The following is a 211,170-nucleotide window of genomic DNA, read 5'->3' on the forward strand; positions in this document are numbered from 1 at the left end:
ATTGTCTTGTTGGAAGACAAATCTCCGTCCCAGTCTCAGGTCTTTTGCAGACTCCATCAGGTTTTCTTCCAGAATGGTCCTGTATTTGGCTCCATCCATCTTCCCATCAATTTTAACCATCTTCCCTGTCCCTGCTGAAGAAAAGCAGGCCCAAACCATGATGCTGCCACCACCATGTTTGACAGTGGGGATGGTGTTTTCAGCTGTGTTGCTTTTACGCCAAGCATAACGTTTTGCATTGTTGCCAAAAAGTTCAATTTTGGTTTCATCTGACCAGAGCACCTTCTTCCACATGTTTGGTGTGTCTCCCAGGTGGCTTGTGGCAAACTTTAAACAACACTTTAAGAAATGGCTTTCTTTAAGAAATGGCTTTCTTCTTGCCACTCTTCCATAAAGGCCAGATTTGTGCAATATACGACTGATTGTTGTCCTATGGACAGAGTCTCCCACCTCAGCTGTAGATCTCTGCAGTTCATCCAGAGTGATCATGGGCCTCTTGGCTGCATCTCTGATCAGTCTTCTCCTTGTATGAGCTGAAAGTTTAGAGGGACGGCCAGGACGGCCAGGTCTTGGTAGATTTGCAGTGGTCTGATACTCCTTCCATTTCAATATTATCACTTGCACAGTGCTCCTTGGGATGTTTAAAGCTTGGGAAATCTTTTTGTATCCAAATCCGGCTTTAAACTTCTTCACAACAGTATCTCGGACCTGCCTGGTGTGTTCCTTGTTCTTCATGATGCTCTCTGCGCTTTTAACGGACCTCTGAGACTATCACAGTGCAGGTGCATTTATACGGAGACTTGATTACACACAGGTGGATTGTATTTATCATCATTAGTCATTTAGGTCAACATTGGATCATTCAGAGATCCTCACTGAACTTCTGGAGAGAGTTTGCTGCACTGAAAGTAAAGGGGCTGAATAATTTTGCACGCCCAATTTTTCAGTTTTTGATTTGTTAAAAAAGTTTGAAATATCCAATAAATGTCGTTCCACTTCATGATTGTGTCCCACTTGTTGTTGATTCTTCACAAAAAAATACAGTTTTATATCTTTATGTTTGAAGCCTGAAATGTGGCAAAAGGTCGCAAAGTTCAAGGGGGCCGAATACTTTCGCAAGGCACTGTATATATATATTCATTTTTTTTTTTATCTTGCTTGATGATCCTGCTGACAGGCCAAGTGCACTTTGGATGGATGAGAGACTGTTCCTCTTCACCCTGGGTAAATATTGCTGTGATGGTGGATCATGTTTAGGCATGCCACACCAAACAGAAAGGATGACTGTTCACGCTCTAAGGTGAAGTTTCCCCTAGGCAGTGATCTAGGATCAGCTTCCCTCCCCCAATCCTAACCATTAGTGGGGAAATGCAAAGATGACCCAATATCAGCATCTAGGGGCAACTTCACCCTACACTGAGGCTGGGAGGCTGTCAGAGGCCTGGACGCAGCCTGGGGCCTGGCTACTTCTCAAGTAGTGTAGGATCCAGTCTCACAGGTTTGTGGGACACCTCCGCCTGCGCACTCTCCTGGAGACGCCATTTATCTGGAGCATCTGGCTAAACAGATCAAGACCGAGACTGTATTGTTAACTGATTTCCACTTGTAGCTTATGGATACAATGGAATCTACATGAACTATTAGGGTGGTTCTAAAATAAATGTAAACAGTACCATGGCATATCACTAATTCCTTTACTGATGGATGAATGTAGCTGCTATAAGTGCTATTAGACAAGGGTTCCTTCCCTTTTTGCTCACACTTACACAGCCTTGTTTAAGTGGGGGCTCAGAGGAGCTCAGAGAGAGGGAGTCCGAGGTGCAGTTGCCGAGCAGTTGGCCCAGCTTGTCCACTCGTCTGCTCAGCCCCAATAGACTCCCCTCGGTCTGCTGCCTGCGCTGGCTCAGAAACTCTTCCTGAGACCACATGCGTCTGCCCAGCTGAGCCTGGCGAGGACAACAGAACAGTCAGAAACAAATGAAGAATGGCATAGATAGGCCTTCCCTGCCCATCTGTCGACCCAGAAACCTAGGCGTATGTCACACGTCACTACATCACAGGAGAGGCATTTGCACGAAGACATTTACATTTTTTATCAAAATGCGTATTTTGTCTGAAACGCCTTCTGGAACATGTGAACTTTTATGTGCCTTAATTACAAACTTGTATGACATCTGTAAAATAAATAGTTAAATTATGAGCTTTGTTGGTTTAGCCATGAAAAAAAAAAAAAAAACAGGAACCCCGCTAGCCATGATTGGCCTAACCCTAGATAATGGATGGGCTGGACATGGCGAGAGATGAGTTCGGATTGGTCTGCCATGTAGCACGCTCAAATCAAGTTTTGTCACATACACATCGTTAGCAGATGTTAATGTGAATGTAGCGAAATGCTTGTGCTTCTAGTTCCGACCATGCAGTAATATCTAATAAGAAATCTAACCTAACAATTTCACAACAACTACCTTATACACACAAGTGTAAAGAAATTTATGAGAATATGTACATAAAAATATATGAATGAGCGATGGCCGAATGGCATAGGCAAGATGCAGTAGATGGTATAGAGTACAGTATATACATATGAGATGAGTAATGTAGGGTATGTAAACATTATATAAAGTGGCATTGTTTAAAGTGACTAGTGATACATTTATTACATACATTTTTTCAATATTAAAGTGGCTAGAGATGAGTCAGTATGTTGGCAGCAGCCACTCAATGTTAGTGATGGTTGTTTAACAGTCTGATGGCCTTGAGATAGACTGAAAAACAGCTTATCTCGGTCCCTGCTTTGATGCATCTGTACTGGCCTCGCATTCTGGATGATAGTGGGGTGAACAGGCAGTGGCTCGGGTGGTTGTTGTCCTTGATGATCTTTTTGGCCTTCCTGTGACATCGGGTGGTGTAGGTGTCCTGAAGGGCAGGTAGTTTGCCCCCGATGATGCGTTGTGCAGACCTCACTACCCTCTGGAGAGCCTTACGGTTGTGGGTGGAGCAGTTGCCGTACCAGGCGGTGATACAGCCCGACAGGATGCTCTCGATTGTGCATCTGTAAAAGTTTGTGTTTTTGGTGACAAGCCAAATTTCTTCAGCCTCCTGAGGTTGAAGAGGCGCTGCTGTGCCTTCTTCACCACGCTGTCTGTGTGGGTGGACCATTTCAGTTTGTCCATGATGTGTACACCGAGGAACATAACTTTCCACCTTCTCCACTACTGTCCCGTTGATGTGAATAGGGGGCCGCGCCCTCTGCTGCTTCTCTCCATAACATGAGCTGCTCAGTATGTGTAGATAATCCTTTCTACTGTGGATATTTTTAAAGATATCATGAATAACTGCAAAGGTGTGGCTACTGCTCTCAACAATGCTGCCCTGAATTTAACAGGCACTATCAACAAAGATCAGTGGGAAAAAGTTGTGATGAACTACTTTCTCGAGAGGGATCGTGCGCCACACTGACTCGCTCTGACTCTGAAAATGAATCAGACGATGAGGAAATCCCTGATTTAGATTTTTTTGTATATTGAACGAGACATTGTAGAGTCTTCTGATGACAGTGATGGGGAAGAAACGGCGCTCAATAGTATTGTTGTTGCGGAAGAAGTTGACCGAGTTTTGAAATCCATGAAATTGCCCAGTGGAAGCAGAGTATGATTGCAAATGCGATGGGAGTCGAAAAGAGAACACAGAAGGCTGTTGTATAAAACCCCTGTCTCCAGATTACATGTTCAAACTAATGGCATCCATGACAGAGAGGGAGACACGTTCATCCACGAATACGGGTAAGAGTCTAGCTACATTTTCAGATATTATACATTTCAAATTTAGTCTGAAAGTAATTTTCATTGCAAGTTTAAGCATACTGTTAGCTAGCAGGCAACATTAACTGGCTGGCTCGCTAGCTAACGTTACGTGTATGAGCTGTGTATTAATATTAATCGCATCTCAGAAATACATTTTCATTGCTAGTTATAGCCTAATGTTAGCTAGCTAGCTAACATTTAACCAAGTTGGTTAGCTTTAGCTTCCAGCAGATTAATGCATGGTGCATGGTAGTATGGGCTGGGATTATGGGTCTAAACAAAATACTCCACTATGCAAGTAACCATTTCACTGTAGGGTTTACACCTTCTGTATCCTGTGCATGTGACAAAATACATTTTATTTTATTTGATGTAGTGTGTGTTTACCAGAGACGGTAATGTGAAAAACAACATGACCTGCACCAAAATCAGATTAGGATCTAGGCCAAGGACTAGAGAAAGTGTATTTTTACTACTACTTTCCCCACTTTTAGTCTTAATCGTTGGTTGTTTACTACACTACCTTAATCACTTTATTTAGCACATGGCATCATATGTAAATTCTTAAAGAGATGGGTGAGGCTATGGCTTAAGAGGGTGTGAACGGTGCTGAATGGGGGACGGGACATTTTATCAAAAGTGGGGTTACAAGTTTATCAACTTTCAAAGCAGAATTACTTTCCCATTGTTGCTCAACTGCAGTGTATGACATACCATTTTCTAGCTCAGAGTCTCTACTTTAATCTAATGTAAAAAACACCACTTCAAATTTTGCTACATAGGACCAAATTAAAGTGGTGGGTCCCGAGTGGCGTAGTGGTCTTAGGCACTGCATCTCAGAGCAAGAGGCATCACTACAGTCCTTGGTGTATCACATCCGGCCGTGATTGGGAGTCCCATAGGGCGGCGCACAATTGGCCCAGCGTCGTCCGTGTTTGGCCGGGGTAGGCCATCATTGTAAATAAGAATTTGTTCTTAACCGACTTGCCTAGTTAAATAAATTCACGACTTTCTTGGTGATGTGGACACCAAGGAACTTTGGTCTTGGCCATAGTGGAGTTTGGAGTGTGACTGTTTGAGGTTGTGGACAGGTGTCTTTTATACTGATAACAAGTTCAAACAGAGAGCCAGAAATCTTGCTTGTTTGTAGGTGACCAAATACTTATTTATCACCATAATTTGCAAATAAATTCATTAAAAATCCTACAATGTGATTTTCTTTCTCATTTTGTCTGTCATAGTTGAAGTGTACCTATGATGAAAATTACAGGCCTCTCTCATCTTTTTAAGTGGGAGAACTTGCACAATTGGTGGCTGACTAAATACTTTTTTGCCCCACTGTAGCTATCAAGCATCTCAGATTAGGAGTACTGATCTCGGGTAAGCTCCCCTACCCCTTGTACAGTATGTCAACGTGTTCATTGTGATCTAAAAGGTTGAACTAATCCTAAATCAGCATGGCTACTCTTGAGACGTTTGATATGGCCCTGATTGAACTTTGGTCCAACATGAGATGAAGCATACTGGAATGTAAAGACAAGTTGGGGTAGTAGTACCTTCAGGAGGTCCTCCTGCTGTCGAAGTCTCTCTCTTAGCACCTCTCCCCTCCACTGCTCATCCTGAAGACAGACATGCAGAGAAACACAGACCTGTCATCGCTTCAGAGGAATTCCTAGACTGTACTGTACACCCCATAAATCTAAGGAACACAGGCAAGACCTCTGCCTGCTAGTGATGGTAGAACAGCGGTTCTGTAGTAATCTTTGTTACAAGGTATTTCGCATGAGGTATGATGAAAAGGGAAGTATGTTAAACTCAAATACCAAAAGTTAACCACAGACACAAATCTTGGGCATTGCTCAAAAAAGCTTTGTATACAGACTTGAAGCCTGGTCTCAGATCTGTTTGTGCTCTTGCCTTTGTCATTGTCAAGCTAAACAATACCATTGGGTGTTGGCAAGAGCTTGAAATAGACTGGCACCCAGGCTAACAGACTCGTGTGTGCAGCACAAACTAGATATGACAGGGAGAGGTGTAAGGTAGCAAAGCTGAGGCATTACAGTAGGATTACAGGCTGGCCTAGGCACGGCTGGGGTTGAGTAGAGGGGGTAGTTCTCTTTGTGGTCGTCAGTGTCTGAGGAGGAGGGATCTTGGTCAGGCGCGAGGGGCAGCTCTACCATCCCACTGTTCAGTTCTGCCTTAACGTCAGTCTTCAGCCAACGCATGGCTTCCTTGATCTCCCTCAGGCGGCTCTCGCCCCCCTCTTGACTGCGCAGCTGAGGGACACAACAGATTACATAACAGAATGCAACTTCATACTCTGTACTGAAAGTGCTCCGGGCGCATGAGCGAGACAAAATATTTAAGTGTCTTTGAATGGGGTATGGTTTGAGTGTGTCAAGAACTGCAATGTTGTTGGGTTTTCATGCTCAACAGTTTCCAGTGTGTATCAAGAATGTGTTCCTAATGTTTTGTACACTGTCTACATTTGAAGGTCTAACTCTGTAACTAACTCCAACTCTGTAGTGGAGATGGACAGAACATTGTCTCTGAGGCCCATCATCTCCTTGGACACCGTGTTGAGCTCCTTCTGCAGGCCTCTGGACTTCTGGTTGTTGTCCTATGCAGCCTGCTCTACCATGGCCAGCTCCCAGCCATTCAGGACATGCATATCAAGCGGTGTCTGAGGAAGGCCCGAAAAATTTCCCAAAACTCCAGCCACCCCTTCTATAGACTGTTCTCTCTGCTTCCTTCCGGCAGGCGGTACCAGGCTCCGAGACTGTTTCTACCCCCAAGCAATGAGACTTTTAAACAGCTAGATAATAGCTGCCCACCCTCACCTAGGTCTCTACCCACACACACACAATACCACTTATGCTGCTGCTATATTGTTTAATATTATTATTATTTATCCTGTTACCAGTCACTTTCTCCTAATCCCTGCAAATTTGCAACTCAGATTGCCTAAATATGTCAACAGAGACTATGGGCGACACATTTCATTCTTCTTAATCTCGGAAACGAAGAATTGAAATTGCTTCAGATGCTCGATTAGGTTCTGGGGGAAGATGTAGGAGAAAAGATACTAATGAGACTAGCGAAGTCTCCAACCCCCTGAACAGAAACTCGCAGCCAACGCATGGGCCAACTGTCCCCTCCCCTTCTGAAAATTAGAAAGATGCGAAATCGTTATTTTTCCAAATGATCATTGATGAAAAAAATGTGCACCGGAACAGAGTTCCAAATGAGTTCCTCCTTAGTCGTCGCAACCTACAGTCTGATGACAGACGCTACGATACCACCCGGTTAAAATGGTACAGCAATGAAAAATACGTAGATATCCACTAAGTTTAGGTGAAAAGCCAGTAGCCATCCATAGATATCCCTCCCTACCATCTATCCATCCATTCCTATGACCCACCTGCTCTGTCTCCTTTGGTTTCTCTTGGTGGGCGTGCTCGCAGCTCTTCTGGGCCTGCAGCCTTCTGTCGGCACTCCTCCTCTCCTCCTGCATACACTGCACCTCCGCCCGACACGCCCCCAGCTCCTCCTGCAGCTCCTCAGCCCGCTCCTGCAGCGGGGCCTCCCTCTCATACAGCTCCTGCCCTGGGATCACATTCACACATAAACACAGTCATGTAACAAACCTACTTCAGGTGTGGATGGACAAACCAGGCAGGCAAAAACCAGCAAACACTGAGGTGAATATTGGTGACATGATAGGAGCGAATGATGAAAGATAGTGTATTGAGATCAGACCGGAGTTCAAATAGTATTTGCTTTCTTTCAAATACAGTCAAAAGTTTGGACGCACCTACTCATTCAAGGGTTTTTCTGTATTTTTACTATTTTCTACATTATAGAATAATAGTGAAGACATCCAAAGTATGAAATAACACATATGGAATTATGTAATAAACAAAAAAAAGTGTTAAACAAATTCTTCAAAGTAGCCACCCTTTGCACACTCTTGACATTCTCTCAACCAGCTTCATGAGGAATGCTTTTCCAGCAGTCTTGAAGGAGTTCCAACATATGCTGAGCACTTGTTGGCTGCTTTTCCTTCACTCCGCGGTCCAACTTATCCCAATTGGGTTGAGGTCGGGTAATTGTTGAAGCCAGATCATCTGATGCAGCACGCCATCACTCTCCTTGATCAAATAGCCATTACACAGCCTGGAGGTGTGTTTGGGTCATTGTCCTGTTGAAAAATAAAGAAGAGCAAACCAGATAGGATGGCGTATCGCTGCAGAATCCCGTGGTAGCCATGCTGGTTAAGTGTGCCATGAATTCTAAATAAATCACTGAGAGTCGCCTACAAAGCACCCCCACACCATCACACCTCCTCCATGCTTCACTATGGGAACTACACATGCGGAGATGATCCATTCACCTGCTCTGCGTCTCACGACGGTTGCAACCAAAAATCTCAAATTTGGACTCATTTCCAAAGGACAGATTTCCACCGGTCTAATGTCCATTGCTCGTGTTTCTTGGCCCAAGCAAGTCTCTTCTTCGTATTAGTGTCCTATAGTAGTGGTTTCTTTGCAGCAATTCGACCATGAAGGCCTGATTCACACAGTCTCCTCTGAACAGTTGATGGTGAGATGTGCCTGTTACCTGAACTCTGGGAAGCATTTATTTGAGCTGCAATCTGAGGTGCAGTTAACTCTAATGAGCTTATCCTCTTCCTTTCCTGTGGCAGTCCTCATTAGAGCCAGTTTCATCATAGCCCTTGATGGTTTTTGCAACTGCATTTTTACTCATTGACCTTCATGTCTTAAAGTAATAATGGACTGTCGTTTCTCTGCTTATTTGAGCTGTTTTTGCCATAATATGGAATTTTACCAAATAGGGCTATCTTCTGTATACCACCCCTACCTTGTCACAACACAATTGATTGGCTCAAACGCACTAAGAAGAATATAAATTCCACAAATGAACTTTTAAAAAGGCACACCTGTTCATTTAAATGCATGGTTGAGAGAATGCCAAGAGCGTGCAAAGCTGTCATCAAAGCAAAGGGTAGCTACTTAAAATAATCTAAAATATATATATATATTTTGATTTGTTTAACAATTTTTTGTTAACTACATGATTCCATATGTGTTATTTAATACTTTTGATGTCTTCACTATTTTTCTACAATGTAGAAATAAAAAAATAGAAAAACCCTGGAATGAGTAATTGTTCTAAAACTTTTGACTGGTACTGTATGTATTTCAAACACTTTGGAGCATTTGATTGAGCCTGCGTGTAGCGTCAGATGGGCAGGCTTTGTACTTTGGGGACTATAACATTGGTTCCATGGTGCCAGGTAAGCTCAATCAAGCGCCTTTAAAGTATTTGAAAGAAAACAAATATTATTTTAACCCTGGTTGAGAGCGAGAGTACAGCGATAGTGAGCAAATAAGGAGTCTAAGTCTAATAGGAAGTTTACATACACCTTAGACAAATACATTTAAACTCAGTTTTTCACTATTCCTGACATTTGATCAGAGTAAAAATGCCCAGTCTTAGGATCACCACTTTATTTTAAGAATGTGAAATGTCAGAATAATAGTAGAGAAAAGTATTTATTTCAGCTTTTATTTATTTCATCACATTCCCAGTGTGTCAGAAGTTTACTATTAGTATTTGGTAGCATTGCCTTTAAATTGTTTAACTTGGGTCAAACGTTTCGAGTAGCCTGCCACAAAATTCCCACAATAAGTTGGGTGAACTTTAGCCCATTCCTCTTGACAGAGCTGGTGTAACAGACAGGTTTGTAATCCTCCTTGCTCGCACACGCCTTTTCAGTTCTGCCCACACATTTTCTTTAGGATTGAGGTCAGGGCTTTGTGATGGCCACTCCAATACCTTGACTTTGGTGTTCTTAAGCCATTTTGCCAAAACTTTGGAAGTATGCTTGGGGTCTTGGGGTCATTGGAAGACCCAATTGCGCACAAGCTTTAACTTCCTGACTGATGTCTTGAGATGTTGCTTCAATATGTCCACATAATTTTCTTTCCTCATGATGCTATCTATTTTGTGAAGTGCACCAGTCCCTCCTGCAGCAAAGCACACCCCCCACAACATGATGCTGCCATCCCCGTGCTTCACGGTTGGGATGGTGTTCTTCGGCTTGCAAGCCTCGCTCTATTTCCTCCAAACATGGCCAAACAGTTGTATTTTTGTTTCATCAGACCAGAGGACATTTCTCCAAAAAGTACGATCTTTGTCCCCATGTGCAGTTGCAAACCGTAGTCTGGCTTTTTTATGGAGGTTTTGGAGCAGTGGCTTCTTCCTAGCGGTGTGACCTTTCAGGTTATGTCGATATAGGACTTGTTTTACTGTGGTTATAGATACTTTTGTACCGGTTTCCTCCAGCATCTTCACATGGTCCTTTGCTGTTGTTGTCAGCTCTAGGAGACAGAACGCGTCTCCTTCCTGAGCGGTATGACGGCTGCGTGGTCCCATGGTGTTTATACTTGGGTACTATTGTTTGTACAGATGAACGTGGTACCTTCAGGCGTTTGGAAATTGCTCCCAAGGATGAACCAGACTTGGCTGATTTCTTTTTTTCCCATGATGTCAAGCAAAGAGGCACTGAGTGTGAAGGTAGGCCTTGAAATAAATCCACAGGTACACCTCCAATTGACTCAAATGATGTCAATTAGCCTATCAGAAGCTTCTACAGCCATGCCATAATTATCTGGAATTTTCCAAGCTGTTTAAAGGCCCAGTCAACTTAGTGTATGTAAACTTCTGACCCACTGGAATTGTGATACAGTGAATTATAAGTGAAATAATCTGTCTGTAAACAATTGTTGGAAAAATGACTTGTGTTATGCACAAAGTAAACTGACTTTCCAAAGCTATAATTTGTTAATAAGAAACTTGTAGAGTGGTTGAAAAATGAGTTTTAATGACTCCAACCTAAGTGTATGTAAATGTCTGACTTCAACTGTAAGTAGTATAAGTTATTTTCTGCTTACCAAGCAGAGGCACATGCTCTTGCAGGACGGCACACTGCTTGTGGTCCCTGGTCACTACTCGCCGGCTCCTGTCCTCCATGTCGGCCACTGCAGTGTTGACCTGCTCCAGTCTGAGTGTGTGCTGGGCCAGAGAGCTCTCCTCAACCTGGCTCTGGGCCTGCAGTTCCTGGAGCCTCTGCCGCTGCCTCTCCTCACGCTCTTTGGCCTCACATTGCAGCCCCCGCGCACACTACACACACACAGAAATAACTGCTTCCTCCATTGCACTTAAGAGTTTTAGGTTTGAAATGTTGTGAACCAATACAGCTATGGAGCCATCGTGTATACAGTTGTGGCCAAAAGTTTTGAGAATGACACAAATATTAATTTCCACAGTTTGCTGCTTCAGTGTCTTTAGATTTTTTTGTCAGATGTTACTATGGAATACTGAAGTATAATTACAAGCAAGTGTGTCAAAGGCTTTTATTGACAATTACATGAAGTTGGTGCTTTCAATTAACTTTCGGCCCATTCTTGCATAATCAATGCTTAGAGTTTGTCAGTATTTGTGGGTTTTTGTTTGTCCACCTGCCTCTTGAGGATTGACCACAAGTTCTGAATGGGATTAAGGTCTGGGGAGTTTCCTGGCCATGGACCCAAAATATCAATGTTTTGTTCCTCGAGCCACTTAGTTATCACTTTTGCCTTATGGCAAGGTGCTCCATCATGCTGGAAAAGGCATTGTTTTTCACCAAACTGCTTTTTTCCAGAAGCCCCAAACAATCGGAAAGGGGATTCATAAGAGAAAATGACTTTCCCCCAGTCCTCAGCAGTCCAATCCCTGTACCGTTTGCAGAATATCAGTCTGTCCCTGATGTTTTTCCTGGAGAGAAGTGGCTTCTTTGCTGTCCTTCTTGACACCTGGCTATCTTCAAAGTCTTCGCCTCACTGTGCGTGCAGATGCACTCACACCTGCCTGCTGCCATTCCTGAGCAAGCTCTGTACTGGTGGTGCCCGGATCCCGCAGCTGAATCAACTTTAGGAGACGGTCCTGGCGCTTGCTGGAGTTTCTTGGGTGCCCTGAAGCCTTCTTCACAACAATTGAACCGCTCTCCTTGAAGTTCTTGATGATCCGATAAATGGTTGATTTAGGTGCAATCTTACTGGCAGTAATATCCTTGCCTGTTGAGCCCTTTTTGTGCAAAGCAATGATGACGGCACGTGTTTCCTTGCAGGTAACCATGGTTGACAGAGGAATAATAATGATTCCAAGCACCACCCTCCTTTTGAAGCTTCCAGTCTGTTATTCAAACTCAATCAGCATGACAGAGTGAACTCCAGCCTTGTCCTCGTCAACACTCACACCTGTGTTAACGAGAGAATCGCTGACATGATGTCAGCTGGTCCTTTTGTGGCAGGGCTGAAATGCAGTGGAAATATTTTTTGGGGATTCAGTTTATTTGCATGGCAAAGAGGGACTTTGCAATTAATTGCAATTCATCGGATCACTCTTCATAACATTCTGGAGTATATACAAATTGCCATCATACAAACTGAGCCAGCAGACTTTGAAAATTAATATTTGTGTCATTCTCAAAACTTTTGGCCACAACTGTACAGGCCTATTTCACTATGGCTGCGCCTAAAAAGTGCACTGTTTTTGACCAAAGTAATGCACTATACAGGGAAAAGGGTGCTATTTCAGACTACGACTTATTGGCAACAGTGTATGGTGTCTAAATCTTGCCCTGTCATGTTACTTGTAGTTGAGTCTGCCTCTCAGCCAGGTCCGTGTGCAGCTCCATCAGCCGGTGCTCCAGCTGCTCAGCTCTTCGTTCATCCTCCTCCAGCTGCTTCCTCGCCTCCTGCTCCTCCCGCGCCACACTGTCCCGGACCATGACCAACACTCGCACCTCCTCCTCCAGCATCTCTAATTGCCGTTTTTTCTCTTCCACCTGCTCCTTTTGACCACTGAAGATCTCAGACTCCCGGTATAGCTGTTGCTGAGTGACTGCCGTGTCTCGTTCCATCTTCTGCCTGAAGGATAAGATGAGACAAGATTTTTTTTTAAATACTTTATCCCTGTAGAGATATTTTGCTTCCGGCTCGTGTGCACACATTAAAACATATCATCAAGCATAGACAAAGGACATATCTTCTAGAAAATGAAAGACAATAAATACAATAATAGAAAAAGTGTAGTTTGAGTGATTCAGACCTGTGTGTGTGAGCCTGTCTCTGCTCCTGTCTCAGCAGGCCCAGCTCTGCATGCAGCCTGTTCAGCTCAGCCTCAGCCACCCGCGCCCCGTCCTCCGCTGCCTCCAAACACCGGTCGGCGTGTGTCCGTCTGGCCTCCAGGTTCCGGCATTGCTCCTCCAGCCTGTCCCTCTCCCTGGCGGCCTCCTCCACCTGCTCCCGGACTCCCTGCGCCTCCTCTCTCAGCTCTGTCCGGTCCTGCTCCGCCAGCCTCATCTGGCGCTCGCCCTCAGACTTCTGGCGCAATGCCTCCTGCTGCTGTGCCTGCAGCTCCACACGCACCTGGGGGAACATACAGAGAGACATAAAATACACACACAAAAAACAAAGAGTAAACACCCACTTGTCTCTGAACACATTAAATGACACTATTTCGGAAAAGAGGCCTATGAGCCCTGGTCAAACGTAGCACACTAAATACGGATAATAATATAAAATGTTGGTAATCTCAGTCCATTTGAATCAACAAATCACAGCATGGAATTAAGAGGTCCTAGATGGCAGGAAGCTTGGCTCTAGTGATGTACTGGGCCGTACGCACTACCCTCTCTAGCCCCTTGCGGTCGGAGACCGAGCTATTGCCATACCGGGGGGTGATGCAACCAGTCACAAAGCTCTCGATGGTGCAGTTGTAGAATGTTTTTAGGATCTGAAGACCCACGCCAAATCTTTTCAGTCTCCTGAGGGGGAAAAGGCGTTGTCGTGTCCTCTTCACGACCTTCTTGGTGTGTTTGGACAATGATAAATTGTTGGTGATGTATACACCAAGGAACTTGAAGCTCTCAACCTGCTCCACTACAGCTCCGTCGATGACAATGAGGGCGGGCTCGGCCCTCCATTTCCTGTTGTCCACGATCATCTCGTTTATCTTGATTATGTTGACGGAGAGGTTGTTGTCCTGGCACCCCACTGCCAGTTCTCGAACCTCCTCCTTATAGTCTCATCGTGGTCGGTGATCAGGCCTACCACAGTGGAGTCGTGCTTGGCCACGCAGTCATGGGTGAACAGGGAGTACAGGTGGGGACTGAGCAGTTTCATCTGTGGATATGTTGGGTTGGTATGCAAATTGGAGTGAGTCTAGGGTTTCTGGGATGATGATGTTTACAGTTACAGTCCCGCTCCTTGAAAGCAGCAGCTCTACCCTTTAGCTCACTCTGGATGTTTTCTGTGAACCATGGCGTGTACGTACGGTCACTGTGGGGACAACATCATTGATGCACTTATTGATGAAGCCGGTGACTGATGTGGTATTGTCCTCAATGTCATTGGAGGAATCCCAGAACATATTCCAGCCTGTGCAAGCAAACAGTCCTGTAGCTTAGCATCTGCGTCATCTGACAACTTCCGTATTCAATGAGTCACTGGTACCTCCTGCTTTAGTTTTAGCTTTGAAGCAGGAATCAGGAGGAAAGAATTATGGTCAGATTTGCCAAATGGAGGACGAGAGAGAGCTATGTATGCCTCTCTGTGTGTGGAGTAAAGGTGGTCTAGAGTTTTTTTCCTCTACTGGTTGCACATGTAACATGCTGGTAGAAATGCATTAAAGTCCCTCGTCACTAGGAACACCGCCCATGGTTTCCTTGTTTGTTTCTTGCATTTTCTTGTTTGCTTATGGCTTTATACAGCTCATTGAGCTCGTCCCCTGCGTCCCCTATATTGGCGTCTTCTCTTCATGCGAATGACAGGGATTTGGGCCTGGTCTGGTATCTCGAATAAATCCTTTGCGTCCGACTCGTTAAAGAAAAAAATCTTTGTCCAGTTCGAGGTGAGTAATCGCTGTTCTGATAGCCAGAAGCTCTTTTCAGTCGTAAGAGACGGTGGCCGAAACATTCTGTACAAAATAAGTTAAACAATGCGAAAAAACACAAAATAGCACAATTGGTTAGGAGCCCATAAAACGGCAAACATCTCTTCCTACGCCATTATGTATCTCCCATCTCCACAGAGGAATACTGGAGCTCTGTCAGAGTGACCAACGGGTTCTTGGTCACCTCCCTGACCAAGGCCCTTCTCCCCCGATTGCTCAGTTTGGCCGGGCGGCCAGCTCTAGAAAGGGTCTTGGTGGTTCCAAACTTCTTCCATTTAAGAATGATGGGGACCTTCAATGCTGCAGACATTTTTTGGTACCCTTCCCCAGATCTGTGCCTCGACACAATCCTGTCTTGGCTTGGTTTTTACTCTGAAGTGCACTCTCAACTGTGGGACAGGTATGTGCCTTTCCAAATCATGTCCGATCAATTAAATTTACCGCAGGTGGACTCCAAACAAGTTGTAGAGACATCATGGATGATCAATGGAAACAGGAAATGTTGAATCTCATAGCAAAGGGTTCAAGTCTCATCGTAAAATACTTAAGTACATACGGTAATTACGTTTTTTTGTCATTATGGGGTATCATGTGTAGATCGATGAGTGAAAAAAGTATTTATCCATTTTAGAATAAAGCTGTAACGTACCAAAATGTGGAAAAAGGGAAGGGGTTTGAATACTTTCCGATTACACTGTATTGATGGGTACACTTTCTGCTTTTACTTCCTGCTTTGCTCCTTTGGGTACACTCACAATGGCCGCCATTCCACCCATTATAGCATAATTGACTTGAATGAGGATGCCCATTCTATGGCAGCACATGCAGTCAAGAGCGGAGGAAAATGTGCACCAAATCATTTTTACTATTCAAACGGTCACAGCCCTCAATAAGGTGACATTTGAGATCCAGTCAGTGTTATGAGTGACCTCTGACCTGCTGCAGGCTCTCCTGACTCCTCTCCAGCTGGTCCAGGCGCTGGTCGTGCTGCAGCTTCACCGCCTGCAGCTCCTGGCCCATCACCTGCAACATCTCCAGAACGTGCTTCAGCTCTGCACATACACACACACACACACACACACACACACACAGCCAGGCACATACACGTGTGCAAGCACAAACACACACAATGACACACACAGTCATCAAACTGCACAACTCTATAAGGTTACTACTATGTAGTAATACATAAGCATTGAAGTGCAGAGTAACCTCACGGTTCATGGTCTTATGCCATGTCCACACTTTCTGATTCTTGGGCTGCACTTGCTTTCCCGCTGTAACCACACTCAGCGGCAGATCTTGCACTAATAATAATTTGGACATAGTTTTACTCTTCTGTACTGTTCATATAGTTATTGGGATGTCTGTACCTTGCTATCATTAGGCTTTTGGGCGTAGACAGACGCCAACTCCTTGTCACTTATTGCCATGCCAAACATGTTTCGCTTTACAATTATCAATGGTGTTAGCAAGAGCACAAACAGATCTGGGACCAGGCTATTTAGGGTCTGGGCCTTGAGCAAAACCCTCTGACCGTGTCAATCTAACAGCATTGTAGAACTAGTTAGCTGTGTGTAACTCGTGCTAGGGTTGGTTACCTGCTTTGTGCTTGTTGATCTGTAAGCGGACATTTTGTAGGATCTCCTCCTCCTGACCTCCCTGCTGTTTGAGTGCAGCCACACTAGCCCTCCTCTCAGTCAGCTGTGCCTCCAGCTCACCCTTCTGGACATGGAGCGCCTCTAAATCCCCACGCAGCACCTACATACACACACACACACAGTTACATAAAATGACTTTTTGATCATTGGCACATTATTGATACAAACAGGTCTATGTGAAGCTGCAGCACGACCAGCGCCCGGACCAACTGGAGAGGAGTCAGGAGAGCCTGCAGCAGGTCAGAGGTCACTCATAACGCTGACTGGATCTGTTTGTATCACTAAAAGTGGCAGTAATAAAGCCTCTCTTGAAAAAGCCAAACAGTGACCCAGAAAATATAAAAAACTATCGGTCTATATCAAATCTTCCATTCCTCTCAAAAATGTTAGAAAAAGCTGTTGCGCAGCAACTCACTGCCTTCCTGAAGACAAACAATGTATACGAAATGCTTCAGTCTGGTTTTAGACCCCATCATAGCACTGAGACTGGACTTGTGAAGGTGGTAAATTACCTTTTAATGGCGTCAGACCGAGGCTCTGCATATGTCCTTGTGCTCCTAGACCTTAGTGCTGCTTTTGATACCATCGATCAACACATTATTTTGGAGAGCTTGGAAACCCAAATTGGTCTACACGGACAAGTTCTGGCCTGGTTTAGATTTTATCTGTCGGAAAGATATCAGTTTGTCTCTGTGTATGGTTTGTCCTCTGACAAATCAACTGTAAATTTCGGTGTTCCTCAAGGTTCCGTTTTAGGACCACTATTGTTTTCATTATATATTTTACCTCTTGGGGATGTAATTCGAAAACATAATGTTAACTTATGCGGATGACACACAGCTGTACATTTCAATGAAACATGGTGAAGCCCCAAAATTGCTCTCGCTAGAAGCCTGTGTTTCAGACATAAGGAAGTGGATGGCTGCAAACTTTCTACTTTTAAACTCAGACTTTCTACTTTTTAAAACAGAGATGCTTGTTATAGGTCCCAAGAAACAAAGAGATCTTCTGTTGAATCTGACAATTAATCTTGATGGTTGTACAGTCGTCTCAAATAAAACTGTGAAGGACCTTGGCGTTACTCTGGACCCTGATCTCTCTTTTGACGAACATATCAAGACTGTTTCAAGGACAGCTTTTTTCCATCTACGTAACATTGCAAAAATCAGAAACTTTCTGTCCAAAAATGATGCAGAAAAATGTATCCATGCTTTTGTTACTTCTAGGTTAGACTACTGCAATGCTCTACTTTCCGGCTACCCGGATAAAGCAATAAATAAACTTCAGTTAGTGCTAAATACGGCTGCTAGAATCCTGACTAGAACCAAACAAATTTGATCATATTACTCCAGTGCTAGCCTCCCTACACTGGCTTCCTGTTAAGGCAAGGGCTGATTTCAAGGTTTTACTGCTTACCTACAAAGCATTACATGGGCTTGTTCCTACCTATCTTTACGATTTGGTCCTGCCGTACATACCTACACGTACGCTACGGTCACAAGACGCAGGCCTCCTAATTGTCCCTAGAATTTCTAGCAAACAGCTGGAGGCAGGGCTTTCTCCTATAGAGCTCCATTTTTATGGAATGGTCTGCCTACCCATGTGAGAGACGCAGACTCTGTCTCAACCTTTAAGTCTTTGCTGAAGACTCATCTCTTCAGTGGGTCATATGATTGAGTGTAGTCTGGCCCAGGAGTGTGAAGGTGAACAGAAAGGCTCTGGAGCAAGGAACTGCCCTTGCAGTCTCTGCCTGACCGGTTCCCCTCTCTCCACTGGGATTCTCTGCCTTTAACCCTATTACAGTGGGTGAGTCACTGGATTACTGGTGATCTTCCATGCCGCCCCTAGGAGGGTTGCGTCACTTGAGTGGGTTGAGTCACTGACGTGATCTTCCTGTCTGGGTTGGCACCCCCCCCCCCCCCCCCTTGGGTTGTGCCGTGGCGGAGATCTTTGTGGGCTATACTCGGCCTTGTCTCAGGATGGTAAGTTGGTGGTTGAAGATATTCCTCTAGTGGTGTCGGGGCTGTGCTTTGGCAAAGTTGGTGGGGTTATATCCTGCCTGTTTGACCCTGTCCGGGGGTATCATCGGATGGGGCCACAGTGTCTCCTGACCCCTCCTGTCTCAGCCTCCAGTATTTATGCTGCAGTAGTTTGTGTCGGGGGGCTAGGGTCAGTCTGTTATATCTGGAGTACTTCTCCTGCCTTATCCGGTGTCCTGTGTCAATTTAAATATTCTCTCTCTAATTCTCTCTTTCTTTCTCTCTCTTGGAGGACCTGGCATGATGACTCCTTGCTGTCCCCAGTCCACCTGGCCGTGCTGCTGCTCCAGTTTCAACTGTTCTGCCTGCGGCTATGGAACACTGACCTGTTCATCGGACGTGCTACCTGTCCCAGACCTGCTGTTTTCAACTCTCTAGAGACAGCAGGAGCAGGACCCTCGACAACTACTGTGATTATTATTACTGTGATTATTATTATTTGACCATGTTATGAACATTTGAACATCTTTGCCATGTTCTGTTATAATCTCCACCCGGCACAGCCAGAAGAGGACTGGCCACCCCTCATAGCCTGGTTCCTCTCTAGGTTTCTTCCTAGGTGTTGGCCTTTCTAGGGAGTTCTTCCTAGCCACCGTGCTTCTACACCTGCATTGCTTGCTGTTTGGGCTTTTAGGCTGGGTTTCTATACAGCACTGAGATATCAGCTGATGTAAGAAGGGCTATATAAATAAATGTGATTTGTCTGTGACTATCGAACCGGCTATGAATATCAGTGTGCATTTAAATGAGGCTAACGTGGTTACCGAAATGTGCCCCTAGTATTACGATCCATTTTTTATTGGATGTTACATTTCAATAACCCTCCCTGACATGACAGTTGAAGGAGTGCATCATGTTAAGCTGAACCCAAGAAAGGCATTTGATTAGTTTGACGTGTTGCGCTTATTTACACCGGTTATCCACCCCATTTTAGCTCATTTTGGCCATAGACTTCACCAGGCTTCCCAATTCTCGTTGAGGCTAAGTGTGTTGTGACCCCTTTAATAAACTTTGACTTGACATTGTGACAGAGAAACTAAGAATGTCATTGCAATACCTGAATGTTAAGTTGCTCTAGCTCGCTCCTGCGTTGGGCGAGGGTGCTCTCAGACTGTTTGCAGGTTTCCAGCAGTGTGGCCTCCTTGCTCTGGGTCTCCAGAATCTGGCTCCGGAGGGCCTCCAGTCGCTCACTGGCTCGTTTCACCTTCTTGTTGACCTCTTGGAACACCAGGTCGCGGGCAGCCACCACCTCCTCCACCCTCTGCAGAGTGTCTCCCTGCTCTTCCTTGCGTCTCCTCAGCTCCTGGAGATCCTCCTGCAGATCCCTGAGATGCTGTTTGGCCTCCACCAGCAAAGAGGCGCTGTCCCGAGTGCGGAGTTCCAGCTCCTCCAGATCCCGCTCTGTGTCGGCGAGCCGCTTCCGGGCCTCAGTGTGTTGCTGGAGAGTCGCTTTAGTCTACACAGGGTCACATGAAACAGTCTGTTACAACACTGCTGGCTAATGATACAAGAGATGGTACTACAGACAAATATCACCATTCACCAGCAACAAAGTTTTCAAATGTAAGACGGTCAGTAATTCAACTATAATATTTTAAACCAAAAGGACAGACTATCAAGCTGCTGATAACCGACTACTGCACCCCCCCCCCCCCCCCTTAAATGAAGGGGGATATTTATGTCCACCCATAAATGTGCCCCTCGCTCCATTCTGCCACCCAAGAGGTAATAAGAATATGGCAGTGTATATTCGACTGGCAGAAAATGAATGGTGGTGGACGGCGGTATGCTAACATTAAGTTATTTATTTCGACCCCTATGCCTAAGTGTACGTTTTCTTCTTCTGGTCGAATATACACTTCCTAATAACATTATATATAAAATATGTCAATATATGTGACCTTGGTCCTTGTGTCCTTCAAGCTGCTCTGTGCCTCCAGCAGCAGTCGGTCTGCCTCCCTGAGTTCAGCCCTGCGGCGGAGCAAGGTCTTCTCCAAACATTCTACCTCCTCCAGCAGAGCCCCGTGGTGCCGCAGGGACTCCTCCACAACCTCTGACCCCCCTCGGCCCTCCAACATCTCCCTGAGGAGACACACACATAGCTGATCAAGATGTCCCCAAGTTGGTCTTTTAGTCTCCCAAAAAATATGATGTACTGGACTGCAGGGTTGGGGTCAATTCAAATTTAAGTCAGTCAATGCAGGAAGTAAACTAAAATTATAATCCAATAATTGAAAAAAGTGTATTTCTTTTCAATTACTTCTCAAGAAGTTTAAAAGGAGAAGTTATTTATGTCAAAAGTTTTTCAATTTTTTTTTATTTTTAATTCAAATCACTTCCTGAATTGACTGACATCAATTCGAATTTACCTTAACCCTGCTGGACTGTGAGAGCTGAGGGTTACCGTACCTTCGGCGGCGAAGTTGGCTTAAGGCTCTCCGGAGCTCTCTGAGCTCCAGTCTGAGCTGTGTGCGCTGATCCTGGTGCCTGAGCACATCCCTCTCCACATGGGCCTGCCTCTCCTCCTCCCCTGGGCCCTGGCTGCCACGTTGCTGTTCCTCCACCAGCTGCTCCAGCCTGACCAGCTCCCTCTCCTGACGGACGGACAGACGAACGGATACACACACTTTTATGGCTTACATGCTGACCACACCGCCCCCGTCTCGTGAGCATGGCGTTGCAAAATAAATGTACACATACATGTTATTCAATCATTGCACCAACACTTGCACCAACACTTGCACCAACACAATGAGGATCTTCACTTGGTTCTATTTTGACGTTTGACACGCTGCAAGTCCCACCTCTCCCATCTCCTGATTGTTTTTTAGGAGCATATACCCACATGAGTGATTGAAAGATGAACAGAGGTCCACACTTCAGTCCAGTTGGTGGTGGGAATGCACCTTAAAGTTGGTTGCCAACCACCTTATAAAGTCCAAAGAAGAAGAAGCCTGAAGGTGGAGAGATTACTAGAAACAAACTCATTTTACCCTTTTATCTGTGGATTAATTGTCGGAGGTGAGGACCTTGTGCATTTCAGGTAAAATAACAACCCAATGTTTATATCCCAGGACAAAATAGCTAGCAACAGCAAGCTACCTAGCTAAATCGGTTCCATTTCCTTCCATGTCAAATTATCCTGGTATGGTTACTGGCCCAATGTCCAATGACATAGGTAATAGCTGTTTCGCCTTAGATTGTGCCCGCTAAATGTGATACTTTTCCTGTCGCAAATTTAGCCAATTTCTCATCGTAAGGAATCAGTGATATTTAAACGCCGGTATCTATTACAAAGTTGTGTAAGACGTCGTCTCCTACGTCTCCCTTCACATAAAAAAAAGTAATCTCTATGAACCACTATTGATATAACCGAGGCCATACACCGCTATGTGAAAGTTTCCTGTCCCACTGCTTTCTGGAGTGTTTGCTGCTGCTGTTTTGACAAAGATGCAAATGCTTGCATCGCAGCATCCCCTCGAATGCAGCGGGTGCAGTCGTCTCCATTACCACTCTACACTCATTCTTCCAACGGCCCCACATCTAAAACAGGGATATACCCCCCTACAATTTTTTCCTTCTTGTTTATTTGTCTTACCCTGGCCATTAAAACCACTGTTAGTGACTTTCACTGTGGCAGTATTAACCCCTTTGCATGACTGCGAAGTGAGCGGAGTTCCACTCTCAAAGCATCCTGCTCTATATCATCCACTACCAACGCAATTGCCGTTTTGATCACAGGTTTCAAACCTGCCATCAAAGCTGATGTACAAATTCTATCAATGTTCTCACGTACCCAGTCGTTTTGCAGCGGAGTACATCTACTCATTTTGGTTTTATCGGTTATACTCTTCTGTTGATAAAACGGCATCAAAACATTTGTATATTGAACTTGGTATTTCTCATTGATGTCATTGTGCCAGACCACAACAGCATCTCTGAGTTCTTTATTTGATTGGAATTTTCAGTCAGCAGGGAAATGCTGACCAATTTTATCCAGTTTGCAAATTTTTCCCATATTTGAGGCGAATAGATGGAATGCTTGTTCGCCTCTTTCAGCGCCTCTATAGCTTTACTAAACTTCTCTCCCTCTAGCCATGCTTACAGGGAGAATCGGGGCCGTCTGTCGCCATTTCAATAGTTATTATTATTCCGAAAACTCTCCCGACGATGTCCAGTGTGTTTAGAGCTTCTTCACTCCCGGCTCTAATACACACCTTCTATTAACCATTTTCCAAGGTAGCGCTACTCACTTCACAGGATAATAGTTATGGTATTTGTTCCTATTAATTGGTCACGTCACCTAATACCTTGTATTAGAACCAATACTATAGCGTCTGCAAATGTATTACTGGAGAATACTGGTGACCCGTCTTATTCCAGTGTTATGCCACATCACCAAAGTTATTCAAAGTTGTCTTCCTATTTCCACATAATCTGTTACGGTTCCCCGCACCAATAGGGCATAAACCAACCTCTCTCCTTATTGCTACTGCTAATATACTCAAATCATGTTCAAACAACATTTCAATATATTTTTCCTTTTCTAACCATGGATGGGGCTCTCCTCCAGACACTTTATCCATCCACTGGCACTATACAGCTTCATAAAATGGCATAGCAGTCAGACGTCTTTTGTCCTCGTCTTGTCGTGTCCCGTGTATATATATATTTACATCTTTCTTCGCATATCTTTTATATATTTTATTTTCCAAAAACTCAACTTCAAAACACTCTCTTGCAACCCGCCTCACCAATTAAATCAAAAAATCTGAAATCCACAATAGAAGCTAGCCTGAAGCTAACCAGAAGCTAACCAGAAGCTAGCTAAAAGCTAGCCAGAAGCTAACCAGGAACTAGCCAGAAGCTAGCCAGTTTACTGGCTAACGTTAGTATTTAGCTAACCACGGTTGATGGTCATCAGCTATCCTTTAGCTCGAAAAGCTATCACCAGTTTTGGACAACGCGACTCGGACCAGTATATACACCGGACCGATTTTTCTCTCTATTTCCCCCGGATTTCAACCGAAAGCTCTGAACATTTACACCTGGATCTCGCAGCTAGCTAGCTGCTATCCGTGTGACTATTGGCTTACGTCGGTCCCGGAGCAAACTTCAATTATTCCGGAGCTAACCAGCTGAAGAGTTCCATCAACCACTCCTGGGCTACAATCATCTATCGGGACCTGTTTTACTGCCGGTGCGGAGCCCCACCGGACCTTCACGACTGTACTACCGACGTTATCTGCACGAGGGAGTTATCCAACTGGCTCCTCCGTCGCAACATTACCTTAACGGCCAACTGCGGCCCGCTAATCGTTAGCTGTCTTATCGGCTGCTATCTGAATAGGTCTCTCGGACAATTTTTCTTGGGTCACTATAACTATATCTATTTTGTCAATTGGATTGATCACCTCTACCACACGGTACCCCACTAATCTACTAACGGAAATGCATGAAGTGGCTAAAAACAGAACACCGTCCTACGCTAGCTTGCTACCGATGGCCCGGCTAGCTGTCTGAATCGCCGTTACCCCAACCAACCTCACTACTAACTGGACCCTTATAATCACTCGACTAAGCATGCCTCTCCTTAATGTCAATATGCCTTGTCCATTGCTGTTCTGGTTAGTGTTTATTGGCTTATTTCACTGTAGAGCCTCTAGCCCTGCTCATTATACCTTATCCAACCTTTCAGTTCCACCACCCACACATACGATGACATCACCAGGTTTCAATGATGTTTCTAGAGACAATATCTCTCTCATCATCACTCAATACCTAGGCTTACCTCCACTGTATTCACATCCTACCATACCTTTGTCTGTACATTATGCCTTGAAGCTATTTTATCGCCCCCAGAAACCTCCTTTTACTCTCTGTTCCGGACGTTCTAAACGACCAATTCTCATAGCTTTTAACCGTACCCTTATCCTACTCCTCCTCTGGTAATATAGAGGTGAATCTAGGCACTGCAGTGCCTAGCTTCACTCCTATTCCCGAGGCGCTCTCTTTTGATGACTTCTGTAAGCGTAATAGCCTTGGTTTCATGCATGTTAACATTAGAAGCTTCCTCCCAAAGCTTGTTTTATTCACTACTTTAGCACACTCTGCCAACCCGGATGTTCTAGCCGTGTCTGAATCCTGGCTTAGGAAGACCACCAAAAATTCTGAAATCTCCATTCCGACCTACAACATTTTCAGACAAGATAGAACGGCCAAAGGGGGTGGTGTTGCAAATCTACTGCAGAGATAACCTACAGAGTTCTGTGTTAAAACCCAAACAATTTGAACTTTTTAAAAATCCACCTCCCTAAAAACAAGTCTCTCACTGCTGCCACCTGCTATAGACCACCCTCTGCCACCCTCTGATGTGCTCTGGACACCATATGTGAACTGATTGCCCCCCATCTATCTTCAGAGCTCGTGCTCCTAGGCGACCTAAACTGGAACATGCTTAACACCCCAGCCATCCTACAATCTAAGCTTGATGCCCTCAATCTCACACAAATTATCAATGAACCTACCAGGTACCACCCCAAAACCGTAAACACGGGCACCCTCATAGATATCATCCTAACCAACTTCCCTCTAAATACACCTCTGCTGTTTTCAACCAAGATCTCAGCAATCACTGCCTCATTGCCTGCATCCGTAATGGGTCAGCGGTCAAACGACCTCCACTCATCACTGTCAAACGCTCCCTGAAACACTTCAGCGAGCAGGACTTTCTAATCGACCTGGCCGGGGTATCCTAGAAGGACATTGACCTCATCCCGTCAGTAGATGCCTGGTTATTTTTTTTAAATGCCTTCCTCACCATCTTAAAAAAGCATGCCCCATTCAAGAAATTTAGAACCAGGAACAGGTATAGCCCCTGGTTCTCTCCAGACCTGACTACCTGACTGCCCTTAACATCCTATGGCGTTCTGCATTAGCATCAAACAGCACCCGTGATATGCAACTTTTCAGGGAAGCTAGAAACCAATACACACAGGCAGTTAGAAAAGCCAAGGCTAGCTTTTTCAAGCAGAAATGTGCTTCCTGCAACACAAACTCAAAAAAGTTCTGGGACACTGTAAAGTCCTTGGAGAATATGAACACCTCCTCCCAGCTGCCCACTGCACTGAGGAGAGGAAAAACTGTCACTACCGATAAATCCACTATAATTGAGAATTTCAATAAGCATTTTTCTACGACTGGCCATGCTTTCCACCTGGCTACCCCTACCCAGGTCAACAGCACTGCACCCCCCACAGCAACTCGCCCAAGCCTTCCCCATTTCTCCTTCTCCCAAATCCAGTCAGCTGATGTTCTGAAAGAGCTGCAAAATCTGGACCCCTACAAATCAGCCGGGATAAACAATCTGGACCCTTTCTTTCCAAAATTATCTGCCGAAATTGTTGCAACCCCTATTACTAGCCTGTTCAACCTCTCTTTTGTGTCATCTGAGATTCCCAAAGATTGAAAAGCAGCTGCGGTCATCCTCCTCTTCAAGGGGGGGGGGGGGGGGGCACTCTTGACCCAAACTGCTACAGACCTATATCTATCCTACCCTGCCTTTCTAAGGTCTTCGAAAGCCAAGTCAACAAACAGATTACCAACCATTTCGAATCCCACCATACCTTCTCCACTATGCAATCTGGTTTCAGAGCTGGTCATGGGTGCACCTCAGCCACGCTCAAGGTCCTAAACGATATCTTAACCGCCATCGATAAGAAACATTACTGTGCAGCCGTATTCATTGACCTGGCCAAGGCTTTCGACTCTGTCAATCACCACATCCTCATCGGCAGACTCGATAGCCTTGGTTTCTCAAATGATTGCCTCGCCTGGTTCACCAACTATTTCTCTGATAAAGTTCAGTGTGTCAAATCGGAGGGCCTGTTGTCCGGGCCTCTGGCAGTCTCTATGGGGGTGCCACAGGGTTCTATTTTTGGACCGACTCTCGTCTCTGCATAAATCAATGATGTCGCTCTTGCTGCTGGTGAGTCTCTGATCCACCTCTACGCAGACGACACCATTCTGTATACTTCTGGCCCTTCTTTGGACTCTGTGTTGACAACCCTCCAGACGAGCTTCAATGCAAGTAAGACTAAATGCATGCTCTTCAACCGATCACTGCCTGCACCTGCCCTCCCGCCCGTCCAACATCACTACTCTGGACGGTTCCGTCTTAGAATATGTGGACAAATACAAATACCTAGGTGTCTGGTTAGACTGTAAACTCTCCTTACAGACTCACATCAAACATCTCCAATCCAAAGTTAAATCTAGAATTGGCTTCCTATTTCACAACAAAGCCTCCTTCACTCATGCTGCCAAACATACCCTTGTAAAACTGACAATCCTCGACTTCGGCGACGTCATTAGCCTCCAATACCCTACTCAATAAATTGGATGCAGTCTATCACAGTGCCATCCGTTTTGTCACCAAAGCCCCATATACTACCCACCACTGCGACCTGTACGCTCTCGCTGGCTGGCCCTCGCTTCATACTCGTCGCCAAACCCACTGGCTCAAGACCCTGCTAGGTAAAGTCCCCCCTTATCTCACCTCGCTGGTCACCATAGCAGCACCCACCTGTAGCACGCGCTCCAGCAGGTATATCTCTCTGGTCACCCCCAAAACCAATTCTTACTTTGGCCGCCTCGCCTTCCAGTTCTCTGCTGCCAATGACTGGAACGAACTGCAAAAATCTCTGAAACTGGAAACACTTATCCCCCTCACTAGCTTTAAGCACCAGCTGTCAGAGCAGCTCACAGATTACTGTACCTGTACATAGCCCATCTATAATTTAGCCCAAACAACTACCTCTACCCCTACTGTATTTATTTATTTAGCTCCTTTGCACCCCCATTATTTCTCTCTCTACTTTGCACATTCTTCCACTGCAAATCTACCATTCCAGTGTTTATTATTATTTATTTTTTTACTTGCTATATTGTATTTACTTCGCCACCATGGCCTTTTTTTGCCTTTTACCTCCCTTCTCACCTCATTTGCTCACATTGTATATAGACTCATTTTTCTACTGTATTATTGACTGTATGTTTGTTTTACTCCATCTGTAACTCTGTGTTGTTGTTCGTGTCGAACTGCTTTGCATTATCTTGGCCAGGTCGCAATTGTACATGAGAACTTGTTCTCAACTTGCCTACCTGGTTAAATAAAGGTTAAATAAAATAAATAAATAAAATACTGCCTCACGGCCACTGCAGCTGAGACATTCACCCTCCTTACAGGTCTGGCTGATCAACCACTACACTAGGGATTTACCATCCATAGGACCACCCTGTTCAGGACTTACCCTCTCTACAAGATTTACCCTCCACAGGAACACTCCTGCTCGGGACTTACCCTTTACCATCAAGCTACAACTGGTCGTAATACAATGGGACTACTGAATAAGCTCAGGCTTTCTAGGTCTGTATCCTATAATTGGTTCAGCCTACGACTCTCATCTCCCCAAGATGTCAGAATGAGTGATAACAGGTGTAGGAACTGTGCCTACCTTGTTTCTGGTGCCGGCTCCTGTTCACTGATTCAGACTCTCTACTTCGACTGTAAATCGTGGTGAACCCTGCTCGCAGCGCCAACTGTTAGGTTCTAAATGAACTTAAAACCCACAGACGATTAGTAAAGCTCAACCAAGTTTATTCACCCATTGGGTCATACAGCTACATAAGACAAAGACATGGTTTGTTAATGTTGACTACTGTAGCTGGAAACTGTACATTTTTTATGGAATATCTACATAGCCCAATATCAGCAATCATCACTCCTGTGTTCCAATGGCAGGTTGTGTTAATTAATCCAAGTTTATCATTTTAAAAGGCTAATTGATAATAGATACCCTTTTGCAACTATGCTAGCACAGCCAAAAACTGTTGTCCTGGTTAAAGAAGCAATAAAACTGGCCTTCTTTAGACTAGTTGAGTATCTTGAGCGTCAGCATTTGTGGGTTCGATTACAGGCTCAAAATGGCCAGAAACAAAGTACTTTCTTCTGAAACTCGTCAGTCTATTCTTGTTCTGAGAAATGAAGGCTATTCCATGTGAGAAATTGCCAAGAAACTTAAGATCTCGTACAACGCTGTGTACTACTCCCTTCACAGAACAGTGCAAACGGTCTCTAACCAGAATAGAAAGAGGAGTGGGAGGCCCCTGTGCACAACTGAGCAAGAGGACAAGTACATTAGAGTGTCTAGTTTGAGAAACAGACAAGTTCAACTAACAGCTTCATTAAATAGTACCCGCAAAACACCAGTCTCAACGTCAACAGTGAAGAGGCGACTCCGGGATGCTGACCTTCTAGGCAGAGTTCCTCTGTCTAGTGTCTGTGATTTTCCAACCAGAGAGGAGTCACAAAAAGCACAAATAGAGATCAAATGAATCACTAACCTTTGATATTCTTCATCAGATGACACTCCCGGGACAACATGTTACACAATAAATGTATGTTTTGTTTGATCAAATTCATATTTATATCCAAAAACCTCTATTTACATTTGGCTTTGCCTCCAAAACATCCCGTGAATTTGCTCAGAGCCACATCCATTTACAGAAATACTCATAATAAACATTGATAAAAGTTACAAGTGTTATTCACAGAAATAAAGATATACTTCTCCTTAATGCAACCGCTGTGTCAGATTTAAAAAAAACTTTACGGAAAAAGCAAACCATGCAATAATCTTCAGAGCCCAGCACAACCCAAAAGTATATACGCCATGTTGGAGTCAATAGAAGTCAGAAATAGCATTATAAATATTCACTTACCTTTGATGGTCTTCATCAGAATACACTCCCAGGAATCCCAGTTCCACAAATGTTTGATTTGTTCGATAAAGTCCATCCTTTATGTCCAAATAACTCCTTTTGGTTTGCGCGTTCAATACACAATCTAAACGACGCGCGGGCAGGTCCAGGCAAAAGTTCAGACGAAAAGTCATATTACAGTTCGTAGAAACATGTTAACCTCTTGGATCTCCCCATCCCGGATCCGGTATTAGGAATACAGACTCAAGCTCATTACCATAACGCAACGTTAACTATTCATGAAAATCGCAAATGAAATGAAATAAATATGCCATCTCTCAAGCTTAGCCTTTTGTAAACAACACTGTCATCTCAGATTTTCAAAATATGCTTCTCAACCATAGGAAAACAATAATTTGTGTAAAAGTAGCTAGCTAGCGTAGCATTTAGCGTTAGCATTAGCGTTAGCATCCAGCACGCAACATTTCAACAAAAACATAAAAGCCTTCAAATAAAATCATTTACCTTTGAAGAACTTCTGATGTTTTCAATGAGGATACTCTCAGTTAGATAGCAGATGCTCAGTTTTTCCAAAAAGATTCTTTGTGTATTAGAAATAGCTCAGTTTTATACATCACATTTGGCTACCAAAAAAAAAACGAAAATTCAGTCCTCAAAACGCGAACTTCTTTCCAAATTAACTCCATAATATCGACTGAAAACATGGCAAACGTTGTTTAGAATCAATCCTCAAGGTGTTTTTCACATATCTCTTCATTGATATATCGTTCTTGGACGCATGGTTTCTCCCCTGAATCAAATGGAAAAGTACAAGCAGCTGGCAATTGCGCACCGAATTCCACGCAGGACACCAGGCGGACACTTGGAAAATGTAGTCTCTTATGGTCAATCTTCCAATGATATGCCCACAAATACGTCACAATGCTGCTAAGACCTTGGGGGAACGACAGAAAGTGTAGGCTCATTCCTTGCGCAATCACAGCCATATAAGGAGACAATGGAAAACAGAGCTTCAGAAATCTGCTAATTTCCTGGTTGACGCATCATCTTGGTTTCGCCTGTAGAATGAGTTCTGGGGTACTTACAGACAATATCTTTGCAGATTCTGAAACTTCAGAGTGTTTTCTTTCAAAAACTGTCAAGAATATGCATAGTCGAGCATCTTTTCGTGACAAAATATCGCGCTTAAAACGGGAACGTTTTTTATCCAAAAATGAAATAGCGCCCCTAGAGATCCAAGAGGTTAAACGATGTATAGAATCAATCATTGATGTTTTTATCAAAAATCTTCAATAATGTTCCAACCGGAGAATATCTTTGTCTGTAGAAATGCAATGGAATGCGAGGTAACTTTCACATGAACGCGCCTCACGAGCTCGTGGCTCTCTGCCAGACCTCTGACTCATTCCCCTCTCATTCCCCCCTCCTTTACAGTAGAAGCATCAAACAAGGTTCTAAAGACTGTTGACATCCAGTGGAAGCCTTAGGAAGTGCAACATGACCAATATCCCACTGTATCTTCAATAGGGAATAAGTTGAAAAACGACCAACCTCAGATTTCCCACTTCCTGGTGGATTTTCTCTCAGGTTTTCACCTGCCATATGAGTTCTGTTATACTCACAGACATCATTCAAACAGTTTTAGAAACTTCAGAGTGTTTTCTATCCAAATATACTAATAATATGCATATATTAGCAACTGGGACTGAGTAGCAGGCAGTTTACTCTGGGCATGCTTTTCATCCAGACGTGAAAATGCTGCCCCCTAGCCCAAACAGGTTAACAATATTTAAAGTTTCGGAGTCAGAACCCATCAATGCTTTTCAACCTGTCCCCAAATTAATATAGTTGGTTCAGAGTTTGTTTTGATATTTCAACCTGCGTGTCCTGATCACGTCTGGTGTGGGTGGACAAAATCAACATGCAAACGAGCGGTGTGGTCAGCATGTTAGAGAGCTCCGGGGTCAGTAGAGCACAGTGTTGTGGAGCACTCAGATACAGATACAATTCATTCTGACATGTGGCTAGAGTAAGGAATGGCGTCTCTGGGACGTTCAGCATGTTGTAACCTTATGAAAGCCACCCATGTTGGAGCCAGAGAAAAAAGGCATCTGTAAGTCTAGGACATCATTTTAGTTAATGCATTTTCAATATCATCTTAATTCACCCTCTAGTGGTCATATCGTAGATTAGCCCGGTGTTTTCCAATCCTGGTCCTGGGGACCCAAAAAGGGTGCAACTGTTAGATTTTGAGTAATTCAAATCATCAAAGGCTTGATGATGAGCTGGTTAGATGAATCAAGTGTGTTAGTGCTAGGTCTAAAGGCGGAAATCTTTGGGTCCCCACGACCAGGATTGGGAAACACTGGATTAGTCCATTCAAGCCATTAGGAATCATCATCTCATCCATGTCACCCACCATCTCCTTGTGCCCCGGCATGTTGCAGTGGAGCACCCCGGTGGGGAAGCTGACTCCGAGCAAGGGCCCAGAAAGGCTGCTGGGGCCATAGACCAGGTGGGCCCCCTGTGGTGGAGACCCGTAGATGACCGTCCCGGGACTGACTGCCAGGCTGGCCGCAGGGGGGGCATAGATCACAGAGCCAGGGGGCAGGGGCGAACCGTCGGGCAGCATGGTGTAGATGGCCGAGCCAGGGGGATGGCTGAATTGATCCCCAGTCCCCATCCCAGAGGAGCTGCAGTCTACCACATCGCTCTCACCACCACTGTCCCTCGCCTCACCTAAGGGGTCAAGCACGCACAGACCCACAGACACACACACACACATACACCAATGCGTGCACACACACACACACGTTGCTGTGTTGATTCTCACGGTTTGCTGTATCGTAGTGTAACGACAGAGGTCTCAGAGGAAACTTGCAATGTGCCTATACATACCTCTTCCTTTGTAAGTGTGTGAGGATGTGTGCACCGGAGGGGAGTAGACCCAGTATCCCCCTCCAGGCTGGGGACCTCTATCCCTGCTGACCCCCCTGCGCCTGCTGCTGCGGTGCCCCCTGTCAGGCGAGGTAGGATACTGCGACCCTAGACCTGAATCCTGAGTGCCCTGAGAACCTAAACTGTGAGCCTGACGGAACAAGGAGAAACAGACAATAAAACTATAGTATATTAGTCCTGAACAATATCAGCCTTAAGCCTAATTCATACCAAATGCAATATAAGAACTACAAATAGCCATGCAAAAACGGCGATCCTGCGTAATTGTGTAGGAAAAATACGCAAAGCTGTACAGCCCCGCAATTATAAACTCGACACAAGTAAGCAGGATCGCCATTTTGTGGTCTTGCGTTGCATATGTACAGTATAACTTAGGCTTTACACATACTACATAGAAAACACTTAAAACACAACTCCTCTGGCACCAAATGACCGATCTGCACGAAACTTGATACATGGCATCTATGGACCAATATCTCCCAATGCAACAATTTCTAGGCTAGTATGTCAAACATACTGACCGATAAACATCCATGTGGGCATGGTCTGGCACATAAATTCATACAGATCAGACACCGATATTTGAATTGTACCAAAACTTGGTGTACATATTTCAAACACTGTCAACACTCAACATATGCAAGCACATTCAGATCGACCACACGGTGGCGCTGCAACAGGCACATGTTTTTATATATCTTGAGTTTGGCTGCATGGTGGCACTATTAGACAGGAAAAAGCGTTAATGCAAGCACATTGGCCCATGTTCTTTTATCGAGACTCTTGGAAAATGTTGGATTTAATTCTTTAGAGTCTAAGATGTTGGGGGGAGGGAGGTGCTAAACTGACATGGAATTTTTAAAGAATGTCATATGTCGTATGGATAATTTTACTATTTGATTGTGAATATTAGGACCCCTTTAGGTATAAAATATATACTTTTGGGGGGGATAAAATATAGATTTTGGCCTTTACTACTATAGCCAAGCCAATAGCCCACATTCAATAACACATTCATAAATGTGAAAGGACAGTCAAAAACATGTATAATAAGAAACAAGGTTTTGAAGTGTCTGTCCTAAATCTAGGAGATAAGAAGAAAAACACTCAGGAAGAAAAGCGGCTATTCGGCTATTTCAGCCACACCCGTTGCTGACATGTGTATAAAATCGATCACACAGCCATGCAATCTCCATAGACAAACATTGTCAGTAAAATGGCCTTACTGAAGAACTCGGTGACAACATGAGTTCTCAACATGGCACCGTCATAGGATGCCACCTTTCCAAGAAGTCAGTTGGTCAAATTTCTGCCCTGCTAGAGCTGCCCTGGTCAACTGTAAGTGCTGTTATTGTGAAGGGGAAACGTCTAGGAGCAGCAACGGCTCAGACGCGAAGTGGTAGGCCACAAGCTCACAGAACAGGGCCGTCGAGAGCTGAAGTGCGTAAAAATGGTCTGTCCTCGGTTGCAAAGCTCACTACCGAATTCCAAACTACATCTGGAAGCAACGCCAGAACAAGAACTGTTTGTCGGGAGCTTCATGAAATGGGTTCATGAAATGGGTTTCCATGGCCGAGCAGCCGCACACAAGCCTAAAATCACCACGTGCAATGCCAAGCGTCGGCTGGAGTGTTGTAAAGCTCGCCGCCATTGGACTTTGGAGCAGTGGAAAAGCGTTCTCTGGAGTGATGAATCACGCTTCAGATCTGGCAGGCCGACGGACAAATGTGGGTTTGGCGGATGAAAGGAGAACGCTACCTGCCTAACTGCATAGTGCAACTGTAAAGTTTGGTGGAGGAGGAATAATGGTCTGTAGCTGTTTTTCATGGGTCAGGCTAGGCCTTCTGTGCTTCCAACTTAGTGGAAACAGTTTGGGGAAGGTCTGGCCTGTTTCAGCATGACAATGCCCCGGTCATGACTCTCCTGTGAAGATCTGAAAAATCAGGTTACAATGGGTCCGCTCTAAGTTGGCTGTTTTATGACGCTCGTAAATACCAGAAGGAACTCTAACTCCCATACAATGAAAGGTAAGTTAAAAATCCCTTCGTTACAACAGAGAGAGATTTTGAAGGTTGTGACATCCAAGAATGGATAACGAAACAGTATTTCTGTAATCCAAACAGTTGGAAGGATCCGTGGGTACTTAAAGAACAATTATGTCAGATCAGTTGTTGTTTTGGGATCTCAATAAGGACGATATAACATAACTATCTCTGAATGTGTATATTTCCCAGTGGTCAGATTTACATCCAACTGTTGTGGAATTTATATAATTAAATATGAAACTATTTGTGAGATGCTGAAATGTGATCTTGGCCTTCAAAATTATAAAATGGTTTTTCATGTGAAGTTTATCCAGTCAGTAGCCACGCCCAAATGAGCACAGACATTATGCCAAATGTAATGGAACGCCCTTTATCCCCAAGTGTTTAAAAAGGACTCGCTGAATAATTAACATATTAGACCAAAACACGCAGGATTGCTGCCATTCAGTCTGCAGCTGTTTAAGTACTCTTAGTCTAGTAAACTCGACCGAGAACCACCAGGTGGTACTCTGAAATAACCATTCTAAAGCACATTTCCCTATCAAACGACCATTGGTACGTCTTACATATCCACTATAACAGAGCCCGCTGAGCAATCTACAACTACGAAAGACTTTGATCTCTGGTGGACAAGTCAGAGACTTTGTCCAATTACTCCCCAGACGGACCGGCGATTTCAACAGAGACACAACAAGACATACACACGTAAATATGTACATTGCAATTATTTTCGAATGAGCGGCCGTTCATGTGCAACATAATCACATTTCCATGAGCATAGTTATCAGCTGTATGTAAGATAGTGAAGTCCTTTGTCTCTTCTCCCGCTCTTTCTTGCATGCTCCTCCCTTCTCATTTTTGTAACAAGCCATCATATCGGGTTAGTCCACTAGGGACTTTTCAATGCCTTGTGTAGTAATCAACCTGTAAACTATCCTGTTTGTGTGTTTATGTAATTCTGTGTGATTATTTAGTTAGAAAAATACAATTTGTATATCGCTGATTCATAATTTATGGTAGGGTTTATGCTAGTGTTCATGCAGATTTGAAGTTGATGTTCAGAATGAGACTGAAGGTAAATAAGAATTAATGAATTGACTGGTGTAAGAGATCTTTATCTTTAAGAGATAATCGGAAAACAGTAACTCATTATATAAACTTTTTCCGTGGTGCCCCAGATTACTACTTAATGAATTGTTATATGGTTAATTTAACAGCATAATAATTAAACGTAGTTAATTGATTTTATAAAATAACATTCAAACACATTAATGACAGCAAAGACATGACACCGCCGTGTACAATGCTAAGTCCATACAAAAATGGTTTGTCGAGATAGGTGTGGAAGAACTTGACTGGCCTGCACAGAGCCCTGACGTCAACTCCATTTAACACCTTTGGGATGAATTGGAACCCTGAATGCGAGCCAGGCTTAATCGCCCAACATCAGTGCCCGACCTCACTAATGCTCTTGTGGCTGAATGTAAGCAAGTCCACATACTTTTGGTCATGTTGTGTACTTAACCCCTTTTTTTGGGTAGTCACAAAACTACCTTCAAACTTCCAATAGTTTTTTTAAAACCGCTACTGGTTACCTTCAGACGTGTCCCGTGACACTTGTTGGGGTCGAATGGGCAAAACAGAGAACACCATCAGTTTGTAGTCCAAACGTTTCAGACACTACAAACAGAAGTTGGCAAATAGACCGTACCGACTTCAGACAAGTCCCCTGACACTTTGTAGAGGAAGGAGGTGATCACCGTGTTCGTCTCCCCTCTCATAACAGTTTGTAGGCCAAACAATTTGGATGCTACAGACGTTTACACGAGAAGACAGATTTTTGGGATGTCTCATGGTCTGACAAACACCGCTCTAGCTCTGCAACCTTTCACCACAGATGCGGAAGTGCGACATTGGCCGATTCGGTGGACTGAGACCCATCCACTGCATCCATCTCTCTTAAACTGACAGATTTGGATGGGGATTATTTTATTATGTTACTTAGATTGACACACTGGTGCGTCAATTGACTCTAGGGGGTTAAAGATGTGTATCCAGTTCAGTTCAGATGAAGATGTTTAAAGTAGTCAATATCATGTCCAAAATATATCAAAGGCATATTGCATGATCTGGTTGATTTTGAGTTATTTTACTTGCCTAGTGTGGTAAGGAGTACAGAAGTAGCTCATCCTAAGGCAATGTGTCCAAATAATCCTGATGGTGGCACAGTGGGCCCACAGCTTGAACCCCAGCATTGCAGCTTTCATCTTAATGGTAACATTCTACTTGAGACCCTGTGTCACCCTGCATCCCACTGCTGGCATGCCTCTGAAGCTAAGCAGGGTTAGTCCTGGTCGGTCCCTGTATGGGAGACCAGATGCTGCTGGAAGTAGGAGGCACTCTCCCCCCCCCCCCCCCAAAAAAAATATCCCAATGTCCCAGGGCAGTGATTCGGAACATGTGTAGGATGCAGCCTTCGGATGGGACGTTAAACGTGTGTCCTGACTCTCTCGTCACTAAAGATCCCATGGCACTTATCGTAAGAGTACGGGTGTTAACCATGGTATCCTTGCTAAATTCCAAATCTAGCCCTCATAATCTGTCAACTCATACGGTCATAACCATGCCATAACACCTGTTATGACATATATTGCATTATTTTATGGTTGGTTATGACACCTACACGAGTGTCTAAACCCACGAAACCTACCACACAAGGCAGAGCATTTCATTACACTATAAACATACTGTTGACACGTAGGCTATGTTATATATATTTTTGAAATAGACCATATTAAATTGTCATTGTAATTGCACTCACATTGATGTCAGACACACATCTACCCCAGTGCTCTGTTGCTGATGACTGGGATGAATGCAGGAGCATATTTCAGGAGCAGGACAAGACACACTCTTTTTTACTGAATGACTGATATAAGGGCATGTCGGTGATGGATCATATAAGCCATATTTAGGCCTAATTGGTCATAACGTGTATTTTCTTAGTCCAAGTGACACAGGATGGTCTTAATGCTTGTGTATTTTCTACAAGTTACTTAAAATATGAGGAAAACAAACATGGCTGTAAATAATGAATTACAGCAACAACAAAGGATTTATAAGAAACAAACTTTCAAACGAAACTAAACTTCTTGGCACTCTTATGTAGGTATCATAACCTGTCATAAAATAGCGCAATATCTGTCACAACAGGTGTAAATATATGGGTCATGACAGTGTTATGACATTATGATATGGTTATGATCGTGTCATAACATTGTTTTTTTGTTATTTTGATGTTTCGGTGGTATAGCATATCTTTTGTCGAATCAGGATTTCGTTGAGGTGGTTTCCTTCCCCAGAAGGAAACCGAATAAGTTCGCTTGATTTGGTTCTGGGTTCTTCTGAGTTTGCAGCCAGGTAGAAGTCATATCCACACTCTGACAATCCCATAAAGCATAACCATCAACTACTGAAACAGTCACAGGGAGGTTGGTAGGTGGTGGTGGTTCCTTACATTTGTGGATGATGGGACATAGTACCAGTGGTCCCTGGTCCTGTGAGGGTCTCTGAGGCTGGATAAGACCTGTTTCTGCTGGACCAGGTTTTCCCTGAGAGCACACACCTCCCCCATAAGCTCCTCCAGGTTCCCGCTGTTCTCTGTGGAGTCAAAGTCACATTGGGGATATCAACAAAACAACAACAAAGTTGATTATAGTGCAATAAAGTATATTTTAAAAAAGATTGATGTAGGCATCGAATCTTTAGAAAGACATACAGGGTTAGGCCTAATAGGTGAATTGGGGTGTTTTTACAGTGTTAAGACTAGGGCTAAAACAAACTATTCAGCCGACTAACTCTCTCTAGCCAGGGCGAGCTGCTCCCGCAGTTGCTTAGTCTGGGCCTCTTGTCTGGTCAAGGCCCATTTCAGTCGATCCAGCTCCTGCTGTTGGATGCTGTTGTCTGAAATACCCCCCAGGCTATTTTGGTCCATCAAATGCATCTAATGGAAAGAAAACTTCAAATCTTACTCAGGTGAGCACAGATATTGTTAAATAAGAGTACATCTCTACTCATGTACAACACAGTGTGAGTTCCAAATAGCACCCTATTCCCTACATAGTGCACTACTTTTGACTAGAGCGCTATGTGCCCTGGTCAAAGGTAGTGTACTATATAGGGAATATGGTGCCATTTGGGATGCAGATTGTTTCTGTAGGAGTTGTAGTCTTAGCTTTTTTTAATACCCTGTACTTCAGTAGCTTTTTCAGTAGCTTTTGCAGCAGCTGGATCTCAGCCTCAGCTTTGGTCAGGTTCTGAGTGATCTCGGCTGCTAGAACCCTAGACCCCTCCAGCTCCTCCGCATCCTGCATTAACACAACACATCACAAATAGATTGACTCGATCTTAATGAGTCTTTCCTCGATTCCTCTCATCTTAACTCCTGGCCTCCTTCTCAATCGTATTGAATAAGGTCCGAGAGGAGGATTTTGAGATGGAGGAAAGAAGAGAGGGAGAAATTGAGAAATTGAGGACAGATTCATTGAAAAAGAGCTATTCTCTTTAGTCTAACACAGTCTCTCTACACACAGACAGCACCGCAAAAGTATAGGACGACAAAAAGGAGAGAGAGAGTTATTTAATCTATGGTGATTTATTTAGTCCCATAGGGCTCTGGTCAAAAGTAGTGCACTATGTAGGGAACAGAGTACCATTTGGGACACAGTCTACTATAGGTGTTTATGTTTATGAAGAGACACCCACCTCATCCCTCTCCTGGTTGATTTGCTCCACGATGGTGTGTAAGGAGCGGAGCTGCTCTTTGGCGGCTCTCAACTGCTGGGCGGACATCTTGTCTGCCGTTGTGAAGGCGCTTCTTAGCTCCAGCAGCTCCAAGTCCAGAGACTGCAGCTGCTGCTGGGTGTGGCACTCGCCCAATTCCATCTGGGGGAGACAAGAACCTACAGTCAGTCAGTGAGTGAGTCAGTCAATTTATCCGTCCATCTATCTGTCCATCTATATTCATTCATTCAGCAATCCTGTCAACTTAACTAATTTACAATTATGATGTGATACATTCCCACAATGGTTTCTAAACAGTAGCTCTAGTGGTACATGTTGTTTTCTCTGTGTGTGTTATACTTATGCACTAGTGGGCAGAAGACTCGTAGATCCTTTAGGCATTGGAAGTAATGACCTGTTTGTCTTGTTCCTCCAGCTCAGCGAGCAAAAGCTCTTGCTCGTCCTCAGCCTCCTGGAGCCGCTGGCCCGTCAGTTTCTGGAGCTCTCGTGCCTCCTGCAGTTCCTCCTGGAGCTGGAGTATCTCCTCCTCACCGAGTTTATTTGCTGCCTGCTTGTGGGTGGGACAAGCCATGAACAACAGGGAACAAGTAAAACAGCTTCCCTCCTCCCAGGGGGCGAAGTTTTCCCTTGGTAAAGATCTTATATCAGCTTCCTATTCCCAATCCTAAACTTAAGCAATAAGGTAAAATGCGAAACTGACCCAACCTCACCATACACCCTACCAGTGGCCTATGGAGGTGGTGGGAAAAGAAGAGACTCACCGTGGCCTGTGCTGCAGCCTGGCAGGCTGCCTTGTGTTGCTCTCGGAGGGAGGCCAGCTCCTGACTGAGTCGAGCCTGGCCCTGCTGGGCTTGGTCCCGGTCTGTTTGGGCAGCAGACACCACTCCCAGCACCTCACGCTGCAGCCGCTCCAAGTTGCGGCCCACCATGCCCCCTTCACTGCGCACCCTGCTAACATGAGAGAGAGTAGTACTGCAGGTGATGAGTTCAACACTTGGCCACTCTCTGAACCATGTGTTTTTTTCCTAATTATTTGTCTTTTTAAATAACCCCTCCACCACCCCCCTCTTCGGAGGACAAATATCTTAGTTTTTTTATAGTTTTTTTGCCACATATACATTTTACATACTAGAGGTCGACCGATTAATCGGAATGGACGATAAATTAGGGCCGATTTCAAGTGTTCATAACAATCGGTATTTTTGGACACCGATTTGACAATATTTTTGACACACCTTTATTTAACTAGGCAAGTCAGTTAAGAACACATTCTTATTTTCAATGACGGCCTAGGAATGGTGGGTTAACTGCCTTGTTCAGGGGCAGAACGAGAGATTTTTACCTTGTCAGCTCGGGGATTCGTTTTAGCAACCTTCCGGTTACTAGTCCAACTCTCTAACCACCTGCCTTACATCGCACTCCACGAGGAGCCTGCATGGCAGGCTGACTACCTGTTACACGAGGGCAGCAAGAAGTCAAGGTAAGTTGCTAGCTAGCATTAAACTTATCTTATAAAAATCAATCTTAACATAATCACTAGTTAACTACACATGGTTGATGATGTTACTAGTTTATCTCGCGTGTGCTGCGTTGCATATAATTTCTCATTGAATCACAGCCTACCTCAACAAATGGGTGATTATTTAACAAGAGCATTTGCAAAAAAAGCACTGTCATCGCACCAATGTACCTAACCATAAACATCAATGCCTTTCTTTAAAATCAATACACAAGTATATATTTTTAAACCTGCATATGTAGTTAATATTGCCTGTTAACATTAATTTCTTATAACTAGGGAAATTGTCACTTCTCTTGCATTCCGTGCAAGCAGTCAGGGTATATGCAACAGTTTGGGCTGCCAGGCTCATTGCGAACTGTGTGAAGTCCATTTATTCCTAACAAAGGCCGTAATTAATTTTCCAGAATTGTACATAATTATGACATAACATTGAAGGTTGTACAATGTAACAGCAATATTTAGACTTAGGGATGCCATCCGTTAGATAAAATACGGAACGGTTCCGTATTTCACTGGTAGAATAAACATTTTATTTTTGAAATTATAGTTTCCGGATTTGACCATATTAATGACCTAAGGCTTGTATTTCTGTGTTATTATGTTATAATTATTTCTATGATTTGATATTTGAGCAGCAGCAGAATCGTAAGCATTCATTTAAACAGCACTTTCGTGCATCGGCAAGCAGATCTTCGCAAGCTCTGCTTCAAGCATTGCGCTGTTTATGACTTCAAGCCAATCAACTCCCGAGATTAGGATGGTGTAACCGATGTGAAATGGCTAGCTAGTTAGTGGGGTGCGCGCTAATAGCATTTCAAACATCACTCACTCTGCCTCCCGGGTGGCGCAGTGGTTAAGGGCGCTGTACTGCAGCGCCAGCTGTGCCATCAGAGTCCCTGGGTTTGCGCCCAGGCTCTGTCGTAACCGGCCGCGACCGGGGGGTCGTCCGGGTTAGGGAGGGATTGGTCGGTAGGGATCTCCTTGTCTCATCGCGCACCAGCGACTCCTGTGGCGGGCCGGGCGCAGTGCACGCCAGCCAAGGTTGCCAGGTGCACGGTGTAGCCTCCGACACATTGGTGCGGCTGGCTTCCGGGTTGGATACGCGCTGTGTTAAGAAGCAGTACGGCTGGTTGGGTTGTGTATCGGAGGACGCATGACATTCAGCCTTCGTCTCTCCCGAGCCCGTACGGGAGTTGTAGCAATGAGACAAGATAGTAGCTACTACAACAATTGGATACCATGAAATTGGGGAGAAAAAGGGGTAAAATTAAAAAAAATTAAATAAAAAACAACATCACTCGCTCTGAGACTTGGAGTAGTTGTTCCCCTTGCACTGCAAGGGCAGCGGCTTTTGTGGAGCGATGGGTAACGATGCTTCGAGGGTAGCTGTTGTCGATGTGTTCCTGGTTCGAGCCCAGGTAGGGGCGAGGAGAGGGACGGAAGCTATACTGTTACACTGGCAATACTAAAGTGCCTATAATAACATCCAATAGTCAAAGGTATATGAAATACAAATGGTATAGAGAGAAATAGTCCTATAATTCCTATAATAACCTCAACCTAAAACTTCTTACCTGGGAATATTGAAGACTCATGTTAAAAGGAACCACCAGCTTTCATATGTTCTCATGTTCTGAGCAAGGAACTTAAACGTTAGCTTTCTTACATGGCACATATTGCACTTTTACTTACTTCTCCAACACTTTGTTTTTGCATTATTTAAACCAAATTGAACATGTTTCATTATTTATTTGAGGCTAAATTGATTTGATTGATGTATTATATTAAAAGAATTGTTCATTCAGTATTGTTGTAATTGTCATTATGACAAATAAATACATAAAAAACAATAAAAATCGGCCGATTAATCGGTAGCGGCCTTTTCTGGTCCTCCAATAATCGGCATCGCCGTTGAAAAATCATGATCGGTCGACCTCTATTACATACATCTTACTTTTATATAAAGCAGTCACATAATGATAATACATTACCAAACATAAGCTCTTTAATCCCAACCCTCAGCCACTCTCAGTCCATCCCACCTATTATCAAAAAGCACCCTCGTTTGGTTCCCATGTGCATTATATTTTTCAAATGTGCTGTGATGTTTTACAAAATATTTTAACCTTTCTAATCGTATATTATCCTCAGATTGTGAGCTAAACCTTTCCTATGAGTTATTATATTATTTATTGACTGACTATGGCTTTCCAAATCGCCCAACACAGCTATTTGTAAAGTTGATTTTAATTACATGTTGTGATTTTTTTAACCATTCCTGAACCTGTGACCAGAAACAAGCTACATAGGGGCAATAATAGAATCAATTCTATTGATTCTGTCTCTTTGCAGCAAAATCGACAGAGCTGAGATTGATGTATGCCCCATATATATACATATATATACACAGTGCCTTGCGAAAGTATTCGGCCCCCTTGAACTTTGCGACCTTTTGCCACATTTCAGGCTTCAAACATAAAGATATAAAACTGTATTTTTTTGTGAAGAATCAACAACAAGTGCTGTTGTATCCACAATCATGAAGTGGAACGACATTTATTGGATATTTCAAACTTTTTTAACAAATCAAAAACTGAAAAATTGGGCGTGCAAAATTATTCAGCCCCCTTAAGTTAATACTTTGTAGCGCCACCTTTTGCCACCTTAAGTCGCTTGGGGTATGTCTCTATCAGTTTTGCACATCGAGAGACTGAATTTTTTCCCCATTCCTCCTTGCAAAACAGCTCGAGCTCAGTGAGGTTGGATGGAGAGCATTTGTGAACAGCAGTTTTCAGTTCTTTCCACAGATTCTCGATTGGATTCAGGTCTGGACTTTGACTTGGCCATTCTAACACATGGATATGTTTATTTTTGAACCATTCCATTGTAGATTTTGCTTTATGTTTTGGATCATTGTCTTGTTGGAAGACAAATCTCCGTCCCAGTCTCAGGTCTTTTGCAGACTCCATCAGGTTTTCTTCCAGAATGGTCCTGTATTCGGCTCCATCCATCTTCCCATCAATTTTAACCATCTTCCCTGTCCCTGCTGAAGAAAAGCAGGCCCAAACCATGATGCTGCCACCACCATGTTTGACAGTGGGGATGGTGTGTTCAGCTGTGTTGCTTTTACGCCAAACATAACGTTTTGCATTGTTGCCAAAAAGTTCAATTTTGGTTTCATCTGACCAGAGCACCTTCTTCCACATGTTTGGTGTGTCTCCCAGGTGGCTTGTGGCAAACTTTAAACAACACTTTTTATGGATATCTTAAAGAAATGGCTTTCTTCTTGCCACTCTTCCATAAAGGCCAGATTTGTGCAATATACGACTGATTGTTGTCCTATGGACAGAGTCTCCCACATCAGCTGTAGATCTCTGCAATTCATCCAGAGTGATCACGGGCCTCTTGGCTGCATCTCTGATCAGTCTTCTCCTTGTATGAGCTGAAAGTTTAGAGGGACGGCCAGGTCTTGTTAGATTTGCAGTGGTCTGATACTCCTTCCATTTCAATATGATCGCTTGCACAGTGCTCCTTGGGATGTTTAAAGCTTGGGAAATCTTTTTGTATCCAAATCCGGCTTTAAACTTCTTCACACCAGTATCTCGGACCTGCCTGGTGTGTTCCTTGTTCTTCATGATGCTCTTTTTTACGGACCTCTGAAACTATCACAGTGCAGGTGCATTTATACAGAGACTTGATTACACACAGGTGGATTGTATTTATCATCATTAGTCATTTAGGTCAACATTGGATCATTCAGAGATCCTCACTGAACTTCTGGAGAGAGTTTGCTGCACTGAAAGTAAAGGGGCTGAATAATTTTGCACGCCCAATTTTTCAGTTTTTGATTTGTTAAAAAAGTTTGAAATATCCAATAAATGTCGTTCCACTTCATGATTGTGTCCCACTTGTTGTTGATTCTTCACAAAAAAATACAGTTTTATATCTTTATGTTTGAAGCCTGAAATGTGGCAAAAGGTCGCAAAGTTCAAGGGGGCCGAATACTTTCGCAAGGCACTGTATGTATATATATACACACACACTGCTCAAAAAAATTAAGTGAACACTAAAATAACACCTAGAACATCCTAGATCTGAATGAATGAAATATTCTTATTAAATACTTTTTTCTTTACATAGTTGAATGTGCTGACAACAAAATCACACAAAAATTATTAATGGAAATCAAATTTATCAACCCATAGAGGTCTGGATTTGGAGTCACACTCAAAATTAAAGTGGAAAACCACACTACAGGCTGATCCAACTTTGATGTAATGTCCTTAAAACAAGTCAAAATGAGGCTCAGTAGTGTGTGTGGCCTCCACGTGCTTGTATGACCTCCCTACAATGCCTGGGCATGCTCCTGATGAGGTGGCGGATGGTCTCCTGAGGGATCTCCTCCCAGACCTGGACTAAAGCATCCGCCAACTCCTGGACAGTCTGTGGTGCAACGTGGTGTTGGTTGATGGAGCGAGACATGATGTCCCAGATGTGCTCAAGTGGATTCAGGTCTAGGGAACGGGCGGGCCAGTCCATAGCATCAATGCCTTCCTCTTGCAGGAACTGCTGACACACTCCAGCCACATGAGGTCTAGCATTGTCTTGCATTAGGAGGAACCCAGGGCCAACCGCACCAGCATATGGTCTCACAAGGGGTCTGAGGATCTCATCTCGGTACCTAATGGCAGTCAGGCTACCTCTGGCGAGCACATGGAGGCTGTGCGGCCCCCCAAAGAAATGCCACCCCACACCATGACTGACCCACCGCCAAACCGGTCATGCTGGAGGATGTTGCAGGCAGCAGAACGTTCTCCATGGCGTCTCCAGACTGTCACATGTACTCAGTGTGAACCTGCTTTCATCTGTGAAGAGCACAGGGCGCCAGTGGCAAATTTGCCAATCTTGGTATTCTCTGGCAAATGCCAAACGTCCTGCTGTAAGCAAAACCCCCACCTGTGGACGTCGGGCCCTCATACCACCCTCATGGAGTCTGTTTCTGACCGTTTGAGCAGACACATGCAATTTTTGGCATATTGCAGGGCTCTGACAGTGCTCCTCCTGCTCCTCCTTGCACAAAGGCGGAGGTAGCGGTCCTGCTGCTGGGTTGTTGCCCTCCTACGGCCTCCTCCAAGTCTCCTGATGTACTGGCCTGTCTCCTGGTAGCGCCTCCATGCTCTGGACACTACGCTGACAGACACAGCAAACCTTCTTGCCACAGCTCGCATTGATGTGCCATCCTGGATGAGCTGCACTACCTGAGCCACTTGTGTGGGTTGTAGACTCCGTCTCATGCTACCACTAGAGTGAAAGCACCACCAGCATTCAAAAGTTACCAAAACATCAGCCAGGAAGCATAGGAACTGAGAAGTGGTCTGTGGTTATCACCTGCAGAACCATTAACTTTATTGGGGGTGTCTTGCTAATTGCCTATAATTTCCACCTGTTGTCTATTCCATTTGCACAACAGCATGTACAATTTATTGTCAATCAGTGTTGCTTCCTAAGTGGACAGTTTGATTTCACAGAAGTGTGATTGACTTGGAGTTACATTGTGTTGTTTAAGTGTTCCCTTTATTTTTTTGAGCAGTGTATGTATGTATGTATGTATGTATGTATGTATGTATGTATGTATGTATGTATGTATATATATATCTCATTCTGTTAGTGGCAAGAACGGTATATCATAATTTTTTTTAAAGAAGTCTTGAATCAAGTGTAGTTTTTTGTACCAGTTCATAAACCATGTGCCATGGAATTGGTACATCGAAAATCTCTTCCCATTTATTTTGCAACCTGTATGACGCAGCTGTCAACATTTTTCTCCTCAGATGAAACTGCTATATTTTGCTATTTATGCAAGTTCCCTACCTTCTCCATTTTCCACTTGCCTCCTCCATTTTTGTGTAAGTACTGCAATCAGTTGGTTGTAAAGTTTGGATTTAGCAGATATTCCCATATATTTTCGATAACTGCATATGTGACATAACTCCATTTCTATTCATAATATCATTAACAAATATAATACCATTTTTGAAAAACTTTTTTTTTCATAAAGATTTTTTATTTTGATTAAATCAGTATATTTGAATTTAACCATAACATTTGTTCTATCTTTTCTGGAGGATAAAACTGAAATTGTAACCAGCTTTGTATGGCTTGTTTAAGAAAGGGCGATACTTCAAACAAAATTTCATTTTCCACGAGTCGGAAATTAGAAATCTGTATAAAGGCAATTTCTGAACAAAGGATGAGCATTTCTTAATAATCTACTGGAGAACAATTTTGGGTTTAAGTATAATTTATCTATGAGTGAAGCTTTTAGTGAGAGGTTTAAAACTTTCATATTTAATCATTTTAGCCTCCCAAACTCATTCATTATATAAATAGGCACGTTTCATTTTGGTCTGGCTTAGCATTCCAAATAAAATGAAATATTTTTTAGATTTACATTTTTATGATTTAAAAAACGAGTTATCTGGAGTAGGCAGTGCCATTAGTAAGTGATAGGACCAAAATGTTAATCAATGTGATTTTTCACCTCTCCATGGTTGCAGAATCCTATCTATTTTTGCTAAATTTCTATTGAAATTAGTTGTGGTAAATTCATTTTTTTTAAATTGCGATGTGAATACCAAGTATGCATAAACCATGTGTTTGTCCCAATCATAGAGGTGGAATGAGGGCCCATAACCTATCTTTACCATTATAACTTATTTGACAACATGACGCCACTGAGGGCTATCTCCCTTACTTAGGCTTTGTGGCAAGTCCTCTACCCAACTATATGGTCCCAATCTCACTGGGGGTGAACAGTGGGAGACTCCCTCACCTGATGTGGCCAGGCTGCCCTGAGGTGATGGTCCTTATCATCTGCTCAAGATGCCTCTGCACCTCCTGTGGGCATAGCAATGTTTCCCTGGCCTGCTCTAGAGAACTCTGCAGAGCACCCACACACTCCTCCAGACTGGCCTTGTCCTCCTGTAGAGCAGTGAGCTGTTCCAGGAGCTCCTCAATCTGCTGCTCCCTCTCTGCAACTAGCTGCAGTCGGGCCTGGGCATTGTCCTTGGACTGCCTTTCCTTGTCCAGCGCCACCTGCGGTGCAGCGTGCTCCAACTTGCTAAGCCTGCACATTTGCACCAGCTCCTCCTTTAGCTGGCCCGCCTCAGTGTGGCGCTCCTGCAGCTGGCTCTCTAGCTCCGCTTCGTAGGCGCTGATCTGACCCTGCGTCCGCCGCAGCTCAGCGTTCTCCCTCCTCAGCGCGTCCAGCTCCTGCTGCTGCTGTGCTTTCTCTGTATCAGTGGTGGTGGCTATTGTCTCCAGCAGGCGGCGCTGCTCCTGGCTCTCATCCAGGTAGCGCTGCAGGGCTTCCATCTCCCTCTGCAGGTGGTGGCAGTCTGCCTGGGCTCGCCGGGCCTGCTCCTTCACCCCGCTCAGGTACTCCTGCAGGCCAGAGATTATATCCTCCAGGTCCCTCTTCAGAGCCTCGTTGGCTGCTATCTGACCTGTGGTGGGGGGCAGTGCCATTGGTTGGTTACACATTGTGGTTAATTAAGGACAATGGTGGGGAGACTCGTGACCGTGTCAGTGAGTCTAAATAGCAATTATGCTCTCCAGGTATTTAGAAGGATCACAGCAAGGCCTGGTAGGTTTAATGTGAGTTTGGAAGAGCTCTGCATAATAATGGGGGGTTAGCGTTCTGAAACAAGGAAGCTATTGTGTCTAACTCAAGGTATCTCTATTAGCGGGACTTTTGGAGGGGAACTGTCTGGGATATATGCAGATATGTTAAAGCTGTAGCTTCGCACATGATGCCACATTTTCCTGGGAAGAAACAAATAGGGTCAATGGCGTAATGATAAAATGTATGTACAACTGCTATGAACATACCCTACTAAGGACCAATTTAGTAGATGTTCTGAGTTTTTGACACCAAGATCAACTGTTCTAGTTGTTCAGGCTCTGATCTTGTCCCATCTTAATAGGGTCAGGTGCAGCAAAGAAAGACCTAGCAAAGCTGCAGCTGGCTCAAAACAAAGTAGCTCACCCTGCCCTTAACCGCACACAGAACTAACATCAACAACATGCATGATAGTGTTTCATGGTTAAGGAGAAATTGACTACTTCTCTTCTAGTCTTTTTAAGAAACATTTGTGTGTTGAAAATGTCTAACCACTTTATAATCTATTTGCGTACACTTCAAACATACATAGTGAGCTCCAAAAGTATTGGGAGAATTAAACATTTATGTTGTTTTGGCTCTGTACCGCTGCATTTTGGGTTTGAAACGATACAATGACTGAGGGGACCAATTAAAGTAGTCAAAAATGTTGTATTTGGTCCACAATTCCTACCACGCAATGATTACATCAAGCTTGTGACTCTACACATTTGTTGGATCCATTTGCTGTTCGTTTTGGTTGTGTTTCAGATGATTTTTGCCCAATAGAAATGAAAAGGTAAATAATGTAATGTTTCATTTTGGAGTCACTTTTATTGTAAATAAGAATAGAATATGTTTCTAAGCACTTATACATTAATGTGGATGCTACCATGATTATAGATAGTCCTGAATGAATCGTGAATAATGATGAGTGAGAAAGTTACAGACGAACAAGACATGCTAACCTCTTACCATTACAATAACAGGGGAGGTTAGCATTTTTGGGGGGGATGATATTTCTCACTCATCATTATCCACGATTCATTCAGGACTATCAATAATCATAGTAGCATCCACATAAATGTAGAAGTGTTTAGAAACATTCTATTCTCCTTTACAATAAATCAAAGGGGGAAAAAAAGAGTTTGTCAAGTCACAAGCTTGATGTACAGTAATCATTTCGTACTAAGAAAATGTCACCAAATAATACACTTTTGACTCCTTTAATACACATAAAGGAATTTGTCCCAATACTTTCGGTCCTCTAAAATGGGGGGGACTATGTACAAAAACTGCTGTAATACCCTCAAATTAAAGCTGACAGTCTGCACTTTAACCTTGTAGTCACTGTATCATTTCAAAATCTAAGTAAGAGTACAGAGCCAAAACAAGAAAACATTGGTCACTGTCCCAATACTTTGAGCTCACTGCACACACCAACAGACACGTCACTATGGGTTAAATTCACTGTGCCCAAACCAAAAACAGATTTATTGCGTCGCTCAGCTATATAAAGAGCCATGTCATCATGAAATGCTCTGCCACCAGAGGTTACTCAGGCAAAAGCTAAATTAGCTTTAAAAACATTATGTATCACAGTGCCTCTGAATATGTACAGTTGAAGTCGGAAGTTTTACATACACCTTAGCCAAGTACATTTAAACTCAGTTTTTCATAATTCCTGACATTTAGTAAAAATTCCCTGTCTTAGGTCAGTTAGGATCACCACTTTATTTTAAGAATGTGAAATGTCAGAGAGAATGTAGAGAGAATGATTTATTTCAGCTTTCATCACATTCCCTGTGGATCAGAAGTTTACATACACTCAATTAGTATTTGGTAGCATTGCCTTTAAATTGTTTAACATGGGTCAAATGTTTCAGGTAGCCTTCCACAAGCTTCCCACAATAAGTTGGGTGAATTTTGGCCCATTCCTCCTGACAGAGCTGGTGTCACTGAGTGAGGTTTTTAGGCCTCCTTGCTCGCACACGCCTTTTCAGTTCTGCCCACAAATTTTCTATGGGATTGAGGTCAGGCCTTTGTGATGGCCACTCCAACACCTCGACTTTGTTGTCCTTAAGCCATTTTGCCACAACTTTGGAAGTATGCTTGGGGTCATTGTCCATTTGGAAGACCCATTTGCAACCAAGCTTTAACTTCCTGACTGATATCTTGAGATGTTGCTTCAATATATATGCACACAATTTTCTTTCCTCTTGATGTCATTTATTTTGTGAAGTGCACCAGTCCCTCCTGGAGCAAAGCACCCCCACCACATGATGCTGCCACCCCCGTGCTTCATGGTTGGGATGGTGTTCTTCAGCTTGCAAGCCTCCCTTGTTTTCCTCCAAACATAACGATGGTCATTATGGCCAAACAGTTGTATTTTTGTTTCATCAGACCAGAGGACATTTCTCCAAAAAGTACGATCATTGTCCCTATGTGCAGTTGCAAACCGTAGTCTGGCTTTTTTATGGCGGTTTTGGAGCTGTGGCTTCTTCCTTGCTGAGCGGCCTATCAGGTTATGTCAATATAGGACAATATCAATATCAATGTCAATATAGGACTTGTTTTACCGTGGATATACAGTGCCTTGCGAAAGTATAAGGCCCCCTTGAACGGCCCCCTGCGACCTTTTGCCACATTTCAGGCTTCAAACATAAAGATATAAAACTGTATTATTTTGTGAAGAATCAACAACAAGTGGGACACAATCATGAAGTGGAACGACATTTATTGGATATTTCAAACTTTTTTAAAAAAATCAAAAACTGAAAAATTGGGCGTGCAAAATTATTCAGCCCCCTTAAGTTAATACTTTGTAGCGCCACCTTTTGCTGCGATTACAGCTGTAAGTCGCTTGGGGTATGTCTCTATCAGTTTTGCACATCGAGAGACTGACATTTTTTCCCATTCCTCCTTGCAAAACAGCTCGAGCTCAGTGAGGTTGGATGGAGAGCATTTGTGAACAGCAGTTTTCAGTTCTTTCCACAGATTCTCGATTGGATTCAGGTCTGGACTTTGACTTGGCCATTCTAACACCTGGATATGTTTATTTTTGAACCATTCCATTGTAGATTTTGCTTTATGTTTTGGATCATTGTCTTGTTGGAAGACAAATCTCCGTCCCAGTCTCAGTTCTTTTGCAGACTCCATCAGGTTTTCTTCCAGAATGGTCCTGTATTTGGCTCCATCCATCTTCCCATCAATTTTAACCATCTTCCCTGTCCCTGCTGAAGAAAGGCAGGCCCAAACCATGATGCTGCCACCACCATGTTTGACAGTGGGCATGGTGTGTTCAGGGTGATGAGCTGTGTTGCTTTTACGCCAAACATAACGTTTTGCATTGTTGCCAAAAAGTTCCATTTTGGTTTCATCTGACCAGAGCACCTTCTTCCACATGTTTGGTGTGTCTCCCAGGTGGCTTGTGGCAAACTTTAAACAAAACTTTTTATGGATATCTTTAAGAAATGGCTTTCTTCTTGCCACTCTTCCATAAAGGCCAGATTTGTGCAATATACGACTGATTGTTGTCCTATGGCAGAGTCTCCCACCTCAGCTGTAGATCTCTGCAGTTCATCCAGAGTGATCATGGGCCTCTTGGCTGCATCTCTGATCAGTCTTCTCCTTGTTTGAGCTGAAAGTTTAGAGGGACGGCCAGGTCTTGGTAGATTTGCAGTGGTCTGATACTCCTTCCATTTCAATATTATCGCTTGCACAGTGCAATTTGTATCCAAATCCGGCTTTAAACTTCTTCACACCAGTATCTCGGACCTGCCTGGTGTGTTCCTTGTTCTTCATGATGCTCTCTGCGCTTTTGACGGACCTCTGAGACTATCACAGTGCAGGTGCATTTATACGGAGACTTGATTACACACAGGTGGATTGTATTTATCATCATTAGACATTTAGGTCAACATTGGATCATTCAGAGATCCTCACTGAACTTCTGGAGAGAGTTTGCTGCACTGAAAGTAAAGGGGCTGAATAATTTTGCACGCCCAATTTTTCAGTTTTTGATTTGTTAAAAAAGTTTGAAATATCCAATAAATGTCGTTCCACTTCATGATTGTGTCCCACTTGTTGTTGATTCTTCACAAAAAATATGTTTGAAGCCTGAAATGTGGCAAAAGGTCGCAAAGTTCAAGGGGGCCGAATACTTTCGCAAGGCACTGTAGATACTTTTGTACCTGTTTCCTTCAGAATCTTCACAAGGTCCTTTGCTGTTGTTCTGGGATTGATTTGCACTTTTCGTACCAAAGTACATACATCTCTAGGAGACAGAACGCGTTTGTGCAGATGAACGTGGTACCTTCAGGCGTTTGGAAATTTCTCCCAAGGATGAACCAGACTTGTGGAGGTCTACAATTCTTTTTCTGAGTTCTTGGCTGATTTATTTTGATTTTCCCATGATGTCAAGCAAAGAGGCACTGAGTTTGAAGGTAGGCCTTGAAATACATCCACAGGTACACTTCCAATTTACTCAAATGATGTAAATTAGCTTATCAGAAGCTTCTAAAGCCATGACATCATTTTCTGGATTTTTCCAAGCTGTTTAAAGGCAGTCAACTTAGTGTATGTAAACTTCTGACACACTGGAATTGTGATAAGGTGAATTATAAGTGAAATAATCTGTCTGTAAACAATTGTTGGAAAAATGACTTGTGTCATGCACAAACTAGATGTCCTAACTGACTTGCCAAAACTATAGTTTGTTAACAAGAAATTTGTGGAGTGGTTGAAAAACAAGTTTTAATGACTCCAACCTAAGTGTATGTAAACTTCCGACTTCAACTGTATTTATGAATAGTGTGTAAATAGTATTTTTGTTGTCTCTTGAGGTCTTTCCAATATATAACTTTTGTTCTTGACTTTAACTGTTCTGTACTTTGTCATGTATTTGTACGTTTTATGAGGACCCCAGGAAGACTATGTGCAATAGATAATGGGGATCCTAATAAACTAAACTAAACTTTAAACCCAACCAGAAGCAGCTCTTTCTCATTATCTGTTTGGAGACAGACAGCAGAGTCGTGTTCATTAGGGCACATTGTAGGAAAATGTTTTACAAAGGAAAACGTTTCTAATTGAACACGTTCAGGTAGAGTGGCGCAGTGGGTCTAAGGCAAGAGGTGTCCCTACAGTCCCTGGTTTGATTCCAGGCTGTATCACATCCGGCCGTGATTGGGAGTCCCATAGGGCGGAGCACAATTGGCCCAGCTTCGCCCGGGGTAGGCCATCACTGTAAATAAGAATTTGTTCTTAACTTACTTGCCTAGTTATTTTTATTTTATTTTTAAAGCCCCTCCCTGTGTCAGTCGGTTTTCTTCCTTTTTGTGCCTAATGAACAGGACTCATCATCAAGTTCTAGTCCCTCTCACCGTCGGTCAGCTGCTGCTCCAGGTCCTTGATCTCCTCTGTCTCCTTGGCGATACGGGAGAGCATGTCGTCCAGCCGGCCTTCCAGCTCCCGGTGCTTCCTGCTCATTATGTCCAGCAGCTGGCTCTTACTGGACACCTGAGCCTTCACATGGGCCTGGAGAGGGAAGGATGGACAGGAGCCAGCGACAGTAGGTCAATATACATTCCTATTACTGTCAATGATGTCAATAGAATATTAAAATTCTACTTTAATAGGAAATTAGGATTTGCCCCTAGGCTCCTATTACTGTAGGTATAGCCATACTTCGGCATGACAACTCCACATTTAATCAATACATTTTGTAACGAAAATATGAATGCATGTGTGTTTCTAATAATGTGTTGCTCAATGCTTAATTTGTAAACTGGGTGTCAATTGCATGCATTATCCTCGTTTTTGCGTACTGGCACAGAACAGTAGAGTAGAGTGCTTGCAGAAGTTGCACACAGTTTGTAGCTTTTTCTTTGTTGCCTTTTATAAAACAAATTTCATGCAATTCCACATCATTTTAGATGACTTGAAACTTTAGCAGAATTTGTTTTAATACCTAACAAATGGTTGAAATAACAACCTATTTTGACAATGACAAACTGAGAATATGCGATCAATAAAAACAACCTTGTCGTCAATCCATCAATAGCCTAAGGCCTAGGTGTGTGGAGATGCATATTGTATAATATTCTAGTCCTAAAAAAAGCCTTCCAGTCTCACTGACTCGCCCAATGAAGCGCAGCTCAATCACCGGCGATGGCTGATGCCCTTGTGTCAAAAGCCTTGCCTCTCTCGTTTTACTTTATAAAACAGTGCCGTTCGCTTAATAGGCCTATTTGGAAGTTGATAACATATTTGGTAACCTACAGGCAGAATAGTCTTCTATTTTCAGCAGGAGTCATTTGCTTTTACAATTTCTTTTGCCGCGATTGTATTAGAAATGTTGCTAAAGCCCTGTTTTGGCTGCATGCCGTTCACTGACATATTTGCTGCGGGTTCCTGACTGGAGACCAGTAGCGGTGCATGGGTAAAATCAACAGGGATGCCAAGCAAGGGAAAAAAATCCATATTACAACCCGTGTTGTGATAATTGCGTTGTTTGCTCTATAACCTGTTAGTTCATACAGTACCTTCGGAAAGTACTCAGACCCCTTGACTTTTTCTACATTTTATTAGGTAACAGTCTTATTCTTAAATTGATTAAATTGTTTCCCCCCCCCTCAATCTACACACAATACTCCATAATGACAGATCAAAAACAGTTTTTTAGTTAAATGTTCACATGTATAAAAATAACAAAAACTGAAATATCACATTTACATAAGTATTCATACCCATTACTCAGTACTCTGTTGAAGCACCTTTGACAGCAATTACTGCCTTGAGTATTCCTGAGTATGACGCTACAAGCAAGGCACACTGGTATTTGTGGAGTTTCTCCCATTCTTCTCCTCAGATCCTCTCAAGGTCTGTCAGGTTGGATGGGGAGGGTTCCTCCAGACGTGACGCTTGGTATTCAAGCCAAAGAGTTCAATATTGGTTTCATCAGACCAGAGAATCTTGTTTCTCATGGTCCGAGAGTCTTTAGGTGCCTTTTGGCAAACTTCAAGTGGGCTGTCATGTGCCTTTTACTGAAAAGTGGCTTCCTTCTGGCCACTCTACCATAAAGCCCTGATTAGTAGAGTGCTGCAGAGATGGTTGTCCATCTGGAAGGTTCTCCCATCTCCACAGAGGAACTCTAGAGCTCTGTCAGAGTGACCATCAGGTTCTTGGTCACCTCCTTGACCAAAGCCCTTCTCCCACAATCGCTCAATTTGGCCAGGCAGCCAGCTCTAGTAAGAGTCTTGGTGGATTCAAACTTAATCCATTTAAGAATGATGGAGGACACTGTGTTCTTCAGGAGCTTCAATGCTGCAGAAATTTTTTGGTACCCTTCCACAGATCTGTGCCTTGACACACTCCTGTCTCGGAGCTCTATGGACAATTTCTTCGACCTCATGGCTTGGTTTATGCTCTGACATGCACTGTCAACTGTAGGACCTTATATAGACAGTTGTGTGCCTTTCCAAATCATGTCCAATCAATTGAACTTATCACAGGTGGACTCCAATCAAGTTGTAGAAACATAAAAGGATGATCAATGGAAACAGGAGCTCAATTTCAAGTCTCATAGCATCGTTATGTTTGGAGGAAAAAGGGGGAGGCTTGCAAGCCGAAGAACACCATCCCAACCGTGAAGCGGAAAATTTGTGGGCAGAACTGAAAAAGCATGTGCGAGCAAGGAGGCCTACAAACCTGACTCACTTACACCAGCTCTGTCAGGAGGAATGGGCCAAAATTCACCCAACTTATTGTGGGAAGCTTGTGGAAGGCTACCCGAAATGTTTGACCCAAGTTATTAAACAATTTAAAGGCAATGCTATCAAATACTAATTGAGTGTATGTATGTAAACTGACCCACTGGGAATGTGATGAAAGAAATAAAAGTTCAAATAAATCATTCCCCTTACTATTATTCTGACATTTCACATTCTTAAAATAAAGTGGTGATCCTAATTGATCAGAAATTGTTAGACAGGGAATTGTTACTCGGATTAAATGTCAGGAATTGTGAAAAACTGAGTTTAAATGTATTTGGCTAAGGTGTATGTAAACTTCCGACTTCAACTGTATGTGGCTGTCCATGGTACTGGTGTGTGTGTGTGTGTGTGTGTGTGTGTGTGTGTTCGTGCACAAGTACGCTGAACAAAAATATAAAACGCAACATGTAAAGTGTTGGTCATGTTTCATGAGCTGAAATCCCTTCAGCAGTGATAAATTCATGAACTTATTTGAAGAAAATATCATGATCATTAGAAAGCAAAAGACTCTTTAAATCTGCGTATTTCTCCAAAGCTCAGTTGTACTGAGTCTGCACAACACTGCCAGGATGTAGGATCAAGGGAGACACTCAAGTGATTTAATCCTAGATCTCGACACATTCATGAAAATAGTAATGGCCTCTAAACCTTCAAGCTGCATACTGGACCCTATTCCAACTAAACTACTGACAGGCCTGCTTCCTGTTCTTGGCATACCTATGTTGAACATAATAAATGGCTCCCAGTCCACCGGATGTGTACCAAACTCACTAAAAGTAGTAGTAATAAAGCCTCTCTTGAAAAAGCCAAACCTTGACCCAGAAAATATATATTTTTTAACTATTGGCCTACATCGGTGGATGGTTTGTCCTCTGACAAATCAACAAAGTTTCGGTGTTCCTCAAGGTTCCGTTTTAGGACCACTATTGTTTTCACTATATATTTTACCTCTTGGTGATGTCATTCGGAAACACAATGTTAACTTTCACTGCTATGCGGACGATAAACAGCTGTACATTTCGATGAAACATGGTGAAGCCCCAAAATTGCCATCTTAATCTTGATGGTTGTACAGTCATCTCAAATAAAACTGAAGGAGCTCGGCGTTACACTGGACCCTGATCTTCTCTTTTGACAAACATATCAAGACTATTTCAAGGACAACTTTTTTCCATCTTCGTAGCGTTGCAAATATCAGAAACTTTAAAATGCAGAAAAGTTAATCCATGCTTTGTCACTTCTAGATTAGACTACTGCAATGCTCTACTTTCCAGCTACCTGGATTAAGCACTAAATTAACTTAAATTAGTGCTACACACGGCAGCTGGAATCTTGACTAGAACCCCAAAATTTGATCATATTGCTCCAGTGCTAGCCTCTCTGTGCTGGCTTCCTGTAAAGGCTAGTGCTGATTTCAAGGTTTCACTGCTAACCTACAAAGCATTACAATGGCTTGCTCCTACCTATCTCTCCGATATGGTCATGTCATACATACCTACACGTACGCTGCTGAAGGCAGGGCTTTCTCCTATAGAGATACATTTTTATGGAATGATCTGACTATCCATGTGAGAGACGCAGACTCAGTCTCAACCTTTAAGTCTTTATTGAAGACTCATCTCTTCAGTAGGTCCTATGATTGAGTGTAGTTTGGCCCAGGGGTGTGAAGGTGAACGGAAAGGCACTGCAGCAACGAACCGCCCTTGCTTTCTCTGCCTGGCCGGTTCCCCTCTCTCCGCCGGGATTCTCTGCCTATTACGTGGGCTGAGTCACTGGCGGTCTTCCATCCTGTCCCTAGGAGGAATGTGTCACTTGAGTGGGTTGATTCACTACAGTGACCTTCCTGTCCGGGTTTGGCTCCCCCCTAGAGTTCGTGCCGAGGGGGATATCTTCATCAGCGTAGTAAGTTGGTGGTTTGAAGATATCCCTCTAGTGGTGTGGAGGCTGTGCTTTGGAAAAGCGGGTGGGGTTATATCCTGCCTGATTGGCCCTGTCCGGGGGTATCATCGGACGGTGCCACAGTGTACCCAACCCCTCCTGTCTCAGCCTCCAGTATTCATGCTGCAATAGTTTGTGTTGGGGGCTAGGGTCAGTCTGTTATGTCTGGAGTATTTATCCTGTCTTATCTGGTGTCCTGTGTGAATTTAAGTATGCTCCCTCTAATTCTCTCTCCATCCCCTTTTGGAGGACCTGAGCGCATGCCTGATGACTCCTTGCTGTCCCCAGTCCACCTGGGCCGTCCGTCCATCTGTACTTCTGTGTGTGAAAAGCCAACTGACATTTACTCCTAAGGTGTTTACCTGTTGCACTCTCTACAACAACTGTTATTATTATTATTTGACCTGGTCATCTATGAACATCTTGGACATGTACTGTTATAATGTCAACCCGGCACAGTCAGAAGAGGACTGGCCACCCCTCAGAGCCTGGTTCCTCTCTAGGTTTCTGACTTTCTAGGGAGTTTTTCCTAGTCACGTGCTTCTTTATTGCTTGCTGTTTGGGGTTTTAAGCTGGGTTTCTGTACAGCACTTTGTGACATTGGCTGATGTAAAAAGGGCTTTATAAATACATTTGATTGAAATAAAAGATCCCAGAAATGTTCCATACGCACAAAAAGCTTATTTCTCAGAAATGTTATTTTTTTATTTACTTACATCACTGTTAGTGAGCATTTCTCCTTTGCCAAGATAATCCATCCACCTGACAGGTGTGGCATATCAAGAAGCTGATTAAACAGCATGATCATGACACAGGTACACCTTTTGCTGGAGACAATAAAAGGCCACTCTAAATTGTGTAGTTTTGTCACACAACGCCACAGACATCTCAAGTTTTGAGGAAACTTGCAATTGGCATGCTGACTGAAAGAATGTCAACTGCAGGAATGTCTCTGTTGCCAGAGAATTGAATGTTAATTTCTCTACCACAATGTCGTTTTAGAGAATTTGGCAGTACATCCAACTAGCCTCAACCGCAGACCACGTGTAACCACGTGATGAAACAGAAGTATTTATGTCTGTAATAAAGCTCTTTTGTGGGGGAAAACGTATTCTGATTGACTGGGCCTGGCTCTCCAGTGGGTGGGCCTGGCTACCTTGTGGTTGGACCAATGGCTGCGCCCCTGCCGAGTTGTGAAATCCATAGATTAGGGCCTAATTACTTTATTTCAAAATTACCTAAATTAATAAACTCATTAAAATTGTTGAAATTGTTACATGTTGCGTTTATATTTCGGTTCATGTTGACTAAACAGTCTATGACTGTCATGATATAGTACACGCTTTTAGTTTTTTTGTCCTAGCCTACCTGGCTAAAATGCCAGGCCAGCTATTTAACATTAACCTACTACATCTAGCTACATGTTGAACTTACATCCTTTCAAGCCAGGAGCACAACGTGTGAATTTATGGTTGGATCAGAATCACTGTTATAATCATTGGCCAGTACGGAGAATTAAGTAAAACCACAATCCCGATCTCCCTCCATGGCTAATTTAGGAAAGTGACCATTTTAGCTAGCTAGCTATTCTCTGGAAGACAACACAAAGAGATGCAACCATTCAAGTTTTTTCTGTATATGACGATTGGCTTTTGGGGTGATGTGATTGGTGTGAAGCCAAATCCAAACTGGCTTCCCTTGACACTTTTTTTGGTGCTCTAGGACCATTCAAAGTTGAGCACACTCAGTTTAGCTCAAAGCTGATTGGCTATTATTATAATTGTTTTATTATCAAGGTAGGCCAAATGCTCGCTGGCTTCCCTTGCATTCAACACTTCAATGCTGGTCAAAAATAATGATATTTTTGAAAACATCCGAGCGAGCGTATCAGCTCCCCTCTCTCTGTATGTGAAGCCCATCTATCTGAGGCTGTCTGGTAAAAAATATATTTTGCTCACTTGGATGCTTTCAACAATATCATATTAATTTTGACCATACAGCATCAGCTAGATGGGCTTTACATACAGAGATAGGGCCGTTGTTTCGCTCACTCGGATGCTCTCGCTGTTGAGGTACATTCAGACTCTTGCGAATTAAAAAAAAATTATGAAGCACAGAGAGACAAACTACATTTTTTAATAGCATTAACAGAGAATTTAAAACATTTTTGTAATAACACAGTATATGGGATTGATTTTAAGAAATTTGGCTTAATTAATTTGATTAAAATTATGGTGTTTATGTTCAGAGAAAAACGAAAAACAAAACCCTCAGGGTTTCCGTTAGAATGGAATGGAAAATATGACGCTGTAGAACAAGAGGAAGGAGTAGGCTGTCCTTGTAAATAAATATTTGCTGACTTGCCTAGTTAAATAAAGGTTATACTAAAAGCATAACATGTCTGCACCATAATTTTCGAATTCTTGTCTAACCAATACCCAAATGGAGATAAAGGGAAAATAAAAACCTCATTGATTTATCAAGACCAGTCCCCATGCTTGCCTCAGAGCAGAGAGAAACGGTGCTAAAATAGCTGTAGGCTTTTTCTTCTAACTTCAATATGCTCCTTAAAAAAATAAGACCTACACCATTTTTAAAAACACATTACTCAACACTAGTGAGACTCATTTCACCTATGGTAGGCCTACAGTATATTGAATTTTTTTTTTTTTTCAATGACGTGACTCTCCGCTAATAGTTAGATTTAGAGGATTGGAGGACTCCAAATTAATATCTAAAGGGCATTTTCCGTTAGATATTCTCACAGATCCTAAGGGGCTTTTATATAATTCTAAATGAATTAACAATATTTTGGAGAGGATTTCATTTTCATAAAAATAAAAAAAGGCAATTCTTGAACATGGGGTGAGACATTCTCACCAATTTGTAAATAAAGCCAGTTTGTTATTTAGAATGATTTATTTCTGGAGAAATCAAACTTGATTATTTAGCAGACATCACTTGCGTATATTCAGTCAACACACACCTTATGAATATCATGGAATATTTTATATACAGTGGGGAGAACAAGTATTTGATAACCTGCAAAATTGGCAGTGTTTCCTACTTACAAAGCATGTAGAGGTCTGTCATTTTTATTATAGGTACCCTTCAACTGTGAGAGACGGAATCTAAAACCAAAATCCAGAAAATCACATCGTATGATTTTTAAGTAATTAATTTGCATTTTACATAAGTATTTGATACATCAGAAAAGCATAACTTAATATTTGGTACAGAAACCTTTGTTACAATTACAGAGATCATACGTTTCCTGTAGTTCTTGATGTTACGTTCCCCAGTTTATGTGTTGTAGTTTGTGTATTTGCATGTGTTTTATTTCAAGAAATGGCTTCCTGAAATCCCTCAAGCAGCTGATTGGTCGACTCCAGGGCTAATTGGAGAGCTGACCCCGCCCCCTCGTCAAGACAGCTGTCTCCAATTACCCATTCCTTCAGAAGCTATATAAAAGCCAGTGTTCTGTTCAGGAGAGAGATTTTTTGGAGGTAGGGATTGTTGAGAGAGATTTTGCTGAGCGATTGTTTGTGATAGAGAGTTTTTGCTAGAGAGATTTTGCTGAGGTCATTGCTGAGCGATTGTTTGTGATAGAGAGTTTTTGCTAGAGGTTGATTTTGCTGGGAGTTCATTGCTGAGAGTGGGTATGTTCTGAGTTTGTTGCTCAGGTAGAGCTTAGTTGATGTACTTTGTTTCTTAGTTTGTTTGTAAAATTGTGTAATATTCTGTTTCATTTGTTCCCAGGGGGAAAGGGGAAGGCACCTTGGGAGTGTTTAGGCAAGAGGCCCGCGGGCATACATGTACCCGTAGTATATTCACTGTCTAAGCACACTAGGTAAGACCTGGTCGGACCACCCCCTGTATTTTGGTTAGGGCACCAGGTGGTGCTAAATTAGGTAAGTAGTGGGTAGGCAGGTAGGAGAGGGGGGGGGCTTTGAGATTTACTTTCTTTGCTTTGGTTCCGTCCAGCCCCTTTTCCCCATATTACCGTGTACAGGAATAAAGTCCTTGTAAAACGGTACCACATTCTGTCGTCATCCTTACTCGCACCTACAGTCCATACCTCTTTCACTTCACAGAGAGTTTAGTTGTAGCAGGGTGTTGCGTTCCCTCTTCATAGAGGCGTGCGTAACATAATGGGGGCTCATCCGGGATCTTTCCATTAAACCCACCGGACCCTGCTGCTCTGAGCTCTCTGTGGTTAGTGATTGAGGTGTGATGGTAGGTTGTGAGTTTGGATGACTTGTTTAGTTAGGGTGTTCAGGAGACTGCATTGTATAAGATGGCTGCATCAGCCATCTCTAAGTTTTTTGAAGCGCCCTCTATTGATTGTTTGGGTAGGTTTCGTAAAGTAGACCTTATAGCTATAGCTGACCATTATGGATTTGTTTTCCCTGAGAAAGCCCTAAAGGCTGAGCTTTTGTTGCTAGTCAGGGAGGGTTTAATGAGAGAACGGATTCTCTCATTGCAAGGAGAGGAGACGGGTAGACCTTCCGATGCCAAGTCGGAGGACAAGGCGGAGGAAGGGGTTCCTCGTACCCCTTTTACATTGCCCCGATTCGATCCTTTATCTTCTGCTTCGGGTCGTTCAGATGGAACTGCTAGGCTGAAGGTCAGGCTGGCTCGGTTAGAAATGGAGCAAAAAGATAAAGAGAGACAGATGAATTTTGAACTTGAAATTAGGAAAATAGAAGCTGACAAGGAGGTGAGGATCCGACAACTGGAGCTAGAGGCTGGCTCCAGTGCGACTCCACAAGCTGCGCATCATCAAAACCACTTCGATGTGAGTAAAAACATAGCTTTAGTCCCTCCATTCCGAGAGTCGGAAGTTGACTCTTATTTCTCTGCGTCTGAGCGTGTGGCCGCTGCGCTGCATTGGCCACTCGAGGTTTGGCCGCTCCTGTTACAATGTAAATTGTCTGGGAAAGCCCAGGAAGTAGTAGCTGCTCTCTCCCTGGAAGACAGTTTACACTACGATACAGTTAAAACTACTGTGTTGCGGGCTTATGAGTTGGTGCCTGAAGCTTATAGACAGCGCTTCAGGAACCACAAAAAAAACATCTCACCGTACATTTGTTGAATTTGCAAGGGACAAAGAGTCTCTGTTTAGTCGCTGGTATTCAGCCAGCAAAGCTAACACCTTTGCTGATATTAAGGAGTTGATGCTGTTGGAGGACTTCAAAGGCAACCTCCCAGATAGAATAGTAGTTCATTTAAATGAACAGAAGGTGGTGACATTGGCCCAAGCAGCAGTGTTGGCAGATGAGTATGCTTTGACACACAAGACTGTCTTTGGTGCACCACGTTTTGAAGGCCGGACGATTACGTCATCAGTTCCTCGTTCAGGTCGCTTTTCCTCTGACAACCCCAAGCCTTTTCATGAAGTCCGTGAATGTTTTTACTGTCACCAAAAGGGTCACGTGATTGCGGACTGCCCAGTTTTGAAAAATAAACCGAAACAGTCCCAGTCACCGTCCCCAAAAATGAAAAGTTTGGGTTTAGTCAAGTCTTTGGCTCGTCCATTGGATCGAGTTGTTGATTCAGCATTTGAGAAACCGGATCCTGTCTATGCTCCGTTTATCTCTGCCGGTTATGTTTCCTTAACAGGAGAACAAGCTGATCAAAAGCCTATCCAAATCCTACGAGACACTGGGGCGGCGCAGTCAGTAATCATTACTGATGCTTTACCCTGGTCTCCTGAAACGTATTGTGGCTCACATGTCATATTACAGGGGATAGAGACAAAAACCGTACCTGTACCATTACACTGGGTCCACTTAGTGTCAGACTTGGTATCAGGACGTTTCCGTGTTGGTGTAGTATCTACACTGCCAGTAAAAGGAGTCAAATTGCTACTAGGGAATGATATTGCTGGTGGTAATGTCATTCCTGTGTTAGAGGTAGTAGACAATCCAGAAATCAGAACTACAGATGAGAAATTGGTTCAAGCATTTCCACATGTTTTTCCTGCTTGTGTGCTAACGAGGGCACAATCTCGCAAGCTAGGAGATGTGGTGGATTTGGCAAGTTCCATTTTTGAGAATGTTAAAGTAGAAGACAATGCACCGAGTATGCCTTCTGCAATGCCGACAGTTTTTACCCCCGTAAAAACTAAGGCAGGGGAAAACGAAATTGTGCCCCAATTACATGACATTCTTTTGTCTGTCACCCCTGAAAAGGTGATTGAATGTCAAAAAGAAGACACCAGTCTTCGCAAGTGTTTTGCTTCGGTAATTTCCATTGAGGAAGCTAAAACTAGAGAGACCGCCTACTTTATGGAAGCAGGAGTTTTGATGCGTAAATGGGCATCTCATGACACCATTAATGACTGGAGTGAAGTGTGTCAAGTGGTTGTTCCTACACCGTTCCGACAGCAGGTGCTGTCACTCGCCCATGACCAGGCGTGGTCTGGACACTTGGGGATCACAAAGACTTATAACCGGGTCCTTCGTCATTTCTTCTGGCCAGGTTTGAAGTCTGACGTGGTCCAATTTTGTAAAACATGTCACATATGTCAACTCACTGGGAAAGTGAATCAAACAGTTCCACGAGCGCCACTCTGCCCGATTCCTGTGGTGGGGGAACCGTTTGAAAAAGTGATAATTGATTGTGTAGGTCCATTGCCGAAAACCAGGTCAGGTAACCAGTTCCTACTAACAATAATGTGCAGTGCTACTCGATACCCAGAGGCTATTCCTCTCCGTACTATAACGGCTAAGACTGTGGTGAAGGCACTAGTGAAGTTCTTCTCTACGTTTGGACTCCCTAAAGTAATCCAAACTGATCAGGGATCCAACTTCATGTCTAAACTGTTTTCAAATGTGTTAAAGACATTGTGTATTTCCCATCAGGTCTCTAGTCCGTATCATCCAGAGAGTCAAGGGGCTCTAGAACGCTGGCATCAGACGCTGAAGACAATGCTACGCAAGTATTGTATGGATACCAGTACTGATTGGGATGAGGGGGTGCCCTTTGTCCTATTTGCTATAAGGGAAACGATACAAGAGTCCTTAGGGTTCAGCCCTGCTGACCTTGTGTTTGGACACACCCCACGGGGTCCGCTTAAAGTTTTGAAGGAGCATATCTTATCTCCTACACCCAGTAGCGCCCCTAAAAATGTGTTGGAATATGTCAGTAAGATGCGGGAGAGACTGCACACTGCATGTGCGTTAGCCCAAAAAGTCTCTCTCCTCGTCTCAAAAACGCATGAAGTTGCATTATGACAAAAAGGCTGTTGGCCGTTCATTTGCACCAGGGGATCAAGTTTTAGTTTTGTTGCAAATCCCTGGCTCATCTCTGTCAGCACGTTTTTCTGGACCATATCTGGTGGAAAAGAAAATCAATGACACCAATTATGTGATAAAGACACCAGATCGAAGGCGTTCTTCCCGTGTGTGTCATGTTAACATGCTGAAAACATATTATGTGCGCGATTCTCCCGACAGCTCCTCAAGTAAGCCGATCCAGCCCGCCGTCTCCAGTGTGGCTGCGGTGGTGCTGAAGCCTGGCTGGGACCTAGATGAGGATAAGGAGGACGGGTTGGAGTTACGCCATACGTTACAGCAAGGTGAACGCCTATGTAATTCAGAGATGCTGAAGAAGTTACCCTCTCAAATGGAAAATTTGGATAATGATCAAACTAAGGATCTTATCCTATTGATAAACAGTTTTCTCAGTGTGTTTCAGGACGTTCCAAGTGTGAAGGGCTCGGCGAATGTGGTTGCTGACGCTCTATCACGGGTTTACTAAATGGGGATGCGTTGGTTTTTGTTATTGCAAAACTAGGTTTGCAATTTTTGTGGTGGGCGTGTTACGTTCCCCAGTTTATGTGTTGTAGTTTGTGTATTTGCATGTGTTTTATTTCAGGAAATGGCTTCCTGAAATCCCTCAAGCAGCTGATTGGTCGACTCCAGGGCTAATTGGAGAGCTGACCCCGCCCCCTCGTCAAGACAGCTGTCTCCAATTACCCATTCCTTCAGAAGCTATATAAAAGCCAGTGTTCTGTTCAGGAGAGATTTTTTGGAGGTAGGGATTGTTGAGAGAGATTTTGCTGAGCTCATTGCTGAGCGATTGTTTGTGATAGAGAGTTTTTGCTAGAGGTTGATTTTGCTGGGAGTGGGTATGTTCTGAGTTTGTTGCTCAGGTAGAGCTTAGTTGATGTACTTTGTTTCTTAGTTTGTTTGTAAAATTGTGTAATATTCTGTTTCATTTGTTCCCAGGGGGAAAGGGGAAGGCACCTTGGGAGTGTTTAGGCAAGAGGCCCGCGGGCATACATATACCCGTAGTATATTCACTGTCTAAGCACACTAGGTAAGACCTGGTCGGACCACCCCCTGTATTTTGGTTAGGGCACCAGGTGGTGCTAAATTAGGTAAGTAGTGGGTAGGCAGGTAAGATAGGAGAGGGGGGGGGCTTTGAGATTTACTTTCTTTGCTTTGGTTCCGTCCAGCCCTTTTTCCCCATATTACCGTGTACAGGAATAAAGTCCTTGTAAAACGGTACCACATTCTGTCTGTTGTCATCCTTACTCACACCTACAGTCCATACCTCTTTCACTTCACAGAGAGTTTAGTTGTAGCAGGGTGTTGCGTTCCCTCTTCATAGAGGCGTGCGTAACACTTGACCAGATTCCGTCTCTCACAGTTGAAGTGTACCTATGATAAAAATGACAGACCTCTACATGCTTTGTAAGTAGGAAACACTGCCGATTTTGCAGGTTATCAAATACTTGTTCTCCCCACTGTATATAAAAGTTTCTCCATGCTTGTCTCAGAGCATCACGAAAAAGGTGCTGAAATAGACTTCCACAGCGGGAAGGTTATGTATTCTGTGCCCACTCGTGGTATCTCTTCGGTTACACATCACACATGGTTAATGTTCTCAGAACATTAACCATGTGTGTTCGCTTATTTTGTACTGTTCTGTAGTTTGAACCAATAATTTGTCTGACAAACAAAGAACTGTGTGTCCTGCAGGCCCAGGCATGGATCAAAGCTAGACATTCAATAACGTCATCTTCACAGACTAATCAACCGTGGCCCTTGAGTAATTTACTCAATTGCTACAGAAAAAAAGGAGGAAGATCAAGAAGATTAACGAAAGCATAAAGATGTTGATGAAGAAATGCAACACTTTAGAGTACTTAAGCATCGAATACATTGCAAGTTGAGGGATTTTCACAACAGTAGCCGGGCTATGAAAAGTATTGTCTTGTCCTACTAATAGGATACATTCGCATGATGGGTTACATTCTTTATTGTAACCACAATGTCACACATAATTTGTATCTACCTTTGCAATTACTTTTAGAGTTTGGGATTTACAAATGTGTGCTTTCATTATTAGTTACATTGTTTTATTTCGAACGTGCAGACTTATTTTCTTTAAAAAAATCCTACTTCTATTAGGCTGTTAAGCTTCATAACTGGCTAAGTTATATAGGTCTAGTCTCTGAAGAAATAGACTCCAATTAAGCCCTCTTGTTGTTTGTAAAGTCCAATTAAAATTAAGATTATTGTTGAAATGAATTGCTTGACTGGTGTAGGTTCTCTCCATCTGTTGGTGTGCAACACTTGCATAACAAGTTAGCAATATTTTCAGCACCAGCCACTGTTCACCTCCTATTGATTGCGCTGCGGTTGCCGCTGGTTGTTTTTTTTAAATTGAACCTTTAACTAGGCAAGTCATGTAAGAACAAATTCTTATTTACAATGATGGCCTACCCCCAGCCAAACCTGGGTGACGCTGGGCTAATTGTGCGCCGCCCTATGGCACTCTCAATCACGGTCAGATGTGATTCAACCTGAATTTGAACCAGAGACTGTAGTAAAGCCTCTTGCACCGAGATGCAGTGGCTTTTTCAGAACATTGTGCAGATGTGTGTGCAGTCATGGCCAAAAGTTTTGAGAATGACACAAATATTAATTTTCAAAGTCTGCTGCCTCAGTTTGTATGATGCCAATTTGCATATACTCCAGAATGTTATGAAGAGTGATCAGATGAATTGTAAAGTCCCTCTTTGCATTGAAAATGAACTGAATCCCCCAAAAACATCTCCACTGCATTTCAGCCCTGCCACAAAAAGACCAGCTGACATGTCAGTGATTCTCTCGTTAACACAGGTGTGAGTGTTGACGAGGACAAGGCTGGAGATCACTCTGTCATGCTGATTGAGTTTGAATAACAGACTGGAAGCTTCAAAAGGAGGGTGGTGCTTGGAATCATTGTTTTTCCTCTGTTAACCATGGTTACCTGCAAGGAAACACGTGCCGTTATCATTGCTTTGCACAAAAAGGGCTCAACAGGCAAGGATATTGCTGTCAGTAAAATTGCACCTACATCAACCATTTATCGGATCATCAAGAACTTCAAGGAGAGAGGTTCAATTGTTGTGAAGGCAGCTTCAGGGCACCCAGGAAAGTCCAGCAAGTGCCAGGACCGTCTCCTAAAGTTGATTCAGCTGTGGGATCGGGGCACCACCAGAGCTTGCTCAGGAATGGCAGCAGGCAGGTGTGAGTGAATCTTCACGCACAGTGAAGCAAAGACTTTTGGAGGATGGCCAGGTGTCAAGAAGGGCAGCAAAGAAGCCACTTCTCTCCAGGAAAAACATCAGGGACAGACTGATATTCTGCAAAAGGAACAGGGATTGGACTGCTGAGGACTGGGGTAAAGTCATTTTCTCTGATGAATCCCCTTTCCGATTGTTTGGGGCATCCGGAAAAAAGCTTGTCCGGAGAAGACAAGGTGATCGCTACCATCAGTCCTGTGTCATGCCAACAGTAAAGCATCCTGAGACCATTCATGTGTGGGGTTGCTTCTCAGCCAAGGGAGTGGGCTCACTCACAATTGTGCCTAAGAACACAGCCATGAATAAAGAATGGTACCAACACATCCTTCGAGAGCAACTTCTCCCAACCATCCAGGAACAGTTTGGTGACAAACAATGCCTTTTCCAGCATGATGGAGCACCTTTCCCTAAGGCAAAAGTGATAACTAAGTGGCTCTGGGAACAAAACATCGATATTTTGGGTCCATGGCCAGGAAACTCCCCAGACCATAATCCCATTGAACTTGGTCAATCCTCAAGAGGCGGGTGGACAAACAAAAACCCACAAATTCTGACAAACTCCAAGCAAGAATGGGCTGCCATCAGTCAGGATGTGGCCCAGAAGTTAATTGACAGCATGCCAGGGCGGATTGCAGAAGTCTTGAAGTCACTGATGCAGCAAACTTTGTGAAAATTAATATTGTGTCATTCTCAAAACTTTTGGCCACAACTGTAGGTAGATGTGGAAAGATGGATACAAATGATTTGTTGCAAGTTGGGGGGGTTCACAGCTAGCTCGACTATTAGACAATTCTTTAGTAAAAGGTTGAAGTATATTGTTCAGCTAATAGCCCATCCTGCTAGTGAAAAACTAATAATAATACTTTTTCCCCTTTCCACGTTAAAGATCACAATTAATAGTATTTTTAGCCACAATCGGCCCCAACCCCAATTAAAACATTTGGGCACAGTCGATAGCGTGCTGGACTTCGGGCTAGAATGTTGAGGGTTTGAAACCTGCTCCCTGCTTGTTTCATTACATTATTATGCCGGTCTCAGAGCAAATAGCTTGGATTGTTATTCCCATCTCGTCCCTCGCTCTCTTCCACGCATCATTATCCGCCTGAGTTGCTCGCTTATGGACATGCTGGCAGGATGTACTGTTTTTATTCTGTATATATGAATTACAAATCAGCCTTTACTTAAATCATGTTTCTAGTCTATCGCATAGTTACAAAGTGTAATCATTGATGTCCTAGGGGCAGGAGTGTAAAACAATGTTGAAGTGTATAATTGTAATACATCATTCAAAGAATGGAGTTTGATACCCCTGGTATTGGATATGATAAAACATGCGAAATAGCAATTTTCGTAAATTTATTTTATGACCAAAAAATATGCACAATCGTTTGTCTCTACATTAACTAACATATTCGTCTCAATTGTACATTTTTAGCTTGACTCGTTATGACGTTATAATTACTTTCAATTTGCTGCCACCATAATGTTTTGTCAGCCATCTTTGCTGAAGAAAGTCACCAGGGACGCGTAGCTTGCATAAAAATCATCATTGGAATCACACAATATGATTGGTCATATAAAAACCTTGGGACCAAAATGCATAATGAGTGCAGTGGTCTGGAGCAATGAAGCAGTGATGCTGGGTACCTCTAAGTCCCGCGGTGAAAGCTCGCAACTTTTAAAAGGAGGAACCAGTGTATGTTTTTTATTTTTGTAAATTAGTAAATTAGGAGTAGCATAGTAGCATTCGCGTGAAAGTGAAATCGCGAACCACCGCATTTCACCATTGCAAGGCGACTGGTAATATGGCAGAATATAAACAGTGTAGTTATTCACTCCACAAGGCAATCAAACAAGCTAAACGTCTGTATAGAGATAAAGTGGAGTCGCAATTCAACAGTTCAGACGTATGTGGCAGGGACTACAGACAATCACAGACTACAAAAAGTGCCAATGCCATCTGGACAAGAGTAAGAATGCTGTTTATTGACTATACCTCAGCATTCAACACCATAGTACCCTCCAAGCCCATCATTAAGCTCTGGGTCTGAACCCCGCCGTGCGCAACTGGGTCCTGGATTTCCTGACGGGTGAAGGTAGGAAACATCACCTCCACTCCATGATCCTCAACACTGGGGCCCCACAAGCGTGCGTGCTCAGCCCCCTCCTGTACTCCCTGTTCACCCATGACCGCGTGGCCAAGCACACCTCTAAATCATCAAGTTTGCAGACAACAGCAGTAGGCTTGATTACCAACGATGACGAGACAGCCTACTGGGAGGAGGTGAGGGCTCTGGGAGTGTGGTGTCAGGAAAACAACCTTTCACTCAACGTCAACAAAACAAAGGAGATGATCGTGGACTTCAGGAAATAGCAGAGGGTGCACCCCCCTATCTACATCGACAGGACCGCAGTGGAGAAGGTGGAAAGCATCAAGTTCCTTGGCGTACACATCACAAACAAACTGAAATGGACCACCCACACAGACAGTGTGGTGAAGAAAGGGCAACAGAGCCTCCTCAACCTCAGGAGGCTGAAGAAATTTGGCTTGACACAGAAAACGCAAACTTTTTACAGATGCACAATTGAAAGCATCCTGTCGGGCTGTATCACCGCCTGGTACGGCAACTGCACCGCAAGGCTCTCCAGAGGGTGGTGCGATCTGCCCAACGCATTAACAGGGGCAAACTACCCACCCTCCAGGACACGTACAGCACCCGATTTCAGAGGAAGGCCAAAAAGATTATCAAGGACATCAACCACCCAAACCACTGCCTGTTTACCCCGCTATCATCCAGAAGGCGAGGTCAGTACAGGTGCATCAAAGCTGGGACCAAGAGACTGAAAAACAGCTTCTATCTCAAGGCTATCAGACTGTTACACAACCATCACTAGCACATTAGAGGCTGCTGCCTATTGACATATACTAGAAATCACTGGCCACTTTAAGGAATGGAACACTAGTCATTTTAATAATGTTTACATACAGTGCCTTGCGAAAGTATTCGGCCCCCTTGAACTTTGCGACCTTTTGCCACATTTCAGGCTTCAAACAAAGATATAAAACTGTATTTTTTTGTGAAGAATCAACAACAAGTGGGACACAATCATGAAGTGGAACGACATTTATTGGATATTTCAAACTTTTTTAACAAATCAAAAACTGAAAAATTGGGCGTGCAAAATTATTCAGCCCCCTTAAGTTAATACTTTAATACTTAATACATCGCCACCTTTTGCTGCGATTACAGCTGTAAGTCGCTTGGGGTATGTCTCTATCAGTTTTGCACATCGAGAGACTGTAATTTCTTCCCATTCCTCCTTGCAAAACAGCTCGAGCTCTGAGGTTGGATGGAGAGCATTTGTGAACAGCAGTTTTCAGTTCTTTCCACAGATTCTCGATTGGATTCAGGTCTGGACTTTGACTTGGCCATTCTAACACCTGGATATGTTTATTTTTGAACCATTCCATTGTAGATTTTGCTTTATGTTTTGGATCATTGTCTTGTTGGAAGACAAATCTCCGTCCCAGTCTCAGGTCTTTTGCAGACTCAGGTTTTCTTCCAGAATGGTCCTGTATTTGGCTCCATCCATCTTCCCATCAATTTTAACCATCTTCCCTGTCCCTGCTGAAGAAAAGCAGGCCCAAACCATGATGCTGCCACCACCATGTTTGACAGTGGGGATGGTGTGTTCAGGGTGATGAGCTGTGTTGCTTTTACGCCAAACATAACGTTTTGCATTGTTGCCAAAAAGTTCAATTTTGGTTTAATTTGACCAGAGCACCTTCTTCCACATGTTTGGTGTGTCTCCCAGGTGGCTTGTGGCAAACTTTAAACGACACTTTGATGGATATCTTTAAGAAATGGCTTTCTTCTTGCCACTCTTCCATAAAGGCCAGATTTGTGCAATATACGACTGATTGTTGTCCTATGGACAGAGTCTCCCACCTCAGCTGTAGATCTCTGCAGTTCATCCAGAGTGATCATGGGCCTCTTGGCTGCATCTCTGATCAGTCTTCTCCTTGTATGAGCTGAAAGTTTAGAGGGACGGCCAGGTCTTGGTAAATTTGCAGTGGTCTGATACTCCTTCCATTTCAATATTATCGCTTGCACAGTGCTCCTTGGGATGTTTAAAGCTTGGGAAATCTTTTTGTATCAAAATCCGGCTTTAAACTTCTTCACAACAGTATCTCGGACCTGCCTGGTGTGTTCCTTGTTCTTCATGATGCTTTCTGTGCTTTTAACGGACCTCTGAGACTATCACAGTGCAGGTGCATTTATACGGAGACTTGATTACACACAGGTGGATTGTATTTATCATCATTAGTCATTTAGGTCAACATTCAGAGATCCTCACTGAACTTCTGGAGAGAGTTTGCTGCACTGAAAGTAAAGGTGCTGAATAATTTTGCACGCCCAATTTTTCAGTTTTTGATTTGTTACATTTTTTTGAAATATCCAATAAATGTCGTTCCACTTCATGATTGTGTCCCACTTGTTGTTGATTCTTCACAAAAAAATACAGTTTTATATCTTTATGTTTGAAGCCTGAAATGTGGCAAAAGGTCGCAAAGTTCAAGGGGGCCGAATACTTTCGCAAGGCACTGTATCTGGCATTACTCATCTCATATGTATATACTGTATTCTATACTATTCTACGGTATCTTAGTCCATTCCGCTCTGACATCGCTTGTCCATATGTATATAGTCTTAATTCATTCCTACTTGGATTTGTGTGTATTGGGTATATGTTATGTAATTTGTTAGATATTACTGCACTGTTGGAGCTAGAAACACAAGCATTTCCCTACAACCGCAATAACATCTGCTAATCACGTGTATGTGACGAATAAAATTTGATTTGAGATTGGGCTACACACAATCCACAGCTAGGCTATTTAAAAAAAAATATATATATATATATATATATATATATATATATAAAAGCTATTGATCCTATGAGGCTAAATTATAGGCATATTCCTGGTGTAGTCTTCCAAATGTTTTAATTTATTTCTTAACAGACAGCAGGAATAACTTCAACCAATATATTTAAATGTATCATCCGGGGTGCTGTGGCACCTCCAGCACCCTTCCCGTGCCTATGATTTTATGTGGAAATAAATGACGAAGTGCAATGCTGGCGTAATGAGAGTTAAAAGCTCATGTCTATCAGAGCAGAGTGAGATCATAGAAAGTGAATATCATTCTAGTTCTGAGAGATACAGGCATGCTTCTCTCTCACACCACAGCAATGGCCAGGCGTTGGTCTATGGTTAAAATATTGCTCAAACCATAAATCCAGGCAGGCCCAACTCTATTAAATTCTTAGAATATCAGCCACGTTCACGTTACGTTTTTTAGGGGGCAGGATAATTACAGAGGTAACTTTAATTAACTCTGCTTTTATTAGAATTTACCATATTGTTAACACTTCACAATGACATTCCATTTGTAATAGGTTTATAAAGGCGTTAAAATTACATTAATGATTATTTCATCATTTGCAGTTATCGCATTGGTCAAAATAGTGCAATAACTTGTCAGTATTTGCCAAATAGTGAGCCAATATTTACCTCCAGTTATTAACCACTTATTAATGCACTTACACACTTGTAAGATTAAGGATACCTCCTCCAACTGTGCTCAATTGTGCAACTATTGAAAATAAGGTTGCATGATGATACATAAGGGTTCAATATTACACGCATTTGTAGGTGCATTTATAAATGGTCAATAGTTGGAGGTAAATAGTGGCTTACTATTTGGTAAGCACTAACTGGAAATCAAACTATTTTGACCAATTTGTTATAACATTTATTAAAGGTTTTTGTAATCCTTTACAAATGGAACCTTATCGTAAAGTGTTACCCGAATAGGTACATTGCAAACGGTGAAAAAATGTCTCATGCCAAGAGAGGTACTGGATCCTGGCAAATGGTTTGCGGAATGAAACAGTCCAAAACTCAGAGGTGCCGAATCGAATTAAGCACTGGTTATACTATATTATCATTAGTTCACATTCAATAGAGGCAGTCTATGGTAAGTTAACTGATGCAAAACATGAGCATATGCCACTAAAAGCAAGAAAAATACTAATACCCATCACATTTACATAACTGTGTAGGTTATTTTTATGGGTATCATGTAAACCCCTATTTCCGAGTGAAAACACTAGCTTTGGCATATCAGAGGTGACCAAAGTAAGAGGAATGTGAGTGACCTAACCCCACACTAACGCAGAAGAGGACTTTTATGCTCCCTACAAAAACCCTTCCTGACCTGGCCAACTTACTTATTCACTACTTCAGCTCTGTTACACTCACAGAACAAGAACAATTGCACCACAAACCGAATTATAATTCACTTCACATTGTTCACTAAATATAATAACTAGTCGGTCATATTTGACCTGTGTACTGGCCCCCAAAAAAAGTGTTGTAAAAATGCTTAGTAGGTCAAACGATAACAGTACAGTGCAGTCATTTTAGGTAATAGCAAGAAAAACAGTGTTTTCCTGTTTACAGAAGAGTGATGCAAATATGAAATCAAGACAGGGGAAGAACAACATTTATGCAAAACCTTCAGAATAACCTTTCACTCAGAGTCCTGTTACATATTAGTAACGGTTGCAATAACAAATATGTTTCTGTTTAAACATTCTCTTCAATTTAGAACACAGTAGAGAAAGAAGATATGAGAGGGGGAGAAAAATAAGAAAAATATCGGGAGTCCCTCCCAAGGCCAAGTTGCGGTACTCACTAGAAATCAGTGCAGTCAGATTACTCTTTTCTTTGGTTTGCATCCCCGCAAATGCATCCAGTTAGCCAGCTCTCATCTGCTTCTGCTCCCCCTGAATCTACAGGAGGCCCCCGGGGGAAGACGTTGCATTTCCTGACTCCCTCCCTCACGGTTAGGTCCAACCCCCCAGCTCTACAGGCTCAGGGGCTGAAGTTTCCCCTTCTTTAGGACTTCAAGCTTTAGTCCCCACACCCTGAGCACGCCTCCTAACCCCCTTCCCTCATCTACTCCACTCTCTCTCTTCGAATCAACACAGGAAGCCACCCTGTTGACCAATCAACATGCATGGATAGGCTATGACAATGCCCCTGGCATGTGGTGGAAGTGAGGCAAGTTCTCTTTCCCTGCCCTCTATGGTGATTCCCCAGAGAACTCTCCGACTTCTTTTAAAGGCACAGCTACCCTTTTTTTCACTTGTTGCTTCCATGGAATAATTCCCACAGAATTCCCATAGGTTAAAAATAATGAATAATTCTGAGAGGTCCATCAAGTTAAGCTTTGACAAATGCAGGTGCAATGGAAATATAGCAATGTGCACTTCTTTGATTGTGGCCGAGGTTGCACAAATGAAATAGGTTACTTTTTATGGATTTAGATTACATGTGCATCTTCATGCATGTTGAAAACGGTTCAAAACGTTTTGACAAGAGAAATAAGAACACATATGGAGAATATCTTCTGGAAATGTATGATTAAAGTCCACGACCAGGAGGGGCAGATAAAACAAACAAAAAAAGAGTGGCTGCGCAACCTGTGTTCATCCTGCCCCCCCCCCCCCCAAATGCCTTTTCCTGCCTGTTTTCTAAACCTCCTTTTAACATTCTGCACATGTTGTTTTTCTGCAATGTAATATCCCTATAGTATTATGCTGTCTATGGTTAAAAGTTTTTTTTAAAACATGCATTTCCAATGTAATGTGTAAACAAGGCTAATTGTTTCATGTAGGTTATGCAAGCAAGAAATAAGTGTGTATGCTAAGAGCATCTGCTAAAATAGCATAACACTATAGGGATATTTATAAAAAATGTGATGTAAATCTAATAAATATTAGAGTAATGAAAAATGGAGCTAGAGGGAATGGCGGCCGTTTACAGGCTCCTTACCAATTGTGCTATTTTGTGTATTATTTGGCTGTAATAAAATAAAATAAAAGTGTACATAATGTATCCGCCATCGTTTTCTATGTCCGAAAACAGCTTTTGGATATCAGAACAGCTATCACTAACCTCCATTTGAACGAGGACTTCAACTTCAATGAGTCGGGGATAAAAGACATATTGATTATCACGGACCAGGCCCAAATCCCAGAAACTCGAAGGAGGAAACGGCGCTATAGATACCTGAGAAGACCATGTCAGAGAGTGGATAAATCGCCTCTAACCTCCATTCTATTTGCGAAAGTGCAATCACTGGAGAATAAACTGGATAAACTCTGTTTGAGACTATCCTATCAGCGTGATCTGAAGAACAGTAATATCCTATGTTTCTCAGAGTCGTGGCTGAACAACGACATGGTAAATATAAATCAAGATGTTTTTTATATAAATCAAGATGTTTTTTATATACATCGGCAGGACAGAACGGCTGCGTCGAGGAAGCTCAGAGGAGAGGGTGGGTGTCTCTTAACAACTGGCGCGCCATTTCTAATATTAAGAAAGTCTCCAGGTTGTACTATGTGAGTGACAAAAATATTACAAAAATATCTATGGGCTAAAAAATCTAAATAGAAAATTGTTAGCAGACATTAGTTGTTCTGGACATTTCTGACAAGTTCAAAATAGCTATCTAAAGGTATGCAATGAAAAACATGAGGAACCAATGTGGAAGTACCCAATTTCGAAATTGCACCTTGTACTATTACAACTTTCAAAAGTAAGTTTAAAGCAGGACCACTGTTGTGCCCACCCTGCCGACCCCTGGGTGCGCACCCCACAGTTTGGGAACCACTGGTCTATAGTACCACCACAAACCAATGCTGGCACTAGGTCTGCACTCAATTAGCTGTATAGGGCCATAAGCTCAATAGTGTTTCTAGTGGCTGGTGACTTATATGCAGGAAAACTGAAGTACGTTTTACCTCATTTCTACCAGCATGTCACCTGTGCAACTAGAGGCAAAAAACTCTAGATCACCTTTACTCCACACACCGAGACGCATACAAAGCTCTCCCTCGCCCTCCAAATCTGACCATAAATCTATCCTCCCGATTCCTGCTTACAAGCAAAAACATAAACAGAAAGTACCTTAATACGGAAGTGGTCCGATGAAGCAGATGCTAAGCTACAGGACTGTTTTGCTAGCACAGACTGGAATATGTTCCGGGATTCATCTGCTGGCATTGAGGAGTTACCCACATCAATTGCCAGCTTCATTAATAAGTGCATCGACAACGTTGCCCCTACAGTGACCGTACATACATATCCCAACCAGAAGCCACGGATTACAGGCAACATCCGCACCGAGGTAAAGGCTAGAGCTGCAGGTTTCAATGAGCGGGACTCTAATCCAGACACTTAAAAGAAATTCTGCTACGCCCTCTGACAAACCATCAAACAGGCAAAGTGTCAATGCAGGACCAAGATCGAATCCTACTACACCGGCTCTGAAGCTTGTTGGATGTGGCAGAAGCTGAATAAACCACATGATCATTACACAGGTGCACATTATGCTGGGGAAATTAAAGGGAGTAATTCTGTTTAAAATAAAGCCCTTTTGTAGGGAAAAAAACTCATTCTGATTGGCCTGGCCCCTGCCCAGTCATGTGAAATCCATAGATTAGTGCCTAATGAATATATTTGAATTGACTGATTTCCTTACATGAACTATAACGCAGCAAAATCTTTAAAAAAATTGCGTTTGGTGGGAAAGGGCAGTACAGTTGAAGGCGGAAGTTTACATACACCTTAGCCAAACACGTTTAAAATATCACAATCCCTGACATTTAATCCGCTTAAAAATCCCCTGTTTTAGATCAGTTAGGATCACCACTTTATTTTAAGAATGTGAACTGTCAGAATAATAATAGAGAGAAAGATTTATTTCAGTTTGTATTTCTCACATCACACTCCCATTTGGTCAGAAGTTTACATACAGTGCCTTGCGAAAGTATTCGGCCCCCTTGAACTTTGCGACCTTTTGCCACATTTCAGGCTTCAAACATAAAGATATAAAACTGTATTTTTTTGTGAAGAATCAACAACAAGTGGGACACAATCATGAAGTGGAACGACATTTATTGGATATTTCAAACTTTTTTAACAAATCAAAACCTGAAAAATTGGGTGTGCAAAATTATTCAGCCCCCTTAAGTTAATACTTTGTAGCGCCACCTTTTGCTGCGATTACAGCTGTAAGTCACTTGGGGTATGTCTCTATCAGTTTTGCACATCGAGAGACTGACATTTTTTCCCATTCCTCCTTGCAAAACAGCTCGAGCTCAGTGAGGTTGGATGGAGAGCATTTGTGAACAGCAGTTTTCAGTTCTTTCCACAGATTCTCGATTGGATTCAGGTCTGGACTTTGACTTGGCCATTCTAACACCTGGATATGTTTATTTTTGAACCATTCCATTGTAGATTTTGCTTTATGTTTTGGATCATTGTCTTGTTGGAAGACAAATCTCCGTCCCAGTCTCAGGTCTTTTGCAGACTCCATCAGGTTTTCTTCCAGAATGGTCCTGTATTTGGCTCCATCCATCTTCCCATCAATTTTAACCATCTTCCCTGTCCCTGCTGAAGAAAAGCAGGCCCAAACCATGATGCTGCCACCACCATGTTAGACAGTGGGGATGGTGTGTTCAGGGTGATGAGCTGTGTTGCTTTTACGCCAAACATAACGTTTTGCATTGTTGCCAAAAAGTTCAATTTTGGTTTCATCTGACCAGAGCACCTTCTTCCACATGTTTGGTGTGTCTCCCAGGTGGCTTGTGGCAAACTTTAAACAAAACTTTTTATGGATATCTTTAAGAAATGGCTTTCTTCTTGCCACTCTTCCATAAAGGCCAGATTTGTGCCCTATGGACAGAGTCTCCCACCTCAGCTGTAGATCTCTGCAGTTCATCCAGAGTGATCATGGGCCTCTTGGCTGCATCTCTGATCAGTCTTCTCCTTGTATGAGCTGAAAGTTTAGAGGGACGGCCAGGTCTTGGTAGATTTGCAGTGGTCTGATACTCCTTCCATTTCAATATTATCGCTTGCACAGTGCTCCTTGGGATGTTTAAAGCTTGGGAAATCTTTTTGTATCCAAATCCGGCTTTAAACTTCTTCACAACAGTATCTCGGACCGCCTGGTGTGTTCCTTGTTCTTCATGATGCTCTCTGCGCTTTTAACGGACCTCTGAGACTATCACAGTGCAGGTGCATTTATACGGAGACTTGATTACACACAGGTGGATTGTATTTATCATCATTAGTCATTTAGGTCAACATTGGATCATTCAGAGATCTTCACTGAACTTCTGGAGAGAGTTTGCTGCACTGAAAGTAAAGGGGCTGAATAATTTTGCACGCCCAATTTTTCAGTTTTTGATTTGTTAAAAAAGTTTGAAATATCCAATAAATGTCGTTCCACTTCATGATTGTGTCCCACTTGTTGTTGATACAGTTTTATATCTTTATGTTTGAAGCCTGAAATGTGGCAAAAGGTCGCAAAGTTCAAGGGGGCCGAATACTTTCGCAAGGCACTGTACACTCAAATAGTATTTGGTAGCATTGCCATCAAATAGTTTAACTTGGGTCAAACATTTTGGGTAGCCTTCCACAATAAGTTGGGTGAATTTTGGCCCATTCCTCCTGACAGAGCTGGTGTAACCGAGTCAGGTTTGTAGGCCTCCTTGCTCGCACACGCTTTTTCAGTTCTGCCCACAATTTTTTTTATAGGATTGAGGTCAGGGCTTTGTGATGGCCACTCCAATACCTTGCCTTTGTTGTCCTCAAGCTATTTTGCCACAACTTTGGAAGTATGCTCCATTTGGAAGACCCATTTGCGACCAAGCTTTAACTTCTTGACTAATGTCTTGAGATGTTGCTTCAATATATCCATATCCAAATCCACATAATTTTAATTCCTCATATAGCCATCTATTTTTGAAGTGCACCAGTCCCTCCTGCAGCAAAGCACCCCCACAACATGATGCTGCCACCCCTGTGCTTCACGGCTGGGATGGTGTTCAAAGGCTTGCAAGCCTCCCCTTTTTCCTCCAAACATAACGATGGTCATTATGGCCAAATAGTTTATTATGGTTTCATCAGACCTGAGGACATTTCTCCAAAAAGTACGATCTTTGTCCCCATGTGCAGTTGCAACCGTAGTCTGGCATTTTTCTGGCAGTTTTGGAGCAGTGGCTTCTTCCTTGCTGAGTGGTCTTTCAGGTTATGTCGATATAGGACTTGTTTAACTGTGGAAAAATATACTTTTGTACCTGTTTCTTCCAGCATCTTCACAAGGTCCTTTGCTGTTGTTCTGGGATTGATTTGCACTTTTCGCACCAAAGTACATTCATCTCTAGGAGACAGAACGCGTCTCCTTCCTGAGCGGTATGATGGCTGCGTGGTCCCATAGTGTTTACACTTGCGTACTATTGTTTGTACAGATGAACGTGGTACCTTCAGGCGTTTGGAAATTAATCCAATCAGACTTGTGGAGGTCTACAAAAAAAAATTCTGAGGTGATTTCTTTTGATTTTCCCATGATGTCAAGCAAAGAGGCACTGAGTTTAAAGGTGGGCCTTGAAATACATCCATAGGTACATCTCCAATTGACTCAAATTATGTCAATTAGTCTATCAGAAGCTTCTAAAGCCATGACATAATTTTCTGGAATTTTCCAAGCTGTAAAGGCACAGTCAACTTAGTGTATGTAAACTTCAAACCCACTGAAATTGTGATACAGTGAATAATTAAGTGAAATAATCTGTCTGTAAACAATTGTTGGAAAAATTACTTGTGTCACGCGCAAAGTCCTAACCGACTTGCCAAAAGTATAGTTTGTTAACAAGAATTTGTGGTTGAAAAACGAGTTAATGACTCCAACCTAAGTGTATGTAAACTTCAGACTTCAACTGTACAGTCCCAGTCAAAAGTTTGGACACACCTACTCATTCAAGGGTTTCTCTTTATTTTTTACATTGTAAAATAATAGTGAAGACATCAAAACAATGAAATAACACATATGGAATCATGTAGTAAACAAAAAAAGTGTTAAATAGAAATATATTTTAGATTCTTCAAAGTATCCACCCTTTGCCTTGATGACAGCTTTGCATACTCTTGGCATTTTCTCAACCAGCTTCACGAGGTAGTCACTTGCAATGCACTTCAATTATCAGGTGTGTCTTGTTGAATGTTAATTTGTGGAATTTCTTTCCTTCTTAATGCATTTGAGCCAATCAGTTGTGTTGTGACAATGTAGGGGTGGTATACAGAAGATAGCCCTATTTGGTAAAAGACCAAGAACAGCTCAAATAAGCAAAGAAAAACAACAGTCCCTCATTACTAAGACGTGAAGGTCAGTCAATGTGGAAAATTTGAAGAACTTTGAAAGTTTCTTCAAGTGCAGTCTCATAAACCATCAAGCGCTATGATGAAACTGGCTCTCATGAGGACCACTACAGGAAAGGAAGTCCCAGAGTTACCTCTGCTGCAGAGGGTAAGTTCATTAGAGTTAACTGCACCTCAGATTGCAGCCCAAATAAATGCTTCAGAGTTCAAGTCACAGACATCTCAACATCAACTGTTCAGAGGAGACTGCATGAATCAGGCCTTCATGGTCAAATTGCTGCAAATAAATCACTATTAAAGGACACCAATAATAAGAAGAGACTTGCTTGGGAAAAGAAACATGAGCAATGGACATTAGCCCGGTGGAAATCTGTCCTTTGTTTTTTGTTTTAATCCAAATTCCAGATTTTTGGTTCCAACCGCTGTGTTTTTGTGAGACGCAGAGTAGGTGAATGGATAATCTCCGCATGTGTGGTTCCCACCGTAAAGCATGGAGGAGGTGGTGTGATGTAAGGGGGTGCTTTGCTGCTGTCACTGATTTATTTAGAATTCTAGGCACACTTAAACAGCATGGCTACCACAGCATTATGCAGCGATACGCCATCCCATCTGTTTTGCGCTTAGTGGGACTATTATTTGTTTTTCAACAGGACAATGACTCAACACACCTCCAGGTTGTGTAAGGGCTATTTGACCAAGAAGGAGAGTGAAGGAGTGCTGCATCAGATGACCTGGCCTCCACAATCACCCGACTTCAAACCAATTGAGATGGTTTGGGATGAGTTGGACTGCAGAGTAAAGGAAAAGCAGCCAAAAAGTGACCAGCATATGTCAGAACTCCTTCAAGATGGCTGGAAAAGCATTCCAGGTGAGGCTGGTTGAGAGAATGCCAAGAGTGTGCAAAGCTGTCATCAAGGCAAAGGGTGGCTACTTTGAAGAATCTCAAATATATTTAGATTTGTTTAACACTTTTTTGGTTAGTTCATGTGTTATTTCATTTTATTCTACAATGTAAAAAAATAGTAAAAATAAAGAAAAATCCTGGAATGAGTAGGTGTCCAAACTTTTGACTGGTACTGTATATATGTACACACACAAGCACACGCACGCACACACACTGCCCTTTCCAAAAGGAACACCTATGTGATAATGCTGTTCATTGACAACAGCTCAGCGTTCAACACCATTGTACCCTCCAAGCTCATCACTAAGCTAAGGACCCTGAGATTAAACACCTTCCTCTGCAACTGGATCCTGGACTTCCTGACAGGCCACGCCCAGCTGGTGAGAGTAGGCAACAACACATCCGCCACGTTGACCCTCAACACGGTGGCCCACCAGGGGTGCGTGCTTAGTCCCCTACTGTACTCCCTGTTAACACACTACTGCGTGGCCGGGCGACAAATGAATGGTAGGCCTGATCACCAAGCTCAGCCTACAGGGAGGAGGTAAGAGACCTGGTAGTGTGGTGCCAGAACAACAAACTTTAAATCAATGTCAGCAAGACAAAGGAGCTGATCATGGACTACAGGAAACAGAGGGCCGAACACGCCCCCATTCACACCGACAGGGATGTTGTGGAACAGGTTGACACCAGTGAGAGCATCTTGACTGGCTGCATCCCCATCTGACCACAAAGCGCTACAGAGGGTAGTGCATACGGCCCAGGCGGTGTCAGAGGAAGGCCCATCCAAGTCATAGACCGTTCTCTCTGCTACCGCAAGCAGTACCGATGCACAAAGTTTGGTTAGCGATAAGACTGCTAATTAGTTAACCAATAGCTACCCGGAATATCTGCATTGACCCTTTTTGCAGTAATCTCTTTTGACTCATCACATACGCTGCTGTTACTTTTTATTATCTATCCCGTTGCCCAGTCACTTCATCCATACCTATATGTACAGTGGGGAGAACAAGTATTTGATACACTGCAGATTTTGCATGTTTTCCTACTTACAAAGCATGTAGAGGTCTGTAATTTTTATCATAGGTACACTTCAACTGTGAGAGACGGAATCTAAAACAAAAATCCAGAAAATCACATTGAATGATTTTTAAGTAATTCATTTGCATTTTATTGCATGACATAAGTATTTCATACATCAGAAAAGCAGAACTTAATATTTGGTACAGAAACCTGTTTGCAATTACAGAGATCATACGTTTCCTGTACTTCTTGACCAGGTTTGCACACATTGCAGCAGGGATTTTGGCCCACTCCTCCATACAGACCTTCTCCAGATCCTTCAGGTTTCGAGGCTGTCGATGGGCAATACGGACTTTCAGCTCCCTCCAAAGATGTTCTATTGGGTTCAGGTCTGGAGACTGGCTAGGCCACTCCAGGACCTTGAGATGCTTCTTACGGAGCCACTCCTTAGTTGCCCTGGCTGTGTGTTTCGGGTCGTTGTCATGCTGGAAGACCCAGCCACGACCCATCTTCAATGCTCTTACTGAGGGAAGGAGGTTGTTGGCCAAGGTCTCGCGATACATGGCCCCATCCATCCTCCCCTCAAGACGGTGCAGTCGTCCTGTCCCCTTTGCAGAAAAGCATCCCCAAATAATGATGTTTCCACCTCCATGCTTCACGGTTGGGATGGTGTTCTTGGGGTTGTACTCATCCTTCTTCTCCCTCCAAACACGGCGAGTGGAGTTCAGACCAAAAAGCTCTATTTTTGTCTCATCAGACCACATGACCTTCTCCCATTCCTCCTCTGGATCATCTAGATCACATATGTCAGAGTCAAGGCCCGCGGGCCACATCCGGCCCGCAAGAAGGTTTTTTACGGCCCCTGGGATGATCTTGATTTATTATTAGAACCGGCCCGCAGCAAGCCGGCAGCCCGCAGATCTTTTACACGCACCAATACTACATTTCCCACAATGCAAAGGTGACGCACCGAGCAGTAGGCTGCTTCATTTCAATATTTATTGGCACAGCAGTCGTCAGCATCACAGTAAAATTAACTTTCAGATACCCATCAAAAATGGCAAAACGGAAGGTGGATACTGAGAACCGGGGGTTTCAAACAAGGTGGGAGTCGGAGTATATGTTCACGAAGGTAGCTGGAAAACCTGTGTGTCTTCTGTGTGGAGAAAGTGTGGCGGTACTGAAAGAGTATAATCTGAGACGACATTATGAAACGAAACACGCGGACAAAAACAAGAATATGGACATGGAACAAAGGCTACAAAAGGCAGAGGAATTAAAACGAGGCCTCAAATCTCGACAGGCTCTGTTCAAAAAAGCCAAATCACAAGGCCAGGCTGCTGTCAAGGCCAGTTTTATTTTGGCAGAAGAGATCGCTAAATCAGCCCGGCCATTTACGGAGGGGGATTTCATCAAAAACTGCATGATTAAAGTTTGTGACGAAGTTTGCCCAGAAAAAAGGCAACTCTTTTTAAATGTGAGTCTGAGCAGAAACACCATTGCCGAGAGAGTAGACCAGTTGTCCATCAATCTAAAAGAGCAGCTTGTGAAAAAGGGAAAAGATTTTATTGCATATTCCTTGGCTGTGGATGAGAGCACCGACATTTCTGACATTGCCCAGTTGTCAATTTTCATCCGCGGAGTGGACTCCAGCCTAAGCGTGACAGAGGAGTTTTTGGCTTTACGTCCTATGCATGGCACAACTACGGGGCATGATTTGTATGAAGAGGTGTCAAGATGTGTAAATGAGATGGAGCTGCCTTGGGAAAAACTCGTGGGTTTGACAACCGACGGAGCACCTGCGATGTGTGGACACAGGAGCGGACTGGTGGCGAAGATACGGGAAAAGATGCAAGAGGAAAACGCGACAGGTGAGCTGACAGCTTATCATTGTATCATACACCAGGAAGCGTTGTGCGGTAAAGCCTTGAAAATGGAGCATGTAATGAGCATCATCACGCGCACAGTTAACTTTATCAGAGCCAAAGGTTTGAATCACCGCCAGTTCAAGGCATTTCTGACGGAGTTAGAAACGGAGCATGGTGATTTGCCTTATCACACAGAGGTGCGATGGCTAAGCCAGGGAAAGGTGCTTCAAAGATGTTTCGAGCTTCGTGAGGAGATTTGTCTATTCTTGGACAGCAAAGGGAAAGACACAACACAACTCCGAGACGAAATGTTTCTGTGTGAAATGGCTTTTCTGTGTGACATTACGAGTCATCTGAATGCAATAAACTTGCAGCTGCAGGGTCGGGATCGTGTCATCTCTGATATGTACAGTACAGTGAAGGCATTTAAAACCAAACTGACTCTGTGGGAGACGCAGATGCGGAAAGAAAATTTGAGCCACTTTCCCAGCTGCCAGACCATGAAAGAGAAGCTCTCTACCAGTGCGTTCCCGAGCACACAGTTGGCTGATAAAATAGGTATGCTTACCACTGACTTTCGACGCCGATTTGCTGACTTTGAAGCACAAAAAAGCAGGTTGGAACTGCTCGGTAACCCATTTGCTGTTGACGTGGAAAGCTCACCACCAAACCTCCAAATGGAGTTGATTGACCTCCAATGCAATGATGCACTGAGGGAAAAATATGCGGCAGTGGGTGCTGCGGAGTTTGCCCGTTTCCTCCCCGGCACAATGCCCCAGCTGCGCATCCAGGCTGCTCAAACGTTGTCTATGTTTGGCAGCACATACCTGTGTGAACAACTGTTTTCTTTGATGAACCTGAACAAAACATCACACAGAAGTCGACTTACTGCTGAACACCTCCACTCAATTCTGAGGATTTCTTCAGCTCAGAGCCTTACCCCGAACATTGATGAACTTGTGGAAAAGATGGGACACCACCAAGTATCACCCTCAACCTCAAACAAGTGAACATTACTGTGCAATCACATATTTAGAGTTTTTACTCAGTTCAAGTTTAAAAGTTAAAATTTAATATTTGTTTTCACTGCATGTTACTTCTCCTTAAACAAAGTGTTGTTTTTGATTAATAGATTTTTGCACTTTATTTTTTTGTATTTCAATCCAATTATATTTTAAAAATATTTCAGTTGAGTGGATGATAGAAAATTGCTATTATTGTTTTTTCTTTGAAGTAAATTTAGCCCACTTTTGCTAAAATAGAAAATATAGTCTACTGATGGTGCCTTGAATACCGGTTTCTTTCATTTAATGTTCATGTTATGGGGATATTTATATAAAGGAAATTTGTCTTTTGTGTCTGTTGAAAATTAAAGATTACTGACAGAGCCATAAGAAAATATTGCTTTATTTATCTGATCATATTGTAATATATTTGTTAGGTTTTCAGTAGGTTCAATTAGGTTCACTAGACTATATGCGTCATTTAAAAATTTTTCAATGAACATTCGAACAGTCCGGCCCTCGTCTTGTAGCTGATTTTTTTATTTGGCCCTCCGTCCATTTGACTTTGACACCCCTGATCTAGATGGTCATTGGCAAACTTCAGACTGGCCTGGACATGCGCTGGCTTGAGCAGGGGGACCTTGCGTGCACTGCAGGATTTTAATCCATGACGGCGTAGTGTGTTACTAATGGTTTTCTTTGAGACTGTGGTCCCAGCTCTCTTCAGGTCATTGACCAGGTCCTGCCGTGTAGTTCTGGGCTGATCCCTCACCTTCCTCATGATCATTGATGCCCCACAAGGTGAGATCTTGCATGGAACCCCAGACCGAGGGTGATTGAACGTCATCTTGAACTTCTTCCATTTTCGAATAATTGCGCCAACAGTTGTTGCCTTCTCACCATGCTTGCCTATTGTCCTGTAGCCCATCCCAGCCTTGTGCAGGTCTACAATTTTATCCCTGTCCTTACACAGCTCTCTGGTCTTGGTCATTGTGGAGAGGTTGGAGTCTGTTTGATTGAGTGTGTGGACAGGTGTCTTTTATACACGTAATGAGTTCAAACAGGTGCAGTTAATACAGGTAATGAGTGGAGAACAGGAGGGATTCTTAAAGAAAAAAGAACAGGTTTGTGAGAGACGGAATTCTTACTGGTTGGTAGGTGATCAAATACTTATGTCATTACTGACATGCTGACATATGCTTTGTAAGTAGGAAAACCTGAAAAATCAGCAATGTATCAAATACTTGTTCTCCCCACTGTACATATCTACCTCAACTACCTCGTACCCCTGCACATCGACCCTGTATATTGAAGTGCTGCATCAATTCCAACTGAAGGGAATAGCTTAGGAAAGTGCTAAGACAATGTATGCAACTGAAGAGACTAGATTAGGAAAGTTCTAAAATGGTGTATCCTGCAAGTTTGGTGTATTCAATATGTAATAAGTTGCTCTGCAGTGTGTCAGTGGTGCGGGATGTGTAAAGTGATGCTGATAGCTAGCTCTGGTCCAGGCCGTTAGTGGAGGAAGGCACACTAACGACCTGGACCAGAGCTAGTAGCTAGCTATCTAAAGTACTAACATGCTGGGGATCCCTGGGGTCCAGTGTGTGGAGTAGGTCCTGGAGGTGGCCCAGCTCTCCCTGGGTTCGGTTAATTTCCCCGCTCTGTATCTCCAGCTGGCCCTCCAGAGCCTCCGCCTCATCTCTCAGCTGCCTCACTTGCTGGATCCTCCAGTGGAGCTTCTGCCTTAGTTGCTCTTTCTCTGCCTCGGACACCTAGATGAAGGATGGAGAGAAGAGGCTTTTAGAAGTGTCCGGGGTGGATTAGGCTAGTTGATGTGGAACAGTGCTGTTATTGTAGCATGGTCGCAGATCTGTTTGTGCAATCATGTCAACTCTTTGGCATGACCATAAGTGACAAGGAGTGATGAGGAGTTGACATAATAGGACAAACAGATCTGGGACTACTGTATACTGTTATTACACTATTAGAAAACATTTTTGGGATAGTGCCAAGCCAATCTACACGGTCACCGACATAACCGGTAGGGGGGGGATATCAGCGCATATCAGACTCAAAAGAAACACGTGGCATTTCCCTGAAACTACACTGATACCATTACACTTCCTTGTTATCAGTAGCATTTTATTATTAAAGTTATTACTATGAATATTAGACTAGTATACAAATTAAGAAATGTCAAATTGGAGAGGAATTCCTAAAAATAAATACAGATTTTGACGGACTAACCCATTCACACCTAGTCTGATGCGTTTTTCCCTCCACTTTTCCGAATAATTCTCATAACGTCACCAATGCTGCGGAGTCATTCTCTGTGGCAATATGTTGTCCAAAGTGTCTTGAGAGGACTCTGTAATGAGTTCCATCCCATTTAATAAAAGAGGTAACACAAAACTGGCACCTGTCATCATTCCGCACATGCTGACCCTGGATGTGATTAAATAGATGAAGTCCAGACAAGCTAGGCCTATTTGAGGAAACTTTCTGAACGGACATAGATCATTTGTCAATTCATACATGCACCCACCTAAAAGGACACATCAATCAAAGGCACCTGCAGCGCATCTCACTTTGACACATAAGCAAATCACATTTGTCCTTTCCCAAAAACGTATGAACAAAAACTTGCCTTAGGTTCAAATTATTTCTGTAGGATATCAAAAAAATAGACTACATCATAGAATAATGCTAAATCAATGTAGCCTATCATATAAATTGACAAGGAACGTTTTAAGGGGGATATAGAGACCACAGCCTGAGCGATATGTAGCCTAGTTCTGGTGTGATATGATCACAATGGCTAAATTCCTACTTTGCTGCACTGCAAATGTAAAAAAAAAAACAGGCAGAGAGAAATGTATTAATTAATTCACACAGCAAACCCACAGACCTGTCAGTGGCAGTGCAGATAAGAATTTCTATTGGTAAACATATTATTTTCTCATAAGAAAAGACGCAAATATTAAACCCGTTTGGCATAAATAATTGATGGATTGTGGCAGGCTGATATTTCGCAATTGGCGTGACTGGTGTCATAAACAAAACATGTGTTCGTATTCATTTTTTTCTTCCTAATTATTCGGATGAAAATAACGGACTTGAAGAGAAAGGGCCTTTACTGAAAATAGTCATTTTACAAGATTAAATCATGACAGGAGCGTTTGATTCCTATTAATGGCTACTTCAGGAAACTTTCTGAATAGACATATAGGCCTATAGAGAAGAGAATCAGCGAACTCGCACACGCACACACCAATAAAAGGACCTGTCAATCAAAGCCAATAGCATACTATATTGTCAGACACAAGAGCAAATGTTATTGCTTTCCTTAAAATGTATTTAAAAAACCTAGGCCTAACCTTAGGCTTTCCAAATGTAAGCTATAAGATAATGAATTGACAAGGAAAGCATGAAGGGGAGAGAGACAGCTATGCTATAGTATGAAAATGAAATTGACAAACAAATATACGCAACATTTCCATAGCCTATTTATCAGCGTTGATTAATCTATTAATTAAGAAAAGATTCTGTATCTAATTATAGCATGACAGGTTGGATAGGATTGGCGCATTGTCCATTTGACACAACATTAGCTTATTATAGACCTCAGAGCCAGAACAAACTTGTCGACTGCTATTGAATAATTAATGAATAGTCAGCCACATCCAATCGGTTTTAAAAGAAGAGCGATTTATTTATTTACTAGCAAGTAATGACAACTTACATTGTACAGTCGTGGCCAAAAGTTTTGAGAATGACAAATATTAATTTTCACAAAGTCTGCTGCCTCAGTTTGTATGATGGCAATTTGCATATACTCCAGAATGTTATGAGGAGTGATCAGATGAATTGCAAATAATTGCAGTCCCTCTTTGCCATGCAAATGAAGTGAATCCCCAAAAAACATGTCCACTGCATTTCAGCCCTGCCACAAAAGGACCAGCTGACATCATGTCAGTGATTCTCTCGTTAACACAGGTGTGAGTGTTGACAAGGACAAGGCTGGAGATTACGCTGTCATGCTGATTGAGCTCGAATAACAGACTGGAAGCTTCAAAAGGAGGGTGGTGCTTGGAATCATTGTTCTTCCTCTCAACCATGGTTACCTAAAAGGAAACATGTGCCTGTCATCATTGCTTTGCACAATAAGGGCTTCACAGGCAATGATATTGCTGCCATTAAGATTGCACCTACATCAACCATTTATCGGATCATCAAGAACTTCAAGGAGAGCGGTTCAATTGTTGTGAAGAAGGCTTCAGGGCACCAAAGAAAGTCCAGCAAGTGCCAGGACCACCTCCTAAAGTTGATTCAGCTGCGGGATTGTGGCAACACCAGTACAGAGCTTGATCAGGAATGGCAGCAGGCAGGTGTGAGTGCATCTGCACGCACAGTGAAGCAAAGACTTTTGGAGGATGGCCAGGTGTCAAGAAGGGCAGCAAAGAAGCCACTTCTCTCCAGGAAAAACATCAGGGACAGACTGATATTCTGCAAAAGGTACAGGGATTGGACTGCTGAGGACTGGGGTAAAGTCATTTTCTCTGATGAATCCCCTTTCCGATTATTTGGGGCATCAGGAAAAAAGCTTGTCCGGAGAAGACAAGGTGGGAGCTACCATCAGTCCTGTGTTATGCCAACAGTAAAGCATCCTGAGACCATTCATGTGTGGGGTTGCTTCTCAGCTAAGAGAGTGGGCTCACTCACAATTGTGCCTAAGAACACAGCCATGAATAAAGAATGGTACCAACACATCCTCCGAGAGCAACTTCTCCCAACCATCCAGGAACAGTTTGGTGACGAACAATGCCTTTTCCAGCATGATGGAGCACCTTGCCATAAGGCAAAAGTGATAACTAAGTGGCTCTGGGAACAAAACATCAATATTTTGGGTCCATGGCCAGGAAACTCCCCAGACCTTAATCCCATTGAGAACTTGTGGTCAATCCTCAAGAGGCAGGTGGACAAACAAAAACCCACAAATTCTGACAAACTCCAAGCATTGATTATGCAAGAATGGGCTGCCATCAGTCAGGATGTGGCCCAGAAGTTAATTGACAGCATGCCAGGGCGGATTGCAGAGGTCTTGAAAAAGAAGGGTCAACACTGCAAACACTTATGAAATGCTTGCAATTATACTTCAGTATTCCATAGTAACATCTGACAAAAATATCTAAAGACACTGAAGCAGCAAACTTTGTGGAAATTAATATTGTGTCATTCTCAAAACGTTTTGCCACAACTGTATAAGAAAGTCCACACAAAGATTTTTTTTACTGAAGTCCATAGCCTATAGGCTAGCGCTTCTACACCCCCACGCGTCTAGCGGATTAGCTGCTTGAGCATCAAACGACAGTTGGAAAGAGGAGGACATGTAGACAAGTAATTGTTTTGCTAACTTAGTCTATAATTATTAGTAAACACTCCTGCTATTAGGTAAAGTTTATCTACATGAAATCAATGTTGCTCATGAAGAAAAATTTGATTTCAGTCTTGGTGGTATGGTTCGGGTAGGTAGTGATGTTTGTCCCCCATGAGACACCATAGGAACAATGCTAGTATCACTTCCTTAAACTATTTTGAATGAATCTAAGATAAAAGTCCTTACAGATTTCTTGACTTGACATTTTTGCAGAGGAGGTTTCAGTCGCAAATTTTAAAATCAAGCCAAGGAGTTCGGTGCAGGATTTCTCAAATTAAAAACATTTGTGACCAGTTGTCTTAAGTAAACAAAGTCCGATCCGCTGCAGGGAAGGTCTCACTGTCTCTGTGTTCTGCGGTAGCATTGGATAGAGTGCAAACCACCACAGCTGAGTATCCTGTGTTACTAGGCAAGTGAGCATTGTCGAAATCAAAACCCAACCTTCAAGTAAGTCATGACGAACTCACAAAACTCAGTTTTGGACCAGAATGATTTTATGACCAAAATGATTTACATATAATTTATTTACATATAATTTGTAGTCAATTTTGACACTACAATAAATGTTTCTGACTAATATCGATGCCACATTGGCTGTTTCCTATCAGATAAATTGTTTATTTCCTTCAGTTGTGCTTAAAGATAAAAGTATATATATACTTTTTTTTTCTCTCCTCAATTTTGTGGTATCCAATTGGTAGTTAGGTTTGTCCCATCGCTGCAAAACTTGGGAGAGGCGAAGGTCGAGAGCAGTGTGTCCACCGAAACACAACTCAACCAAGCTGCACTGCTTCTTGACACAATGCCCACTTAACCCGGAAGCCAGCTGCACCAATGTGTCGGAGGAAACCCCATACACCTGGCGACCGTGTCAGCGTGCATTGTGCCCTGCCCGCCACAGGAGTCGCTAGTGCGCGATGGGACAAGAATATCCCTGCCGGCCAAACCCTACCCTAACCCGGACGACACTGGCCGGCTGCGACAGAGCCTGGACTCGAACCAGGATCTCTAGTGGTAAGTAGCACTGCAATGCACTCGGGAGGCACTTGTCCCTAATTTTAAGGACAAGCCTGTTACGTAAACTGAACGTAATCTAAGTAATCCCCAAAAGTAATTATTTATCACAAGAGGACTATAAACAATAACTAGTAATGCTGCATACTCCAAGAATGGTTCAAACTCATCTTTCTGGTAAATAGTTACAAATTGCTGAGGTGTAGTCACTTTTGGCTATTGCTGAGGTGTAGTCACACAAGCTCAAGCAAACAGTACAAATATGATAAAAATATGAAATATTTTGTGACATATTTCCTATTCAACAAAACTATGAAGAAGGCTTGAAATGACTTATATGCTTTCTCAATATAGTACAATCAAATTATAATCACTAACTAAGATTTCACCTTCCTTATAACTGTAAAATACATATTTGTATGTTTAGTGTTAAGAGAAAATGTGCATATTTTCGAATGGTCTCTTGATCAAAACATCAGCCCCCACCACTGTGAACGTCACACGTTCGGCTTCCTGAACTCGTTAGGAACTCGCTTTTCATACCCTATTAATCTATAACAACCAAGGTGTTTTTTGTTTAAAATCTATGAATTATTTTAGAGATCATCTCCTGTTGCGCTGCAATGTAAGGATTACAGGCACGTGCTTTGTCAGTGGCTGTGACATAAGGTTCAGTTTATGGACAGTCAGAAGAGCGAATTAATTTCAGATTTCCCATCATACTGTAATTCACATAGGCGCAAAAACTATACTACTGTGTGCAATGCAAGCCATTTCGATCTACAGTGACCACAGATCAATTTATAAGCAAAGATTAAGGTCAGAAGAGTACCAGAATCATGCAGGTCCTCTAAACTGGGGCCTTTACATCATTAATATAAAAAAAATAACATTGAACATCTAATTGTCAAATCATAGCGCAACATGTGAGCTGGTTCTACTCATTCAATTTCCCCTTCCTGTTGCACACAACAAGCTTCCATACCCCCTGTCAAGGGGATTTTTGGCTGATTTGAGATGTAATCATCAACCCTGTCACTTTATTTGGCACTTACTGATTTTTTTGAAAATGAATTTTTTATTTTTTATTAAGTTGAACATGTGCTCTTCAAATTAGTTTAAAAAAAATTAGGTACAAAATGTTTTAATAAAATTCAAAGTTGCACTACCAAAAAGGGACAAATTTGATGGAACGACCAAAATTTTGACAAAAATACTGCACTATATAGGAAATAGGGTGCCATTTGGGACACAGACAATAGGAGAGCCGAGCTTCGCCGGTGTCTCACCTGTTTCTGGGAGAGTGTCTCCTGCAGCTGGCGAAGCTCTCCACCGGCCCTGAGGACCTGCTGCTCTGCCTCCTCGATCTCCCTGTGCAACTGCTGCAGACGCTCCTCGGCTGGGGACACAGTCACACAAACAAGAACTCACCTAACTACACCTCACCTAACACTCACGTCAGTCAGCAACAGTCAGAGGAACAACCATGTAGTTCACTTCACATCCAATAGGCAGGGTGATGCAGACAATAGGAAAATATTGTGTTACCATATCAGCTTCCACTCCTCCAATTCGAACCTTAGCCATTAGAAGGAAAAAAACCTTAACTGACCCAAGATCAGCATCTAGTAGGACGAACTTTACCATACTCCCTCTTCTGTACCTTTAGTCTGTTCTTGGCTGCAGTCTCTGGAGCTGATCTTGGCCACATCTTGCCTGGGGTTGTCTGTCTCTATGTGGCCTGCAGTTGGCATCTGATGACTCTGGATGCCATCTGAGGCCACCGCGTTCCTTTTGTGCCGTGCCTTTCCAATGTAAGGGCTTTCCCCCAGCAAGCTTTCTGCCTCCAACTCCTGGTGAGAGAGAGGGGAAATTAATCACAAATTCATGCAGATTCCAAGGGTGCATCCAAAATGGCATCTTATTTCCTGAGTGTACACCTTCCTAATCTTGAAATGCACCCCCCATGGCCTCAATTTGTCTGGGCATGGACTCAAAAGCGTTCCACAGGGATGCTGACCCATGTTGACTCCAATGCTTCCCACAGTTGTGTCAAGTTGGCTGATGTCCATTGGGTAATGGAACATTCTTCATACAGACGGGGAACTACTGAGCGTGAAAAACCCAGAAGTGTTGCAGTTCTTGACACAAACCGGTGCGCCTGGCACCTACTACCATACCCTGTTCAAAGGCACTTAAATCCATTGTCTTGCCCATTCACCCTCTGAAAGGCACACATCCATGTCTCAAGGCTTAAAAATATTTTTTTAAACCAGTCTCCTACCCTTCATCTACACTGATTAAATTGGATTTAAAAAGTGACATCAATAAAGTTAATCCAGCTTTCACCTGGTCAGTCTAGGTCATGGAAAGAGGTGTCCTTAATGTTTTGTACACTCAGTGTATAGTTCACTACTTCTGACCAGAAGTACTGCACTGTATAGGGTATAGGGTGCCATTGTCGGCAGACCCTAAGGCAACAACTGAATGGAGAGATGGGTCTGGATGGATGCACTCACATGGTCTGGGTAATAGGGATATGGTTCAAACTTGGCGTCGATCTTCTGAAAGGCTAACTCCTGCTCCAGCTCATACTGCTTCTGGCATGCTCGTGTCAGCTCCACCGTTTTCTGTTTCAGCTGTCAATACGGCCATGCAGTATAGAGATTATACAGAGATATCACAAACACATTGAAGAAAAGCATCATACACTCACTGCAAGTTAGAATGGAATGTATGGCAATATTTTGGACTCTCCGAAAAATATAGCTAATCTTTATGGTGGTCAATCCCATGTAAATCACTGCTCAATATAATAGCCTATCTAAATGCAGCTGCTATCTACCTAAATTTACTTTGTCACAATAAAATACAAACGTGCAAAATTACCTGTATATTATACTAGCTATGACCATATAAAGTCAAACCAAGAAAAAGGAGGCAGCATCTATCCTCATCATCTTTATATTTAATCTGAAACATTAGGTAAACAAACAAAAACAACAAAATGCTAGCAAACATAAGAGTGCTCTGCGAGTGAGAACCTGAATGGACAGAAGAGTCATCGACATTTAAGCAAGGACATGGGTCAGCAGTGGGCAATGGGTTCACATGAATTTGTGTGTCTTCAGAGTACCTGACAAATAGCATCCAGTAGAGGAGCAGGCAATGAAGGAGGCTGAAGAGAACGATGCAGTGGGAAAACAAACAGAAAATTCATGCAAAGAGCAAATGAGAAAAATGGATGAAGACATGATCATGGCCTGTATTCATAAAGAGTAGATGTACTGATCTAAGATTAGTATTGCCTATTATATTATAATGAATACGAGTTACTAGAGAATGAGTCCCTGGCATTTGAAAAGGTTAGTGTTTTTTTTGTTTGACGCAACCTGGGTGCATGACTTATGAAACCAAGTCATAAAAGGCCATTAAGAAATCATGTGAACGATGAGCAATAAAAAAACTAAAGAATTCGCTTTCTATACACACAAACACTATACCACACCATGCAATACTACCTTCAGGAAAGGATCAACTAGAGGCCGGGAAAATAGCTATGGGCACAGAAAGACGAGAGAAAGATGAAGAGGAAGGCACGAAGAGTTTAGAGGACACATAAATGCATCGTTGTTCAAGGAGCTCCATCCTATATGACAATTTGCGTGTTTGTGTGTGTGTATGTCAGGATTTCCGTTAGCCGGTAATTGACGGGTTTTGTCTAATAAAATGAAAAGCCCATGAATAAAATTGTTGCCGGCCAAATTGACCAGGAGAAAAAACAAAGGTAGGCAAGCTTTCAGCAAGTCACCAACCACTCTACAATGAGAGCTGGAGGCAGTACGCACTTAGTTAATTGTTTGAAATCTGAATGATTTACATCATATTATGAGGCATGTCTTACCTTGTATGAAAATCCAACCACAGATGCAATTATTTTATTTTTTTGTCAAGTGGTTAATCATAAAAATCTTATTTAAAAGGCAAAAAATATAAAACAAAAAATATAACTAATGTGAGAGCACCAGCCTCTGCCGTACGAACACTGATACACCGTGATCATTGGCGGCTATATAGTGCATTCGGAAATTATTATTTTTCCACATTTTGCTACGTTAAAGGATAATTCTCAAATTGATTAAAACGTTTTTTTCCCCCTCATCAATCTACACACAATACCCCATAACGACAATGCAAAAAACAGGTTAATACATTTTTCAAAATTTATAAAAATAACAAAAACTGAAATATCACATTTACATAAGTATTCAAACCCTTTACTCAGTACTTTGTTGAAGCACCTTTGGCAGCGATTACAGCCTCACGTCTTCTTGGGTACAACGCTACAAGCTTGGCACTCCTGTATTTGGGGAGTTTCTCCAATTATTATCTGCAAATCCTCTTAAGCTCTGTCAAGTTGAATAGGGAGTGTCGCTGCACAGACATTTTCAAGTCTTTCCAGAGATGTTCGATTTGGTACAAGTCCGGGCTCTGGCTGTCCTGAGGCCACTTCTGTGTTTTCTTGGCTGTGTGTTTAGGGTCATTGTCCTTTTTGAAGGTGAACCTTTGCCCCAGTCGGAGAAGATTTTCATCAAGGATCTCTCTGCACTTTTCTCCGTTCATCTTTACCTCGATCCTGACTAGTCTCCCAGTCCCTGCCACTGAAAAACATCCCCACAGCATGATGCTGCCACCACCATGCTACACCGTAGAGATGGTGCCAGGTTAATTCCTGACATGACGCTTGGCATTCAGGCCAAAGATTTCAATCTTGGTTTTATCAGAGAATCTTGTTTCTCATGGTCAGGTGCCTTTTGGCAAACTTCAAGTGGGCCGCCATGTGCCTTTTACTGAGGAGTGGCTGCCGTCTGGCCACTCTACCATAAAGGCTTGATTGGTGGAGTGCTGCAGAGATGGTTGTCCTTCTGGAAGGTTCTCCCATCTCCACAGAGGAAGTCTGGAGCTCTGTCAGAGTGACCATCAGGTTCTTGGTCACCTCCCTGACCAAGACCCTTGTCCCCCGACTGCTCAGTTTGGCCACGTGGCCAGCTCTAGGAAGAGTCTTGGCGGTTCCAAACTTCTTCCATTTAAGAATGATGGCCACTGTGTTCTTGGGGATCTTCAATGCTGCAGGTTTTTTTTTTTGGTACCCTTCCCCAGATCTGTGCCTCGACAAAATCCTGTCTCGGAGCTCTACGGACAATTCCTTCGATCTCATGTGTTGGTTTTTGCTCTGACATGCACTGTCAACTGTGGGACCTTATAAAGACAGGTGTGTGCCTTTCCAAATCATGCCCAAACAATTGAATTTACCACAGGCGGACTTGTGTAAATAAGGTATGTTTTTAATTTTTAATACATTTGCAAAAATTTCTAAAAACCTGTTTCCCTTTGTCATTATGGGGTATTGTATGTAAATTGATGAGGGGAAAAAATGATTTAATACATTTTAGAATAAGGCTGTAATGAAACAAATTGGAAATGTGGAAATGTTATGCTCTTAGTACTGTAGCCTACTCCCAATCGTCATGTTGTACAGCGCCATATTTTCATAACGGAAACCCTGTTGGTTTTGTTTTTCTTAAGACTACAATATTAATCTAATTAATTAAAATTTTCTTAAAATCAATCCCATATACTATGTTCTTAAAAAAAATATTTTAAATTCTCTAGTACAGCCAATATTGAAAGCTATCAAATGCTTCTCAAGGATGCCCTTTGGTTGTCAAACTAGCACTAACTAGCATTAATGGTAACAATGGCTGACAATTAAATAACCTGCCATAGAATTTTGCGGCAGCCCGTAAGGTGTGCTGCAGTATTACACAACTTTTACAGGAAGAACCACTGTATATTAGTAACCCATCCTAGTTGTTGCATCTTTAGATTCACCAAGTTTCTACCGAAAATGTTCATCTCTGTCATATACTGCTCGCATTGTATTTGTTTGCAAATGTTTGAAAATTATGTTTTATCGGATGCCTCATTACAGTAGCTGCTTGGCATGTTATGATGAATTGCCATAATCAAAATGCGATCCGTCATTCTGAGCACCGTGGGTAGCTGCCCTATTGAGACACACCCAACGCATATCGGTTCGGTAAATTTCTCAAATAGCCGGTAAATTAAAATCTTACCAGTCACGTTGTCTGGCACCACATTTTCCTAACGGAAACCCTGGTGTGTGTGTGTGTGTCTCTTTCTCTCTGTCTGTGTTTGAGTGAGTGCATGCATGTTGAGATAAATGCCCACCAGCTCTGTCTTGGTGTCCAGCTCCTGCTCCTGCTGGGCCTGGCAGTGCTGTTGCTGCAGGCTCTTTTGCTGCAGTTGGTCAATGAGCTCCTCCTGCTGCTCAAGCTCCTCCACTGCAGCCACCTGCTCACTCTGCAGCCTCCCGATCTCTGCCACACGACACTCTAGGTCCTGCTCCAGACGCTCAATCTCCTCTGCAACCACAGCATGAAAAGAGTTGCCATTTCCACTAACAGTACCAACTAGGAAACAACCTAAGTGTGGTACTGAGGTACTGTATATTCATTAGGAAACTAACAGAAGCAAACAGGCCAAAATGAAGAGGGACTTTAAGGTTTGCACTAAATGAATACACACCAAGTATCTAAAATATACAAAGGCTCATCTAGTAATGAGACCCTTTCATGGTTTTAAGCAGGGATTGTGCAATACTGCAATGTACCCATTTGAAAGCGCTGGGGGGCCTGCTCTCTCTCTTCCTGGCTTATAGGCTGCCCGTCCAGTGTCTCAAGTGACCTCAGGTGGAAAACCAGGAAGAGACGGTAATGGGGGAGATTGGCTATAGGGTTCTCTGCCAAGGTCAACTCTGTTAGGTTTTTCAGAGGCTTTAGTCTGGACAGCTCATGCAGCTGCAGCAGCCCCGGGTATGAAGAGAAAGACAAAAAATATAATTTTATTGGTCACATACACATGGTTAGCAGATGCGAGTAGTGAAATGCTTGTTCTTCTAGTTCCAACAGTGCAGTAATATATAACAATTCCCCCAACAACTACCTAATACACACAAATCTAAAGTGGTGAATGAGAATATGTACATTGAAGTATATGGAAGAGCGTTAGCCGAGCGGCATAGGCAAGGTGCAGTAGATGGTATAAAATACAGTATATACATGTGATATGAGTAATGTAAGATATGTAAACAATATTAAAGTGGCATTATTTAAAGTGACTAGTGATCCATTTATTAAAGTGTCCAGTGATTGGGTCTCAATGAAGGCAGCAGCCTCTGAGTTAGTGATTGCTGTTTAGCAGTCTGATGGCCTTGAGATTGAGAAACAGCTTCTATCTCTTGGTCCCAGCGTTGATGCACCTGTACTGACCTCACCTTCTGGATGATAGAGGTGTGAACAGGCAGGGGCTTGGGTGGCAGTTGTCTTTGATGAGCTTTTTGGCCTTCCTGTGACATCGGGTGCTGTCGGTGTCATGGAGGGCAGGTACTTTGCCCCTGGTGATGCATTGGGCAGACCGCACTACACTCTGGAGAGCCTTGCGGTTGAGTGCGGTGCAGTTGCCTTACCAGGCTGTGATACAGCACGACAGGATGCTCTCGATTGTGCATCGGTAAAAGTTTGTCAGGGTTTTGGGTGACAAGCCAAATTTCTTCAGCCTCCTGATGTTGAGGAGGCTCTGTTGCGTCTTCTTCACTTTTACAAGCATTTCGCTACACAAGCATTTCGCTACACTCGCATTAACATCTGCTAACCATGTGTATGTGACAAATAAAATTTGATTTGATTCACCACGCTGTCTGTGTGGGTGGACCATTCCAATTTGTCTGCTATGTGTACGCCCAGGAACTTCCACCTTCTCAACTGCTGACCCTCAGGTGTGGATGGGGGGGATGGGGGGGTGCTCCCTCTGCTGTTTCCTGAAGTCCAAGATCATCTCCTTTGTTTTCGTTGACGTTGAGTGAGGTTATTTTCCTGACACCACACTCCGAGTGCCCTCACCTCCTCCCTGTAGGCTGTCTTGTCTTTGTTGGTGATCAAGCCCACTACTGTTGTGTCATCTGCAAACTTGATGATTGAGTTGGAGGCGTGCATGGCCACGCAGTAGTGGGTGAACAGAGAGTACAGGAGAAGGCTGAGCACACACCCTTGTGGGGTCAGCAAACTGGAGATTGAGGGACAGCAAACTGGAGATGTTTCCAAAATTCACCACCTGGGGTTGGCCCATCAGAAAGTCTAGGACCCAGTTGCACAGGGAGGGACTGAGACCCAGGGCCTCCAGCTTGATGATGAGCTTTTAAAAAAATATTTTTTATTTATTTTATTTCACCTTTATTTAACCAGGTAAGCAAGTTGAGAACAAGTTCTCATTTACAACTGCGACCTGGCCAAGATAAAGCATAGCAGTTCGACACATACAACAACACAGAGTTACACATGGAATGAACAAAACATAGTCAATAATACAGTAGAAAAAAAGAAAACAATGTCTATATACAGTTAGTGCAAATTAGGTCAAATAAGGGAGTTAAGGCAATAAATAGGCCATGGTGGCGAAGTAATTACAATATGGCAATTAAACACTGGAATGGTAGACGTGCAAAAGATGGATGTGCAAGTAGAGATACTGTGGTGCAAAAGGAGCAAAATAAATAAATACAGTATGGGGATGAGGTAGATGGATGGGCTGTATAAAGATGGGCTATGAACAGGTGCAGTGATCTGTGAGCTGCTCTGACAGCTGGTTCTTAAAGCAAGTGAGGGAGATGGGAATATCCAGCTTCAGTGATTTTTGCAGTTCGTTCCAGTCAGTGGCAGCAGAGAACTGGAAGGAAAGGCGACCAAAGGAGGAATTGGCTTTGGGGGTGACCAGTGAGATATACCTGCTGGAGCGCATGCTACGAGTGGGTGCTGCTATGGTGACCAGCAAGCTGAGATAAGGCAGGGCTTTACCTAGCAGAGACTTGTAGATAACCTGTAGCCAGTGGGTTTGGCGACGAGTATGAAGCGAGGGCCAGCCAACGAGAGCGTACAGGTCGCAGTGGTGAGTAGTGTATGGGGCTTTGGTGGCAAAACGGATGGCACTGTGATAGACTACATCCAGTTTGCTGAGTATAGTGTTGGAGGCTATTTTATAGATGACATCGCCGAAGTCAAGGATCGGTAGGATGGTCAGTTTTACGAGGGTATGTTTGGCAGCATGAGTGAAGGAAGCTTTGTTGCGAAATAGGAAGCCAGAAGCTTTGTTGCGAAAAAGTCAGAGCCGTCCAGAGTGGTGATGCTGGATGGGCGGGCAGGTGCGGGCAATGATTGGCTGAATAGCATGCATTTAGTTTTATTTGCGTTTAAAAGTAGTTGGAGGCCACGGAAGGAGAGTTGTATGGAATTGAAGCTCGTCTGGAGGTTAGTTAACACAGTGTCCAAAGAAGGGCCAGAAGTATACAGAATGGTGTCGTCTGCGTAGAGGTGGATCAGAGAATCACCAGCAGCAAGAGAGACATCATTGATGTACAGTGGGTCTTTTATACTGATAACAAGTTCAAACAGGTGCCATTAATACAGGTAACGAGTGGAGGACAGAGGAGCCTCTTAAAGAAGAAGTTACAGGTCTGTGAGAGCCAGAAATCTTGCTTGTTTTTAGGTGACCAAATACTTATTTTCCACCATAATTTGCAAATAAATTCATAAAAAATCCTACAATGTGATTTTCTGGATTTTCTTCTCATTTTGTCTGTCATAGTTGAAGTGTACCTATGATGAAAATTACAGGCCTCTCATCTTTTTAAGTGGGAGAACTTGCACAATTGGTGGCTGACTAAATACTTTTTTGCCCCACTGTATACAGAGAAGAGAGTCGGCCCGAGAATTGAACCCTGTGGCACCCCCATAGAGACTGCCAGAGGTCCGGACAACAGGCCCTCCGATTTGACACACTGAGCTCTATCAGAGAAGTAGGTGGTGAATCAGGCGAGGCAATCATTTGAGAAACCAAGGCTGTGGAGTCTGCCAATTAGAATGTGGTGATTGACAGAGTCGAAAGCCTTGGCCAGGTCGATGAATACAGCTGCACAGTGATGTCTCTTATCGATGGCGGTTATGATATCGTTTAGGACCTTGAGTGTGGCTGAGGTGCACCCATGACCAGCTCGGAAACCAGATTGCATAGCGGAGAAGGTACGATGTGATTCAAAATGGTCAGTAATCTGTTCATTAACTTGGCTTTCAAAGACCTTAGAGATGCAGGGTAGGATAGATATAGGTCTGTAGCAGTTTGGGTCTAGAGTGTCTCCCCCTTTGAAAAGGGGAATGACCGCGGCAGCTTTCCAATCTTTGGGAATCTCAGACGATACGAAAGAGAGGTTGAACAGGCTAGTAATAGGGGTTGCAACAATTTCGGCAGATAATTTTTTAGATAGAGAGGGTCCAGATTGTCTAGCCCGGCTGATTTGTAGGGGTCCAAATTTTGCAGCTCTTTCAGAACATCATCTATCTGGATATAGGTGATGGAGAAATGGTGGGGGCTTGGGCGGGTTGCTGTGGAGGGTGCCGGGGAGTTGACCGGGGTAGGGGTAGCTAGGTGGAAAGCATGGCCAGCCGTAGAAAAATGCTTATTGAAATTCTAAATTATAGTGGATTTGTCAGTTGTAACAGTGTTTCCTAGCCTCAGAGCAGTGGGCAGCTGGGAGGAGGTGCTCTTATTCTCCATGGACTTTAGTGTCCCAGAACTTTTTTGAGTTTGTACTGCAGGATGCAAATTTCTGTTTAAAAAACCTAGTCTTAGCTTTTCTAACTGCCTGTGTATATTGGTTCCTAACTTCCCTGAAAAGTTGCATATCACGGGGGCTATTCGATGCTAATGCAGAACGGCACAGGATGTTTTTATGCTGGTCAAGGGCAGACAGGTCTGGAGTGAACCAAGGGCTATATCTATTCCTGGTACTATTTTTTTTTAATGGGGCATGCCTATTTAAGATGGTGAGGAAGGCACTTTTAAAGAACAACCAGACATCTTCTACTGTCGGGATGAGGTCAATGTCATTCCAGGATACCCCGGCCAGGTCGATTAGAAAGGCCCGCTCGCAGAAGTGTTTTATGGAGCGTTTGACAGTGATGAGGGGTGGTCGTTTGCTCGCAGACCCATTACGGATGCAGGCAATGAGGCAGTGATCGCTGAGATCTTGGTTGAAAACACCAGAGGTGTATTTGGAGGGTGAGTTAGTTAGGATGATATCTATGAGGGTGCCCGTGTTTACGGATTTGGGGTTATATCTGGTAGGTTCATTGATCATTTGTGTGAGATTGAGGGCATCAAGCTTAGATTGTAGGATGGCCGGGGTGTTAATCATGTCCCAGTTTAGGTCACCTAGCAGCACGACCTCAGAAGATAGTTTGGGGGCAATCAAATCACATATGGTGTCGAGGGCACAGCTGGGGGCAGAGGGTGGTCTATAGCAAGCGGCAACAGTGAGAGACTTGTTTCTGGAGAGGTCAATTTTTAGAAGTAGAAGCTCAAATTGTTTGGGTACAGACCTGGATAGTAAGAAGTAAATTGCAACACCGCCCCCTTTGGCAGTTCTATCTTGTCGGAAAACATCACCAGAGGAACGGAGGAGGAGTAGGATAAGGGTACGGCTAAAGGCTAACAGAACTGGACACCTAGTGCGTTCAGAACAGAGAGTAAAAGGAGCAGATTTCTGGGTACAGTAGAATATATTCAAGGCATAATGTACAGACAAAGGTATAGTAGGATGTGAATACAGTGGGGGTAAACCTGTGCCTATAGTGATAATGAAAGAGATACTGTCTCTAGAAATAGCATTTAAACCAGGTGATGTCACTGCGTGTGTGGGAGGTGGAACTAAATTGTTAGCCGAGGCGTGTTGAGCAGTGCTAGAGGCTCTACAGTGAAATAAAACAATAGTTACAAACCAGAACAGCAATCGACACGGCAAGGTGATGTTAGGGAAAGGCATGCGTAGCCGGGTGTTCATTCAAGTCCAGTGCGTGGCTTCAGGCAGCTAGCGGCACGGGGCTAGCAGGCTAACAGAAAGGCCTTAGAGGGATGACGCGATGGAGGAAAGTCTGTTGTGGCCCAATCGTGCAGTTACATCAGCGGACGGATCAGCAGGACTCCGTGTGGTAAACCAGGCCAATTGGCAAAATATGTATAGTGGCCAAGGAAATATGTCCAAAGGGCCTCTTAAGCCAGCAGTCCAATAGATAGCTAGATAGCTAGCAGGCCGCGGATTAGCGGCGGTGCGTTCAGGGGTTGTTAGCTGCTATAATTGCAGGTGGGGGAAAAAAAGCCGTAAATCGTCATAATAAAAATGTTTAAAATTAAATAAAACATTTAAATAAAAAAGGTTCAGAGCTTGCGGTAGGAATCCGGAGATATGGAGAAGAAGTCCGTCTAGCTCTGGTTTGACTGGCGCTGTACAGACTGGCGAGAGTTAGCCAGGATAAAGGTAGCTGATGACCGCTAGCAAAGGATAGCTGACTGCTAGCTAGTGGCTTCGGAATGGATTCGATGGGCCTCGTAAGCCAACAGTCCGTTGTGCTCTAGACAGCTAGCATTCAGGGGACGTTAGCTGCGAATGTGAGAAGGTTCAGAGCTTGCGATAGGAATCCGGGGATATGGAGAGAAAAATAGGTCCGGTATGCTCTGGTTAAATCGCGTTGTACAAACTGGCGAGAGCTTTCCGAGCTAGGGGTTAGCTGATGACCGTTAGCTGGCTTGGAGGGTACTATGGTGTTGAATGCTGAGCTGTAGTCAATGAACAGCGTAGGTATTCCTTTTGTCCAGATGGGATAGGGCAGTGTGCAGTGCGATGGTGATTGCGTCATCTGTGGACCTGTTGGGGCAGTATGCAAACTGAAGTGGGTCTAGGGTGGCGGTGAAATGATCCTTGACTAGCCTCTCAAAGCACTTCATGATGACAGAAGTGAGTGCTACGGGCCGGTAGTCATTCAATTCAGTTATCTTTGCCTTCTTGGGAACAGGAACAATGGTAGCCATCTTGAAGCATACGGGGACAACAGACTGGGATAGGGAGTGATTAACCTCTTGAAGCTAGGGGGCACTATTTTTATGTTTGGAAAAATAACGTTCCCAATGTAAACGGCCTATTTCTCAGGACCAGATGCTAGAATATGCATATAATTGACAGATTAGGATAGAAAACACTCTAAAGTTTCCAAAACTGTCAACATTTTGTCTGTGAGTTAAACAGAACTGATATTGCAGGCTAAAACCTGAGGAAAATCCAATCAGAAAATGCCCGTTTTTGAAACCTCTCTGTTGTTATGCATCCCTACTGCCCATTTAAAGGGATATCAACCCGATTCCTTTTTCTATGGCTTCCCTAAGGTGTCAACAGCCTTTAGACATAGTTTCAGGCTTTTATTTTGAAGAATGAGCGTGAATGACCACATTGCGTAAGTGGATAGGTGGGGGCTCTCAGATTGAGTTGTGCGCAACAGAGAAAGGTGGTCATTGTTCCTCCCGGTCCTAGTGAAAAGCCAACTGTCCCGGTTGATATAATATCGAATAGATATTTGAAAAACACCCTGAGGATTGATTATAAAAAACGTTTGACATTTTTCTGTGGACATTATGGATATAATTTGGAATTTTTGTCTGCATTGTCGTGACCGCTCTTTCCGGTGGATTCCTGGGCATGACGCACCAAACTAACGGAGGTATTTGGATATAAAAAATATCTTTATGGAACAAAAGGAACATTTGTCTAACTGGGAGTCTCGTGAGTGAAAACATCCGAAGATCAAAGGTAAACGATTAATTTGATTGCTTTTCTGAATTTCGTGAGCCGTTGAATTGTGACTCCACCTTGTCCCTGTTCCGGCATTTTGCTTGTTTGATTGCCTTGCGGAGGGAATAACTACACTGTTTATATGCAGCCATATTACCAGACCTCTTTCCATGGTTAAATGCGGTGGATCGAGGTTTCAGTTTTTCGCGAATGCCGCCATCCAGCCACGGTTTCTGGTTAGGGTTGACTTCAACAGTCACAGCGAGTACGACATCTCCAATGCACTTATTTATAAACGCACTCACCGAGTCAGCGTATAGATCAATGTCGTTCTGAGAGGCTGACCGGAACATATTCCAGTCCGCGTGATCAAAATAATCTTGGAGTGTGGCTTCCGACTGGTCAGACCAGCAATGAATGGTTCTCGTCACTGGTACATCCTGTTTGAGTTTCTGCCTATAAGCCGGGATGAGCAAGATGGCGTCGTGGTCAGATTTGCTGAAGGGAGGGCGGGGGAGGGCTTTGTATGCAGCGCGGAAGTTAGAGCAGCAGTGGTCGAGAGTATTAGCCCTACGTGTTGTGCTATCAATATGCTTGTAAAATTTAGGTAACATTGATCTCAAATTTACTTTGTTAAAATCCCCAGCTACAATAAATGCAGCCTCCGGGTATATAGTTTCCAATTTACATAGAGCCCAGTAAAGTTCCTTGAGGGCCGTCTTGGTGTTTACTTGAGTTGGGTAGGGGGGGGGTGTACACAACAGTTACTATATCTGATGAGAATTCTCTTGGTAGGTGGAATGGCCTGCATGTGATTAATTCTAGGTCAGGTGAGCAGAAGGACTGGAGTTTCTGTCTGTTGTTATGATCACACCATGAGTTGTTAATCATAAAGCATACACCCCCGCCATTCCTCTTCCCAGAGAGGTGTTCATCTCTGTCGGCACGTTGCATGGAGAAGCCCGGTGGCTGGACCGATTCCGAAAACATATCAGAGAGAGCCATGTTTCTGTGAAACAGAATGTTACAATCTCTGATGTCTCTCTGGAAGGCAACCCTTATTTGAATTTCGTCTACCTTGTTGTCAAGAGACTGGACATTGGTGAGTAGTATACTCTGGAGCGGTGAGCGATGTGCCCGGTTACGAAGCCTGACCAGAAGACTGCTCTGCCCCTTCTGCGTCGTTGTTGTTTTCGGTCAGCTGCTGGGATTAGATCCATTGTCCTATTCCGAAGAGAGGATCTGCTTCGGGAAAGTCGTATTCCTGGTTGTAATGTTGGTAAGTTGACGTTGCTCTTATATCAAATAATTCTTCCCGGCTGTATGTAATAAGACTTAAGATTTCCTGGGGTAACAATGTAAGAAACAATATATTAAAAAACTAAATATTGCATAGTTTCCTAAGAACGCAAAGCGAGGCGACCATCTCTGTCGGCGCCATCTCAAGAATGTATTGGCTGGTGCAATCAAATTTCCCCTTTAAGGATTAGTAAAGTACCATCTTAAAAAGGTCCAATGCATCTCAATATCAAATTATTACTATGTAACAATTAAGTACCTGACTGCAATTGTCTTCAATTAAAATTGTCAAAAAGAAACAAAAATAGTAGCTTCATAGCAAATAGCAATTTCTCAAGCAAGACATTTGCTAGAACTGTTTTGGAGTGGTCTGAGCAGGGAGGGAAAAACTAACTGTTATTGGTAGACCTGTTTGAAACTCTTTCTATTTGGTCTATTAACTAAATGTACAACCTATTTGGCCTAATTTACCACTTGTTTGGCCTAAAATGTGTCTATTAACACATTTTGGACCAAAACTCCATCCCACCAAAACAGGATGAAATGTCAGGTCTTTACAAACAACTAGGGCTGAGCGATTAACCAAAATGGCGGTTATTTCCCAGTTTTTAAACAACAAACTGACCAACGTCGGTTCAATTATCTGAATTCCATTTCGTAGTTTTTTTTTTCTGTGAGCTCAATGTGCACATTGCGCTGCACTTCCTGTACAGATAAATCAGATCATGCCCGGACTGTGCGATGTAGTAGGGAGTTGTAGTTTCCAACAGGCCAATGTTCTACATCATGTTTTCAGCGCTAATCTAACAACAATGACCATAATCTATTGCACGGCTTTGTAGGCCTCCTTGCTCGTACACGCCTTTTCAGTTCTGCCCACACATTTTCTATGGGATTGAGGTCAGGGCTTTGTGATGGCCACTTCAATACATTGACTTTGTTGTCCTCAAGCCATTTTGCCACAACTTTGGAAGTATGCTTGGGGGGGTCATTGTTAATTTGGAAGACCCATTTGCAACCAAGCTTTAACTTCCTGACTGATGTCTTGAGATGTTGCTTTAATATATGCTTATCATTTTCTTTCCTGATGAAGCCATCTATTTTGTGAAGTGCACCAGTCCCTCCAAAAGCAAAGCACCCCCACAACATGATGCTGCCACCCCTGTGCATCACAGTTGGGAAGGTGTTCCGCAGCTTGCAAGCATCCCCCTTTTTCCTCCAAACATAACAATGGTCATTATGGCCAAACAGTTCTATTTTTGTTTCTTCAGACCAGAGGACATTTCTCCAAAAAGTACAATCTTTGTTCCCATGTGTAGTTGCAAATCGTAGTCTGGCTTTTTTTATTGTGGTTTTGGAGCAGTGGCTTCTTCCTTGCTGAGCACCATTTCAGGTTATATCGATATAGGACTTGTTTTACTGTGGATATAGATCATTTTGTACCTGTTTCTTCCAGCATCTTCACAAGGTCCTTTGCTGTTATTCTGGGATTGATTTGCCTTTTTCGCACCAAAGTACGTTCATCTCTAGGAGACAAAACGCGTCTCCTTCCTGATCGGTATGACGGCTAAGTGGTCCAATGGTGTTTATACTTGCGTACTATTGTTTGTACAGATGAACGTGGTACCTTCAGGCGTTTAGAAATTGCTCCCAAGGATGAACCAGACTTGTGGAGGTCCACAATTCTTTTTCTGAGGTCTTGGCTGATTTCTTTTGATTTTCCCATGATGTCAAGCAAAGAGGCACTGAGTTTGAAGGTAGGCCTTGAAATACATCCACAGATACACCTCCAATTGACTCAAATGATGTCAATTAGCCTATCAAAAACTTGTAAAGCCATAACATCATTTTCTGGAATCTTCCAAGCTGTTTAAAGGCACAGTCAACTTAGTGTATGTAAACTTCTGACCCCCTGGAATTGTGATACAGTGAATTATAAGTAAAAAATAATAATACTTGTGTCTCCAACATAAGTGTATGTAAACTTCCGACTTCAACTGTACGTACGCACGCACAAACACAATGCCTTTGTTTTCTCCTATCACAATCATTAAACTCTTAACTGATTTAAAGTCGCCATTGGCTTAATGGTGAAATCCCTGAGCTCCTCTCCGTCCAACAGTTCCTCTCCGGCAACGGAGTTAGGAAGGATGCATGTATATTTGTAGTGACTGAGTGAGTCTCAACTTTCCATAAAGGGGTCTTAGTAGTTTGTAGGCCAAACCGTTCAGACGATTTTGTGAGAAGACAGATTTTCGGGATGACTCATTGCCTGACAAACACCACTCTAGCTCCGTTACCGCTCACCGCAGATGCGGTGGATTGAGACGCATCCAATGCAAAAAAAGATCTCTAGCTTAAACTGACAAATTTTATGGGGATTTTTTTAACGTAGCCGATGATTTTAGGACCATGCGGACACCTGGGAGAGGGAGGGAAGGCTGTTTGTATGGCTGGCTGGCTTTATGGAGAGTGCATTGACGCAGCTACTGGAAACAGCGTAACTTTTTCTCAACACATTGCAGATGTAAAGATGGCTGTAGTACATGGCTTTGGCTAAACTAGAGTTTTAATCATGGTTCTGAGCTAGTGCATAGCAGGCAGCTAATTATTGTATGTCATGTGTTTGTAGAATGTTACGTTCCCTATTGACTAAGGTGAATGAAGCTACAGCAACAAAGTGATCATTTCTGTTCTCCAAATTGCATTTAGAGTTTTTAAATTGTGTAGAAATGCAGTAAATTATCTTCAAATATTGTTTTTTTATCCTCTTACTCCATCACTTTGCTATTCTTTAAGTTGAGCTGAAATGACACCCCTGACATGAATAAATTATAAATCATAAACTAGCTACAATTGGAAAGATAGAAACAGGCTAAATGAAGTGCATATGTGGTGCAAGATGAAGGAGAAAAACAGAGATACTCACAGAAGAGATCTTGTTACGTTGAAGGTTTAAAGTCTGGAGTGATCTCAGTTTCTTAGCCAGCCATAGAGGCACATGTTCAATGTCATTGCTGGAAAGATTTAAAAGCTGAAGACTTGCCATGTGCTCTAGGCCCTCAATTTTACTGCAGAAAGAAACAACGTTTCTTAAAATGTTTTATTACAAAAAACAATATTACAATTGGCAATCATAATAAATGTTTGATACACGTAGTCTGTTAACCCAATGGCAGAGTACATCAATAAAAAGGTGTTGTTTAAGTGTGCTGTGCTCTTACTGGATTATGTTGTTAGAGAGATGTAGTTCCCGCAAGTTGTGCAGCTTTTCAAGCTTCTCAATTTTTTCAATTACATTATGGCTGACGTTGAGGATCTGCAGGTCCTCACACTTCTCCAAATTCTCAATGAACTGAAACACAGGAGATATGGCACTGTATTACATCTGTATCTATGTCAGTGTTGGCTCCTCAGAGGAGGAACATTCTACTCAGTAAACTTTTTTTTAAAAAATATATTCACCAATCAGTCACCAATCAGTCAATAGTCACCAATCAGTCAATTCACCAATAGTCACCAATCACGCACCACGGTGTAGCCAGAGGACAGCTATTTTCCAACCTTCTCTGGCTACATTGACTTCAATCCAAAAATAAACTAGGAGGCTCGTGCACCTCACCCCCTTCCATAGACCTACATGGTAATTATAACAACTTCCGGAGGATGTCCTCCAACCCATCAAAGCTTTTGCAGTATGAACTGACATGTCCATAAAAATCAAAGGATCAGAGAATGAGCCTAGTACTACGCATGTGTGATTTAGAAGCTTGGTGACATTGTTGGGTTGATTGAGATAGTTTTTAGGACATTATTTAATTCAAATTAGTTTCTTCAAACTACAGGAGACAGCGGAGGTAGATTATATATTGTTTTCCTTGGTTTTAGATCTTTATTTGTGTGTCGATGTAGTGTCATTTTCTTCAATTTGTCCTGCAAAATTTAGTAGCAAGTAGCTAGCTACCAGAGTGCAGTTTTCGCCGCCAGAATGGCAAGCTAACGCTAACGACAAATGGTGCCTTTTTTTTTTATTGAAGAAGCCATTCATTGCCTACATCAGATTCCAGCTTCTGGGAAAAAGCTGTATCAATCATGTAATGGAGGAAGTTCTGCTTAAATTGCGCAACACAAGAAGAAGGTAAGAAGAAGAAACAGTGATACTTCATTTTTGGGCATGTAAGAGTTGCTTTTAGGGGGCATGTTGATCGTCCTGCAACGAACCAAGGGCAGATGAGAGAAAGTTAAAAGTGTGATTAAAAAGAGGTTGACGCAGCACATTTTTTCGCATGGCAAATGGATGAAACCAGACATCTGTCGCTTGCAGTTGTTAGTTATTGTCAGGTATGTGGATGATCAGGGCTTTAATTCAGGAAAGTTTAATTTGATCTACATTTGATCCCACTGGGCACACCACGTCAATTCAATGTTGAAGTCAGGTAATATTTGGTTGAGACGTTGATCAATGAGATTAAACTATATTTAACCACTCAAAAAGACAGCAAAAATTTAGTTTAATTTCCAATGTGTTACCACTACAATTTCAACCATCTAAAAGCACAACCATGATTTTTGGTTAAGGGCCCTGTGCAGTCAAAATCCTGAATTTCCTGCTTGTGTTTAATACATATTCACACACTATGAGATTGGAATAATGCTGTGAAATTCAGAAAATTATGATAATGCCCTTTTTGTGTAAGAGCTGTTTGAAAAGACCGTCCTAAAATGTCCACCTGTTTGGTGTGGTGGAGTTTTGGCCTGCCTGGTGACGTCAGTAAATGTGTTAATAGACCAATAAGAAGGAGAGTTACAAACCTCTGTCAATAACAGCTAGTTTTCATCTGCCCAATTAGACCACCCCCAGTAAGTCTCAGCAAAATTCTTGCTTGAGAAATGTCTCTTTGCTAAGAAGATATTTTTGTTTCTATTTGGCCATTTTAAATAACAATCACAGTAAGGTACTTCATTGTTACTCAGAAATTATTTGTTATTGCTCCCAATTGGTGCAGCAGTCTAAGGCACTGCATCTCAGTGCTAGATGCGTCACTACAGACCATGGTTCGATTCCAGGCTGTATCACAACTGGCCATGATTGGGAGTCCCATAGGGCGGCGCACAATTAGTCCAGCGTCATCCGGGTTAGGGTTTGGCCGGGGCAGGCCGTCATTGTAAATAAGAATGTGTTCTTAACAGACTTGCCTAGTTAAATAAAATAAAACTGGCTGCATTGGATCTTAAATTAAAGTTGTCACCGAAATGCCTATCACTGCGCTTTCAACCACTTTAAAACACAGCAAAGTTCAAATAGGAATACAATGTCAGATATTTTGTTTATTTATACAACAGATTCATGTTATCACTGTGCTTCATCTAATAGCAGAACCAAATGACCTGGTTCACAGTTGAGATCACATTAAAAGTATAGTGCATTCGGAAAGTATTCAGACCCCTTGACTTTTTCCACATTTTGTTATGTTACAGCCTTATTCTAAAATGCATTAAGTACATGTTTTTTTCTCATCAATCTACACACAGTACCCCATAATGACAAAGTGAAAACAGATTTTTAGACATTTTTCCAAATAGCTTATTTACATAAGCATTCAGACCCTTTGCTATGAGACTCGAAATTGAGCTCAGGTGCATCCCGTTTCCATTGATCATCCTTGAGATATTTCTACAACTTGACTGGAGTCCACCTGTGGTGAATTAAATTGATTGGACATGATTTGGAAAGGCACACACCTGTCTTTATAAGGTCCCACAGTTGACAGTGCATGTCAAAGCAAAAATCAAGACATGATGTCAAAGGAATTGTCAGTGAGCTCAGAGACAGGATTTGCGTTGAGGCACAGATCTGGGGAAGGGTACCAAAAAATGTCTGCAGCATTGAAGGTCCCCAAGATCACAGTGGCCTCCATTATTCTTAAATGGAAGAAGTTTGGAACCATCAAGAGTCTTGCAAGGGCTGGCCGCCCGGCCAGCCTGAGCAATCGGGGGAGAAGGGCCTTGGTCATGGAGGTGACCAAGAACCTAATGGTCACTCTGAAAGAGCTCCAGAGTTGCTCTGTGGAGATGGGAGAACCTTTTAGAATGACAACCATCTCTGTAGCACTCCACCAATCAGGCCTTTATGGTAGTGGCCAGGCGGAAGCCACTCCTCAGTAAAAGGCACATGATAGCCTGCTTGGAGTTTGCCAAAAGGCACCTAAAGACTCTCAGACCATGAGAAGCAAGATTCTCTGGTCTAATGAAAACACGATTGAACTCTTTGGGCTGAATGCCAAGCATCACATCTGGAGGAAACCTGGCACCATCCCTACGGTGAAGTATGGTGGTGGCAGCATCATGCTGTAGGGATATTTTTCAGTGGCAGGGACTGGGAGACTAGTCAGGATCGAGGGAAAGATGAACAGAGCAAAGTACAGAGAGATCCTTGATGAAAACCTGCTCCAGAGCGCTCAGGATCCCAGACTGGGGAGAAGATTCACCTTCCAACAGGACAACAACCCTAAGTACACAACCAAGACAACGCAGGAGTGGCTTTGGGACAAGTCTTTGAATGTCCTTGAGTGGCACAGCCAGAGCCCGGACTTGAACCCGATCGAACATCTATGCAGACCTGAAAATAGTTGTGCAGCGACGCTTCCCATCCAACCTGACAGAGCTTGAGAGGATCTGCAGAGAAGAATGTGAAACTTCCCAAATACAGGTGTGCCATGCTTGTAGCATCATACCCAAGAAGACTCAAGGCTGTAATTGCTGCCAAAGGTGCGTCAACAAAGTACAGTAGAGGGTCTGAATACTTATGTAAATGTGATCAGTTTTATCCTTTTTTTTTTATAACTTTGCAAAAATGTCAAAAACAGTTTTTGCTTGTCATTATGGGGCATTGTGTGCAGATTGAGGAAAAAAAACAATTTCACCAATTTTAGTCAAGGGGTCTGAATATTTTCCGAATGCACTGTACATGGTGCAATTGACCAATACTGTTCAAGATTCTGTTCAGATTATTACAGCAATTGAAGATCTCCACAGACCTGCAACATACAGTATGCATGCAATCTTGAACATGCACGCTTTATATGATTAGAGAAGGAAAAAAATGCATAGTTACAGTAACCTCAATGTGGCCATGGATGTTACTAATTTTAAGATTGAATGTTACATTTGTTTTTATATTACTTTTGTAATACAGTAAATAGCCTAAAGTTATATTGAATTGTGTTTGGTTTACAACGCAACCAAATATCATTTAAAGGGGATTCATCTTCTGCCACTGACTTAGTCTGGTTTTAATTCCAGCTTTTCTACAAATTAATAATTGCTGTGTTGGATTCACATCTCCATCTCAACCAAAAATCTAAGTTAGGATTAAATCAATCAAATTTAAATATCGTTTAGTTTATAGTCCTATTCTTTAACTTTGATTTTTTAGGTTTTTAGGTTTTGGAGACGTGCACAGAAGGTACTATCCAAACAGAAGATACATCTCCTTCAAATGTTGATACTGTATTTGGTTGTATTGACAACCAAGCACATTTCAATATCACTACATATCATACAATTTAAAATCAACCAGAGCTTGAAACCCTAGACCTTTTGTATTGTCTATTTGTAAGTTGAATTCTGTGTTGAATTGAAACAATAGCTGTTGATGACTTTGCAAATGCTATATAGTCTTAACTAGCATTTTTGATGATACATGAATGATAAAGTATGGTCATTTGCTCTGTAAACCTACCCTTTGGACCGATAGCAACAGTGAATCTATTTAGTTTTTAGTGGCCATCCAGGACCTCTATACCAGGACGTGTCAGAGGAAGGCCCTAAAAATTGCCCAAAACTACAGCCACCCTAGACTATTCTCTCTGCTAGCACGGCAAGTGGTACCGGATCACCAAGTCTAGGTCCTAAACATTCCTTAACAGCTTCCTCCCTCAAGCCATAAGACTGCTGAAGAGCTAATCAAATGGCTATCCGGACTATTTCCATTGACCCCCCTCCCCTTTTTAACGATGCTGCTACTTGCAGTTTATTATCTATGCATATCTAGTCACTTTACCCCTACCTACATGTACATATTACCTCGACTAACCTGTACCCCAATATACAGTGGGGCAAAAAAGTATTTAGTCAGCCACCAATTGTGTAAGTTCTCCCACTTAAAAAGATGAGAGAGGCCTGTAATTTTCATCATAGGTACACTTCAAATATGGCAGACAAAATTAGAAAAAAAATCCAGAATATCACATTGTAGGATTTTTAATGAATTTATTTGCAAATAAATGGTAGAAAATAAGTATTTGGTCACCTACAAACAAGCAAGATTTCTGGCTCTCACAGACCTGTAACTTCTTCTTTAAAACTTCTTGCGACTAGCAATCCCGGATCCGGGAGCGTAATCATAGCTTTAAACGAATTAGCATAACGCAGCGGACATAAATACCCCTAGAAACCAAATGAAAAATATTCAAACACAAGCTTAGCCTTTTGTTAATCACACCGTCATCTCAGATTTTCAAAATATGCGTTACAGCCAACGCTAGACAAGCATTTGTGTAAGTTTATCATGGCATAATGCTATGCTAGGCTCTGCTGGCAGCAGGCAACATTTTCACGAAAATAAGAAAAGCAACCAAATTAAATAATTTACCTTTGAAGAACTTCAGATGCTTTTACTCAGGAGACTCCCAGTTAGATAGCAAATGTTCCTTTTTTCCAAAAATATTATTTTTGTAAGCGAAATAGCTCCCGTTTGTTCATCATGCTTGGCTGAGAAATCAACCGGAAAATGCTACCATTACCATGCCAAACTTTTTTCAAAATTAGCTCCATAATATCGACAGAAACACGGCAAACGTTGTTTAGGATCCACCCTCAAGGTGTTTTTAACATATATATTCGATAATATTTCCGGTGAGGCAATTGGTTTCTCATAAGAAGCGATTGGAAAAAAGGCTACCTCAGTATTTTACGCAAGATTTTCTGCAGGAGACACCATGTGACCACTTGCTAAATATGCTCCCTTACGGCTATTCTTCAATGGAAATGCGTAAAAAGACTTCCTGGTTGGATTTGTATCTGGGTTTCGCCTGTAACATCAGTTCTGTGGCACTCACAGACAATATCTTTGCAGTTTTGGAAACGTCAGAGTGTTTTCTATCCAAAGCTGTCAATTATATGCATAGTCGAGCATCTTTTCGTGACAAAATATCTTGTTTAAAACGGGAACGTTTTTCATCCAAAAAAATGTAATAGCGCCCCCTAATGCTTAACTGGCTCCTCTGTCCTCCACTTGTTACCTGTATTAATGGCACCTGTTTGAACTTGTTATCAGTATAAAAGACACCTGTCCACAACCTCAAACAGTCACACTCCAAACTCCACTATGGCCAAGACCAAAGAGCTGTCAAAGGACACCAGAAACAAAATTGTAGACCTGCACCACGCTGGGAAGACTGAATCTGCAATAGGTAAGCAGCTTGGTTTGAAGAAATCAACTGTGGGAGCAATTATTAGGAAATGGAAGACATACAAGACCACTGATAATCTCCCTCGATCTGGGGCTCCACGCAAGATCTCACTTCGTGGGGTCAAGATGATCACAAGAACGGTGAGCAAAAATCCCAGAACCACACGGGGGGACCTAGTGAATGACCTGCAGAGAGCTGGGACCAAAGTAACAAAGCCTATCATCAGTAACACACTACGCCGCCAGGGACTCAAATCCTGCAGTGCCAGACGTGTCCCCCTGCTTAAGCCAGTACATGTCCAGGCCCGTCTGAAGTTTGCTAGAGAGCATTTGGATGATCCAGAAGAAGATTGGGAGAATGTCATATGGTCAGATGAAACCAAAATATAACTTTTTGGTAAAAACTTGTCGTGTTTGGAGGACAAAGAATGCTGAGTTGCATCCAAAGAACACCATACCTACTGTGAAGCATGGGGGTGGAAACATCATGCTTTGGGGCTGTTTTTCTGCAAAGGGACCAGGACGACTGAGCCGTGTAAAGGAAAGAATGAATGGGGCCATGTATAGTGAGATTTTGAGTGAAAACCTCCTTCCATCAGCAAGGGCATTGAAGATGAAACGTGGCTGGGTCTTTCAGCATGACAATGATCCAAACACACCGCCCGGGCAACAAAGGAGTGGCTTCGTAAGAAGCATTTCAAGGTCCTGGAGTGGCCTAGCCAGTCTCCAGATCTCAACCCCATAGAAAATCTTTGGAGGGAGTTGAAAGTCCATGTTGCCCAGCAACAGCCCCAAAACGTCACTGCTCTAGAGGAGATCTGCATGGAAAAATGGGCCAAAATACCAGCAACAGTGTTTGAAAACCTTGTGAAGACTTACAGAAAACGTTTGACCTCTGTTATATACCCTTTGTTGGCAATGACAAAGTATTGAGTTAAACTTTTGTTATTGACCAAATACCTATTTTCCATCATAATTTGCAAATAAATTCATTAAAAATCCTACAATGTGATTTTCTGGATTTTTTTCTCTCTCATTTTGTCTGTCATAGTTGAAGTGTACCTATGATGAAAATTACAGGCCTCTCTCATATTTTTAAGTGGGAGAACTTGCACAATTGGTGGCTGACTAAATACTTTTTTTGCCCCACTGTATTGACTCGGTACTGGTACCCCCATATATATAGCCTCGTTATTTATTTTATAAAACATTTTTACTTTAGTTTATTTAGTAAATATTTTCTTAACTCTTATTAATCTTAACTGCATTGTTGGTTAAGGGCTTGTAAGTAAGCATTTCACAATAAGTTTCAACGCATATTTGAAACCTGTGGATTACATTTTTCCCTAAAAACAACAATTGATGTTGATGACTTTTTTTCAAATCCAATGTATTTTCCACGTCACTCTACCTTCAGACAAAATTAGTATCGTAACACATATGGAGAATTTTCCAAATACGATGACACATTTTTTGTAATTATCTGTGATCTAAAAAATGTGCTTTCAGCTGCCAGCACACATCGCTCTTTCACTCAGTGTGAAGTGCTGTGTGCTTTAAACAACTATTGGCTAGTTCTTCGGTCTGTAAAGAAACGGGCAGGGTATCGGTTGAGCCTGCTGCAACGATTGGATTAGAACAAGCTCTGTTTCACTCGTCTCATGGCACAAGTCTCCCTTCTCCAAACATTGTGTATGAATCAGAGTCCGTAGCTAGTCATTGTTGTTCAATCGAATAATATCCTGCCAACTTTGCTGAAGCCATATGGTTGTTTTTTTCTGTCTACTTAGTCTGTCCGTATAATTATTCCATTGCTGACGGTGTTATATCACGATCCAATCCCATGCTTGCTTGCGCACTTCTGGGTTTTCCGATCACGAGTAAATCCAATTATGAGTATCAAGTGTGATAAAAAATATACAATTATGACAAGATCGACACACCGATACTCTGAACACCTCAACCCCTGTCCTGCACTTCAGTTAATCACTCTATTCTCAGAATCCCTTCCAAACTCTAAAGTAGCCCTCTCATTCCCTTCCCCATATTTTACTATAAATGTCTTTATTAAAAGGTTTTGGGTTCAAATAGTTTATCTTTGACGATTTTGAAAACAAGCTTTGTTGTCTCTGTGTGCCTTTACCGTGGGTCTCCCATCCTCCTAAATGTTTCTAGTCATCAGCCTCCACTGATCTACGTGGTGCTGATTTGGTGATTGTTAAATCCGACTGATGGTAAAGGATATTTCAGTTTCATCACATAATTCTTACCTTGAATTTCTTGTCTCCACTCTTGGTTACGGCCAGGTTTAGGGACCGTACAAAGGCTAAATTGTCCTGCTTGGTCAGCCTTGAGATCAGGTCCTCTGTGATATATCTGATTCCCTGGATACTCTCTTCATCTAACCCGAAATGACCAAAAAGAGTGTTTCATCCAAACAGGTCAAAGGTGAAAGCAACACATTAAAGGAATTGTTGTAGCTAGCTAGTACCTGAATGTTTTGACCAGACTCGTCCTTCTCTACTTTCAATGGCCACAGTCTCTGTGAGTAGCCAATCTTCATTCGCATCAGTAATGTCTAACTGGTGATTACTGTCCATCTTGGAGTGGGTTGTCCGGTGGAGAGGTAAACGGGTGGGATGTGGAGTAAGGCTGTAAGGGTCCAACAGTGGTGAGCCCAGACTCTGCATCCTTAAGCTTACTTTGGCTCCTCTCCTTGGTGAGATCCTCTGGGTAACCCCCTTTTTCATTGTGAAGCTGTGAAGTGGGGGATTTGATCAATTTATGAAGCTAACATTAGGTAGCTGCTAGCAAAATTAATTAGCTAGCTATTATATCTAGCTAAGTTAACTAGTGACTGTTGAATGAAGCTAGTCTTAAGATCTACCATAGATAGCTGAGTAATATCAGGGCTTTCCGGCAAACAAAAACCAATGAATCTGGCTAGTAGAAGCCAATATATAAATACCTTTGTCGTTAGTTAGCTAGCTTGCTACTTAGTTAGCTAGCTGATTAACCCTAACTTTACAAATTAGTTTTATTCACAGTAGCAGTGCATTAACACAAGTCAACACAAGTCAAACCAACTAACGCTAGCAACAAACATTAACAATATCAAGCACTTGGGACGATAACGTTAGCTAGTAAGGCTCTATCAAAAATATGATTTTGAGATAAATTGGCTTTAAAGTTCCAAAACCTCATTGATTTGAATGGTGTCAGCAATTTTTATGTTAGCTAGCTAATTTTTCCCCAACATCGGCCACCCCCTAAATTCGGACACTTTCTAGCGGTTGGAGGACTAAACCACCTTGAGCCACCTAAAGACACCCTTCTAACTAGCTGACCACTGATTTTTATTGCAATTTATGTAAGTTAAGTTAGGTTGAGGGTTTTCAAAAAAGTAACATGTATACACATTTGTATACATACACGTTGTAACGTACGCTAACCCCATTCCGTACAAATGTGTGCAACTGTGACATTCAAACGAGGCTGCAAAGAAAACTAATGGGACTGTAGCGACTGTGTTGACATAAATCTGGGGTGTGAACTACGTTTCTATTCAAGCATTGACAGACATGGTAATGGGTCTATAGTATTGGAGAAAATGTGAAAAAAAATGTACCCCTCCGACGCTGTACGTTACATCGTGACATGTCATGGCGTAACGTACAGCACGCATAAAGCAACTAATTCTGTCTTACAGCCTCTCTCCACCAAGTGTAGCACTTCTCTCACCGTTTAAAAACAAGAAATGGACAGGGTAAGGGGGATACCTAGTCATTTTTTGCGTCATCACTGCAAACTATCATGACTCTCAAAAGCCGCCGTTTACTTCTGAAGATCACTTTAACACCTCCCTAAAAACCCGATTTAAATTTGACACAGACATTCAAATATGTATGTAATGACACATTATATAAACATAAACATTACATTTTAGAGGTGATAAGGTGATAAGTTGGACAGTGAGTGAAAAAAGCTGTTTCCCCACACAACATCTCTCCTCACTATCATGCAATAGGTTTCGCCCCCCCCCCCATTTTTAAAAAGACCCGACGGAGCTCATTGCCATCTTGAATCATGCAGAGATGGGCATCATGAAGGAGGGCTCATCATTGATTTTGTTGGAAATGGGAGAAATTGTGCTTTACAATTGTACGGACCAGCGCGATGTACAAAAAAAAGTTTGTTATTTTACGATATAACAAACTTTAAACAGACCAAACAACATTAAATATCCAACTTTTTACCTCAAATATAGTTAACGGATTTGCTAATGTTGCTAGCTTGGTTGCTAAATGTTGATATAACTGCCAATTAAGCAAAAAGGAAATAAATTGTAAGCGTTAGATAATATATATCATGAAAACAACTGAAAGTCAAGCTTTTACCGTATCCTCTGACGGGGGGGTTTTGCACAATCTGCAAAAATTACATTTGAACCATGAACTTTTTGACACCTATCACTGTAGGCTATGTTTACAACAGCTACAGTACATACAGTGGGGCAAAAAAGTATTTAGTCAGCCACCAATTGTGCAAGTTCTCCCACTTAAAAAGATGAGAGGCCTGTAATTTTCATCATAGGTACACTTCAACTATGACAGACAAAATGAGGAAAAAAAATCCAGAAAATCACATTGTAGGATTTTTTTATGAATTTATTTGCAAATGATGGTGGAAAATAAGTATTTGGTCAATAACAAAAGTTTATCTCAATACTTTGTTATATACCCTTTGTTGGCAATGACAGAAGTCAAACGTTTACTGTAAGTCTTCACAAGGTTTTCACACACTGTTGCTGGTATTTTGGCCCATTCCTCCATGCAGATCTCCTCTAGAGCAGTGATGTCAAAACATTGCTGGGCAACACGGACTTTCAACTCCCTCCAAAGATTTTCTATGGGGTTGAGATCTGGAGACTGGCTAGGCCACTCCAGGACCTTGAAATGCTTCTTACGAAGCCACTCCTTCGTTGCCCGGGCGGTGTGTTTGGGATCATTGTCATGCTGAAAGACCCAGCCACGTTTCATCTTCAATGCCCTTGCTGATGGAAGGAGGTTTTCACTCAAAATCTCACGATACATGGCCCCATTCATTCTTTCCTTTACACGGATCAGTCGTCCTGGTCCTTTTGCAGAAAAACAGCCCCAAAGCATGATGTTTCCACTCCCATGCTTCACAATAGGTATGGTGTTCTTTGGATGCAACTCAGCATTCTTTGTCCTCCAAACACGACGAGTTGAGTTTTTACCAAAAAGTTATATTTTGGTTTCATCTGACCATATGACATTCTCCCAATCTTCTTCTGAATCATCCAAATGCTCTCTAGCAAACTTCAGACGAGCCTGGACATGTCTGGCACTGCAGGATTTAAGTCCCTGGCGGCGTAGTGTGTTACTGATGGTAGGCTTTGTTACTTTGGTCCCAGCTCTCTGCAGGTCATTTACTAGGTCCCCCCGTGTAGTTCTGGGATTTTTGCTCACCGTTCTTGTGATAATTTTGACCCCACAGGGTGAGATCTTGCGTGGATCCCCAGATCGAGGGAGATTATCAGTGGTCTTCCATTTCCTAATAATTGCTCCCACAGTTGATTTCTTCAAACCAAGCTGCTTACCTATTGCAGATTCAGTCTTCCCAGCGTGGTGCAGGTCTACAATTTTGTTTCTGGTGTCCTTTGACAGCTCTTTGGTCTTGGCCATAGTGGAGTTTGGAGTGTGACTGTTTGAGGTTGTGGACAGGTGTCTTTTATACTGATAACAAGTTCAAACAGGTGCCATTAATACAGGTAACGAGTGGAGGACAGAGGAGCCTCTTACAGAAGAAGTTACAGGTCTGTGAGAGCCAGAAATCTTGCTTGTTTGTAGGTGACCAAATACTTATTTTCCACCATAATTTGCAAATCAATTCATTAAAAAAATCCTACAATGTGATTTTCTGGATGTTTTTTTCTCATTTTGTCTGTCATAGTTGAAGTGTACCTATGATGAGTGTACCTATGATGAAAATTACAGGCCTCTCATCTTTTTAAGTGGGAGAACTTGCACAATTGGTGGCTGACTAAATACTTTTTTGCCCCACTGTAGAGGCAGTATTTAGTCAAATGTTACAATGTATGCATCAATATTAAACTAATTGGGACACTAATTTTCATTACAGATATCAAACAAAAAACGTGGGTACACTTTGTTATTGTGATAACTTTCATCAACACCTTTCAATGTCTTAGCTCTGAAATGTAAATGTTTATACATATTCAGATTAAGTTATCTTTCTAAAACGTGTATAGTGTGCCAAGTTATTTAGCAACATGTATTTACCACCACAGCATGGAGAAAGTCAAGAGAAAGCAGTGGAGTGAAGTGGACATTTTACATGCCATGGAGGACTGCGGGGCAGGGATGGCTATCTGCCAGGCTGCCAAGGTTAGGCATCTTTTGTTTATAGGAGATTACCACGTGTATGTGAATTTTATCTGCTAGTAACAGTTTTATTTTCTTATCTACCAAGGTGCACCTCGGCAGACCGTGGCGGATTGGCTGAGTGGCCGGCCGGGTAACCCATGGTTGTTGCAGTGGACCACCCACATCGCTTGAATCAGAGGATGAAAATGATCTGGTGCAGCACAGTATCTACTGCGCCAGCCATGTATCTACTGCGCAGATATTTGGTGTTCTATGCGTTTATGTATGTAGAATGCTGGACTGACTGTTCTCAATGTGTGTGATGTAAATGTGGATGTGTATGGTGATGCCAAAACAAACATTTTCATCCTGGATGGACAATTTTATATTCTAGGTTTCGGCACCCAGGGGAAACAATCCCACCGCTGGGGAAAAGGTGGTGGGAAATGTTCAGGAAAGGCACAAGAACCTGAGCATGAGGAGGCCGGACAACCTAGATGGGGTAGAGCCGAGTGTACCACACATCTGACGATAGACACCTTCTTTACTTCATATGAGAAGCACTTGGAAGAGAGAGTGGATTGAGGGAGAAACCTAGAACAAATCTATAACTGCGATGAGTCTGGGTTTATCATCATCTCCCATTTATCATTTATCATCTAGTGTTTCCTCAGTTGCCACTACACACTGGAGCCCCCCCCCAAGCCTTGTATGGACGGTCAAACAGTGGCTACATTGACCGAGACCTGTTCAGGAAGTGGTTTCAGCACTTCATTCAGCATGCAGTGAAGGAGCGCCTACTCTTTAATGGGCGGCAGGTAGCCTAGTGGTTAGAGCGTTCGACTTGTAACCGAAAGGTTGCAAGATCGAATCCCCGAGATGAAAAGGTAAAACCTGTTGGTTTGCCTCTGAAAAAGGCAGTTACCCACTGTTCCTAGTCCGTCATTGAAAGTAAGAATTTGTTCTTAACTTACTTGCCTAGTTAAATAATGGTAGAATATATATTTTTTAAATGGACACAAGAGCCACATGGACCCGGAGGTGCTCGCGGCAGCACTAAGGGAAGGGGTTGTGGCGGGGGCTGAGGGTCCTCCTGTTTGTCTTCCCACACACTCCAAGGAAGCTGGAGACCTCAGCCATTTTGACCACAAAATCAGAATTTGCCAGAGTATTCCGCTACCCGTACAAGCGCTGCAAGGACATGCGCTACGTGGTGAAGGGTTTAAGTATGGCCTCTTCCCTTTTGACCCTTCAGCCATTGAAGTGTCCCGTTTAGTGCCGTATCGGTCCCACTACCTCCTCTCCTGGAACCAGCACTGTACTGTCTATCAGCACCTCCTCCCCAGCAATCACAGGAGGACCCTCAGCCCCTGCTCCAGTCCCAGTCCCTGCTCCAGCCCTAGAAGAGCACCCCCTAATAGATAGCAAAGGACCTGGGGCACATCATTACTGTCCTGAAGTAGACAAATACAGAAGACTACCTGTGGTTGCCACATGCCTCACCGGGAAAGGATACACGCGCCAGAGGCAGGAGAGGGGTGAGAAGGAGAGGGCAGAGGAGAAAGAGGGTCGGGCAGCCCTCAGAACACAGGAGAGGGCTGCCATGGATGAGACCATTGAAGCCATCGCCTCCGCTGGACCTCCCGCTGGAACCACTCCTGACAGCTGCCAGTGCCTCCCAGTGTGCAACACTTGTAGGAGCCACCGGAGCCCCCAGCTACAGTAGAAGGCCATGTGCCTACTCTTCCGGCCACATCATAATCGGCCCCTCAACCCCACCATTACAAACACCAGCTCCTCCAAGCCATCTTTGGCGGTTTCGTCCACCACCACCACACCACCCCCCCATGTCTGTCACCACCAAACCGGCCTCCTCTGGACCAACTGCTTCCTCAGTCTCCCCTGGTCACACCACCACAGCAGCCTCCTCTGGTGTCCCTGCCCCCTGCAATTTGAATACAGCCACCTCCACAGGTAAACACGTTAAATTACAAAACAATTACTTGTGTGTTTTATAAAACTGCGATGTTTAAACTTTTGTTTCTTTCTTTACATATTTACAGTCCATGGCACCAGCCCACAAGGCATGTCCACCCCCTCCAAAACTTCTGCAGCTTCCTCCAGTTGAGAATGGTTTTCATGAAACATGGTCTGTCTAACCGCAGCACGGAAAAGAAAGAGAAAAGCTCCACCGGCCACCTCTGTCATGCCACCCATGGCAGAACTCTCAGGTACTTCATAATCTTTATTTTTCTCTCTCATTTGTACCAATTACTATTGTTGCTGTAGTACTTCTACATTTTGTAAAACCATGTTAATCAATTTGATGTGTTTTTTTGTTGTTTTTTCCAAATAAAAGAAAACACCACCTGCTGTGCTCACTGCAGAGAGCGTGATCCACCTGCAAGCTCCCCTGCAAGAGTGTAGGTCCGAGGTGCCATGGGTGTGCTGTGACTGCTGCTAGCACTCGTTCCACTGCAGGTGTGTAGAGTGAGATCTATAGTTGGAGGTGGAGCTGGATTTTTGTGACAATATAGGGGTGGAGGTTGAGATTTAATTGTTTGTTTTGATATGAAATTATTTATTTGTAAAAAATAAAAAAAAACATGTCTAAAATATAATATATATTTATTCAACCCATCTTGTGCATTTCTTCCTTTACTTTCCAAGTGCATCTTTGCAACAAACGCCAACAGTGTTTACATTGTTTATCAATGCACATGACTGAAATTAGTTGTATTTATTTAAACAAATGTATATCTTAGTATTAAACTGTTATCTACTTTCTCAAAACATAAGATTAATCTGTAAAACAAATGACGATACATTATTTGGTTACAACACTGAATATGTTGGTGAAGAAACATTTTTTAAGAGTCCACGGGAGGGCGCAACGGGCTACGCAATGAAAAGTTGACATGCGAGTAAAATGAAAAAAATTACCAGAAGGCTAGCCAACTATCTAGTAAACACTTCGGATACGGGGTTGGTTTCTAATTGTTTAACAAAATGAAACATATCTTGTAATTGAACAAAATAGTAAGGTGGCCGATAACTTGCCACCGTATGCGGATAATACGGGACGTATTTTTTTGCTAAGCCGATTATCAAAAAGCTGATAACGTTAGTATTTCCACTGAAATGTCAAACATGCTAATTGCTGACCCGTTAGCTAACATTTTTATGACACCAATAATCACAAAACATTGATGGCTTGATCACAAGATAACACTGTTGAAGGTAATACATTTCTTAAACGCTGTTGAATATGCAGATAATACGGGGTTCCACGCTAACGTTAGTATTATTTTGAACTTAACATGAATTGGGGTAACGTTATTTAGTAACGAGTTAACGTTCCTAGCTAGAACGGTACTGTAGCTATATAACGTTAGGTAGAGAACATTGAACAGAACAAGGTTGGCAAAAATACAGACAGAACCTTAGCTATAGTGCCTAACTATCAACTCACATTTTTGTGACTGTTTGTGATCCTCGGTCCTGTGTGTGGGAATTTAACGGCTAACATTACCGTAGCTAGCTAAGCAACTGCCTCCATAGTAACCAAAGCGATACAGAGCACTTTACAACTTGACCAAATACTACTACTTTGAGGTTTAACGGCGGTTGGCATCCAATAAATGTTCCATTACCGCCACCTACTAGACTGGAGTACAACTTCCTTATACTTTGCTTGAAAAAAATAAACATATAACCTACCATCTAACAATACACTCACAAAAAAATACAAAATAACACCACCCTACTCCACTATTTAAATATATTTAGTCCTACCTCAAGCCAACGACCTGAAAGGGTGGGACACCACCACTTAACACACCTTGTAACTCTTCTGATGTTATGTCTCTCACATGAAAATACCTGTGCAGCTGCCACCACAACCTACATTTTCTGCGGCTTACGTTCCATCCCTGCAGTACAGTTCATAACCATTGCTATAAATGCAAAAAATCACACGTTTGAGCACACGTTTCCTACCAAGCTCTATATACCAACTTTTGAAAGATAGTGAAACGTGTATTATTTTGAACTACCAAAATAACACCTCCAGGTCCATGTGGCTCGTGTCCATTTTTTAAAATGTAATTGACCTTTTATTTAACTAGGCAAGTCAGTTAAGAACAAATTCTTATTAGCAACAGTTGGTTACCTGCCAGAACAACAGATTTTTACCTTGTCAGCTCAGGGATTCAATCTTGCAACCTTTCGGTTGCTAGTCCAACGCGCTAACCACTAGGCTACCTGCCGCCTCTTTAATACTTTGCTTGCTAAAAACATCAGGTTATTGATGATTTAAGATTACATTTTCCAAAATGCCACAGCTCGCTGACAGAAAGAGAGATCTTATGCTGCAGTAGTTTATGTGTCGTGGGGCTAGGGTCACTCTGTTATATCTGGAGTATTTCTCCTGCCTTATCAGGTGTCCTGTGTGAATTTAAGTATGCTCTCTCTATTCTTCGTTTCTCTCTCTCGGAGGACCTGAGCCTCAGGACTACCTGGCCTGATGACCCCTTGCTGTCCCCAGTCCACCTGGCTGTGCTGCTGCTCCAGTTTCAACTGTACTGCCTGCGGCTATGGAACCCTGACCTGTTCACCGGACGTGCTACCTGTCCCAGACCTGCTGTTTTCAACTCTCTAGCGACAGCAGGAGCGGTAGAGATACTCTGAATGATCGGCTATGAAAAGCCAACTGACATTTACTCCTGAGGTGCTGACCTGTTGCACCCTCGACAACCACTGTGATTATTATTATTTGACCCTGCTGGTCAACATTTGAACATCTTGGCCATGTTATGTTATAATCTCCACCCGGCACAGCCAGAGGAGGACTGGCCACCCCTCATAGCCTGGTTCCTCTCTAGGTTTCTTCCTAGGTTCTGACCTTTCTAGGGAGTATTTCCTAGCCACCGTGCTTCTACACCTGCATTGCTTGCTGTTTGGGGTTTTAGGCTGGGTTTCTGCACAGCACTTTGAGATATCAGCTGATGTAAAAAGGGCTTTATAAATACATTTGATTTTGATTTGATTTATGGCTACCTCCTCAGCTAGCAATGCTCAGGCATTATCCAATGTCGTTACACAGGAGGCAAATGCTTTGATTGACAACTGCCCCAACTATACTGGTCTGACAGACTCCATGACACTAACCGTGTCAGACAAGGATTTTCCTTCTTTGCTTATAACCCCAAGCTAACCTCCAGCTTCCAAGAAAGGCATGTTTGAACTGGGCCCAGATGCCGCTGCCAATAAGGATGTTGTCGCCACTCTTTCCAGGCTCATCAATGCAAGGTCCGATGCCATAGAGAAAATGTTTGGCGACAACACAATGAAAATCGAGGGCTTAAAAAAAACTGTTGACTTGCATGCATATAAATCAAGGATGTTAAGAAGAAGGTCGCCCACATTGAAAAGCATGTGAAAAAAGGAGGAGGGAAAGATGGACTTGCCAAAGAAGAATCATAGAACTTGAAAGATACTCCAGACGGTGGAATCTGAGACTGTATGGAGTTCCCGAGGCAGATTGGGAGAATGTGCAGCAAGAGACCATCAAAGTCTGCCAAGCTATCCTACCTGTGGAGAAGGCTAAGCTAGCAGCATGTTGTCAACACTGTACATCACCTCGGCACGAGAAGGCAGGGTGACTCCAAGCCCAGAGATGTCATTCTCCAGTTCACATCATGGATCTATAGGGATACCATTTGGAAAGCAGCCAAGAAATCTACTTTCCTACGTAATAACAATCTGCGGTTTGCTGAAGACCTCTTGAAAGCAGACAGAGAAAGGAGAGAGAAACTGTGGCCAGCTGTGGAAAAAGCATGAAAAGAAGAGAAAGCGGCTTACTTCATCGGATCCTGAATCAACCTTCCTCCTTGAGTACTGTCATAGGCTGTGCCTGGTGGTCAACATAGGCTACCTAGATACAGTGGGGCAAAATAAATATTTAGTCAGCCACCAATTGTGCAAGTTCTCCCACTTAAAAGATGAGAGAGGCCTGTAATTTTCATCATAGGTACACTTCAACTATGACAGACAAAATTAGAAAGAAAATCCAGAAAATCACATAGGATTTTTAATGAACTTATTTGCAAATTATGGTGGAAAATAAGTATTTGGTCAATGACAAAAGTTTATCTCAATACTTTGTTATATACCCTTTGTTGGCAATGACAGAGGTCAAACGTTTTCTGTAAGTCTTCACAAGGTTTTCACACACTGTTGCTGGTATTTTGGCCCATTCCTTCATGCAGATCTCCTCTAGAGCAGTGATGTTTTGGGGCTGTTGCTGGGCAACACGGACTTTCAACTCCCTCCAAAGATTTTCTATGGGGTTGAGATCTGGAGACTTGCTAGGCCACTCCAGGACCTTGAAATGCTTCTTACGAAACCACTCCTTCGTTGCCCGGGCGGTGTGTTTGGGATCATTGTCATGCTGAAAGACCCAGCCACGTTTCATCTTCAATGCCCTTGCTGATGGAAGGAGGTTTTCACTCAAAATCTCACGATACATGGCCCCATTCATTCTTTCCTTTACACGGATCAGTCGTCCTGGTCCCTTTGCAGAAAAACAGCCCCAAAGCATGATGTTTCCACCCCCATGCTTCACAGTAGGTATGGTGTTCTTTGGATGCAACTCAGCATTCTTTGTCCTTCAAACATGACGAGTTGAGTTTTTACCAAAAAGTATATTTTGGTTTCATCTGACCATATGACAGTCTCCCAATCTTCTTCTGGATCATCCAAATGCTCTCTAGCAAACTTCAGACGGGCCTAGACATGTACTGGCTTAAGCAGGGGGACACGTCTGGCACTGCAGGATTTGAGTCCCTGGCGGCGTAGTGTGTTACTGATGGTAGGCTTTGTTACTTTGGTCCCAGCTCTCTGCAGGTCATTCACTAGGTCCCCCCGTGTGGTTCTGGGATTTTTGCTCACCGTTCTTGTGATCATTTTGACCCCACGGGTGAGATCTTGCGTGGAGCCCCAGATCGAGGGAGATTATCAGTGGTCTTGTATGTCTTCCATTTCCTAATAATTGCTCCCACAGTTGATTTCTTCAAACCAAGCTGCTTACCTATTGCAGATTCAGTCTTTCCAGCCTGGGGCAGGTCTACAATTTTGTTTCTGGTGTCCTTTGACAGCTCTTTGGTCTTGGCCATAGTGGAGTTTGGAGTGTGACTGTTTGAGGTTGTGGACAGGTGTCTTTTATACTGATAACAAGTTCAAACAGGTGCCATTAATACAGGTAACGAGTGGAGGACAGAGGAGCCTCTTAAAGAAGAAGTTACAGGTCTGTGAGAGCCAGAAATCTTGCTTGTTTGTAGGTGACCAAATACTTATTTTCCACCATAATTTGCAAATAAATTCATTAAAAACCCTACAATGTGATTTTCTGGATAAAAAAATAAATACATTGTCTGTCATAGTTGAAGTGTACCTATGATGAAAATTACAGGCCTCTCTCATATTTTAAGTGGGAGAACTTGCACAATTGGTGGCTGACTAAATACTTTTTTTGCCCCACTGTAGCTACCTCTGATGTGAGCAGATCCCACTCTTGGCTCTAAGGTGATTTAACCTTCGTTCTATCTGCACAGGACTACTGGAGTAATGGATATTTACTATTTTATTTGTTCTCTCACTTCTGATATTTTTTACCTGCAGTGAGTAAGCTCTTTTGTTGTTTCTTGTTCTGGCAGTTAGCTTTGTTGTGCTATACTATTGTCACTCCATCATTTATATTTATATGGTGTGCAATGCTGGTTTCCTTTCATTCTTATTCGATTTGCGATTGTTGTTTAGCTCGTAGTACTTCGTTCTATATTCCACTTTGTCGTTGTCTATAGTTTCAATCAATGCTAGGGGTTAAAAAATAATGTAAAGCACAAAGCCTTATTTTTCTTTGCCAAACAGCATAAAACAGATTTATGTTTTTCTCAAGAGTCTCATTCAGTTGCTACTGACGTCAACTTCTTTGAGGTCTCAGTGGGGTAATGATGCATGGCTCTCTCATGGTTCTGAACGCTCTACTGGAGTTATCGCTCTAAAGAATAATTTCAAGGAAGTATTTTGCACTCCGACTGTGACCCTTTTGGTCACTTTCTTTGTCGTGTTATCAACTGCAACAACATCATTATTATTACCAACATTTATGGGTACAATTCCAAACTTGAAAATGATCACTTACTTGAATCTTTAGAAAAGTGTATTCTCCATTGGCTAACCAAGTTCCCTAATGCTTTACTTATAGTAGGTGGGGATTTTAATATTTCTCTGAATAATTTAATTGATAGATGGCCTCCGGGATAGTTTGAGACAGTTTATGGAAAGGTTTGATATTATAGATATTTGGAGAGTAAAGTTTCCTAATGACAAGTCTTTCACATGGAGTAATAAGGCACGCTCCAGACAATCACACATAGATTTTTGGCTGGTGTTTTGATAAACAGGGTATTTCTGTTAACATCCTTGCCACTCCCCTTACTGATAATAGAGCTATTTATATTGAGATTAAACTTTTTATCTCTGATAATGGCCTTGGCAGAGCATCCTACTGGAAGCTTAATAGCTCTATATGTCACGTTCTGACCTTAGTTCCTTTGTTTTGTCTTTGTTTTAGTATGGTCAGGGCGTGAGTTTGGGTGGGCAGCCTTTGTTTTTCTATGTTGTATTTTGCGTTTGGCCTGGTATGGTTCTCAATCAGAGGAAGGTGTCGTTAGTTGTCTCTGATTGAGAATCATACTTAGGTAGCCTTTTCCCACCAGTGTTTCGTGGGTGATTGTTTTCTGTGTCTGTGTGTTCCACACGGAACTGTTTCGGTTTTCGTTTCTGTCTTTCAATTTGTTATTTTGTATTTTCGTGTTCAGTGATTTTGTTCATTAAAACATGACAAACACTGCCCAGTGTATCAGGTGCCTCGGCCAAGAGGCCTCCTGGATGTCCTCTCAGCCCAATGAGTCCTGTGCCTGCTCCCAGAGCCAGGTCTCCTGTGTGTCTCCCCAGCCCGGTCTCCTGTGTGCCTCCCTCCTGTCCAGAGCTGCCAGAGTCTCCCTCCTGTCCGGAGCTGCCAGAGTCTCCCTCCTGTCCGGAGCTGCCAGAGTCTCCCTCCTGTCCGGAGCTGCCAGAGTCTCCCTCCTGTCCGGAGCTGCCAGAGTCTCCCTCTTGTCCGGGGCCCGCTACAAGGGTCCCCAGTCCGGGGTCGGCGGCGAGGGTCCGCGGAGAAATGCCCACCCAGACCCTCCCCTATAGGTTCAGGTTTTGCGGCCGGAGTCCGCACCTTTGGGGGAGGTGCTGTCACGCCCTGACCGTAGAGAGCGTTTTATGTCTCTATTTTGGTTTGGTTAGAGTGTGATTTGGGTGGGCAGTCTATGTTCTATGATTTTCTATTTCTATGTGTTTGGCCGGGTGTGGTTCTCAATCAGAGGCAGCTGTCTATCATTGTCTCTGATTGAGAACCATACTTAGGTACCCTTTTCCCCCACCTGTTTTGTGGGAAGTTAACTTTGACTTTGTTCAGGGCACATAGCCCAAATCTTCACGGTTTGGTTTTGTTCTTTGTTTTGTCGGCATCATTTTTAATAAAGAGAAAATGTACGCTTACCATGCTGCACCTTGGTCCAGTCCTTCAGCCAGCCGTGACACTATATTAAAACATGAGTTGGTCAAGATGGAGATAAACATTTTAATTACACACTTTTGGAACAAAGCTATAAATTACAATTCATACAGTAATAACTGGGAGCTTTTTAAAAGCTGTTCAAAAGCATCTCAGAGGAGGACAAATCTGTTCTGTTTGAGCTACAAAAAAAGTTGGATGATATGTATAAACTGAAAGCAGAGGGAGCTGTGGTCAGATCTAGGAAGAGGTGGGTGAACAAAATTCAACTTATTTTTTCAGGTTAGAAAAATACCACTCTAAAAACAATACAATTCAACAATTAAATAATGGTCTCATCACAGATGATCCCAAATTAATCTCTAACGTTAGTTGCAACTTCTACAGGAATTTATATAGTTCTAAGTATTGTGTGATTTCCGCAACTCTTTTTTTTTGACTCCCTGGGAGGTGTGAAATCAATTGGGAGGCTGAGAGGGAACAGTGTGATGACCCTGTTATAGTTGGAGATAATTTATTCTATTGAACACCTTAAAAATAATAACTCTCCTGGTACTGATCTGCTGAGTTTTACAAAACTTTTTCTCAACAGTTAGCCCCATTCCTGTTGGAGGTATTTTCTGAAAGCATTACAAACAATGCTCTCCCTCCCAGTTTGACTCAAGGTCTGATTACATTAATACCTAAGCCCAAGAAAGACTTACTTCTACTCGATAATTGCCGTCCAATCTGTCTGCTCAATAATGACTACAAAATATTGGCCTCTATATTTGCAAGAAGAATGAAGGCAGTATTGGACTCAATTATAGAAGAGACCCAATCTGGCTTCATGAAGAATAGACATATACAGTTGAAGTCGGAAGTTTACATACACTTAGGTTGGAGTCATTAAAACTTGTTTTTCAACTTGTTAACAAACTATAGTTTTGGCAAGTCAGTTAGGACATCTACTTTGTGCATTATGTCATGGCTTTAGAAGCTTTTGATAGGCTAATTGACATAATTTGAGTCAATTGGAGGTGTACCTGTGGATGTATTTCAAGGCCAACCTTCAAACTCAGTGCCTCTTTGCTTGGCATCATGGGAAAATAAAAATAAATCAGCCAAGACCTCAGAAAAATAATTGTAGACCTCCACACGCCTGGCTCATCCTTGTGAACAATTTCCAAACACCTGAATGTACCACGTTCATCTGTACAAACAATAGTACGCAAGTATAAACACCATGGGACCACGCAGCCGTCATACCGCTCAGGAAGGAGAAGCGTTCTGTCTCCTAGAGATGAATGTACTTTGGTGCGAAAAGTGCAAATCAATCCCAGAACAACAGCAAAGGACCTTGTGAAGATGCTGTAGGAAACAGGTTCAAAGTATCTATATCCACAGTAAAACGAGTCCTATATCGACCTATCCTGAAATGCCGCTCAGCAAGGAAGAAGCCACTGCTCCAGACTACGGTTTGCAACTGCACATGGGGACAAAGATCGTACTTTTTGGAAGAATGTCCTCTGGTCTGACGAAACCATAATAGAACTGTTTGGCCATAATGACCATCGTTATGTTTGGAGGAAAAGGGGGAGGCTTGCAAGCCGAAGAACACCATCCCAACCGTGAAGCACGGGGGTGGCAGCATCATGTTGTGGGGGTGCTTTGCTGCAGGAGGGACTGGTGCATTTCACAAAATAAATGGTATCATGGGGAAGGAAAGTTATGTGGCTATATTGAAGCAACATCTCAAGACATCAGTCAGGAAGTTAAAGCTTGGTCGCAAATGGGTCTTCCAAATGGACAATGACTCCAAGCATTCTTCCAAAGTTGTGGCAAAATATATTAAGGACAACAAGTCAAGGTATTGGAGTGGCCATCACAAAGCCCTGACCTCAATCCTATAGAAAATTTGTGGGCAGAACTGAAAAAGTGTGTGTGAGCAAGGAGGCCTACAAACCTGACTCAGTTACACCAGCTCTGTCAGGAGGAATGGGTCAAAATTCACCCAACTTATTGTGGGATGCTTGTGGAAGGCTACCCGAAACGTTTGACCCAAGTTAATCCATTTAAAGGCAATGCTACCAAATACTAATTGAGTTTGGTAAACTTCTAACCCACTGGGAATGTGATTAAATAAATAAAAACTGAAATAAATCATTCTCTCTACTCAGCTCCCAGCTGTGCCCTGGACACCATTTGTGAATTGATCGCCCCCCCCCATATAGCTTCAGAGTTTGTTCTGTTAGGTGACCTAAACTGGGATATGCTTAACACCCCGGCAGTCCTACAATCTAAGCTAGATGCCCTCAATCTCACACAAATCATCAAGGAACCCACCAGGTACAACCTTACATCTGTAAACAAGGGCACCCTCATAGACGTTATCCTGACCAACTGGCCCTCCAGTGATCACTGCCTCATTGCCTGTATCCGCTACGGGTCCGCAGTCAAACGACCACCCCTCATCACTGTCACACGCTCCCTAAAACACTTCTGCGAGCAGGCCTTTCTAATCGACCTGGCCCGGGTATCCTGGAAGGATATTGACCTCATCCCATCAGTTGAGGATGCCTGGTCATTCTTTAAAAGTAACTTCCTCACCATCTTAGATAAGCATGCTCCTTTCAAAAAATGCAGAACTAAGAACAGATATAGCCCTTGGTTCACTCCAGACCTGACTGCCCTCGACCAGCACAAAAACATCCTGTGGCGGACTGCAATAGCATTGAATAGTCCCCGCGATATGCAACTGTTCAGGGAAGTCAGGAACCAATACACGCAGTCAGTCAGGAAAGCAAAGGCTAGCTTTTTCAAGCAGAAATTTGCATCCTGTAGCTCTAACTCCAAAAAGTTCTGGGACACTGTAAAGTCCATGGAGAACAAGAGCACCTCCTCCCAGCTGCCCACTGCACTGAGGCTAGGTAACACGGTCACCACCGATAAATCCATGATAATCGAAAACTTCAACAAGCATTTCTCAACGGCGGTCCATGCCTTCCTCCTGGCTACTCCAGCCTCGGCCAACAGCCCCCCCCCCCGCACAGCTACTCGCCCAAGCCTCCCCAGCTCCTCCTTTACTCACCCAAATCCAGATAGCAGATGTTCTGAAAGAGCTGCAAAACCTGGACCCGTACAAATCAGCTGGTCTTGACAATCTGGACCCTCTATTTTTGAAACTATCCGCCTCCACTGTCGCAACCCCTATTACCAGCCTGTTCAACCTCTCTTTCATATCGTTTGAGATCCCCAAGGATTGGAAAGCTGCCGCTGTCATCCCCCTCTTCAAAGGGGGAGACACCCTGGACCCAAACTGTTACAGACCTATATCCATCCTGCCCTGCCAAACTGAATTGGTCCACCCACACAGACAGCATCGTGAAGAAGGCGCAGCAGCGCCTCTTCAACCTCAGGAGGATGAAGAAATTCGTCTTGTCACCAAAAGCACTCACAAACTTCTACAGATGCACAATCGAGAGCATCCTGGCGGGCTGTATCACCGCCTGGTACGGCAACTGCTCCGCCCACAACCGTAAGGCTCTCCAGAGGGTAGTGAGGTCTGCACAATGCATCACCGGGGGCAAACTACCTGCCCTCCAGGACACCTACACCACCCGATGTTACAGGAAGGCCATAAAGATCATCAAGGACAACAACCACCCGAGCCACTGCCTGTTCACCCCGCTATCATCCAGAAGGCGAGGTCAGTACAGGTGCATCAAAGCTGGGACCGAGAGACTGAAAAACAGCTTCTATCTCAAGGCCATCAGACTGTTAAACAGGCACCACTAACATTGAGTGGCTGCTGCCAACACACTGACTCAACTCCAGCCACTTTAATAATGGGAATTGATGGGAAATGATGTAAAATATATCACTAGCCACTTTAAACAATGCTACCTAATATAATGTTTACATACCCTACATTATTCATCTCATATGTATACGTATATACTGTACTCTATATCATCTACTGCATCTTTATGTAATACATGTATCACTATCCACTTTAACTATGCCACTTTGTTTACATACTCATCTCATATGTATATACTGTACTCGATACCATCTACTGTATCTTGCCTATGCCGCTCTGTACCATCACTCATTCATATATCTTTATGTACATATTCTTTATCCCCTTACACTTGTGTGTATAAGACAGTAGTTTTGGAATTGTTAGTTAGATTACTTGTTGGTTATTACTGCATTGTCGGAACTAGAAGCACAAGCATTTCGCTACACTCGCATTAACATCTGCTAAGCATGTGTATGTGACAAATAAAATTTGATTTGATTTGATTTATCTAAGGTCTTTGAAAGCCAAGTCAACAAACAGATCACTGACCATCTCAAATCCCACCGTACCTTCTCCGCTGTGCAATCTGGTTTCCGAGCCGGTCACGGGTGCACCTCAGCCACGCTCAAGGTACTAAACGATATCATAACCGCCATCGATAAAAGACAGTACTGTGCAGCCTTCTTCATCGACCTGGCCAAGGCTTTCGACTCCTTCAGTCACCATATTCTTATTGGCAGACCCAGTAGCCTCGGTTTTTCTAATGACTGCCTTGCCTGGTTCACCAACTACTTTGCAGACATAGTTCAGTGTGTCAAATTGGAAGGCATGTTGTCCGGTCCTCTGGCAGTCTCTATGGGGGTGCCACAGGGTTCAATTCTCGGGCCGACTCTTTTCTCTGTATATATCAATGATGTTGCTCTTGCTGCGGGCGATTCCCTGATCCACCTCTATGCAGACGACACCATTCTGTATACTTCTGGCCCTTCCTTGGACACTGTGCTATCTAACCTCCAAACGAGCTTCAATGCCATACAATACTCCTTCCGTGGCCTCCAACTGCTCTTAAACGCTAGTAAAACCAAATGCATGCTTTTCAACCGTTCGCTGCCTGCACCCGCACGCCCGACTAGCATCACCACCCTGGATGGTTCCGACCTAGAATATGTGGACATCTATAAGTACCTAGGTGTCTGGCTAGACTGTAAACTCTCCTTCCAGACTCATATCAAACATCTCCAATCTAAAATCAAATCTAGAGTCGGCTTTCTGGTCCACAACAAAGCCTCCTTCACTCACGCCGCCAAACTTACCCTAGTAAAACTGACTATCCTACCGATCCTCGACTTCGGCTATGTCATCTACAAAATAGCTTCCAATACTCTACTCATCAAACTGGATGCAGTTTATCACAGTGCCATCCGTTTTGTTACTAAAGCACCTTATACCACCCACCACTGCGACCTGTATGCTCTAGTCGGCTGGCCCTCGCTACATATTCGTCGCCAGACCCACTGGCTCCAGGTCATCTACAAGTCCATGCTAGGTAAAGCTCCGCCTTATCTCAGTTCACTGGTCACGATGGCAACACCCACCCGAAGCATGCGTTCCAGCAGGTGTATCTCACTGATCATCCCTAAAGCCAACACCTCATTTGGCCGCCTTTCCTTCCAGTTCTCTGCTGCCTGTGACTGGAACGAATTGCAAAAATCGATGAAGTTGGAGACTTTTATCTCCCTCACCAACTTTAAACATCTGCTATCTGAGCAGCTAACCGATCGCTGCAGCTGTACATAGTCCATCGGTATATAGCCCACCCAATTTACCTACCTTATCCTCATACTCTTTTTATTTATTTACTTTTCTGCTCTTTTGCACACCAGTATCTCTACCTGCACATGACCATCTGATAATTTATCACACCAGTGTTAATCTGCTAAATTGTAATTATTTGCCTACCCCCTCATGCCTTTTGCACACAATGTATATAGACTCTTTTTTCTTTTTTTTCCTACTGTGTTATTGACTTGTTTATTGTTTACTCCATGTGTAACTCTGTGTTGTTGTCTGTTCACACTGCTATGCTTTATCTTGGCCAGGTCGCAGTTGTAAATGAGAACTTGTTCTCAACTAGCCTACCTGGTTAAATAAAGGTGAAATAAAATAAGAATAAAAATCAGGCACTTTTTTTCAGAAAACCGATGGCAGCGTCTATCATTGCTCTTCTACCATCTATCCCATGTCTGCACCTCCCTCTTCCATCAAAAACAAATTACCTGGTTAAAGTTAGTTAGGCTAGGGGTTAGGGTTAAGGATAGAGTTAAGTTTAGGAGTTAGGTTAAAGGGTTAAGGTTAGAGTTAGGGGAAGGGTTAGCTATAAGGGTTAGGGGAAGGGTTAGCTAACATGCTAAGTAGTTACAAAGTAGCTAAACAGTAGTAAGTAGTTGAAAGTTTGCTAATTAGCTAAAGTTGTCTGTGATGAGATTCAAAATCATAACCTTTGGATCGTTAGACATCCGTATTATACTGTATGCCCACCCCTCCACCCTGACCAACCACCCTACTTTCGTTTTTGCCTTAAATAACCATTTGTCTTATATAACCATACCAAACATAACATATTATACTAATTTGAGTGTCCCGGATTTACATTTACTATGTTACGTCTAGTCTATGAGATCAGGCTCATCACAGACATGAACAGAGTAACAGGTCATTGTAGTTATGAGTGTGAGGGATTGGAGGATTTCACTGTGGGTCAATGCAGAGCTAAGCATGAAGGATTTTTGTGGCATGACATAAAACCAGAAACCACAGCACAGAGGAAACCTCTGAGGGTCATAATGGCTGGTCCCATTAAACCTGGGGGAGGAGGAGTTTGAGCAGACCTCAGAGGACAGGAGCTGTCATGGTGTTAAGGACAGTAGATGAATCACCACACTTTTTTGCTCTTGTTCCCTGTGTGTGTGTGTGTGTGTGTCTGACAGAGGTAGAAAGTGATGAAATACAGAATTGTGCGTTCGTTTGTTGTAGCTTTTTATTATTGTAATAGATCATTTTCATCCCTAACTTTTTAAGAATGAGGCAAGATGAAGTCAAATTTCTCAAACAAGAAACATGGTTGACTGTTTCCCTTCAGTCGATTTCTCATTATCTTGTAAAATAGCAATGATGCAAGCGCTCTGATCTAGAAGCCAGTGAAAGCCAGAGGTTTTACAGCTAGTTTGTTCAGCTCAGGAAAGCCCCACGGCAGCACTTTGGAGTGTAGCATTGTGTTTTGATATCCTCATCTCCTTTGACAGTGTCTCCCGCATTCCGACAGAGCAGATAAAGCAGTACTGGGTAGAGCTGGTGGGGCTTTCAGAGTCAGTTTCATCTTTCTGCTCAGGCACAGGGCAGGCATCCTATGAACTGTTTATCTCAGGAGTGCCTGATTTACCTCTGAACGGTGTCAAATGTGAGAGAAAGTGGGATCCGGGTGTTCTTTTACCGTTGTATGGATGACGAAGAAAAGCCTTGCCAATGAGAACCTTATTCCAGTCAGAGAGATACTATCAATATTTGTGTTGACACATACCCTACTGCTTCAGTAGCATCACGGCTGGGGATTTGTTGTCATCTGTCTGAGACTGAGATACTGGTTGAGCAGAATACATTTAGAGGTACATTGGGAAAGAAAATCCTGCATGTATGAAAAAGCCCACCCTGTGGGTGTCACAACGTCTGCGGAAGTCGAAGCCTCTCCTTGTTCGGGTGGTGCTCGGCGGTCGACGTCACCGGTCTTCTAGCCATCATTGATCCATTGGTTTTATCTTGTCTTACTACACACCTGGTTTCAATCCCATTCATTACCTGTTGTGTATTTAACCGTCTGTTTTCCCTCATGTCTTTGTCAGAGATTGTTTTATGTTCAGTATTCGTGTTTTGTATTTGGTGCGCGACGGGTCCTCGTACCCACTTTGTTTCATTGTATTTCATGGTTTTGGAGTTATGTGTTTTAAGTTATTAAACTACTCCATTCCACCAAGTTTTAATTATCCTGTGCCTGACTTCCCTGCCACCTATACACATGACTGTGATAGAATCTCTGACCAAAATGAAGTCAGCAGGAGAAGGTACCCCAGCCATGGAGGTGGAGGAGCGCGTCATGGAACATACGGCAATGATTTCCAAACTGAGCGCAGCCATGGATCGCGTTGTCCAGAATATGGACCGCTGGGAGACACAGGGAGTTTTTCCAGCGCCTCTACCAGGACAACCGGGGTCTACCCTGAACACCCCTTTCCCACCTGAACCTAGCAGGATCCATCTATCCATACCACAGGGATACGACGGAGATGCTGCCGGATGCCAGGGTTTCCTCCTAAAACTAAGCATGTACCTGGCCACGGTCCACCCAGCTCCATCGGACCGTGAGAAGAGTTTCGCCCCCGTCTCGTGCCTCACCGGGAAAGCCCTGGAGTGGGCCAGCGCTGTGTGTGGAGGGGGAGATGCGGCGTTGGATGATTTTGAGGAGTTCACCCGCTGTTTCCGGACAGTATTCGACCACCCACCCGAGGGCAGAGCGGCGGGTGAGCGCCTCTACCATCTGAGGCAGGAGATGAGGAGCGCACAGAAGTTTGCGCTGGAGTTTAGGACCCTGGCTGCCGGCGCTGGATGGAGCAACAGGGCCCGGATCGACCATTACCCCTGTAGTCTACGTGAGGACCTCCGTCGGGAGCTGGTCTGCAGAGACACCACCCTCACCTTCGACCAGCTGGTGGACCTGTCCATCCGGCTGGACAACCTGCTGGCTACTCGCGGACGTCCAGATCGGGGTCTGGTTTTTCCATCCTCCCGCACACCCTCTCCGATACCCATGGAGCTGGGAGGTGCGGAGCGCAGGGAGACCGGAGGGGGTTCCCTCTCGTGCACCATATGTGGCCGCAGAGGTCACACTGCTGGTCGGTGCCGGGTTGGTTCCTCTGGGAATCGAGGTAGCAGGCAGGGCAATCTGGCGTCACCCCAGGTGAGTAGGCACCATTCTCATCCAGAGCCCTCTGTTGCACATATGTTTGTCTCTGTTACTTTTTCTGAATTTTCCCCGCGTTCCCAGCATAAGGTGCTAGTGCATATGCCTTTCCCCGTTCATGCCTTAGATAGTCGACCATTAGGGTCAGGGTTTATCAGGGAGGCAACCGCTCCTTTGAGTATGGTAACGCAGGGCGGTCACAGGGAAAATAGTATTTTTCTTATATATTCTCCTGCGATTTCCGTGGTGCTGGGCCTACCTTGGTTAGCTTGTCATAACCCCACTGTTTCTTGGCCACAGAGGGCTCTCACGGGGTGGTCGCGAGAGTGCTCAGGTAGGTGTTTAGGGGTTTTTGTTGGTGCTACTACGGTGGAAAGTCCAGACCAGGTCTCCACCGTGCGCATTCCCCCAGAATATGCCGATTTGGCTCTCGCCTTCTGTAAAAAGAAGGCGACTCAATTACCACCCCATCGACGGGGGGATTGTGCGATAGATCTCCTGGTAGACGCTGCACTTCCCAGGAGTCACGTGTATCCCCTGTCGCAAGCGGAGATGGTGGCTATGGAGACATATATCTCAGAATCCCTGCGTCAGGGGTACATTCAGCCCTCCTCGAGTTTCTTTTTTGTGAAGAAGGATGGAGGTTTGTGCCCGTGCATTGATTATGGAGGTCTCAATAAAATCACGGTGAGGTATACTTACCTCTTATTGCTATGGCGATTGAGTCAATGCACAGGGCTCGCTTCTTCAATAAACTGGATCTCAGGAGTGCGTACAATCTGGTGCGTATTCGGAAGGGTGACGAGCGTAAGACGGCATTTAGTACCACCTCAGGGCATTATGAGTACCTCGTTATGCCGTATGGGTTGCAGCCGTGCGTAATTAGCCGACTCCCACCACGGTAAAGGAGGTGCAGTGATTTTTAGAGTTTGCCAACTACTACCAGAGTTTTATCCGGGGCGCCAAACAATGAACATGCACCTGTAGAATGGTCATTAAGACACTAACAGCTTACAGATGGTAGGCAATTCAGGTCACAGTTATGAAAACTTAGGACACTAAAGAGGCCTTTCTACTGACTCTGAAAATCACCAAAAGAAAGATGCCCAGGGTCCCTGCTCATCTGCGTGAACATGCCTTAGGCATGCTGCAAGGAGGCATGAGGACTGAAGATGTGGCCAGGGCAATAAATTGCAATGTTCGTAGTAGTGTGAGACACCGAAGACAGCGCTACAGGGAGACATGACGGACAGCTGATGGTCCTCACAGTGGCAGACCACATGTAACACCTGCACAGACCATGTGTAACAACACCCGCATCGGTACATGCGAACATCACACCTGCGGGACAGGTACAGGATGGCAACAACAACTGCCCGAGTTACACCAGGAAAGCACAATCCCTCCATCAGTGCTCAGTCTGAATAGACTGAATAATAGGCTGAGAGAGGCTGGACGGGGGGCTTGTAGGCCTGTTGTAAGGCAGGTCCTCACCAGACATCACCGGCAACAACGTCACCCATGGGCACAAACCCACCGTCGCTGGACCAGACAGGACTGGCAAAAAGTGTTCTTCACTGACGAATCGCGGTTTTGTCTCACCAGGGGTGATGGTCGGATTTGCGTTTATCGTCGAAAGAATGAGCGTTACAGAGGCCTGTACTCTGCAGGGGGATCGATTTGGAGTTGGAGGGTCCGTCATGGGCTGGGGCGGTGTGTCACAGCATCATTGGACTGAGCTTGTTGTCATTGCAGGCAATCTCAATGCTGTGCGTTACAAGGAAGACATCCTTCTCCCTCATGTGGTACCCTTCCTGCAGGCTCATCCTGACATGACCCTGCAGCATAACAATGCCACCACGCACAGAATGAGCAGTATGGCTGATTTCCTACAAGACAGGAATGTCAGTGTTTTGCCATGGCCAGCAAAGAGCCCGGATCTCAATCCCATTGAGCATGTCTAGGACCTGTTGGATCGGATGGAGAGGACAGGGCCATTCCCCCCTAGAAATGTCTGGGATCTTGCAGGTGCCTTGGTGGAAGAGTGGGGTAACATCTCACAGGAATAACTGGCAAGTCTGGTGCAGTCCATGAGGAGGAGATGCACTGCAGTACTTAATGCTGCTGGTGGCCACACCAGATACTGACTGTTACTTTTGATTTTGCCCTTCCCCTTTCGTTCAGGGACACATTATTCAATTTCTGTTTGTCACATATCTGTGGAACTTATTCAGTTTGTCTCAGTTTTTGAATCTTATGTTCGTACAAATATTTACACGTGTTACGTTTGCTGAAAATAATTGCAGTTGACAGTGAGAGGACATACATACATGCATACATACATGTATGTGGAGCGGCAGATAGCCTCGTGGTTAGAGCATTGGGCCAGTAACCGAGAGGTTGCCAGATCAAATCCCCGAGCTGACAAGGTAAAAATCTGTCGGCAATTAACCCACTGTTCCTATGGCCGTCGTTGTAAATAAGAATTTGTTCTTAAATACATTTAAAAAAACAATCATACACTCTAACAATACTGCTACAGAAGTGACACCCAGGGACGGTGCCAACAGATTACAACCACGAGTGATCAATTTACACTTTATAACATGTTGTCTTCTGTCTGATTTAATGTGACCCTCTTCCTGTCTCGTAACAGATCCAGACCCTGACGGTTGCCCTGACCCAGACTACATCCCCAGGTCCAGATGATTCCAGCAGGCACAGCCCAGGTGGTTCAGCAGAAGCTCCTCCAGCAGCAGGTGGTGACTGCAGCTGCCTTGCTTCAGATACAGACCCCCCCTCTTCACAGCCCGGCCCAACAGGTCCCAGTTTCCGCTGCAGCAGAGTCCCCAGTACAGCAGCAGCCAGCCAAGGGCCAGGCTCGCGGAGAAGACCCAGTCCAAGCCCAGCGGGGGCAGCAGCTAGGTGCCCACAGGACTAGTTAGAGCTCCCCTTTCAGCTAGGCTAAACAGGACATCTCATCAGTGTAAATGCACTCAGTGACTGACTCGCAGTGTTATGAAGAGATCCAGCGTTATGAAGGAGTGGTGGAGTCCAGTTTGAGGTGGCTGTGTTGAATCTAACCTGGTTTAAGGAACTGCTCCATGTAAAGGAATGACCTGTCTTTTAAGAGTGTCATCATCTATCTTCAACACAGTACTGTAACTGTCGGCTGTTTCCTTCGCGACTGTTTCAGGTCTCCCCTGGAGGAAACCTGGACCAACATCCAGGGGGAGGTTTAAGATCATGCCTTTTTTTAAATTGATGAATATATGAATGTTACTCTATAGATATCCTGTGGCTATGGGCTGGTGCATAGCTCATTTGGGGAATGTCCATTTGAATAATGTTTTGTGTATTCATACATTGTCCCTGTCCGCCTTGATGATATTATTCTCATGCTTACCGTTTATGATGTCTGTAATTTCATAGTTGGTAGATATAGAAAACACCCTTCTTGTTAAAAAAAACCTATGTAGTGATAATCATATCTTTACGTTGTAAGTTTGAGCTATGTAGTCTGAAGAAAGCTTGTGATTGTGTCTCTGGCATCCGGATAAGCACGCATCCTACGTTATCTCCCAAGGCAGGCAGTATTACCACCGCACTGGATAACCTAGCTATCTATAGTGGCAACCAGCTAATATTTTCATTACATAAAGTGCATTCGGAAAGTATTCAGACCCCTTGACCTTTTCCACATTGTTACGTTACAGCCTTATTCTAAAATTGATTCAATCGTCGTTGTCCCCCCCCCCCCCCCCCCTCTACAGATAATAACCCATAATAAGAAAGCAAAAACTGTTTTATTATTTTTTTAATCAAAAACCTATGTACTAAAAATAAAATACTGATCACATTTACAAATATTCAGACCCTTTACTCAGTACTTTGTTGAAGCAGTGGTAGTCACTTTGGTAGTGATTACAGCAGATTCCTAGCAGTTCTTGGGTATGACGCTACAAGCTTGGTACACCTGTATTTGGGGAGTTTCTCCCATTTTTCTCTGCAGATCCTCTCATGTTCTGTCAGATTGGATGGGGAGCGTCGCTGCACAGTTTTTTCAGGTCTCTCCAGAGATGTTCGATTGGGTTTAGGTCCGGGCTCTGGCTGGGACATTCATGGACATTCAGAGACTTGTCCCGAATCCACTCCTGCATTGTCTTGGCTGTGTGCTTAGGGTCGTTGTCCTGTTGGAAGGTGAACCTCTGGAGCAGGTTTTCATCAAGGGTCTCTGTACTTTGCTCAGTTCATCTTTCCCAGGATCCTGATTCAGGCCAAAGAGTTCAATCTCGGTATCATCAGATCAGAGAATATTGTTTCTCATACCCTTCCCCCAGGTCTGTGTTTCTTTCCAAATCATGTCCAATCAATTGAATTTACCACAGGACTACAAACAAGTTGTAGAAACATCTCAAGGATGATCAATGGAAACAGGATGCACCTGTAGCAAAGGGTCTCAATAATTATTTAAATAAGGTAATTCTGTTTTTATTCTTAATAAATTTGCTAAAATAAAGGTGTTTTGTGTAGTTTATCGAGAGGAAAAAATAATTGTATCAATTTTAGAATAAGGCTGTAACGTAACAATGTGGGAAAAGTCAAGTGGTCTGAATACTTTCCGGATGCACTGTAAGTTTACTTCTTATAACACATTTCCTGTGATATAACCGTTGGGAAATAATGGGTACTACTACCGTATAATAGGTTAAATCAAAAGATGGAATATGCTGCAATAGATAAAAGCCTTTCTCAGTGTTTTAGTCATGAGGGAGAAAAGAAAGCTCTCAACAGCGCTGTCTGTTTTCCCCTGCTGGCTGCTGACAGTGGCAGACATATCAGAAGAGAAAACATTTATTTGGGCAGGAGGGCAGAGATTCAGGCCTAAAGCCACTCAGAATATCCTAGATCACTGGATCAGAGGGCATGTCACACAGTGTCAGAAGAGTCAGACTGTGAAGAAGGACTATACACACCACTATAGTTAATGTTGCTATCACTGCTAACATTTAAAAGACCAGTATTGTAATCTGGTCTGTTAACGGGAGCACATAAGAAGACAAAGGCCAATTTAAAGCAATGAATGACGTTTAATAAATTGTCTTAAGTTACTTGGTCTTTAAGGACTGTTTGAAGGGCTTGAACAGGCCTTTGGAGATGGCAGAAAACATCCTGACGAGAAGTGGACGTTTGTGAGGCGTCTCCTGTTGGGAGCTGGCGGGGAGATCCTTTGGCAGTGCAGACATGGCAGCATGTGGCACTATGCTGGGCACTACAGAAGAGAGAGAGTTGACATGCACTTTAATTTAGAAATGATGTAATGTATGTTACAACTCAACATAACTGACACTGATAAATGAGAACCAACAGCTTGAGTTTTGGAGAATATAATTACTTTTACATAAGAGATGACTACTGATTGCGTATATAACCTTTGTAAGGTTATTTTGAAGTGGCATTTCTTTGTACACCAATATCTCAAACAGTTGTGTGAACTTACGCATGCCATCTTCAGCAGTGGTCTGTACTTGTTCTGATTCAGAGCGGTGGGAATCCTTCTTGTTCCCCTTCTTGAATAGCTAAGTATTTAAAGAGAAAAACATGTTTTAAAAAATGTCACAGCTGAACAACCTCATGATGATAACAATCACACCTACCACACCAGCACAACAACATTTATGATTGGTTTTGGAATGAACGGATGGTTTTATATTTTTTACACTGAATAGCATTGTTTACTCACATTATCTCCCACAACTATTCATTTAAATATGTTTGCTGTACCTTTAAGTTGCTTGTCAGCCTGACCAGCCTTTGTAGAAAATATAGTTTCCCGCTGCTAGCCCTCACATCCTCAGCCAGTGGAAGAGCCTTAGGCCCGGTGGTTTTGACTGATGTTCTTGAGGCTGCCCTCAATGCCTCATTACATCTGTGGAGAAGCACTTCACTCAAAGACTTGACAAGAATCCTATCAAATGAAGAGTCCTGAGTCGACACGGCCTGTTGGAGGATTTTCTCCGAGCCAAACTCCTCCAACAGATTTTTATAGACGACTCTGTAGACTTTATGAATCCTCAAGTTCTCTGGATAGGCTTGTGTCTCAGAGCAGCCTGACCATGCACAGAAGACCTCCATAACTTTGGGGATCAGGTCTTGTGACTTGCGTGTGACGTCAACTGGGTAATCTTCTGCTGGGGTTTGGATTTCTGTTAGAATTCTCACCACTAACATGCTGATGAGGCCGGTGAAGTCATCATCACTGCCCAAGTTATCAGAGGATGGGGTTGGAAGTGTGACATCTTTGACCATGTCTGGGCTGGTTGACATATCGTCCCTGACAATGTTTTGAGCTACACCAGAATGACTGGTGGTATCCACTTCCTCTCCATCAATGTTGGCCTTCAAGATTTGTGCTGCATTGGAGGTCTCGCTTGTTGCCATAATGACGCCAGAAGGAGACAGCCGAAGGGAGGACTTGCCACTCAATAGATTGCCTACATCAGATATAGTGGTTTCAGATGTTTGGAGAGATTCAGTTGGAGAGGATCCTCTACTTTCTGCATCAGAATCCACAGAGTACATGACCTGGCTTACCATAACTTTGGTAAAGAGACTGACTGTGTCACTAAATACTGATGAAGAAGAAGAGCATGAAATTCCATCTTCAGACACTCTAGCCAACACCTTGGCCTCCTGAGCCAAACTCATTGAAGTTGAATAGGGCACAAAACTAGGAAGCAGGAGGCACTTAACAGACTCCTCTACAAACAGCTGAACCAGCTCGTAAGTTGTGGGCTTCCCCACCTTGTCATTCCTCTTCAGCTTCGAAAGGATGGTATCAGATGCACTCTTTCCAGCCGCCACTGTCAGTCCCAGAGGGGTCAAGTTGCTATCAGAAATTATGCGGTTGACTTGGTGACTGAGATCACGGGAGAGAGCACCAATCCTACCCTGAGATATGAGCTCCTCCAGTCTAGCTATTGCATCTGTTAGATCAGGGTGAGATGTAACCTGCCCTTCTGCCTCTGGATATACCTTCTTCATGATGGTATCGGCTATGGCAAACATGCTTGTTCTGGCATCACACACCATTGTTTTTGGCTTAGTAGATTCGCTCATGTCAATGACTGAGCATCTTACAATGGGCTGAGCAGGACTCTCGGGTAACTCAGAAGGAATGGGAGTGCCAGGGAGTGCAAATTCCCACTCTGTCTTCTGTGATTTGGCATTTGAGAATGACAATGAGGAGGAAGACCGCAGTGACTCTTGAAAGACCGATTCCTCGCCACATTCGCTGCTTATCTTCTCAATGTTCTCCAGCATAGTTCCAACCACTTTATCTATTTGTGAAAGCTGTCCTGCAGCCACCATTTGGTCAGATTTTGACAGTTGCTCCTGGACACTGCTGATGATACTGTCCTCTGGCATTCCCAGGTGGACTTTCAGTGAGGTCTGGGAACTTTAAAATGAACAAGCAAAGCATGTTAATTGCTGTCTGAAGTTGGAAAATCGATATCTTACTGCTAACAAATCTAACAAGCATTATAATTGAGTATTCTAAATGAAATTTATATGTGTGCATTAGATATTGCAAAACACACCTGTTAGAAAGTTGGAAAATATTGAAATGGAGAAATTATTGTTCATCAGTTTGAGGGTTAGGATTAACTTCACACACACATTATGGGGAACATACAGTACCTCTTGGAAGAGGGTGTGCTAGACCTTGGTCGGAGAGCCCTGCCGCCACAGTTACACATCTCCTTCGCCAAATATTTTACTTCCTGGATGAGCTCCAGTCTTTTCTGCTCAAAGGCAGTGAAGGATCTTGCACTGCCGCCCCTCTTGAGTGAGTCAGCGTTGTCATAAAAGCCTGTCACCCCTAGAATGCGGGCCAGGGCCGGCAGCAGGATCTGCAGGGTGGTCTGTGCAATGAAGTTGACAATGGTCTTGCACAATTTTGCAAGCTGTTCCTTTGTCATCTGCATTGCACAAACAAAACAGAACACAGCAGGTTTGGCAATGAAACTGATGTAAAGTATTCTAGATTGAACAGAATGCATTTCATCAACATCGTTTTCCTTATCTGTGACTGAATTCAAAGTTGGATGAAGTATGACAGATTAATGAACGTAATAGCAGAATAGAACTATGGTTAATTCCTCTCTCTTGATTCAACACAACATTCCCAAATCAAAGGTCAAAGGCTGATGGAGAAACTTACAGGTTTTTTAAATCCTTTATAGATCACTTGCCATTGCCTAGAAAATAAAAAAATAAGTGTTTTAGTTACTTTTTATTTCCTTCTGCACAAAATATGTGAGGCTAGAGCAAAACATGGTTCTAACATACTCATCAGTAAGATTGCGCATGAATGAGATGAGGATTGGGTAGCAGTCCTCCATCTCATCTTTGTTGCCTGGGCCGAATGCAGCCTTAAGAGCATTCTTCTCCAAGAGCTCAATAACAGATCCTCTGTCCGGGTGTTTATTCCTCAATCCTAAATATGTTATTACCATATAGGACAATTCGGGATAAGTCAGACACTTTTCTCTTAATACAATACTTCGATAAAATTGCTACATTAGGACTATTGAATAAAACTATCCATGCAACATTTCTCACTAACTCCAGTTTGACTCCAGTTTCTAACATGACCTTTATCTATGATATTCAGGTTTAGAGAACCAACATACTACAGAGGGAAAATCTATGACCTGCATCCGTATCAGTGCCCTGCTCCTCTGACTTCTTGGCACTACTTTTCCTCTTCGCCTTGGATAGAATATAATAGAATAGATTCCAGATCACAAATAATAGACATGTTACATCAGGTCAACGCAGCTATTGTGACAATTGAGTGTTACTAGTCTAGTAGTTGCCCTGTCACTCCTGCCATTTTACCTTTCCTGTCTTGGGCTCCTTCTTGAGCTGGGCCACTGGTTCTTCCTCAGCAATCTCCCTCCCCTCCCTCTGGGGATCATCATCATCTCTCTGTACTACCTGAAGGACATAGGAATTTTATGTCAATGTCAGATTAGATTCTTGCAAAGGACATCATAGAGCTACAGCCATATCAGAGCTAAACTCGTGATTGACTTAATAGAGAGAATTATACATTTGTTTTGCAATAGCCTATGTTATCTTAAATGACGTTTTCCTTAGTTACATTCCCAAATATTTTGTGTCATTTAACCTACCTTTTCTTCATCCATAATAGCATACAGTATTTTTTATATCTCGAAAAACTTGTCCTTGTCTGTGTTGTTTTCACTCATGTTGAGTTTACTGAGGACAATATTGCAGCCACTGACGAATTAAGAACTTCATACCACGTCATGGAATGTTAGACCTTTATGACATCAGGGGCTAATTGCACATTCCCATCCTCTCATTAATATTGGGGGGAAAATATATTGATCAGATCAGGTTACACAATTTCCCCATCAACCGTTTTCGATACAGCTAGGCCCACATTGAAATCTGTTCACTAAGCACTGCGACTCAGCAGGTCAAAACAGAAATAAACCTAGTCTAATTTCATGTCGACCTCTTTTGAATTTATTTCGGTACCCCATTTAGTGAGCCAGTTGATTGATCTATTCCTTAAAAGTAGGCCTACTTTAGGGAATAAGGTGCTATTTGGTAGCATATTCCTCTCTAGCCCATGCCTCCACCAATCCAATGATTTTAGATTTGTAGGAAGAAGTGAACGAGAGTGTACACTTCAGGAGAAGGGAGATATTATTGGATGTATCCCTAGGCTATAGCCAGGTCTAAACCAAGTAGCCTTGAGTACGAACCCAAAAGCTTGGATTGCCAAAGGCCTATCAGAGCTAAATTGGTGATAACAACTTTAAACTTACTGTAAAACATGTTCTACCTTCCCCTATATTTCACTTACCTTTTCTTCCACCATAGCTAATTGTATATCCCGAAAAGCATGTCATTGACTGTTTTGGCTTTGCTACTTTCATGTCGAGTTATGATAAAAGAGCATTTTTGCAGACGCAGACTTTTAGTTAGTCGGGGACGTCATGGACTGAAGGCAGTAGATGTTAATTGGTTGTAAGAAATGTTTATATGTCGCCCTCTTGTCGAATTATTTAGGTACAACAATGTGTTGTGTAGGATCCAAATTATTGTTTTCTCCTCATCCCTGTGTTACGTCCTATTATCAGTCAGAAACAGAGAGCAATACACTAATAGTAAAGAGGTAACACTCTTTGTTCAATGGAATAGAATAGCTGTAAGAGCGATGCAATTATTTGATGCACCGCAAGTATTGTGTTGTCAGCATTGGGTTCGTGTCTCGTGTACTTTTCGTGTGTGTGTGTGTATGTATATATATATATATATATATATATCAACTATATTTTCAATCTCTTTTCGATTTTTAATTCGATTATACCTTCCGGTAACCTGTTTCACCCAATGTGATACGGTATCGCTATTATTATTATTTTTTTTAAATTTTAGAACACATTCAAGAACCTCCAGAAGCTAACCAGCTAATTCGCTACAAGCTATTTAGTCATTGTTAGCCAATGCTAGCGGTTTTTACCTTCTGCACAGGTACCAGCCCTGTTCTTAGCCTGGATAATACTCGCCAGTCTACTAGTATCGGACTGTCTCTCCACAACAACGCCGGATTCCTGCCGTAATCCCTGGACCACTACTTCTGATCTTCACAGCTAGATCACAGCTTGCAGCTAACTAGCTCACAGCTAGCTTGTACTCACCGTGGCATCCAGTACCGAAGCTATCCCTGAGGCCCACCTCCCGGCCTACTCAGCTGTTCTCCCGAACCCCACTCATACACAGCTAGAGCCCAATACTCCACCGGATCCTTGCTGTAAACTCTGGACCTTGGCACCGGTTCATCGCTGCTACCGATTGGCTATAGTGGATAACGCCACTGCCACGAAGCTAGCACCAGTTAGCCGTGAGCCAGGCGCATCTCCCTGCTAGCATTCTAAATTCTACAATACCTCTTTCGCCATCTGGCTTGGATTCTCTGTCGACACGGCCCCACGCCGCACCACCACGACTGGTCTGCCGACGAATACTCTATCCGCTGTGCCTTCAACCGGCCTCCGTCGGAGGGCTACTAACTTTAAACGCTGTGTAGCCCGCGTGCTAGCGTAATGGCGCCTTCCCTGTACCATCTACTGCTGCCTTCTGGACACTATTATCACTTGGCTACATAGCTGATGCCTGCTGGACTGTCGATTAATCACGATACTCCATTCTGGAGTTATTTATTTTTTATCTGTCGGCCCCATCCGCGAACTCAGGCTCTGTGTGTAGTTAATCCGATCCTCTCTGCCTAGTCATCGCCATTTTACCTGCTGTTGTTGTGTTAGCTGATTAGCTGTTGTTGTCTCACCTGTTGTTTTAGCTAGCTCTCCCAATCAACACCTGCGATTACTTTATGCCTCGCTGTATGTCTCTCTCAAATGTCAATATGCCTTGTATACTGTTGTTCAGGTTAGTTATCATTGTTTTGGTTTACAATGGAGCCCCTAGTTCCACTCTTCATACCTCTGATACCTCCTTTGTACCACCTCCCACACATGCGGTGACCTCACCCATTACAACCAGCATGTCCAGAGATACAACCTCTCTTATCATCACCCAGTGCTTGGGCTTACTGTACCCGCACCCCACCATACCCCTGTCTGCGTATTATGGCCTAAATATATTCTACCATGCCCAGAAATCGTAACAGTCCAATGACTGAGAGCAGCCGACCACCGAGTGCTAAAGCCTCTTTTCGATCCTCCACTCCGTCTTTCACCAGCAAGGGAACCTCTTTGGTACCAAAGGGAGATGGGATTGACATTGAAGAGAAGGAGGTGTGTATCCCCAGCAGCTCTGGCCATCTGAGGGAGCTCTTAATCATCCCGGACATCAGCAGTGCCACTGCATTCCCACTGCAGTACTTGATGGACTCCAGCAAAGATGATGGCATCTGTTTTGTCACCATATTGGTGATAAGGTTTCTATCGGAGATCAGACCTTCAGCCCTAGATGGACCCTCCCAACAGGCAGCAGATCTGACCGAAACATCTCAGCAACTCATCAGACAAATCCTGTCTGAGTTCTGTGCTGCATCCAGATTCTCCAGGACACAGGCATATTCCCAGAACCTGAACATCCAAAGGGTGTTCAGAGGTGTACATAAAAACCTCATGGAGGAGTTTGGCTCTTATAACACCCTGCAAGCAGCTATTTCCTCCCAGGACCCTGCATTTGACAGAGTCCTGGTAAAGTCCTTGACCCAGCAGCTGGTACAGGGATGCAAGGAGGCGTCAAGACCAGCTTCTGCTGCAACAAACCCATCAGACCAGGCTGAGACAGAGAGGGGGGCTAAGCAGAAAGCAAGAAGGAGCTTCCTTTGCTTTTCAATGACCAAACTCAGGATCAACTTCAAGCTATAGCAGGGAGTTAGCATTTGTTTTTGGTTCCAGTTAGGTGCTGATGTTATTGATGTGGTTATGATAAGACAAATACATAAAAAAAATGTTTTATTCATCACTAAATTGTTGCCTTGGATTCAGAAGTGTTCCATTTATTTATTCTCTGTACCATTTTCTTTACCTTTCATCTGTTAGCGTTCCAAGAGAGCAAACAAAAAGGACTGCCATTCAGTCCAGGAACAGACTGAGATTTCCTCTACTGATGGACATTGCATAGGTAAGGATGTTTTAGAGCTCTGCTATAGCTTGTAGTTTGGTTTAGGTGTGTGTTAGAAACATAGGTATGCCTACCAAAATCATAGCACTGTTATTTTTCAACGTTACTATTCTGCATCTCTTCCCCCCCCCCCCCCCCCAACCATGTAAAAATATGACGTTCTGCTCCTGAACAAGGTAGTTAACCCACTGTTCCTAAGCTGTCATTGTAAATAAGAATTTGTTCTGAACTGACTTGTCTAGGAAAATAAATAAAATAACCACAGCTTGACTCTAATACAATAGTTGCTGCATAGACTGTCAGATAACCAGATGTTCTCTATTCATTTAGTTAGATTGGTAAGAGCTTATTAGCAGCAAGGGGAAAACACATAGAGGAGAATTAGCTATCTGCAGCTAGATCAACCCTCTGAGATGTTTTCTATATGTTGAAAATATAAGGTCCAACAGTTGACAGTGTATATCAGAGCAAAAACCAAGCCATGAGGTTGAAGGAATTGTCCATAGAGCTCAGAGACATGATTGTGTCAAGACACAGATCTGGTGAAGGGTACCAAAACGTTTCTGCAATATTGAAGGTCCCCAAGGACACAGTGGCCTCCATCATTCTTAAACGGAAGAAGTTTGGAAGCACCAAGACTCTTCCTAGAGCTGGCCGCCAGGCCAAACTGAGCAATCGGGGGAGAAGGGCAGTGCAGTGGAGTAGCTTCAACAGCCATGGGCCCAGGGATTTCACATCACATTCCATGATGTAATGCAGAATACGGCTTCACACAGAACAATCACCAAACCCATAAGATACAGTGCCTTGCAAAAGTATTCGGCCCCCTTGAACTTTGCTACCTTTTGCCACATTTCAGGCTTCAAACATAAAGATATAAAACTGTATTTTTTTGTGAAGAATCAACAACAAGTGGGACACAATCATGAAGTGGAACGACATTTATTGGATATTTCAAACTTTTTTAACAAATCAAAAACTGAAAAATTGGGCGTGCAAAATTATTCAGCCCCTTTACTTTCAGTGCAGCAAACTCTCTCCAGAAGTTCAGTGAGGATCTCTGAATGATCCAATGTTGACCTAAATGACTAATGACGATAAATACAATCCACCTGTGTGTAATCAAGTCTCCGTATAAATGCACCTGCACTGTGATAGTCTCAGAGGTCCGTTAAAAGCGCAGAGAGCATCATGAAGAACAAGGAACACACCAGGCAGGTCCGAGATACTGTTGTGAAGAAGTTTAAAGCCGGATTTGGATACAAAAAGATTTCCCAAGCTTTAAACATCCCAAGGAGCACTGTGCAAGCGATAATATTGAAATGGAAGGAGTATCAGACCACTGCAAATCTACCAAGACCTGGCCGTCCCTCTAAACTTTCAGCTCAAACAAGGAGAAGACTGATTAGAGATGCAGCCAAGAGGCCCATGATCACTCTGGATGAACTGCAGAGATCTACAGCTGAGGTGGGAGACTCTGTCCATAGGACAACAATCAGTCGTATATTGCACAAATCTGGCCTTTATGGAAGAGTGGCAAGAAGAAAGCCATTTCTTAAAGATATCCATAAAAAGTGTCGTTTAAAGTTTGCCACAAGCCACCTGGTAGACACACCAAACATGTGGAAGAAGGTGCTCTGGTCAGATGAAACCAAAATTGAACTTTTTGGCAACAATGCAAAACGTTATGTTTGGCGTAAAAGCAGCACAGCTCATCACCCTGAACACACCATCCCCACTGTCAAACATGGTGGTGGCAGCATCATGGTTTGGGCCTGCTTTTCTTCAGCAGGGACAGGGAAGATGGTTAAAATTGATGGGAAGATGGATAGAGCCAAATACAGGACCATTCTGGAAGAAAACCTGATGGAGTCTGCAAAAGACCTGAGACTGGGACGGAGATTTGTCTTCCAACAAGACAATGATCCAAAACATAAAGCAAAATCTACAATGGAATGGTTCAAAAATAAACATATCCAGGTGTTAGAATGGCCAAGTCAAAGTCCAGACCTGAATCCAATCGAGAATCTGTGGAAAGAACTGAAAACTGCTGTTCACAAATGCTCTCCATCCAACCTCACTGAGCTCGAGCTGTTTTGCAAGGAGGAATGGGAAAAAATGTCAGTCTCTCGATGTGCAAAACTGAGAGACATACCCCAAGCGACTTACGGCTGTAATCGCAGCAAAAGGTGGCGCTACAAAGTATTACCTTAAGGGGGCTGAATAATTTTGCACGCCCAATTTTTCAGTTTTTGATTTGTTAAAAAAGTTTGAAATATCCAATAAATGTCGTTCCACTTCATGATTGTGTCCCACTTGTTGTTGATTCTTCACAAAAAAATACAGTTTTATATCTTTATGTTTGAAGCCTGAAATGTGGCAAAAGGTCGCAAAGTTCAAGGGGGCCGAATACTTTCGCAAGGCACTGTAACACTTAGCACAGCCAAACATCATGTATCACATGAAGAGGCACGTGTGTTCTCCAGATGTGATACCTTGTCATGGACCTGCTGTTTCGATCTTCGCTCTCTCTCTCCCTCTCCCCCACCTCTCTCTCTCCCTCTCTCTCTCTACCACACCTGTTGTCTCGACCTCTGAATGTTCGGCTATGAAAAGCCAACTGACAATTACTCCGGAGGTGCTGACCTGTTGCACCCTCTGTAACCAAATTATTTTGTTGACTCTGCTGGTCATCTATGAAGAATGTTTGAACTACCGTACTTGAAGAACGATCTGGCCTTACGATCTGGCCGTGTACGCTTATAATCTCCACCGGCACAGCCAGAAGAGGACTAGCCACCCCTCAGAGCCTGGTTCCTCTCTAGGTTTCTTCCTAGGTTCCTGTTTTTCTAGAGAGTTTTTCCTAGCCACCGTGCTTCTAAATCTGCATTGCATGCTATTTGAGGTTTTAAGCTGGGTGTCGAAATAAGCATTTTGTGACATCTGCTGATGTAAAAAGGGCTTTATAAATAAATTGTACTGATTGATTGATGATTGATTGTATGAAATGGAGTAGCATATATCCATCATGTAAAATGAACATTGAGCACTGTCTCCATGGAGTATAGCACTGCAACCTTAGGCAATGTATATTTACGTGGTGATAACATTATCTCATATCACATGCATGGCAAGACATGATTGATGTAATTAGATGCTCTGGAGAGATCCCACCCTCCTTCCCCAACACATGTAGAATGCTTAGAAACCACCAGAAACCTGTGAAATAGATCAACAGATGATGTTTTATCTCCTCTCAAGGTCTGTTGATTTACAGTATCTCAGTATCAGGAACTGTCATATCCCATGTGATTTGTCAAAACAAGTTGATACATGTGTTATCATGGTGCATTGGGTTTGTATTTGTATTTATTGTGGATCCCCTTTAGCTGCAGCAGCTACTCTTCATGGGGTCCAGTAAAATGAAGGCAGTTATACAATTGTAAAAACATTCCTATACATTCACAACAGATTTCACAAAATCCATGTTCCTGTTTGATTTCGGGGTAGGCTGTCAACAGCACGTACTGTGACACTATGATATGTATTCTGATCAAGTCAACAATACCTCTAGGCATATCTGACGTCATGTATTTGATATCTTTATGTGAAGGTTGACATCAGTTCATTATTGACATCAGTTCATTGTGTTTGAGGACGGTTCACTGACGGGTTTTCAACGGATACGATTAGACTAGTTTAACAGTTACAGAACAGCTGCAGTATCAGAGGCGCAGAGCCTTAATTAACGGGCTACACATAATGGCTGACGACAGCCAGGTAAGGTTCATTTTAGCCTACGTTTAATGAGCTTTACAGTTGTCCTAATTCCATCTTGTTCTAATGGCAAGTCTGCCTTAAGTGCAGAAACTATGGTTGATATTAGAAAATAATTATGATTGGAAGTTTAGGCAAGTAATTCCAATTGGGGAATTGTTGTGGGATGTTAGCATACCATATTGCGCGTGTAGCATTCGTGCCATGGAGGATTGTGCAGGCCGGCAGGTTGCTACAGGATCCTAGTATCATGTATGTTATAGGGATCAGATCTGTCTGACTTTTTCACCTGAACTGCTCATTGGCTGTCCATAATGAGCCCAGCGAGCAGGATGTGTAGCTGGGCTCTGCAATAATTAGCTCCCAGATCAATTACAAATAACTATTCTTGTTTTAAAAGCGTCATTTACAACTAGCAACATGACGGTCAGCCACCTCTAAGCAGGACTCAGTAGAAACGCTATGCGTTGGATTTGTCCATGTCTCGCTAAGTTAACCTAGCTACCATAACAGCCGTGGAGAATTTATACTACAGTTTTAAGGGATCTCTCTGAAGGTTTTAGATGATACAGTGGTGCTTCGTCCTCTGGATGAAGAACCATACATCTCGGCTTGGCTTCATTGCATTATTATTTGGGGAACGTTGACATGCCATTTGTGTTGACGGATGGATGAAAATAATGTAATTATAGTATCGTTATACATAGGCTAGCAGGAAAATCCGCATGAGATATCCATAGAACTGAGCCCTGCTCCATTTCAGCACCATGCCGCGGTCTCAGGTGCTGCCCAGACTCGAAACATTTCAGCACCATGGCACTGTCCCCTGACGCCAAGAAACGTGTCAGCTCTATGCAGCGGAACGTCTTTGATTTGAAATTATTCTGCAAGTGGTTATAATTTATTGCACGTCCTAGTTTTGCAGCTTTGCAACCTCAGAATTATAGCTAATGGATGGTAGCGAGTTACGTTTTTGTGCATGGTGATGAATGACGATGCATGATAAACCATAAATTAAACGCAAAAACGTGCACTTAGACATATTTTCGTTTGACAGAACTTTGACAAGCTTTGATTTGTTTTCTAATGACATTGACAATTCATATAGACATTAGATTTAGGCCTAATTATGACATCATGTGTGTATGACATCTTTGAAGAATGCTCTGGCTTCAGCCAATCGGAATCGAGTATTCAACAATGCTTTGGCATAATTCAAGGACCTTCATATTCACTTCAGTTGTCTGCCGATGGTTCACTGACGTTTTTTCAAAGGAGGTATTAGTATTTCCTCTAAACAGCCTACAACAATAAGCTACTCATCATGTCAGATGACAGCAAGGTATGGTTCATTTAGCCTATTTTGAGTTTAGAGGAGAAATTACTAACAATATAGTAGGTCACTAACACAGCAATAGGTCTCACTGGTTTGATCCATGGACTGAAATCTGACCACTATTGCCGTTTTGTTTAAAATAGGAGCGAATAAGTTGTTTCATAAAGTCACAACCTAGGACTGATATTGACCTCTCATTTATCCACCAGAGCGTGAAATGGGAGGATCCCCCGGATGACCAAAATAAAGTCGTGGAGAACATGAAGGATGAAACAGAGACACATGAGACCAACAAGAACAGGACAGGAGGCAAGGTAAGAAATATGCTGTCCTTTACACATGCTCTGCCTACTTAGGCACAGATCTAGGAAGAGTTTACTAATCACTAAATCCTAGCCTTAAAGCATTAGGAGGAGACGCTACACTGACCTTAGATCTGCTATGAGACCTATAATCTGTTGTCACGTAGGCTAAACGTAAGTCCAGTGGCTGTGCCAAGAAGACTTCTGTGGAGGAGGACAGCAGCATTGGTGCAGGTCCGAGATTACTTCATGTTGGGTGCAGGTTGTGTTCAAATTCATCAGCACTAATCTGAGAAGATAGTATCTATATAGGTGAAAGCAATATAGTGGAGGCCCGCGGAGAGATGTGCTTTTACCTGTCCAGTGCAATCAAATCCCTAAAGGTGAAGGAAATTAGGGATCAAGTTCAGATTCAACTTTAGATTTCTCTTTGCGGTTTCCCAGAGTCTTCTCAGACACCCGGGTGTGGTTTCCGGGAAAGGGGATCTATCATTGAGCAGCTGGAGAAGGAGGCTCAGAGGACTCTAATGCCTTCTCTCAAGATTGGGACATGCTGTGCCCCAATCCTCCTCTCCTTCCTGAGGAGTCTAACTGATGAGCAAGTCCCATGTCTTTTTCCAACCTCACATACAACAACTCTGAATTTATAGTCATAGTCCACCTTCTAACCACAAATGGGATTTCAAACACTACACCTAACCCCAACATCACTGTAAACACACCCCTAACTCTTCCTGTAAATCAAGAACAAAATGTCTCATGGACTTGCTAATAGCTTAAATAAATACACTTTTATTTTCCCTGACATGGCTATCTAGTGACTCCACTAACTCAACACCAGTGTGCAGGTAAAATATGTTTCCTTTCTTTTATTTTCTCTAGCCAATGGAGAGTGATTCAGCAGGGCATGAAAAATAACGTAAGTCTCTCCACATAAGGTTCTGGTCAAAAGTTGTGCGCTATATAGGGAATGGTGTCATGGAATTGCTTGAATGACAAAAACATTACTCTGTTTGTTGGCCATAGCTCACATTCGAGCAGCTCTCCATGCTGTGTCTGAAGATTGTTAAAGTCGTGACCCAGACAGCCCTCCGCATTCTCCTACCAGCGCTAGCTCGTATCATGGGGGTGAACCTGAGGAGTGGGGCAACCTCCCCAGAATCCCAGTGCTCTCTGACAGGGTCTGAGGATTCCTTAGGCAGTCTGGATGAGAGAGAAAAACGGCTGCTGATCAGTGAGATGAACTACTGGACTAAGGAGAGGAGGAGGAATGGCAGTGCAGGATGCCGCCAAAAATCCACCCGCAGGACCTCATCACCATGCTGTTCGCCTAAGAGGTATGTTCACAGCAATATTTCAACTTAATAATTGCAAGACCTGACCCATACTTATCATAAATTATGAACTTGGAATTCACACCTTGTAGTTTTAAGTTCTGGTCAGAAATGTTGCCACTTAGGGGGTGGGTCCAGGTGAAAGTAATTTTTAACTGGGTAAGCCATAAAGTCATCTATGAATAAATAGATCAGGTACATGCCTTTCAGAATGAATCATATTCTGATGTCGTACAAACATAAAAATCAGGCGAAAAAATCGTGTCAGTTGGCTTTAGGCTTCTAGAACTACGGTGGTATGAGAAGTAATCCATCATTGCTCTAATTTGGTTTTCAGGCTCACTAATGACCCAGATTAGATACAGTTGGTTACATTTGCATGGCTTAAGTGGTGATTGTGTGTTTATCTTCAAGGTCCCAGACCTCATTGCAGAGCTTGCCTGCAACTAGAGAGGCTCCCCTCATGGAGGAGCCTCTGAAGGCTCTTTTTGGGGTAACGGAAGAGAGCCTTCTGATATCCCTGGTTGAGGGTCACTCCAACCCCACCTCCTCCAGCTCCTCCGAGTTGAGCTGTGCTATCGTGGGGGAGGTGGTACACCAGCTTAACTCTGGCCTCTTAGTGGCCATTCAGGCCAGCCCGGGGAGTTGCCCCCCTATGGACAGTCAGGACATAGCAGCAGGCAAGGAGGTCATTCGGGTAGCCTCGGTGCAGATCCTGGCCGAGCTACAGAGCCAAACATCTGAGCCAGAGTGGGTAGGGTTGATCGAGCCCTTCATGGACCCTGTGACAGATGATGTGCTGGAGGCCATTGTCGGCACAATGGACAAAATGGCACAGGACTTCAACATCCTATTGGATCTGGCCAAGAAGATGACAATCTTGGGGTCTAAATTTCTGACCAATCTTCAATGTGACCTTGATGTTGAGTGTCCATCTGGGAAGGAAGAGACCACTCACTTTCTCAAAGAGACTGGATCCTCTACCAGTGTGGTGGCCAGAAAGATTCAGACCCTCTCTAGCCCCGACTTTCAGTCTAAAGCCCTGAAGGCGGTGAGCACCATCCTTACAAGGAAAGTCAGCAGCTCTTCTGGCATGGCTCCTTCCTCTAGGCCTTCTAGTGCTGCTCCTAGCCTTACTAAAGCCCCGCTGAATACCAGCTGCACAGCCCTGACATCTGTAACCTCCACTGCCACAGGGATTGTTAAGGCATTTGTGGGATGCATGGAGACGATAGCATCATTTGAAGGCACATGTGAAGCAGTTGATTGGCCAGTTCCTGTAAATGACCACAAAACAGGGTCTTCACAGAAGATAACCTTCTCTCTAGCCGGCACACTCTACGGCCGTATACGAGCAAAGCTGAGGGACCTTTTAACTCCAGCCGCTCGAGAAGAAGGTGTGGCTAAGGATGCTTCTCTTCTGGAGTATTCAGACACCCTGGAAAAGGCAACTGTTTCAACTGTTGAGGTCCAGTTACCCAGCACCAAACTTAGTAGAGTTCCCAGTGAGAGCCAACCAATACCAGCTCTCTGTCTCTCCAATCTGGATACCAGTACTCAAGAAGTTCTTAGCAGTGTTTTTTCCATCTACAAGTCAGAGTTATCAAAAGTGGAGAGTAAATCCTTAGCCGTTGTCAGTTCATCTGATGAGTCCCTAGAGGCTTGTTGGTTTGTTGATGGTGTCCTATCAAAGCTTGATGACTATACTATTTCCCAGTCACCCTCACCCAATGAAGACTTGAGCGTGAGTACTCAATATTCTCAACTGAGCTCAGAAGAGAGTGTCAGAATCACAGAGTCCTCAACTAGTCTGATTCAGAGCATTAAGCAGCTCTCTGGCAATGACTTTCAGACTCAGGCAGAAGAGGCAGTGAGTAAAGTGCTGATGAGATCCAGTCATTCCTTTATCACACAGATCAGCCATACTGGTCTTCAGAAAAGTCTGCAGGCTGGCTTATCATCTAGCTCACCATCAGAGATCCATGTCCTTTCAGAATCCATGTTCTCCATGTCCTCTGAGAATACAGCCTCTGGATTAGTGGAAACCTTTGTCAAAGGAATGGCGACTATTTTCCAGAAAAATGAGTCCACTGACACTGTGCTACTGGAAAGAAGTGGGAGAGTTTCACAGTGCTCCCACGGGGGCTCCCAACTGGATGATACTGAATTGAGTGTTAAAATATCAGAGGAGAAGCTTTGGTCAACAGCTAAGAACATCTGCGTCAGTATGAAGAACACACTTAAGGATTTCTTCACAGGGCTGAAGCCATCCGGATCCGAAAGAACAGAAAAGGCTTCTTCCACAGAGACCCTTGGGGAAATCCTGGTTGCTATCCAGAGTGAAATCTCAAACTTCGGGCGAATGAAGGATTCCAGGGAGCTCCTTCAGATCAATGATATGGTAGGAACTATGCTGAAGGAGATTGAGAAAAGTGAGGATGACAGTGAACAAGTCTGCCAAGACATCCCTAGAACCTGGTCATCTTTATCCACTTCTTTAAATGGTCGTAGTTCCTTGTCCAGCTCTTCAAAGGGTCCTAGGTCAGAGTGTGAGTTAGAGATCAACCTCCCTGGCACTCCCATCCCTGACGAAGTGCCTTTTCATCTGACCTGCCCCATCGTCAGGAGCTCCTGCATCGACACCAGGGACTCTAAAATGCCAGAGATTTTTACATGTGACCTAAAGACAAAGATGATGGCACACACAGATGAACCCCTGCATCGTAACAGTCCAATGCCTGACAGCAGCCGACCACCGAGTGCTAAAGCCTCATTTCGATCCTCCACTCCGTCTTTCACCAGCAAGGGAACCTCTTTGGTACCAAAGGGAGATGGGATTGACATTGAAGAGAAGGAGGTGTGTATCCCCAGCAGCTCTGGCCATCTGAGGGAGCTCTTAATCACCCCGGACATCAGCAGTGCCACTGCATTCCCACTGCAGTACTTGATGGACTCCAGCAAAGATGATGGAATCTGTTTTGTCACCATACTGGTGATAAGGTTGCTATCGGAGATCAGACCCTCAGCCCTAGATGGACCCTCCCAACAGGCAGCAGATCTGACAGAAACATCTCAGCAACTCATCAGACAAGTCCTGTCTGAGTTCTGTGCTGCATCCAGATTCTCCAGGACACAGGCATATTCCCAGGACCTGAACATCCAAAGGGTGTTCAGAGGTGTACATAAAAACCTCATGGAGGAGTTTGGCTCTTATAACACCCTGCAAGCAGCCATTTCCTCCCAGGACCCTGCATTTGACAGAGTCCTGGTAAAGTCCTTGACCCAGCAGCTGGTACAGGGATGCAAGGAGGCGTCAAGACCAGCTTCTGCTGCAACAAACCCATCAGACCAGGCTGAGACGGAGAGGGGGGCTGAGCAGAAAGCAAGAAGGAGCTTCCTTTGCTTTTCAATGACCAAACTCAGGATCAACTTCAAGGTATAGCAGGGAGTTAGCATTTGTTTTTGGTTCCAGTTAGGTGCTGATGTTATTGATGTGGCAATGATAAGACAAATACATGAAATGAATTTGTTTTATTCACCACTAAATTGTTGCCTTGGATTCAGAAGTGTTCCATTTATTTATTTATTCTCTGTACCATTTTCTTTACCTTTCTTCTGTTAGCGTTCCAAGAGAGGAAACAAAAAGGACTGCCATTCAGTCCAAGACCAGACTGAGATTCCCTCTACTGATGGACATTGCATAGGTAAGGATGTTTTAGAGCTCTGCTATAGCTTGTAGTTTTGTTTAGGTGTGTGTTAGAAACATAGGAATGCCTACCAAACTCATAGCACTGTTATTTTTCAACGTTACTATACTGCATCTCTCTCTCTCTCTCTCTCTCTCTCTCTCTCTCTCTCTCTCTCTCTCTCTCTCTCTCTCTCTCTCTCTCTCTCAATTTCTCTTGTGTTTCTCTCTCTCTCTTAATTTCTCTTGTGTTTCTCTCTCTCTCTTAATTTCTCTTGTGTCTCTCTCTCTCTTAATTTCTCTTGTGTCTCTCTCTCTCTTAATTTCTCTTGTGTTTCTCTCTCTCTCTTAATTTCTCTTGTGTTTCTCTCTCTCTCTTAATTTCTCTTGTGTTTCTCTCTCTCTATTAATTTCTCTTGTGTTTCTCTCTCTCCATTAATTTCTCTTGTGTTTCTAGCTCCAGTTGGAGGGGTTTCTCCCTCCATATCTCAGCCTGTCAAAAAACGATCCTTGATTGTCAGGGTCTTTTCAGCAATAATGAAGCCATTCAGGCGCTTCACCAAGAAGAACCTGTAACCTGTTACGCTGCATGAAGAACTACTTTTGTAACAGCAAGACTTTTGACAAGAGGAATTTCTGCATGTCTACCCTTTCAAAGTCTATTTGATCAAATAAATGCTATTGATTTTACAAGAATTTCAAGTGTTTTGGAAGATTGATAATACTGAAGCAGATTTTCTCAGAGAAATGCACTAGTTCCCCCTTGGTTACACATTTATTGTTCAGTTTTTGAGTTGGCAGGACATAGGGCGACAGGTAGCCTTGTGGTTAGAGCGTTGGGCCAGTAACCGAAAGGTTGCTAGGTCAGATCCCTGAGCTAACCATGTAAAAATATGACGTTCTGCTCCTGAACAAGGTAGTTAACCCACTGTTCCTAAGCTGTCGTTGTAAATAAGAATTTGTTATTAACTGCCTTGTCTAGTAAAATAAATAAAATAACCAGAGCTTGACTCTAATACAATAGTTGCTGCATAGACAGTCAGATAACCAGATGTTCTCTATTAATTTAGTTAGATTGGTAAGAGCTTATTAGCATCAAGGGGAAAACACATAGAGGATAATTAAATATCTGTAGCTAGATCAACCCTCTGAGATGTTTTCTATATGTTGAAAATATAAGGTCCAACAGTTGACAGTGTATGTCAGAGCAAAAACCAAGCCATGAGGTCAAAGGAATTGTCCGTAGAGCTCAGAGACATGATTGTGTCAAGACACAGATCTGGTGAAGGGTACCAAAACATTTCTGCAATATTGAAGGTCCCCAAGGACACAGTGGCCTCCATCACTCTTAAACGGAAGAAGTTTGGAACCACCAAGACTCTTCCTAGAGCTGGCCGCCAGGCCAAACTGAGCAATCGGGGGAGAAGGGCAGTGCAGTGGAGTAGCTCAACAGCCATAGGCCCAGGGATTTCACATCACATTCCATGATGTAATGCAGAATACGGCTTCACACAGAACAATCACCAAACCCATAAGATAACACTTAGCACAGCCAAACATCATGTATCACATGAAGAGGCATGTGTGTTCTCCAGACGTGATACCTTGTCATGGACCTGCTGTTTTGATCTTCGCTCTCTCTCTCCCTCTCCCCCACCTCTCTCTCTCCCTCTCTCTCTCTACCACACCTGTTGTCTCGACCTCTGAATGTTCGGCTATGAAAAGCCAACTGACAATTACTCCGGAGGTGCTGACCTGTTGCACCCTCTGTAACCAAATTATTTTGTTGACTCTGCTGGTCATCTATGAAGAATGTTTGAACTACCGTACTTGAAGAACGATCTGGCCTTACGATCTGGCCGTGTACGCTTATAATCTCCACCGGCACAGCCAGAAGAGGACTAGCCACCCCTCAGAGCCTGGTTCCTCTCTAGGTTTCTTCCTAGGTTCCTGTTTTTCTAGAGAGTTTTTCCTAGCCACCGTGCTTCTAAATCTGCATTGCATGCTATTTGAGGTTTTAAGCTGGGTGTCGAAATAAGCATTTTGTGACATCTGCTGATGTAAAAAGGGCTTTATAAATAAATTGTACTGATTGATTGATGATTGATTGTATGAACTGGAGTAGCATATATCCATCATGTAAAATGAACATTGAGCACTGTCTCCATGGAGTATAGCACTGCAACCTTAGGCAATGTATATTTACGTGGTGATAACATTATCTCATATCACATGCATGGCAAGACATGATTGATGTAATTAGATGCTCTGGAGAGATCCCACCCTCCTTCCCCAACACATGTAGAATGCTTAGAAACCACCAGAAACCTGTGAAATAGATCAACAGATGATGTTTTATCTCCTCTCAAGGTCTGTTGATTTACAGTATCTCAGTATCAGGAACTGTCATATCCCATGTGATTTGTCAAAACAAGTTGATACATGTGTTATCATGGTGCATTGGGTTTGTATTTGTATTTATTGTGGATCCCCTTTAGCTGCAGCAGCTACTCTTCATGGGGTCCAGTAAAATGAAGGCAGTTATACAATTGTAAAAACATTCCTATACATTCACAACAGATTTCACAAAATCCATGTTCCTGTTTGATTTCGGGGTAGGCTGTCAACAGCACGTACTGTGACACTATGATATGTATTCTTATCAAGTCAACAATACCTCTAGGCATATCTGACGTCATGTATTTGATATCTTTATGTGAAGGTTAATGTCCATATTGACATCAGTTCATTGTGTTTGAGGACGGTTCACTGACGGGTTTTCAACGGATACGATTAGACTAGTTTAACAGTTACAGAACAGCTGCAGTATCAGAGGCGCAGAGCCTTAATTAACGGGCTACACATAATGGCTGACGACAGCCAGGTAAGGTTCATTTTAGCCTACGTTTAATGAGCTTTACAGTTGTCCTAATTCCATCTTGTTCTAATGGCAAGTCTGCCTTAAGTGCAGAAACTATGGTTGATATTAGAAAATAATTATGATTGGAAGTTTAGGCAAGTAATTCCAATTGGGGAATTGTTGTGGGATGTTAGCATACCATATTGCGCGTGTAGCATTCGTGCCATGGAGGATTGTGCAGGCCGGCAGGTTGCTACAGGATCCTAGTATCATGTATGTTATAGGGATCAGATCTGTCTGACTTTTTCACCTGAACTGCTCATTGGCTGTCCATAATGAGCCCAGCGAGCAGGATGTGTAGCTGGGCTCTGCAATAATTAGCTCCCAGATCAATTACAAATAACTATTCTTGTTTTAAAAGCGTCATTTACAACTAGCAACATGACGGTCAGCCACCTCTAAGCAGGACTCAGTAGAAACGCTATGCGTTGGATTTGTCCATGTCTCGCTAAGTTAACCTAGCTACCATAACAGCCGTGGAGAATTTATACTACAGTTTTAAGGGATCTCTCTGAAGGTTTTAGATGATACAGTAGTGCTTCGTCCTCTGGATGAAGAACCATACATCTCGGCTTGGCTTCATTGCATTATTATTTGGGGAACGTTGACATGCCATTTGTGTTGACGGATGGATGAAAATAATGTAATTATAGTATCGTTATACATAGGCTAGCAGGAAAATCCGCATGAGATATCCATAGAACTGAGCCCTGCTCCATTTCAGCACCATGCCGCGGTCTCAGGTGCTGCCCAGACTCGAAACATTTCAGCACCATGGCACTGTCCCCTGACGCCAAGAAACGTGTCAGCTCTATGCAGCGGAACGTCTTTGATTTGAAATTATTCTGCAAGTGGTTATAATTTATTGCACGTCCTAGTTTTGCAGCTTTGCAACCTCAGAATTATAGCTAATGGATGGCAGCGAGTTACGTTTTTGTGCATGGTGATGAATGACGATGCATGATAAACCATAAATTAAACGCAAAAACGTGCACTTAGACATATTTTCGTTTGACAGAACTTTGACAAGCTTTGATTTGTTTTCTAATGACATTGACAATTCATATAGACATTAGATTTAGGCCTAATTATGACATCATGTGTGTATGACATCTTTGAAGAATGCTCTGGCTTCAGCCAATCGGAATCGAGTATTCAACAATGCTTTGGCATAATTCAAGGACCTTCATATTCACTTCAGTTGTCTGCCGATGGTTCACTGACGTTTTTTCAAAGGAGGTATTAGTATTTCCTCTAAACAGCCTACAACAATAAGCTACTCATCATGTCAGATGACAGCAAGGTATGGTTCATTTAGCCTATTTTGAGTTTAGAGGAGAAATTACTAACAATATAGTAGGTCACTAACACAGCAATAGGTCTCACTGGTTTGATCCATGGACTGAAATCTGACCACTATTGCCGTTTTGTTTAAAATAGGAGCGAATAAGTTGTTTCATAAAGTCACAACCTAGGACTGATATTGACCTCTCATTTATCCACCAGAGCGTGAAATGGGAGGATCCCCCGGATGACCAAAATAAAGTCGTGGAGAACATGAAGGATGAAACAGAGACACATGAGACCAACAAGAACAGGACAGGAGGCAAGGTAAGAAATATGCTGTCCTTTACACATACTCTGCCTACTTAGGCACAGATCTAGGAAGAGTTTACTAATCACTAAATCCTAGCCTTAAAGCATTAGGAGGAGACGCTACACTGACCTTAGATCTGCTATGAGACCTATAATCTGTTGTCACGTAGGCTAAACGTAAGTCCAGTGGCTGTGCCAAGAAGACTTCTGTGGAGGAGGACAGCAGCATTGGTGCAGGTCCGAGATTACTTCATGTTGGGTGCAGGTTGTGTTCAAATTCATCAGCACTAATCTGAGAAGATAGTATCTATATAGGTGAAAGCAATATAGTGGAGGCCCGCGGAGAGATGTGCTTTTACCTGTCCAGTGCAATCAAATCCCTAAAGGTGAAGGAAATTAGGGATCAAGTTCAGATTCAACTTTAGATTTCTCTTTGCGGTTTCCCAGAGTCTTCTCAGACACCCGGGTGTGGTTTCCGGGAAAGGGGATCTATCATTGAGCAGCTGGAGAAGGAGGCTCAGAGGACTCTAATGCCTTCTCTCAAGATTGGGACATGCTGTGCCCCAATCCTCCTCTCCTTCCTGAGGAGTCTAACTGATGAGCAAGTCCCATGTCTTTTTCCAACCTCACATACAACAACTCTGAATTTATAGTCATAGTCCACCTTCTAACCACAAATGGGATTTCAAACACTACACCTAACCCCAACATCACTGTAAACACACCCCTAACTCTTCCTGTAAATCAAGAACAAAATGTCTCATGGACTTGCTAATAGCTTAAATAAATACACTTTTATTTTCCCTGACATGGCTATCTAGTGACTCCACTAACTCAACACCAGTGTGCAGGTAAAATATGTTTCCTTTCTTTTATTTTCTCTAGCCAATGGAGAGTGATTCAGCAGGGCATGAAAAATAACGTAAGTCTCTCCACATAAGGTTCTGGTCAAAAGTTGTGCGCTATATAGGGAATGGTGTCATGGAATTGCTTGAATGACAAAAACATTACTCTGTTTGTTGGCCATAGCTCACATTCGAGCAGCTCTCCATGCTGTGTCTGAAGATTGTTAAAGTCGTGACCCAGACTGCCCTCCGCATTCTCCTACCAGCGCTAGCTCGTATCATGGGGGTGAACCTGAGGAGTGGGGCAACCTCCCCAGAATCCCAGTGCTCTCTGACAGGGTCTGAGGATTCCTTAGGCAGTCTGGATGAGAGAGAAAAAAGGCTGCTGATCAGTGAGATGAACTACTGGACTAAGGAGAGGAGGAGGAATGGCAGTGCAGGATGCCGCCAAAAATCCACCCGCAGGACCTCATCACCATGCTGTTCGCCTAAGAGGTATGTTCACAGCAATATTTCAACTTAATAATTGCAAGACCTGACCCATACTTATCATAAATTATGAACTTGGAATTCACACCTTGTAGTTTTAAGTTCTGGTCAGAAATGTTGCCACTTAGGGGGTGGGTCCAGGTGAAAGTAATTTTTAACTGGGTAAGCCATAAAGTCATCTATGAATAAATAGATCAGGTACATGCCTTTCAGAATGAATCATATTCTGATGTCGTACAAACATAAAAATCAGGCGAAAAAATCGTGTCAGTTGGCTTTAGGCTTCTAGAACTACGGTGGTATGAGAAGTAATCCATCATTGCTCTAATTTGGTTTTCAGGCTCACTAATGACCCAGATTAGATACAGTTGGTTACATTTGCATGGCTTAAGTGGTGATTGTGTGTTTATCTTCAAGGTCCCAGACCTCATTGCAGAGCTTGCCTGCAACTAGAGAGGCTCCCCTCATGGAGGAGCCTCTGAAGGCTCTTTTTGGGGTAACGGAAGAGAGCCTTCTGATATCCCTGGTTGAGGGTCACTCCAACCCCACCTCCTCCAGCTCCTCCGAGTTGAGCTGTGCTATCGTGGGGGAGGTGGTACACCAGCTTAACTCTGGCCTCTTAGTGGCCATTCAGGCCAGCCCGGGGAGTTGCCCCCCTATGGACAGTCAGGACATAGCAGCAGGCAAGGAGGTCATTCGGGTAGCCTCGGTGCAGATCCTGGCCGAGCTACAGAGCCAAACATCTGAGCCAGAGTGGGTAGGGTTGATCGAGCCCTTCATGGACCCTGTGACAGATGATGTGCTGGAGGCCATTGTCGGCACAATGGACAAAATGGCACAGGACTTCAACATCCTATTGGATCTGGCCAAGAAGATGACAATCTTGGGGTCTACATTTCTGACCAATCTTCAATGTGACCTTGATGTTGAGTGTCCATCTGGGAAGGAAGAGACCACTCACTTTCTCAAAGAGACTGGATCCTCTACCAGTGTGGTGGCCAGAAAGATTCAGACCCTCTCTAGCCCCGACTTTCAGTCTAAAGCCCTGAAGGCGGTGAGCACCATCCTTACAAGGAAAGTCAGCAGCTCTTCTGGCATGGCTCCTTCCTCTAGGCCTTCTAGTGCTGCTCCTAGCCTTACTAAAGCCCCGCTGAATACCAGCTGCACAGCCCTGACATCTGTAACCTCCACTGCCACAGTGATTGTTAAGGCATTTGTGGGATGCATGGAGACGATAGCATCATTTGAAGGCACATGTGAAGCAGTTGATTGGCCAGTTCCTGTAAATGACCACAAAACAGGGTCTTCACAGAAGATAACCTTCTCTCTAGCCGGCACACTCTACGGCCGTATACGAGCAAAGCTGAGGGACCTTTTAACTCCAGCCACTCGAGAAGAAGGTGTGGCTAAGGATGCTTCTCTTCTGGAGTATTCAGACACCCTGGAAAAGGCAACTGTTTCAACTGTTGAGGTCCAGTTACCCAGCACCAAACTTAGTAGAGTTCCCAGTGAGAGCCAACCAATACCAGCTCTCTGTCTCTCCAATCTGGATACCAGTACTCAAGAAGTTCTTAGCAGTGTTTTTTCCATCTACAAGTCAGAGTTATCAAAAGTGGAGAGTAAATCCTTAGCCGTTGTCAGTTCATCTGATGAGTCCCTAGAGGCTTGTTGGTTTGTTGATGGTGTCCTATCAAAGCTTGATGACTATACTATTTCCCAGTCACCCTCACCCAATGAAGACTTGAGCGTGAGTACTCAATATTCTCAACTGAGCTCAGAAGAGAGTGTCAGAATCACAGAGTCCTCAACTAGTCTGATTCAGAGCATTAAGCAGCTCTCTGGCAATGACTTTCAGACTCAGGCAGAAGAGGCAGTGAGTAAAGTGCTGATGAGATCCAGTCATTCCTTTATCACACAGATCAGCCATACTGGTCTTCAGAAAAGTCTGCAGGCTGGCTTATCATCTAGCTCACCATCAGAGATCCATGTCCTTTCAGAATCCATGTTCTCCATGTCCTCTGAGAATACAGCCTCTGGATTAGTGGAAACCTTTGTCAAAGGAATGGCGACTATTTTCCAGAAAAATGAGTCCACTGACACTGTGCTACTGGAAAGAAGTGGGAGAGTTTCACAGTGCTCCCACGGGGGCTCCCAACTGGATGATACTGAATTGAGTGTTAAAATATCAGAGGAGAAGCTTTGGTCAACAGCTAAGAACATCTGCGTCAGTATGAAGAACACACTTAAGGATTTCTTCACAGGGCTGAAGCCATCCGGATCCGAAAGAACAGAAAAGGCTTCTTCCACAGAGACCCTTGGGGAAATCCTGGTTGCTATCCAGAGTGAAATCTCAAACTTCGGGCGAATGAAGGATTCCAGGAAGCTCCTTCAGATCAATGATATGGTAGGAACTATGCTGAAGGAGATTGAGAAAAGTGAGGATGACAGTGAACAAGTCTGCCAAGACATCCCTAGAACCTGGTCATCTTTATCCACTTCTTTAAATGGTCGTAGTTCCTTGTCCAGCTCTTCAAAGGGTCCTAGGTCAGAGTGTGAGTTAGAGATCAACCTCCCTGGCACTCCCATCCCTGACGAAGTGCCTTTTCATCTGACCTGCCCCATCGTCAGGAGCTCCTGCATCGACACCAGGGACTCTAAAATGCCAGAGATTTTTACATGTGACCTAAAGACAAAGATGATGAAACATAGGAATGCCTACCAAACTCATAGCACTGTTATTTTTCAACGTTACTATACTGCATCTCTCTCTCTCTCTCTCTCTCTCTCTCTCTCTCTCTCTCTCTCTCTCTCTCTCTCTCTCTCTCTCTCTCTCTCTCTCTCTCTCTCTCTCTCTCTCTCTCTCTCTCTCTCTCTCTCTCTCTCTCTCTCTCTCTCTCTCTCTCTCTCTCCATCAATTTCTCTTGTGTTTCTAGCTCCAGTTGGAGGGGTTTCTCCCTCCATATCTCAGCCTGTCAAAAAACGATCCTTGATTGTCAGGGTCTTTTCAGCAATGATGAAGCCATTCAGGCGCTTCACCAAGAAGAACCTGTAACCTGTTACGCTGCATGAAGAACTACTTTTGTAACAGCAAGACTTTTGACAAGAGGAATTTCTGCATGTCTACCCTTTCAAAATATATTTGATCAAATAAATGCTATTGATTTTACAAGAATTTCAAGTGTTTTGGAAGATTGATAATACTGAAGCAGATTTTCTCAGAGAAATGCACTAGTTCCCCCTTGGTTACACATTTATTGTTCAGTTTTTGAGTTGGCAGGACATAGGGCGTCAGGTAGCCTTGTGGTTAGAGCGTTGGGCCAGTAACCGAAAGGTTGCTAGGTCAGATCCCTGAGCTAACCATGTAAAAATATGACGTTCTGCTCCTGAACAAGGTAGTTAACCCACTGTTCCTAAGCTGTCATTGTAAATAAGAATTTGTTATTAACTGCCTTGTCTAGTAAAATAAATAAAATAACCAGAGCTTGACTCTAATACAATAGTTGCTGCATAGACAGTCAGATAACCAGATGTTCTCTATTAATTTAGTTAGATTGGTAAGAGCTTATTAGCATCAAGGGGAAAACACATAGAGGATAATTAAATATCTGTAGCTAGATCAACCCTCTGAGATGTTTTCTATATGTTGAAAATATAAGGTCCAACAGTTGACAGTGTATGTCAGAGCAAAAACCAAGCCATGAGGTCAAAGGAATTGCCCGTAGAGCTCAGAGACATGATTGTGTCAAGACACAGATCTGGTGAAGGGTACCAAAACATTTCTGCAATATTGAAGGTCCCCAAGGACACAGTGACCTCCATCATTCTTAAACGGAAGAAGTTTGGAACCACCAAGACTCTTCCTAGAGCTGGCCGCCAGGCCAAACTGAGCAATCGGGGGAGAAGGGCAGTGCAGTGGAGTAGCTTCAACAGCCATAGGCCCAGGGATTTCACATCACATTCCATGATGTAATGCAGAATACGGCTTCACACAGAACAATCACCAAACCCATAAGATAACACTTAGCACAGCCAAACATCATGTATCACATGAAGAGGCATGTGTGTTCTCCAGACGTGATACCTTGTCATGGACCTGCTGTTTTGATCTTCGCTCTCTCTCTCCCTCTCCCCCACCTCTCTCTCTCCCTCTCTCTCTCTACCACACCTGTTGTCTCGACCTCTGAATGTTCGGCTATGAAAAGCCAACTGACAATTACTCCGGAGGTGCTGACCTGTTGCACCCTCTGTAACCAAATTATTTTGTTGACTCTGCTGGTCATCTATGAAGAATGTTTGAACTACCGTACTTGAAGAACGATCTGGCCTTACGATCTGGCCGTGTACGCTTATAATCTCCACCGGCACAGCCAGAAGAGGACTAGCCACCCCTCAGAGCCTGGTTCCTCTCTAGGTTTCTTCCTAGGTTCCTGTTTTTCTAGAGAGTTTTTCCTAGCCACCGTGCTTCTAAATCTGCATTGCATGCTATTTGAGGTTTTAAGCTGGGTGTCGAAATAAGCATTTTGTGACATCTGCTGATGTAAAAAGGGCTTTATAAATAAATTGTACTGATTGATTGATGATTGATTGTATGAAATGGAGTAGCATATATCCATCATGTAAAATGAACATTGAGCACTGTCTCCATGGAGTATAGCACTGCAACCTTAGGCAATGTATATTTACGTGGTGATAACATTATCTCATATCACATGCATGGCAAGACATGATTGATGTAATTAGATGCTCTGGAGAGATCCCACCCTCCTTCCCCAACACATGTAGAATGCTTAGAAACCACCAGAAACCTGTGAAATAGATCAACAGATGATGTTTTATCTCCTCTCAAGGTCTGTTGATTTACAGTATCTCAGTATCAGGAACTGTCATATCCCATGTGATTTGTCAAAACAAGTTGATACATGTGTTATCATGGTGCATTGGGTTTGTATTTGTCACGCCCTGACCATAGTTTACTTTGTATTTTCTATGTTTTGATTGGTCAGGGTGTGATCTGAGTGGGTATTCTATGTTTCATGTCTGGTTTGTCTATTTCTATGTTCAGCCTGATATGGTTCTCAGTCAGAGGCAGGTGTTCGTCATTGTCTCTGATTGGGAACCATATTTAGGTAGCCTGGGTTTCACTGTGTGTTTGTGGGTGATTGTTCCTGTCTATGTGTTTTTCACCAGATAGGCTGTTTAGGTTTTCGTTACGTTCGTTACGTTTTTGTTTTGTAGTATTGTATTGGAGATTCGTGTTTCGTATTATTAATAAACATGGATCGTAAACCACACGCTGCATTTTGGTCCGACTCTCCTTCTCATAAAGAAAACCGTTACAGAATCACCCACCACCAACGGACCAAGCAGCGTGTCAACAGGCAGGAGCAGCGTGAGGAGAAGCGCAATAAGGATTTCTGGACATGGGAGGAAATCCTCGACGGGAGAGGACCCTGGGCTAAACCAGGGGAGTGTAGCCGCACTAAGGTGCAGCGGGAGAAGAAACAACAGGAGCAGCCCAAAGAGGAGGTATGGACATGGGAGGACGAATTAGAAGGAAGAGGACCCTGGGCTCAGCCAGGAGAATATCGCCGCCCCAAAGAAGAACTGGAGGCGGCGAAAGCTGAGAGGCGCAGATACGAGGAGGCAGCACGACGTAGCGGATGGAAGCCTGAGAGGCAGCCCCAAAAATTTATTGGGGGGGGGCTAACAGGGAGTATGGCTATGCCAGGTAGGAGACCTGAGCAGACTCCCTGTGCTTACCGGGGGGCTAGAGAGACCGGACAGGCACCGTGTTATGCAGTGGTGCGCACGGTGTCTCCAGTGCGGGTGCATAGCCCGGTGCGGTATATTCCAGCTCCGCGTGTCGGCCGGGCTAGATTGAGCGTCGAGCCTAATGCCATGAAGCCGGCTCTACGCAGCTGGTCCCCAGTGCGTCTCCTTGGGCCGGCTTACATGGCACCAGCCTTGCGCTCGGTGTCTCCGGTTCGCCTGCATAGTCCAGTGCGGGCTATTCCACCTCGCCGCACTGGCAGGGCGACCGTGAGCATTCAACCAGGTAAGGTTGGGCAGGCTCGGTGCTCAAGAGCTCCAGTGCGCCTGCACGGTCCGGTTTTTCCAGTACCACCTCCACACCCCAGCCCTCCGGTAGCAGCTCCCCGCACCAGGCTTCCTGTGCGTGTCCTCGGCCCAGTACCACCAGTGCCAGCACCACGCATCAGGCCTACAGTGCGCCTCGCCTGTCCAGCGCTGTCGGAGCCTTCCTCCTCTCCAGCGCTGTCGGAGTCTCCCGCCTGTTTAGCGCTGTCAGAGCTTTCCGCCTCTACAGCGCTGCCGGAGTCTCCCGCCTGTTCAGAACTGCCAGTTAGCATAGAGCTGCCAGTTAGCATAGAGCTGCCAGTTAGCTTAGAGCTGCCAGTCTGCAAGGAGCTGCCAGTCTGCAAGGAGCTGCCAGTCTGCATGGAGCTGCCAGTCTGCATGGAGCTGCCAGTCTGCATAGAGCTGCCAGTCTGCATGGAGCTGCCAGTCTGCAAGGAGCCGCCAGAGCTGCCTGTCTGCAGGATGCCGCCAAAGCTGCCAGTCTGCAAGGAGCCGCCAGAGCTGCCAGTCTGCAAGGAGCCGCCAGAGCTGCCAGTTAGCATGGAGCAGCCAGGGCCGCCAGTTAGCATGGAGCAGCCAGGGCCGCCAGTCAGCATGGAGCAGCCAGGGCCGCCAGTCAGCATGGAGCAGCCAGGGCCGCCAGTCAGCATGGAGCAGCCAGGGCCGCCAGTCAGCATGGAGCAGCCAGTCAGCATGGAGCAGCCAGTCAGCATGGAGCAGCCAGTCAGCATGGAGCAGCCAGAGCAGCCAGTCAGCATGGAGCAGCCAGAGCTGCCAGTCAGCATGGAGCAGCCAGTCAGCATGGAGCAGCCAGAGCTGCCAGTCAGCATGGAGCAGCCAGTCAGCATGGAGCAGCCAGAGCTACCAGTCATCATGGAGCAGCCAGTCAGCATGGAGCAGCCAGAGCTGCCAGTCGACCAGACTCTTCCAGAGCTGCCAGTCGACCAGACTCTTCCAGAGCTGCCAGTCGACCAGACTCTTCCAGAGCTGCCAGTCGACCAGACTCTTCCAGAGCTGCCAGTCGACCAGACTCTTCCAGATCTGCCAGTCGACCAGACTCTTCCAGATCTGCCAGTCGTCCAGACTCTTCCAGATCTGCCAGTCGTCCAGACTCTTCCAGATCTGCCAGTCGTCCAGACTCTTCCAGATCTGCCAGTCGTCCAGACTCTTCCAGATCTGCCAGTCGACCAGACTCTTCCAGATCTGCCAGTCGACCAGACTCTTCCAGATCTGCCAGTCGACCAGACTCTTCCAGATCTGCCAGTCGTCCAGACTCTCTCAGATCTGCCAGTCGACCAGATTCTCCCAGATCCGCCAGTCGACCAGATTCTCCCAGATCCGCCAGTCGACCAGATTCTCCCAGATCCGCCAGTCGACCAGATTCTTCCAGATCTGCTAGTCGACCAGGATCTGCTGAAACCGCCAGCCAGCCAGGTTCTGGTAGTTTTTACTACCTGCCTGGGCTTCCTCTCAGTGCTGAGCTTCTTCTCAGTGCTGAGCTTCCTCTCAGTGCTGAGCTACCCATCTGTCCCGAGTTACCTCTGTCCCGAGCTGTCCCTCTGTCCCATGTTATCATTGTGGTGGGTAACCTATTTAGGGACGTTTAGGAGGGGGATTAAAACTGTCATGGAGTGGGGTCCACGTCCAGCGCCAGAGCCGCCACCGCGGACAGATGCCCACCCAGACCCTCCCCTATAGGTTCAGGTTTTGCGGCCGGAGTCCGCACCTTGGGGGGGGGGTACTGTCACGCCCTGACCATAGTTTACTTTGTATTTTCTATGTTTTGATTGGTCAGGGTGTGATCTGAGTGGGTATTCTATGTTTCATGTCTGGTTTGTCTATTTTTATGTTCAGCCTGATATGGTTCTCAGTCAGAGGCAGGTGTTCGTCATTGTCTCTGATTGGGAACCATATTTAGGTAGCCTGGGTTTCACTGTGTGTTTGTGGGTGATTGTTCCTGTCTATGTGTTTTTCACCAGATAGGCTGTTTAGGTTTTCGTTACGTTCGTTACGTTTTTGTTTTGTAGTATTGTATTGGAGATTCGTGTTTCGTATTATTAATAAACATGGATCGTAAACCACACGCTGCATTTTGGTCCGACTCTCCTTCTCATAAAGAAAACCGTTACAGTATTTGTATTTATTGTGGATCCCCTTTAGCTGCAGCAGCTACTCTTCATGGGGTCCAGTAAAATGAAGGCAGTTATACAATTGTAAAAACATTCCTATACATTCACAACAGATTTCACAAAATCCATGTTCCTGTTTGATTTCGGGGTAGGCTGTCAACAGCACGTACTGTGACACTATGATATGTATTCTTATCAAGTCAACAATACCTCTAGGCATATCTGACGTCATGTATTTGATATCTTTATGTGAAGGTTAATGTCCATATTGACATCAGTTCATTGTGTTTGAGGACGGTTCACTGACGGGTTTTCAACGGATACGATTAGACTAGTTTAACAGTTACAGAACAGCTGCAGTATCAGAGGCGCAGAGCCTTAATTAACGGGCTACACATAATGGCTGACGACAGCCAGGTAAGGTTCATTTTAGCCTACGTTTAATGAGCTTTACAGTTGTCCTAATTCCATCTTGTTCTAATGGCAAGTCTGCCTTAAGTGCAGAAACTATGGTTGATATTAGAAAATAATTATGATTGGAAGTTTAGGCAAGTAATTCCAATTGGGGAATTGTTGTGGGATGTTAGCATACCATATTGCGCGTGTAGCATTCGTGCCATGGAGGATTGTGCAGGCCGGCAGGTTGCTACAGGATCCTAGTATCATGTATGTTATAGGGATCAGATCTGTCTGACTTTTTCACCTGAACTGCTCATTGGCTGTCCATAATGAGCCCAGCGAGCAGGATGTGTAGCTGGGCTCTGCAATAATTAGCTCCCAGATCAATTACAAATAACTATTCTTGTTTTAAAAGCGTCATTTACAACTAGCAACATGACGGTCAGCCACCTCTAAGCAGGACTCAGTAGAAACGCTATGCGTTGGATTTGTCCATGTCTCGCTAAGTTAACCTAGCTACCATAACAGCCGTGGAGAATTTATACTACAGTTTTAAGGGATCTCTCTGAAGGTTTTAGATGATACAGTAGTGCTTCGTCCTCTGGATGAAGAACCATACATCTCGGCTTGGCTTCATTGCATTATTATTTGGGGAACGTTGACATGCCATTTGTGTTGACGGATGGATGAAAATAATGTAATTATAGTATCGTTATACATAGGCTAGCAGGAAAATCCGCATGAGATATCCATAGAACTGAGCCCTGCTCCATTTCAGCACCATGCCGCGGTCTCAGGTGCTGCCCAGACTCGAAACATTTCAGCACCATGGCACTGTCCCCTGACGCCAAGAAACGTGTCAGCTCTATGCAGCGGAACGTCTTTGATTTGAAATTATTCTGCAAGTGGTTATAATTTATTGCACGTCCTAGTTTTGCAGCTTTGCAACCTCAGAATTATAGCTAATGGATGGCAGCGAGTTACGTTTTTGTGCATGGTGATGAATGACGATGCATGATAAACCATAAATTAAACGCAAAAACGTGCACTTAGACATATTTTCGTTTGACAGAACTTTGACAAGCTTTGATTTGTTTTCTAATGACATTGACAATTCATATAGACATTAGATTTAGGCCTAATTATGACATCATGTGTGTATGACATCTTTGAAGAATGCTCTGGCTTCAGCCAATCGGAATCGAGTATTCAACAATGCTTTGGCATAATTCAAGGACCTTCATATTCACTTCAGTTGTCTGCCGATGGTTCACTGACGTTTTTTCAAAGGAGGTATTAGTATTTCCTCTAAACAGCCTACAACAATAAGCTACTCATCATGTCAGATGACAGCAAGGTATGGTTCATTTAGCCTATTTTGAGTTTAGAGGAGAAATTACTAACAATATAGTAGGTCACTAACACAGCAATAGGTCTCACTGGTTTGATCCATGGACTGAAATCTGACCACTATTGCCGTTTTGTTTAAAATAGGAGCGAATAAGTTGTTTCATAAAGTCACAACCTAGGACTGATATTGACCTCTCATTTATCCACCAGAGCGTGAAATGGGAGGATCCCCCGGATGACCAAAATAAAGTCGTGGAGAACATGAAGGATGAAACAGAGACACATGAGACCAACAAGAACAGGACAGGAGGCAAGGTAAGAAATATGCTGTCCTTTACACATACTCTGCCTACTTAGGCACAGATCTAGGAAGAGTTTACTAATCACTAAATCCTAGCCTTAAAGCATTAGGAGGAGACGCTACACTGACCTTAGATCTGCTATGAGACCTATAATCTGTTGTCACGTAGGCTAAACGTAAGTCCAGTGGCTGTGCCAAGAAGACTTCTGTGGAGGAGGACAGCAGCATTGGTGCAGGTCCGAGATTACTTCATGTTGGGTGCAGGTTGTGTTCAAATTCATCAGCACTAATCTGAGAAGATAGTATCTATATAGGTGAAAGCAATATAGTGGAGGCCCGCGGAGAGATGTGCTTTTACCTGTCCAGTGCAATCAAATCCCTAAAGGTGAAGGAAATTAGGGATCAAGTTCAGATTCAACTTTAGATTTCTCTTTGCGGTTTCCCAGAGTCTTCTCAGACACCCGGGTGTGGTTTCCGGGAAAGGGGATCTATCATTGAGCAGCTGGAGAAGGAGGCTCAGAGGACTCTAATGCCTTCTCTCAAGATTGGGACATGCTGTGCCCCAATCCTCCTCTCCTTCCTGAGGAGTCTAACTGATGAGCAAGTCCCATGTCTTTTTCCAACCTCACATACAACAACTCTGAATTTATAGTCATAGTCCACCTTCTAACCACAAATGGGATTTCAAACACTACACCTAACCCCAACATCACTGTAAACACACCCCTAACTCTTCCTGTAAATCAAGAACAAAATGTCTCATGGACTTGCTAATAGCTTAAATAAATACACTTTTATTTTCCCTGACATGGCTATCTAGTGACTCCACTAACTCAACACCAGTGTGCAGGTAAAATATGTTTCCTTTCTTTTATTTTCTCTAGCCAATGGAGAGTGATTCAGCAGGGCATGAAAAATAACGTAAGTCTCTCCACATAAGGTTCTGGTCAAAAGTTGTGCGCTATATAGGGAATGGTGTCATGGAATTGCTTGAATGACAAAAACATTACTCTGTTTGTTGGCCATAGCTCACATTCGAGCAGCTCTCCATGCTGTGTCTGAAGATTGTTAAAGTCGTGACCCAGACTGCCCTCCGCATTCTCCTACCAGCGCTAGCTCGTATCATGGGGGTGAACCTGAGGAGTGGGGCAACCTCCCCAGAATCCCAGTGCTCTCTGACAGGGTCTGAGGATTCCTTAGGCAGTCTGGATGAGAGAGAAAAAAGGCTGCTGATCAGTGAGATGAACTACTGGACTAAGGAGAGGAGGAGGAATGGCAGTGCAGGATGCCGCCAAAAATCCACCCGCAGGACCTCATCACCATGCTGTTCGCCTAAGAGGTATGTTCACAGCAATATTTCAACTTAATAATTGCAAGACCTGACCCATACTTATCATAAATTATGAACTTGGAATTCACACCTTGTAGTTTTAAGTTCTGGTCAGAAATGTTGCCACTTAGGGGGTGGGTCCAGGTGAAAGTAATTTTTAACTGGGTAAGCCATAAAGTCATCTATGAATAAATAGATCAGGTACATGCCTTTCAGAATGAATCATATTCTGATGTCGTACAAACATAAAAATCAGGCGAAAAAATCGTGTCAGTTGGCTTTAGGCTTCTAGAACTACGGTGGTATGAGAAGTAATCCATCATTGCTCTAATTTGGTTTTCAGGCTCACTAATGACCCAGATTAGATACAGTTGGTTACATTTGCATGGCTTAAGTGGTGATTGTGTGTTTATCTTCAAGGTCCCAGACCTCATTGCAGAGCTTGCCTGCAACTAGAGAGGCTCCCCTCATGGAGGAGCCTCTGAAGGCTCTTTTTGGGGTAACGGAAGAGAGCCTTCTGATATCCCTGGTTGAGGGTCACTCCAACCCCACCTCCTCCAGCTCCTCCGAGTTGAGCTGTGCTATCGTGGGGGAGGTGGTACACCAGCTTAACTCTGGCCTCTTAGTGGCCATTCAGGCCAGCCCGGGGAGTTGCCCCCCTATGGACAGTCAGGACATAGCAGCAGGCAAGGAGGTCATTCGGGTAGCCTCGGTGCAGATCCTGGCCGAGCTACAGAGCCAAACATCTGAGCCAGAGTGGGTAGGGTTGATCGAGCCCTTCATGGACCCTGTGACAGATGATGTGCTGGAGGCCATTGTCGGCACAATGGACAAAATGGCACAGGACTTCAACATCCTATTGGATCTGGCCAAGAAGATGACAATCTTGGGGTCTACATTTCTGACCAATCTTCAATGTGACCTTGATGTTGAGTGTCCATCTGGGAAGGAAGAGACCACTCACTTTCTCAAAGAGACTGGATCCTCTACCAGTGTGGTGGCCAGAAAGATTCAGACCCTCTCTAGCCCCGACTTTCAGTCTAAAGCCCTGAAGGCGGTGAGCACCATCCTTACAAGGAAAGTCAGCAGCTCTTCTGGCATGGCTCCTTCCTCTAGGCCTTCTAGTGCTGCTCCTAGCCTTACTAAAGCCCCGCTGAATACCAGCTGCACAGCCCTGACATCTGTAACCTCCACTGCCACAGGGATTGTTAAGGCATTTGTGGGATGCATGGAGACGATAGCATCATTTGAAGGCACATGTGAAGCAGTTGATTGGCCAGTTCCTGTAAATGACCACAAAACAGGGTCTTCACAGAAGATAACCTTCTCTCTAGCCGGCACACTCTACGGCCGTATACGAGCAAAGCTGAGGGACCTTTTAACTCCAGCCGCTCGAGAAGAAGGTGTGGCTAAGGATGCTTCTCTTCTGGAGTATTCAGACACCCTGGAAAAGGCAACTGTTTCAACTGTTGAGGTCCAGTTACCCAGCACCAAACTTAGTAGAGTTCCCAGTGAGAGCCAACCAATACCAGCTCTCTGTCTCTCCAATCTGGATACCAGTACTCAAGAAGTTCTTAGCAGTGTTTTTTCCATCTACAAGTCAGAGTTATCAAAAGTGGAGAGTAAATCCTTAGCCGTTGTCAGTTCATCTGATGAGTCCCTAGAGGCTTGTTGGTTTGTTGATGGTGTCCTATCAAAGCTTGATGACTATACTATTTCCCAGTCACCCTCACCCAATGAAGACTTGAGCGTGAGTACTCAATATTCTCAACTGAGCTCAGAAGAGGGTGTCAGAATCACAGAGTCCTCAACTAGTCTGATTCAGAGCATTAAGCAGCTCTCTGGCAATGACTTTCAGACTCAGGCAGAAGAGGCAGTGAGTAAAGTGCTGATGAGATCCAGTCATTCCTTTATCACACAGATCAGCCATACTGGTCTTCAGAAAAGTCTGCAGGCTGGCTTATCATCTAGCTCACCATCAGAGATCCATGTCCTCTCTCTCTCTCTCTCTCTCTCTCTCTCTCTCTCTCTCTCTCTCTCTCTCTCTCTCTCTCTCTCTCTCTCTCTCTCTCTCTCTCTCTCTCTCTCTCTCTCTCTCTCTCTCTCTCTCTCTCTCTCTCTCTCTCTCTCTCTCTCTCTCTCTCTCTCTCTCTCTCTCTCTCTCTCTCTCTCTCTCTCTCTCTCTCTCTCTCTCTCTCTCTCTCTCTCTCTCTCTCTCTCTCTCTAGCTCCAGTTGGAGGGGTTTCTCCCTCCATATCTCAGCCTGTCAAAAAACGATCCTTGATTGTCAGGGTCTTTTCAGCAATGATGAAGCCATTCAGGCGCTTCACCAAGAAGAACCTGTAACCTGTTACGCTGCATGAAGAACTACTTTTGTAACAGCAAGACTTTTGACAAGAGGAATTTCTGCATGTCTACCCTTTCAAAATATATTTGATCAAATAAATGCTATTGATTTTACAAGAATTTCAAGTGTTTTGGAAGATTGATAATACTGAAGCAGATTTTCTCAGAGAAATGCACTAGTTCCCCCTTGGTTACACATTTATTGTTCAGTTTTTGAGTTGGCAGGACATAGGGCGTCAGGTAGCCTTGTGGTTAGAGCGTTGGGCCAGTAACCGAAAGGTTGCTAGGTCAGATCCCTGAGCTAACCATGTAAAAATATGACGTTCTGCTCCTGAACAAGGTAGTTAACCCACTGTTCCTAAGCTGTCATTGTAAATAAGAATTTGTTATTAACTGCCTTGTCTAGTAAAATAAATAAAATAACCAGAGCTTGACTCTAATACAATAGTTGCTGCATAGACAGTCAGATAACCAGATGTTCTCTATTAATTTAGTTAGATTGGTAAGAGCTTATTAGCATCAAGGGGAAAACACATAGAGGATAATTAAATATCTGTAGCTAGATCAACCCTCTGAGATGTTTTCTATATGTTGAAAATATAAGGTCCAACAGTTGACAGTGTATGTCAGAGCAAAAACCAAGCCATGAGGTCAAAGGAATTGCCCGTAGAGCTCAGAGACATGATTGTGTCAAGACACAGATCTGGTGAAGGGTACCAAAACATTTCTGCAATATTGAAGGTCCCCAAGGACACAGTGACCTCCATCATTCTTAAACGGAAGAAGTTTGGAACCACCAAGACTCTTCCTAGAGCTGGCCGCCAGGCCAAACTGAGCAATCGGGGGAGAAGGGCTTTGGTAAATTCAAAATAGCTCTACTCTGAGAACTACTTTTAATCACAGAGTGGAAAACATAGAACCATACTGTGTGGATCACAATTATGGGTGTATTCTGGAATAAGACAAACCTACACATAGAGTTGGAGTCTGAGTGTGTGTACACACAGCCACCTCTTTAACCACTCTTCAAAATATTTGGCAGCCTTTGAGATGGAGAGGAAGGAGAAGGAGTGACAGAACAAGAGTATAATAAAAGCATGACTTCTCTCCCACTCCTGCTCACAGCAGCAGTGCAGTGGAGTATCTTCAACAGCCATAGGCCCAGGGATTTCACATCACATTCCATGATGCAATGCAGAATACGGCTTCACACAGAACAATCACCAAACCCATAAGATAACACTTCGCACAGCACAGCCAAACATCATGTATCACATGAAGAGAAATGTGTGTTCTCCGGACGAGATGCCTTGTCACGGACCTGCTGTTTCGATCTTCGCTCTCTCTCTCCCTCACCCCCACCTCCCCCCCCCCCCCCCTCTCTCTCTCACTCTCTCTCTCTCTTGCAATGCATGCAGGGAGTTTTTTGGAGTTTAAGTGTTTGGTGTGGAGGGCTCTATCCTAACTAACTTTCTTTGATTCTTTTCTTTACATGTTATTTTCTATGGTGGAGGGTTAATGCAATATTGTTTTAGTTTTTCAAAGTTAGGGTGGAAGAGGACAGAGTAACTTTCCTGGGGTTTGGAAGGTGTGGTGTTTTTATTCTTTGTCCCCAACTCTCTAGGCGACCAGTTTTGATAGCCTTTAGCCGCACCCTCGTACTACTCCTCCTTTGTTTCGCGGGTGATGTGGAGGTAAACCCAGGCCCTGCATGTCCCCAGGCACCCTCATTTATTGACTTCTGTGATCGAAAAAGCATTGGTTTCATGCATGTCAACATCAGAAGCCTCCTCCCTAAGTTTGTTTTACTCACTGCTTTAGCACACTCTGCCAACCCTGATGTCCTTGCCATGTCTGAATCCTGGCTTAGGAAGGCCACCAAAAATTCTGAGATTTCCATACCTAACTATAACATTTTCCGTCAAGATAGAACTGCCAAAGGGGGAGGAGTTAGCCTGCAAAGTAATGTCATACTTTCCAGGTCCATACCCAAACAGTTCAAACTACTAATTTTAAAAATGACTCTCTCCAGAAATAAGTCTCTCACTGTTGTATTCTGACATTTCACATTCTTAAAATAAAGTGGTGATCCTAACTGACCTAAGACTGTGATTTCTACTAGGATTAAATGTCAGGAATTGTGAAAAACTGAGTTTAAATGTACTTGGCTAAGGTGTATGTAAACTTCCGACTTCAACTGTGTTTGCACAAGGATGACCATTTCCACAGAAAATGTTTAAAAAAATACAAAGTGACGGTTCATGTTTGTGCCATCATTCTGTTACCAAAATTGGCATCTGTGCTGTTCAAGTAAATGTGTTTTTGTAAAATTGTCAGTGGAAATTGTTAAAGCAGCGATATTTAACTTTTTGGGTGACCTGGCCAAATTCACAGAAATGTGAGTTTATATGTCATTCACATTGAAGCAAGTCTAAGAAGTAGATCTGTTCTATTGCGCAATTTCTATGCCTCCCGTTCTTTAATTTTCATTTTTGCGTCCTATTTTCAGTTTTGTACACCAGCTTCAAACAGCTAAAGATACCATATTTTTGGTTATTGAAAATATATTTCATAGTTTATCTGATTTAGATTGTACAATCATTATCTACAATTGCTTGTTTTGGCACAAACTGAAACTATTTGAATTTTAGCAAGCAGGAAATGGCATATTTTGCCTATTGCACCTCATTGTTGCCTCTTTTGATACAGCCATAGCAGTCTTAAAATGGACGGTTACCTTGAATGCAACATGGATGCTAAAAAGATGCTAAAACATTTGAATTCCAACTGAACTCTGACATTTCCCAACATCTTATTTTCCTCTCTCTCACTCCAGTTTTTCTCAGGAGACAGGTCAGTGTATGTATAAAGAACACGTTTAACCAGGCAAAGCCTGGCTTCTACTTCATCGCCCTGGACCACTACACCAACGAGGCAGAGGACGCCGAGTTTGGACCTGTGAGTCACCAACTCATCTTATGATGACACAGCACATATTTACAGTATCACTCCACCTTCCTCAAACACCAGTGCCCTCTTTTTGTTTACCTTTTTAACCAATGTTTATGGATTGTACAAGGATTTTAGATTGGGACTTTGACTCCACACTAAATCTAATTCCATCTCCTGAATTGCCCTCTATAGATTATGCTGGTGCCGCACTGTAAGAAACTGGAGATCCTCATTGGATCTGAGGGATGTGACGTGGCCATAAACAGTGCCTGGGACACCTTCCAGCGCTACCGCTGTCTGGAGAATTAAGACTAAGTGCAGGCCACTGCACTCCCAACAGTTATGTAAGCTTAAACATACTTGTATATAAGCTTGTCCGGTAAACCGTTTACCGGGGTATTTGGAAACAGCCACAGGATGGTTTTTCAATACCATTGAAACTATTTCTTTGTAGTTTTTCAATAATAATGTGTATATTTGTAGCTACTTTAAGTAAATACCTGCAGTGAACTTGTGCAATACTTTAGGAGATAAAACTGACCGCGTTCTTCATTTCACCCCTCACATTATTTTACATTATGAAGCTTACTGTAGTTCCCCAGAACAGTTGAGCCAGTCGCGTGTTTGTTTGTAAATACAGTGACCTATTTGGACAAATGACAAATGTTTTGTTGTTTTGGCTCTCTACTCCAGCACTTTGGATTTGAAATTATTTTTATTTTAATTTTATTTAACCTTTATTTAACCAAGTAGGCTAGTTGAGAACAAGTTCTCATTTGCAACTGCGACCTGGCCAAGATAAAGCAAAGCATTTCGACACATACAACACAGAGTTACACATGGAATAAACAAACATACAATCAATAATACAGTAGAAAAATCTATATACAGCATGTGCAAATGAAGTAGGATAAGAGGGGTAAGGCAATAAATAGGCCATGGTGGTGAAGTAATTACAATATAGCAATTAAACACTGGAATGGTAGGGTGTGCAGAAGATGAGTGTGCAAGTAGAGATACTGGGGTGCAAAGGAGCAAGTTAAATAAATAAATACAGTATGGGGATGAGGTAGATTGGATGGGCTATTTACAGATGAGCTATGTACAGGTGCAGTGATCTGTGAGCTGCTCTGACAGCTGGTGCTTAAAGCTAGTGAAGGAGGTAAGAGTCCCCAGCTTCAGAGATTTTTGCAGTTCGTTACAATGACTGTTAGGTTAAAGTGCAGACTGTCCCCTTTAATTTGAAGGTATTTTCATCGTATTGTACATAGTACAAAGTAGTCAAAAGTTTAGTGTTTGGTCCCATATTCTTAGCACGCAATGATAACATCAAGCTTGTGACTCTACAAACTTGTTGGATGCATTTGGTTTTGGTTGTGTTTCAGATTATTTTGTGCCAAATAGAATTGAATGGTCAATTATGTATTGTGTCATCTTGGAGTCACTTTTATTGTAAAAAAAAGAATGTGGATGCTACCATGATTACGGACAGTAATGAATTAATTGTGAATAATGATGAGTGATAAAGTTACAGACGCACAAATATCATACCCTCAAAATGCTAACCTCCACTGTTATTTTAATGGTGAGTGGTTAGCATAACTTGAAGGTATGAAATTTGTGCGTCTAACTTTCTCACTCATTAATGTATTTTCCTTCACAGAAAATACTGCCAAATTCTCTAAAAAGACTTGAGCCTGTGAGGACTTGCTTCCATTCAGCCACAAGGGCATTAGTGAGGTCGGGCACTGATGTTGGGCGACTAGGCCTGGCTCACAGTCAGCATTCCAATTAATTCCAAAGGTGTTTTATGGGGTTGAGGTCAGGGTTCTGTGCAGGCCAGTCAAGTTCTTCCACACAGATCTCTACAAACCATTTCTGTATGGACATCGCTTTTTGCACAGGGGGCATTGTCATACTAAAACAGGAAATGGCCTTCTCCAAACTGTTGCCACACCCCTTCAAATTAGTGGATTTGGATATTTCTGCCACATCCGTTGCTAACAGGTGTATAAAATTGAGCACACAACCATATGGTCTCCATAGACAAACATTGGCAGAAGAAGAGCTTACTGAAGAGCTCAATGACTTTCAACGTAGCACTGTCATAGGAGGCCACCTTTCCAACAAGTCAGTTCAAATTTCTGCCCTGCTAGAGCTGCCCCGGTCAACTGTAAGCACTGTTATTGTGAAGTGGAAACATCTAGAAGCAACAACGGCAACAACCACGAAGTGGGTAGGCCACACAAGCTCACAGAACGGGACCGCCAAGTGCTGAAGCACATAGTGTGTAAAAATCGTCTGTCCTCCCTACCGAGTTCCAAACTTCCGCTGGAAGCAACGTCAGCACAAGAACTGTTTGTTGGGAGCTTCCTGAAATGGGTTTTCATGGCCGAGCAGCCGCACACAAGCCTACGATCACCATTCACATTGCCAAGCATCGGCTAGAGTAGTGTAAAGCTTGCTGCCATTGGACTGTGGAGCAGTGGAAACATGTTCTCTGGAGTGATGAATCACGCTTCACCATCTGGCAGTCCGATGGACGAATCTGGGTTGGCGTATGCCAGGAGAACGCTACATGCCCGAATGCATAGTGCCAACTGTAAAGTTTGGTGGAGGAGGGATGATGGTCTGGGGCTTTTTTTTCATGGTTCGAGCTAGGCCCCTTAGTTCAAGTGAAGGAAAATCTTAATGCTACAGCATACAATGACATTTTAGACGATTATGTGCTTCCTACTTTGTGGCTACAGTTTGGGGTAGGCTCTTTCCTGTTTTTCAGCATGACAATGCCCCCATGCACAAAGCGAGATCCATTCTGAAATGGTTTGTCGATTGGTGTCGAAGAACATCCCTGGTCTGCACAGAACCCTGACCTGAACCCCATCGAACACCTTTGGGATGAATTGGAACATCGACTTCGAGCCAGGCTTAATCGCCCAACCTCTCTAATGCGCTTGTGGCTGAATGAAAGCAAGTCCCCGCAGCAATGTTGTAACATCTATTGGAAAGCCTTTTTTGAAAATGATGTCGCAGGTGAAAATGTATTGGTCGCAGGTTGCAGGATTTTGGGCTACTTCTAAATTGCCCCATGGCCTCCAAACAGTTCTGTCAGGTGCAGAACACTAAACAGAAAACAACTACCCACAAAACATAGGTGGGAAAAAGCTACCTAAGTATGGTTCCCAATCAGAGACAACGATAGTCAGTTGTCCCTGATTGAGAACCATACCCGGCCAAAACAAAGAAATACAAAACATAGAAACAAGAACATAGAATGCCCACCCCAAATCACACCCTGACCAAACCAAAATAGAGACATAAAAAGCTCTCTAAGGTCAGGGCGTGACAATAACACTATCCATAAGTTAAACATTGATGGTGTTATTACAGATTACCAAAAATGTATCGCTAAATACTGCAGCAATTTTTACAGAAAATTGTATAACTCTACGTACTGTCAGGAATCCACAGATATGTTTTTTGATTCACTGAATAATGTTCACTCTATCAGTGATACAGAATCTAAGTGTGATTAACCCATCAAAGTTGAAGAGATTATAGAGTCTATCAAACATCTAAAGAACAATAAATCACCAGGTGTGGATGGAATTACATCAGAATTTTACAAATTATTTTCTGAACAAGTAGCTCCCTTCCTATTTTAAGTATTTTTAGAGAGTATTAAAAACAATGAGTCAGGGGTTAATAACACAGATACCTAAGCCTAAAAAAGAAGTGCTGATCATCGATAACTGGCGTCCAATTTGTCTTCTTAATAATGACTATAAGATATTAGCCTTACTACTTGCAAAAATAATTAAAGAAGTCATGGATGCAATCTTTAATGAAACACAGTCTGGATCTATGAGGAACAGACATATTTCTAACAATCAGACTAGTATTAGACTAGTATTAGACATACTTGACTACTCAGACCTAATAACCGAGGATAGCTTCATATTATTTTTACATTTTTATAAAGCATTCGACACAGTAGAGCATCAGTTCCTCTTCCACTCCCTTGAGAGACTTGGCTTTGGGGATTTATTTATGTAAGGCTATTAAGACTCTCTATACAAATGGTAACAGCTCTATCAAACTGAAAAATGGCACCTCACCTAGATTTGAGTTAAAGAGAGGAATTAGGCAAGGTTGTCCTATCTCCCCGTACCTGTTTTTATTAATCACCCAACTTCTTACAAATTCTTTAAATAATAGTCCTGTACAATGTATTTCCATAGCTGGTAAAGAAATTATTATAAGCCAGCTGGCTGACGATACTACACTTTTTCTGAAAGATGCTAACCAAATTCCAATATCGATCAATGTAATACAATCCTTTTTCAAAGTGTCTGGTCTATATCTTAACATTAATAAATGTGAACTCATGGCTGTCAAAGATTGTGTGACACCTTCATATTATGATATTCCAGTAAAAGAAGAACTTACATATTTAGGCATAACCATTACAACGGATCAGAAGCCTAGAGGCGTACTAAATTTCAACCCTCTTAAAAAAAACAGAAGAAGCTAAATCAATGGCTACAGAGGGACTTATCTTTAAAAGGAAGAGTCCTAATAACCAAGGCTAAAGGTATTTCTAGACTAACATATGGCGCTCTATCTTTATGTCTTGACAGTAAAATAAGCAAGGAGACCAGATGCTTTTCAACTTTCTGTGGATAAACTGTACCCATTACATTAGGAAAACTGTTGTAATGAACACTTTTGAGAAGATATAAGATTTTGCAATTGTTTTAGATGCCATTCCCTCAGCTGTTGCTTTATTATTCAGGAATGTGTCAAGACCTGACCCTCAAAGCCTACCTTCCGTTGACCATGTTGACTCATCAGTAGGAAAGATTTGTTTCTCTTTTGGTCCATTCAACAACGATAGAGCGATACGAACCTTGTTTCAGCAGTATGTCATGCCTTATTGGAATGGATTTATTGATAATATCTGTTGGAAAAAAGTTTGGATGTTGCCACACACATACCTACTTGTTAACAAAATTAAGGAAGTTTCCTTTAAAATGATTAAAAAAATATGATCCTGCCAACCACTATATGAAGAAGTTTAAGGAAAACATCAACCCAAATTGCAACTTTTGTAATGACCACCCAGAAACAGTGTTGCATCTTTTTTGCCATTGTATTCATGTAAGAAAACTGTGGCAAGACACCAGTAGATTTATAATTTAATACATTTATGAAGATCTTACACTATTGTGGAGAGATGTACTGCTTGGATTATTTACCTAATATAGAAAGCTATTTTTTTTTTACATAATTCATTTAATTATGCTTTTTGCCAAATTTCATATTCACAAATGTAAATTTACAAACAAAACACCACATTTTCTTACCTTACAAAAATAAATTGAACTGTATTTTAACACAATTAAATACTCTACTAACAAAAAAGCTGTTAGAATAATAAGTGTATGTCCCTTAAGGTCCTTGTTTAATGTGATATTGTACCTCCTAGCCCAATTGTCCTTTGAATATTATTTATATATACATCAAATCAAATTTATTTATAAAGCCCTTCGTACATCAGCTGATATCTCAAAGTGCTGTACAGAAACCCAGCCTAAACCCCCAAACAGGGGGTACTTTCGAGAAAAATAGGCAGGTTTCTCGACTCATTCCCTGACTTTGAGAAGGGATTGCATGACGATTAGTTTAGCAACTACGTGACAAAACATGACAACGTGAACGCGATTGGTCTACAGTCTTCTAGATAGACTTATATGTTCCTCCATTCATTCCTATTTGTATTCTCTCTGGTTTGGTGTACACTTTTCGTCAATGTTTGGCGTCTCGTTTCCATAACAACAGAAGATACCAACAGGAAGTACAGAGGTATGTATGTCGTCGATTTCTTCATTTGTAATCTAGCTACAAAAAACTAAATCGCAGTTCTTGCCTCTGATATGAATAACGTTATATTATTTTGAAACAATGTAATTTGTAATGGTTTTCATCAGTTGTATAGTAACGTTGTTGACCCTGGCCTTAGCTGCTGCTGATTTCTTGCTAGCTTTTGATCATAACCAAACCCAAACGGAATCTGCGGGGATTTCTTATATTTTCTGCTGAAATTCTGCGGAAAGCTTTTTTTTTTTTACCTCTAGGGAGGAAACATTATTTTGTAACATGGGAACATGGCTTATGTGAATAAATGCTTAGATGACAATAAACCTACGGTTATCCTTCTACTAAAGCTCAGTCAAAAATAACCTCTACACAAACTCAACCTTTACGGTATATGATCCTTTTATCGTAAATATGATAGATAAATAAAGTGCAAAGGCATATAAATACAAATGATACATTGACGAATCCATCTATAAATACATTAACGCCAAATAGTTTAGGTGAACCATTCTGTCTCTTTGTTCCATTCACCATATAACTATTGATTAATTATCAAATTGCTTCAATCCAAAACACAGAAAGAGTGGTAGAGTTGGTGGGTGTGACTGGCATGCTTTTTAGTGCTCAATGCTACTATACTTTGCAATCAACAAAATTGTCATTTTTCTCTATGAGGCTCCTTCTATGCTGACTAAGTAGCATCTTATAATGTGAAAAAAGTCTTTCTACATCCACTGAGGTAGTGAGGAGGCACAGATGCATTGCCGCAATGTGAGCTAAGGCTGTCTTGTCCTCCCTAGCTGCCCACCAGTCCACTGCACTGACTTCCATAGCATCTGCCTTGTCAATGCCCATGTATCTGTGCAACTCCTCTGCAGACACCTGGCTCAGAGCAGGGATGGCATGGACAGTCCTTAATGTCCTTTCTTGCGCCTACCCCCTGGGCTGGATCTAGAACAGTTAGTGACAGTAACTTGAGCAGGTGAATGCAGGGGTGCTTCTCCGGCACGGTCTGCAGCTTGATTGAGCCTGCTGCCATTGCAGACTGGAACAACTCGGTGCAGGAGAGCCTGTCTTCCTCTGGAAGCTGCCACAGCAGCTCAGTTGTATGAGGGTGCCAGTTGTCAGCCCCAGCTGTTCTGCCATACTCAAACTGCATTTGCAGGTCCTCCAGCTTGCTGGCGATGTTGTGGGCTATTGGCACAGAGGTCTCCTCCAGCTTTATCTCCACACTATGCTCCACAATGAACACTGCCTGGGCCTTCAGCTAGGCCTTGTGTTCCCTCAGCAGTTCACAAAGGTCCTGGACATACTTCGCTGTTTTTGGTAAGGTCGTAGTGAAGTCGGTGAGCACATCCATGTACTCGCAGGAGAATGGCCATTTTCCAGCATGAATGATCTCTGCTCCAGATGACGCTGGGGTGCCCAACACCTTTTCCACCAAAGCACACAGCCTGTTCACATCCTGAAACACCTCTGGAAAAACCTCCAGCACCAGGCTCAGGAGATGGGAAAAGCAGGTGACGTGTCCAGAGTTGGAGAAGAGGCCCTTCAAGATGCTAGTGAAAGCCTTCTTCATGTAGCTAGCTGAGTCGCTTACAAAAGCCCACACATTGTTAAAGTCAATGTTATTGATACAGAAAAGCTTGGTACACCGTGGTAAATTTGACTTTATCCAAGAAAGCCAGTTCTGCTTCAACAGGTCATTCACCCACTGGCTTAAGTAGAATGGCAAGTGCACACCTCTTCCAAAGGTATCGATCATCTCATCAAGGATGACATACAATAAAAATAATTTCCCTCTACAGCGTCTTTGATATCCTGCTAAAATTGTGGATAGAGCTCTGGCAAGTACTCTGTACGCAGATGGGATGGCGCTGGGATATACCCTCCCTGCTTGCAGTGTTTCTTCAGAAATGTGGAGAACTTGGGCCCCTTTTCAAGAGCTATATATCTGCTTTGATTAATGTTCTTGTGAAGTCCACAATGAACTCCTCTCAGCTGTGGAGGGTGTCTTTGCCAGACACTAGGCCAGGGTCTGTGTTCTTGTTTGGACAGAAACATTTTTTGAAAATAAAGAACAATAGCAGGCCTATAGTGGATCTCAAGCTTTGAATCTAAGCACACACTCTCCTGAAATGACACAAACACAGCCCATAAACCTCACACAGACACAGCCCATAAACCTGACAGTATGTCTCTCACACAAATACATTTTCAAACAATGATAGTTAACATATTTTCTGGATTTTTTTTGTTACTTACTTGCTGTTTTTGAGATTCCTAACTTGATAGCCAAAGTGACGTGATGGAGCTAACTTGTTAGCTTGCTAACATTACTTCAGCTAAGTTAGCTAGCTAGCCTAAATGAAACGGTGGAGTTGGAGTGACAACATGGGGAAGCTTGCCAGGCTAACGTTAGCTAGCTAACTTGCCACTATGTAGATAGACAAAAATGCAACTGTCAAGAACCGATATTAGCTAACTAGAACAAACCTATTAGATAATATCTGTAGCTAGCTAAAGCATCAGAATATTTACCTGGTCCACGGAACTAGCCCTCCTATTTTTGTTTCAGAGTGACCTCAGGTGCTCCACCACAGTTTGATGCTGACAGACTTTGCAGAAAAGTACTCCTCCATCCTCATACAGTTCAGCTGGAAACGCCCTGGCTGTTATTCTGGTCGCCAAGTGTTTACTCCTCAGCTCTTCTGCTGTAAATCTGGGCATTTTTTGTTAGTTCTCTCATCAGACAGCTGTCATTCATTCCCTTAGCTGTCTGCACCTCTCACTCACACAGGGGAAGGGCTACACTTTTCGATTATTGAAATACATCAATGAAAACAGAGGAAAAACTTAAGTTCAACAACAAGTCAATTTTATTTCACTTTTATATCAGCAGCTTAATTTTAGCTTTAGATATGCATTCTATTTGAAATTCGGCAGATTTTCGTAGCGAATTCTGCGTGCGCGGATTCCGTGCGGGTCTAATTATAATCATAACTCTCAGTTCCATTGCATTACAATTGTAAGGGAGGATTTTTGTTCAGAGCCGCGACGCTCAGTCTGAACATTAACACGCATCGCTTGCGGTATGGTTTTGGAAGCATAGGGATCTTATCTTTCATATCGGAAAGACATTTTTTTTCTAGAAACAAAAGGTTAAATTGATACACACCGTTTTAGGGTTAGGATCTCACAAAGCCATATTTCCATGTTACCATGCTTGTTTATGGAAAACCGAAAGAAGACAGAATAAAACTACCTGTGCTAATTGGCTATCTGTGTCTCCGAACACCTGTGTGTAAACAGAAGACATGCCACAAACGTCTTGTCACTGAAAAATACTGTTGTTGGCTGTAACTATGTTACAACCGGTTTAAACAGTGTCCAGTACGTGTGTATTTTTCATTTAAGTTATTTTGATGTCATATGAAAGTAGAGGGATTTATGTTTCTAGAACCGTACAGCAATTGAGCATCAATTCACGTTTAGATATAGTATTTGGCTGTTTTGGCTTCTAAAGCAAATTCGCCATTTAAACAGAACATGTAAGGTCCTTGGACTAAGGAGTAACATTAGGCTTCTTTAATCCAATATTAGGCTAATTGCTTGCTAACAAACTGTTTAAATAAATCCATGTCCAGTCAGGATTGATACATTTGAGATGTCAGTATGAAATAGCTAGTATAAAAACTTGTGTGAATTCTTGGCCTTGTATGATACAGTAGTGATAATGGGGGGAAATTGTCGAAGCAGGGTTTAATACATTTTTGAACTATTGATTAGAGCCTGTAAGTAAGCATTTCACCTGTTGTATTCGGCGCCCGTGACAAATAAACTTTGATTTGATCTAGCTCTCAAACTCTAGGCAGCATTCTGCCTTCTCCCTGCAGTTTTCAGCCATTAGCTTCGCCCACGACTACCTCATGTGAACTACAATGCCGACGGTCTGTTTTAATGTTTAGAAACGTCAATAATCATCACTTGCAATACGGCTTTCGAAACATATGGCCCTTATCTTTTTATTTATTTAATTTAACCTTTGTTTAACTAGGCAAGTTAGTTAAGAACATATTCTTATTTACAATGACGGCCTACCAAAAGGCCTCCTGCGGGGGCCTGGAGCTGGGATTAAAAATAAAAATATTTAAATATAGGACAAAAAACACATCACGACAAGAGAGACAACACAACACTACATAAAGAGAGACTTAAGACAACAACATAGCAAGGCAGCAACACATGACAACACGGCATGGTAACAACACAACATGGTAGCAGCACAAAACACGGTACAAACATTATTGGGCACAGACAACAGCACAAAAAAAAGAAGGTAGAGACAACAATATATCACGCAAAGCTGCCACAACTGTCAGTAAGAGTGTCCATGATTGAGTCTTTGAATGAAGAGATTTAGATAAAATTGTCCATCTTTGAGTGTTTGTTGCAGCTCGTTCCAGTCGCTGAAAAGCCGAACTGAAAAGACTGAAGACCCAGGGATGTGTGTGCTTTGGGGACCTTTAACAGAATGTGACTGGCAGAACTGGTGTTTTATGTGGAGGATGATGGCTGCAGTAGATATCTCAGATAGGGGGGAGTGAGGCCTAAGAGGGTTTTATAAATAAGCATCTTTCATTAGAAAGAAAGAATCCTTCAAATAAACAAGATACTTCCTGAGTTATGCTTTCACACAGGTGTTCAGAGCATGCTAGATAGCTAATTAGCACAGGTGGTTGTCTCTTGTCTTCCGTAAACAAGCGCTGTAACATGGCGATATGGCCGTGTGGGAACACTAACCCTAATCCCATCAAGGTGTGCATCAATTTAACCTTTTGTTTTTTGAAAATATTTTTTTGTTGAAAAGGTCCTTATGGTTCCGAACCGCACTGCAAAAAACGCATGTTAATATTCAGATTGAGCGTCAGGGCTCTTAACAAAACTCCCCCGTACATAAGACGCCTTCGTATAATTGTGTCCCTGGTGGCACCAAATAATCAAAGGTATGACAGCACAGAGATGCTTGGGAAAATGGTCACAACAGGGGACTAGCGTGTGTGTGTGTGTTTCAGGGGAAAGGGGTGCTCTGATCTCCATCACCTAGAACTTGACAATGGTTAATCAAATATCCCCATTTTTGCCCTTTTTTGCTCAATTTTGCATGCCTTCTCAAACAGCTGAAACTGTATATGCCATCGTAAATCAAGTCCTTGGTCTCAGGGATGGAACAACTTTTGAGCATCTGAGCTTATGGTTGTTTGTGGGGGAAAGGGGTTGAGTGTGTGTGTGTGTCCCACATCTGTTGCTAGAGGGTAATGATTTTGGCGACAATATAGGATGAATCACAATAATTGTTTGCTAAAATAATAATTGCTTGCCAGAAATGTTATTTTTGTAATGGTAATCTTGGTTATAGGTAACAGTCCTTTGCATGAACTGCCTGCATTATTACGCATATTATTAGTTAATTATTGGAAATTAAGATGAAGTTGTGTTGGAAAAGGAATGGGGAGGCGAAATATATTTCTCCCATGGACAAAGTCATTCAAAAGGGGTGATGATATTAAGTAACCATAATTTTGATCCGAATGTGCAAATTGTCCAAACAGATCCTGAAGGTAGATGGATGATTTTTAATATGTTATTAGGCCATAAACAGATATGACTCATTAACCTATACAGTCCAAATAATGATGATCCACGCTTCTTTGAAAATATGTATAATAATATATTAACCCTACAAGGAATACAAGTCTATATTATTATGGTGGGAGATTATAATACAGTTTTAAATACCTCTATGGCCCGTGAAGGAAATCACACTACAAACTATCACCCTCATGCACTTATATATCACAAATATAGATATATTGGAACTAGTGGATATATGGAGGCTTAAATATCCTGACCTAGTGAAATATGCATGTGGCGGAGGCTCAATCAAGCTTGTCGTCTTGACTACTTTCTTATGTCATTCTCTCCGGCCCCAACAGTTTAAAATGTGTTGATAGGGGGCAGAATGCAGTCATTATTACTGAAAGGGGATCCAAGTAGTAAATATAAAGATCCAGTCCATTTTAAAAATTGGAGGCCCCTACTAGCAAAAATTATAGCAAAATGCATAGAGCATAGAATTAAAACGGTATTGTCGGATATTATTCATCCTAATCAGACAGGTTTTTTACGTGGAAAATACATTGGAAATAATGTAAGACAAGTACTGGAAACAATAGAACACTATAACAAATCTGGGAAACCAGGCCTTGTATTTATAGCTGACTTTGAAAAGGCTTTTGACAAAGTACAACTGGAATTTATATATAAATGCCTGGCATATTTCAATTTTGCAGAATCTCTTATAAAATGTGTTAAAGTTATGTATAGTAACCCTAGGTCTAAAGTAGTAAATAATGGCTACTTCTCAGAAAGTTTTAAACTGTCAAGAGGAGTAAAACAAGGTTGTCCACTATCGGCATATCTATTTATTATTGCCATCGAAATGTTAGCTGTTAAAACAAGATCCGACTGTGTGTATGTATATGTAAAACAAGTCAAAATGAGGCTCAGTAGTGTGTGTGGCCTCCACGTGCCTGTATGACCTCCCTACAACGCCTGGGCATGCTCCTGATGAGGTGGCGGATGGTCTCCTGAGGGATCTCCTCCCAGACCTGGACTAAAGCATCCGCCAACTCCTGGACAGTCTGTGGTGCAACGTGGCATTGGTGGATGGAGCGAGACATGATGTCCCAGATGTGCTCAATTGGATTCAGGTCTGGGGAACGGGCAGGCCAGTCCATAGCATCAATGCCTTCCTCTTGCAGGAACTACTGACACACTCCAGCCACATGAGGTCTAGCATTGTCTTGCATTAGGAGGAACCCAGGGCCAACCGCACCAGCATATGGTCTCACAAGGGGTCTGAGGATCTCATCTCGGTACCTAATGCTAATGTCAGGCTACCTCTGGCGAGCACATGGAGAAGAAATGCCACCCCACACTATGACTGACCCACCGCCAAACCGGTCATGCTGGAGGATGTTGCAGGAAGCAGAATGTTCTCCACGGCGTCTCCACACTCTGTCACATGTGCTCAGTGTGAACCTGCTTTCCTCTGTGAAGAGCACAGGGCGCCAGTGGCAAATTTGCCAATCTTGGTGTTCTCTGGCAAATGCCAAACGACCTGCACGGTGTTGGGCTGTAAGCACAACCCCCACCTGTGGACGTTGGGCCCTCATACCACCCTCATGGAGTCTGTTTCTGACCGTTTGAGCAAACACATGCACATTTGTGGCCTGCTGGAGGTCATTTTGCAGGGCTCTGGCAGTGCTCTTCCTGCTCCTCCTTGCACAAAGGTGGAGGTAGCGGTCCTGCTGCTGGGTTGTTGCCCTCCTACGGCCTCTTCCACGTCTCCTGATGTACTGGCCTGTCTCCTGGTAGGGCCTCCATGCTCTGGACACTACGCTGACAGACACAGCAAACCTTTAAACATTATATTGGTTGCAAGAACTGTATATAGTCATTGAAAATGGAAAATGGAAAATGTCTAAGTTTTAAATCCGGCCTTGCTTTGCGTACCAGTTCATAAACCATGTGCCATGGAATCGGAACATCGGACATCTCTTCCCAACTATTTTGCAATCTAAACTCCACAAAAAAGAAACGTCCCTTTTTCAGGACCCTGTCTTTCAAAGATAATTCGTAAAATTCCAAATAACTTCACAGATCTTCATTGAAAAGGGGTTAAACACTGTTTCCCATGCTTGTACAATGAACAATAAATAATTAATGAACATGCACCTGTGGAATGGTCGTTAAGACACTAACAGCTTACAGACGGGAGGCAATTAAGGTCACAGTTATGAAAACTTTGGACACTAAAGAGGCCTTTCTACTGACTCTGAAAAACACCAAAAGAAAGGGCGCCCAAGAAAGTGCAGCAAGCGCCGCGACCGTCTCCTATAGTTGATTTTGCTGCGGGATCGCAATTTTGCTGTGAGAGATGCACTCACACCTGCCTGCTGCCATTCCTGAGCAAGCTCTGTACTGGTGGTGCCCCGATCCCGCAGCAAAATCAACTTTAGGAGACGGTCGCGGCGCTTGCTGCACTTTCTTGGGCGCCCTGAAGCCTTCGTCACAACAATTGAACCGCTCTCCTTGAAGTTCTTGATGATCCGATAACTGGTTGATTTAGGTGCAATCTTACTGGCAGCAATATCCTTGCCTGTGAAGACCTTTTTGTGCAAAGCAACGATGACGGCACGTGTTTCCTTGCACAGTGAGGCGAGGACTTTTGGAGGATGGCCTGGTGTCAAGAAGGGCAGCAAAGAAGCCACTTCTCTCCAGGAAAAACATCAGGGACAGACTGATATTCTGCAGAGAGTACAGGGATTGGACTGCTGAGGACTGGGGTAAAGTCATTTTCTCTGATGAATCCCCTTTCTGATTGTTTGGGGCATCTGGAAAAAAGCTTGTCTAGAGAAGACAAGGTGAGCGCTACCATCAGTCCTGTGTCATGCCAACAGTAAAGCATCCTGAGACCATTCATGTGTTGGGTTGCTTCTCAGCCATGAGAGTGGGCTCACTCACAATTTTGCCTTAGAACACAGCAATGCATAAAGAATGGTACCAACACATCCTCCGAGAGCAACTTCTCCCAACCATCCAGGAACAGTTTGGTGACGAACAAGGCCTTTTCCAGCATGATGGAGCACCTTGCCCTAAGGCAAAAGTGATAACTAAGTGGCTCGGGGAACAAAACATCGATATTTTGGGTCCATGGTCAGGAAACCCCCCAGACCTTAATCCCATTGAGAACTTGTGGTCAATCCTCAAGAGGCGTGTGGACAAGAAAACCCCCGCAAATTCTGACAAACTCCAAGCATTGATTATGCAAGAATGGGCGTGCCTTCAGTCAGGATGTGACCCAGAAGTTAATTGACAGCATGCCAGGGCGGATTGCAGAGGTCTTGAAAAAGAATGGTCAACACTGCAAATATTGACTCTGCATCAACTTCATGTAATTGTCAATAAAAGCCTTTGACACTTATGAAATGCTTGTAATTATACTTCAGTATTCCATAGTAACATCTGACAAAAATATCTAAAGACAATGAAGCAGCAAACTTTGTGAAAATTTATATTTGTGTCATTCTCAAAACTTTTGGCCACGACTGTGTGTATGTATATGTGTGATATATATATATATAAAATATACAGTTTAGCTTGTAGCGTCATATCCTAGATGACTCAAGGCTGTAATTGCTGCCAAAGTTGCTTCAACAAAGTACTGAGGAAAGGGTCTGAATACTTATGTAAATGTGATATTTCAGTTTTTTTTATTTTTATGCATTTGCAATTTATTTTTAAACTGTTTTTGCTTTGTCATTATGGGGTATTGTGTGTAGATTGATGAGGAAAACAAAACAATTTAATACATTTAAAATAACAAAATGTGGAAAAAGTTAAGGGGCCTAAATACTTTCCAAATGCACTGTATGAACCAATTATGTACACCTTAAATAAGTTATTATATGTTTTTGTATGTACTGCAAGTGTTACCGGCCTCAGTAATAGTAAAAAGAACGGACACAAGTTTACGTCTGCAAAGTTCTGGCGCTTTCTTTAATCTGAAGAATGTCTTTTTTTCTCTTGTTCATTTGTCTATTTTTTTGTTCGTACTTTTAAAACAGTCACATCAAACAAGTACACACTTTAAATTACACAACATAAATGCACTTTACCTAAAGGAAAATTCAAAACTGGCCCACAAATAACCTTGTCTTACTGTATGATTTCACATGAAAATGAAAATGTATTTCACATTCATACAATAGAAACACTTGATGAAGACAAAAATAACTGAATGTTTTTCTACATACTGCTACCAAATATGCCAAACTGACAACAATACATTAAACTTTAAGATAGTGGCATCTCTGTAAAATCGTCTCTCTCTCATACAACCGGATGAGCGTGCGAGGCCAGTTTTCCAGCTAGTGAGCACAATTTTACACAAAACCTATAACATATAAAACGAACTCAGAAATCCCTAACAACTGGATTCTTTATAAAATCTCAGACAAAATCCAGTACAAGAAAGCTACTCAGTAAACAGTCTCTGTGACTTGTGAAACGTTTTTCCTCAGCTAGCATCAAGCTAACATATATTCTCACTCATTGTAAATCACGTTCTTCTCTGTCAGTTCAACACAAAACCTTTCCTAACTTGATAATACCTTGACAAAGTTGTTAAATAGCATGTCATTACATATTATTTCGATATTAGAACGTTTGGAAGTTCTGTTACATACCCGTGATAGTAAAAAGAACGGACGCAAGTTTGCGTCTACAAAGTTCTGGCGCTTTCTTTTTTTCTGAAGAATGGTGCACTCGCTTGCCCAGAACTTGCTGTTTCTCCTACTACCACAGTGCAACAGCATCATCTATTGGCCTAATCGACCACTAACGCGTGTAGAATATACAATTTAGATTAATTAAGACAAATACATAAACAAATTAGTTACAAAAAATAATAATAAAGGGGTGTCTGTTTTTAGGGACATTGTTTTCAACCCATTGCACAAGCGAAGCGTGTTAATGTTCAGATTGAGCGTCAGTGCTCTTAACAAAACTCCCCCGTTTGTCCAATAACTCTTATGTGTAATATAATAGAACTGAGAGTCATGATCAAGGGCAAGGTCTGAATCAGGTACATGGCAATCAATCATCACAGTGGTTCTCAACCTGGGATAGCTAGATCTATGTACTACTCCTGGGGGTTTATCCACGGGGGGTACTTTATAAAGATTAATAAGAACAGGTCTCATGATTTGTTGCACGTGAGCGGTAGGCTACTTCAAGCAGCGCAAAATGTTATTACAGTAACCAAAAAAAGCTGAAAACCACTTTTTTCAGACTCAGTCAGGCCTTTGATGGAAGTGTGCCCTTATTCTCATTGGGGTTTGTAAGTGGGCCACTTCATAATTGAGAGTAGCTTAATGTAGGCCTAATCTCCCTACATAAGAGTGCACTGTGGTCTGCAGTGGGTCTGTAATCTCATAGTCACTCCAACTCCAGCTGTTCTCCCTCAATCAATTAGAGTAAGGTGAAGTTGCCCTGACCCTCTTGGGTCAGTTTTGCATTTCCCACACTAATGGTTAAAGGTGCATTTCTGGGTAACAATTAAGCATCTTACTGTGATTGTTTTCAATTAAAATGGTCAAAAAGTAACAAATTGCTTCTTTGAAAAGAGCAATTTCGGAAGCAAGTATTTTGCTTGGACTTTCTGGGAGTGGGGAGGGGAAAACTGAAAACTAGCTGTTACTGTCAGAGGGGTCTGGAACGCTCTTTCTTATTAGTCTGTTAACAGGGTTGGGTATATTCATTTCTAAATGTAATCTGTTAAAGTTACTAGTTACCTGTCCAAAATTGTAATCAGTAAATGTTTTTTTTGTATTACCCAAACTCCGTAATCTGATTTACTTTCGGTTACTTTTAGAATACTTTTCCATTAAGAGGCATTAGAAGAAGACAAACATTTATATTACCAATTGAACGACATCTATTGCAGGATAAATCAATGCTAGAATTTACATTGCTGGCCAGGAAATGGATGTTGCGTTTTCCTTTATGGTTTATGTAGGCTTCTTCTAACCCATTGCTGTAAACTTCAATACAGATGATAATATGACTAGGCTATATCTTTACATTAAAAACAAAAATCTGTCATATTTCCAGTCAATCCAATTAATTTAATACCCTTTCATTTTCAACAATAGGACTTTTGATTAGCCAAATTGTTTTACCTGAACATAACCCTAAAATTAAGGACTTGTTAGACTACTCAGTTGTTTATGATTTTGTCATCTTGGAGGACTGATTGGCCTCATTGCTTCAAGTTGAAAAATAAATGCTGCTCTCATGCATGGAATGGCATGCAAGGCTCAACATTAACGCTTTTTCTCTTGTCCAGGACAAGTAAAAAAATTGGGACAAGAGGATATATATTTAAGTTGTCCGAATGGAAAAGCACTTTTTTTTTTATTGCGAAAATCACAATATCAAACAATTACTCCTATCAGAATTGGATCAGAGAGGCCAACATTGGAATAATATTAACATCTATTTTTAATGTACATGCATAAAAAAGCCTACACGTCAAAGTGTAGGTGATATGCATAATTGATACAGTCTCATGTCCAAACCGATGTTGACATGAGGAAGACACCAGAAAATGCCAAACTTTAATGAGACTTAATTACATAAAAATACGCTAACTGCCAGTCATGCTTGACAAATATAAAGGCATGATTCTGTCGACATACTTGAGGGAACGGTTCGTTCAGATCAAATGGCGACGAGAGCTGAGAGTGAAGGACAGTGCCTGTAGCAGCGCATCACCCACCTTGAATCTGAGCGGAGGCGCTTTGAAATTATTTAACCTTAAATGTCAATGTTTAAAACCTAGATGTTTTATGTCATTTTATGAAGCATATCTTACCTTGTTTCAAAGTAGCCTAGCCAAACTATGATCACCTAAATAATTTTGGAATTATTTAAACACCTACATTTTTCTCTAGTTCTATTGGTTTTCAAATCAACATTTGTTTTTTTGTCCAGCAGCAAAAGGCATAATCCTAGTCATATTAGTAACCCATGCTAGTTGATACATATTTAGATCTCCCCTCTTTCTTAATTTTTAACCAATACTTTCCTCTCTGTCACATGAAACTGTTCGTGCGGTGGACTTTTGAGAACAGTGTTTTCCCACTAATTGCATTTTTGAACATTCACACGTAGTCTACAGCCATGTACGCATTGTTGAAGAAATAAAACTTTAGCAACATTTAAAGCTAAATGGTCTGATCTGTTGCACCAGCTTCATTGCTTTTTTACATTTTTTAATGTGTAGTGGTTGTTTGAATTTTGGATCTGTTGTCCGAGAACTGTCCCAGATTCTGTTTTTAACTGTGGCAAAGACATATTTTATATCATCCCAGGGAAGGAGGGAATTATTTGATAAAATACATAAAAAGTGTTTGGTTGTAATTGTAATATTGCAATCTTTTATGGGCTACTAAGGGTGGGCAACCATCTTCCAGGATAGCCTTAAAGGGCCAGTGTTGTATTTTGAGACAGGCTTGACTATGCAAAGAAGCCAATAGGCACAGTGTGCCCGACATTTTTGTCTGATTCTCTACGGTCAAAAAATACAGTAATACGTTTTATTTTGTAAAGTGGTTACTATATCATACAATGATAAAAAATTTTGGGACAAGTAAATCTATCCTACTTATCCAATGGCTAAAATAGTTCATTTCAAGCACTGGCAGGCTTTGAGCACTACCAAAAAGTGCATTTGCATTCTCCTACCATATTGTGTGATATTCTCCTACATTATTATTATTATATATTTTTTTTAAATATGACCCCCTTTTCTCCCCAATTTCGTGGTATCCAATTGTTAGTAGTTACTATCGCTACAACTCCCGTACGGGCTCGGGAGAGACACAGGTTGAAAGCCATGCGTCCTCCGAAACACAACCCAACCAAGCCGCACTGCTTCTTAACACAGCGCACATCCAATCCGGAAGCCAGCCGCACCCATGTGTCGGAGGAAACACTGTGCACCTGCCGACCTGGTTAGCGTGCACTGCGCCTGGCCCGCCACAGGAGTTGCTAGTGCGCGATGAGACAAGGATATCCCTACCGGCCAAACCCTCCCTAACCCGGACGACGCTAGGCCAATTGTGCGTTGCCCCATGGACCTCCCGGTCGCGGCCGGCTGCGACAGAGCCTGGGCGCGAACCCAGAGTCTCTGGTGGCACAGCTAGCCCTGTGATGCAGTGCCCTAGACCACTGCACCACCCGGGAGGCCCCTTCCTACATTATTTTAACATTTCTACAAAATGTTTTCTTTCCAATAGTACCAATTATATGCATATCCTGGATTTAGGGCCGGAGCAACAGGCCGTTTACTTTGGGCATGTAATTCAGGAGGAAATTGAGAAAAACGGGGCCTAGCCCTAAGAAGTTATAAGAAATCTCGCTGTGCCCTCCAACGAACCATCAACCAGGCAAAGCGTCAATACAGGAATAAGATCGAATCGTACTACACCGGCTCCGACGCTCGTCGGATGTGGCAGGGCTTGCAAACTATTACAGACTACAAATGGAAGCACAGCCTAGAGCTGACCAGTGACACGAGCCTACCAGACAAGCTGAATAACTTCTATGCTCTCTTCGAGGCAAGTAACACTGAAACATGCATGAGAGCATCAGCTGTTCCGGACGACTGTGTGATCACGCTCCCCGCAGCCGATGGGAGTAAGACCTTTAAACAGGTCAGCATTTACAAGGCCACTGGACCAGATGGATTACCAGGACATGTACTCCGAGCATGCGCTGACCAACTGGCAAATGTCTTCACTGACATTTTCAACCTCTCCCTGTCTGTAATACCAACATGTTTCAAGCAGACCGCCATAGTCCCTGTGCCCAAGAACACTAACGTAACCTGCCTAAATGACTAACGACCCGTAGCACTCACATCTGTAGCCATTAAATGCTTTGAACGGCTGATCATGGCTCACATCAACACCATTATCCCAGAAACCTTAGACCCACTCCAATTTGCATACCACACCAACAGATCCACAGATGATGCAATTTCTATTGTACTCCACACTGCCCTTTCCCACCTGGACAAAAGGAACACCTATGTGAGAATGCTATTCTTTGACTACAGCTCAACGTTCAACACTGTAGTGCCCACAAAGTTCATCACTAAGCTAAGGACCCTGGGACTAAACACCTCCCTCTGCAACTGGTTCCTGGACTTCTTGACGGGCCACCCCCAGGTGGTAAGGATAGGTAACAACACATCCGCTACGCTGATCCTCAACACTGGGGCCTCTCAGGGGTGCGTGCTCAGTCCCCTCCTGTACTCCCTGTTCACTCATGACTGCACGGCCAGGCACGACTCCAACACCATCATTTAAGTTTGCTGATGACACAACGACGAGACAGCCTATAGGGAGGAGGTCAGAGACCTGAACGTGTGGTGCAAGGACAACAACCTCTCCCTCAACGTGATCAAAATAAAGGAAGTTGTGACAATAAGAGACTTGCTTGGGCCAAGAAGCACTAGCAATGGACATTAGACCTGTGGAAATCTGTCCTTTGGTCTGACGAGTCCAACTTTGAGATTTTTGGTACCAACCGCCGTATCTTAGTGAGATGCAGAATAGGTCAACGGATGATCTCCACATGTGTGGTTCCCACCATGAAGAATGCAGGAGGAAGTGTGATGGTGTGGGTGTGCTTTGCTGGTGACACTGTGATTTATTTAGAATTCAAGACACACTTAACCAGCATGGCTACCACAGCATTCTGCAGCGATACGCCATCCCATCTGGTTTGCGCTTAGTGGGACTATTTATTTTACAGGACAATAACCCAACCCACCTCCAGGGTGTGTAAGGGCTACTTGACCAAGAAGGAGAGAGATGGAGTGCTGCATCAGATGACCTGGCCTCCACAATCACCCTACCTCAACCCAGTTGAGATGGTTTTGGATGAGTTGGCCCGCTGAGTGAAGGAAACGCAGCCAACAAGTGCTCAGCATATGTGGGAACTCCTTCAAGACTGTTGGAAAAGCATTCCAGGTGAAATTGGTTTAGAAAATGCAAAGTTGTCATCAAGGTAAAGGGTGGCTACTTTGAAGAATCTGCTTAACACGTTTTTGGTTACTACATGATCCCATATGCATTATTTCATAGTTTTGATGTCTTCACTATTATTCTACAATGTAGAATCAAGCAGAAATATGCATCCTGTAGCTCTAACTCCAATGAGTTTTGGGACACTGTAAAGTCCATGGAGAACAAGAGCACCTCCTCCCAGCTGCCCACTGCAGTGAGGCTAAGTAACACGGTCATCACTGATAAATCCAAGATAATCGAACATTTCAACAAGCATTTCTCAACGGCTGGCCGTGCCTTCCTCCTGGCTACTCCAACCCTATCCAACAGCTCCGCATTTTCTAATGACTGCCTCGCCTGGTTCACCAGCTACTTTGCAGACAGAGTTCAGTGTGTCAAATCGGAGGGCATGTTGTCCGGACCTCTGGCAGTCTCTATGGCGGTACCACAGGGTTCAATTCTCGGGCCGATTCTTTTCTCTGTATATATCAATGATGTCGCTCTTGCTGCGGGCGATTCCCTGATCCACCTCTATGCAGACGACACCATTCTGTATACTTCTGGCCCTTTCTTGGACACTGTGCTAACTAACCTCCAAACGAGCTTCAATGCCATACAACACTCCTTCCGTGGCCTCCAACTGCTCTTAAACGCTAGTAAGACCAAATGCATACTTTTAAACCATTCGCTGCCCGCACCCGCCCGCCCAACTAGCATCACCACCCTGGACGGTTCCAACCTAGAATATGTGGACAACTATAAATACCTAGGTGTCTGGTTAGACTGTAAACTCTCCTTCCAGACTCATATTAAACATCTCCAATCCAAAATCAAATCTAGAATCGGCTTGCTATTTCGCAACAAAGCCTCCTTCACTCACGCCGCCAAACTTACCCTAGTAAAACTGACTATCCTACCGATCCTCGACTTCGGCGATGTCATCTACAAAATAGCTTCTAATACTCTACTCAGCAAACTGGATGCAGTTTATCACAGTGCCATCCGTTTTGTTACTAAAACACCTTATACCACTGCGACCTGTATGCTCTAGTCGGCTGGTCCTTGCTACATATTCGTCGCCAGACCCACTGGCTCCAGGTCATCTATAAGTCTATGCTAGGTAAAGCTCCGCCTTATCTCAGTTCACTGGTCACGATAACAACACCCAACCATAGCACGCGTTCCAGCAAGTATATCTCACTG

At 43.2% G+C, this 211,170-nt stretch overlaps 3 protein-coding genes across 11 annotated transcripts; 1 reads left to right on the forward strand and 2 right to left on the reverse strand.

Annotated features, from left to right (window-relative positions):
* Positions 1 to 1,140: 1,140 nt before the first annotated feature.
* Positions 1,141 to 127,624, reverse strand: LOC139411244 (centriolin). The gene is made up of 37 exons (XM_071157279.1): positions 127,544 to 127,624; positions 126,441 to 126,568; positions 120,153 to 120,418; positions 119,932 to 120,062; positions 111,414 to 111,544; positions 111,119 to 111,260; positions 99,835 to 100,021; positions 99,393 to 99,586; positions 96,662 to 96,697; positions 96,277 to 96,318; positions 95,660 to 95,779; positions 94,804 to 94,993; positions 94,430 to 94,539; positions 88,267 to 88,461; positions 53,677 to 53,830; positions 47,465 to 48,137; positions 39,872 to 40,061; positions 39,505 to 39,657; positions 39,072 to 39,251; positions 38,555 to 38,674; positions 38,166 to 38,310; positions 37,825 to 37,967; positions 32,203 to 32,392; positions 31,724 to 32,043; positions 20,932 to 21,116; positions 20,424 to 20,604; positions 19,580 to 19,978; positions 16,424 to 16,583; positions 15,759 to 15,874; positions 12,978 to 13,297; positions 12,520 to 12,796; positions 10,781 to 11,009; positions 7,225 to 7,409; positions 5,864 to 6,079; positions 5,360 to 5,422; positions 1,767 to 1,946; positions 1,141 to 1,559 (listed from the first exon to the last, which is right to left on the reverse strand). The coding sequence occupies exons 1-37, from the start codon at positions 127,598 to 127,600 to the stop codon at positions 1,464 to 1,466; spliced, it is 6,804 nt and encodes a 2,267-aa protein (XP_071013380.1). The 5' UTR covers positions 127,601 to 127,624; the 3' UTR covers positions 1,141 to 1,463.
* A 19,714-nt stretch (positions 127,625 to 147,338) lies between these two features.
* LOC139412110 (serine-rich adhesin for platelets-like) lies at positions 147,339 to 154,094 on the reverse strand. Of its 7 annotated transcripts, none has more exons than XM_071158910.1 (9): positions 153,887 to 154,094; positions 151,402 to 151,500; positions 151,215 to 151,272; positions 150,850 to 150,997; positions 150,722 to 150,758; positions 150,199 to 150,479; positions 148,282 to 149,956; positions 147,998 to 148,076; positions 147,339 to 147,769 (listed from the first exon to the last, which is right to left on the reverse strand). In XM_071158910.1, exons 4-9 carry the CDS (start codon positions 150,900 to 150,902, stop codon positions 147,606 to 147,608), a joined length of 2,289 nt encoding a protein of 762 aa, XP_071015011.1. In that variant the 5' UTR covers positions 150,903 to 150,997; positions 151,215 to 151,272; positions 151,402 to 151,500; positions 153,887 to 154,094; the 3' UTR covers positions 147,339 to 147,605. The 7 variants fall into 7 exon arrangements, with proteins under 7 accessions (XP_071015011.1, XP_071015013.1, XP_071015008.1 ...); XM_071158912.1 differs by lacking the exon at positions 151,215 to 151,272 and adding an exon at positions 153,240 to 153,789 and having other exon boundaries at positions 147,568 to 147,769; positions 153,936 to 154,075; XM_071158907.1 differs by lacking the exon at positions 153,887 to 154,094 and adding an exon at positions 153,489 to 153,680 and having other exon boundaries at positions 147,568 to 147,769.
* A 10,205-nt stretch (positions 154,095 to 164,299) lies between these two features.
* LOC139412111 (uncharacterized) lies at positions 164,300 to 174,758 on the forward strand. 3 transcript variants are annotated; one of them, XR_011634666.1, is made up of 4 exons: positions 164,300 to 165,381; positions 165,568 to 165,649; positions 170,057 to 170,161; positions 170,594 to 170,787. XR_011634666.1 is itself a non-coding variant. In XM_071158914.1 (3 exons), the coding sequence occupies exons 1-3, from the start codon at positions 164,308 to 164,310 to the stop codon at positions 174,530 to 174,532; spliced, it is 1,275 nt and encodes a 424-aa protein (XP_071015015.1). In that variant the 5' UTR covers positions 164,300 to 164,307; the 3' UTR covers positions 174,533 to 174,758. The 3 variants fall into 3 exon arrangements, 2 of the variants coding, with proteins under 2 accessions (XP_071015015.1, XP_071015014.1); XM_071158914.1 differs by lacking the exons at positions 170,057 to 170,161; positions 170,594 to 170,787 and adding an exon at positions 174,414 to 174,758; XM_071158913.1 differs by lacking the exons at positions 170,057 to 170,161; positions 170,594 to 170,787 and adding an exon at positions 166,088 to 166,300.
* The last annotated feature ends 36,412 nt before the right edge of the window (positions 174,759 to 211,170 follow it).

This window comes from Oncorhynchus clarkii, chromosome 6 (genome assembly GCF_045791955.1).
Source record: "Oncorhynchus clarkii lewisi isolate Uvic-CL-2024 chromosome 6, UVic_Ocla_1.0, whole genome shotgun sequence".
In the NCBI taxonomy this organism is placed as follows: Eukaryota; Metazoa; Chordata; class Actinopteri; order Salmoniformes; family Salmonidae; genus Oncorhynchus; species Oncorhynchus clarkii.

What these genes read in the sequence shown, in the direction of transcription:
- LOC139411244 (XM_071157279.1), bottom strand. Translation starts at nt 127,600, where the DNA reads ATGTTAGCCGTTAAATTCCCACACACAGGACCGAGGATCACAAACAGT. An exon ending in GGAGCAGCAGCTGACCGACG is followed by an intron (nt 48,138 to 53,676) that starts GTGAGAGGGACT and finishes CCCCCACCACAG; the next exon opens with GTCAGATAGCAGCCAACGAG. An exon ending in GTCAGGAGAGCCTGCAGCAG is followed by an intron (nt 13,298 to 15,758) that starts GTCAGAGGTCAC and finishes ATGTTCCCCCAG; the next exon opens with GTGCGTGTGGAGCTGCAGGC.
- LOC139412110 (XM_071158907.1), bottom strand. Translation starts at nt 153,665, where the DNA reads ATGGTACAGGGAAGGCGCCATTACGCTAGCACGCGGGCTACACAGCGT. An exon ending in GGGCACTGATACGGATGCAG is followed by an intron (nt 150,998 to 151,214) that starts GTCATAGATTTT and finishes TAACATATTTAG; the next exon opens with GATTGAGGAATAAACACCCG. An exon ending in AGCACACCCTCTTCCAAGAG is followed by an intron (nt 149,957 to 150,198) that starts GTACTGTATGTT and finishes TTCATTTTAAAG; the next exon opens with TTCCCAGACCTCACTGAAAG.
- LOC139412111 (XM_071158914.1), top strand. Translation starts at nt 164,308, where the DNA reads ATGAAGGATTCCAGGGAGCTCCTTCAGATCAATGATATGGTAGGAACT. An exon ending in AACTCAGGATCAACTTCAAG is followed by an intron (nt 165,382 to 165,567) that starts GTATAGCAGGGA and finishes TTCTTCTGTTAG; the next exon opens with CGTTCCAAGAGAGGAAACAA. An exon ending in TACTGATGGACATTGCATAG is followed by an intron (nt 165,650 to 174,413) that starts GTAAGGATGTTT and finishes TTGTGTTTCTAG; the next exon opens with CTCCAGTTGGAGGGGTTTCT.